The following is a 286,888-nucleotide window of genomic DNA, read 5'->3' on the forward strand; positions in this document are numbered from 1 at the left end:
AGGACTACAGGCATTTGGCGTGATGGAGGGATCCGCAAAGGACATTCAATATCTCAAAAAGTGGATAGAAACCTGCTGTGTGCCACCCAGGCTTACGCGTAGGATTGTGTTTTCGATGTCGAATGGGTTCAAACTTGTGCGACGGCAAAATTACACAAGTTTTGAGCAGCGACAAGAACGTTAGTCAACACTGAAAGTTATTCAAGTTCTTAATTAAACTTTAAATTGCACTCGAACTGAAAACTGGAAGCAAAAGTAATGCTTAAACGAATAATTTACTGCGGAATGCTGCAGTCTAGGCGCAGTTGCATTTTCTGCACGCCAAAAATGTCTGTTGGGTTACGCGCGCTCTGTGTGTGCGCGCTGGTGGTGGTGGTGGTTGGTGCACACGCCCAAACCAACTGCAAAAATATAACGGCATCCAAGGTTGTGCTACGCTTAAAATGTAATTGTTCGACTTAAAGAGCCAGAGCAGCAACAACAACAACAACAACAACAATAGCAAATCGTACGCGATCAAGTTTGCCTCTCAGCCGCCTGTCTCTGCCGCTGCCTCTGCCTCTGCCTCTGCCCGTATGTCGCCGTCGCCGTCGCCGTCTAATCAAATACATACCAGACCAGGAGGCCCAGAGGTAGAGCTGGAGCCCCAGAGAGCAACCCACCTATGCGCACAGATACAGATACTTACGTACCCCGTACAGTCGAGATACATAGATAGCATGTATGGGCAGAGACACCAACGTCAGCGAAGCGCCGCACTCTGAGGAGCCCCACACACACACTCCTCCGCCGCAGCCTCCGCTTCAGCCTCCTCCTGCAGCTGGAATGAATTTTCACTTGAATATTCGACACACTTTGAGCACAGCTGGGAGTCTGAAAGGTTTCAGGATTTGCTTTTCTGGGAGGGGCGCCAAAGCGTTTGCTGTCGCTGCGATTCTTGGGGCTATGCATCATCATCATCATCAGAGGCAGCAGCAGCAGCGGCAGCGGGCCTCAGTTTGGAGCAACATGGCAACATGTTGCAATATTGCCAGCTCTCTGCATGCATAAAATATTATGCAACAGCATTATGCCACAGACACGGGCCAGACAGACGACACTTGGCTGAGAGGAGAGCACACTCTCTGTGCCGAACCGTACCCTGCCCTCCCGTCTGCCGCTTATTAGTGCCTAGATGTTGACAGCGTTTAGATCTAATTGAATTGCCCGAATCTCGCCAGAACATTTGGCTTGGCTCCCCATAACCCATAAATCTCACACACAACAAACCCAACGAACGAGCTAAAATTTATAGAGTTCAGATTGCGAAATGGCCGAGACTGGCAGCCAGAGAAGTAGCGCCATGGAAAAGCCATGGAAGACAAAGAGCTACGAATAAAACTTTTGCTTGGAAAAATCTTGAAAAATTAAAAATGACTAGTGCCGGGGCACGATCAAGAGCAAGTCAGTGCTAGCTGCTAGCTGCCTCCGTCTTTGCCAACAATGGCAACTACCACGTTGAGCGAAATACAAAAAAAAAAGATGCACAAGATGGAAGACCCCGGACCCGTAACCGACCCCAGCAACAGCTAAGAGCCAACAGCCAAGAGCCGCAGTCGGTAGTCAGCATTGGGGCGTCTGCAGTTCAACGTTCAAGTGGCACAGTACGCCCTAGAAAAATGAATTGATTCGATTGTTTTTGCCGACTCCATGGCATGGCTCATTGTTTCCCCCCGTGACTGACTGTCTTTCTGGCGGCTTATCTGCAACTTCTGCACAAAATCACAGGCAAGCCGGCAAGCCAGCAACTAGCAGCCGCCGAGCCCGCCGAACGCGCCCCAAAAACTGATGATACAATCGCGTTTTTGACTTTGAAAAGTCAGCCCAAGTCAGCAGCGATGCCGCGTCTCCAGCTCCGGCCAGTCATCCATTGTTCAATGGCCAAAGACTCCTCAACCCAGCTCCGACTCCGACTCCGACACTGATTGTTATGGTTTATGAGATGAGAATGCACTCGAAACAATATTTTTTGGGGGCGATTGCAATTTGCATTTTTTTTTAATCAACTCCGAGAAACTATGTACTTCGGGGACTAACATTAGAGCGTTGCATTCCAGCTGGTGGCTTACACTCCACGTTCGCCAAAAGTGCACTCCCACCTTTGGGTCCACGGCCCATGGTGTGTGTGGCTGAACACCCCAGCTCCCAGCTGCAGCATCAAGGTCATGAGAGACCTCAGGAGGGTCTCATTCTTACAGAGCACGTACATGGATCATCCTGTGCTGGGATGAGTTTTTGGGTGGAGAAAATTTAACTTTTCATTGGAATTAAATTCAAAGGTATTCATTATTTGGGGACAGATGGAAGAGCACTTTAAGCACATCGTTCTCTGGGCTGTTACAATTAAAAATATTATTAAATACTGGAGCACAGACTTGCATACATCTATGATGAAAGAGGGACTCATTTCGAATCAGGAAATGGTCTAGGAAAAAATAGAATAAAATCTTAAGTAGCACAGACAAATTGTTCGTCTCATGAGACACTTTTTGGAGCAACATTTAAAGCGCAATGCCAACGGATATTCCATCTAAATGGTTCATTTCCTTTAAGGAAATTCCTTCAGTTTAGAATGGATCGAAAGCTGTTGCACTTCAGAGTTCTTTAATCAGCTTCCCATCACCAACAAATTATAATCAAAAGTTCTCACTGCCCAAACAAAGGACTCCCTCTCCGCTTGCCAAAACTCAGCAATTTCTCCCAGTGTAGATGCGACTCGTGCTAGGCTGCAATGCTCCAGCCATTGTTCAACACTGTTAAAGCCACTCAATCTCTTAATTAAATACACTACTAACTGGGCAGGGACAGGGGCAATCACAGGCAGCCTCTGTAGAAGCTGCCGCGGAGTCGGAAGAGCTTGCAGTTTAGTGTCGAAATTGTACAAGTTTTCGTTTGATTTTTCCTTTTATTGTTATTGCTGTTGTTGTTTGTTGTTGTTGGATGGATGGATAATCACAGCTCGCAACCAAGAAATTAAATCAGCCAAGGTTATCGCATTAATAAGCCCCCTGGTTCTGCTCTTTTGGTTTTTATAGCTTCAGTTTTGAGTTTTTAGTTTTAGTTTCAGTTTCAGTTTGTGCTTCGATTTTGATTTTGATTTTGGAGCTCTAAGAGCTGCGCTGCTGCCGCTGCTGCCTGCCTAGTCAATTATTAAATTTGCAATTTCCGCAGCTGAACTTTTGGGGTCAGTAGACTGATTTAAATCAAAGCTATAATTGAGCCTCGCCTGAGAAGCCAGAACCGAACGCGGTCCACGAGGTGCCGCGAATACCAATCTGGGGGTCTGGTAAAAATTGACAAATGTTTGATGGCTGTGGCTACACCCCAGTGCCGCCACGGACGCCCTAGCCAGAGGCAACGGATGTGGGCAACAGGCAAAAGCAAAAGCAAACTCAAAACCATCGAAATGCCCAGCTTGGGTGAGGCTGCGGCTGAGACTCCACACACTATCGTACAGCTAAGTGGCTTTCCATGACATTTTATTGACACTTTTTGTTGAACTGGAAGACCTGTTTTGCGGTCCTCCACTTCACACATTTGACGAAGATGTCTATGCCAGCAAATGACGTGTCATCAATGGGAAGTCTACGCTCCCACATAAAGATGCAGCTCCTCAGCCCCAGCCTCAACCTCAACCTCAACCTCAGCCAGAGCCGCAGTCGCCACCGCCAGCACCACAAATCCCATCCCATCCCATCCCAGGCACTTGAAGCTCTCAGATCTGATGTACACTGAGCCTCTTGGCTCTAAGCTCTCCGAGCTGAGCCGTGTGTCTGTTGTGTCTGTTGTATTAATAAGCCTGACATTTGAGCAGAGCATCCATCCACTTCGCAGCCATCACCAGCCGCCACACGGCACCGCCATCGATGTTTGGGTTTTGAGTTTGAGTTTGAGTTTTTGGTTTTCGGTTTTCTGTGTGTAGGCGTTAGAAATAATAATTAAAAAATCGTTTCTAATGCGGAAATCTCGCGCGCTTTTTGCCCTGGCCGGGGCTGAGCTTAATGCCGAAGATGTTAGACAAATATATCAGATTTCGTGTGTAGCTTTGTTGTTGTTGTTGGTTAATCTTTGATGGGCAGAAGTGGTGGGAAGAGGCTGAGTAATCAATGTGGAGACATGGGGACATGGCTAAAGATGAATCAATGAGAAAGCAATTGAAAGTTGAGCTGCGAGTTCTTAGGGAATAAATCAAAGATTGCAAGGGGAACTCTAATTTATGCGTGTTCAAGTGGTGTTTGGTGAATTGTTGCAGATAGAGGATGGTAGCTCTCAAGGAAGATCTTAGATTTTAGAAGCACAAAATGGGCAGAAGATAGATTCTATCTGAAAAAGTTGTGACTGAGATCGGGGTCACCAGACTCGTGAGAGATAAGGTTTATCTTAAATTAAACATTATTTATGACACAATAAATATTTAAGATAATATATTCCACAGTTTTTAATAACATACTTTGGTAGAAGTAAGTTGAAAGTCTGCAGAACCTGAGGAAGTTGGAATATTTCTTGCCTAAAATTGGTCACCAAAATGTAAAATTTAAATTGAAAGCAGAGAACCTCCTTCAAAAGCAGATCGACGGGTAGAATAAAGTAGTTAAAATATCAGAGAATATTGTTGAAATATCCACATAATCGATGTTCTTGCATAAGGTACAGTGCAAAGGTGTACTTGGAGCAGTACCTTGGATAGTATTAGAAGAAAATGGTATCCGCAAGGTGCATCTTCCTTAGGCAGATGTCCGCTTAATGTCAAGCTAATATCGAGAAATCTGTTATGATTGGATTCCATTAAATACCCGATGCAAATACTTGATGCTGCCTTCAATTACAAACCAGTAAAACGTTTAACATGATCAATCCCCCACGAATGTGTGCTTCAGCAAGGTGTTCGCTTCAGTTCACTCTCTTTATGATATCATTTTGAGTTATTTGTCTAATGGTTGTCAATTAAACGAGTTATTAAAAATGGTAGGGGAGAAGCAGATGCCTTAGTCAGCGTTGGCTGAGGCCAAAGGGGAATTCGTTGGCTTGGGCTGGGCTGACAGAAAAGAGATTAGGCCAAGAGTCCATACCTCCATTTTGTGGGAGCCAAAGCCAAAGTCCAATAATTAAATATGTAAGAAGCAAAGCGCCCAAAGTTAATAACAGTCACTGGTGGTGGTGGCTGCTGCTGCTGCTGCCACAGAAGCCTTTTTGCCAGCCAAACGCTGAAAATTTAATAATCCCCTGCGAGTATAAAGAAGCAAAAACCCCATTGAAAAGACAAAATGCATGCCTCTGCGACTGCGCCGGGGTCTGCTGTGGGTCTGGTCGGGTCTCTCCGCCTGGGCTCTGGACACAAGCCCAGATTCAGATACGAGTACGAGGCACAAGGGGCAGTTGCAGTGGCAGTGGCAGGCTCCTCGTCGCTGCGGCGAGAAGGTCAGACCCCGCACGTTTCATGGCTCATAGCGCACCTATCGTATAATTAGAAACGAACGACGACAACACGACGACAACGACAGATACAGTCCGACAGTTTTCAGTTCGCCTTTTGTTGTGTCTGTGTGTGGCCCAACGACGAGCGCCGAGCGACGACGAGCGAGCGAGCGACTCTCCAAGAGGTGTAGGAAGTGGGTTGGGTAGGAAGGTTGGTTGGCTCTCGGGTCGCTCTACGCAGCAAACGATTCTTAAATGAGCCAATTGTGGAATGCCTAGTGTTATACATAAGCCCCAGCGAGAGATCTCCAGATACAGATATGTACGTTCCTCATGTATGTCTGCCATACAATGTATGCACAAGAGGAATAACAATAAAAAGTAAGACAAAACATAAGGGAGAAGAATGGTTTAAGAGTCTTGTGGGGGAATACTGAATGCTCTACTTATGCATGTGGGTAAGGAAATGTTTGGAGCGAAACTGCCAGCGAATATAAGGAAATATAAGGAAAAATATAAAATATTTATGTGCTTACCTGCGTATACTATAGAAGAAAACTTATGGCAGATTTCTCCTGTACTTCAGAGTTGAATTTTAATTTAATTCCTGCAACAAAAAAAAGGAAAATCTTTGTTAAAATCATTGATTTATCTCAATTAAATTAAGGAATATTACATAGTTTATTTCACTAGTTGGAAACATGTCTTGGGTAATTGGATTTCACACCATAATCACTCCCAGGGCATCCCTTTCCATAACCAGACCATATTGATTTTCAGGAAACTCCGTCTCAAACCCATTAGGCTACTCTAAAGACAATATGTCCAACCATTTCCTGACGGCACAAGTACCTAAAGGTAAATAGAAATTAAGATTATCATATATGCTTAATATAGATTCCATTGCTAATAGAATTCCCTGGGATTGCCTTTTAAGGCCGCTCGCGAAAGAGTGGGCTACCCCATAAAGATAGCCCCAGTTCGTTATGGTACGAGACTCCACACTCCACGCTCCACACTCCGAACAGATGGGGCTGGCAACGCTGCTCTCTGCTCGGACGGGGCACAACGCCATCATAGCCAAATGATCATGACGACGACGATGGTGGGCCCCAGAGCAGACCCAGACCCCGACTCCGCCACCCGTCACCCATACGATTCCCATTCCGATGGTCGTCGTAGCGTCACGTCGATTCGACCGGCCATGCAAACAAGACAAGAGAGAGAGAGAGAGAAGTTCGAGAGGGGGGTCGCATGGTGGGGAGAGGAAGCAACGGCAGCGGGCAACGGGCAACGCGCTCTCTGATACGTCGACAACATCGCTGGCTATATATATGCTCACTTTCGATGTATTTCATTTTTTCTTTCGTTTTCATTCGCTGTGCGATTTGAAAACGTTTAAACAAAAAACTCAACAACCAGCAACAACATCCACACGGCGGGCGGGTCTTCTGCACACACACAGAGACAGAGACACGGAGAGGCGATACATTGAGCATACAAAAATACATTTTTATGATCGTTTCTTTCTGTTTTTCGGAGCCAATTATGTGCAGCAGCTGCCATGCCTACCTGCCTGCTGCCGTTAAAGAGGTGTAGGTACAAATGGAAGAGATAACAGACCGAAAGAAGCAAAGAGAGTGCGAGAGAGAGGATGTAAAGAGCGGAGCGGAGAGGTGTCAAAGCTTCTCTTCTAAATGTTGTCGTGTAATTGTTGCTGTTCTTGTTATTGTTTTTCATGTTTTGGTTTTAGTTGTTTGCCATTTTGTTATTTCGCTTCGCCGTTTGTTCATCATCTCGTTTAGCTAAAAGGCATAAGCCATAAACTAAACGCTTATTCAGCCATTTAGCGTTTAGCGTTTTGTTTTTGTTTTTGCATTGGCTAATTATATGAACACATTAATTATGCATAATCGCCCCGGCATCGTGCCTGCCCGCACCCGACTTATGGGAATCGCTGCGGTATGGGATCGTTTTATGCTAATTTCCCCCACAAAGGCTACAAATCGGGGCCACAATACACACACGTGCACTTGCTCTGTGGCATTCCTTGTGTCAGCTGTGCACCTTTGCTGTATACAAAGTTAATCAGGAAATTCTTCGGCAAACAGAACATGATTTATGCCGACATGATTCGATGGGCAAGAGCAAGGCAAACAATTTGCTAGAGATCAATGGGAATGGCAGGGAAATTGCTTAATTAAGAGAGAACCTTTAGAGCGGGGAGTTCGATACAAAGTTGCACCATTTGCAGGAGCTTTAAGTGGGAGAAGCTAATGGAGATATGGAGCAACAGAAACACCTCTCTGATTGCATTCCAGCTTACTTCTTTCTCTTCTTGTAATGCCAAACAAATCCCCACTAACACACAACATTCCAGCTTCAATCATGTACACATTCCCCCAATCACTCAACAAAGGATGACTGCAGCTCCTCCCCCATCACCTCGCAACAGAATTCCAACTGCCAGGCATTGGTAACCCAGTTTCCCCTGCACTTACTAATTAATAAGAGATAATCTTCAATTGAACTCATTTGCAGCGCACAGAGCGCAGTAATCCTCTCCAGCAAACTGCAGAAGGAAAACTCTCATACTGCAGATATGCCTCGGCACTTGGGCATTATCAAACCATCAATCAAGGCAAGACAACGAGGCGCTTCCTTGGCCAAAACAGAAAGCAGCGGAGGGAGGAGAGCGAGAAGAGCTGCTGCTGCTGGTGGGGGAAAAGAGAAAAACCCATTAAGGAAAAATAGAAAAATAGTTGTGAACCCATTGACTCAAATAAATAACCAGACCCGTGGCACGCGGCTGGTTGCCTCGGCTGACGAGCAGCTTCAAGCGAAGAGACGAGACATGAGATCTCCTCCAAAGATGATGGCAGATCATCAGCAGGAATAACAACAGCACTGCAGAAGAGAGTAGAGCAGAAACAGCTACAATAATAAGATGGAACGGAAAGGAACCCAAGCCAAAACTGAACCGAACGTGGCAGAGTGGAGCAGAGTGAAGCTGAAATTTGCAAATATCTTTGCCATAAAGCTGCCAAGTGTTGGATGATGTTTCCCCACTGTTTTGCCCCATAATGATGACAACGACGATCATCATCATCTACATCTGGGAGATGCCAGTGAGGGGTCCCATAAAAAACGGACAAACGACCTGATGCATGGGGTGCATCTACATCTACTCTGGGCAGCATCTACCTGCAGCATGCAGCAGCCTGGACAGGCCTCCGCCACCGATCTAAGCCGAACTGAAAGACGTTCAAAACGGGGGGCTACCTTGCCGCGTAACGGTAAAATTTCTACAAGGGAATGTGCTTTCATTTTGAAGTGTTGTCTGTCCATGGACTTGGACTTGGACTTGGACACCAAGCAGCCGCAGCCGCAGCAGCACCAGCATCAGCACCAGCCATGGTGAGGCCGAAAAATCAAAGCAGATACAAGAGGAGTCCGTGCTACTGTTAGACAGCAGCAGCATCCAAGGCATCAGCAAGAGGCAGCAGCAGGCAACTGCAACGGCAACGGCAGCTGGCAGTTAGGCAGTTAGTCACTTCACAAAGTCATTTTTGATTTGATCGATTTCGTGCAACAGCCAACGAGGAGAGGCAGCAAGCCACAGCCACAGCCAGAGCCAGAGCCAAAACCGCAGACGTGAAGTGGCTGCGGCGCACATGACATGGACTTGAACATGGACATGGACATTGAAATGCTAGATCCCCAGATGCCCGGTCTCGTGCCAACGGCTCACTACAAGTAGGACACACAGCGAGGAGAGCCATGCCATGGGGCGAGAGACCCTTCTCCTTCTCGGACGCTGACCGTATGTTAATCTGCGATCAGTGAAAGAACCCGTTGAACTTTCCCATTTCCCATTTCCCAATTCCATTTCCCCCCAGCCCACCCCCCATGAAGGAAGGCTTTTAATTACAATGGACAAACGGACAGCCCAGCGGCATCCGGACTGCCGCTTTTGGTGCTCCGTTCAACATGTGGCACCGTCCAGCTGCTGGCGGCGACTGCTCCACGCTCACTTTTCTGTGGGCTTTGACCAGCTTTCGTGTGGATGCCAAGTGGATGGCAACTGAGCTTCGTTTCTAGCTACAGCTTCGGCTCTTGGCTTCGGCTCTGGGGCGGAAGATCTCCACCCAGTTTCGGATGCAGGCGGCCCAGCAGCTCGGAATGTTGCCGCGACGCTGGCAGAATTTTCATTGAGTAAAACGCGGCGCAGCTGTGGGCAGGATGCAGCGACGACGGCGACGGCGACGACGACGGCGCATCGCATGGCTTGGCTCGCGTCGATCTTGTTTGTGCCCCTCATTTACCGTTGCTGCGAGGGGGCAGGCAAAACCCGTCTAGGCAGCTGCTTGCATGGGAATGTGGCTGTGTATGGGTAGATGCTGTGTGTGTGTGTGGATCGCTCTACATTAAGAAAGAAGTGTATTAGCTTCGATTTATTGCATCGTTTGCTCGGTCGCTCAGTCGCTCAGTCGCGCAGTCGCAGCCGCTGCCGCAGCCTAGACTTCCTCTATGCAGCGCTGCTGCTCGGCTCGGCTCGACTCGGGCTCTGTGTGTGGATCGTGAGTTGGAGTCATCACTGGAGATCGGCGATCGGCTCGTTGTGTATTCATTCAGAGCACCCATACAGCCAGCGAAGACGTCGCTGCCTCCTAGTCGCGTCTATTTGCGTTTTTTTTCTGTTTCTTCTGTTATTTTTCTTCTGTTTTTTTTTAGCTTTTTGTTATTAGGAAATCGAAAACGCTTTGGCTGCTGATGCTGAGGCTGAGGCTGCGCCAGCGACTCTGCCGCCTATCATCAGTCCGTGAGACGGTCTCAAAGCTATTGGTCGTGTTGTCGCTTGTCGGTCCGAACCGAAACGAAACGAAACGAACCGAACCCAGCCAGAGCCCAGGCTAGAGATCGCACTGAGAGAGCCCACGAGTAGCGTGGCGTAGCGTAACGGGACGAAACGTGAGCGAGAACGTAAGCGCGCGCGCGTACCGAACGGTAACGCGATAACGGTAACAAATTGTACCGCTAAGCATCAAATATAAACTCGTGTGAAGTGACTTCGAGGATCGAGGATCGCACTGGGACATCCCTTGCAAAATGTGAAAATTAAGCATGAAAAACGGCAACCAAAATATGCAATGAAATGTAATTCCTACTTCACTTTCATCCTAGACAAAAACAAATCTAAAACAAATAAAAACTCCTACCCCCAAAATTCCTATAGACATACTCGTACTCCTACTCAACCAATGGATAAAAGTTCTTTAAATCTGCATAAATCATAAATGAAACCGATAATATAGTGGAATAAATAATTCACACAAATCAAAGCACAAATCGTAAAAAGAACTTCTGAAAAAGTAGAAGGAAAAAGACACTTTTATGGACTACGCCCAAGTGCAGTGCACAGATGCATATCTATGGCCTATATACACACAAGAGATCGGTGCTAAATCAATGATAACTACATACTTAGATCCAATTAATGCAAATTATGACAGCCAGCGCTTAAATGCAAAGTGAAGTAAGCTGCGCGGAAATCGCAGAATCAGCATCGGAATTGCAATTGGAATCGGACTCGAACTCAGAGACAACGCGCTGGACATGTGTACAGGTCGATGATTATGGGCAGACATTAAACAGACAATCCATAATGAAATTATAAAATAGAAAAGATTATAGCCTGTCGAGATAGAAACGGGAAGGTGCAGCAGAGATTGTCGATTGTCTGGTACTTAATGCACGAGAGAGCGACTGGAGATTGGATCGATGTCAACCCCCAACGAGAACAGTAATTAAAGTTAATTAACTAGTAAAATATAATAATAATAAAAACAACAGCCTGTACCATAAATCAGCCAGAAAAACAGCAAAACAAACGCGCATCGAAGCTAAGTGAAGGAGTGATTGTATAAAGTGTAAAAAGTAAAGTAAAGATAAAGATTTAAATATATCTCAGAGCAGGCCCTTCTCATATACGTACAACAAGCCAGATCCTAAACAACAAGAAATGTAAAACACACAACATAAAATTTAATAAATTATTAGCTAAAAGAAAACTCTACAAAATCTTCCAACTACATCGCCAAAAACTTTATATAAAAAAAACACCAAAACAATTTTCAATTTTTAACTGTATAAAAATTGTTTAAAAATAAAGTTTTAGGCCAATTTCCTTGAGTATAAAATAAATGACATAAATTGAACAACGAAAACCACTTAAAGGCATTTCCCACGCAGCCGTCGGCTTTGTTGTTGGCTGCCTTCAGCAATATCCAGATATATATTTGATCGATCACAGGATGACTTACGCGCCGCAACAACAACAAAAGCAACAGCCACAGCCAGAAGATCGAATTTGTATAGCAGCCAATGCCAGACGGGTTATCAACATCCGTAAAAGAAAAGAGAAAAAAATGTATTAAAACCCCAACAACGTTGCAACAGCCAAACGGTGCTCAAATGGTGATTTCTTCCTGCCAACGGCCAGCGGATATCCGTGCGGATTTTACTATAAGATCTGCAACAGCAACAACAGCAACTACAACGAGAGCCACAACAAGTTGTGCAATTAGAGCAGAGCTGCTCGATCGACTAGGAGAGGCTGGCAAATTGATGCCACTGCCACCACCAAAGCCGCATCACTATCAAGCATGTGAGTATCTGCAGGCAGGAGATGGGGCATGGCTCATTAGATAATAATAATAATAATATCTAGTGCAGGCAGAGATTCTAAAGATGGGAGAAAAATGTGCACTGAGAAAGTATAAGAGAGGATGAGGAAATACGGGACTTAGAAGTTGAGGAGGAAGCATTTAACAACCTTTCCAATATTTGAAATATATTTAAATCCAGAGCGGATAAGATCTTTCAATATTTCTAATTTCTCCTTGAATCTGATTCCTTTTTTACCTTTTACTGCATCCCATAAATGCTTTATAAACGGTACACTCTTGAAACATTTTTATTGTGACAAAACCAGACATGAAATGTAATCAAAACTGCTCAATAATATCATCAAGCTGCCATGCAAAGTAATCTCAAGTTCCAACCCACCAAAAGGCACTTTTACACATTAAAACTTCCCACCCATAACTCGCCCCATCACAGGATCGACATCGATTAGACTTAATGTCAACTCCCCACTAAGAGCACTCTTTGCCAGCACCTAAATTTTATAGATCATTTTCGGTTTTACTTCTTCTATTTTTACACAAAAAAGAAAAGGAAAAAGAAACAGAAACGATCCGCACACAGAGACACAAACATTGAGGTACATTTCGTATGTAAGCGAGATTCAAGGCTTCCACCGTGCCGAGACTGTATATTTTTCTTGTATTGTAATTGATGAATGAATGAAATTGAAGTTCGAGTAATGACGCAGCGATTTCGGCAGCCGCATTAGGATTTGGCCAAAAACGAAAGACGAGAGGCAAGCGAAATAAAGTTGTCCACACACAGATACAACACACATACAGATACACACACTTGGAGATACACTTTTTAATTTGGCAATCAAAAGAAAAAATAAATTATATAATTTAAGGTTTGGCTACGCCTAAACTCACGCACTTTTGCGCCACACAAAAAAAAAGAAACAAAATATTATTAGAGTATTTTCCATGAATGTTTTTGTTGCTTGAAGCCTTTTAGAAGAGTGTTTCGGTTTTTCGAAAGTGATTAATAGGTTTGACATGTTACTTTTACGCTAATTGAGCGATCAAAAATCGAATCGAATTTCGCCCAAGCGATGTGAAGGGTGAAAGGGTAATGGTAATCCCTCTCCCAAAAGAGAAATAAAATTGTCCAAGAGCATTTTGTGCGTTAAATGCACGGAAAACGTTTCGAATGTATCCATCCATCGATGCCCAGTAGATGACTGTGCCCCATATTCGTGGCACGTATCCCACAGCTGCTGCAGATCGTACATTGTGTCCGTCCATAGGCATTGAGGCGATTAGTAGCGCCTTTCGATTTTTTGTTCAGAGTGAATGTTTTGGGCGCGTCCCAGGCCACCGTCCCAGCATTGGCTGGGAGGAGGGGGGCAAATTAAGCAGGTTAATTTAATTTTAAATAGAAGTTGATGGTGTGTCCGGTCTGCTCCGTTCCGACTCTTTCTGGGTGTGCGGTGGCAGATGGGCGTAGAAGAAGCGCCCGCAAAGCAACAGATCATTAATTAAACGTTTGGAGGTTAGTGAGTGAATGAGTGAATGAGTGAGTGAGTGGCCCAGTCCAGGCAGGTTGCTGGAGCCAGTCCCCCAGTCTGCCAGTCACAGTTCCAGTCTTAGCACGTTAATGAAGTCTGCTAGTAGACACATCATTAGGCGGAGAACAGACATGAAACACTTTTTAGGGAAGTGACGAATCGAATGTACTTCGGACAGTTCAATGAAGTTCTCAAAAGGAGAGGCCCCAACACAAAATTAGATTGTATTCTGCACATTTTTTCGGTACTAAATGGAGGTTTATTAAGAAGATTGTTTTGCTGTTCATTTTTGATGATTTAATTCAGGAAATATTTGTGATATTCAGAGACAGAAATAAAAATATTCCTGTAAGATTTAGAATCAATTTTATTCCTGCAAAAACAGAGAACAAAGACTCTGCCGCACCTCTCCAGTCTTAGCCCCCAAAGTGCCTGCAAAGTCACTTAATTCTCCCCTCCAAAACCTTCTCAAATACTCTTCAAATTTGTTCCCATGATTATCTTTGATTTGCCAAAAAATCTCCCCCAGCAACATCTTCAATCGGAAGTGCAAATTATGCACCAGAAAATGCCCAAAAAATTACCATAAACCGAAAAACGCACCGACTGAGCCATTGTTAAAGACGAGACGGAAAAACTTTCAAATAATTCGAAAATTCACACACACAAAACGCATTTTATGAGGTGGCGAGCAGAAAGATTATGACATTTGATCAGCGATTTGGTCGAGAAATTTGTTTGCGGCATTCAAAAAATGGAAATACAACGAATAAAAATAAAAACATGCCAATTACTGAGGTGAAGTGAGCAGAAAGATGGTGTTGTATTGAAGGAAAGGAAGTAAAATGTAACGAAATGTAACGAAATGAAATGAAATGTTTGAGAGATAATCTGCGAAATGATGACCATGACTCTATATATGGAGAGGCTGGACGGGACGGGGTCCGGTTTGGTCTACGAAGCTCTAGCACCGACAATTGCAATGCACTGGCTCTGGTGGGAGATCGGTTGGGATCGGGGATGGGGTTGAGGGAAAGGTAGCTCTCGGATGCCCACTGGCAGAGCGGGAGCAGAGTGGAGCAGAGACTGAAGCGTAATCCAAGGCAGTTAATTGCGCCTTAAACCGGAAGCGATGGCTTTGATTGCGTTACACATTTTGCTGCTGCGCTGGAATGTGCGCTGATTTTGTTCGTTTTGCCATCTCTTTCCAGCCAGCCCTGTCGCTGTGCCTCTCTTTTGCTCTACGCTCTTCTGTGTGTGTGGATTTTTCAATTTCAAACTCTATTTTCGTTTGCGATGATGACGACGATGACGATGTTGGTGTTGGCGACTCCAATAACCACAGAGCGATCGCAGCAATCTTTTGGTTAGCCTCGGAAATCTGAAAAACAAATCACTTAAGGCTATGCAATGCGAGCAGAGAGCCACAGAGCCACAGAGTCACAGAGTCACAGAGCCAGCGTCTTTGGCATACACTTAATCCACATCCAGAGCACGGGGAAGGCCTCGCAATGAAAGTTTCTTTTGCTGGCCGAGTTCGGCGAGAAATTACCGCTGCCCGAAATACGCAAATCGATTAAATGAAAAGCCCACTCCAAAAGGAAAAGTGCCAGAGCGGAGCAGAGCAGAGCGGCGACTGCGACTCAAGGCAGACTCTCTGTAAAGCGATGCTCGAGGCCTCGCCCTGACTTATGTAAGTCCCACAATTTGCATTGCAATGCAATTTGCAAATGCAGCCACAGGAGGATGAGTTGTATTTTAATTGGAGCGACAGTACAGCATCTCTAAACAGTTTTCTACTATACATTTTATACGTAAAAAGCGAGAATTATTGAGTGCTTTTTTTGCACTGAACTCATTGAGTGCTGGGAATGGAAAGGTCGAGGGAATTAATAGCCAGAACCGGTGTGGAAAACGTAGCTAAAGCTCGACTGGAAAGCCGAGATCTTCTGCCACAATTCCCTCGCTCTCTCTTTGGGCATGCAAATTACAATAATATATCCAAATTTACACAAAAGAAAACGCAAATTCAACTGCAACAAAATCGTACACAAACCCAACCCCATTCCACAATGTTTCTTATCCTAAATCTGCCTCCACACACCCACCAAAATATATCTAACATTTATTTTATAGAGCAATCAAAGCGTAATGCAGAGTTTTCAATCAACCCATCATTATTTTGTTTTCAATAAACGTTTCGCTTCCTCCTCTCTCACTCTCTGGCAGAGATGAGATCAGCGCAGATCTCTCATCAATTTAAATCACATTCTAAATGTGCTCAAGATCAATCGGAGTGGCCCAGGCCACACCTTCGGCAATTGAACTTCTTGCGTTAGACCAGACAATCATCAATCGTATCAGAGGCTAGCATCTACAATCTCGAGGGCTTCTGCAACTTTGTGCTGCTGCTCCCCCCTCTGGGCGCTACCACCAATCGTTTTGTTTCGTACAGAAAAATCTACTTAAACAACTTAATGATTACCCCACCCAGTTGTGTCCGGCAGCGGCAGCAGCAGCAGCAGCAGCAGTAACGCATATTTTGAAAGCAAAAGTAAAGTGTTTTGAAAGTAAACTACACTAATTTAAAGCTGTAAATTAACCAACTGAACCGAACAACAGCAGACCACAAGAGCTCTTAACCTTGAATGCAATGAGAGAGCTTTTAATTAATTGTGTGTGCGAGTGTGTGTACAGGTGTGTGTGTGTGTGTTTTTTTAGCATTAAAAAGGTGTAAAGAAGAGCTGGAATGTGCAGAGAAGTAGGAAGTGTATGTGGATGGAGGGATAATAAAAGAATTCTGTGTGGGTTGCAATGAAAAGAACATCCCTCAACGTGAGCACTTCTGAGTCACAGAATGTCATTCCGCAATGGCAAAACATTGGCAAGAGGATTCTGAAACTAATGTTTTAATAAATACTCAAATGTTAAACGAAGAAAATGTGGAAGCATGGGAGTTTTTAGGCAGCTTCTAAATCCTCAAAAACATGCCCCAAATGTCACAGCAACTTCTTCTATCAATCCTTAATTTCAACCTTGATCGCCAGATGTCCAAAGCTTATCCATTTGCTCAGTCGCTCGATGTCACACTCTATGCCCAAAATTGGGAGCAATTTTCATGCTCGCCGGATCGGTGACAAACAAAGGCCTAAGGGCAAAACTGCATCATTGTCGCGTAACTTGTACTTGAAAATGAGTTGCCCAAAAAGAGACCGAGGCACTCGACACATCAGTAACAGCAGCAGCAGCAACAAGTACAACAGCAACAACAGCAACAACAGCAACATGCTATGTCTGATGAGTAAACACAAGCAAAGCGAGTATCGCGTTGATTACAATAGGAAATAATCCCACAAATTGCTTTAATATTCACTGCAAATCAAATGAAGTTGTGCCGGTGCCGCGACTTGCCACAAGAGTGGCAGCAAACAGCAGCACCACCCGCTCTCTCCCTCTCTCTCTCTCTCTCTCTCTCCCCACAACACCACTGACCCAGTCAACAAAAGCGGCGGCACAAAAGTCGCCAAGTTTTCTGTGTCTGTGTCTGTGTCTCTGTCTCCGTCTCTGACTTCTTCTTCCTCTGGCTCTTTTCTTTGCTTTTTCAGCTTCAGTTTTTCAAAGCTTTTAACCTTGGACCATAAAACTTAGCAGACAAAAGCAACAACAACAGCAACAACAACATACAATATGTAATCACATCGCATTGAATCTTAAACTTGTCCAACTCCTCCCTCTTCTGCCTCTCCACCTCATCGCATGTGTGTGAAAATTCGCATTTTTCAAGAAAAAATACTTCAGCAGCAGCGCAGCAGCAGCAAAAAAATGTATCTCGGCCTCTCTGATAATTGTATCGCATTTAGCTTTTGGCATATTGTTTAACAGACGATGATATATGGGAACCCGAAACCCCATGGAGGGCAGGTGTAACCCCATACCAAGTGCCAGCCAGCTCCTAGACAACTCTTTGGCTCTGTGAATTTATGCTTTGAAGCCCAGCGACATGGAAGAAATAAGTCTCGGGCATTGTCAGGTCCTAAGTGGGCTAGTTTCGGGGCAATTTTGGAAGAATTTGCGTGGTTTTTGGCTGTGGCTGTCTGAATTGTGGGTTGACATGAAAGTGCCTCGTTTGCGGTTAGCTCCCCCGTTTGCCAGATGATGAGTTGCCTGATTAATGCGGGGGCCAATTTTGCTGCTCGATGCCCTTGACTAAAAGTTGGCCCAAAAAGCGAAACAATTTGGCTGTGAATGGGATGAGATAAATGTGGGGTTTCCGGTGTGGAATGCTTTATGGAATGCCAACAATGAAGAGAGTAATCTTTATACATCTTCAGCATTATAAGTTTTAGAAAATGTCTCTAAAGTTGGAACTGCTTTCCTTTCTCTCATTTACTGACTACTGTAAACCTTGTAGTTCTCCCAACTAGATTTATTCGATGTATAAAACTGCATTTAATGATGAAATAAAGTCTGTAAGTAATCATCTTCAATCAGTAACTAATTTATTTACACTTAAGCATCACCAATCTCCTCTCCATTCTGTCACTGTCTTTCCTCCTCTTAAGTGCCACATAAATTGCTTTTTGTTGCAACCATTCTGTATGCAAATATGTTGGCAAAATGTCTCTTGATTAAATCAAATTATGTGCAGAGCTATGGGAGGTGTAATGGAACCATTTGTATGCGCCCTTATGTATGCAATTATAAATGATCGCGGAGTCTTCTCACTGCTTTGCTGCCAATTAAACAATCGCGTTTTGGGTTCGACCGGAAGGAAATCCCATTTTCGCGACACGAAGCCAGCTCTCAGCAGCGATGCTCTCTCGGATGTTGGCTGCCTGCACTTCGTGTGTGCAAAAGCCGTCAATTGTGATTGCCAGCACGCTAATAGAGGCGACGCTCTTGGAGTCGCTCTGGCAGTCACAGCAATTATTCTGCATTTGTAAAAGAGCTTGGGGAGTGGAGTGGCGCGGAGTGGAGTCAAGAGTGAGTCTGGGGTGATGAGATGGATGGAATGGTTTGGCAGGCGAGGGATACCAAAGCCACTTGTCAGCAAGTTGCGCATTGGCTGCCTGCCGAGGAGGAGTCAAAGCACTTGGCCGCATCCGCAGATGCCAGTCGCAGTCGCAGTCCAGTCTCAGGCAGCAGTCCCAGTCTCTGCCTGTGTCGCCGTCTTGGAATCAACATCAGCATCAGCAATTGGAGCACTTTCACTTTAGGCCGTCAGGCCACAGCCAGATCGGTATTTGCTCAATGATTGCTGCTGGTTTTTTTTCTTTTTTTTGCTGGCTCGCTCGGGATACACTTCCTTGGAGAAGACCAGTGAGCAGAGCATTGAGGATGTGTGGCTAATGAAAGTGCCAGGGGAAGTGCCAGAGCTAATTGGGAAAGGGAAGTGGCTGAGCGGATTTGAATGCTAATTTGTTTGGGGAGTAAAAAATCTGGGAATATGTGAGTGGAAATCATAAAGATTAGAAGAGATGTAATGCCATTAAAGACGGCAAAAATTAATGTAATTATTATGAAATTTATGGTAAGAAATGTAGCGAGAAGAGAGGGGAAATTGGAGGTTGAAGGTCTTAGATGTTGGATATAGCATGGAGAATTATTTACCAACTAAAAGTAAGACAAGTTGTGACCAAATTTCAATCTCTTCCCCCAAGAATAAACTCTGCCACTGCCCTGACAATCATCTCCTTCCGTAACCCCACCAAAGTCTCTCTGCTAGCAACCATCTATGCCCAACCTAGAGTATTCTCTCTTCGTTCATCCTTGAGCAGCAGCTAGGCACCGTTCTCTGCCGCCTTGTTAAATCGCATTGTTGGTGGGGTTTTGCTGGATGCTGCCACTGGATGTTGTTGCCTTTTGTGTCTGTCGTTTTGTTGGCTTGTGTTTGTGGCGCACGTGTTTGAACGGTAGCATGTGTCAGGCAATGATAGGTTGGAGGTTCCACGGCAATATAATTAGGCCTGCAGCGGATCGCTGGTACGGACCGACCGACCGTCCGACAGTCCGACATGTGGACACTTTGGATGTGCGCAATATTTCATGCTTATGACCAAAAAATGTACGTTGCCTGCCATGTTACAGTTAGGTTTTGTTTTTGTTTGCCTGGCTGCCAGGCTTCCCGTCTTTGCGGCTTGTCGCGGCATTTTCGGGGGCTCTCCTTGTGGCCATTGTTTCAACGCCCGCGAAGGCTCCTTCAAACCGAGCGATATCTGTGTGTGTATTGCACATATGTGTGTGTAGAAAAAAGAGCAAAGTCTCTGGCCTGGCCCGGACTGGCCTGAACTGCCTGGCTTGGCCAATACAACAGAAATGGCCAAGACAACTTTCTTCTTCCTCTCTCAGGTGCAAACTGGTTTACTTATGATGTGAATGTTGATATGGTTTTCTTTTTTTCTCTTCTTTCTTTTCGTTTGCCCGAGTTGCTTCTATTTCGTTATTTTTAATAGAGCTTATATGTGGCGACAAAAACAAACTGGCCAGGATGGTGCCTGCAGTCTGTCGTCTGTCGTCTGTCGTCTGCAGTCTGCAGATGGGAATGGTATGGCGAGGGGCCTGCTGGCTGCATGGCATGGCTATCGCTTTCAACTAGAACAAGCTTAACTGGCTCTCAAAACTGAGGACCAGCTTCAGGCTCGAGGCTGCCTCCAGTCTCTCCTCGCATATAAATAATTTTATCATTTGCCCCAACTGGAGTGTGTGGTAATAAATCGAAATCAAATGGGCTGCTGCCGCTCACAGATACAGATACAAATGCAGATACAGATACAGTTGCTGCTGCTGTTGCTGCTGCTGCTGCTGCTGTGGCTGCTGCTTCAATGAAGAAATAAAAATCTAATTAATTGCATCAAAAACGCTGAGCTGTTGAAAACGTTTAGGCAATCAAATGGAGTAGTTTATTTCGCAGCTACAGCAACAGCCACAGCTTCTCCTTCTCTTATTTAATTTTATTTTTCGACTGATTTGTGTACTTATTCGCCTGATGGCCTGATCGACCGATCGGCTGCTCGGCTTTTTTTGTGTGTTAATTTTTGTGTCGATCCGTTGATGAAGTCGTGAAATGTGCGCATTATTTTTCTCTATCGTTTTTTTCTCTCTCTGCTTCTTTTTCAATTAAATATTTGAATACTTTTGGCAGCGATGTTTTTTCTATTTCGCTTGGGCCCGTTATTATTGTTGTTCCGTTAGCCGTATGTCCGTAAGTCCGTCTGATCATATGGGCACTTTCAAAAATTTCGCCATTCACCTGGTTGCTGGGTGAGCTGGTGGGTGGGTTGGTCGCTTCGATTCGCTTTGGCTTTGGCTCTAACTTCGACTTCGGTTTGGGGTTCGCTTGTTTTGGCAGCTACACGGATACACATCTGTGCCAGCAGCAGCGGCAGCAGCAGGAGTTTGGCCAGCACTCGTAGCTCTCTTTCTTCTTGTTGACTTTCAATTAGTTGAGCAGCCCAGCCATCATTACGAGGCACGAGGCAAATGAGTTGCCGCAAAAACATGGCTTAAAAAAACACAAAATGCAAACAAAGAGTGGGGGAGTTGCTATGCTGAAGAGCAAGTCTTTCACGGGAAAGTGTTCAATGGTGTTCTGGGTGTGCAAAAAGGCAACTTAGATGGGACTTTGGACACATTTTGTATAGAAAACGCTGCGTATACTTGATATTTCTGGCTTTGGGAAGGGAACTTCTGCTGTTCAAGTAACTAGATTTAGCTGTTACATTTTTCTATGTTATTTAATAATAATTTGCATTTACTTCAGGCAAAATTAGGCAAAATTCTGTACCTAAAACTATTTTATGCATCAAAGAACTACTCCAAAATCCTTTCCACACCCTTTACACCCCTCAAAAACTGCCCAATCTAGATCTAGTTAATCTACCAAAATCCCGCAAACAATCTCCATTGATTCCCATATCTAATCACAGCCCGTTCAAGGCCTCGATCACTCCATCTTCCCTCTCTCTGCCTGACAACATCAACGCTAATAAACTTCCCTCGCTCGGAGAGCATTAAAAGTCAATTCCAAGCGGTGGTAATTACGCCGCTCAGCCATCGATTATGCTGAGGTGCCAGCACCTCGGAAAATTTCAATTGAGCTGTTTTCCATGCATTCCAAACATTTGCTCGCAGCTCGCAGTCGAGCTTGGCTCAATAAAAAAAGAAACAAGAGCCTAAATCCGTATTCCAGCAACACACAAAATTTATGGGTGCCCCCACATGATCCGCCACATGCGTCGCCCCCCCTCGCTGTCATTTGCAAATGATCGAAGGAGAGCCCACAAAAACGGAGGGACATAAAATTGCGCAAAATATAAAACTAAACCAATTTTTGCACCTCAAAATGGAGAGAGAAAAAACAAAAAAAGAGTAAAAATTCCAAAAAAATTAAAAAGGAAAAATTTCAATTATTTAAGCAAAGCATTTAGTTAGTTAGAGTGGAGTGGTTGGACGGATCTTTGGATCGTTTGGATGCTTGGATCGTTGGATCTTTGCATGGTTTGGATGGTGTCGGAGCATTGGCAGGCTGGACGACGATCGTCTGTTGGTCTGCATGTGTGTGCTAGTTATATAAAGATAAAGTAAGAAATAAAACATCGCAAACTATAACAAACAACAGGATGCAGTCAGCCAGCGGCGAGGCAGCCAACTGGTCTCTCAGCCACATGGCTCCAGCTCATGGATGTGGCTGTGGATTGGCTTCAAATCTTTACTTTACTTTATTTTTTTGGAGCATTGGGAAAGCACTTGCTGATGGGGCTGCCTAGGCCGTTTGGGGCTGCTGCTGCTGCTGTTGGCATACGTAGAAAAATTGTTTTCGATACAGTTTTCGACATTCATTCATTCAACAGACCAACGACCGAGGCCGCTGCTGCTGCTGCTGCTGCTGATGACGATGGCAATTGCGGCAACTTTTGCCTGGCTCTTGGCTAGCTGCTAGCTTGCTTGGTTTCGTTTGGAAAATTGAAACAATTTCCGATGTCACTCTCACTTTTTATTTCACTTGTCGAGCGTCCCCTGGCCAGAGCCACAGCCAGAGCCAGGCCACTGCCACAGCCAGCCAATCTAGACAACCAGATATGTAACGACGATGGACGACAGCCACAACGCTCCAAGACGTGATTTGGAGATGTGTTTGCTCTCTGTTGCAACTGTCGCTGCTGTTGTTGCTGCTGCTACACTTGTTGTGTCCAGTGAAGGAAAAAGTGGTACAGATTGCACTCCAACTGCAGCAGCAGCAGCAGCAGCAACAGCAGCCCCATCATCATCATCATCAGTTGACTCCTCAAACGCATCCAGCCAGCAGCAGCAACATCTGTGGCTCGCTCATAGGTTTTCCAGCAATAACTTGGCCATCTTTTACTGCTACTCCTGCTGGCCATCATTTACTCTGGGCCTTTGGGAGAATACTCTAAGCTTCAACTGAGAATTCTGCCGCAAACTGTAGATCATCGATAGAGATAGTAGCTTAAAGCTAGTCACTGACCCTTTATGCTTTTCCTTTTGATTTATCTCGTTAGAGTAAAGTAGAGGAGATTTCATCTAAAAGCTAGCGAAGACTTCTCCGCTTGAAATGGGATCATTGATCAAGTGAAAGATTTATAGATACGCTTACCCTTATCATAGATTTGTTGAAGATCAAGATGTGAGGCGGAATTCCATAGATGGTTTATTATGGATTAGATGGGTTGCCGGTGCCTTTTGGTGTCCTTAATTCGTGCTCATTGTTCTGAAAAGATATTAAAGATATTTGTGATCATTTTAAAGGGATATTTCTTACTCCGACAAGACAATTTTAAGCAATGGAATTCGTAAAACATGCAAAGAAAATTTCTGAAATATAATTTCTGAAAAATAAAGAAATATAATTAAGAATCCCAAACATTCCGTTTGGTTTTCATATATTTTTGCTGATTTTTCTCCCACCCACATTTCCATTCAGAAACTTCTTTATTTGCTGCGATCTCGCCCACATTTCCAACCAGGAGATTTCCCATTGCTCCACTCAAGTGAATGAATCTTTGCCATCTTCTACTTGGCAAATGAATTCGCATTGAGATTGTGCTTGAGATTAAGACGGTGCGTATTATCGCTCCATCTCTTTCACTCTCACTCGCTTCTTTGCTCTTTCCTCTGCTCTTCCTCTCTCTCTCTCTCCGTTTGCCTGCCTGCTGTGTTGGAAGTTTGTTGTGACGATTTTGGTATCAGGTTGCCGCTGCTGCTGCTGCTGCCGCGACTGTTGCCTCGTTAGAGAGTCTTTTCTTCGTTTGTGTTTGTGCGTGTGTGTGTGTGTGTGTGTGTGTGTTGGGGGGATCCTGCCAGCAATGTTTTGTCGCCGCACTGCAAGTTGCAAGTTGTTTTTGCTTTTGCTTTCTGCTTTCTGCCACTGATGTAACGAGGTTTAATTTTCCATTTCAGTGAGCGGCTTTTGCTTTGGTGAATTTTACTCTCGTTTTTCATTGTGTGTCGCGCCGGCATTGCTTTGCTTTGGTTTTCCTTTTAGGCTTAGTCTTAGTCTTAGTTTTAGTTGTGGTTTAGTCGCGCTTGATTATGCCTCCTGCCTGCTGCTCAAGCGCGACCGAGGCAGATGATTATCGCCGTTGCTTATGATGATAATTATGCAGCTGCATTTAATAATAAACATGATACCCAAAACTGTTGCCTGTTGCCAGTTGCCTGTTGCCTGCATCAATAATGATGGGTTGCTGCTGGGGTTAGACTTTTGGTGCATCAGCAAAAGTTAATTTGCCACTGCCGTCGCGCTGCTCTCTATAACTAAGCTTCAGTTCCAGTTGCCAGGTTGCCAATGTTGCACTGCTGTCTCCCTGCAACATTGTCAACATCTTCTCCTCTGCTCTCCTGCGGCACTGGACATTTTTCCAATCTGGAGCGAACCGCCGCTGGCTGTTATGTGTCGCTTTTCCGTCTGTCTGTCTGCCTGACTGCGTTTTTCGCGGTTTTACAACTTTGATTTCACTTTTCTTTGCAACATGCGACTACAGCGACGACGACTCTTTGGCTCTGGCCATGTTACTGTGGATGTTTGTATCTGTATCTGTATCTGTATCTGCTGTACCTTCACCGTAGCGTCCGTTTCTTGAACTGTTTGCTTCATTGCTCCCGTTGTCCGTCCCGTCCATCTGTCGCTCCGCTTAAACTTTGTTGCTCTTTAATTGGTTTCTTTTTTCTTGTTTTTCTCTGTTTGGCTCCGTTTGGGTCTTCTTTCTTTTCGCAGGCGGCTTCCCATCCGTTTGGCAGCCTCTGCTGTGGATGATGATGACGATAGCCGCTGCCTGGTGACGATCGTGCCGCTGATGATGATGCAGTGGCGTCCAGCCTAAGAGCCTGGCTATAATTGTCAACCGCTTTGGCACGTTTGCAACAAATTATAAAACACATTGGGGGCCACTGGATGGGGCGACGGGGCTTGTGAAATTGGTACTCTCTTTTGTGATATGATGGAGCGGCTGCAGGTTGACGGCTGATTCACTCTTGCTCTCGTTATGAGGATGATTTATTCAATGGTCTCATTAGGAGCCACCATTTCAGTTGGTTAGTTCAGCCAGCAGCCAACAGCTAAGTAAATAATTAAATATTTTGCATTGGATTTTATGCAAATAAACATGCCAGCAAGGGGGAAAGTGAATCATTTGTAGAACAAATTACCCACCAACCGATGCTCCACAAAATGTCTAATAATTCTCCAAAAAGTGGCAAAGAATTTGTAATAATTCTCCCATCAAAAACAATTTTCAGCGCTAAGCGTTTTCCCTTTCCCCCTCACTTTTGATTGTGCTGTAAGTGGCAGCGATCTATCTGAAACGTTCTCAAGCTCCAATTGCAAAGTGCTGCAAGAATAATTTTCGACGCCGTAATACACAAGAGACCACAAATCAAAGGCAGCAAATGCGGCTAATTAACTTTTTGGCAACAGCAACAAAAGGCAATTTGTTTGCAGACAGACGAACGCTAAATGCTGCAACAACCACGACGACAGCCGACAGCAGACAGCAAATGGCAGGCAGCAGACAGCAACCAACAGACAGCCAGCAGCCCACGAAAATGTCTCATGAAAAATTCTGTTCTAGATAGCAGAACAGAGCCCCATAGATCAACGCGCGCCCACCTGAATGCAGTTGGTTGGCCGCAGAGTTGGCAAATATCTTCGAGATGTTCTCTGTCTCTGTGTGTGTGTCGCTTTCGGTTCACATGAGTGTGGTGCTGGCTGATGATGGGTTGCTCTGGCCTGGCTGGCGTGCCATCTGCCAAGTGCAAGAGTTTGTCTTGCAGCCCACGCAGCAAATCGCTTACCGGAGCTGCACGCACCTCCAAGCGTTGGCTATCACCCTGCTCCCTGCCCACCCACTGCCAGCTCCCTCTGTGTGTGTGTTTGTGTGTGTGTTTAGATGTTTGTCTGCCGCTCTGTTTGTTTGTCTTACATAATCGTCACTCTAGATACCGTTTTTCGTTTCTTGTATTCTTCTTGTACGCTTTTTCGAGTATTTTTCCACCCTAAAACGACACAAACAATAGAACAATTGTTTAAACATTTGGGAGCGTGTCTCTCCGGGCTTGAGACGCTTTTGGCATTGCGCCAAAAGAACCGAAAAGCAGCAAAGAACAAAAAACAAAGAATAACCCATAATATTGGGTGGCAAAAGATGTTGCTGCTATGCCTCGAAGGTACTTTTTGTCTTGTGGAATGTTTAAGGAGCTAGAGCTATGACGTACATGGGTATTCCCATGAGCCCAGACATCGAGCGATGAATCTGGAACAGCTGCGGAAACGGGAAGTCATTCTGACGCACCCCAAGAGCAGTGGAAATGTAGAACTTTGAATGATTAATTTGCATAATTTAAATATTAAGTGTGGAAAATGTTGTACACAAATTTCTATAACACATTTTTCTCCTTCCTTCTTTCAGGTATTTTATTCCTGTCTACAACTATTTGAACGCCCGAAGGCAGCAGCAGATTTGAATCGAATTGAATTGAAACTCAAACACTTGGAAGCAGAGAGAGAGCGCCCGATCATCATTGAGGACGTGCCACAGAAGAGTTGAAGTTGCACGTTAGCAGGCAACAGTTATGAGAGAGAAAGACCACTCACCAAGAAAGATGCTTCCTAGCCCGAAACAGGGCTGCGTTTACCCTGCCTTAGGATTAGTACCCACATCGTATATATCACACGTACCTTACGACCTGGCAGCCGCCTCGACGACATCCTCCTCCTCCTCCTCATCCTCCGCAGCAGGCACTGGCACGACGACGACCACCACGACGGCGGCCAGGCATCAGCAGCACCACCAGCAGCAGCAGCAGCAGCAACTGCACCATCATGGGGGCAAGGCCAAGAGGAGGAGCAGCTACGACCAGCCGCTGGACCTGCGGCTGGCGCACAAGCGGAAGACGGACCTGGGGGAGCCCGGCAGTCCCATGGAGGACGAGAACAGCAACCTAATCATGTTCGCCAGCGAGCTGGCCGCCGCCCAGCAGAAGGAGAAGGAGCTGAACAACAACCACATAGCCGCCTCGCTGGCGGACCTGGGCTTCGACATGAGCCGCAAGATGCTGCGGGCGCTGCGGGAGGGAGCGGGCAGCGGGGGGGCCACCACTCCGCTGGGTGCACCGCCGCAGTGCGCGGTGCCCGCGGTGCATCCCACACTGCTGGAGGCCATGACCAAGACGCTGCCGCTGCAGTACAGGAATGTCTTTGCGGGAGTGCTGCCGGGCAAGGCTCCCACCACTGCGGCGGCCTCGACGAGCCCCACGGGCGCTGAGTTTCCCTTCCGGCATCCGCTGAAGAAGTGCGAGCTGACATGGCCACCGCCCACGGAGCAATTGCAGCTGGAGCTGCCAGGAGGAGGAGGTGTGGCTGGTGTGGGCCCTGGCAGCGGCGGCAAGACGGCGGCGCCACATCCCCAGCTGCAGGACTATCAGACGCGCCAGCACTCGCGGAAGAGCAAGGCACGAGCTCCGGCGGCCACGGGTGCCGCCGGGCCAGGAGCCGCCACGCCGCCGCAACGCAACAAGGATCGGTACACGTGCAAGTTCTGCGGCAAGGTGTTCCCACGCTCCGCGAACCTCACGCGCCACCTGCGCACCCACACGGGCGAGCAGCCGTACAAGTGCAAATACTGCGAACGTTCCTTCAGCATCTCCTCGAACCTGCAGCGCCACGTGCGCAACATCCACAACAAGGAGCGGCCCTTCAAGTGCGAGATCTGCGAGCGCTGCTTCGGCCAGCAGACGAACCTCGATCGCCACCTGAAGAAGCACGAGTCGGACGCGGTGTCGCTGAGTGCCTTGAGCGGGGTGAGCGAGCGGATGCACTGCATCCGACGCTTCTGCGAGAATCCCAGCGAGGAGTCCTACTTTGAGGAGATTCGCACCTTCATGGGCAAGGTCACCCAGCAGCAGCAGCAGCAGCAGCAACATCATCACCAGCAGCAGCAGAATCACCATCAGTCAGTGACCACGCCCCGCAGCTCGGCCTCCAGCTCGTGCTCCTCCTCGCACACGCCCACCTCCTCGCGGCACACGCCCACGCAGTCGGACACATCGGAGGCCCTGGCCCAAGAGCTGCGGCGCCTGCAGGCGGAGCGCATCAAAGTCGGCGAAGACAGCAATGAGGCAACAGCGAGAACCACAAGCCCAGAGGCAGCGGCAGCGGCAGAGGAGGAGGACTCCAAGCCCAGCCTCGAGACGCTGACATCCAAGCTATTTCCCACTACGCCATCAGCCAATGCTGCCGATGCTGCTGCTGCTGTCACCGTCAAAGAGGAGCCGCAGCATCCCTAATGGCCAGCCACCAACAATAATTTCAACATACTTTTCCTACTACATAATCGAAGAAACTACACACAAACGGAACGGAACGGAACGGAGCGGAGCGGAACGGAGCGGAACGGAATGGAGAACGTAATGAAACGAAAGATGATCCCTAAACTATATCTAAAACCATTTTTGTCTTTAAAGTCTAGCTGTAAATATCTTAATCCTAATATCTTAAATGTTCTTTATGTGTAAATGTAATTGTACAAACATACAAATTGGCAAATCCACATATCTATCCATATATATACATCTAGCATATGTTTAATCTACGATTAGATATGTCTTAAGCATTGGTATTTGTTGTGTGTATATAAAATACAAAACGGACACGATGGAAATGTATGAAAAACAGGAAAAGAATTCAACAAACAAGCGCAGCAAACTGTTTGAAATAAAAAGTTACAAGTTTTTAAAATTTACTAAAAGTTTGAGGGTTCAAATTTGAATTTTAATTCTAGTTTTGCGGCAGCAGAGGGTAATGTGGAAGGGAATGTGGGACTGGACACATGGGGACCGGCAAAATGTAACGCGACTACCGACAATTTATTTGAAACTAAGTGGAATTGAAAGCTAACTGGAGTCAGGGTTTAAAATTTGAATATTAAATTCATTTTTCAGAATTGTCGGAGACGGTTAGCCGAGTTCATAAACTTAGTCGCGCTCGGAACCTACACACTGGAGCCATCTGTTGGTTTCGCTGGCACCAGATGGCGTATTGAGCCAAAACACAAGTCTCATGCCGGCCAACCCTTGTCAGAATGAAAAATCGAGTATTCGATATATGTTTAACCACTCAGAAGCGTTAAATTATCCGTAGAGATGGGCAGAGAGTAACACACAGTCAGTTCTGCCATATGACGTCACATTCTGAGAACTCTTAACCCATTGTCGAATAGTGGGCATTTACACACACGCACGAATATTATAAAACTAAAAAAATGCTTACACATTTCAGGTTAAATATATCGTGGTAAAATTTTGTTGTAAGTGAAGAGGAAGCATGGAGCTACAGGGGAAATTCACAAAGAGTATTATTTTCCGCCGTTTAAATCAAGGAGTTCACTTGTTTTTATAGAGGGGGTTACATGGGTTAGGTTTCGCAAGAAGCAGCTGTGCAAAAATTGTAAACAAAAACAATGGAAAACCACGAGCAGCTTTGCAATGGAAAAAAGATAATATTAAAAGCAGCATGGCAACGGAACATCAACTGACAGAGATTACGGATAGAGATGATTTGCGGGAACTGCAGCGGCTATATCTGAGAGACTGGCCGAGGCACTGCGTGGGCTACTTCTGGCTGGACAACTATTTGAGGTGGCTGAAAGAAGATCCACAAATCGGGCACCTGGCCTTCTACACGCTGGACACTGACTGGCAGAGCGACGGGTTGTTTCTACTCGTGGTAAGAAATAGTTAAAGGAAATCCTTCCGTTTGTTTAAGCCCGTTCTTTGGACATCTTCCAGCATCGCTACCAACTGTTCTTTTGTAACCTGAGCAGACGCGGACCACAGCTAGAAGTGGCGCTGAGGCTGCTGGACTGGTCAGGCGGCTACAAAGTGAGCGCGATACACGAGGGGCATCATCTGGTGTACAGGCAGCTGCTGGCAGAGCTTCAGCTGGGAATGGATCGAGAGATGAACACAATTATGTTCCGTCTGCCCTGGCAGGCGGCCTCGCAACTGGACATCGAGTGTCCCCCTGGCTACTACTTGGACAAAGTGCGGCTGGAGCATGCGGAGCTCATCAATGATCTGTGGTCTGCCCGCCATCCAGGCAGCCTGTACCTCATTCAACTGCTGATTTCAAATAACACAAACATGGGACTGTATGAAGAGGAAACTGGATTGCTGTGTGCCTGGTGTTTGAGGTGGGAATTGCAAGTCGCATGGGTCCCTGTATCATCAACTAATTTACTCTCCCTTTAAAACAGACTGCAAAGCGGCTTCCTGGGCGCCCTGGAGGTACGCAAATCCCACCAACGTCGCGGCCTGGGCGTGATTGTAGCCGCAGCCATTTCCCAAGCCATAGCCAAGGACCTGCAGCAGGATGTGACGGCTCTAGTAAATTTAAGCAACGAGGCTGCCTGCCGCCTGTTCCAGAAACTGCAGTTTACGTTGGTGCAGGGCGAGCACTACTACTGGAGCATGAGCCTACCCAAGGCGGGCGGGCAGATAGACTGGCCCAACAATGAATAAACACTGATAGCAGATAGAGGGATCTCTGATAAAGCTGATAAAGACGCAGACGTAGGCCAAACTTCCATAAAATGGTACTTGTCTCCGGGTCTCTGTCCAAAAGGTTAGATAACTGTCTCTATATAAAGCCCAAAGGGTTCCACATTTGGCGGACAGTTGCGAGAATGGCGTTCCTCCAGAAAGTGGGCAGCCAGGACCTGGAGCATCTGCTGAAACTGTACTCGTGCGACCAGCCCAAGTACTGCACGGAGCTCCAGTGTCTGGACAATTTCTTTGGCCTCTATGCGACGCGGTCGCACCTCAAGCATGTGGAGGCTTACACCCTGCCGCACCAAGAGCTTGGGCTGTTTGTGATTGTGGTAAACCTGCCGATTGTCTCTGCTCATTGCTCATTTTGCTCACGTGGAGTGTTAACTCTTGCCAGGATCGTTATCAGATGTTCGTCGGCTGTTTGGATGCGGAGAACTCTAACGAAATATTGGAGCAGGCCCTGCACCAGCTGGACTGGTGGGGCGGCATGCAATGCTCCACCATTCGCAGCCGATATGCGGCAGTTGTTGGCCGTGTTGTGCAGGCCAAGCGGCTGCCACTTAAGTTCGAGATGGAAAATAATTTATACTTTCTGCCAAGAAAAGCGGCTCTGGAGCTGAACGTGGAGTGAGCAACTTCCTCTTGGGAACACACCACAGAACTCAGCTTTGATCTTTTTTCAGCGTGCCCTCTGGGTTCTACTTGAAGGCACTCTCCCAGCAGGACGCTGAGGTAGTGGACTCCGCCTGGGAGTGGAGTCATTCGGGTACGTTGTTCTTTATTGAACGCCAGATAGCCACGAGCACCTGCGTGGGACTCTACCGGGAGGACAACCAAGAGCTGGTGGCTTGGTGCATAAGGTAAATGCACCCAAAAATATCAACAAACGATCGATATTGAGTTGCCATTTTATTACAGAGCACAAGATGGATTTCTGGCTGCCCTGCAGGTCAAGGACTCGCACCAGCGTCGCGGCTTTGGGGCTGTGGTGGTCAAAGAATATTCCCGACGCGTTGCACTGCTGGGCTTTGATGTTACAGCCGAAGTTTGTCCGAGCAACAAGGCTTCCTCGGGCCTGTTCCAGAAACTGGGCTTCAAGGTCATCGATCAGTGCAGTTGGCTGCTGACAGTACCTGCCCAGGGAGACTTCACTTGGCCAGATGGCGAGTGATAAATATTTTGATAAGAACAGCAATAAAAGTATTACAAGATTAAACAGAATTTCTAAGCAAACGATTGACTCAAGAGCGCGCCGATTGACAAAGAGAACGATTAATCTGAGAGAGCCCTGGCCAAGAGGCAAACCCATTATCGAAACTATTTCTACTCAGTTTCGCTTGGTTATTTGTGGAGAGAGGTTGCTGCTTGTGCGCCGCAACGAAATGTGTGCCAAACTAAAAGTTATTGGATTGTCAGAACTGGAGGAATATCAAAAGCTCTACACACAAAACTGGCCCAAATACTGCCCGGAGTACTACTGTCTCGATAATTTTATAGAATTTCTGAAGGCGGATCCACAAATTAGGAACTTAAAACTATTCACCTTGGCGGGAGAGCAGGCCAGCGCTGATGCGCTCTTTGTTATTGTGGTTTGTGGTGAGATTTGATCATAAATCAATTGCATTTCTAAGCAGCGCTCTTTAGGATCGCTACCAGCTTTTCGTGGGAAGTTTAAACAACGCAAATGGACTGCTGCAGCAGGCGCTGGAACTACTGGATTGGTCTGCTGGCTTCAAGTGCAGTTCCATACCCTCGAGGCACATCCAAGCGGTGGACAATGTTGTGCAGTCCAAACAGTTGAAGTTGGAGTTTCGGGATCCCACGAATTTGTTCTACATGAAGGCAGAGGATGCCCTCAAGCTGAAGGTTGAGTGAGTCATTGCACAAACAACGTAAAAGTTGGATTTTGGTTAATGTTTTGCTTCAGTCCTCCAGCTGGTTTCATTTTGAAATCATTGAGTGTGGCAGATGCGCCGCTGATCAATGAAGAGTGGCCCAACCATCACCTGGGTTCTCTCTACTTTATCCAGCGACAAATTCGAATGTGCGTGAATGCTGGTCTGTACACAGAGGAGTCCCAGGAATTGGTTGCTTGGTGCATTAGGTAGGAATAATTATACTTGCAAGTCCCATCTGACGCTCACTTTTTACCCACAGATTACAGGGCGGCTACTTGGGCGCCCTGCAGGTGAAAAGTGGCCACGAGCGACGTGGCTTTGGTAGCCTCGTAACCAGGGAAATTTCACATCGCTTGGCCGCCCAAGGACACGATGTGATGGCCCTCGTAGGTCCGTCCAACAAGCCATCTGCTGGTATGTTCAGCACGCTGGGCTTCCGCATCATCGACCAATGCCACTGGCTGAGAACGAGGCCCACAAGTGGAGAGTTCACATGGCCCGAGGGCGAGTAGTTACACTTACAAGGATTTATAATAAAATATTACACCTATGTATACATGGATAATAAAATATTTACGACTATCTTTTGTATACGCATACAACTTTGGTATAAAAAAATACGCCCTGCCAAGGCTTTATACGACTAGACGAGGATTTGGCTGAGCAAACGCTGACAGCGTTCCAACAATTGAGCAGGGCTCTGCTGCACGCTGGCATCCTGCAGCATCAGGGTCAGCAGCTTGCGCAAGCACTCGAGATCGTACTTCACATGGTAGTCGCTCATTTTATAGGTATCAAAAAGTAAAAATTTGGTGGTCGTTGAACTGTCTGCGAGTGCGGCCAATCGACGTGCGGATATGAACTCTAAAAGCTCTATAAAATCGAGGTAGTTGATGCCGAAGCTGGCCCGCAGCATGGTCTGGCAGTGAGCCTCAAAGTTATCCATTTGCTGGCAATCGGAGATCTCCCTGCGTACGGCCTTCAGGTTGCTGAGCAGATTGCGCCAGACCAGCGGCACGTTGCAGGCATTGAACCAGTTGTGATTGATCGATATGGTGTCGGTGAGGTTCCACACCTGGTGGTACCAGCCGCTGGGCACAAAGACCGCCTCATTGGCCGTCTGATTGATGGTGAAGTAGTGCACTTTGTGCTCGTCCAGCAAGTGTTCGTTTATGCTGAATGGCAGATTGCCAAGGCGGTCGCTTAGCTTGAGCTCCTCGCCGGGCGGCATAATCAGCCACTTCTTGTGGCCCACAATATTCGTGGACCAACTGAACGAACCAAAGACATCCGAATGATAGGAGGTCCTAAAAACCAAATGGGAAATGGTTAACCAACCGGGACATACACAGATTATGAGTTGCAGTTGTAGCTACCACGAGTCCTTGGGTCCCATGTAAACGAAACGATAATCGTCTCGCTTCTGTTCCATCAACTGTTCGTTCAGCCAGTCGGAGGCAAAGTATTTAGGCACCTTGTAGAAATCATAGCTGGGCATTTGGGCAGCCAGATGCCAGTCCTTGAGGTAGAGATTATCATCCGTCTTTCTTGCCACATTGCTGTTCACCTCCGCCTCGCCCGCACTCTCGATGCGGCCCTGCCAGCGGCTCAGGTAATCGTGAAAATTCAGCTCCACTTTGGCATGGCTGTTGAAGTAGGTGGCATTGCAGTCGGCCACCGGCACTGGACAGTTGCCAATGCGTCCCCTGAGGTAGTCAAAATTGATGTGAGCAGTGTTCGTCGTGTCATTTGCATTGGCATTGTCGTCCCCGTTGCTGCAGGTCCACTGCTGGCACTCCCAGCTGGTGGACACATCCGTGATGATGACGGGCCAATTGTGGTGCATGTATTGCCAGTAGAACTCGTTGTAGCTTAGTTCGCCTGCACCACGGCGCAGGACAGTGTCTGGCGGCGCCGGGAACAGCTCCTTGTCTCCATCAACTCGTGGTGGCGGTTGCAGGCCCAGCAGCTCGGCGCCCGCTCTCCTCTCTGTGGCCATACGATGTGGCGGTGGAGTTCGATCCGCAAGGACACCCCACACATGCACTGGCTGTTTCTATTAATATTTATGCTGACGATGCGACTATTTACGCAATTTTAGCACTGTCGCAAAATGCGACCCGTTGACACACTTTAGCCGCACGCATTCTTTATTTCAAATTGGATTTGTCGTTTTGTTTCAATCGGGAATTCTGACAATTCGTCTTTTTTGGAGTTTTGTTTCAATTGTTAATTTTTGTTTCCCATATGGGCGACAGTGTGACCGCGGTTTGAATGCCGAATATACCGAAATATACCGCCCTAGTTTAAAAAAATACCGTAAACCTAAAATCATATTCCTCGATTTTGATATTCTATCTAATATTACCAACTAGTTAGGACTCTCAGCACATCAATTTTAAATTCATCAGATTTATGAAACATTTCTCCACCAGATTGGCCTCTCGCTGAGATGCCTCTCCTACAGAGATTTCCTTGTTCTTGCATTAATTGGAGACCGAGGTTTCAAACATATCCCAAGGATATCTGTCATCCGTAACCCTGCGCGGCAACTTTTGAAAACTGTTCAGAACTGTAGCCAAACACTAGGTAGTAGATAATTGAGATAGATAATTCCAATTGAGGTTGCATAAATTCAAATTGGAGTTAAATTTTTCGAAAAATTTGTGAGTTTCTAAAATACCACCGAAAAGTATGAAAAGGGTGACCTTATTCAGTTCATGTAAATGTCGATGTCAAAATACACCAAAAAGTATATTTACATCCCAGAAGCTGTCAGCTGTTTGCTATCGACTACTTGTGAATGCAACTCACGCGATTTATTTTCAAAAACGTGCGCGCACACATTTAAAAATGTAAATGGAAACAAACGGGTAATCATTTCGTCTTTAATTGTTTTATATTACTGCATTTCAGTTGCCCTTTTTCGTTTTATTTGCTAAACATTTTACCATTTTTCAAGTTTTTAACTACAATTTGGTTTTACTTTTACATATGCTGTGTCTGGGTGTGTATTTCAGAGTAAAGAGAACGAAAAAGTCAACGCAAAAAGTGGAATATTCGTTTTGGAATTGAGAGTGGAGAATTGAGATTCTGTATTATATATGCGTGTGTACGTGTGTACGTGTGTACGTGTGTGTGTGTGTACTTTAGTTCGGTTGAATTTCTATAACTAGGCATATTCCATATATGTATAAACTTTACAGATATATTTATGTGACGGCCACGCCTTGCAGGCGCTCGACTCGCTCGATCTATGAACTAACAACTTTCCGCATCAGTATCCAGTGGATCCAATGCGATATTTTAGCTTAAGTTATTTGCTAGAAAACTATATAATGACCGTACAAACGAGAGGCATAGGTAAAAATTCTATTTACACATACAAAAACGTACAAAAAACGTAACAATAGACTTTTACTTTATGTGTATATATTTAATATATAGATTTGCATTAGAGTTTCATATTCGGTTTGGGTCTAGAAAAATGCACAATTATTGGGTGTTGCAATAATTCGGTTTTCGGTATTGTATAATTTGTTTACTTAGGCTAGGAGCACATTTTGCTAGAGTTTTTCCATTCATGTGGTTTTTGCTTTAGAAGGTACAGAGAGACGAGAGACTGACTGACTGACAGACTGACAGACAGAGCGATTTGTGTTCTATTTGCTTGTTGTTGGGGGGGAAAGGAAACTAATCGAGTGACTTCTATTGTTTAAATATATTTTAATTCTATTTACAGTCTGTGTGTGTGTGCGGCAGGCAGTGCCACGCCCACACACACACACTTACACACTAATTTAGTATTTATTACGCTATTCATGCTTGCAGCTGCGAGCTCCTGCAAACTGCTTAAAAATTTCAACTAAATATTTAATTTATGTCCCGTGCCCGAGGCTGCGGGACTAAAGTATTTAAATTTCTCTCTTTTTTCATATTTTGAATACAATATTTTATTCGTTTTATTCCGTTTAAGTGTATGCTTTCCCACTAGCAAATATTTGCATTTAAATTTTGAATGCAAAAAATCATTTACTTTAAATATAATTATCGTTTAATTCTGTTTTATTTTATTCGTTTATTTTTATTACACACTTTGATATGTAGGTTTTCGTGTAAATTATTTGAATAATGGAAATGTCCAGCAGGGGGAAAGGGGACTAACTGTGAAATGAGAGAAATGATTTGTTGTTGGTCCAGCTTGGAGTTTTCGAAACAAAATTCTGGCGAACTATTTTTGGGTAGAAAACAACTCAAATTTACGGTGGAAAAAATGTTCGCGGGGTTTCTTTGTGTGTAGCTTAAACTCGTATTATATTTTATTTAGGTTTTTGTTTTTTGTTGGCAGTCTGTAGATTGTCAGCAAAATCAAAAGAAATTCGTTTCGTGGTAAAGGGGAAAGAGGAAATTATTTCTTCTGCGATATAAATGGTTTCTATAATTATTTGCTATGTATTTAAAGCTTATACAAATCTCAACTTAGAACTAGACTGTGATTAGTTGTTGGTATTCTCTATACACATAGAAAACTTTACTCATTCGTTGCCGGGATCTGTGGCACAACCTCTGATTGCCTGGGGCCGGTGTTCGATTAGCTGGAGGTGCAGTTGTACGGATCATCGGTGCGGAAGTTCGGGTGATCCTCGTACGGCTTGACTCCGGCAGTCTTTTTGTCATCCCTCAGCTTCTCCACCTGCTGCATGACACGCAGAAAGTTGCCGCCCGCCAACTTTGTCAACTCGTCCATCGTCCAGCCGCCGCCCAGGAGCTCCGCAAAGAGTGTCGGATACGAGGAGACATCCTCCAGGCCTTTGGGTGTGCTAAACCCAGATAAAAGATCAATTAGTCCGAGTACGGGTGGAGCCACACACACACACACACATATTTCAAGAAACTTTCTGCACAATTTAATTCAATATTCGTTAAACCATAAAATATATCTATGACATAAAGAATAAATTGAATAAACAAGCCAAAAGGCAAAACAAAACGAGAATCGAATATATGAGTGTATGAATGGAGCTCATGTACAGGCACTTTCTATGGGTAATAAAGCAGCATTCAAGTCAAGTAAAGTCACACACACACACACACCGTACACACACGGAGCAGCAAATAAATAATGAACAACAAAACACAAAAACCCACAGAGGAAAATAAATAATAAATATTATATAGCATACACTTTGTGCATGGCCAGGCCGGACACTCAAGTGCTCCGGTAATCGTATTTTATGAACAGGCATTTATACAAATAAATAATAATTTACTTTTGTATGCAGGCGTTTAGGCCAAACACGATTTAAATGACACGGACAGCAGCAGCATTCCGTTGTGCGAAGGAGCCACAGGAAATACTCGCACAGAGGGTGATGCATTTTGTATCGGTTTTATGGCAAGACCAAGGACCAAAGCATCACCCTGTATTTCTTTGTGCATAAAATATTTGAAGCATTCTTCAAAAATAAACCATAACAACGGCAGCAAAACACAAAACAATTTATGTCCCATTTCCTCTTAGCTTTTGGCCTTTTGGCCATTTTGAAAATCGCTCTCCAAATTCGAATTGCATTTTGGTTTGCGAAATGTTTTTGCTTCGTCGTGCTTGCTGCTGCCAAATTAATGGCACTCATTTGTGGCTTCTGCGTGCAGAAAACTTAAAATTCAATTCACAATATTTATACACAATAATCAATAAAAGTAATGGCAATTTAATTAAATAAACGAAACGAGGGGAGAAAAAAGTTGGGACAGGTGTCACGAGAGCGACACCCAATGAAGCTTTAAGTGGAATATTCATACGGATATTCCCCCAGGACAGCGCTCCCTCCCTCCCCCTCTGTCTGTGGTTTGACACGAACCGGAAACAGGACCGTTTGACATTTAGTAATTTCATAGAATTTTAGATTATTTATTGTGTCGTGCTCGTGTTTTTGTTCCCTCTTTTTGGGCCGGGGGGCGCCTGGGGAGTCTCTCGGCAATTGCCTCATAAATATTCATTTACGCAATTTTCAGTTTTTCTTCTTTTTTTCTATCCAATTTTTGCGGTCGCGCTGAACCCAAAAACACAAAACAAAATGAAGTTCATTTCAGTGGAAATTGATTTACACGAAATATTTGTTGGCTTCCCCTGCCCTTCCCTTCCCCTTCCCCTTCCAATTGCCAGTTGTTGTTTTGGTGTGGAGTTTCCTCCTCCTGCTGCTGCCCCAAAATGTAGCACAACAAATGCTGTGTGTGTATGCTTACTTACAGCACGCACTGTGTGCCAACATATACTCGAAATATTTAATTCAGAGGGAACGAGGCAACGGTGTCCGGTTGGCAGGTTTATCAAAATTTTGGGTGCCAGAATATTTTGTTTGTTTTTCGAGCATTGTGTCCACGATGCAATGAAATGGAAATCTATGCAAATGCACTTTCGCAGCATCACGAGAATAATTACAATGATAATGAAGAGGAATGATGTGGCTGATGTGCCCGATGTGCCTGATGGAAGCACCTGAACCAGAAACTGGGTCACATGGTGGACCCATGCATAGATTTATGTGCATGCAAAGGACATTTTGTTGCAGCCCACAGGGACTTAAAGCAATTTGTATTTTGTTGCGTACAAATATTAGGCAATATTGGGACTTAAATGTTGTGCTGTAAATTCTCTTTTGCAGCTCAAATTAATTAACAAATATTTCCGTATTCCGATTCCACTGCCAATTAAGAGGCAGACTTTTAATGAACTCATCGTGTAAGTATTTCCTAGCTTACATTTTGGCATTACCGGACCGGGGAGGGGATTCCTTTGTGTGCTGGAGCTCAACGGTTTTAAGCGGTTTATGGTTGGTCCATAGGTTCAATCTGTTTACTGGTAATCTTGTATCGCCCTGCCACTCATTATCCGGCGGGAGCTCATTAAATTATCTTAAAACTGGCAAACAGATTGCACACACAGGCTGTGGGCCGACCTCTCAGCGGAGAAACGCGCAAAAGCGAACAAAAAAGGAAAAGTGCCCATAATGAGCGGTAAAATAATAACGGGTCTATCCACATCCACATCCATCTCCCATCTCCCAACTCCCAGCTCAACCCATCAGATTCCCCCCGCATTTGCCACCGCACTCTGGCAATATGCCAATGTTAAGTCCGAGGACTTAAATATAATCAATTAATAACTTAAAAATACACAAAAAAAAGGAAGAGAATATAAAAAGAGCAAAAGAAGAAGCCGAACAGCATGGAAGCACCTGCTGGGCCACACACACACAGTTCATGCATATGAAGGAGCGAGGTGGATGGGGGCAAAATGTGAATTTAAGTGAAATAAATGACTTTTACTTACTAATTAATGCCGTCGTAGCCGGCGCCGAGGCCAACGTGATCGATGCCGGCGATGCGCTTAATGTGATTAATATGCGCTGTGTGCCAAAGTCCAGTTGAGTCCAGTGGCAGGAGGATATCAGATGGATGTACAGGGGTTGCCATTCGTTGTTAAGTTCATTAAGGGGTCCATTGTGCACAGAGCATCAGCGAGCCATCATTGTTGTTGGTGTGTCATCATAAGTCAGCGTTATTAAAATATTCGCGAATTTGAAATGTGTCCACGGGGCAAGCCGAAAACAAAGAGCCAATGCCATGAAAAGATAAAGATAAAGAGAAGAGAAGAACAGAGAGAGAGAGACAGAGAGAGGGTGAAACATTAGACAGGTTCATTATAAAGCTACTTATGCAAAAAGCAAGAGAGAAAAGAAAAGAGAGGATAAGTGGTTCGAGGTGGAAGCATTAGATACCCTGGCGGATGAAAGCCTCTTCTATGAGCGGATTATGCCAGAGACTATAAAGTATAAAGGAATGAGCTCAGTGTCATGCCCAAGCAATGTATTTGGTTTTTGCTTTGTTGTGAATTTTGTCCTGTGTGCACTCCTCCACAGATGTTTGTCTAGCATACCCTCTCCGAAAAGGCCCACAAAAAGTACACACAGAAACCCAAAGAATGGAGGTAGCCAGACAACGGAACAGGAAGTGATTATGGGGAACCCATTTTGATTGCCCGTCAAAAGCAATGGCAGAAAAATCAGAATAGAACGAGCACAGCGACAGCACAGACACATAAGAAACAGAAGGCAATAATGAACTGGCTGAAACAATGGACTGACAATCAGAAGACCCAGAAGACAATGCCAGACCGCGCTGAAGATGGGACACTGGCTTTGATTGATTTCCCACCGATAACTCATGCAACAGGAAGGGATGGCGGAGGATGGTGGACAGGAGGTTGAAAGTATTTCCGATAACTTACCGACTGCATCGTGCACGGTCGAGTTGTCGCTGCAGGATAGAAATTTCGAATAGAAATTGACCATCACGAGGCCACCGTTCTTGGCGAGCGACTGCAGGATGTCGTCCTGCACGTTGCGGCTCGTGTTGCACAGCTCGTAGGCGGAGGAGTGTGAGAATATCACAGGAGCCTCACTCACCTCGAGGGCGTCGCGCATCGTGCCCTTGGAGACGTGCGACAGGTCGACCATCATGCCCAGTCGATTCATTTCGCGGATGATTGTCTGCAAAGATTAGAAAGAGAGAGACAGGTATTAGAGGTGTGATTTAGCTTAGTTCATTACTTAGTGACTAATTAGTGTTAAGACTTATCCACCTTGGCTGGGTGCAAATGCCAAAAGAAATAAAAACCCAAAGCCGCATGTCATAAAACATAAGTAATGGCCCCAGGGGGCATCGGCAGCCAAAGGACACATCTGAAAACAGTTTCATTATGCATGAGATTTTATTTAACCTTTGACATCCGCCGCTGCCATTCCGGCTTGCCCCTTCCCCCAACCCCACCGAAAGTAAATTGATATTACTGCCAGTGCCAGTGTGTGTGCCTCTGTGTGTGTGTAATTTGTATTTATGCGCGGATTTATGGGGATTCGTTAAGAGTATCTATGTGTTCCAGTCTACGCGAGAGTGTGGTTGGGTGTCTGTGGGTGGCAGGAGGCTTGCTACATAATTACTAATCTGATGCAAGTCGCCTCCTCCTACTCGTACTTCTGCTCTTTGGTTCAGAGCAGCCACACAAATTATGTGCGCTAAATTTATTACACTGTAAGACATTAACTTTGGGAGGGGAAATTGTGATTAAACATTCGAAGAAAGCAAACATTTTCACAAGGAAAGTTTTACATTGTACAAGCTCTGGACTACTATTTGGCTTTTATCAATTTAAACTGCTACAAATATGTATATCCATAGTAAAAGTAATTATGTGTGTTAGAAATATTCAAAAATTATAATTTGCCACCTTTAAAGGTGTTCAGTTCAGCGCAGCAGCCGTAACAGAGCAACAGCGCTGTTAACATCACACCTTAACAGCACATCGTTTCCGTTTGCAGCGCCCTGTTAATGTTAGAGTTCGCTGCCGGCGCACTGTAAGCGCTCCCTGACAGCCCACAGTGCTCGCGCTTGCTCTCACGATCCACGCGGCTCTCTATCGCTTCAGCTTGTAAGCTAATGTGAATAAGTCTCCCACGCCCAAGAAGAATAGCCGTAAAAGTAAACAGTTAATTCCATATTCGGTTCTGTCCAGCTCTCGCCTTTCGTTTTTGGGTTAATGTCAAAGCAAATTTACAGTGTATTTTATGTCCGATGCCGACTCGCAGATAATTTTTAATTGCAGGAATATATGTGTATGTACAAACGACAATACCCATATCAGGATACATTCATGTAGATGTACATATACATACATATGTACATGTACATATGTATATGTATATAACAAGCATTTTGTCATGTCAACGGAGGCGGTGGCGGCATTTTGGTTCCTCTCAAATTAGCCAACAATTTGTTGTTTCTGCTTCTCCCTCTCTGAGTGTGTGTGCGTGTGTGTGTTTGTGTGTGCGTTCAATTGGGCGGAGTATGTACTTAATGGGCGTGGCATTAAAGGCGAGCGTAAACATGCACGACGAAGGCTCAACTAATTGCAACGCCCTGGGAGTGTGTGTGCAGTGCGGAAAATGTGTATTAAATGCTTATTGTCGCTTAATTGCGTACACAAAATGGCAAATATAAATGGTGAAGGGCTAAGAGACGACGCGGGGGCTCGATCGAATTTTGGGGGCCGCACTCTCGAGTACTCGCAGAGCATTAAATCTTAATTAACGGTGCACAGACACACAGAGACAGAGAGACAGAAAGACACTCATGCAAATTAGTTTTATGTGCTCGGTGCTCATTGAACTGTTTAACGTTTGCCGCTGCCACAGGGGCGGATATCAGTAAATTAAAATTACCCAAATTCACTGGGTGATTAATTACTTGGCACTGGCGATAAATAGCAACGGACACAAATAATTTGTCCACATAATTATATTTATGTTTATTTGTGCACTCGCAGATAAAGGGGAGACGCAAATTATATTTAATTTTGCAGTTCGCAGTGCTGCAGGTACAATTAATCCTTTTGCTGAATTCATAAAATATAAATAATTATAATCAATTCAATTGAATATGTTCTGTGAAAGCATTTAATTGGCATTTAAATTCTTTTTATTTTTTTATGAATAAAAAAGCTTACGCTGGAAGTTCGTAAACATCAAAATTTGAATTATTTTTATGTACAAAAATATTTTTCTTTTCATGTCCAATCTGGCGGGACACTGGCGGGAGTCCTGTAAAAGGAACACTTGCACAAAAGGAGCACTGTCCAACAATGTGTAGGCTGTAGGGCTGCGTGGGCTTTGGGTGAACTCAACAATGGCAATCAGGGACATTTCTTTTCGGTGACAGCAGAAAACTTTTCACATTTGCTCATTAATGTCAGGCAAAAAGCCGCCTCAGGCATGGAGTTATTCCCTTCTCTTCACTCGACTATATATTGATGGGTGCACAATGAGCCCGAGATTGACTGACTGACAGCAGCACCAATTGTGGTTGGGAACCGATAAAGGAGAGCATCTCTCCTTGCGCTGTGCCGCAAATTATTATCAATATTTTTAGGCTTTTATTCTTTTCAATAATTCCATGAAGATTAGCCTGCGGGTTCTGTGGAATCTATGTAGCTACGAATTCGGCAATTAAAATGGAATTGTGTTCAACTAAGTATTTTTATTGGCAAAAAATATTTAATATGCAATTTGTGAATCGTTCCCTTCGTGTATGAACATTTTCCAGTGATTTGCAGCTGCAGTGGCAATTAGTTGTAGCCAACACAAGCGGCAAAAATAACAACAGCAAAGCCGCATTTAAATTTAATTTATATTCAAATTAATTTAAAATTGTTGTACAAATCTGCGCAGACCCCAAAAAATGTGCACAGAAAAGACAAACTGAATCTGCAAATAAATAAACTCCCAACGAAATCCGCAGCAAGTTGGCAGCCCTTTCCATGGGAGTGTGTGTGTGTGTGGCTTAGGGGTTTCACAATGGAAAAACTCATTAAAAGTTTAAATTGAAATAAAATAAAATGCATATTCCCACGAGTGCCGGCCTCAAGGCAGAATGCATTTTAAAATTGAGCAGAAGAGATTAGGGAACAAAAACCAAAGCCTCTCGCTCTCTATGCTCTTTTTTTTAAGCTGCATAATTCCCTGGCAACTCCCAATCTGTGCTGGTGCTGCTGGTGCTGCTGACCCAGTTATCAATTATCAATTATCGGCTCTGCATGCGCAAACAGAAGAATATTCCCAATCCAATTTGTAATTCCATTAGAGCGGCACCAACTACTGACCCACTCGCCACTAATAACATTTGATTTATATGTGTGTGTATGTGTGAGTGTGTGTGTGTGTGTGTGTTTGGCGAATGCGTAAACCTCGCAAATGCATTCAGGACAAACATGGCCCAACCCTAGTCCACAGCTCATGGCAGGAGCGGCGGAGGCAGGACAGAACTGACAGTGGAAAACCGCCAGGCCATGCCCTGCCCCTGCCATTGCCATCTTCTTGGGTGCTCGAGAGGTTGTTTAAATATTTGAAAATCCATTAAGCATATTGACAATGCCCGATGTGTCTGTCTGTCTGTCTGACTCGATTCTCCTTCTATTGGTATTGGTTTGTTTGTGTATGGGGAAATGTCTGGGTCGTCCTGCACTCGTATTTGAATATGGCCGCCGCCTTCGGGGCTTCCTTCCTCCTCCGCTCTTTCATTTTTGTTGGCCCCTTTAGAGCGCTTCTTTTCTTTCGCCCCCTGCTGAATGGATCATTAGTGCAGCTAATGGCCCAGACAATAAATGGCGGGACCACGCCTACAATTCGAATTTGAATATGAATTGAAATGGCAGTCGAAGGCGAAGTCGATAGCGAAGTCGCAGGAGGAACAGGAAGGAGCAGGAGGGAGCTGGCATCCGAGGGATAACCACGAACAGACGCCGCTGGCATTTCCGGCCAAGAAGGCGGCGCCAGGGCCAAGACATAAAACGGATTTATTAGGTCATTGCTGGGGTTTGTGCACAAGTGGGGGAAGCACAACCCAATACAGGGGCGGGGGCCAGGACTGAAGACATGCCTGCCTTTGGGTAAGCAAATTTTCTGGGCTGTGGGGCGTGGAGTCTCATTATTTTGGCTAATAATTTTTGCAAAATGCCAAACAACTTTCTGCTGACACTGAAAATGTTATTTTGTAAATTGAAAATGCCAAAACCAGAAAAAAACAACAAGAATTGATGCATGAAAATGGCCAGCCAGGAGGCGGTTTCCATTCGGTGTCAATGGACCCCCAAAGGCAACAAATTTATTGGCCAAGTTGCCATAAAGCTTCATTAAGTGGAACCGAAATTTGAAAGATGAAAACAATTTGAAAATGCTCGTAACTTACATTTAAATTAAGTACAATTCAAGGGGCACTTTTTTGTATATTTTTAAATGAAGAGAAAGATACCCAAAGGGGACCGCATTCCGCATGCTCCGACTGTGATGCCCTGCGGTGGCTTTGGGGCCATGATTACCAATCAAATGCCAACTGCAACCAAGCAAACTATTTACCCAAAGCTCAATTGCAGAGCATACAGAGCGAGAAGTTCGCTCCGGGGTACTTAAACCCCTACTTATAAGCTCTGCCTCAGACTCAGACTCAGCCGTTGCCCCTTTCCCTACTCCCATTTTCCCCGAGCTTTTTTCTTTGCCACGCCTGAAATAGCAGAAAAATGCTTGCCTCTTTCATCAGTTCAGTTGCGTGGCTCGCATTACTCGACTGCCTGCCTGTCCGTCTGTCAGTCAGTCTCTCTGTCTGAGTCTATAATTGAGGCGCTTACTTAAAGGGAAAGGAACGCGCGGGAGGAGAGTCGGAGAGCGCCAGGAGTTAGCAATCAAAGACAGAAAAGTGCAGAGCTGGGAGAAGGAGTGGGAGCAACTGCAACTGAAATAACAGCCTGGGGACACTGCCTGGCACAAGGTGCAGACAGCAGGAAGCACCAAGCAGCGTGCAGCAAGCAGCGTGCAGCAAGCAGCAATGTGCAACAGCAGACGGGAATGAGGCAAAGATAAGCATCCCAGCAGAATGAGATATAGGAGAAGCGATGAACTAAAGCAAACACAAACCAGTGAAAATATGCCACGAACTAGGAGCCCAGGGATGAGGCATCAGGCAGTGGCAGTGGCAGTGGCAGTGGCAGGGAGTGTAATGAAAATGTTGCAATAAATTGCTTGGCAACCCAAGGTAGAAATTAATTGGATAAATATTTCAGTTATGCGCTGGCCAACATCGCTTCCTTTGAGAAAGTTAATTACTAGTTGAGTCTCTGGTTGATGGAAATATTCCCTAGATCTAACCGTAGCCCTAACACATACACCATGTGGCACATCCCTGGACTGGGCTTCAACTTTAATCTAAAGTTTATATTTTAAATTAAATTTTTGCACTTTTTTTCCAGCTCGTTGCTGTCAGAACTGCTGCCTGCCTGCCTGTCTGTCTTTTCTCTGATAAAAATCAATTTGAAACGCGGAAAACCAGACTCCAACAAACTCAAAAGAATTTTCCCGCTGCACTTACAATAAAATATTTATCTTATCATTGGGCAAAACCTCTTCTACCCTTTGCTGGTCTCTTGCCAACAAAATTCTCACATATCCGCCAAGCAGAAAATTCCCAAAATTTGAATTGCAAATTTGATAAGCAGCAGCAGCAGCAACACAAGAAGAGAAGCTGTTCATATGGCTGGTTAGGCACAGCCAGATCTCTGTCGTTTCCTTTCCGACTCCGACTCCGACTCTGACCTTTTTCCAGCTGACATTTAAAAGTCAAAAACTGGCAGACAGCTAAATTAAATCTTCATTTCTGGGTGAATTTTGTGGCGGCACATGAAGTCTGTTTCGGGTTTGTGTCAACATGTCATTTGGTCGTCTCAATTGCAAATTGATTGGGACATTGCGCATACGATGAGCAGAAGGAGCCGCGTGGAGCACACGTGCCACGTTATTTAATGCATTTTTCAACTAACATTGACTTCGATTAGCTTGCTGAAAAATTCATTAAAAACTTTTAGCTGCCAAGACAGGCAGCCAGGCCAGCCGGAGAGCCAGCCGGAGAGCCGAGTCGAGGCCAGAGCCAGCAGAGCAGAGCTGGCAGTCTGGCAGGCGGGTTGAATATTTTATAAACTGTCGTTAGTGAACCCGCACCACCCCACGCTCGCCTTTAGCCACCTTGTGTAACCTTTTGCTCCTCTGCAGAGCACACAATTTGTTGCAACCGTCAAGGAAGCAAGCAGGCAAGCAGCAACAAAAAGAAAAGACGAGAAAAATGTATAAAAGGTAAACGTGCTGCAACAAAAAAATCAGTGGGATCACGGCTTCCAGTCCGTCCAAGATTGAAGCAGAGACTGGGAAATGGATGCCCGTGTTGATGGCGACGTCTGAGCCCAGAGGGGCAAACACAAGGGGCGAAAGTAGGAGAAGGAAAACCTTCTGCAGCAGCAACTAATAGACAGGGACGTGGACGTGGCTGTTTGGGATCTTGGTCCAAGATGGATGACAAAATGTTTGGCCAAAGTATTTATGGTGCAAGGCAGGAGTAGGCGATTGAGAGAGAGAGAGAGAGCGTGGAAAGCTTCCCAGAGGGGGCAAGAGGTCACCCGGGGTTGCAGTTGTCAGGTGCAAACGTGAGTCCGCTTAGAAAATTGCCAATGCGGAAATCAATTTCATCAATTTTCTCTTGCTTTGCTTCTCCTCCCCCCACTGGGGAATATTTGGCTTAGTGTGTGAGTGTTTTGTGGTAGCCAGAGGGAGAGAAAGAGAAAGAGAGAGAGAGAGAGAGAGAGAGAGTGAAAAATGAAGTTGCCACGCTGGGTTCTGTTAGTAGTGGAAGGCATCAATTCGGTTTGGTGTTTGCATTTGGAATGATTTTTGAAGCTGCACTTAGAAGCTTATGTAACGGTAACTGTGATGAGATCATGGTAGAAGCGTTGCAGCTGGCGAAGAGATTGTGCGGGGAGAGCGCTAACAGTGCGCTGTAATTGGGAGCGCTAACAGTGCGCTGTAATTGGGAGCGCTAACAGTACGCTGTAATTGGGAGCGCTAACAGTACGCTGTAATTGGGAGCAGCAAGAGGCTGTTAGCTTGGTATGTTAACAGTGCTGCTGCTCTGTAACAGCTGCTGTTGAGATCCACTTTAGCAGTTGTAATTCTTTGTTTCTTTCTCTTTCAAGCCATAACAGCAGCCGCTGTCGCTGCTCACTTTGTCAAACACATCTCCAGGGTATAGCCAACTCCATGCTTAATCATTCCGAGCCAACAAATTCCCCACACGCCCAACCCCACGGCTGATTGAAAATAAGGAAATTGTTAAATGGATTTCGGCTGCTGGTGCTGCTGGGCTGCTTCTTTTGGGGTGAACATCAAAGGTGGGGCCTCAAATCTTTTCCAGCAGACTGAAATTGTGTCTTAAGCTCGACTCAACATGCATTAGCAACACGGCTAGGCCTTCAGAGTGTGAACGGGTCCGGGTCGGGTCATAAGGGAGGCTTTTCTCAGCCCCAGCACAGCCCCTCTGCCGAGAGGGAGCCAAACAAAAGCCGCTTTTGCAGTTGAATACAGGAAAAACTGAGAGAAGTAAAGCGAGCGGCAGAGCAAAAAAAAGAAAAACAAAGCCGTTACACATGTGTCAAGGTAATAACGTTGCTAGGGCCTGAACCGGGAATTGCTGGGAGGGGGACTGGGGAGTGCAGAGGCGTGGCTCATCCTCAGCCCAATGCCTATTCCCCATTCCCATAGCTACACGAATATCTGCTGCTGCTGTCTGTCTGTCTGTCGACAGGTGTGCACAATTTCCAGTTGAATCTCGGCCAGCTTTGGCATGGCCCTAAACCAAAACCCATTCCCCCAACCCTTCCCCATGGCATGGCATTCCCTTAGTGTCACATTTTTAGCCCTTTCATACGTGCCCAGACAAAGGCACGAAAGGGTCAACACTATTTCGGGGCATTACGAGGCGGTTCTAGTTGCACAACCCCCCACCCCGCCCCGCCCCTGCAGGGGTTTTGCTGTAGTGTTTCCCGCTTGTGTTGCTGCTTGGATTTGAGCTTTACTTTTGGCGCATGTTATTGGCCAGACAAAAGCTGTGTAAATAGCATTTAAATCCCAGGTAGTCTCTTCATTTTTTTGTAACCCCAAATCGCCTTTGCCGCTGTTGCTGAGATTTCTCCTAAGGGCAGAGGCTCAAGAGTTTTGAGCTGCAAGTTATAAATAGAAATTAAATAAAAGTTGGAGCCTGGCCTGCCAGAATAATTTGTAAATTGATGCCTGAAACATTGAATACTAACTGAATGGAATGCCAGGAATATTCATTATTTTGCACACAAAATATATTTTATTTCTCACATTTCTCTTGCCATGAATTCCAATCAAATTCGAAACTTTTTGCCCCACTCGATTATGCAACAATTTGGGGCTTACAATTCGGTCCAGGCCTACCTGCTGCCACCGACAACAATTAAATCGACACAAGGGACAGGCACTGGGAAGCATTTTTAATTGAAAACATTTGCCACTTTGGCACTGCCACTGACCGCAGAGCCCTGTCCGAAAAACTGCAAATTTGAGCTGCAGAATATAAATTTATACAGACGAAAAATGGGAGAGGGACAGGCACAGAATAAATGCCAAGCTGAATGTCTTTGGGGAGAGCCGGAGCGAGGCTTTCAGCACAGTTTATTGATTGTGCATTTAAATATTTTATTGCATTCTCCGGCAAAACCCAAACTAAGTTGCAAATGGATGTCCAAATATTTTAACATATTCTAAGGCATCATCTACCACTTCTACCTCTCTCCCCTTTTGTAGTTTTCTTATGGGGCAAGGTGTCAACCTGTTTTTGTCAGTTATTTGAGGCAATAATTTGTTGCCTTCTCTGTCTCTGGGTGGCCTCAGCATTCAGCAGTTTAATTAAAATTCCTATTCAGTGGCCAAATGAAATTTCCATCTTCTGTTGCAAGTATTTTTATTTTTCAGTGCACTCTCTGCCCCGCCCTTACGCTCCTTCATGAACCTCACATTTTTGTCAGTTTATTGCATTCGTTCTATTTGGCAATGTAATCAAATTATGCTGCCTAGAAAATTCAGTAAATTGTTTTATTGTTTGCCCAAAAATTCCATTTTAATACGATAAAAACCCCAAAATGTATCTTACTTTGAAGGAATTCCAATAATGTAGCAAAACATTTTTTCGTACAGAGCAAAACCAAATGAAGTGGGTTTCAGAATGTGTTGCAATGTTCCCCGAGGTAATTGTGCATACGCCATGTGGCGCACAGGAAGTGGTTGCCCTGTGGTTCCGTTTCACAGTCAAATGGTTGAACATTTTTATGTATTTGATGTACAAAATGTAATCTCATGTCTATGCTGAATTTATGGCCAATGTTTTATTCACTTTCAGCTGCTGTGGGATGCTGGAAAGTGCTCAAATTAAAAGGAAATTCATTTGTAATTAACTCTAACACAAATCCCTTCACATTTATAAATCTTTGAAGACGTTTCTTTGCTTTTATCCACTCAAATCCTGGAGTGCATGTTCACCTTTCTTCTATGGAATTGTTAATCTTTAGCAAAAAATAAACAACGACAGCGCTTAAGCCTTTTTGGCTTAAGCAAGAAAGGATTCAGAGTTCTACAGAAATTCAGAATTTGCAGTAATCATTTCCAGGAAAACATACATACATCCCAGTACACATACAGCTGTGTTCAATGAAATAGTAGTGCCGCACCTCACCACTTTCAAAACTATTTTTAAGACATTTTCAATCATCCAAATTAAACAAGTGATACCTTTTTAGAAAGCCTGGAATTTACATATTACGAACCAGAAAGAATTTTGGATTAATTGCATTCCATCTTCTTGATTTACATGACTTTACAAAAATACCCATGAAAACTGCTGTTCAATGAAATAGTAGTGAATTTTTAAAAAAAAAAAAAAAAAACCGAAACTTAAGTTAATACCTATCTTTCATATTCTACATGTTTCTTGAGGTTTAATAGTTAGTTTTTTAATAATTTTGATTTAGTTACTTCCTTACTCCCGCCTGGAAGGAATTAATAAGGTCCTGCCCAAGCTCCAATAGGATTTTAGCCAATCCTTTTTCAACCACTGGCTCTAACCTTACTCTGGATGCCGGAATTGCATTTATTATAATGCATTTGGCATTTCCCCATAAGATTTTGATAACATTCAGATCCAGAGACTGATTTGAACATCGAAAAACGCCGATCTTTTCAGATGAAACCCAATTTCCCCACCCAGTTGGCGAGCTTTCTTGAGTATTTAGGATCATTATCTTGTTGAAAGCTCCTTTTCAAAGGTTTTTTTCAACTGGAATATGAATGTAATGTATGAAAAAGCATGCTGGTCCACACAATTTTGTAAAATGCTCCAACTAGGAGGCTAGGATGTACCACTTCATGTGGACTGGAGCTCATAAGGATCAGCCCAACATGCCCAATACCGTTTTTTTCAAGAATTTGAACACTAATCTGATGTCTGTGAACGCCAAACCTATTCTTTTTGTTATTTCTTACCATATTATACAACTTTACACTCATCAGTCAAAAGTATTTTTTTGTCACTGCGACACAGCTCAGCCACATGCGTTCTTGCAAACTTTAGCTGTATACCCCTATACTCTCAGAGACAAACGCGTAGCTTTCTGGGACTTCTTGCAATTAAATAATATGAAGTCATTCGTCAACGAGCTGTCATAACACTTACAGAGTGATATAAAATTGTTTTCATAATTTTTGAGGATATGGAAGACCTTGACCTTGCCTTCGACCATATTCGACCATCTACTAAAATACAACTTTTTCGCATAAAAAATCATTTTTCAGGGTGCTTCTTTTAGTTTAAACTATTAAATATAACAGAAAAAGCACATTCAAATTAGTTTTGAATTCCATTATACCTCCTGATTTTAGTTTTTAGTCTAATTCTAAAGTCCCCCATATTGGACCGTTCAATGATTACTTCTACGCTCCAAAAACAAAAGTACCGCTATATTCAAACATTTCTTTCATCAAAATATTCAATATATAAACTAAGCTTACTGATGGTAACTCTTTTGAATTGATTTAATATGTTTTTTAATTTTTTTTTAATACTTGCACCCAGCACTACTATTTTATTGAACAGCAGTTTTCATGGGTATTTTTCTAAATTCATGTAAAACAAGAAGATGGAATACAAATGGAATAAGATTTCATCGGGTTTATAATGCTTACGTTCCAATCTTTTCAAAAAGGTATAAATTGTTTAATTTTAAAGACTGGAAGGGTCTCAAAAATAGTTGTGAAAGTGATGGGGTGCGGCACTACTATTTCATTGAACACAACTGTATGTGATGTATCTGAATGTTAAAATAAACCTCTGAATTCCTCACTAAACCTTTTTGTGCTCGCACGCGTTGGCTTTAAGGTGGGCGTGGCATAGTCGCCCCATTTGCAGACGTGGCAATTAATTAATGCTCATTAGTGGAGCCGAGCGAGGGACCCTGACAGGATGAGTGAGAGAGCATTGAGAACACACACACACAAAAGGGGGCGACGCATAAAATTTGATAAGCATTTAAGCATGTAACTCTGCACTTCCGTTTTGGTGTCTCCCTGCATGTGAGTGTGATGGGTGTGATGGGTGTGTGGGTGTGTGGGTGTGACAGTGTGTGTGTGTGTTGCTGATAGAGAGAGACAGATAGGCCATACGCGAGTGAGACAGTCAACTAATGCACAGGCTGCAATGATTTATTATTAGGTAGCTAAATTATTCACGCGTCCGTCGGGAAGATGGAGGAGCGGAAGAGCAGCTCGGAGGTGGCAGCGGCGGCAGGGTTGGGGGTGCAAATAAAGATTAATGATGGCATTGCCAGAATTTTTAGCACGCCCCCCGACCAACCTGTCAGGCCTGTCTATTTAACTGTCTAACCCGGCAGAGCACACAGCCGCCGCTCCCTCTGCGCTCTCACTTGCTGTCTCTTGTTTTTGAAAGCTCCTTTGTGCAGATTTCCGCAGTTAACGCGGGGAACATACTCACATTACATTACATACAAGTCAGCATCGTCATCGGCCACAGCACCCAGTCCCAGTCCCAGCCTCCGCCTCCGCCACAGTCCCTATCCCACTTCCCAGATCCAACCCCAGCCACAGCCTCGGTCCCAACGCCATTCAGTTGAGCGTGAAATTTATGCATACGTGTGTAGGGAGAGGGCTACAGATATACATAAATATACATATATAGTGTACAGTGTATGTCCATGGGTACAGCAGCTTCAGCATCTGCTTTATTCGCAGTTGGTTTTTCTGATCCGCGATATGTTTCATTTGCATATTTCCCCGTGAAATTTTACTCGCTCTCTGCCTCTCTCTCTCTCTCTTTTTGCGCTTCACCTTTGACGTTTTTAGTCGCGGTTCATAATTCTCATTAGAGTTGAATCCAGAGAGGAGCAGCAGGCTGGGAGCTTGCGGCCTGCACGTTGAATATTTGGCAAATGTAATTTAAAGATTTTTAAGGCAAATAAATTTCAGAATTAGCAAGGAAACTGATGAAAATTGTACAGCTAAAGCTGGATCTATGACTTTTGGCTAATAAATTATTGCAATTTCTAGCAATTTAATTAATTTCGTTACATTTCCGCTACATTTCGCTTGGAATTTCCTTTGCCATATTCTCCTTCTTCTATTCTGTTTGTTATTTCCAATTTGTTTGCTTAACCAGAACTTAATTTTACTTGCATTCTACTCTGTGTGCGATTATTACCTTATTAGAATCCCCAATTGACCAGCAGGCAGAGGGACACACAGGGTAATACGAGAAGTATATTGATAGTTTGATGGTTATCCCCTCGCTGCACACACATTCTCTTGCTCCCTCTGTCGACATCCAACAATAACAATTATTCATTGAATATTCGAATAGGTAAACATAATTTAATATCATTTATGTTTATTACTTGTGGCCGGGTCTCCCCCCAAACTCGGCCTTTGATTCGAATCACATGAAGTACAATAAATGTCTGGGGAATGGACTCCAAACTCCACTCCACCCACATTCTGTTTAGTAATCGATGCCTGGAATTGCATTATGCTGCAGCCTACAAATACAATAAATTTCAATTAAAATCAAAAAGTGCTCTCACATACCCGAAACCCGGACACAAACAAACAAACAATAAGTGAGGCAAGGCTGGCATGTTGGCAATTTAGGCCAGAACTCGGACCTGGACACCATCTCCTTGACAGCAGCTGCCAGACCTGAGCCATGGCTCTGAGCCTTGTAATTTTAATTAAGTGGGAGAGAGAGCGATCAGGAGCGGAGAGCCCGAAGCTAGTCCGGCGGAAGAGCTTGGCCGCCTTAGAGTGGCCATTAAATATGCAGGCAGCTGGCCCGGCCTGATGATGATGGATGGTGGCAACTGACAGGCGGCAGGCCAGGTCAGGATTTGTGGCCACTGTGATAAGTGCACGGAGCCAAAAAGGAAAGAGATATTTTGCCATCGATTTTTAGGGTTGAAAAATTCATAATGAATGAAAATTCTACCACAAAAGGGCCATATGAAAATCATTATAGTAATAGAATAAATATAAATATTATTGCATAATTTTTTCGAGTGTTGAAATTCTCAGAAAGAAGAGCTGCGGCTAAGTAAATTTAATCAAGTGCTTATGAGTTGCATGCCACAGCCACAGCCACAGCAACTAAAGGGAGCCACACACAAAAAGACAAAAGTATCCTTTGTTCGCTAGTTAATTTCGAGAGCCAAAAACAGGAGTTAACAAATTTTGTTGATGCATTTCAACAATGATAAACACAAAAAAGGAACAGCTCCTCCCAGCAGCTTTTGTTGTGCCATTATAATGAGCTATCCCTCTCTCTGTCCCTCTCTTTTAGTTGTTGAACAAATTTTGCAAAGCTTTTTCGCATGCATATACATTGTGTATTACACTCGCTACAGCTCACACAGATGAGACACATTTGATATGCAGCCCGACCTCTACCCACTGCCAGCTGCAACTGCACCTCTGCCCGCGCTGGGCACCACTGCTGCTCCCTTGCTGCACCACTGGCACCACTGTTTATATATTTTGTTTGCCCCTGGTTCATTATGTATTTAATTACGCTTTTGTGCATTTTACAACACTCCCCATACACAGGAACAAGCACGCACGCTGCCGAGCACTAAGCCGCAAAAAAGTTGCACCAGTGGAGAAAAAGTTTCTACAGCTCCAGCTCCAGCTCCAGCTCCCACTTCACCTCCTTTCGCCCTTCCGCCTAAATGTCATTAACAATTTCTGCACCGCCCCAACAACTTGAAACTTTACGTGTAAAATAATCAAATTATAGTTTAATATTTAATTAAATATTTCTGAAGCTTAGCATGCAGTGCAGGTGGCTTGTCCCTCTGCTGCCTCACTGCTGCCTGCCCCTGCTTTATGTCTGTTACGAAACGGAAATGGTGGGAGTAGAAAAAAAATACATGTGCTAAGGAGTGCTTAAGGAGTGAGCTTTGGGATACCTTTGGCAAATATACACTTCCAGATGGTCTCCATGAATCTATTTGGGAACTCTCAGCTAATTTAAAAATATATTTAATTAAATTCCAAATCATTTGTTCTCCCTTTATGGCAAACTGCGTGGCATTTAACATGATTCACAGACTCATTGGCACACGGTAACAATTGTTATATAAATCTACACACAATATTTATCCCTATCCCTATCCTCATACCTTCAACACACCTTTTCCGCCGCAACCCGTGCGTATATGTAATTACATTATGCACCCAGTCCCCCTCTGTGTTATGAATGCCATTTTCCAACTCTTCCTCTGCATGCCACTTCCGCTTTTCCGCTTCGTGGGCAATGTTTTGTGCGGTTTGTGCATTACATAATTAGTGACTAGCGAGGATTGTTTTTGTGCATATTGTGCAGGTGCAGTGCTGCGATTGGTATTGCTGTTGGCATTGGCATTATTCGTGGCAAATCTGGCATATGGCCATTAGGCAAATCAATAAATATTTGATTATAATTTGTTGATTTACAACTATTTGGTCGAACGTAATGAATAAGCTACAAATTGCCGAGCAATTTGTTCGACTAGAAACTACAAATAAATATGCAGAACAATTATTTACGGGGAAGCGACAAATGGAAATTGATTTATTTCGCAACCAATTTGCACAAAACCAAAAATGGAACTTCAATGATTAATTAGTGAAATATTTAGCAGCACTTTAAGCCAGGAAACTCTTGACACAAAGTAGTTAAAGTGGGCAAAATCTTTTCATTTCATTTCCTTTCTTAACCGCAGTGGTTTGGGGGCGAAACATTTTAAAAGATTTATTTGCTTTCGTTGCCCTCAAGAGCTGCTGCATTCTTTGACTGCGGAAGTATTCCCCAATGTGGCTGCCACTCTCTCTCCCCCTCCACACATGCAACAGCTACAACTACAGCAATTTCAGTTTGCATTATTGGCCTTTGTTTGTGCCATTTTGTTGGCGTGGTTGGGGGTCCCTCTCATTTGGTTTCGTTGTTTAGCTAATTCAATTATGCAACGTCTGCTTGTGTTTACTTTGGCTCCACTCCACTCTGCTCTATACTCGGCACTCTCCTGTTCCTAGAGCAATTGCCATTGCCATTGCAGTGATGCCTATTATACACCTGTATGCACACACTTCCCGGCATTCAGTCACGCATATGGCAGCCGCCTGGCACGCCTACGTGAGCATTGACGGGGGGCCAGCGAAATGAGTTTATAATAAGAAGAATAATAATAATAATATGTCGGTGGCATAATGCATAAACATTTTGCCATTTACAAACGCCCAGCGCCAACACACAGAGAGAAAGAGAGTGGCAGGACATACAGGCAATGGCCGGGGCACGTAATGGAAATGAGCTAAAAAGTGTTGGCCTTTCGCACAGAGAGAGAGGAGGAGGTGCCACAATATGCACTGCATAACTGTGTCTGGTGCAAAGAGGGAGAAGGAGTCTGTGGGTCTCTGTGTGCCTGGGAGGCCTTTACCTTTACCATTTTCCACGTGCTTGGGGTGAAAATGAGTGGCACTAATTTGATATGACATGAAATTAAATTTAAATAATTAAACGAATGCCTTTTGTTTCACCCATTCCTAGTTCGCTTTTCACAGTTCGTTTTCAATTAATTACAAATAAGCTGCAGCTCTCTGGGTCAACTTTAAAGCTTGATTGCAGCATTACAAACATTCATAATTGATGAGCAGTGAAAGAACTAGCATGGCAGTGTCTTAAATGCATTCGCACTCCCAAATCTACATTAATTCCATTGAAAACTAAAGCTCAAAAGTGCACAGCAACCGCAGGAGCTCAGCTCGTTTTAATTTAAATGCATTACTAAATCGTGGATATCCATCGAGTGCTGCTCAGAGCTTAAACATCGGCAAATGCCACACAATTATGCGTATAATCAATGGGTTGATTATTATTATTGTGCGACTATTTACCCCTTGGGGGCTTAGCATACTTTCCAGCGCTGCGCTGACAATTTCCAATTAAAACAAAAGCGTAAATAAGTATTTACTTAATATGCTCTTCAATATTTAAACTGCGAACTATGAGAAGTGCGAGCACATTCCCCAGAGTGTGCTGGGGAGCAATGGAGTAATGAAAAATTTCAAATCAAAACCAATAATTCAATCGAGAAACCAGCGAAGACAATGGGCAATGGCTTGTGTGGAGTATTGTGCTTGTCAGGCTATAGATTTAATTAATGTTAACACGAAGACTTTGACATGCACACAATACAAATACACACACACAAACACACACAGAGAGCAGTACATACATGTACATGGGCATGGGCGCATTCATTCCGATTGCACTTGGCTCTGTCTGTCTGTGGATGACTGACAAATTGAACGGTTTGCCCGTTTGACTAAGTGACTGACTTTGCCTCAGACTTTATATACATATGTACATATATATCTAGAGTACTCCTACGCAGCAATGCATTTGTCTGTGTGTGTGTTCAAGCATTTGCTTAATGTCTATTGTTGTACACACACGAAGTCTGGCTCTGGCTCTCCAAGTGCATGTGCGTTGGGTTGTCATGTCTGGGCTATGCAGCTGCCATTTGGTTTGTTGGCACTCTAGTTGACTGGCTGGGGTTTATTGTAAACAAGTGTGCTAACAACTGCAAAACCCCAACCCAAAACCCTGAACCCAATGCTGTCGCTTCATCTGTAGATGTTCAAGACAAAACTCTCACCCACGGGAGACACGAGACAAACTCTCTTTACACTGCTGCAAATGTGCCGCCATTAAATAGTGATTTCACATGTGAAGCAGCTAAGCAGAACAGCGATTAAAGTATAACAGATCTATCTGTGAATCGTATAGTTAGGCACTCAATGGAAAGGAAAATGCGTGGCAAAAACTGGCAACCTTTTTCCACTTTTTGTTGCACTTAATCAAGGCGGCGCTGCATATTAATGTTCCTCTTCGCCCATCGAATCCCCTTAAGTCTTTAATCCCATGAAAATGTCCTTGTATTATGCGTAACAGTTCTGCCCCAATCTACATCCTTTCATAGCCAGGCCGCCCATAAAGTTCCACTTTGCTAATCCACTGTGATTCGCTTTCATAACTTTATGTGTGTGCCATAAATTTTTGGCACACAGGCCCCGAAATTAATTGCCACTGACTTTTTAATTAACTAAAACTTAATTGTCCTCTCCCGCCACCCCCTGCCAGGCAGCATCTCTTCCCCTCCCCCACCACTTTGCTGTGTTTTTGTTTTGCTGTTGGCCACGCGCTGGCTGCTGTTGGCTGTTGGCTGCTGGCTGCTGGCTGGCTTTTGTATTAATAGCTCGTAAATATAAATTTCCAGAGAAAAAACAAAAAACTAATTGGTTTATTTGTCTGGCGATATTTGGCATAAAATTCGGCACACAAATTTGCACGCTGCATGAGTTTTCCCCGCAATTAAAGAGAGAGAGAGAGACAGAGAAATACATGCTGGAAAATCCCCGAGCGCAAATTTCATTTATGAGTAATGTGGAAAAACTTTCGATCGATTTTCGCTGTTGCCTTTAAATTCCTTTAGAGATTTTTTGTCTGCAATTTTTCAATTTCATATGGCGGACAGTTTTTGCCCAGTTTCAGTTTCAGTTTTCTGCTGATGTCATTGGGCGGCACGAAGTTTTACTATTATTGCCGGTTCGGTTTTATTGCTGACTAAAGCAAAGTGTGCTGTCATTTATCGATTTTATAGCAGAACCTCCACTTCAGTACACTCCACACACTCCAGCTCCAGCTCCAGCTCCTCGCTCTCTCTCTCGGCACCCACTCAATGGCTGCCCCGTGCCTTATCGCCGTGCCATATCTATATGTGGACAACGCCTCTGTTTGATTTGCACGCATTAAACTGTAATCTGGTCAAGGTTTAAATGAATGGATGGTGCGAGTATTGTTGCTCATGGCACTGGCCCTCGGCCTCTCCCTCTGGCTGGATCGCTTTTGTCTGGTTTTTTTTGTTTATCGCTTGAGCATCTCGATTCATCTGGGGCAGTGGCTGGCTGTCCATTCATTTGCCAAATGTACATTCGCCTCCCCCACTCCACCATCCGCCATTCGATCTCAATTTTTAATGCGCCAGGGCTAACATTTTGATTGATATTTCGAATTTATGACTCAGCCGAGGAATGCCAAATGTACAGTGCATACACAAGCGAGATCTGTATAATCTCCAATGAGGAAAAGACAGGTTGTAGGTCAAGTGAACTTCAGGAACATTGCACAGAGGTAAAATGGCCACAAAGAGACGTTTAAAATAAATAAAATAAGTCCCTTTTATCAGGCAATGATGTTCCCTTTAAATATTTATCCAATTCTCCTCCAATTTTTTACAATTTCTTTTCCTCCAATTGCCTTACATTTATGCCACAAACTGTACTCAGTTTTATGGCACAACCGCTGGGGCTGGATCATTGTTTATTCATGAAAATGCTTTGAAGTACTTAGTTTGGCGAACGATCCGATCCTCAAGTAAGATCACAGAGAGAAATGCCAAACCTAAGATATAATTTGAGATTGTTTGTGTATTGGGCATAAACTTTGGTGGTGTAAATATTTGGCGAATATTCCCAAAGGAAACATTAATCATGAAAGAATTGTTGGCAAGGAATTTCATTCCATTTATCTTTAAAATTTCCGCTGAATTTGAGAACCCTCCAACCGCACTTGAAAAAAAAGCAAACACATTTTCAAAGTTATTTTCATTTCGTTTCTTATTGGTTTCTCCTCCTCCTCTCCTCACTTATCTACGCTTCTCGACTCGTTTTTCATCACCCAAATTCAATACAATTTTTGTGCTAAATGTTTTTATGTTTTCTCTATGTATATTGGACATTGAATCGATAAAAAATACACGCTCTTTCCTTTTTGTTTGTCACATTTAAAAAAATAAATAATTCCATTACAGTTACAACAATATATGTAGGTTTCCCTTTGTGTGTGTCGTCTGTCTGTTCTAATGCATAAATGCGAAAATACAGGAAAATTATTATACAATCATATACTTATGTATGAGTGTGTACAAGTGTGTGTGTGTGTGTGTGTATGTTTACTATAAATAAATAATAATATATATAAAGTTTGGTTCTCTTCATTCCCCCTGAAGTTTTTTTGCTCACATTTTGTATGTTTTTGCATTGCAATAAATGTTCTCCGTTTAACATGAATAAAAAGTAAAGTTTCATACCGGAAAAACAATCTCTTCCATCCTCCAACTTTTACAACAGTACATAACATTCATATATATATGTATATCTCTATGTAGTATATATAAATAGATTCATATATGTTTTGTAAGGTATTTGTGTGTGTGTGTGGTAGTTAGATATATATCAACAATTGCCCAGGTAGCAAGTTCTTTTAGAGTAAACGTAAACGTAGATGTAACTATTTAGGATGTATAAATATAAGTATAAATATAAATGGTAATCGTAATAGTTTCCACTCTCTCATCACTCTCTTCTAATCACTTCCCTCCGCTTCTTCTCATAACATTTATCATCGTAACAAACAACAATTAGGGTTTCACACATGGCACATACAGTTCAGATCAATAGGCAAATAGTAGTTACAATAGATATAGTTTATAGATATAGGTATGGTAGATATATAGTTATGTAGTTTTTTGTTGTGTTTTTTTATGGCCCTGCCAGTCGTGTGGCACGCGGACCTCTTGCAAAAACCAAAAGGAAAAACAAGTACAAATGTGCACTCGCTCTTTGGCTCGGCGGGGCGTGAAATTTCATTTCGATGCGCCGCGTGAAAAGTGAGTTAACAAAATCGGTTTTTGGTGGACAACAAAATACTCAGTATTATTGCTTTAAGGCGGTGTGTGTGTGCCCCACCCATAGATGGGGGTGGCATCAAATGTGGACCACTTGTTCAAGTTGAGTTTCATCATTGTTAACCATTAAAGCAGCCTGAGCTGGGTCGCCACCGTCGCGACGGAGCGCCCAAAAATAACAAAAGTCACGCACAACTTTCGCGTCCAATCAGTCCTTCTTGTTGAGGAAGTGCAGGACATAGTGCAGGACCAGATCGTAGCAGTACTTGTACTCGGTCATGTTCTCCACCAGCTGCGGCCTGTGACGGCGCACAGTTTTGACCGCCTGGAAGACATCGACCTCCCCGTGCTGGATGACCTGCTCGATGCACGCATTCGCGGCACAGTAGACACCGGCCCGACTGCGACCATCGGGCGAGACAACGCAGACGGGGCCATAGTCGACCTTGTTCCGCCATATCTCCACCATGTTCATCAGATAAACCAGCGAGTTCGTCGAGCTGGGCACCTTGTGACCCATTGGCCAGCAGGTGAGCTGGAACAGCTGGACGGTCCTCGTGGGCGCCTTCACCCCGGCCATCATTTCGGTGAGCGAAACGATCTTCTTGTTGATCTTGAACTCCCACTGCTTGATGTTTGTGTAGCTCTTCGACATGACATAGTGCACGGAGAACACTGGGCCGTACTTCTCCATTTTGGACTTGTTTGGCCAGAAGGAGGGATACGACTGGGACTGGGAGGGCGGCTGGCAGAGCACCACCACCGCGGAGCACTCCTGATCGTAGACCAGCGACCAGAACTCTCCCAGCGTGTGCTTCATGGGCCACTCGGTGACAATGTACTCGCGCGGCTTGGTGTATCCATCGACGAACACCGAGTTGATGTAGTCCGTGAAGGCGTTGCCCTGGAAGGAGGTGAGGTAGGGCCGGAAATTGTCCGGCGGCACGCACAGCACGTCCCGGTTCTTCTCTCTGTTGTCCGCACGATGGCCGCCAGCACAGTCGCCGATGGTGAATCGCGGTGTCTGCTTGCAGATCTGATCGTACTCCATTTGGTACTCGTTCAGCTTGGTGCCAGAGTTGCGGCGGGCCTTGGCCTTGAGGCGATCCGAGAGCTCGGAGACGGGGAACCACGTCTTGCCGCAGATGATGTGCTCCTCCAGCGTGTCGTAGATGAACTTGTACTGCTCCACGTTCTCCACGAGGCCTTTGCGTGACTGCCGCAGCTTCTTGAGGTAGCCAAAGACATTGAAGCACTCCTCCTCCTCGGCCAGCTCCAGATTGGCATCGATGGACATGTAGACACCCGAGCGACCGCCTCCGTCGCTGCAATGCACCAGAATGGGTCCACGCATGTCGTCCTCGTCCTTGATGATGTTGCCCACGACGAGGCGCACTCTGCGCCTGAACTCCAGCAGCGCATTGGAGAAGGGACACGAGTGGGAGTACCATTCGGTGTAGTGGAACTGCAGGATCAGCCGCTCATCGCACACCTCCCCCTGCTCGTTCTTCTTGTACAGCCGAAAGGTGCGAATGTGGAAGTTGGCCAGCTGCTCCTCCCTCACGATGTTGATGTGTATGTCGCCGTATGTCTCGTGCACCTCCATGTTGGCCGGCCAGTACTGGTGGCACATCACCTTGGCAAAGTCAAAGGTCTTCGTGAGCATCACAATGGCGCTGATGTTCTCCTGCCACACCATGCGCCAGTAGGCCACGACTGTCTCCAGCACAGGTCCCTGGGTCACGATGTACGCGTTCGGCTTGAGCAAACTGTCCACATAGGAGGCATTCACATAGTCCGAGTCCTGCAGCCCACCCACCTTCTCCAGCACCACGCGATTGTAGTCATATGGAATGCACTTGGGATTCTGGTTCTTCTCCTGGTTGTTCTTCTTCAACGCATGCCGACAGGTGTTCGTCTCCACCTTGGCGGCTGTTTGGAACTCTAGTTTGTACAGCACTGGGAACTTTCTGCGCAGATCGCACAGTTTCAGGAAATGTCTGATATCGATGGGTCCATTGGGTATGGTCTTGGAGAGGGAATTGTTTTCGTCGCGTGCCTCCAGTTTGATGCGCTCGAAGGAGAGCAGTCCGCTGTTCAGCATGCTCAGCTTTATGGTATTCGGGATGGAGACAATGGCGCGGCTCTTGCGCTGCTGCTTCTCGACGTCATCGTAGCGTGCGGATGACCTCGACCTGTGCTTGCTGCTCTGCTTCTGCCCACCAGCACCGCCTGCTGTTGTGGCTGCTGCTGTCATGGCTGTTCCTACTGCTGCTGCTGCTTCTTCGTTGTTGTTCCCTGTCTGTTCTGCTGCTGCTGCCTCTGGTGTCGCTGCCTCCTCTGTACCTGCCTGTACAAGCTGCTGCGTTGTCATCATCAATCACGGGTTGTGTGTGTGTTTGTGTGTATAGAGGAAGTAGTCGATTAGTCCACTTGGCTCATCATTTTTGCTCGATGTTTGTTGGTTAGTAGTGCTTGCGCTGTTCCCTGGGTTAGTAGTTAATCGTTAGCTTTTTGTTCACCTTTTCTCTTCCCAAATGTGCGTTTTCCGTACCAGCAGCAAATTTCAAAGTTTTCTTTTTCGATTATTTTGTCTCTACGTATCGCTGTCGCTGGCTGAGTGTATATTTTTTGTGTATTCGTTTCGCTGTGTATTTTCCTCGTATTCTTTGCTTCCTTCCTTCTTTCTGTTCTCGTTCTCCACACTACAACACTTCACAACTGCCACGGAGGAGCTTGGGTCTCTGTACAATGCTGGCAGCTGCCTCTCGTTGGGGCGAATTTCGTTCGTCGACTGAACCGCAGCACCCCACAATGAAGCGACACGAGCCGCAGCACAGCCAAACCGATGGCATTTCTACCACACCACGAGCGCCAGGTTCGGGGCGAAAACTGCCAGAGAGAGAGAGAGCGCGCGCAGAGAGCGAGGAGAGCGCGTTCTCACCATGGACACATGTGACTCTGGCGCCTCTGGCGTCGGTGGGTGCCAGTGGCGGGTATTTTTAGCGAGCGCGGGCGGACAACGTTAAGTGGGGAGACAGTGGCACAAGACGGCAATAAAAGGTAAAGGATTGTGGGGTAACAGAAAAATTTGCTACTGCCATAATAGTGGGACAGAGTAAACTTTTGCCTAAAGTAGATTTTTCACTTTGAATATTCTTCGTAATAAATAAAATATTTCTTGGCAATAAATGGCCCCAGGAAAAAGGCGAATAATTATTATCTCAGTCCATGTTTGATGTGTAATTTAATTCCATAAGTTATCCCCTTTCCATGGTAAACTCTCAGTTTGCCAATAGCTTTCTACCACTGTGCAATTCACCTTATAGTATGAATGAAAATTTCGATTTTCCCATTGCCTGTTCGTTTTCAGCGCGGCGAAATATTTCCATTTCGATTCCCACCTTTTTCGCTCTTTCTATGCTCTCGCATCTCCTACTGCCACACTCTCTGGGCGCCTGCGCCTTGCTGCATTTTTCACTTTTCATTTTCGTATTTTGTTCTCGGCAGCTCGGCATCTATTGTTTTGGGAATGTGTAATTGAAAATTCCGCAGGTTTAAATGAGGAAGTGACGCTGATTTCGGTGTTGTTATTTTCCATATTTAATTGGCCCACAAACAGATGACAGAAGAGCAAACAGAACAGACCCAGGAATATATCATTTTTATGCATAATCAACAAAAAACGGAATGGGAATCAGTAAATTTACAATTTCCTGCCTTGAATCAGCAGCAGCTGTGAATATTTTCTGTTTGTTGATATTTTCCACTGTTGTTCTTTACATTTTTGCACTTTTTTTCGAAATAAATTGTGGGTTTTATTTTCTGTTTTCTTTTCTGTGTGTGTGTGTGTGTGGTGTGTGTGTGTGTAATTTGTGCACATCTTATTTCCGCATGCACTTTGTCTGCCGCTGCGTTTCACTGTAAATAGACTTTTGGCACTAGCCCACAGCCAAAGAGGAAGCGGACGGCGGCCAGAGGCCCGTCAAGATGTGCCATGAAGAACACCCAAAAACACACACAGAACAAAAAAAGAGAAACAAGAATGAGGCATTTACAAGATCCAAAGAGTCGAAGCATTAGATACACTTTGTGTTAAATGTTAAAAATCTGCGAACAATGAGAGATATTCCATTGCAAACTTAAAGTAAAGCTCTGGCAAACTAGGAGCAAAGAATGGCTGAAAGTCAACGGAAATAGACCAAGTATTTGCATGGCCAAGCAGACTCTTATATTTCCCAACATAAATAGAAGTATTCACACATCTTACAGAATTAATTATACCCCTCGAAAGTGCATCAAAAACACACCATCGGACTGCGTTGTAATCATGTTTGAACATCATCATGACGAGGAAATTTCGAATTTCAAAATAATTACACGAGCATACAGCAGCCAGCAAAAGAGTCTTTTAGAACACAAAACGGAAATATTGTAATCGCTTGTGCACGGTTTTTCTTTCAGTCAGCAAGGGGCAGGAAAAATTCTGATTAAAATGCGTTTTGTTGGCCTTGATGTTTGACAGCATCAAGTTTGATGACCTCCTTCGGTGCAGATTGCAGCGAAAAATTCTTTGAATGGCAATTCAAGATCACAAGCGACTGATTTAACACCCATCGATATGCCAGCAATTACTTGATCCAATTTGGCGCTGCTCTCCTCTCACAAATTCTGTTTAGAGTAATTTATAATAACCATTATATGGATTCCGAGGAGTATTCCCGGCTGGTTGGCCGCAGCTTATGGGCCATTAGTTCTGGTTACTGGTCCGGGGCCGAGTCCTAATTTAATACATATGATCCACCCCCCCCCCCACCCGTGCACAGGTCACACGAAAATCCCCGCAGCAAAGCCGCCTCGGCAATTGTAAACTGTAGTAGGCACCTAATTTGAGAACTGTTGAACCATTTAGAGGGCACAAAGCGCACGAAAGCAGCCCACAGAAAGGGCACTTAAGTACATAACTGCCTTGCCGGGGTCTCTGCCACTCCCCAGTCCTCCTTTATATCCAGCATATTTCGTACTGCGACACACACACACTGCACATGTTTATGGCCGGGCTAACAAAGCGTTGACTGCGGTTGACCGTAGTTACAATGAAGTTGAGCAGGGGCCGTAGGACGACGCATCATCAGCGACCAAATCCCCGTGTAAGCCGGCAACTGACAGAGGAACAGAGGAACGGCCACCACAGAAGACCCACGCAACACACAGGACCCAGGACCCAGGACCAAGGACCCAACTAATTAGCATTAAATCAGGTGTAAGGGGAAGCGAATGGGACTTACCTTCCCGAAGAGGGTGAGTCCGCCATGTTTCATATTGAAGGTCGGTGCGTCCGCATAACTCGAATCGGCCCACGGCGTATGGCAAGTGGAGGTGAGTGTCATGTACCGTACTCCGATCGCATAAAGGGTGCGCAGCACGGCCAGGGAGCCGCCCAGGGAGTGTCCACCCTCGACGCCAGTCAGCGAGCAGAGCTGTTGGTTCTTGTGCGCATCAATGATGTCTGCAAAGATGGATGGAAAAAGTGTAAGTAAGTTATTTATCTTTAGCAGATTTCTTAGCTAAAGTTTTATGCGGTTGAGCAGACTCAAAACTTGAAATTTTGCCATTGTTTCGGTTCATAAGTAACATTTGTTGTTGCTGCTGTGTCAGTTGGTCGGTTGCCCCCATTGAGCACTACTCAGAATGCAATGTGGTTAGTTTTTGGTGTCAGTCTGCCCTGTCTCTCACAGTCTCTCCCCCACTGGTGCTTCATCTGTCAGTTTATCCTTTTTGTTGAGTAGTCGCCGTCCCAGTACCATAAAACAAAACATTTCGCTGTGCCATGCAATATTTACGCTTGTCTTGGCTAGAACTAGGGAGTCAGTTGGCCAGAGACACAGACACTGAACCCACAGCTAAAGCCCGACCCGAAACAGCTTTGATCTGTTTCTTGACATTCTATTTTGTTGGCCAGGCACTTGTCAAAATACTTGAACATTGTTCGTTCCGTTCACTCCACTCCACTCCACTTCACTCCTTCATTCATTCATTATTGTTTTTAGTCAGCAAAGCTTGAACAATGTTTGCTTAAAGTTCTTGGGGCCAAGATTTATGTGGCCAATTTTCCGAGTGGCCGAAAAACTTTTAATGCCTTAAAATAATAACTTTGATTTGACATTTCAAGTGCATCAAAAGTGGTTGTCATTGATGAATCTGAATAAGCTTTTATGCATATTAAAAAGCGTACAAGAATTATTTGTAGTGTGAGTTGCGGGTTCGATTACTCGTATCAGCATTTCCATTCCCATTCCGATTTATCTGCAAATAATTGGGGAAACTTGTTCAAGGGGGAGAGGTTCCCGTGCTCCATTATAATTTGTTGCCAGCATTTGCTGTGTGTTTGCCAGCCAATTTTGATAACATTTCGAATGTATCGTGTCGCACACACAAATACAAAAGGGAAAATCGGGTTAATAAATTTTCGCACACATAACGAACGGGCACAAACGGGCCATTTCCTGCGAGAGAACCCAAAACGAACTGAGAAACGATAATCGAGCAGAGCAAGGGGGATCGGAACGAGGCAAAAGGCACTCCAAGACACAGGAGGCAGGAGGCAGGAGGCAGGACGCAGAATACGCTGGCAATAAGCAAATAAGCTCTGCAAAATCAAAAGCAATGGCAACGGGAATTGTGTGCCCCAATGTTGGCTCTGGGCTGCTGGCCTCCTCCATTGTTGCTGGGCCAAAACCAAATACCTGCCACAAAAACCTGGTCGATGTCGGAAACGTCGTTGCCGTAAAACCCTAAAATATGGAGCAAATAAACAAATGTTCGGCCAGGACCAATACCAATAGGGAAAGAACGAAGAAATCCTTCTTGCCATTTCTCTCTGGGATGCTGCCACAGCCACTGCCACTGCCAAACGAAAGGCAACTCGAAGGCACTAAAATGCGCCACGTGAGCTGAAGTTCAATTCTGGGGCACGGCTCGCTCTTTGGTGCTTGCTGCATGTAATTGTCTGTGACTTTGGCCGTAGCGCAGTTCTGGCTCTAGTGACCAGGGCCTTAATGTATAATAGATGGCCCGAATGTATCGGATGCGAATTGAGGCAATACTCATAGCAGCACACAGAGGGTGGTCCGGCTCCAGTCCGGTCCGGTCCACTCCACTCTACTCCACCAATACGTTTCAAAATGAAAATCCCAACCAAATGCCACTTGACGCAATAAACCAACAGCAACAACAGCAGAAGAAGCCCCAACAGAAGTGGCAGTTGCAGCAGCAACAAAAGGGGAACAATGATGGGGCAGTGCATGTGGCGGCTAGGGGAATTTTAGATACTCTGAAGATGTCGAGGAAGATGCGGCTGGAAGACACATGTTGGCATGTGGCATTGTTATTTAGAATTTATTCAGACTTCTACACTTTTTGCTATTAAATGACTTTCTAATATTTGGTCAATGATTGCTGTGCTTCTGGACAATCCTATTTTCTGTATGTCTGGATTCTATATTCCAACACACAAATATTTCCATTGGTTATATGAATATCTCCACACATTTATGGAGGAGATCTGCATGATTATTCTTTATCTATCATCGAATTGTGTATCCATTTTAATTAGTCTGAATTGATGTTCCATTACTCATCCTTACCTTTAATACATTTAATTATTTTACATATTTTTTTATACCCGGTACTCGAAGAGTAAATAGGGTATATTGTATTTGTGCACATAACGGTTGTATGTAACGCACAGAAGGAAACGTTTCCGACCCCATAAAGTATATATATTCTTGATCAGCATCAATAGCCGAGTCTCTGTCTGTCTGTCTGTCTGTCCGTCTGTCCGTCTGTCCGTCTGTCCGTCCTGATGAGCGCCTAGTACTCAGAGACTATAAGAGCTAGAGCCACCAAATTTTGCATCCAGACTTCTGTATGCTCACACTGTTACAAGTGTATTTCAAAAATGAGCCACGCCCCTTTCCGCCTCCGCAAAAGGGCGAAAACCTCCCAAATCTACAATTTTGAAGATAGCAGAAAACTAAAAACGCCATTCCGTAGGGAATGACCATATCTATCAGATCACCAAATTGGGATACGATTGGATCATTATTATAGCCACAATGAAGAAATTAATTTGCAGTAGCCAAACCCACCCCGTCCCGCAGCATTCACAATCTGCTTCGCGCTGTTTATGGCCTGGCCCCTGACACGTCACTGCCTCTGCCTCTGCCGCTGCCTCTGCCGCTTCCTCTGCCGCTGACTCTGCCGCGACTCTGCAGTGTGTGTCTATAGGGGAGGGTGGCGAGCTAAAGGAGCGTGTTGGCGTGAGTAGTGTTGTTGATGTAGATGACAGATGAAGAAAAAATGTAAAATTGGACAAATAACCGCTAAAGTGCAGATGTAGTACTGAGTGCCGGGTATAAAAGTTGTGACGCGTAAGAAGCGTCTCACACGTCCCTTCTCGTTTCTGTCTATTATTTGTTTGACTATTTCATTCAAATATTCTGTGGTTTTATCTCTGTTATTTCAACTGTCGTATTGTCATATTTGATTGATTTTTGTTCCTCTAAGAATTCTCCATACCCTTTGCCGAAAGAGCATTGAAGTTTTCCGCTTGATGCGACCAAATACCTCTTTGGACCCTTATTTTTCTTACTGCTGCAGCAGAATGCAATTTTCTCAATATCCTTTTCTCGGACTCTTGATGGTTGGTTGGCGGTGCCAGTGGGGTTTTTGCTGCTCGAGGGGTAGAAGGAGCAGTAGGGGGAGAAAGAGAAGTGGCAGTGTAAATTGAAGTTTACACTTTTGAAGGTGAAAATTGAAAATTGCAAATAAAAACGATTCTCACATTTGGAGAGTGAGCAACGAAGCAAACGAAGGGAGAGTGTCAGTGAGTGAGTGAGTGTGTGAGTGAGAGGAAAATGTAAAGTAGCAGTGGAATGCTGACAGGTGACAGCAGAGCGAAGGACACTGCTGCTGCTGCTGCTGCTGCTGCTGCCACTGGGATATGCTTCGAGCTGGAGCTTTGTGTCTCGTCCAGAATGTTGTGGGGTTTATGGAGCGCGCGATTGTAACGCTCATTTGTTTAGATGCACCAACCAGGAGTCCAGAGTGGGACTAGCACAAGGACTTGGACTTCAACTCCCGCTTGGACACGGACAAGGAGCTGGAGCAGGACTAGCACTTGGTTACGTATTCGGTGTGAGTGACGTGGCACGTCACTCGTCGCGTTGTGCTTCGGTTCGTTAGGTTTGCATTTCGTACAATCACTTTGGCAGGGACCAACCGAAAGGAGTAGCCCCCAGAGGCACGCCCAGCTGCATTTGCTCAATAGTCACTTGGATTCGCATTTTATTTACACGACATGTGAGCGAGCGAGTAGCAGTGGACAGTGGACACTGGACACCGGACAGGACACACAACAATTTCAACTGAATTTATTTGCAGTAGTTAAAATAAAATGTGTTGTTGGGTTTTATTTTTATTCCACAGCAGCAGCGGCAGCTGGGGCTGCCCCAAAGGGAAAGAGAGACAAATGCAGGCTGTTTATTTTCGAGGCACTTTTTATTTTCGCACTTTGTTGTCGTTGAAGCTTCCTCTTTATATTCATTGTAACGTAGGTCAGCTTTTATTCCTTTGACTTTGCTTGATTTCTGTGCTTTTTGGGTCTTTGAACTAGAATGAATTTGGTTTTTGGTGCGACAAAGCTGCCAGGGGATTGCCTTTGATTAAAGGTAAATATGTGCAAATTGCTGGGGGATTTGTTGCCAAATAAATAGGGAACATTGGTCAGGGCAGTTTTAGGCACTGATGTCTTTAGTAACTCCAAATTAAATCAATCATCAGGCCCAAGAAAAACCAATGCTGCACCCCTTTCCACTTTCATTTCTCATTTTCACACACTTTCTTTGGCCATTTTCTCTACCATTCTTTTACTTCCCACTCCATCCATTGCTCTTCTTTATGGTTTTCTCTTTTTTTGTATTCTGCCATGTCTAGTAGAGTCCTCCAATTTTAATCAAATTTATTGCTCAATTTGCCACTTCATTCGCTTCATTCAATCCAATTTCCTTTGCACAAAAAAACACAAAAAATTGAAAAAAAAACCGCATCAATTAAGAGAAATTTTTATGCTGACTGCGAAAGAGACATCAGAGACGTACGCTCCATGGACTCGACTGGCATTGAGGCGTCTCCGGCAGAAGATTGGCAAATTGTTCACTTTTCTGTTTGCTGTTCATGTCTGAGCGGATTGAGACAGAGTGTGTGGCAGGGCACCTTTCATGGGGAAAAACATATGCAAGTGGCATGCCATCCGCTGCCTAATCCATTGCAACGGAAAAGTGTGCGGAGTGGCACTCGATTCGATCCGTTTGTAGCTCTTGACTCTAGCTGGCTAAAAGTTTTCCTGTTTCGTTTTGCTTGTTATTTTGCGGATGATTTTGCTTCAGCCATGATTTATTGACATTTCCATTTACGGGCTACATAAATGTTTCAACGCAAATGCCGGAAGCGATTTGTTGGTTATGCTTTCAGTTTTCAGTTTTCGTTTCCCTTTCAGTTAGTTTTCTTTTGCCGTTGCCGTTTGCCGTTTCTGTGCAGCTGAAATACAAAAAATATGGCCAAGACTCGACCCAGACTCGAGTGGAAAATGGCAGCAAAAAGGCAGAGGCAGGGGGCAAAGTGCAAATCAAAATGCAAAACGGAAAACAAACAGGGGAAACGAAACACAAATGCTGGCCGGGGAGTCGAAGCATAAGTCAAAAAGTTGCTACTTGCAATTTCTGCAGCTTTTGCTGATTTTTTTTTCAGCATTTTCTGATGCCCTATAAGGGTACAGGTTTGAGGGTATAATGTTTATGCTTGCAGAACTTGTATTTTTGATTTTATAGATGATAACTATTCATCCAGAGTGGCTAAGGTGAACGTCTGGATATTTCTAGTGAGAGAAGTGTTAATTTTTCAAAGTAAACGAATGCCTTCCTTCCTTTTAGCTCCCCACAATATCCCTCAACTACCAACTCCGTTCTAGCTTCCAATCCAATATCTCTTCCCTCAGGGTATCTGCCATTTCGACACCCGAAATCTATCCTCCTTTTTTCATGTTCTCTTTTGCTATTTGGCAAGTGCTTTTGGTGGCGCCCTCCTACTTGCGGCTGACTTACAAAGAAATATGGACTGTTTTTCTTGGCTTAAACGAGGCCTCGCCGGTGCGGCAAAACTATGTAGGTGAGTGCAGCGTATCAAAGGAAATGGTGCAAAAAAAAAAATATGGCACGCGGTAAGCAGCTGGCAGCCTCAAGGGCCACAGCCGCCATCGCCACTGCCACTGCAACTGCGACTCCTGCAACTGCTACTGCCACTGCCACAGTTGCAGCAACTGCTTTTTGGTAGCCGGCCAAGATACTTTTCAACAACTTTGCCAAAGACTCGCGAGTCAAAGTTTTCCGGCATAGCTCCCGCGCTCTCCCTCCCCACCACCCAAAAGCAAAGGAAAAAAAACCCCACACACAAGAGGGAAAAACTCGAATGCCTGGCATACTTTTCGCTCAGTTTTGGGCTTAAGTTGTCTGATGGATTTTGCCCAGTTCTTTGGGGAACTTTGGGGCATGTGCTTCGGGATGGGCTCTGCCCATGTGTGCTATTTATTTTGTGTTAACTGTTCACTTACCCTGCGCCGAGGTGCATGTGGTTAACTGCGGCGAGTAGCGATCCGTGAGCCGCTTGATCACATCAATCTGCTCCAGCGTGAGCTGCACAGCATCACGATGTTGGGCCTCACAGGGCACATATGCGGCCCAGAACTGCAAGAAAACAATTTGAAAGAATTAGTGTGGGAATTCTTTTACTTTAAGAATATTTTGATGAAATTTTGATAAATTTATGGTAATATTATTAGTTTTATTTATTTATCTATTGGTTAGGTTTGTGTTTCTTTCCTCTAGACATTAAGTGCAATAAGAACCGTGTGGAAAGAGTCTCGATCTTACAGCGCTCTCAGAAAGTCGAAGCAGCGAGCGCTAACAGCGAGCAGTAACAGCGATCAGCCACTGCAAGCGGTAACAGCGAACGCTAACAGCAGCGGCATAGCGAGCGCTAGCAGCAAGCAGTTAAGCCACGCGCTAACAGCAATCAGATAAGCCACGCCTTAACAGCGCGCTGTTAAATGTTACTATCCTGTTAACCTGCTGCTGCTCTCGCTCCGCAGCTTGAAACTCCAATTAAAAACTAGAGTAAACCCTTCTTTGAAGTTTGCTTCGTAAGTCAGTGATATTTATTATCCCTGGGCAGCTTTTACTTCCCAAAAAAAACTTATTTTTTTGTTAATTGCGCCTTATTACGAGAAATGTGATATATAACCCGCTATAAAGAGTCGCTGCTCTCGACTTCTCAAGAGAGCAAGCACCGCAACAAAACCGAAAACAACAACAAATCCAAGCTGAGAAGTGGAAAAACTGTTCCATCACGTTATATCATTAAAGGAAATAAAAGCACGTACGTGTCTCCTTGGACCCGGATGTGGAAAGTGGCAAAAGAAAAAACAACAAACCAAACAAAAAGCAAAAAAAAAGAGCAATTAAAAAGTTTTGGCTTTTTGCCTGGCATAAAAACGGGAGAGGAAGTGGCGTAGCAATAGCAGAGCAGAGTCCCGTGGAAGCCCTGGCAAATGTAATAAATAATTTTTAATATAAATTCGTGAGAAAAGCGGCCCAAGCCAGCCAGTGGAGGAACAACAGCCAGAAACCATGAGCCATGAGGAAGCAAAGAACATTCGCCAGGCACGTATCCCTGGCTACCAGCTGCCCCTACCGACCCCTACCCCCCGCCCCTCAAGGCAGTAAATTAAAAGCAAAACAAGAAACACTCTAAATGGTGCATTTTGCACAGTTCCAGGAGGCCATACATCAGAATGCGGCTCCTACGACTATTGCTCCTGCGGCTCCTGCTCGTATTCCTGTTGATGATGATAAAGTTTGGCGTAATTCATGGAGAAAATTCGGGGCTCGGTCTCGGGCATTCGAGATGTGCATATGAAATATGTAAAACTTTTCAATAAACGAGTCACAGAAAAACAATTACGATGCCGGCGAGCCGGCGGGTGAGTGCGGAGGGTTCCTGAAAGTGTTCGTCGAGTTAGTTGTGCAATTGGATTTGCGAGCAGGGGGGATGTAGCTTTGGGTCAACCTGAGCTGTTGGCTCTGCATTTGTGCAATTTTAATTGCACAACAGACGAGGAAATGTTGTGGAGTTTCCCCATACACACACACACGCTCTCCCATCTGAAACTCTCTCTCTGCTCAACCAAATAAACACAGAACAATAACAAGGACAACTGCAAATTTTATTTCCAGCATCAGGCAAAAGTTTATCCACCTGGTCACTGGACCCGGGACTGGACGTAGCAGCAGTTCCAGCAATCCCCACCAGCAGCTGGACCCAACTATATTCCCAGTGTTGATTTTTAGTTTAGTTTTTCCTTTACCTTTCAGACAGACCTCACTTATGCAAACTCCACACACGTACCCACAATCCATGGAATGGAATGGCATGGCTATGGCTTCCGGGTGGGCTCTGGATCCAGGACTCTGTGCTCGGGGTGGTGTGGGGCTTATCAGGTGGCCAAAGTGCATGAACTAATGTTCAATTCGGGTTAATTGTATGGACTATACGGTGCTAACTATGCCCTGACTATGTTCATTACCATTTGCGTTCATTTATGTTTTTACCACACCCCCACACACACTGCCGCTCCTGCACTCCCTTCTATCTCTCGGGGCCGTATTCTAGGTGTCCTGTTCCCATGAATACATACAACATGGGCTCGGGGAAATAATGAAATGCAGCGATAAATGATGGCCACAGCTAATGCCTGCTGGTTTTCCAATGCCCTGCTGCTGAGTCCTGCCCGCTCCTGGCGTGGAAACTTAAACAATTTTGTGTGTAAAATATGATTGAAGCGCATATTCTGCCTCTGGTCTTTGGCCTAATTAGGAGAAATAATTCGATAGCCCTGGCCAGAGCTTAACGAGAAGGGACGTGTGAGACGCTTCTTACGCGTCACAACTTTTATACCCGGCACTCAGTACTACATCTGCAACTTAGCGGTTATTTGTCAAATTTTACATTTTTTCTTCATCTGTCATCTACATCAACAACACTACTCACGCCAACACGCTCCTTTAGCTCGCCACCCTCCCCTATAGACACACACTGCAGAGTCGCGGCAGAGTCAGCGGCAGAGTCAGCGGCAGAGGCAGCGGCAGAGGCAGAGGCAGTGACGTGTCAGGGGCCAGGCCATAAACAGCGCGAAGCAAAGTGTGAATGCTGCGGGACGGGGTGGGTTTGGCTACTGCAAATTAATTTCTTCATTGTGGCTATAATAATGATCCAATCGTATCCCAATTTGGTGATCTGATAGATATGGTCGTTCCCTACGGAATGGCTTTTAGTTTTCTGCTATCTTCAAAATTGTAGATTTGGGAGGTTTTCGCCCTTTTGCGGAGGCGGAAGGGGGCGTGGCTCATTTTGAAATACACTTGTAACAGTGTGAGCATACAGAAGTCTGGATGCAAAATTTGGTGGCTCTAGCTCTTATAGTCTCTGAGTACTAGGCGCTCATCAGGACGGACAGACGGACAGACGGACAGACAGACAGACAGACAGAGACTCGGCTATTGATGCTGATCAAGAATATATATACTTTATGGGGTCGGAAACGTTTCCTTCTGTGCGTTACATACAACCGTTATGTGCACAAATACAATATACCCTATTTACTCTTCGAGTACCGGGTATAAAAAATGTGCAAAATGTTCAAGCGAATGTCGGAAGTTTCAGCTGCCAACGACCTGTGAGGGGATTATTTCAAGTATGATTATGATGGACTGATGATGATGAGTGGGAGCAGCAACAGCTGCTTGGGCAAGAAGCAAACAAGCGATGGATGGAAATGGTGCAAAAACATTCGTTAACATTTGCTACACTTCAGTTTTAATTAGGGATTTTTTTAAGCAAAAATTCTTAGAAAAACGAGAAAAGAATGGGAAATTCCAATGCTATATTGACAATTCATTAGCTGAGGAAGAACTATTATATAAAGACCAATTTGCTTTATTAATTATATCTCTAATAAGGAATGAATGGTAGCTCTTCTTATCCCAATTAATCATCACGTTGCCAGTGGCTACATATGCTGCCCCCTCATACATATCTCTGCATAATGGAATCCATCTCTCAAATAAGCTTCATTAGTTCATTGGGTACATGCCTGTTGCCCTACTCCTATCTCCACTCTCCACACCCCTTAATTTAGCTAAAAGTACACTCCCTTCATATCTACTCCCTTATCGATTAGCGTCCAACTCTTTTGCTTCACACAAAAAAAAAGCATTCCCTTCCCCCAAATAAAGCAATTTGCAGTTAACGTTTTCTGTTTTCTTTTTTTGGCGTGTGTTGTAGAACATTTTGCCAGGGCAGATAAGGTAAATGCCCCGACACTTCGACATTACCGCAGACAGGCGACTCTTAGCGGCAGACAGCGGCAGAGAACTGAGGGAAATGGCAACGGAAAACCTCACTTTTTAGTCCTCCTTTTTTTTCGTGGCGCTTTGTTGGCGTTATTTTGACGCGTACTTTGCATTCCTCTGGCCCTTCCCTTTTTTGGTTTGCTCGTTTTGTTTAATTTTTCCGCGAGAGCCGGGCCAAAAGCCTCTTAAAACATTTTTGCAGGCATTAAAAGCGGTCGAGTGTGGTGAGGGCTTGAGGATGAGTTGTCTGAATGTCCGTCTGGTCTGGCATTTGATTGAGCACAGAGGAGGAGCGGGAGACGGCGCTGCTGTGGCGCCTGAAAGACGGGCAACAGGTAACGCGTCGTATGAGCAATTTTCTAAGCACCCAAACCCAGCGGAGGCTCCTACAGCCATGATTGTGAGGCAGTGTTTTTATTCTGCTGAATTTTCTTTGTATTTTCTGTGTATTTTCCTTGGATTTGCTCGTATTTTCTGTGCCTGGTGCTTTGTTCTGCTTTTAGCAAGCTCCCAGGCTGCATTCTTTCGAGGCAGGGAAAATATTTCATTTATGGCAGAGGTCTGGTCTCCCGGCTGGTCTCCTGCGGCACCTGTTGATGGTTTTGCCTTTCGTGTGTGTTTTATCCGAATTCCCCATTCCCGCATCCATTCTCCCAGGGCTCGTGTGACTTTACAATGGCAAAGTACCTTTGTTTGTGCAATGCCAGTGAAGAGAAAAGCAGGAGGGACGACACTGCTGCCAGGAGTGGCTGCCTGCCTTTTGTGTATTTGCTTTCAAAGGCCTCTTCAAGTGTGTTTAAGTCCTGGCACTTGGCCATTAGCCACATGGCCCCGCCCACCGGTATACACTACATGGACCAGCAGCAGCAGCATCATCCCCACATCATCCCCAGCATCATCATCATTGTCGTCGCCAAAGTGTTGTCAACGTCTCAATGGCGCCGCCTTTGGTCATGATGAGGAGCATCATCATCTCATCCAGGGTGTTGCCATCACCATTAACACTCTGCTGCCTGTCTGCAACCCTCATCCTTGGTGCTGCTCCTCCTCCACACACACCGAAAAGCATATTAATATTTAAAGTTGTTTGGCGGAGGAGCAGCAGCAGCAGCCATTCCCTCAAGGACAACATTTTGGCTTCCAGTTAATTGTGAATGCTTCAGGTGTTGTAGGACACACTGGGGGCTGTGTGGCTGTGGGTTGTGGGTTAGGGTTTGGGTTTTTCCTTAGCTCTATGTATGCGTGATTTGTTGGCCAATGGGTGGCACGTGTGAATGTGTTTGCACAGCGTTTGTATCTGTGTTCAGTGTGTGTCTGCGGTTATTTGTGCAACCTTGTGGCTAATGTTATTGTTACTGTTGTTGCTGCTGCTGCTCCGACATTCATTTATTAAAGAGAAAGAAGCAAAATGCAACAGCAGCAGAGAGCAGCAGCAGCTGGGTCCCTGCGGCTGCCCAGAAGCCTTGAGCCTTGAGCTGATTTATGTTTGCAACTACAAACAAACATATAAATAATATACACAATGTATTTAAATTCAAGGACTGCCTCGAGCACTGCTGAAAGCACCTCAAGTACTGGTTGAAGTCCAGCTAAGTTTATGCAAAGTAAATGCCAAGTTTCGGACAAAACTTAGCCCCAAAGCACATAAGCCAAGCATTACAATAACTAAACACATTGTTGCCGCACGCATTCCATTTAATTAAAATGTATCTAAATAAAATACAGCGAGGAGTAAAATGTAATCAGCATTCCTGGGCAAGAACTCGGGGAATTCGGGTGTCATGAATGCCATGAATGTGTTTGCAATGAATTTAAAATGCATTTTGCAGCACAACCTTTGGGTTTTGTGATTGCCTTGCGGCACAGTGTGTTTGCCTGCTCCATAATTATTATGAAAAGGGAGAAGATGGAAATGGAAATGGAAATACCAGCAGATTGTGGTGACGCCGAGGCTGGACGCTGGGTGCAAAGCCGCAAGTGCAACACCTTGGCTGGCCACCAAAACAGCTATGCAACAAGAGGCAAATACATAAGCTCGAGCAAATCCCACCCAAAGCCCAACCGAAATCATTTACACAAGAAACACACAGAGAGAGAGAGAGAGACACACAGACAGACAGACAAAAAGCTGGCCTTTGCAGGCCCCTTCTGGGGCACTTCCACTTCCGCTTTTGTGTGTCTGTTGTCTAAACCCCAGCACTAAATACTTTTTAAAAGTAAATATAAATTTCGAGCCAACGTTGCAACAAGATAAGCAGCGCAGCAGTGCCACAAAAAGAGGCAGGAAAAAAGGGATTGCTTTCCCAGTCGAATGGGAAAATACTCTGGGCCAAGGAATTACAAATTTTGAGTTGAATCTGCAGCATAGAAAAGTAGTTTTTGGGTTGATAAACGAGAGATGATATGGAGTAATTTTAAAGCCAATTATGGGCATTGTTTAAGCCTGCTGCAGCACCCTCTGGCAGGGTATCGCAGGGGGCAAGCTACAACCATTGGGCATTTGCCTCGCGTAGCCATGTCCCAGCCGTGTCCTGCATGTCCTGCCTGGCCCAGATTACAGCCAGGCAACGTCCTCGTGCTCGTCGGCCACATCCGTTCTATGCCAGTCGGCTGTACGTTCCGTTCGTCCTTCGTTGTAGCTTCCTACGTCCTTGGCAGCCACCACTGTCTACCCATACACATGTACTGGTTGTGTCTGTGTGTGTGTGTGTGTATGTGCACGTTCCATTAGGCTGGCTCTATGTGTGTGCGGCAGAGAAAAGGCAGAATGCAGCGAGCCATGCAGCCGGACAACCGTAACACGACGTTTCCGTGTCCTGGACCTGGACCCCCAAAAACAGTAGCTAACTTTTTTAGGGGCGGGGGGCGTTCTTCATGATGTTTCAACATTGTTGCTACCTGCTGTACCTGTAACCCCTTCCCCTGGGAGCTGCTCATCAGGGTCTAACCCTGGCGCACAGATGTGTTGGCTTCTGTGGGGCCAAAAGCTGCTCCGCTCTGCCTCTGCTCTCTGTCGTTGTGGAATGTCTAAAAAATGTCTGCCATTCTACAAGATTTCGACTGCTTTATGGTATATACGTGATTTTCCGGCTTGTCTATTAAACGGCTTTCCTTTCCTCGCACTCTTTGCCAGAGAATTCTCTCTGTAGGCTCTCAAAATTTTTCTCTCTATTTTTCTTGCTATTTTTTGTTGTTTCTCAGCTGCTGAAGTCGCATTCGCTGCACGTTTGGCATTTTAGGCAACAATTGTTGAAACATGTTGTCAACTAGTTAGTTGCCACGTTGTTCTACCTCTCGTTGTTGGTGCCACTCCACTCCACTCCTCGTTGTCGTTTTTCATTGGAGGCCAAGTTTATTGAGTCAACTTGTTTTGCCGAGAATTGAGTGCTGGCAAACTTCTCCCCTCGAATCGGAATTGTGCAACACATTAAGCCAAAAGCAATAAAAACTATGCAGATTGTGGCTGAGGCGTACATTTATGAAAGGGGAAAGCACAGAGAGCTCAAGGAGGGTTGTGTCTTTGGAGGGGATGGAAGCTTAAGGTACCGTGGAAAGTACGCATGCAGCTGGGATTTTTCTCTGGTGTAGGGCAGCAGCTGTAACAGAACAGCAGGCTGCTTAAGTCCGACATTAACAGTCTGTGGCCGCTCTACATTAACAGCGTGTTGCCGATCGTCATGTTAACAATCCTCTGCCGCTCTCAATGTTAACAGGCTGCTAGCCGCTGTCAATGTTAACAGCCTACCGCCGATCGCCATGTTAACAGTCTGCGGTCGCTCGCAATTAACAGTCTGCGGTCGCTGCCGCTTACAGCGCCCTGTTACCGTTCTCTCTCTGACAGCGCTCTGTTAACGACAATTATTTGCAATTAAAGCAACAAATTCTTTTAATCAGAGCAAACAAAAAGCAAATTTCCCTTGGTGCCTAAACTATTATTTCTCCAGCTACAATCTGTCAGATTATTTCCCGACTATTCCCACATTTACCCATCAAAAACCCACCTAAAACCATGCACCTAGAAAACATTTTCGTGGCACACCTCTGGTTAATGTTTCAAATTAATGGGTACCAAAACGACACACACACACTTGACAGTTGCCCCGCGCGCTCTGCTCTCATGCATGCCACTCGGTGGCAATTAACTTTGGTGGAAGTTGCGCAATATTTTGCACACGGCAGTGAGTGCCGGCTGTCGACAGGAGGTTTAAGTGGCAGAGGAAGCAGCCTCGTCAACAAGTTCAATTAGCTAACCGAAGAAACCAGAAATTGCCTCTATAACTTGCTGCGCTCATCGAACATGAGAATCAAGAAGTTTGCCAGTGCAACGGGCTGGAGCGGGTTGCTGCAAGTTTCCTGCCTCAAGTGGCGGCAGCCTCTTTGGCTGCGGAAGTGGAGCTGTGCGGTGGGAACATATCGCGGCTGTTTGCAAGTGTTAAGTTTTAATAAGCATCACATTTAGTGCACCATAAAAGCCACCAAAGGTCCTGGCAGAAGGAGTCACCCGGTCCCTCCGCGCCCCTTGCTCTTTCTGTGATTACAAGAGAGGCAGAGGGAAAGACTGGGGGACTGTGGCACTGTCGAGCCATTTGGTTGCGTAATTAAATTGAGTGCTGCATAATTTTAAATTGCGGCAGCCAGCAGCCAGCCAGCCAGTGTTGAGAGAGTTGGCCAACTGCAATTACCTGTTAGCCCTGTTGCTTTCAGCGCAAACAAAAATGCAATCGGAATTTATGGCACTGCAGTGGCAGGGAGGAGGGTGCGGGAGCGGAAGCGGCACGTGGATAAAATGCATTGGAAAAGTTAATTTTCATTATGGTTGGAATGCTTCAGCCATTCCTTTCGCTTTTCCTCAGCCATTTCTCTTTCGCGGCGAACGTGAAAAATCGTCTTTGTGGTTCGACTGGGGAAATGGAAGAGGCACGGAAATGGCAGCGGAAAAGGGAAGGGGTAAGGGTGCAGGGGTAAATTCTCTGGACAATTTGAAATATTCAAGTGGTTTTCGGTTTGCCCCATTGATTTATGAACTTTTGCTCTCTCTCTCTCTCTCGGTTAATCGTTTCGACTTTTCCACCACGCTGCCAAGTTTCGTTATTTTCCGGGCAGTTTCCTTCATTAATCTTGATACATTCCGCATCCGAATTCGCAGGTTGGCTTGACTACACCTGGCTGCATGGCTGCCCGTCAATTACAATGTCTAATATCCATTTCCAATTAGTTAAACGATTTGGCGTGACTGCCACTCGCCAATCAGCCACTTCCATTTGATCCACTTAAAAGAAAGCTTAAAAATTTCGTCCCTCCCCCCACTCTGTAATCGAGAGCCGTGGAACGAATCAATAAGGCCATCAAGTGGATACGCCAAGCACTTGCCGAGGCAGCAGGTTGCATGGCAAGAAATAATTAAGAATCATTACAGACAGGAGGACCAGCAGCAGCAGGAAGATCTTTGCCGAGTCTCAGCCTGAGCTTCGTGAGTGGCTCATAATTAATATTTTTTCTTGCCTTATTCCGCAGACTCAAAGCAAAAAGCAAAAGTCGCCTGTTGCCTCGGACAACCACTTGCCAAGCGGATAAAATATTAAGCAGGGAGCAAAGACTTTTTGGTGTGCAGAAAAGCAAAGACGAGGGAATGCTCTTTGATGGGGTGGAAAAGGTTAAGGATTAGCTCTTAATTTTTAGAGAATTTTAACAGATTTCTAAGCACTTCTAAGACTATCTCTGAGCATTATTTGAGGCATTATATCTGTGGCCAAATCGCATCTAAAACCAGCTATACCCCCGTGAAAAGCAAGCGTATTCCAGCTGCCAAGTTCAGTTTAAGTTACGTGCAATAATAATTTCAAGTGAGAGTGGCTAGTGGCTGGTGGCTAGTGGCCAGAGGTTAGAGTCATGACTGGGCATCCTTTGGCCGCTTACCTGTGCTGATATGCGTCCCTTCTTCAGTCGCGTGAGATCCGTGTGACTCCAGTGGCTGCGACCCCAGGGCATTACATTGCGCAAATCCTCATCAAAACTGTGCCGGGGCAGCGGGCAGGGGATAATAACACAAATTGGTATTAAAAATTAATTGCATTTTTGCCCAGCCCATGGCTGGATGGATACTCACTTAAAGTCATTGAGTTTGTTGTGCAGGAACTTGCGTATATTCCAGGGTAAGTCGTTATGGCCATCGATTAAAGGCACTTGATCCAGCAGCTGCACGGCCACGCGTAGACGTTCCTCAAACGGTGCACCTGGCGGGAGGAAAGGGAGGAATGGAATTGGTTTACTAGCGGAAGCAACAGCTTCTAACCAAGTTAGAGGCGCATTAGCACAATGGACACCCACTACGGCACACACACACTCTGGCAGTCGACTCAAAGATAGTGCGAGAGCCAACGTGTCGTATGCGTTATGGTAATTGATTTATTGTCCACGGAGAGAGTGTGTGTCTGCCTCTCTCTCTGGGTTTCAGATACTCACTTGCTGCCACACGTAGAGCCAGCGGCACGGCCACACTGGCAGCCCCAATTATCAAGAGTATGGAGCTCACAGCCAGCCAATGCTTGGCTGCATCGAATCCTGAATATTGCACAAACACACAGGGAGTAGGAGACAGGAGCCAGCAGCAGCCATACGACCCATGGGACACATATGAGCAGCGTAGTAGGAGGCAACATCATCAGCATTCATGATGACCAAGGGTTCCAGCATCCAACATCCCACATCCCACATTGACATCCCATATCCAGGATTCCACGTCCATTGTTGTAGTTGTTATTGGCAGTTCAATGCCAAGTCGTTTGTAGCATCGTTGTCGTTGTCGTTGTCGTCGTCGTCGTTCATCATCATCATCATCATCATCATCATCATCATCATCATTGTTCCGTTGGTCGTTGGTTTGTGTTGCATTTTGTGTGTGTGCAAATTGCCGTGACAGTGGCATTGATTACAGCAACAATAGCAGCCAGAGCAGGAGGAGCAGCCGGAGCACAAGCAACATCCATGGTAATGGTGCACGACCATCGTGCAGCAAAAAGAGGGAAGACCAGAGGCAACATCGACATCAAGTTGCGGTGTGTTCCCATCATCGAAGGAGCACCAGAAGGAGCAGCAGCAGCAAAAAAGAAACGATAATAAGGAAATATGGTTAGTTAAACGTTTAAAATTGAATTGCTGCCGAGTTGGTTTTGGTTTACGAAATGCGAAGAAATCAAAGGGAGAGCAGAAGCCATCATCAAGCTGGTCTTCGACTTGTTCTCAAATTCCATTCAACGACTGGAGTGCAGGAGGAGTGCAGTGCAGTAAATCAGCTTCGATCAAGCAAGAAGCAACTTGTTGGATACTCGTCGTCCACGTATATGTGCAGGAAATTAGCTGCTGCAGCTTTGGGGGATATTTGGTAATGCAAGAAATGTTTTGCTTGGTTAAAGATGGCAAGTGAAGGCAGTTGAGTGGCTCGGAGGAGCTGCAGGAAGCATGAGAAGATGGTATAAATAATTGCTAAAAGTATTGTAGTAGAGATTATGCCAATAAAGATGGACATGTGTCTGAAGCGGGGGTTTTGGGAGTACTTTTGGTACTTTTAATAATATTTGGATACAATGTTCTAAGACTAAAAGATTTCTGCTGAAAATTATGGTAATAAAATTCAAAATTGGAATATAAATCAACTTTTCTGCTACATTTTTTGCAGCTAGAAAGCTGTCAAGGAAATACCTTCCAAATACAAGAATATTCCCTAAAATCTTTTCCTTTTAATTACCAGAATTCCAGGTACATTTTCCATCAATCTTTGACTAAATTCACACATATTTAAACCCCTTCTAACACTCTTTAATACCATCTCCTAATCAGTCACCAGTTGCTGTCCACACCGATCTAATCGTGCTCGTTACCCTTGGTAACTAACATCAAAAGATTAGTCCCTGACAAAACTGAAACTTGACTGAATCGGCATCGAAATCTGCAAACAGTAGCTAATAAGCACATGCGGGTATCACATTGAAGGGGCTTATCACATTGTCCCAGAGCTTCGCTTCTGCTCCTTGTACTCCTTTGGGAGACAAAGCAACGATGAGCACAGCAGACAGAAACTAATGCCGAAGCCAAAGCCAATGCGAATGGAAATGCAAATCTCATTATACGATTTCACTTATGTGAATATCAATGGCAAACTGCTTGTAATTTCTAATTGCAAATCCAAATTTGATTGTGCAACTGAAACCGATTGATAAAGTGGCAGAGAGAATGGGGGAGGAGCACGAGGCACTGCAGCTGCAAAGCTGAAACTGAAGCTAAGCAAATAACTCAACTGAGGCGAAAAACTAGCCATGGAGTAGCAGGAGAAAGGACTCCTCTCTGCCTGTGTGTGTGTGTGTGTGTGTGTGTGTGTGTGTGTGTGTGTGTGTGTGTGTGTGTGTGTGTGTGTGTGTGTGTGTGTGTGTGTGTGTGTGTGTGTGTGTGTGTGTGTGTGTGTGTGTGTGTGGATGGATAGCAGAGCGATGTATCCATTTGATTACAGTGGCCGGCACTTGTGCGACTGAGTCCAAAGTGAATTACCGATAAGCAAGTGCAAACCTAACGAGGAAAAGCCATAGTCATAGAACGGCAAAGAGTTGGTGGAGCAGAAGAAGGAGGAGGAGCAGTCCTGCTGCTGCGGCTGCTGCTACTGGGAGCAGCCGCATCAACGATTTGCATAAATTTAAGGGTACAGGACATCGTCGTCCTGCCCAGAGTTACGCAGTTTTTGACTGCTAACGAATTGCATTTGCCAGTAGACATGACAAGGATGGGGAATGAGTTTGGTAGATGGTAGCTGCTGCTAGCTGGTAGCCAGAATGATGATGATGATGAGTAGCAGGACACCAACAGCGACAGCGAGAACGACAGCATCAGCAGCTCTTGATGATGAGACCAAAGTCACGCGGGCATTGGCAACGTTTAACATTTAGCAGCCATGTTACACGAAGCGCAATCAAACGGCTAACGACTAAATGGAATTGCAGCCCCAAGGGGGGCGTGCCACACGGGCACACGGGCAAGGGGGAGGGCAGCGGAATATTAAGTGCAATGCCATGTCGATGTCTACCCAACAGTTCAGTTCGAGATGTGTATGTACATTGTACAGCGATAGATCCAGCGGCCATACAGCGACAGAGAAATGTCATAAAGCTCCTGCAAGCTGCCTCTCCGAATGCGTATTTGCAGGGGGGACAGGGGGTGGGAGAATGGCGATTTTCGGTTCAGGAAAAAGTTTAGAAATTGCAGTTTAAGGATTAAAGAAGAAAGTGGGAGTGCCGTGAATGATCTAGCGACTAAGAGATGAGCTGTAAGCAAGAGTGAAACTTATTTTGGGAGAGATCTTGGTTATAAATAAGAGAAAATATGTTGAAAAATAAGGAAAAAAGCGGAGGTTGTTCTTGCAATGAAAACTTAAATGGCAGGGCTTGAAATTCTACTTAAAACTTTACCAAAATGGTGTAAAAAAAGGCACTTAACGGTGATGAAAGTTGGGTAGTATTTAAAGAACTTTTCTATGAATTTTGCTGCATGTTTGGCACTGTGAAAAATTTGTCAATAAGCTCTATAAAAATTCCAAATAAAACTGCAATTATGTCTTTGTTTAAAGCAAAATCTATCGCTGTTTGTAACCATAACAAAGCATCTACAATATCGTATATACCCTCTCCACTCCGCCAATTACCAGGGTACAAAATAATCCCACCAAAATGCACATCCCCCACGTGAATACTTACGGAATGAATTCGTGCCGGAGCTGGAGGAACCGCGACTGGGACACTGTCGATGTTTCCATGGCATGATGCTCGTAACGCTCGAGTGCAGCTGGTGATGCTTCTGTGGCGTGACGGAGCCGGAGCCCGATCCACCCACGACCGCATGGTGTGCATGATAATGATGCGGATGCGAATGCGAATGCGAATGGCTGTGCAACTGTGCAGCGCCCTGCTGGTGCAGCGATGTCTGCGATTCGCGTTCTTTGAGCCCATGCCCATGCCCGATCCCAATGCCGATGTCGCTGTCAAACGATGTCATGGTGAAGGTGGAGTCGGCCAATGCCCCACCGCTGGCACCCTGCTGCTGTGGCATTTTCTGATACGGCACACGGCAGCCACCGATGGCACTGCCTTCGATGTTGACCAAATTGCCAAAGCTGCGACTATTAATTGGCAATGTCCAGTCCATGCTGCTCGTGTGAAAGATGGCAGGCTGGAGAGTCTGCTGCTGCTGGAGAGTCTGCTGCTGCTGCTGCTGCTGCTGTTGGGCTCCCTGTTGGGGGAAATTGAGCAGCGATTGGGAGAAGCAGCGGCAGCGCTGCTGCTGAAAGTGTGCGAGCTGCTGCTGTTGGTGTTGCTTCTGCAGGTAGCGACTGTAGTGGGCCAGGTGTCGGGCATAATCGCTGCTCGGTCCGATGGTGTTGTATTTCGAGGCAGCACTTCCACTTCCACTTCCGTTTCCGGCTGCAGCTGCACCCGTGCCGGCGCCAACTGGCGGCACCAGAAAGCACAGACTCGGATCCGATTTCTTCGAGTGGGGCGTGAATATCTCATCCTCCTCGTGGGCAGCAAATGGCGGGTTTGTTGCATGTTTGCTCTGCGGCTTGCTCAGACTTTGACTGTGATTGTGGCCATGACTGTGGTGCTGGCTGTGCGTGTGGCAGATATCTGGCTTGGCATTATTGTTGTTGTTGTTGCAATGACTGCTGCTGCTTATGCTGTTGCTGTTGCTGTTGCTGCTGCTCTGATTGCTGCTCCCATTGGCCGTGGCGGTGCACTTGAGCAACGTGGCAGTGCACTCATCCAGCGCCGATTTGGTGCACTCCTGCAACAGATCGCTGCTGCACAGCTGAGCCAAGTTATTGTTGTGACTGCCAGAGGAGACCAACTGTTGCTGCTGCTGCTGCTGCTGCTGCAGATGTTGCAGCACTCTGAGGCTGCGCATGCTGCCATTCCGCTTCATGGCAGGCGGCGGCGGCACGGGCGGTATGATGTCCACATCCGACAGGCTGGGCGTGTCGCACTGCAAGGGAGAGAGAGAGTGGAAGTGTGAATTCAAGTAGGAAATCGCATTAAATCAATAGATATGAGCAGCAGGCAGCAGGCAGGCAGCTTCCGGCGGAAGCCAAAACCCAACCCCATGCTAAAACCCTCGCCAAACGCTTGTTATTTTTGCCCAGTGTAAGTTTGCTGCAAAATATTCATGGGTTCAAGATTTACACACACAAAAAGTGCTACATAAAATTTAATTATGCCATAGACACCGAGAGACAGACACAGACACACATCCTGGCCCCCGCCACCCATCCAGAGGCGTGTGCGATAAGGGCCAAGAAAAAGGTTTATCCACCCCTGAAATTTTCCACAATTTCCACTGCTGGACGGGGCCAGGTTCGCAGTCGTTTCCAAGTGCGCATCGTCATGGCCAGGGCCCCACGTCTCTCCCGTCCCTAATTGAATTTGCTACGGTCAGCATCGGCATCGGCATCATCATCATCATAATCATTCGAAGCACTTCTCCGGGAGGAATAACAGCAGAGGGCCAGGGGCCAGAGGCCAGAGGAACAGCTCGAAAAGCACGCTCTGGGATTTGAAATTGAATTTCAGTTACGGGAAATACATTTGCATTGATTTGACTTCACCTCTCCCCGAAACATTGCGTATTCCTGGCACTTTTCTTGCCTTTTTTGTTCCCTGTCCCTGTTTATGTGTGTGTGTATTATTTTTATGTGTGTCTGCATTGCCATTAATAAAAATTTCCTTTGAATTTTGATTGCTTTATGGCACGCCAGCAACCATCGTTATTGTTGTCTGTGTCTCTGTCTCTCTGTCTCTCTTTTTTTGTGTCTTGATTATTTTTTATTTACTCTGTCTTGTCCGCCTCCTGTCGCATCCTGTCCGCTGCTTAAGTGGAAATTGAAATTTTCATATTTTCATTTGGTAATTCTTTTCTGTCCCGGCCTGTCGCCAGCTCTAAATAATTTATGCAAATACTTAGCGGCGGTGTGTGCCGCATATTTTAAGTCCAGCCAATTTCTAAACAGTTTTTCTTTTTTTTTTTGGTTTTTTTTTCGCTTTTTCTTGCTCATATTTTCCGATGTTGTTGCTGTTGAGATTTTGAGTTTTTCTTTGGTGTGGGCTGTGCAGGGGCAGTGGTAAGGTTAATTATATTGAAATGGTTTTGTTTTCGTAATTTTTATGAGATCAAAGATATCCATTTAATGATTTACGAGGGGAAGAGGTCAAACGCAGCTACGAACGTGCTCGACAGAAATTTTTGGATATTTATTTTAAGCTGCAATGGATTTCAAATCCTATTTCTGTCTACAGTTGTATGAAAGTTGCCATTAAGTTCTCCCAAAAATATCTGAAAAGTTGCATCAATTTCTTCGTTTTGTTTTCCTTCTTTCTATCGTTTTCCCGCCACTTCAACTTATCTCTATAAATCGGTAATTAAAAGCCCTTTGATGTCCCTGTTTATATGTTTGATGAAGTGTCTCAAAGTGCTGCAAAAACATGCTCCTTGTCCCCTTAAATAAACATTCTTAAGTTGGATGCTTATCAGCGGATTAAACGACAACTTAAACAGTGTAAATATATCCCAGCAAATTGCCATCCCAGACACAGTTTCGCCTTCTACCCGACTGCACTTTCTCGCTACTCAAACGAAGGTTTGCTCTCCTCTCTAGCTACTCCTTTTCTTTCCATTCTTTCCCTTTAAGCTTGCCTCTCGTTACTTGAGCATCTCTTGCAGCTGCTGTGACTGCAAATCACTCACTAATTAAACGCGAAGAACTAGAGCAAAGTTCCGCCGCCACCCCTTACATATGTATATGTGGTGTGTGGAATAAATTCTGTGGCACTGTGCATCCCAAAAACTATGCAACAGTATATATGGTTATTTGGCGTTTATGCCGCAAATTTGACGCCATGTTTATGTGGCACTGTTGCAAGTGGCAGCGACTCGTGGTGCACCGCATCTCTCGTTGCGCTTTTCGAGCATTAAATTGCTTGATATATGGCTTTAGTTTTTCTTCTGTGCGACTTTTAGCCGACGTTTTCCCTTTAGTTTAGAGGAGTTTTATTTTTTGTCTCATGCCACATTTTTTGCCACTCTTTTTTCCCTTACCCGCCAGCTTCCCTTTTACTCTGTCATCTGGTGCGGTCTTTAATACACTTTGCTGGAGGGTATTGGGATTTTTGGGAGAGATTTGCATGGCATTGAAAGAAGGGTATCAAGATATATTTTTTGATACAATTTAGAGCGAAGTTTGTTAGTTTTTTCTTTAATTTAGAAGCAAATAGGTTCCAGGCAGCTAATAAAAATTAATTTCGAGTGTGACTGTCTAGGAAATGGGGTGACAAGTGGTGTTTTTGAGCACATTTCTGTACTTTTATGGCTACACAGCTACATAATTTCTCATAATCTTCTACCCAAAAATTAGATCTTGAAGTGTATCTAATTCCGCGACATTCGAATCACCCTTTTTACTCCTAAGTTAAGCTTCTCATCTGCTCCTTCTCTGTCACCATCCACTCTCCACCCTTCCCTTCTTGCCTTTATATCTTGGCTTTACCCTTTTGAATTATGCTTTGGCTCTTTGTCTCGTTTTAAATTTCATAATGCACATTTTATAATAATTTTTCGTCTACTTTGCTGCAATTTTGTGCAATTTTTTACCATAATTTATGTGTCTATATGCGTGTGGAGCGGGAGCGAGATCCAGCAGCAGTAGCTCCGCTTCGCCTCAAATTTCTTGCAACAGTTACAAAAATTTCCACGAATATGCCAAAGAGGGGCAAACACACACACACACACAGAGGGAGAGAGTGTATGTGTGTGTGTGCCGGGGCGTAATGTTGAGTTATGGCAGTTTTGTAGTTTGCGAAAAAAACTTTTTTTACGAACATCTCTCTCTGTCGTTGCGAGTCTGGAGCAGAGTCCCGGGTCCGGGTATTTAGTTAAATGTTCGTAAAATTGAGTGTTGGTTATATTTTACCCGAACTTCTGCCGTGTCCCTGGCTGGTCCTTCATGGCATTCCCTTAACAGGCCAGACACTCACCCACATACACAATCGCATTTAATCGATTTGGCAAAAGCAATAAGCAAAAACTTTTATAAATACTCAAGTTTGTTTTAGTTTGGCTCTGCTCTGTAGTCTGGGACTCCTGCCAATTTGTAATTATCCATCAGGCTCTTAACTTTACGACTTTATCAATGGCCATTTCGGCTTTCGGGCAAGGGGCTAGGGGCTGGGGGCAGAGCTTTTTAAAGACCAACTGATGGCCGAAAAAACGAAGCAAAGTTTCTAATTATTGCAGCTCTAAAAGTTTCGACATAAAAACCTGCGTGTCAAGTTATACATTTGGAGTGGGGACTCCGGGGCCCTGTTCAGACTTTATGAGTGGAGTTTTCGTGCTGCAGCACTTATTAGATTGATGTGCTGGTTATTTATTTATACATACAGCTGGTACAGTGAGGTCATAAGTGCATATGGATAAAACATTTATCAAATGGGATGCGATACAACTGATTTTTGGTTGCAATTAATACTCGGAAAACATAAATTCAGCTCAGTGTCGGACATCAATCTGTCCAGCTGTACTCGGGCATTTATGCAGCCATCAATCCAGCCAAGAAGTTGATAAATTTTAAAGCCAGACTGGAGAGTGCAGAGTGTGGTTTATGGAGACCAACAACTAAATGGAGCTTAAATGTAACGCATAGCGTAAATAAAAACTCCAAAACGTTGCTACTAAATTATGTTTGCCGTTTGAACAGAGAGACAGCGACAGCAACCAGAGACAGGCGCAGAGAAAAGCGACAGAGAAAAGCGACTGAAACAGAGGATGAGCCGCAGACAGTCTCTTTTTCCTGCCACCCACGCATGCCACCAAATTGCAGCCACAATTTGCTGCAACAAACTCAACTGAAAGTGGGCCACACAGAGACAGAGACAGAGCCAGGCCAGGCCAGGCCAGGCCAGGCCAGGCCAGGCCAGGCCAGGCCAGGCCAGGCATACATCAAATGTGTCAAAGAGAGATTTGTTATGCATGACAGCGAGCTGCCAGGAACGAAAAAAAAGGAGCAGCACACACAGAAGTGAGTGGTGGAGCGGGTTGGGATCGGGTTGTCATTTGTTGTAATTGCACGGTGCAGTGGAGGGCAACACCGTGTTAATTGTGACAAATGTTGGGTGTCTGATTGGGTTCAAGGGAAGGAAACAAAGACTCTGTGATGGCTTCATACATAAAATATTGCTTTGCTTTTATTTAACCGAAGCATATCCAGAACTTCTTCAGGAGTATATTTATATGGTGGATAAACTGTCGTGGCATGCCACCTGAAACGATGTGTAAATCAATATTCTATGTTAATCCATTAACAACGTCGTTTCCCCAAACGCAAAGCAATATACAAATCAGTAAAAAAGGGAATTTAAATAAGAAAAGTTTTCTTTGTGAAGTCCAAAAACTCCTGGCGTGTGACCTCGCCATCGCCACTGGCATTGGCCTCGTCGATCATCTCCTGCAGCTCCTCGTCGGTGAGCTTCTCCCCAAGCTCCTTGGCCACACGCTTCAAATTGGCGAATGAGCAGCGCCCAGTGCGATCATCGTCGAAGAAGGCAAAAGCCTTCAGCATGTCCTGCATAGAGTCCTTCTCGGACATCTTCAGACGCATTAGATATAGAAAATCATTGAACGCTATGCGCCCTGTCTTGTCCTTGTCAATCTCATCCATCATGCTCTTGATCTCCTCCTTCTTGGGCTCAAAGCCCAAGGCACGGATGGCCACACGCAGCTCCTTCTCCTCGATAAAGCCCGTGCAGTTCGTGTCAAATAAATCGAATGCCTTCTTAATATCGTTTTTCTGCTCCAGCGATAAATCGAATGTCGGCAATCGTTCGCGTTTCGGCTTCTTGGCCTTGGACAGCGATACCGTCGATTGCATCAATGACGCCGAAGACACAGCGCTATCCATTTTCAGTCTATTTCCGTTCTATTTATTTTTTTAAATAATTATTTTCTTGAATTTATATTTACAAACTTGTTGTTGGATAATTTTCTCCAAAAAATGTTTCGGAAAAAAATATTGTTATCGAGAACAAATTTGTTTCCGATTTTAGTTGTTGTTGTGAGTGGGATCAGGGCACGACTGAAAGTATCGGAATGTGAGAACACAATCGAGCTGGGAATGTAAACCTACTCGATTGGAAAAAGTTATCGAATATGAAGGGGTAAGGGGAGAGCTGGGGTTTTCGAAAAACAGGAGGGAAATTTTGAGCATTCGAGCTACTCGATTGAGAGAGTTTTCGAGTGACTCAGAGCAGCAGCTTTAACAGGGCAGCAGCCGCAACAGAGCGCAGCGCTGTTAGCAGCCCATGTTAGCTGCCTGTAACCGCTGCCAGCTACAGCGCACTGTTAACGCACTGATTGCGCACTGTTAGCGCTGTGTTAGCACACTGCTAGCGCTCTCTGCGGGAAACCCTATCATCCAACTTCAGATCGAAACGATTGTTACCTCCAATAACACACATTTCCCCCAACTTAAATCAACAGCAATCAAAATTTACATTTGCAGCACGAGAAACTTGAATTTGCTGAGCTGCTTAGATCCCCCAAAGACCCCGTGGAGCAGAGCTGTTGCCCACAAAACGCTGGCTGTCAGGTGGCAGGTGTCAGTCGGGGACTCTCACTCGCCCTCCCTCTGTTCGTGTTCAATCTACGTGCCGCGGAGCTGTTTGCTTATCACATTTGCCTGCTGCCTGTTGCAGACAGCACGAGCTGCGGCACAAGGCACGCGCCACGTGCCACGTGGATGCTCATGATTACAATTACAATTACATAAAGTGGAGGGGAACACTCACCTGCAGGTCCAACAATCCTCCTCCAGTTACCAGTCCCATTTCGCTGGCGGATCCGGGTAAAGTCAGCGATAATTTACGATTACGTTCGCGCTCCAGTCTCATGAGTATCTGTGCGTTCTGCTCGCACGAGTATGTGTGTGTCTTCCGCCGCCGCTCCAGACTGTACTCGAAGAGCGGCCTGGCGGCGGCATCCGGCTGCAGCTGCAACTGTGCCTCGTCGCCGGCATCGCAGCTGCACAGCGACTGATTGCTGCGTCCCTTGCTGCGCTTCAACGATCCGCGATGCGAGGAGGCAGGCGTCATCCGCTGTTCGCTCACAAAGTTGGAAAAGGTAACCACATTGTGATTATTGCTGGGCGGAGCCACCAGAGACCCATTGGCAGGGACTCCGACTGGGACTCCTGCCCCTTTTCGCTTCGATGGCGACACATAGAAAATATCATGCTCATCGAACTCCACACTGCGCTGAGTGCTGCCCAGACCAGTGCCAGGCACAGCTCCAACTCCAACTCCAACTCCCCCGCCGAGTGCTGTGGTGGCTGTGGCCGTGCTGCTGCTGGTGGTGCTTGCCGCACTGTTGCCACCGCTGCTCAGGTTGCAGCCATGATCCGCCAGCGAGTGCAGCAGCGGATGCTGCCGCAGCGAGTGCTGCTTGTGGAGCCGCGGAACGGAGGCGTCCAGGCCATTAGCTCGTCTCAGTTCTGTCATCTTGCAGCCCGGAAAGTGTTGTCGCTTGCTCCCTTGCTCTCTCTCACTCTTTCTCTTTCTCTCTGGGCAATTCTCACTCTGCTCTGAGCTGTCTCTGAGCTTGTCTCTAGCGACTTGCCGCCATGTCACAGCTTATTGTCATCACTTGGGGCTGGCTCTTGGCTCTCTGTCTCTGGCTCGGCTTTGGCCTCATGAAATATTCATGCTTCAACACTCGACCCGTCTCTGTCGCTCTCTCTCTCTCTCTCTGTCGTGCTGCCTCCCTCTAAATCCAATGCATTAGCATATCACTTTGTGTGCCGTCTTTGATTTCCAGCGTCTCTGCTTATCTGCCTCAGCTCACCTCCGTCTGGCTCCCCTTCTTCTGCTTTTTTTTTGCAATATTTTTAATTTTAAATTTCGGCTCCACTTTGTGTCTCGGGTTGGGGGCTGCTGGCTGGCAGGCTGTTGGCTAAGCCGGCTAACGATTTCCTTATGTCAATACAGCAGATTCGCAATCCGATTTGCCGGCTAACTGTTTCGAATCGGTTCCAGGCAGCCTCCTCATCTGCTCCTGCTGCTGCTGCTCCTCGCATCGATGTCGCCTCATTGCCAGCTTACCCATTCGTGGGTGGATGGGCTTTTCTTTTCTCGTTAAGGGAGAGAAGCGAGGCTTGTTTGCCCTGTTAATAGACTTGGCTTAGTCGTTGCTCCTCCTCCTTCTGGTTGTTTGTTCTATAATAACTGCAAAGAGACACAGAGAGTGGAAGATTAGGCTTAGGCCGAGATATGTGTGTGTTGAAAAGTCTATTCTAAATTGATTCCATTGTTTGCTGGCTGTAGGCAGGGGGGGAGTGTCTGTAATAAATTAAGGCCGTGAAATATTTACTTATTTACCCAAGCTAAATTCCCAAGGCAAACTCAAGACAAGACATAAAATGTATCTCTTCTAATGGAAAGTATGTGCCCAAGTACCGCCTGAGACATTCATCAATCAATCAATCCAGCAATGACCTGAATACTCGTATCAGTTTTTTGATTTATTACAAGCTAGAAATTTAAATACAGCCGTATTTAGGCATTGGAAAACCTTGAACTAGATGCAGAAAGATAATGGATAGGCAGCAATGTGATACACAATTCGGTGCGAACTTAAATGCCGAATTTTGCCAGAATTTAATATGTTTCCTTCCTTTTTAAGGCCCAAAGAAATGCTCTAAAATTAAACTAATTTCTCGCAGCACTGCCAAAGTTCTTCTAATTATTTGCAACACCTTCAACTGTCTGCCTATTGATTTTATTTCTGCCTCGTGTCGGCAAAGTTATGCCACTTTTGATCTCTCAATTCAATCGAAGTTTTTGCTTACTTTCCCCCATGCATTTTGCCTTGTGCTAGGCAACCAATCGTTTATTTGTTTGGCATTTTGTTTTTCTAATATTTCGTTGTCAAACTTTTCGCATAATCGATGGGCAACTTTTTAATAAGCAAAAGCCGGCGTAACGAAAGCGAAAACAAAAACCAAACGCCAAGAAACAAATATAATAATCAGGCAAACAGCCAGCGGAAAAAGGAATTTGTTCATGTGGGGGAATAAGCCAGGGAATGGGCACAAGTCGGGGGCAGGAATGCCTTGGCAGGGCTAAGCTCCCCACTCTCCACCTACACTCGAGAGTGTGCCATGTAATAATAACGTTAAAAGATAATGAGAAAAGGCAACAACAAGTGCAAGTTTCACCGATTCGGTGGTATCAGCGGGCTATATATACACAAATATATCTACGAGCAGAAGCCACCAATGAGGAGTAACAAATAGGCAACTTAAGGCGAAAGTTTCAAGAGTCAAAAGAGAGTCGTTGCCATGAACTCTCCACCCTCGTGCGATGCCCGTGTGCGTGTGTTATGTATCTGTGGATATTTATCGCTTCTTAAGTATTTTTAAGAAGTTTTTCCCCGCTCCGCCGGCAACTTTTCGTGTGTTGTTCGCCTGTCGACAGGCGCAAACACGAACAAACACCAGCAAACATTTTTATCTTGGGCATATTTCGGAGTGGCACTCCACTTGTCACAAGTCTCCAGTGGGGTGTGAGCTGTGGGGGGGTGTCCCGTGTTAAGAGCTGTTTTGTTTTCTTTGGCGTGTCTCGAAACATTCTTTTTGGCGCAAAAGTTTTTGAAGGCTTGATTCAACTTGTGCCCCCGCCTAATGAGCGCCCGTAATGAGTTAATTGTTTTTGCATTCTTTGGCAGTTAAGAAAGCTGTTGAGTGCTCTGGAAAATATTCACACCCAGCCCCACGAATTGTTGCATTGTTTTGCAAATATCTCAGGGATTATCCGTGGCTCTGAAAATATTTTATGAAATGAGTTTAAGTTGCAGAAACATTTCCATTCATGACACAGAAAATTACTTTCGTTTTTTGTTCACTTTATGACAGTTTCATTTTCAGTTTGACTGGAACTAATTATTTTTGGCATTGATTTTGGGGCTTGGACTTTATTTGGGTGCCCAGAAAAAGGGTTTTATGTGCAGGTCGTAAAGACTGAATGGGGGAGCGACCCCGATAACTAGCTGAGAGCACCCCCTGAAAGGACAACGACATGCACAAATGAAAATCTAATTTAGAGCAACACGCACAAAGAGCTAAAAGGGATAGGGAGCAAGGGGGTATGCGGGCAGGGAGGGAGAGCGACAGGGAGACATCCACAAGTGATACATGGCGTTCCTGGCAGGCAGTAAAAGCTTCAGCTTTCCTTTCATTTGCGTTTAAAGACCTCAAAAAGGACTTCCGCCTGCACTGGCCTACAAATTAACATGCCCCCAATCTGTGACTGTCTCTCTGAGCGTAAATGTATGTGTGTGTGTTGTTTGTGTTGGAGTGTGAGTGTGTGTATGTGGGTGGCATGAATTATGAGTAAAGCAGCTGCAGACTTAATGGAAAATGCTCGACCCGGGCCAAGAGTTTTGGTCGAAAGAGCACGCAAGGCGTAAATTAGAAGACAAGCAAAAAAAAAACACAGAAAACGGAAGAGGAATTTGCTGTTTGTAGGCAGAAGTTGTAAATACTCTTACTGAGGGATAATTCCGGACTAAAATAGGACTAAAGAAATGTTTATATGTTGTGATTGGATTGGTTTTTAGTAAGAAGAAATATTTATGATTATTTTGTAAGCATCTGCAGCGGCAAACATTTATTTTTGATGGAGTTTACATGCAGTTGAATATTTCTAAGACATTTTTATGAATGAATAAATTAAAGAAATCTGAATGAATAAATGTATAAAGTTGTCTCATATTTGGACATAGAAATGCTGACGTTTCCTTCGCAAAAATATATATTTTTTATTGATAGAACTTTCTATTTGACTGGAGACTTCGTTTATATGTTATGAAGGGTATCACACCAAATAAATCTACTTTTAATCGAATAAATTCACTTGCAGAAGGAACAATTGCTAAAGGCTGTATAGTGACAGAGTTTAGATATGAATATCTAGAGTTTATATAAATTTTAAGGCCACAGAAAATCCAAATACCCACCCCGAAAAGGGTACAAAAAGCAGAAATTCCCGCAGCGCCCACGTATTTTCGCCTATGTGTCTCGTATGTGTCTCTTTCTCTCTATGTGTGTGTGTGTGTGTGTGTGAGTGGCTCGTAATAAGTTGTTGTAATACTCGCGTAACTCATAAATTAGACACGATCTATTACGGAATGGATTTATATGCACGAGGAGCCAGGCCAGAGACAGTAACCAAATAAGCAGCAAAGGCAGGAGAAGTGCTTGGAGCTGGGGTTGCAGCTTGATGAAGAGATCAGGCTGGAACAGGCGCAGTGGCAGCGGGGAGTGTAATTTTTAATTTTTGACACGTAGCGTTAACCAAAAGCCCCGAACATGTGTTCTTGACATTGTAAAGTAGAAACGAGACAAGAGACGCGACATGCGAGCATAAAATACATATTTTAAAATTCCAATTGCCAAACGAGGCGGCGTACGAGGACGTACCAGCACGAGGACGAGGACGAGGATCGTATAATGAGTTCTCTCTGTCGGCAGGGTCATAAATACCATTTGGAGTGTATGCGCCCGCCCCTATAGGTGGCCCATAAAAATTTGTTTAACACGCAGACAGACACACACACGTACAGAACACACACGCACACACATAGACAGTGATACGCATACACGAGCAAATCAAATTTATTTTATTCAACTTTTTTTCCATCTCTTTGGGCGCCGCTGATGTCGTTTTTATGACAGCGCAGCAAATTAATGAAATTTATGCAATAAATCATTTCAGCGCAGCAACAAAAAAAAGTCTACTTAGAAAGAGAGCGAGAAAGAGAGAGAGAGATAGAAATATAGACGGATAGTAAAATGTGTTAAACAAATAAAAATATGCATATACTCGTACGCGTATCAAAAGGTTGTAAAGTTAACCAAACATTTGTAACAGTCAAACAAAAAAACACAAAAAAAAGGGCATAAAAAACCATATTATGGCTGGCACGGCTGGTTGGGTTTTCAGCTGGGGATTTTGATCTTAAATTTAAAATTAGCACTTGACAGTTTGCTGCTCTCCATTCCAATTAATTAATTCCAGCTTAATTTTTGCTATTTAGTTGCCATGTCCATGCCAGTGGATTTACAGAGGTGTGAAATTATCAAGAAAATGCTCAGTGCACACACAGCCAGCAAATAAATGATTTATGGCCGAATAAGTGTGTGAAACAATTGAAAATGCATTTATCTAAAACATTCATTTGGGGCAGGGGAAATTAGTCAATTAATGGAAAATATTTATGCGGCAACAAGTGCTGTAAATTGGCAAAAATTGCATTCAATTTGTTGATTTAATTGTGAATTTAGTGGATGAATCAAAGCGCCAAGTACTAGCTATTAACACTGCTTTGAAACCACTTAACAACATCATTTATCCCTCTGCCACATGCCCATCCTTCCGTAACCTTCAAGCGAACAAATCTCGCGGCCAACATTTAATCAATTTTCAACAAATGTTCGCCACATTTCGCCTTATTAGAGCATCTCTATATATTTGCCAGTCAGTTGCATTTGGCTAAGCTGCCACATTTATTAAAAGCAAAACTTTTGCAGCCTCAAATTTCGCTGCTCCTCGGCCTCAGTCTCCGCCTCCGCCCCTCTCCGATGCAGCCTTTGACCATTTAGCAATCCCATTCGCAGCTCATATTTTTTGACTTGGCCCCGAAAGTGCGTTGACTGCACTTTTGGCGCTCACATAAAACTTTTTCGAGAGTCCCTCCCAGTACCCCTTTCTGCCCCAGAGCTAGCCCCCGTAGAGTCATCGGGCTTTGTGAATTCCTCTCCCCCCTGCCACATTTTCTTTCTTCCTACCCATATATCCCATCCAACTCTTTCTTCCTCTCTTCGCTTGTAATTCTGCTTGCATCCGCTTCTAAAAAGTTACGCTGCATCCAAAAATTCAAGTGGTTGGGACCAAAGGCTTTTAGCTGACTTAACACCCAGCAAATACACTCACACAGATCCCAAACCCACACACACACACACTCTAATATATTACAGTAGTGCTTCCTGCCCTGCTCTGTCCCTTCCTCCCCCCCCCGCCTCTTTTTAGTGGCCTCATAAAGCCTGAGCTTAAGCATGTCCCCCTTCCGTCTAGCTCCTAAAGAAAGGGTTTCCTGCTGCTGGCTACAAATTTGCAAAAAGTCGCGCTTGAAAATTGTGCGTATACATACACAAGCATACATATTTAATTCTATGTGTGTGTGTGACATGTACGCCATGGGAATGTGTGTGTTTGGGTCAAACAAGAGAGAAAATAAAATGAGAAGCAAGCCTTTTGTTGAGTGTCTAGACAATGTGATACCCGGTGCTGAGTGGTTGCTTCTGGGTTGTCTTCTTGCTTGTGCATTTGAAGAACTAACAGATGGAAAGGAATCACTTTATAGATGAGGGATAAAGCGTTCTTACTACTCAGAGCTGCCCTACCCCATAGACCCTACCTTTCCCTAAGAAATTGTTGGAAAAATTCAAATATTTAAATTGATTTGAATATTAATTTCTTTTGTCTTTAGAGTCTTTGGGAGATATTCCATAAGTAATATATTTTCCATAATTCCAACCCACCCTTCGTTTTCCTCTTCCTACAGGGTATGCTGGTGGCAAAAAAAAGCTGCACACTGCCGCGCGTGACTTAAAATAAAGAAATAACTTACAAAATAGTTCAAGTCAAACAATGCGCGACGTTTGCTCGAAGAATTTAACATGGATACGCTCTGGAAACTTCTCGCCATTCTCTACACCCTTTTGCCCCTATATAAATTCTATATATAGCTCTTGGCTGTGGGCGTGGCTTCTGCTTCACTAACAGCGCGCGTTCGGTCCGAGTTTTGCATGTTCTGCCCTGACCCTTTTCGCCTCTCTCTCTCTCTCTCTCTGACAGTCAGCACCAAAAGTTTAGCACTTAATTTTTTTTCTTTTCTATTTTTTTTGTCATTTCTTTCGTTTGGCTTTGGCAATCTTTTGTGGCTGTTGGCTTAGGGGAAGAGTCCCTGGTTCTCTTTGTTAGGTATTATTATTTTTATTTATGTCCAAATGCATTTCGAGTGCATTTCTGACTTATTTACGTACCTCCCACGCTCTGTCGCTGACTGCAGACTCCCGACTTCAGGCCAAAAGTGACTGCGGGACTCCGTTTGAGTTGAATTCGTGCTGCCAGTGAGCTCTGTAATGGGAAAAGTAAGTAATCCGTTAAAGATTTGTTTTTATTTTTGCAAGCAAAATATAGCTGAATAATTTCTTAATATTATGTGGCAGCAGGATAAGGAGAACCCGACTGTTTAGTAGCTGCAGCTGTATTGATTTTATGCACTTCAAACAGCAAAGTTTGTTTATGGCTACAAATAACAAATAAATAACCATTAAGTAATATATATTTATATTTATCTTCATTCATTTCAATGGCGCAAATATTTGCACAAAATTTAATAGCTTCAAACTCACTTTGATTGATATTTTGCCAATATTACTTCAAATCTAAACAATTTTCCTCATGCTTTCCTTTGCATTCCTACTAATTAATTTCATCATTTCATTTGACTCGAGATTTAAGCAAAAATTCGACAGCGAAATTGCTTAGATGGCTGTCAAATGTTTGGAGGAATAAAATCTAAATAAATTTGAGTCTAACTTTTGGCAGCGTTTCGGTGTTCTGTTGCTGGGCTGTGGCTGTTGCATATTTGCATAAAATTAATTTGCATAATTATGTTTCCCATAAAGAAATGGCTGGCCAACAACAACAATTATGTAAGCCGCACAAACAAAGCAAAATGCATTTACCACACGCACACACACACACACACACACACACACAGCATGTCATAACTAACACAAACTTATTTATCCCCAGGGTCCGATTTATATTACTTCCCCGTTAGCCGCCATGAAGGCGTCCACCACTCGGCAGGCCCCTCCTATTGCCACCTTCTGGAGCAGTACTCCAAGGTCTGCCACTGCCACTGGCCCTCTCTCTCTCTCTCTCTCTCTCTCGTTCTGTAAATTTATCAGTGTCAAAAATATAATAGCGCGCCCGTTTTCGCTTTTAATAATTTCCCCTGCCGAGGCGAGCATTTGGAGCGGAAATTGCCGAGCAGCTTCAAATGGGTTTCTGGGTTCTGGCTTCTGGGTTCTGGCATCGGATTCTGGGGACCCGAAACAATGGTCAGAGGCGCTCTCCTCAGCTGCACTCGCAGCAGGACAATCCCCCATATAGCAGTGCTCCATCTAAAATTATTTCAATTGCAAAACGAAGAAGAACGTCTGTCGGGGGAATGGCATTTGTGTGTGTTTTTTTTGTAGGGTGTCAACATCAAAGCCGTCATTAATTTAATTGAATTTTGTTTTTCAGTTGGGCTTTCCTTTAGTTTCGGATTGGATTGAATTCTTGTTTGTTTTTACATGCACAATTTGCAGGCAGTCTCTTTGACATTTGATGATCCAAATTAAATTACCTTTTGCCGCTGCATCAACAACAAAAAATATTAATTTTATTCGCTAATGGAAAAACGAATTGAATTGGATTGGCATTGGGACTGTTAATGTCAGGCTGAAGGCATTATTTGAATGGTTGACAAAGTAGGGAGCGGGTGCAGAGCAAAACTAAAATAGTTTTCCATCCATTAAGATTTCATGGCGTGGGTCAGAAAAAGTTTTGCACATAAATTCGGGGGCTTCCTGGCACTCATAAATATTACCCACTTACATCGATAAGGATGATGGCGGGCAGCATAAAATATGCAGCTGCGAGCCGAAACTTTTTTGTTATTCCTCTCGCTTTTTGTTGTTGCTAAGCTATTGACTAAATACTTTGGCAAATTCATAAATTTAAGCACATCGTTGCAGCATAAATATTTAAAAAATGCCGAAAATATATACGAAAAATGCTGTAGAGGAGAAAATTGAGTTGAAAAGTTTTCGGGGCCGTGCCACATCCTCTAGGATGTAGGGAAGGGCATGGGGGCATGCGGGACTTTATTGGCTTGATTTTTTGGAACACCATAAAAGTGAGCTACAGGGAGAGAGCCGGACCCTGGGCGGAACATCTGCTTTCTTATTCATGGGGATTGCTCATCAAAGCCTACTTAATGCTCAATATTGGCCAAGGCTTAAACAGTTTTGACCATTTCCAGCACGGCCCCACACAAACTTTGTCAGGGAAAAAAAGTTTCCTGCCTTGCCTCTTGGATTTTTATTTTTTTCCTTTCTTGGGGCGATATTTATAAGGTTGCCACAAGGATATTGAATAGCGCTGGTGGAAATTCTGGCATTAATATGCGGCGTTGAACTTGACTTCATGGCAAAGGTGAGAGACAATTAGGAAGGGGGTGGAGCAGCTGGGTGTGAGCTGGAGCCTAAATGGGCCATGTCCTGTCTGAGGTGTTGTTTGGCTGCCATTAACACACGCCAGCGAAGAAGGAGGAGCAGCATTAGGCTTTAATAAGCCAATAAGTTTGCTCGCAGGTACGCCAAAGGACATCCTCCCACAGTCTGTGAGTGGAGTGCATTAATATTTATGCTTTTATAACAGTCGGGAATCCAGTCGAGTGGTTTCTTTCCCTCGCCGTTCGCACTGTCTGTCCATGCGTGCGTTATAAATAAAATTAAATGTATCTCTTAGGTTGAATCGAAGCGAGTTTGGTGTCGATAATTCCACTTGGTTTTTGGGATAATGAGATACTCCTTGAGAGTACGATGCTCCTTGGGTGCTTGGGTGTGTGTCTGTGTCTGCGGCTTAATGATGCAGTCGTTAGCGTGGAAGCTCAGGCAAATCCAAGGGTTGCTTCTGGGGCGTACGCCTAAGTGTTGTATGAGAAGTAATGTCTTATGACCGCAGCTGTAATTAGGTTCTGGGCATAACTAAGCATAATGCAGCAGGCTATCAATTGGGTGGAGGAACGGGGATTTTATCTTACTTGAGAGATGCGTTATCGTTAGAAGAATTTAAGGGGAATAAGCAACGAATTTTTGAGTGTTTTTAAGCAAAGAATTTGTTGAGTTTTATTCAGAGTATCCATCCCAAAATCATGGCTAATAATACTTGTATTCCTTTATTCCTTTTCATACGCACTTTTGCATCCCATTCAAATTTCCTGGGCTCTAATCCACTGCAAAATTCGCACAACTTTTTCCTCCCTCTCTGAGACTTAAAAACTAAATTGAAGTTTATGTAGTTCGACTTTGCTAACTAACTAAATAGTTTTCCCCAGGCAGCACCACAATCTCCACCTTAGATGCCAAAGCACACACACACACCCCACACACACACCCACACCCACAACCCAAGATTATGGCCCTTCTAAGTATGCAACACTTTTGGCACAAGTTTCCCTCTGCCTTTTGCTCCCTTTTTGCTGCTTCTATGTTATTCTGGCACCTTATCTATACGGTGTCCGTGTGTGTGTGTGCGTTGTGTGTGCTTGTGTGCTGTGAGGCAACATCTTTATCAAACATTTTTGTGTTACAGGCACGCGACTGAAATAAAAATAATGATCAACTGAAGCATAGTGTACTCTCCGCCGGCAGGCAGGCAGAACGGAGCGGAAGGGTAGGGAGTGTGAGAGATATTCGGGGAATATTCGTGGTTTTTCCTGGGAGAACAAGAAAGAAAGAGAGAGAGAGAGAGAGAGCGGGAAGCAGCTATAATAACAAGAACAACCTCAACAGTTCAAAGAATTAACTCACATGCCTGGCATAATAAACATAACGGCTTTTTCGCCTTGGCTTTTCCATTTTCTCTTTTGTTTTTCCTCCATGCTTTTGTCCTTTTTGCTGCTCGTCTCTGTTCTGTTCTGCTGCCGTGCTTTATGTTTACTTATCCGCCTCTGTAGGCGGCTTTTGTTGCTTTTACTGTTGGCTGTTCTTCTTGGCTGCCTTTCTGCCTTTCATTTGTAGGGCCTGGTTAACATGCTCGAAGCCACGCAGGGGCCCTGGGAGCCCAGAGCAGAGCACAGACCTGGCAAACATGTTCGAAAATGGCATAAGCTTGTAGCCTTTTGGCCTTGGCAGGAACGTAGGCTGCTGATGTCTGTTGCCTGCTATCCAAAACCAATGCGCAAACAACATAATTAGAGCAGAAACAGAGAGAGACGGGCAAAGTTCTTCAAAGACTTCTTGCTAATTGAAGCTGCTGTTCCAGTGCGAGTCGAACAGCAATTAAATTAATTTATTCTGGAATTACTTGCTTCAATCTCCAGTCTCCCCTTCCCAATCGGAGTCACAAAAATTATGACTTAATGCATCTGAAGACATTCGGGAGCTCCCAATGCTGCGCTCCAGAGCTGCAAAATTAATTTCCCAAGTGCATTATTTAGCGCACGGGGAGGGGAGAAGAATTTCCCAGCTGCTGCTGCTGCTCCTCTGGCCCCACAGCGCATAAATCGGCGTAATGGCAAATTGTAGCCAAAAAAAAAAAAGGAAAGCAGAAAAATACAGCAAAAAGTTGACGACTATAATGCGAGTTTGATGAAAAATGAAAGCCAGCCAGAGAAAATGTTGAGCATGTTCTACTTTTATGGTTAACGAAAATCAAATCGGGTAAAGCTTTGAGCTGTGGGGAGGAGTTGCAGGGAACGAAAAGCAGAAGGAAAAATCCTATTAAAATGAAGATGAAATGGAGAAGAGAGAGAAGAATTTAAAGAGAAGTTTCGGCATTGGTTGGCAACCGAAAAAAGACTTTGATTGAGAGGGCGCACAGCATATGGAACGATCTTTCATTGAATATTTTTTCTTGCACTTTTTTCTACATTTTTCTATCAAGAGTGACGCAAAAACCCCTCCAATCATCCATCATATATCACCAGCAAGACATGCAGTAAAAAAAGGCAGCAACTTTAACGCTCATTTAGCCGCAGGCTTTAAAAAAGGTTCTCAAACTGCCTGACAGCCGACGGATTGCCGTCGTTCCCCTGTCTCTCTATCTGTCTGTCTGTCTATCTGTCGCATTGTTGGCCTTTTTTCCGGCCTCTTTGTAGCCGTCATTTAGTCTGTCTGTCTGTCTGCCTGTCCGTGGCAGCCATTTTGCCACACACACAGCGAGGAGCCTCGAGATGCAGAGAGAGAGAGAGAGAGAGAGGCATGCTCCACTTTACTCTCGACTCTTGGCAGGCTCATAAAATTTTATGATTTCGATCAACTCGAGTGCGGAAATTATTAAGAGTCGAATCTGTTTCAACATCCTGCCACTCCACTCCACAGTGGCTGTCTCTTGGTAGGCTCTGCCACTGCCATATACCAAAGCCAAACACAACAATGTGTGTGTGTGTCTGTGTGTATCTGTTGGGTATTACACATGTGTCTGTCTGTCTGTCTGTCTGTCTGCTGTGTGGTGGTATACATAATTTCATATGGCAGCTGCCAGCAGGCAAAGTGCAACCAAGCGACGGGACTACGTGGGAGTCGGGATCTGCGCGTAAAGTGCGCGGCACATAAACTTCATTGCCCCCCACGAAATATTCCCCTCGCGTGGTAGCATGGGAAAGTGCCTGCCATTTTAATTTATATTGTAGCCATGTTAAAGTTCAACAATAATAAAAGAACACACAAAAATAAAGTAAAAGTAAAAACCTTGCATGTGTTTTCCTTCAGTTTTTCCGCTTGTTTTTACCTTTTTCGCCACCCTCCCGCCGCCAGCGTTTCTACCCCACCAGCAAAGTGCGTTTTTATCTGTTTGGCAGCTGGGAAAATGGCAAATGGTTATACAGGTGAAACTTTCTTTTTGCCAATTTCTTAGAGAACATGGACACACATTTTATGGTTGTGCGTTTGGCGTTTCCGCTTCCTGTTTGTTCCACTTTCTACTTTCGCTTTTGTGTATCTATTTAGATTGTTCTTTTTCTTGCAAACATTCAAATCAGACAACAACAAATGAGATGCCTCCGCACGCTTGACTGAATTTTCACACTGAGCATTTACTAATAATAAATTGTCAAAGCGCGTGAGGCCGAGAGAGAGCGAGAGTGTTGTCTGCTGTCTGCTCAGGCAGAAAACCAAACAGCTTTTATCTTCATTCCCTCTTCCACCTTCATTCAGTATTTTTAACCCTTGTCCCCTGTCGGACCTCCTGTGCAACATTTAGTGAAATGACCGCAAAAGTTATTTTTAAAATCATTTTCCAGCACACGCACACGCACACGCACACGGGGTGAAAGTTTTTTGGGTGAAAGATAAGCGCAGGGAGCAGCTGTAAAAAGCACATAAACATGCGTGTCGGAGCGGAGGCTGCTGCTCGGTGAGGTTTTCGGGCTCGACATTTGGTTTTTGGGTTGGGGTTCCCTGCTGCTGGTCGTTTTGGGGTTAGGATCGGGTCAGCTGCAAACCACACCCCCACTCCTCCCGAGCCACCTCCTGCTACTGCTCATTTTTCGTGTACTTTTCACTTTCAGTGAAGCTCTTGTTTTGGGTACTTTGAAGCTACTTAAGCCGTTCTGCATTTTTTATGAGCCCCCGTTCCCCTTTCCATTTTTTCTGGTCATAATGTTTTTCCGAGTATATTGATATAAATGTTCATGCACGCTCAAAGGTGTACGGTGTGTGGGGCATGTAATGAGAGCTTGAAAGTATGCGGCAGGATATGCGTATAAAAGGATGTGGGTTAAGAGACGAGACAGTGGGTGACCTTTTTCATCAGTGGTTAAGTTTCAGATTGGAAAGGTTCATCGAGGGGTTCACATTTTAACGACAAGTGCAATTTTTGTTGTACTCTAAAGTTTTTGGCAATATTTACTTTAAAATGAATGTAAAATGGTGATGAACAATTTATAAGCTCTCTGAAATATTCTGAAAATTAAAGCCACTCAAACATATCTGCAATAAATTGAATAGGACTTCAAAATATTCCAAAAACGATTTAATTTCTCTCACATTTTTCCATACCCAAAATCCGAATTAAAAATATAAAATATATATTTTAAATAACTTCTAAACCCTCTTGAACCCGCTTTGAAAAACTGCTCTAAATATTCTTCAATTTCTCTTACATTTTCCACACAAGCAAAATCCATCGTTGAGTGCTCTCAGAAATATTCCCAGAAATATAGCAATATATCCACAGCATTTTGTCTATTTCGTAGATGATAATTCGCCTGGGCTCCTCCTATCTTCTGTTCGATTGTGTACAAGTTTTTGCATGCCTTTCATGTTTGATAAATTGAATTGTTTATCGCTGTAGCTGAAAGCTTTTTGTGGCCCTTCAACAGCTCGCTCTCACCTGTCAGATGCTTGTGATATTCCACAAATATTGCACACATTACATGCTCGTATGGCATCATCATCATCATGTATTCATAATGTTTGGTTTACATCTTATGAGTGGCCCAAGAGTGGCATGACATGGACTGGAATGGAATGCATTATTGATTGACTTTGTCGCCAAGAGCACTCGAATGCTGATGCCTGCCTGCTGCCAAAGACTCTTCCTCAGGACTCTTTGATTTTTATAGTTTTATAGTCAGAAATTTCCATACAAACACGGTAGCCCATCGTCGAGGCCTTTCTCTACTTTCTTCTGGCTTTTTTCTATCATTTCCATAAATATTTAAATATTTTTGCTATTTATTTTGGACATGTGCTCGTTTCATTTGGCGTACATTTTGAGTTATGCATTGTTTCGCACATTTGGCGCCGTCGATTTATTTACAGCGCCCATAAATTGTGCAGGATGTGAGGGTCTTGTGGCAGCACACCCGCAACCCGCAGCCTGTCACGTGTTGCATCACCCACGCACAGCACACAGTTGGCATATAATTCATTTTTATTATATTTTGTCGCCTTAACGACCATAAATTGCATTAAAAATGTTGTCATTGAATATGCTTTCGCCGCTCCACTGTATCCACCGGTACCCATAATGGTCGAGGTGAGCTTCTAGCCACTGCCAGCCATTTCCATTGTAATTTATAGCCTCCAGCCTCAAATTTAAATGTAAAAAAAAACACAGCAGAGGAACATCAGCGATGACAGCGCACAAATATGTTGAAATTCATCAGTGAAATATTTAAAATTCATTTTCCATTGGGGGTTTCGAATGTCGCTTGGTCTCGTGGCTGTGGCCGTGGTGGCATCTTAGCTTTCGATTTTTTATGGCCTGGCGCATGCTAATGGTTTGCCCGGAATTGAATAAGGCATGGGGATTCGAGAGTTAAGGCATAAGGCAATCCCTCTACACGCGCTTTGAAATGCGTCAGAAATGTATTTTAAGCCAAAAAGTTGTTGGCCAAACAGGCAGAGCCAGAGCCAGAGGCAGAGGCAGAATGAGGCATGAGGGATGAAGATGGCCCCGAAGCAGGCAGCAAAAAATGTGTAACTTAACCCGCATCAAGAATTTGTCACGATTTGTAGTCATCGTCATCGTTCCTCACACTCCACCCACCGCGCTGCTCCCTGTGCCACCGGCCACCCCATTTGTTTGCCATGAAAAATGACCAAATCCAACGCTGCGTATACGTAATGCGCTCCACTTTCGCCGCTGTCTCTCTCCCTTGTGACAATTGTGTGGTTAGATTTTTTTGGTGGCTCTACCCCCTCCCCTCCCCCGCCGCTGCTCCACACTTGAAGCCTTTCAGCGTCTGAGACTCTTTCACACATCGTTTGTCACATTGTTCCCTAGGATTTCTTCTGCTTCTCCTCGAGCTGAGATCTTTTTCCCCCTAAAGTGTTTGATGCCAGCAGAGTTGCCATCGCTGGCTGTTATTGTTGCCTCTGGCAATGCCATTACTATTTGCTATTGTCACTGTTTTGTTTGTTGCTTGATATTTGTTGTAATTTTTCATCTCTTTGCGGAGCAGCTCCACAGCTTTTTGCACATTAGTAAGAAGTGGTGCGGAGCGTTGTGTCATGGCATGGCGTGTCGTGTGTAATCAATTCTCGGGGCACACAACAACAGACACCTTTCTGGCCAAGGCAGCAGGTGTGTAAAGAGTTTTGATTGCAAGCTTTTCCGGCGGGGGAGAGTGGGGAAAACCTCTTAAAATTATTGCAAAGTGTGTCTTAAAGTTGGCCATTGTAATTGTTGAAAACTCATTTATGCCAGAAGACTGTGCGAGACAATTTTCTGCTGGGAAATTAAAATTTGACAAATTTTACAAATTTAATTACAAGTCAGAAAACTTTTATTTCTGCATTTGTAGGCCAAGTCGATGGCCCCACTGCACCCAGTCCCTGCAGCAGACAATGGCCGTGTGGAAAATTGGAAAACGAATGGAAGCGAATCATTTGTGCATATATTTCATGGCACGCAGGGCGTATGATTGACATTAAAACATTAATTATGCAAAACGCAGTGCAAAGTTTTTGTATTTTTCTGTTGTTAGAGAGTCACTTCAGCTCTCCTTTGTTTGCAACTTCCTTTTTCTCACTTTTCTCTCTGAGTTTTCTATGCGTGCTTGGCAGAAGCGCAAAACTTTGTGGAGCCTTGGCCCACATGTCGTATGCGCAATGTCAGCGTAATGCTTGGCACATGCCAGGGGAAACTCTGGAGTGCTCTGGCAACGAAAGTCAAGTTTTTAATTGTTTTCGCGAATTGATTTAAAGCAGCTTGTTGCCGCAGCAACTTGCACGACCCCTGCCTGCCCTGAACTTCATTAATATGTCAGTTGTGTGTGTCCCCGCCCACCAGTCCCTCAATCCTTTACGCCCAATCCCTTTTCAACTCCCTGCTAAATGGCCTCGTCCTGTAATCAACAAGCAACTGGCAGCTCCGCGACGGCAGCTGATGAAAAGCATGATTGACAGGGAGCGACAGAAACGGGAGACCACAGGGAGCGATGCTCGATGCTCGATGTCCTGGCTGCGGCATCAAGACAGACAGACAGACAAACTCCTTTGCCGTGCGCACTTGGGCATATTTTATTTATGAGCACAAGAACAAGGACTAAGGGACTAAGGACCTGGCTGAAGGACCAAGCTGATTGCGGCCGCCCAGCTCCTGCGACAGTCGCTGCTGCGACTCCTGCTCCTGCCTGAGTTTCAATTAAATGCACAGATTTTTCAGCCGCTTGCCTCCTGCCACTCTGTAGCCGTTTTTAATTATATTTTCGGAAAATCGTCGTGTCTGTTCTGTTTCTGTGTCTGTGTGGAGGCGTCTGCAGCATTGGGCGTGGCATTTAATTGTCGACACAAGAGCGAAATAATTTTCATATCAGCTTAAGTTGTTTGTTGCGCTGTCTGCTCAATCGAGCTGAGCGAGAGAGGTGGCTCTTGAGGGTAGAGTAGGGAGAGGGAACAGTCTACCACCCAAATAAGTTGCCTATAAACGAGGGCCAGTAGTTCCTCTCCAGCGTTTAATTAAAGGCCAAAGCGAACTGAAATTGATGTGCCCTCGGGTGTTGGCTGCTGCTGGATTTTGGTAATGGTTTCTCAGGTGCTCGTTAATGAATATTTAATCGCTGCCAAAATTTATCATTTGAGCTGATTTTTCATACTGCATTACGCGTAAGTATTGGGAAGCCTACTTTTGTGGTTCACAGTGCAAAACTTTCGCTGAGGAAACATTTGTTTGGAGTAAGCCCAAGAGGGGGTAGGGTTATGGTTACAAATAAACTTCTCAGACTTATTGCTAAATGGACTACAGTTCGTACACTTGCTCCAGATATTATTTTAGTTCAAATTGTGTATGGCTTAAGTGTTCTTTCCCTTCCCTTAACCGACATCAATTTCCCCCATTTGACAGCTGTGCCTTTGCCTTTTTGGCCAAATCTCTCAATCCCTCAATTAGCTCAATTAATTTGACAAAATCTCAGCCACTCACAAGCTCATTCGCTCAGCCAGAGAGTGGGATGTCGCAGCATGTGACAACTGACCTCAATGTCGTGGGCAAAAGTGCCTTCCGACCCTTGCCCTTTCCCTTTTTGGATTGGAAAATTGTGTAAGCATTTTGGAGAGCAATGAAATATTCATAAGCTGCAGAAATTAAAATTTCATAAGGTAAATGAAACAAGGGAAAGACATTTAACGTTGTTCTCCATTCAAATTGTAATCAACTCAATTATGCAACAAATTCTGGAGCTGCCCCAGGCCAGAACCTTCCCCTGCCCTGTCCATGTTCCTGTCCCTAGCCCTGTCCAGCCGTGACAACTTTTTGTGGCAAAATGTATGCACAAAGTGAGCGCACAGGAGGGGTAAAATCAATTTCTTTTTTCCATGCACTTTGCTGATTTCAATTAAAAAAGCGGACAACTGAAGTTGTTTTCCCTGATCCTGTCCTGCCGCTGTCCTGCAGCTGTCCTGCTTCTGCTCCTGCCTGACCGCAGTCCAATCAAAGTGTCAAAAGTTAATGCCGGCAGGCCCTGGCCCTTGCCCCAACCCCAACCCTTTTTGGATGGATCTCCTCCTCGACTCGATGGCCACTTAAGCTGCCACATGAAATATAAAATGAAATAAAATCAACCGAGCGGGCAATGTGACACTGAGGAATGACTGCGACTGCAGCTCGAGCTGTCAACAGGCCACTAGATGTCTACTTGTTACAGGTACGCTTAAAGGGAGGGAGAGACAGAGATCTTTGTAAGGGAAGAGCGCCATTAATTTTATACACTATACGTTGGATATTTTCTTTGCTTTATCTACAAATTATTTCATATTTTTTCCCTCATAAATCTGCCCTGGCAATGATCTTCAAGATCTGCAGCAGCCTTACATTGCCCTTCCTTCTTTCCTATTGCTTTTCCTGCTTCCTTTAAGCGTCAGAAATTTCCTAATAAATTCTACAAAGTCCCTCCATCCATCTGTTGGTGTTGTTTCCTGTTTTGCAGCACTTTTCTATGATTATGTGAGTGTGTGTTGTGCTGTGACCATCCGCTTGTCACACACTCTCAGCTCTCCGCTCGATTCAGACTTTTACCAACTTTTGTTTTCGATTCGAGTCAGCCACGCCTACTCTACGCCTAGCTTTTGCCTTATTTTTGCATAAATTGTCATCGTCCTTGGCAGCCAGAAATCAAAAATGAAACAAAAGATGTTGATGAGGAAATGGCACTGCCAAGAGGCGGCAGCGGGCGGCGTTCGGGCGGGGGACAGGAAAACCACGTCTCTGTTATTGCTGCAACAATTTTTATTTATCTTATAATTATGTAAATGACTGTGGCAGCAGGAAGGGCAAAGAGAGAAGAGAAAGAGAGCAATGTGTGTGTGTGTGTGTGTTGACAGGCAAAAGTTGTCCTGCTTTGCCCACAAAATGTTGTTTTGCATATTTTTACGAGTTGCTGTGAGGGCTGTGGCTTGTGTCAAAAGGGGCGTAACAGCCGAGACACGCCCAGACGGGCTTTGAGGAAATTTTGTGGAAATTTGGCTTTTGTTTTTTAGGGAATTTCTGGGAACAAAGAGTCAAAAGATCGCTGAAGAAACCACAAATCAAGCGGAGGAGCCTGCATTCGATTTCCTTTACGAAAAAAGAAAATCTGCAAAAGTAAAGAAAATACGAACCGCATTTCAATCAGGGAACTTCCACTCAAGCCCCTCTCTAAGCTACGCCTCTGCTGTGGCGGTGTGGCTTCTGTTTTGTTGACCCCAAAAAATAAATGAATAAAAATTGTGTTTTTTTTTTTGGCTGTGACTTTTCCGTTGATTTGCTTCAATTAACCGAATTTCAATTACTCCTCCACAATTGTTCCCGGCCTCATGCATATGCATTAGCAGATTAATTAGCAGACGGAAAAGATGCCTCCGTTCGGTCCAATCTGATTACCCGACAGGCCGGCCCGGTCAAGGCTTTTGTCATTAACTACAAGAGGAAAGTCATTCAAATGGAATTTGAAATGCAAATGCAAACAAGGGGGACAAAACCAAACCAGCAAACAGATACAAATACAAATACAAATACAGATGGAGATGGTTAGATACAAAAATGGCAAAGTCATTGGGGAAATCCAGTTCCAGGATATTTGTTCAATATGTGCAAAATGTTTTTTGGAAATCTCTGAGCTGTGCTGTGCTGTCCCATCCTGTCTCCTGGCTGTCTCTTGCTGTATAATATTTTGTCAGGTTTTAGGAGCTTGCTATTTTCTTGCCATTTTCCTTTTGGCTTCGACTCTGAATTTCTCCTCATTGCTCATCAGGGGCAAGAGCTCCTTCTTCCTTTTCAATGGCTGCGCATTTTCTCGGTTTGATTTTTCTTTAAATTAGGACTCGACTCGAGTCTCCTTCCCACACACACACACACACATCCTGTGACATGTCGTGTTTATGGGATTTTGTTACTTTTTCGCTCGGTCCAGTTTTTGGGTCTTTCCATGCTGCTGGCTTTCAATTTATTTTGTATTTTTCTTGTGAAATAAGATATTTATTTGCTGCTTAGTTTCCTTTCTGGCTTTTCCAGCCTTTACCAAATTGACAAATAAATAGCCGCTCAGTCACTCCGTTCTCAGTTCTGTCTCTCTCTCTCTCTGTGGGTTTTCTTATTCAATTGTTGTTGCCTTCGAGAGCTTAGGCCTAGGCAGAGGGTTTTCTTTCCTTTCATTTGCAAGGGTACTTTTCTAGTGATTCAGGCAAGAAAATTAATTCTGCATAATATGCAGAGCGGCCGAAAAAGGGAAACGCGATATGGGAAGCCAACATTTTATTTTTTTGGTTTAAGTTCCATAAAAGTTTTGGGCATTCAAAAGGGGGAACAAATAACACACGAGCCAATGGATACCTTTTTCGCTATTATTTGATTTGTAAGTTGCATGTTAAGAGCCATGCACTTAGCTTATATTAACAACAAAAGAAGACTTTGCTAAACTTGTTCTTGAGAGGATTTTTCCTTCAAGAACTATATTTAATTCTATAAACAATAATTCGAGTGAATGCTTAAAGATGTAATGATAAAGTTCCAAGTCTAAGGTTATATTTAAAGCAACTTCTATTGGCCTGCAAATAATTACTCAAATAAATTTTAAATACTTAAACAGCTCATCTACTGCCCATCTCCAAGCCATAACTATTCGCATAAATATTACAAATTTATTTGCCTTCAAAATTCTCTTTTTCGCAGCACACAGAAATTTGCAAGTTGATTTTTTATGCCAGCTAAAAAGCGGACTCCCCTACCGTTCATCCCATATTTCTTTCATATTCAGTTGCAGTTTGCAGTTGCTTTATCTGCTTTATCTCTTGTTGCAAATGCAATAATTTCTGCGCTGCAATCTGCGGACTCCAAAATAATTATCGCTTAATGATGTGAAATGGGAAACGGCGCAGCGAAACTCTACATAAATTTTGTTTCTGACTTTTTTTTGGCACTGCTCTGAAATCTCAGTTCAACGAACTTCCTCCCCAACCAGAAACCGAAACTGGCATGCCATGCAGAGGTTTAATGTGCATTTATTTATGGCAGAGCAGCCAGCCTCTGGGCAAAAATGAAAATTGAAATGATTTTGCACATAAATTAAATTGCTCAAGATGATTCCATCAGGGCAGAGCAGAGACAATTGTTGGCTATAATTGAAATGTGATTCATGGGAAAATATTTAAAGTGCAGATGGGCGTGGCAGTGTGGTTGCCAGAGCGCAAAAAAAAACCCAATTAGAGCGCTAATTAATTTATTTGCTCAACAAGCCATGTTTGCCCGCAAACTCATTAAGTTGTCACATGTAATCAGTGTCGCCCAGTGGCTGCCATCCCATTCCCAGGACGCCACAAAAAAAGGAACCAAACAGAAAGGAGTCCTAAAAACTGAAAAAACTCAAATTGAAACTAACTGACCAGCAACGCAGCAACGGCAGGACATGGTTAGCAGAGGAGAGGGGCATGCGGACATGAACATCGACATGGACAGGGACATGCACCCTGAGCAAACTTTTGCAACGTTGCAGGCGCTCTCAACTTTTAAGTGAGTGACTTATTTTTTGTGTGCTCCCAAAAGGCAGGCGACTGAGTTTTTCGAGATGCGAAACTTTTAAATCGATGCTCGGCCAAAGTGGCCTAGTCATCGTCATTGACAACACAAACACCAGACTCGGCCCAGGCCAGGCCTCAGCTCAATTGAGTTCCGAACTGCATGCGAGGAGTTTCCTAAACGGAACACCTCCGCCTCCAGCTCTTCTCTTTCACATTTCAAATTCCTCTTGCAATGCCTCTAATTATAATTAAAAATCTGCAAGTGCCGTCGCTTAAGTAGTGCCCCGAGTCCCGTGCGCCTAATGCCTCTCTGATGGCAACTGACACGTGTAAGCGGTGGCTTCAGAGCCAAAAGATTGCCCTGCCTGTCATCGACAGCGACATTTAGTTCATCATCATCAGGCAGCAGCTGGGCGAGGAGCAGCAGCTGGGAGTAGCAGCATCATCAGTGGAGTGGAGCGAGCCTCATCGCATGCCCAGCCGTCGCATTACCACAAAATTTAACCCCGTCCATGGATAATTTTGTCAAAATGCAACGATGTTCGATATTGAAGTGAGCGGGAATGGGGCTGGGGCTGGGGCTGGGGTAGTGTCGGATTGCAAGTGCCTTGTGGGTGTGCCTGTGTGTGTGTGTCTCGTTTGTTTGTGTGCGCTGCATATTGATGGCGTGATTTGCATTTGAATATGCGGCCAGCATGGCGTCGTTCGCTCCTCTCCTGTCCCATCCTGTCCTGTCCGTAGGAGTGCCTGCCTCCCCGCTTTGTGTCCGCCTGTCCGTGGCAGTGGCCATGTCCGTGGTAGTCTCCCGTCTTATTGTTGCTGTTGTGCATATTGCGCTTCGCAATTTTCACACGTTGATAAACTTGTTTCAACGCTGAACAGTCGCTGAAGCTGGCACCCACCTCACATCGCATGCACCGCAAGAAAATAATGTGAAAAATCACCGAAAAATTCAGAGAATATTTGCAGGTGCGTGTAAGAATTTCAGATTCTTGACAAATTTTGTGTGGTAAACAAAGCGCTTAAGTTGATGCTCAACAGGCAAAGAAATTGATACATAAAGTGGCATTTATTCAGCATTAATTTCATGTTCCTGCGTTGACTTTTGGCACCTAAAAATTCACTAAAAATTCTCATTGATTCCCTTTTTTCTGAGTGTAATAAAATCAGCAACAAATGAGTCCGACGCTGATGTTGCACCTGCTTGCTGCCTCGCTTATTGCTGTCTGCTGTGCCACATCATTGGCATACTGCAACCTGCCTGCATCCCCTACTCTGCCCTGTCCTATCGTGCCTTGCCCTGCGCTGTCCCTTCGATGCACAAAATTTGTTTTTTAAGCAAATGCGTTTAATTGCCAGAGAAAAAGTCGCAAGGGAGTTGCTGGCTGGAGGGAAGGATGAAAGGTAAGTGCGCTTTTGTTGCCATCGAAGTATTGTTGCATAATTCTGCTGCTCTCGTTCGCTGGGAACCAAAAGCTCTTGTACAGACTCAGGGAGTCCTGGGCATGTGCCCTGGATCCTGGTTATGTTTCTGATGCTGGTCCTGGGCTCTGGTTGCCCGTTTCTAATCCTGGGTCCTGCTGCTCGTTTCTGGTGCGCCTAATTGCATTGCTTTGTTGTTTCTGTGCATTATTGGCGCCGATTGCTTATTGCCTTTTGCTCTGAGCTGCATCGCTCTCGCTCTCTCTCTTGCCTCTGGCTATTTCTGCTGGCGATTGTTAATTTTTCCATTGGTCGGCGGCAATCGCGAAAGCTGGCAGCGTTGATTAGAAATTGCCAAATTGGAAATTGGAGATCGAAACAGCCGATTATTGCACAAACATCGTTAATGCCGACTAATTGTTGATATTGACAGCAGCAGCGACTAGCAGTCATGGCCAAGAGAATGGCAAATATGACCACAACTGGATTGCCAGGCGCTGTTTATTTTTGATGCACCATTCAGAGCGACATATTGCGGCTATAAGCGGGTAAATAGCTAAATGCAGGGGCTTTAGCAGTTATTATGACAGCTATAAATATTATTGAAGGTGAAATCTAGAAGTTATGGCATTGCTTTGGTTGAAGACAAACATATTTCACGCACTGCTTAAATGCCATTAATAATGCTCTGCTGTTAGTGGAAGGTGCAGAGCCGCGCGCTGTTAACAGACAGCGGCAAGCCAAGAGCGTTAACAGGCTGTTAGCTTGAGATGTTAACAGTGCCTCTGCTCTGTTAGAGCTGCTGACCTAAACAGAGGTGAAGCGGAACTCCTGTTAACATTATGGAGAACTGTTATCACGATCATTTTAGAAGAAAAATCCTCAAAATGTTTAAAAAAATCTTACAAAATATTACAAATTATCAAAAAATAGGCACATTTCCCTGCTCCACTCAAACATAACAAATTTGGCATTAAAATTCAGTAGCCCCACCGAATCTATCAACTCTTTTCCTTCCATTTAAAATCCCCTCTCTAATCACACCGGCAACTCCCTTCCCTACAACGCTTCAAACTTCTCGGCGATGTCTTTATTTTGTGAGCTAAACTTTTCCTTTCATTTCACATAACGACTTGGCCATTAAGTCATTACGATTCATCAGCTCCCAATCAGAAGCCGCAAAGGACTAACCGTACCTACTCCCAGACAGGACTCCCGCTGAGTGCACCATTGTCTGATGGGGACAATTCATCAGGTCTGCCGCCTGACTCTTGCTCTCTTGAAGCCGCCCCCCGTCGTGACTCAGGGGCAGGGGTAGCGGAGTGGTTTCCCCTCAGGTGTGGTGCTCAATAAACAGCATAATGACTATCGGTGACCGCAGGGTACGTGGCGGGTGGCAGCGGCTTGGGTCAAAGGTCGCGTTGGCGGCCAGCTGGGTGCCATAACTCATGACAAAGAAAATTACGCAGCCGAGGCAATAAAAAAGTTTCGTCTTCGCTTTTTTTTCGGGGTCCGGGAACCTCCATTATCATTGGGCATATTAAAACTTTTGATGTTGCTCCAAATTATTTCTGGAAATTGATGCCCAAGGATTAACTTTGGCAAGCGACATGCCACGGCTCGACAGGACACGCTGGCAGCCCAGAAAAAGTTAAAGAAACACAATAAAGGACATATCCAGGCTGAGCCAGGAGCTCGAGGAGCGGCCACATCAAACAACTGTGGAGGGAGCACACCGCTGGGACCATCCTGGGAGTATCCTCCCACTGCAACACCTCTACAACTACGTGCGGCTTCTGCCACTGCTGATGATGATGATGAGCAATGATGATGAATTCCTTTGCCTTCTGCCCGCCGCCTTCCGCTGCCTTTTCTGCGGTTTGTGTGGTTTTTGGCGATAAATTTACTGCCCAGGAAAATGCTTTTTGCGTTCACTTTCATGTTACCATTTTACGTACTCGCATAGTTCCGTGGTCCCCAGACTACAGACGCCAACAGACCACAGGCTGACTGACTGACTGTCGGACAGACTCAGAGACTGAGCGACAGACACGCCACTACTCATCAGCTCCAAGCAATTCGCGTAACTTTTTTCGCACAAAAAGAAAAAAGAAATGCCAAGGAAAAGACCCTTAACAGCGGCAGCCGAAACGAGCAAGCGGTAAAGAGAGAAAAAAAGAGAGAGAGAGCGAAGTCGTCCGGCAATGGCAAAGGCAAAGGCAAAGGCCGAGAGTCATTCACATTACAAAAGAAGTTTTCATTTCCCCAACGCGGCCGCAGGACATTATTTCTTTCGACTGTGCCCGGGACTCATACTCCATACCCATACCCTTCCATCTACCATACTCTCACTCCCCCCCCCTCTGTATTTAGGAACCCCTCATGGCCTGTCAGGCCTTTGCCATGAATATGTCTCCATCTCGGAGTGTGTGGGTTTCCGTTTTTTATGCTGCTGCTGCTTTTCTTCTTTTACTTTTACTTCTCTTTCGCTTTGTTTCCGTTTCTGTTACTTTTTAAATGCTTTTTGTTGCAGTTGTCACAACTTTGCGATAAACTTGTGATAAAACTTATGACAGGTGTCTGTACGTCCTATCTCCCAGCGACTCTGTGACTCTCCCTGCCCTCTGTTTCTGCCCCTGGAATATGCAATTATTCATTTCAGAGAACTAATGATGCAATTAGTTAGGACGCGCGGCACAGACAAATGGCAGTCATTCCACGCTGCCAACTTCTGCTCGCTGATCACAGAGAGAGTTGGAGAGAAAAGGAAGTTGCACAATTCAAAGATAATAATTGATGTTCAGCTAAAAGGTACAAATTAAAAGACGTTTCAGGGAGAATCTGGAAGCTAGTGGTTCATTTTGGAAGGAGGAAAAAGGCATCACTGTAGGGCATATTCATGGAACTAATTCTCCCCCTGCTGCTGCTCTCTTATCATCTCTCATCTGCCTTCACAATGGCCTCTCATTCCTAATTCCTCTCTCCGTTTTTTTACGATTATCCCACGACAATTATCAAATCCCTTTGATATCAATTCTCATATGTTTTCTGCTTGCCATTTTATGGCACTGCTCTCGCCTCTTAATCTTCTTTTGCCAGGGCTATCATATTCATTCATTTATTCGTTTCATTCATTTCATTCGTTTCGCTTCGCCCTGGCCGCTTGGCCATTTTTTTATTGCACTTTTCGCTCTCTCTTATGGCTGCGTTTCTCCCCTTTGTTGGCTTTTTTTGTGCTCCTTCTGATCTGTTTTTATAGCAGCCTCGCCACGCCTACACTTGAGTTGAGTTGCCGCCCTGCCACTCCCCTCCCCCTCCCCGTCTTTCGTTTGTTTTGCCTTTTGTTCGAGGGATTCTGCTCTCTGCCGTTACGAGGTGCTAAATCAAGTTAACATTTAAGTGGCCGTTTAGTGCCTATGCCGGGCAGCTCGTTCCCCTCCGCCCCATATCCGTATTTGTATCTGTATCTGCAGCTGTATCTTCATCTGTATCTGTATCTGTATCTGTGTGTGGTTCTTGTATCCCTGTTTGATCCTCCGCTTGGGCTGCATCTTTATGCTGCCTCGCCCCGCCCCGCCCTTCCGGCTTTGTCTTTATTATTATTTCGCCTTTTGTCATAAAGAGTTTTTCTTTTAGCGTTTTCGCCTTTGGGCTCCTTTTATTGACTGTAAAGTTTATATTTTTATTTTTTTAATATTTTCTTTATGCCCCCAGCCCAGCCATCCCCCCTTTGGCGCCACCCACTCACTGCCTTGTAATTGTTTTTTAAACAAAGTTCATAACTTTCTTCTTCTATAATTTTTTGTTGCTCAACCTCGTCACGAGTTGTTTCAGCTTCATTTTTGCTGCTGTTGTTGTGTTGCTGCTACTTTTCTTTTTGAGTTTTTTCTTTGCCGTTTTGTGCGCATTTTAATTTGCTTGTCTGCCTTTTAATGGCAGTTGTTATGCAATTTCTGCCGGTAGAACAGACTCCAAAAGGCAAAAGTGCAATTCCTTTCCCCCTTTTTACTCATTTCACAATATTTTTTGCTGTTCTTGTTGTTGCCTGTGCAAAAGGCAAATAACTAATTAAAAAGATGTTTGATGAATGTTGACTAGAAAGGGGGGGAGCGGGTGCTGCTACTGTCATTAAAGTTGGCATAAAAACAAGAGTCAAATGAGTTGCAAGAAAGAAAACTCTCCAAGGCCTATTTTCTAGCTCAATTAAAAACTTTTATTCGCCATCAAATTGTGCTCGAATTGGAGTGCATTGGAGACTAGATTTAGTCTCGATTTTCCCCCTTTAATTGTACTATTTCTGAGCAGATTTCAGCGCAACTTTCTGCCTCCCACTCAAGGTCATCTTTTGGGGACAAAAATCAGGGCAAGTGGCTGCTGTCCTTCAATGTGTGTGGCAGCCTTTAGCCTTTAGCCATTTGATAATTTTCAATTTCAATTTCCAGTCCAACTGCCTCTCGTACTTGCACAGATTTCAATTGCATTTATGTAATCAACGTACACCCACCCACCCAGATTCCCCGCTTTTCGAGGCATTCCATTATTGATGCTCACTCGCTTCTTGTCGTGGTGCCACTTGCTTGGGCCTGGGCTGCTGCTGTTGCTTTTGCTACTGTTTTTTTGTTGTTGTTTGCCGAGTTGAATGAACATATTTCGCCTTGACATACATTGCATTGTTAGCAAACAAGAGTGTCAGAACAGGAGGAGGCTGCCACTCCCCTCCACCCATCCACTTGAATGTGCAGCCACAGAGATTCATTCCTCTGCGCCTGCTGCTGCTGCTGCTGCTGCCGCTGCCTTGGATGCTGCTGCTTCTTCAGGGGCCTCGACATGTGCCCCAGTGGGGGCTGCTGCTGGATGTGTGCTGTCCATGGGTGTGCGCCTAGTTTTTGTTCAAACAACACGAAGCTTGTACAAGAAAACCAACAGCGGGGCTACATCAGCAACAACGACAGCAACAATAATGACATTCTGACTGACTGACAGACAGAGACAGACAGACAAGAGTAACAAGAACACAAGACCATAAGACAGTTGGACAGCAGAGCTGTGAGAGCAACTTTATTGCTAACAATAGCAACATCAACGAACAAGAGAAAGCGGCCTTAAACGAATGGTCGAGACTGTGGATACACTAGAAGATTGATCAGAGACACAAAGAGGAGACATGTGGCAGTGGGTAAGCCATTTGGATGAAGATTTCTCAGTGATTGAGGGGCGAAAAATAAAGATTATAATGCACCAAACACTGCCAGACATTTCTACGCTGCAAAGTCCTATAGAATCTGCACTGGAAAGGGTATTGGCAGTACGTTTCGAACAACTCAAACACGGTTAAACCAAAGTCTTGTTCGCTAACTTTCTGCACTGCTTGTTTGCTTAGGCTTCTGCCTGCTCCTGCTGCCTCTTCTATTTCTTGTAGCTGCACCAACAACCAACGTTGAAGTCTGGTCAACAAATACTTAACATTACAATCCACAGTATTTGCACAAACTTGTTGCGATTTGTTGTTAATGCAATTAAGCTGCAATGTGGCATTGTATATTTCGCCACTGTGATTGTGGATCAAAGTGGACTTTGGGCGCTGGATTGTAAGTAACAAAAGGAGAAGGCATAACTAGGCAGCTTCTATGATATCCAGTTTCAAAGCATTGGCTTCAAACTTGAGCAAATTTGTATCGTAGAAATGGAAATTATTTCTGCATTGCTTTCACTTCATTTGCAGCTGCCTTCGATAGCAGCAGGCAGGCAACATCTTGAGTTCATTGCTTCTCAATTTACACAGCCAATATACATAGAAATGTACATCCAATGCATCATTAACTGCATGCAAATTTTGCTGGCAAAATAAATGCTAAAATAAATGCCAAAAGTCTCACACACAACATCAAGCGCTCTCTGGGGCAGACTTTGCTGCCTAATTGCTGCCTCAGTAAAATGCACAAAAATCCAAGTTGCATGTCGTATAAAGACACACACAAACACACATCTTATATGTATATGTAAAGTATATTGGTTACGGTCAATTGCAGAAAGCAATCAACTTTAAAGGTTCTTTATGGAGCAAAAAGGCTTATGCCTGAATGGAGACCACACAGCAAAAGGCTCACACAGAGAGAGAGGAGCAGCAGGATATGCTGTGTGTGCCACTGACACTGCCACTGCCACTGCTGAGCTTGACTGACAGCTGCACTCATTGAGGCAATTTGCTTAAGTTACAAATTGAAATATTTGCATTTTATCTTAGAAATGCAAATTCCTCAACCCACCGCCCGAGTACGGGTATCTGTGCAAACAATGCCAAACAAATTGGCTATTCAAATCCGCAGACGCCGCCGCCCCGTGACTCCACACGAGTTGGAGGCTGGTCTAAGATGCAAACAGGAGGAGACACATGGCGGCAGGGGGTTTACAATTTATGCGTTTGGCCCCCGCTGGAACGTTGAATGCATTTTGCAATTTTCATGGCCTGCCTCGCTTTTTTCTTTGCACCCCCAATGGAGGTTCGGGTCCTCTTTGTTTGATCTGAAGTTTGCTGCATGCAGGGAGGGAGGAAGATTTTGATCGTCGGGGAAGTAGAAATTAGCAGATGGAAGTCTCTTAGCTCTTTGGTGTTGCTAAAGTTAAAGTTGCTAAAAGTAGCAGCTGCCAATCGACAGAAAGTCTCACAAAATCCCAGCCAAAGTGTATTCCCTGCTTCGAACTCAGAATTTTCAAGCCTCTTCCCACTCTCTGTTTTTTCCTTTGCTGTCTCGGCTGCAACTCACTTGGCAGGTCCTTTTGCAAGTTCCTCCTGCCGCTGCTGCAACAAAAAAGCCATTAAGATTACTTTCTACGGCCAGATTTGGGGTGGCAAGCTGTGCGGAGTCAGAGGCCCTGACGAGGCCTCATGCAAACGACAGACGGCAGAGCAGACTCTCAGGCGGCGGGTCCGATGCGCTGCTGATGAGATTTTGCTCCGCTCTCCTTTGGTGCACACGCATCGTGTGGGGGAAGGAGCAGTGGCATTGCAGGATGATAGTGGCAAAGGACTGCTGCAGGATATAGGATATACAAAAGGCTTGCTAAGGCTGCCTGCCTCCAATAAATGCCAAGCGTTCGCCCATAAAGTAAACGATTGATGAGGTTAGGAATCTGAACAGCACTTCAACACAATGCCACGCCCACACCACACACTGGCTGGGGGCTTGGAGCTGGGAGCTTTGAGCACACACACTTTGTTGCTTCATTTAACTGCAATGGCAGCAAATTTTTTACCAGCAAATTGTTCTTACGAGCTAACTGAGCAAACTGCAAGGGAAGCAAGTGATATACTCGGTAGTCGGTTGTGGGGGAAGATAGCTTGGAGCGATGCAGGTCTAATGTAATTAGGTGGGGTTTATGGAGTAGAGGGCTCCTACACCCTCCTAAGGTTTTCTAGTTATGGTTATCCTACCCAGAATGATTAAAATTGAGCAGATTGCCGGCACAGGCTGCGATGGGTTAATTTGTAATCATAGCAGCGACTGTAACAGAGCCACAGCGCTGTTAGCAAGCGCAGGTTAACAGCCTGTTAGCGCGCACCGTTAACAGCCGCTTCTGCCTACAGTGCACTGTAAGCGCTCTCTGTAAACAGCCGCTCGTGGTTACAGCGCACTGTTAGCGTTCTGAGAGCGGCAGTTGCCATCTGATTGCCTCCTTAGGCTCTTCAAACACCTGATAATCGAGCAGTATTAATGCTTAGCCAAGAGAGAGAGAATAGAGAACTCATAGGCACATTAAATTCCCATACTTAAAGCCCTATTATAATTTTCAAATATTTCCATAAATCATTTCTGACTTATCTGCTCAAACAAAGTATTCTTTGATATATCTTTACACCTCAAATCCATTAAAAACCCTACCTCAAACATTATTTAAATAATTCCAATTAAATTCACAATGTCCTCATTTACTCTCATTATTCTTTCCAGTTTCTTTGGCTTTATCGTCGCACCACAGTTCAATCCGTATCTCGACTTGATCTGTGTGGACTGCAAGGAGAACTGTGGCGTACGCTCCACTGGCTCCAGTTGCCTTTCACTCGATCGTTCAAGGACTTATGCGGCAAACATGACGCGCGTAACCATGGACCATTATCACCATCTACAAAAGTGCATACCAAGGGACGAAATTTTAATTGGTATGCTGGAGGCAGCCAAAGCTTATAATTGGTGTTTAAAATTATTTAAATTTCAGAACCGAAACCCGACTTCTGCTGCGCCTGGTCACCGCAACTTGGCTGCCAAATGATCAAACGGCAGAGTGGCACACAGCGAACCTGCGACTCCTGCAAGTTGCTGACTCAAGATAGTCCAGAGATCGAGCTGTGTCCATGCAAGGCAGCGCATATAAAACGAGGCACAGGTTTGCTCATCATTATCATGGGAACTACATATAGGAATTGGGCATTTTGAGGTGTCAAATTAATGAACAAAGCAGCCCATAAACATAGCTCGCTCGAATTTTGTTTGAATAAATCTGTTTGCCTTTCTTTACAAGCAAAAATCATGAGGTTTTTGCTGATATTCCTCCTGTCTGCCTTTCTTATGGTTACATTTGCCTACAATCCATATGACTCCATGGTTTGTCTGGATTGCGGCGACGAGTGTGTGGTGCACAAGCGAGGAGCCAGTTGCAAAATGGCACGCAAAAATATTGCAGCCTGGAAAAGTCGCACAGAAAAAGTAGCCATAAATACAAGCCATCTGATGTGCGTGCCATATGATCTGCGGCTAAAGGGTAAGTCGAAGTTTAACATAGTAAATATTCCTGTTGATCTTTCGAACTATTCGCAGAAGTCGATCCCGCTTTTTGTTGCCTTTGGGCGCCAGAATTTGGCTGCCGTCTTGTGCGCTCTATTCTGGACGATCACATCCACTGCAGAAGGTGCATAAATCCAAAGAGGAAACGCAGGGGCTATACGCTATGTCCCTGCAAAGGTTATCATGGAAGGGTAGGCATTGGACTGGTGGTTATAGTTGTGGGTGTGAATATCATGCGACAGATGAGCTGAATAAAAGGTTTTCAGCTGAACTTCAGGGGGATTTTAATGGAGGGAAATGAAAGCTAAATAATCCCAAGATTGAGGCCTGTCTCTGCTCTCCATTATCGATACGAATCGCTGATGCTTCAGACATAATGGAAAACCACAGCAGCCTGCACCCTCTCTAATGTTTCCTTGCTGATGAATTCTTTGGAAATAAATTTCCATATCTCAAAATGTGACAATTTCTAGTGTTGCCTTTTGGTGGTTTGCTGGTAATTTCCACAAAATTTCCCCTTAATGGCTTTCCTTTTTCTGCTACAATACCGCAAAAAGGAGAAAGGGGAAGGGGAAAGGCAAAGGCAAAGGCAAAGGCAAAAGGAAAAGGCATTTTCAATTCAAAAGCAAATTGTCTTTTATTTCAAGCTCATTAGCTTTTAATGCAATTTTATGCGGCCCAATGCCTCTGTATTTTTGTGTGCCACGTGCCACACACAATGGCTAGAAGGGAAACGCTCGCTCTCTGAGAGGCAGGTGGAGCGGGCAGCGGGTAGAGACATCCGCACATCGTTTGGCATTACATTTATATCATTTCATATATGGAGATGAGACAGTGAATGTTTCTGTCTGTCTTTTCTTTTTTTGCACCATATGTTTTGTGGATTTACAAAATTGACTTTTGTCGTCATGAATTAATTTTTCTTCTGCTGCTGCTTTGTGTGTGTTTTCTGTGGCAGGTTCCTGCCAGTTTGTGTATCCTGTTTTCTTGTGGCAAATGTTCTTTTTTTTTTTGGTATTTTCTGCGCCTTGGCTTTAACATTTTATGTAAATTTTGTAAAATATTTATGGAAATGTAGCAGATTGTGACTGGCGACTGCCTCAAAATGGCAGAGACGAAGTAAATACATTTACATAAGCACACATGAGAGTGGTTCGGGTCGCTCTCTCTCTCTACATTTCTTTGCATGTGTCATTTGTGGGCTCGCTCGCTCTCTCGCTCTGACTCTCTCTAAGACCAGAGACACATCAGCATAAATTTTAAATAACTGCTACAGCAAAAGGGAATATTAAATGTTGTTTTGGGTGATAGGCAGCCAGCCAGTCAGACAGTCCGGGATTTCATGCAGCACTCCGTACAGGACTAAATGCCTTGCTTTTCCCTAATATTTTATTCCAGCAAATTCTTGTGGAGACTCTTCCCTCTTTTTTTTTTCCCCCCTGTGGCAGCCTCTTCCCTGTTTTTCTCCCTCTGTGAACATGCGACAGTTGAAAGGTTAAACCAATTTAAGCATCAGCAGAGAGCTTGGACTTGGACCTCAACCTGGACCAACAACACTGAAGTTCACTTCACTTTGGCGCACCGACGAGCCAACGACCCCGAAGACCTTTTGTTGCTGTCGATGACGTTTGCATTTTCCTTTCAAGAGCTCCTTGCCACGCTGGTTTTTTGCTGTGTGTTTTTTGTTGCCAAAGGTACGAGTCCCCCTCAGGCTAGAGCTCAAATATATAAATGAATATTTTGCACATTTGAATATAGAGAGGCAGGAAGCAGGGAGAAGGAGTTGGAGTCGTGGTAGGAGTTGGAGGCGGAGTCTAAGTGTGACTATCATTTCATTTTACGCTGATGCTGCGCTTCTTTTTCCTTTTGTGTGAACAAAGACCCGAAAGGGGAAGTGTCAGGCGGCAGAAGAAACATGTGGCAATATGTAAATGTATGTGCCAAGTGGCAAGGCGACATTTTTATTGAGCTTATCTTGGCTTCACATTGTTTCTCGCTCTCGCTCTCTCTCTCTCTCTCTCTCTCTCTCTCTCTGCTACATTTTCTGACTGGACTGGTCCGACATTTGCTGAGCGACGTGTGACATTTTCTAGTCATAGAGAAGAGCTCCGCAGAGTTCTTAAGACAAAGTATTGGTAGAAGCAACAACTCAACTTTCTGCCAGAAAAATGTTCACATTCATGGGCTAATTTTTGCTTTGAAAAAAAGTGTAAGGCACTTCCAGAATCAGCTGGAAGGAAGGGTATCAAGTGCTTCTATCTTTCGTTAGTTTTTCCATTTTTTTACATTTTCTGTTTCATTTCAAAGTTTCTTTCTCTTTCAGTACAAGACAACTCTGACTCTCCCATCTGTGCGCCGCTTTTGCCATTCTCTTTCGCCATTGTGCTCCATTATTCTACGCTTAATTCTATGTATTATTCCGACTGTCTTCTCCGCTTTCTGTAGCTGTCTTTTCCTACTCTGTATCTGTGCCTCCCACTCTGTATCTCTCTTTCTTTCTCCGGAGCACTGCCTGACTTCAGGAAATTTTCCATTGTCGTGGCTGCATTTAGAATGCATTTTAATTTAGCATCAACAACTTTGCCATTTCACTGCCTTTTCAGTGCTTCGTGTCGATTTGCATAGTTGTATTCATTCTCTCTGTATGTACTCGTACTCCCAAGAGAAATATTCTCAACACACACCCACACAAATAAACTAAAGTATTCCCTTTTATATATGGACACTTTGTCCCATGTTAATATTTCTCACATCTAATAAAGTTTCCTCTCGCTTCCTCTCGCCTTTTATCTCTGTCTCTGTCATTTGCCATCTCAAAAGTTGCTCTTTGGCTTGCAACAATCAAGTGCCAGCAGGAAGCAGCCAAGCAGGAGTGTCTGCCACCTTATTTTTCTCCCGTTTTCTACTATAATACGCTTAATCAAATGTTTATCTTCTGCAGCAAGTGGAGTGGGGGGTGGAGATTCTTGTGATTTTTTCTCATTTATTTTCCAGCGCATAGATTATGTAAATTTTACTACTTTCACTTCGACATTTTCATTATGTTGGAGTCCACGGAGCAACGTGCCAGCGACTGTCACTGCGTTCCGCTCCTCTCTAGCATTCCTTTTCCTGATGAAAAATTGCGCTCGCTCATTTTGAAGGAGAGACAAGACACAAAAAAATGCTCAGTGAACGTATTTAGAATACTTGCACATAATTTATTTTCGCGCGAATACAAATCATTTCATTTTCGTGCAAGTCACGATGGCGCTAAAGTGTAGCATATCTTACGGCGCCCAAGCCCATTAAAGGCAGCTACCAGGCAGCCCAGGAGCAAGAGCACAGGCAGCAGGCAGAGCCTCTCTGATGATGGTTATATTACATTAGCTGCAGGCAGAGAAGCAACAGCAGGCAGGCAGCACCAATGGCAGTTCCAACAAATAGTGGCTTCGTGCGCCAAAAAAATATAAAATAAAATGTGTAAAAAAAGAACGGGCTACACGGCCACACACACAGCAGCAGCAGCACCCACAGACTTCAACGCAATGAATACGTAAAAAGCTGAGAGAGAGAGATAAAGCTGGAATGCTCGACTGGGGAGTGCTGTGTATTTGCATGAGGTTGGAGGGGAAATGGAGCTTGTGGCTAAAAATAGCAACTTCTGCTTGCTGCAAAAAAACTCTTTTTGACATTTTGTTTGATGATGAGTGTCAGCAAAACCTGTCATAAATTGTACTCGCAGTCATTTGTTGCCGAAAAAGTGTGCCCATTGCTCACCAATGACTCCGAAAACCCCCTTCCCTTCCCAACCATGTTCCCTCAGTCTTAGATTCCCCAGAGCTACCCTTGTTAGGCGTTGCCAGAGCGAGTGGCAGGTCACAGGAAAGCTCCAGACAGCTGGAAAACACTTTGTGACGCCTTTAATGGTGTGTGTTAGAGGGGGTTGGCGAGGAGTGGCTACATGTGGGGGTTGTGTGTCTTGGCCATGCTCATTAGGATAGTGCAACTTTCATGCAGAGTTTACACACAGCTACAGCGAGAGAGAGAAGAGAGAGGACTCAAATGTCCGGGGCTTACTAAGCGTATGCGTAATTAAATTTTACAAATAGGAAAAGAAAGAAAGAAAAGCCCATGAAGGTGTCACAAATGAAACCAGGTTGTCTGTCTGTCTGTTTAAAAACATTTCACGCGTTGAGTGTTGGAAATTTGCATTCCATTTTAATCCAATTCCATCTTAAAGGCCCAGACAGCCGCAGGCCTGTGAAAAGTTAAGTGATTGGAAAATCCAACATGTCAGCCGTCACACTCCCTCCCCTCTGCCACCCAGCACTGCAAGTGTCAAGGGTCAGAGTTCAAGCAGAAACCCAGCGAGAGATCTATGCCACATGTGTGCGGCTTGTGTGGGGGCAAACACAAATCAAAGTCACAGGCAATGTGCCTCAGCGTTATAATACCCTTATCCGTTATCTGTTGTCTTATCAGCCAAAGGACTATCACTGTCCTGTCCGTTGTTGGCGCTGAACAAGCAACAACACATGTCTGGCTGTCGTACAGCCATCAGACTTCGCTCTGACACTAATTGCTTGACCTTTTTTCGCTTTTGTTGTACCAGCACAGGCCAGAGCCGCAGCAGCACCAGCACCAGCCATTGTTGACCTTTGAACGCGGCTTGAATTTGCATGCGAACCACCGCTGACCTCCACGACAAGGCACAGCAGCCGTTGACATGGATAAACCACTTCAAGTCAAGTGCACACACAGTGGCCAGGCCAGGCCAAGTCGAAGCCGCAGCCGCAGCCAATCCCGAGCCCCGATGTCCTCGCCAAACCTCTGCAAAATCCATTAGAAATTTTCAACGATAAATAAAAGTATACACGTTGCGAGAAACAAGTTCTAAAAGTCGTCTGCTGGTTGTTTAAAGTTGAAATAAATTCTGTGCTGTTGTGACCGCGTTGACAGTTCGAAAGTTGCTGCGGCCAAGAAGGATTTGCTGTGGGGTTTGTCCATGATGATTGATGCAAGTAGAATTCAAACTAATGTTTGCCATAAGAATTAAAGAAAATTTTCCAATCAAGCTTTAAGCTTGAAGACTTTAAAGTCAACTCCACAAGCTCCCTTCATTCCACTCCCTCTCTGTTTGTGCGTTCGTCCACCTGCCACAGCAGATCTACCCACAACTGTCAGTCTAATAAGCCAAGTTCTGTCTGCCCCTCCCACTGCCTTTTGCATTCACAAATCTCATTCCCTATTCCTAGCAGAGGAGCACTCTCCTCGGTGGCAGCGCCAGCTGCTGGCGACAATATGCATGGCACTTATTGCCACTTCAGTTGGCATGCGAACCAGGCTAATAGCCAGGCTGGGCCATGCCCCCGGTATCGCATCGCAACACCTTCCAGGCACACCTGCAGCGCTTCAAAAAATTGTATTTGCTCAAGCAACGAGCACCACCCACACGGCTGTAGCTGAAGCAGCATCAGCGGGAGCTTCGGTGTCGTCCCGGTGACACTTTTTGGTTTTTTATGCTGCACATAGAGCACTCCAGCGCTTCCCATCTCTTTCCTGCTGCTGCTGCTGCACGAGAAATCTCAACCAAAAAAAAGTGCAAGTAGAGTTAAGGTGCATAAAAAAGGGAAGGAGGAGGAGCTGGAGCTGGAGTGGGTGGACCTGGCCGTAACTTGACTGCTGTCTTGAGCTTGAGGTCCACAAAAATCTCTGCGAAACAGATGCAGTTGCACATGCAGTTGCACTTGCAGCATGTTGCCAGCTGCAGTTTCATTGCCACCAACTGGTGTGTGGCTGCTGCATCATAACCCCTGGAATCTGCTTAAAATTTATGCACTTGTGGGATTTTTATATTGCACTTTCTCCCTCACCTTTGGCTCATGTTTCCCTCGCCCTTTGCTCATATTTCCCTTTCCTTCTGCGCATTTTTGCTATGCTTTTTATTTAGTTTTATATTCAGTTTTAGTTGGTCGCATAAAAATGATGCGACACCTTGATATATGAATATGTTTGCTCTACTTTCCACCATGATTTATTTAAGCTGCAAACTCATAGATAAAAGTAAGTGTGGAACAAGAGAAAGGCCAAGATTTAATGCTTTTGATTAGGATTGACAGAGATTAAATGCTGCCAAGGAAAATAGCTTAAAAACTGCAGCAAAGTTTGTGGAGTTTCTCCGGTAGTCTTCCTGAAATATCTTCCCTTTTGCATCTCTTATTTTATCGCCATAATTCTCCTTTAAATAATAATTCCTTAAGCACAAAAAACTCTTGCGAAAATCCTTCCCTTCTTTTGTTTCCTCTACCCATAAGTCAATGCGGCGCTGAGTCCAGCAGCCAGCAGCCTCTTTAATAACTTGTGGCCTCTGTGTGTGGCAATTGCTCTGGCCCACATTGCACCATAAACAATGAAATGTATTAAAATATATATACCCATATGTGCAACATATGCGGCAGTGGCAGAGGCAAACTTACACAAAGGAGAATGGAGAAAATTCTGTTGTTGAAAAATTTAAACAAATTTTTGCACATTTCCTGTTTGCGATTGTTGCTGCTGCCGTTGTTGGCGTTGCACTTGCAGCTTGACACAATTTGCAGTCACACCCATTTATTTACAATGCCAACGAGGGGCGGCCATATGAAAGAGATGAAGAGAGTGCGAGAGCGAGAGAGCGAGAGAGAAAAAGCCATTTCGAGAGGCTCTGCCAGGGCCACAGGCCTTGCCATGAAATTTGCATGCAATTTTAACAGAGAAAACACAGAAAGAGAGGCAGAGAAAGAGAGAGAGAAGAGAACGAAGCAGAGGTAGAGCCTTAATGAGTGAAGCCTTAACCAAGGGGGATTGAGTTTGGGTGTAGGTTCGTAGAGTGATTGGCTTTCTGCCTGCCGCTGACCTTGTCAGGGGAACCTTGAACTCAGACCCAAAAGACGGGCGACAGACTAGTCCCCAGTCCCAGTCCCATTGCCCATTCCCAAATCAATTCCAGGCAACGCCCCGTCCTGCTCCGATCCGCCCCTTTGGTGTCCGCTGCTAACCGAGTAATTTCTGTGGCTAATTAGACCACATTTCTGGGCTGGCAGTTTTGGCTGGGGAAATGCCACACAGCAATGGCATCTATTGGGTGGAATGCCATTCCAATGGACACTCCGAATGGTAATTGCATTTAAGTCTTAAATTGCCTTTTATTTTTTTGCAGCTAGCTTAAGTTTTATTTGATTTTAATTTCCGTTTTGTGGCTCACACATTTCGATTTCCTTTTGGATTTCGTTTTCGTTCTTTTTACTTTGGGTTTTCTTTGGCCTTTTCGTGTTCCAGGGGGAAACAACCGCAAAGCGTGTGTGTGAAAATTGAAATGTCACCAGGTTCAGCGTAGAGTCTGGCAGTGGGTTTACTCTCTCAGTGCCTTTGGGGGCTGTACTCTGCACTCTGCGTGTTTCGCTTTTCTGCTTGTCTGCCGCTGACAGTCATTGACAGCGCTGAACGGGGCGACATTCCACAGAGGAGGGGGGGAGGGCTGGGGAAGAGCTTTTGGTTGCATGGAGAAGCAATGTTGCATGCCAGTCTGCACTTAATGCTGACTCAACGCAATATAAGTTCTTATTTGCTCAGGCGACTTGGGTCAGATCCCAGTCAGAGGTTGCAATTTCTTTTGCTACATTTTCTATACCCTACATTGGGTCATAGCAGACTTTTGTCTCAAATCGAAATTCAAGCAGTTCCCCAAGTAATTAAATTAAATATATTTACAGCTAATTATTTAGTTGATGATTTTTCGGAATTTATTTTCTTGGACTTTTGCTACCTTTCAGCGCTCCCTGAATCTTTTTTCGTGCTGGGAATTCGTTCTGGCCGAAGCCACATATTTAGGATTTTTGTTAAGCAAGCCACTTGCATTAGTCCAGCTTCCCTCCCCCCACCAGCTTTCCCCCCTCCAGCCATCTTCCTTCGCTGACTTTCACATTTTCTGCTGCTTTTTAGCAGCAAATCCTTTTATTCCTTTTCTTTTGAGAGTTTAAAAGCGTTTTCGACAGGATTTAGTTGCATGACTTTTTGCTTTTAGCATTTCTCGACCGACAAACGTCAAAGCTGAACTAGTCGCAGTCACCCCTCCCTCCTCCCCGCTTCTGTGGATTTCGGTTGCTGCTGCTCGATTCCCATGGACCAGACACGTACCCCTGTGGCTGGACGTGCACGGCATTTCCAAATACAAATACTCAACATGGCCGCATTTTTTAACAGCCTCCCCTGCTGCCCACACCCCACACCCCACCACACACTCCTTCCGTACTGAATGTAGTTTCTATAAATTGTGTTTTAGTTTCGCTTTTTTGTGGCAGTTTGTGTTTTTTTTTGTGTAGCTCTGCTGTTTCGAAATATTTTAGATTTGTAACAATTTGTGTTCGTAGCAGAAAGATTTTTTTTTTGGCCTAAATGGAAACTATTTTGTTTGCAAAACATTTCAGCGCAAAAATTGTTGCGAAAAGCAAAAGCCAAAATGAAATGTTTGAACAAGAGATCAAAGATGTGTGGATAATGGCAAAATTTGGAACACGAAGAAAATTATTTATTTCAGCTGTTACAGAACTGAAGGCTTTAAAATAATTTGTAATTAAATTTTACACAATAAATATGTAAGCTTTAATTTATGAATATTTATTTCTAAATATATTCCCGTGTTAAAAGATATTTTCCACATTTTTAGTCATAAGTTTTATCCTTCACCGCGATTTTCCGCTGTTTGGCTTAGCGCCCCCAAGACATGTTGACACTTGCCACACACCAGAAACCAAAGTAACCCACTTTCACAAGCGACAGGCAGCGTGCCAGAGAGAGAGAGAGCGAATGAGATGGGTAGCAGCGAGCTCCCCCCTGTCCATTTGGTATCCTTTGTTTGCGGTGAAACTTTTTCCTGCTGCCGCTTTTGTTAATTCGGTCAATATTTGCGGACGCACGAAATAAAAACGAAAACTCAGCGAAAAAAGAAAAGTTTCGACCAAAGTAAAACACAAAAAAAAAACAAGGAAAAAAAGCGAAAGCAGAAAAAGAGAATTTTCCTATTTAACCCCTTAATGGCAGTTGGGTTAAAGTTTTGCTTTGCCCTTCTGTTAAAATAAACTTATTGACAGTTTGTCACAGCCAGGAGCAACAGTTGCAGTTGCAGTTGTTGTGGTTGCAGTTGCAGTTGTTGTGCTGTCCAGCTGGACACACGGTGCATTATTCATGGGATACGCGTATTTTCATTTAAGTAAAGACCTGCACCCCAGCCACCCATTTGAAAATCCCACAAGCCCCACGCTACCATCTCCCACTTCGTTTTTTCTGTCACAGTCGCAGCCGCAAGTGCTTTGAGTCTTTATGTAAATAGTTGGTGGAAAATAGAACAGGAAACAGCAACCGAAACAGTGGATACTCTTGGATGCACTCCAGTAGAGGCATTAGCTATAAAAAGCTACAAAAAATCACAGGAAAAATTCAGCTGGTAGAGTGTTAGATAAGCAATCTTCAAAGGCAAAGAAGTTTTGCACTCAAAGACTTATTTTTCGTAGAATTCTCCGCTATAATTTATGACATTAATCTTCCAAGAAATTTCTAAAATTATTTCCTCTACTCATGATCCCCTCAAAGTCCCATTAACCTCCCCCCTTTAGGGTATGTGAAAATGGAAAAATTCCAGAACACCCCAAGAAAAAAATATTCCCATTTGGCATGGAATTTTTTCATTCCAGGTGCAAATTTCCAGCTTCCGCTGGGTTCATCTCCCACGCGGTGGTCTCTCCCTCCACCTCAGCTGCCATGTGGCAACCCCTTGAGCGTTAATTGCGATTCGAGTTGTTTATCCAACTTACCTCCTGTTTAGTTTAGCCTCACGCTCTAGTTCCAGCTTCAGTTTCTGCTCCTCCCTCTCCGTTTTTTCCACAGTAGTTCTCCTCACGGGTTAAGCCTGAAAGCAACAACAAGCGAAAGTTTTTTTTTCGGCGTTAGTTAAATTTGTTGAAAATAATTTGCTTTTCCTGCTGTTGTTGTGGGCGGGAGGGGTGTGCTTGGATAGGGATAGGGATAGGGTTTGGGGATTCTGGTCTTGGAGGAGCCTTAAGTTAATTAGTTGAATTTGTGTTCAAGAGTTTTTTCTGTGTGCTGTGTTTTCTCTGTGGCCTGTGGAGCTGTTGGGGAATTTTTCCTAGTTTAATTTAGTGGATGCAAAAGTTCTGTCTGAAGCAGCAGGAAGTACTACGAGAGGGATTCGCTTAAATGAGTTAGAAACTTTAAGAAATAAAGAAGAACAGCCTCTGGCTAATAATGGAATTTCGACAGGAAATTGATTTAAGATATTCTTTAGCAATTTGTTTAGTTTTTACATATTTTTGTTGCACAACATTTCAAACATTTTTTGGGGGGTGGAAAATTTACATAAATCAACTTTGAAGCCGGCAGTGGCCGGCTATCTTTTTCTACACTTTTTCACTGGCTCTCCCTAGTACTCCCTCCAGCGCTCTTTTATTTCCCGCTCCACTGCACGTTTTGCTGGCCAATTTTCAATGTTCTGGCTACTGGTTTGCCGGCCCGGCCCCGGCCCCGGCCCAGGCCACAACAAACAACACTGACCATAAATAATCAAATCTTATACACAATCTGCAAACAGATTTTGCGTTTCTAATAAATTTCACTTTGCAAGCAGCACACACAAAAAAAAGACAGAAGAAAGACTGCTAAAAAGGCACCAAAAAGCTGGAAGGGAGTGGCCCGGCAAAGGCAAACACTTTTTGTGCGTTTCGCCAGACAACGGCCAACAAAAAATATGTATTAAATTTATATTTATGCGCTGGTTGTACACAAAATATATAGAAGATGTCCTGCATATACTATATGCATATTAAGTGCAGAGAGAAAAAAAATACCAATAGATGCAGATATTGAAAATATTTTTGGAGAGGTTTTTAATATGTTTTGGTAATAATAATCCATTGGGTACTTGGCTCAGCTCATAAATAGGTAGAAAAATAAAATCCATCAACAATCCATCCCATCAATATCCTCATATTTCTCTCAGTGCACAACCTTTTATACTATTTATCTTTAGTCTGCTTCGAGCTCATATTGGAAATCTTGATGGTGCAGAAAACTATAGCTGGAGAGCGACAACAAATTATGGTTCACTGGGTTTTCTAAACGTTTTTTTTTCTGCTGCTTCCACTCTCACTCTCTCCCATATTGTACGGTTCAGTGTGTCCTTTGCTGTCAAGGACGCTGCGGCCTGGCTCCGGGTTCCATATTTATTTGGTGTGAAAATGTGGTTAGAAGTCAATAACATAATAAAAACGTTGCCGTTGAAGGTCGTCGCGCCTGAAGAATGGTGCCTGAGATAGACACATGCGAGCGACCACCGGATCCAGCCATACACAAAAGATAGAGCTACAAGCGGGAGGCATCCTCCTCCTGTGTGGGAGAGTGCTGGATAAATTTATGAAAATTGTCTGTGCCTGGAGGCCGGGTGTGGGCTTTCGGGCTTTTTTCGTAAATTGTTATTGAGCAAAACCGAGACAGAGATTGAGGTTAAGGGAGTGAGTGCTATACCGCCCCCCTCTGGTGGCGAACAATGCGCGAACAAAACTTTCATTGCATAACAATAGGCGCACTGGCGTACAGACCGCAAGCAGCATTTAAATGTAAATACCTGCAGCCCACAGGCCGAAAAAGTTTTCTGCGCTTTCTGGCCGCCATCCCATAATGAAAGTCCAGGCATTCCACTGGTCTCCGGTCTCTGGTCTGATTCGCTTTACTCCATTCGCGTTTCGCCCCTCTGGGCAAGTGGCTCGTGGTCGTTGGCACGTGAAAGAAAAAGTGCAGGTGGTGCTCTGGTCACCCATTCTCTGCCTCTCTCTTGCTCCCCTTTTTGCACAGAACAGAATAAATAAACTTCAACTTTTTGCTGGCCACAATTTCTATTTTCTTTTTTTTTTGTACATTTTCAGCACTGCGTTCCCTTTTGGCAGTGGAGAAAAATATCTAAAATTGTGGCAGTGGCAGTGCCAGTCCGAGTGCGAGAGCGAGAGCGTAAAACAACAATAACGAATGGCACACAAAGAAATGGGCCAGAAAAGAAAGAAAGAGAAATTGAAATAAAAGCTGGGAGAACAAAAAAAATTTCGCTTTTTATTCGTTATTCGTTATTTTATACGTATAATTTTTTTTATGCTTATATATTTGTATTATTTCCAGAAGGCAAGTGGGTGGAAAAATGTTGTTAAGCTTTAAAATGCTGGCGGTCTCAAGATGTGAGAGTAATTGAGAACAAATAAATTCAGAAGGGGGAGTAAGAGTGGCAGCAGCGCGAATAAAAGTAAGAAAAAGTGAGCGAAGATAAAGGAAAGCCGAGTCAGACGAATTGCCAAAATTCCAGCGAAATGTGTGAAAAAGAGGCATGAAATGAGGAAATTAATGTAAACAGAAAAGAAAACAAACAAGAAAAATAAATGAAAATAAATCAATATAAAATATAACGAAGAAATATTTAAATGGTAAATTTATAGAAGAAGAAAACGAAATTCTAATACCAGAAAATGATTAAAGAACTTTGCTGAAGGGCAGATTATTGACTGTAGAAATTTAAGACAAATTTAAAAGAAAGAATCTACGAAGCGAGAGATATCTCAATCGATGTATGTATCTCCGAATTGTCAGCCAGCCATTGCCATTTTCTGACACTCAAATGTCTGCTGCCACTGGATGTCATTCAACGTCATTCAGGGAATGACAAAAGTGATGAAGAGATTCCGTTTTTCACCCACATTCATACCATTCGTAAGCGTATTGAGATACAGCTGAAAACAGCCCATAAATCTACTCGACCATCTTGAAATCTTGAAACATCTCGAGCACTTTTATTACTGACTTTAAGCGAAATTTCCCTGGCATCAGATACGAGTATTTTTTTGTGGGTCGCACTGTCGTCGTCTTATTGCTTTTCTTAGTTGCTTTTCCATCAGCTTAAGTAGAGCAGCTGCTCAGAGAGAGGAGCCACAGCCACAGACACAGACACATTTGCATGTGGCTCCCCACCGGTTTATCCACTTCTCTTGCTGCTTAACACACTCCACACACTCTCTCCACGCTCTTCTTTGATGTCCCACTTTCCACTGATAAGGTTTCACAATTTGCTTGCCATTTGCTTTTACCCCCCACACGCACACACAGATGCAGATACACAGATACAAATACAAGAGATACGAGAGCATGGGCCTGCTGCTCAATTTCATTTTTACGCTCACCAATTTCTGTTTCTGTGTTTCCGTTTTTGTATTTTTTTCATTTTCTGTTTTTCCTGTACATTTGGTGGAAAACATTCGCCAGTTGTTTTTTCGCCAGTTCCGCTCTTGTTGTTCTTGTTCTTTTTTTATATACTTTCCTTTCGTGTTTATAGTTTGTCGCTCTGTCTCTCTGTGACTCCCTCTCTCTCTCTCTCTGTCTATATGTGATGTTTATGCCATCTCTTTTCGGATGATGATGATGAGGCTGACATAAATCTTTGATATATTGCCTTGCAGCTGCTGGACCAATAAATCCTCGGCCCTCTGTCCTCTGTCGCCTGTCACTCCTTTCACTCTTTTTTTAAAGCTCCAAAAATCAAATCAAATTCTTCATGTACGAACCCGAAACACCCCGCCCCACCCCATTGTACAAAAGTCATTATGGAACAAGTGTTGGCCGCTCTCCCAGCGGACACTTGAGCATAATTAATGTCCTGCCACGCCCCACGTCCCCCCACGCCAAACAGGATGTGGCAACCGGAACAGATCGTTCTCTGCCACCCTCGCCGTGGAGCCCCTCTACAACCACTCAAATGAGACTCGACGCAATTGTCGCTCCCAAATTAATTTGTATAATTTTACAGTCGCAATTGGATGGCAGTCGGGATGGTAAAGGCAAGGAGGTCCCACAGCGGTGGCAAGCGAGACTTATTCCCACGAGGCAGGCGTGAAACCCCCCGCGGCATTCAAATGAAGTTTCGGCGGCTCCGAAAAGTAGGCAATTATTTTTTAGGCCAAGAAATGGATGAGAGAAAGGACATGGCGCAAGAAAAAAACACAGAGCAAGATGGAGGTTAAAACAGAAGAAAAAGGAAAAGAACGAACCAACAAAAAATGTGAAGCGGAAAAACCATGGAAATGAGTTTAAGGTAAAAATGTGAGCGCCAGCCATGCGAATACACTCGGGGAAAATGGAAAGAAATTAAGGAAATTTCGACATTAATTCATGGCAAGAATATTGATATTGGAATACGTTAAGAACATGTCTGAGAGATATTTCCTGCAGCAAACATTATACTTTTCTCAGTGTATGTCTCTCTCTAGAGATATTTCTCACAAGAACTTTCATTCCCACAGCCCGAAACCTAATTAGTGGCCATCCCCAGAGCATCCTCCAATATCTTTCAACAAGCTTGCGCTTGGCCACTCTCCAGAAGATTAATATTTAATGGGAAATCCCATTCCATGCCACACTGCTATCGATTCTGCGCTATCAATTGCAATCAAGATGTAAATGCAACGACTTTCTAGTGGCGCACTGCTGGGGCGCTCCGCTCTCATCGATGCTGCAACACTTGATTGACTTTCACAGCACATTTATTTTGAAACCTTCAAGCTGCCTTCCAAGTTGGCCTGCCGCAAAGCCAACTTTTCAACGACTTGGCTCAACTTTAAACTGCAGGCAGTGGCTAAAAAAGTAATTCGTGGCTTACACAGGCAGGCAGGTCGTTCCCAAGTAGATGCAAGTTTTTCCCCACTGCGAAAAAGGAGTAAAGTTTCCAATGCAAAACCCAACCCAACCCTAGAGGTGGCCTCAACTTATTTAGTGCCTGCAAAAAGGAAGCGCGCGACGACGACGACCAATCTATTGTAAATGGAGTTTCCACCTGCAGAGTTTCTCCTGGGTTTATTTTCTCTCTATTTTTACCGCATGCCAATAAAATGTAATTTCCTGTGATTTGTCTTTTGTCTGCTCGCCGCGCTACTTGCAATTGCAAATTGATAAATACATTTAACAAGACGCTGCGGCAAATAGTAGATTTATCCTTGGATATCCTTCTACGACATGCAGGGAAACTCAGGCAAGTGTGCACCCTCATGATTTGGTATGCTTCAGCGATTTGTTTCGCTTTGTGGGCTGCGGGTTACACTTTTACTTGCCTCGCTCTTGCCTGACCTAATTTACGGGCACTTTCGATTGAGAGGGTGGTGGCCCCTCGCCTCGCGACACATGTGGCACCACGGCAGTGCCACACTCTCACACAATACTTGTACTCCCTACAATAAATGTATAGTATATCCCTTATAGGCAGCCTCCTTTATATGGGGCTTTGCCTTGGCCTGCTCCCCCTTGGCAGCAACTTCAATTTTTATTGCTGCGGCTTTGGGTCGGGGTCCTGGCTGCTGCTCCCTGCCTCTCTCCTGCCAGTTGTTTCCAAGTTTTGCATAGCGTACTCGTAGTTTTCGGATTTTCCTGCTACCATTTTCCACTCTCTCTCTGCACACTTATTCACTCTGTTCTTTGTGGAACTTTCGGGTAGAACATAAATCACCAGAGAGCATAGTTTTTATTTCAAGTTTTATTTTTTGCGTGTGTGTGTGTGTGGGGGAAAACCCAACTAATTGTGTATGTATGTGTGTATGGATGTGTCAGTGTGTGCGTGTGGATAATTTGTTGCTCTCACTTCGGTCTGGCTTTAAATTTATTGTTTGCAGCAAGAGCAAGTGTCAAATGCAGACGACTTCAACAATCGCATGATAAACGAGCAAATGTTGCCACCTTCCTGCCGCTTCCTACCCACTTCCCCCTCTTCCCCTCTACAACTGCACTTCTTGCTGCCACATCCTCTGCGACTTTTGTTGCACTTTCCCACTAATTATGTCTGCTCATTATTAACCCCGATGTCGAGCCAGAAAGGAAACACATTTGACATTAGACAGAGACAGAGACAGCGAGAAAAGAGCGGCAAAGAGAGTGCGGAGTTTGGGGGAGGGGGGGGAGCAAAAAAAAGCCAACAAAAAGGTGAAAATAAATTTTACTCACTTAAGCAAATTTGACAGACAGGTTTTCCATTAGCAAACATGCTTTTGTCATTTGCGCAAATTAATGCATGACAGATGCTGGCGATAGTCGGGGGACAGGGGTTAAGTAACGTCCAAGAGGGGTTAAGCAGGGGGTCTTGGGTTTGGGTTTGGTGAGGTCTGAGTGCTGCTGCTGTGGCTGTGGTTCGAGTGGAGATAGATGACAGCACATGCTGCTTATTTAAGTATTCACTACGGTCAGCTCTTAAGGAAGGTCAACAACTAGCTCTCTCTCTGTCTCTCTGTGTGTCTGTTGGGGGCCACTCTGTTGCTTTTCTTTGATATAATTTATTATCTAGCCAAGAGGATAAAGGCGCTGGAGATGAACTTTCATTCACTTGCATAATTTGTGTGGGAAAAGTTATACAGAAAATGTAAGCTGGAGTTGGTTTATGCGGATTTTTATTAGCCAAGGACTCTAAGAACATGGCTGCAGAAGATTTTTTAAGGGTTCTATAAATCTGTAGTGTCTTCAAAGATTTTCTACACACTCTTAGGAGTATAAATCAATATTAGACAATATTCCCAAAAGCTCTTGGGGCTGTAAATCAATCTTAGAAATTATTCTTAAATTTTGTAGACTCGTTTTTCTGCACTCACGTAATCTTAGATTTGTTTATACATGGCAAAAGCATTTTTTCAAAGCTTCTATAAATCTGTAAATTCACCAAAAATATTCCTAAACACTTTTAAGAGCATAAACCAGCACTCAAAATTATTCTTATTATTCATAGAAATTCTTTACAAATTTTTCCTACAAATATTGGTTTAAAATCTTTTCCAACTTTAACTTTCCCTCTCCTTAGAGGTTCTTCCTCTCTTCTATATTTGCCATTTCCCATTTGCGACTTTGATTTTGGTCCCCCTTTGGTCGCACTTTCGCTGCCCCACATTAGACATACAATTATCAATGAAGCATAAACCATAATTGAAAGATCAAACGCACAAGCGGCGGCGGCGTCTGCCACATGCAAGCACGAGCTCACCCACACACACAGAGCCAGAAGGGGACACACATATGTATGTGTGGGTGCCTATCTCTGTGTGTGTGTGTGGCCACATTTGTCGCAACTTTCGCAGCGCTGGCAATGATGATAAAAATGCCACAAAAAAAAACATGAACGAAGGCGTAAGCGAAAAATGTTCAGAGCGTAAATAAATTACAACAATAATGACGCCAAACATGATAACAGCAAATGGTAAATGGGCAGCCTGCAGGGGGTGGGCGTTCTATATATAGGGAGTGGAGTGTGCAGGGGGGGGGGGGTGGGATGAGTTGAAGCGCTGCAGGGGACAGGCGATTGTTATTGATCATCGCAATATTTTGCGCATTAGGCAGCCAAACATATGCAGCAGCAGCAGTCCAAGGCAGCGGAAAGAGATGCTACACAGCGAGAAAAGTGAGGTAAGTTGCTGCCAAACTGCAGGGTAGAGAAATGTGGAGCAAGGCTTGTTTTTCTCAGTGCAAGAATACATTTTGCAAGAGGGCGTAAGACTTGTGCCAGATCGTTACGACTTCCAGGACTTACATATATGTCATGGCTTTTTATCCATTTGACTTGTTTACGCAAAATGGAAGCAGCAGCAGCAGACGAACCAAAGGATAACATTGTCCTACTGCCGCACAGAGTCCTGTCGTGTTGTGTTGTGTCGTGTCGAGGCCGTGGCGGAGGCGGAGGCTGTTCGGGGGCGGGCTGCAGCCATTCAAAGTCCTGAAAGTCCTAAGCCATTAAAGCATATTAGTTTTACCCGCTGCCATATTGTGTGTGTATCTGTAAGTCTGTAACTGTGTGTGTGTGTCTCTGTAGCTGTGTGCGTGTCTCTGTAGCTGTGTGTGTCTCCAACGTATTTGTATTTATTTTAGGGGCATTTTCGTTCACGCCCGACTGCACAATAAAAGTTTTTAAAAAGGGATTTTGACATTGTTGTTGCCTCAGATATTGTTGCTGTTGTTGTTGCTCTTCTACGCTTGTAGTTGACGCCATTTTGGATTTGCATTGCTCTTTGCTTTTTACACTCTCTCCTCTTCCCTTGCTCTCTTTGTTTCTATTGTTGTTGTTTGATTGCCGAGCAGTTGCTTGGCTTTTTGAGCTTCTACGACACTAAAACCGTTTTGCATGCAACAGTTTTGTCCCGCTAAGCGGCTCACAGCGCGTATACGCAGCATTTTGTGTTCGGCTTTTTGTACTAAATCAATTTAAATGGCATGGGAAGAGGAATGCAGTGATAGAGGATTGATGTAGGGAACGTTCAGAATACGGAAAGATGTGAGAAATACGCGTACGAGTGATGCTGGATTTTTGAGAATTTTTAGTACGGGAGAAAACCTTTTTTTTGCAACTTAACTTAATTTTTCTTTAATTTTTTACACCTAAAACTTTTTTTACTAATACTATTTATCAGTAGATTTATTCAACTCCCAGCCAATCCCCATTTCATGCCTTCATTATTGAACTCCTTGATAAACTCCCCCCAACACACACATCCCACGTACATTCCCACACTTCACTTAATTTCCCATTACACACACGGAACATTAACCCCCGAGACAATCAGCTAAATAAGCAATCGTTTTCTGCCTTTTCTGCACGAATATTTCTGAGCCATTGAATCTTAATTAACTAATTAAAATTTGCTTATTTGGCAGGGCCTCTTATCCTTTCATCACTCACAGTTTTAATAAGCAATTAGGGCTGCAATTTTTATCGTGAAATTTAAGCTGAGGATTGTATTTCTCCCACTCTGCAGCAACAGTTTGACAAAAGAAAACACGCAAGAAAACAAAACTACAACAAGCGGAGCAAGGGAAAAAGCAAACGACGAAAGGAATGCAATTTATTTTGGTAGTAAAAATGCATTTTTATTACAAAATCATAGCCCTGAAATCTAGCGCACGAAGCCAGTGGGATTTATGTGGCATTCATTATGCTGCTGCTGGCTCGGGTGGCGCTACTCTCCTCCCGTTTTTTTCACTATAAATAAATATATGCAGATGTATCTTTATACACGCAGCCAAAAAAAAGGGAATAAAAGATTGTGATGAATATTTTTCGTTTCACAATTTTCCCAATTATTTTGTATGGCAATTTTCATCAACCATTTGGTTTGAATATTTTCTCGGGTATATATTTTTTGCACCATTTTTTTGGGCCAGTGTAGATGCTGGAGAGGAACCGAAAACCTTGTTTTGCCAGCCAAAAAATGTGTATTAAGCTATTTGCATTTGGTTTTTGGCCATTTTTTACTGCTGTATCTGTGTGTGTGTGTGTGTGCAGCTGGTGCACCTGCAACAACGCATCTCGCGCGGACCTCCACCGAAATTTATGTATAAAATATAGAGCGCCAATAAATGCGATAAACTGACCCGCGGGCAGCTTTACCTCTACCCTCTGTCTCCCCCTCCCTTTACACCACACACAACGAGCTTCCACCACAATTTTTATCCATGGGCTGTGCTTCATTCTTCTGCTCTTTTTTCTGGGTGGGGTATGGGCTGTGGTTGGTTCTGGTGTTTGCATTTAATCCCCATGACCCATAATAATTTGTGCAAATTTATTTGCCAGTGCTTAGTGATGGAACCAGTGGATGTGGAGTGGCGGCGGCCGTGGAGGCTGTCCATCTGGCGACTGCCAGATATCGTGTAAATAAAACAAATTGCCATAAATAACCCTGCTGGCTGCCATAAATCTCGGTTAAATGGACATTTTTGCATCTTCAAATCGTTGTCGAGTGACCGGCGAGCAGGCGACACACGACACAGGATACAGGCCACTGGACACACACTCGGACACACACTCCGAACACACTCGAACAGCAAAAGAAATAGAGAAAGAAACAAAGCAAGAAATACGGGCACATTTTGTCTCTCTGCTGCTGCTGGTACTTGAAACAAATCAGCAGAATGATAAAATGCCTCTACACAGCCCAGGGGACATGAATGGGGTCGGTCGTATCGTATCGCTGCTCTAAGGAGTGCCAAGCCAAGGTCGTAGCTGCGAATAAACTACAAGTTTGAGCCACAAAGAGATCTCCTCTCTGTTGGGTGCAGATTACTTGAGAAAAGTTCGGGTTGTCTTGATTTTTCTTGGGCAAATTATAAGTTTTTCCAACTGCGCCTTTGCGGATTATTTTGCTAGCTTTTCCATGAACTCTAATGGCATTTTACACCCATTTGCAAGCCATTTTGCTCCCTCTATCGTTTACCCCTTCGCATGCCCGTGTAATCTGCCTAATCTTTAACGTTTATATTTCGTATTTAATCCTCGTTTTAGCGGCTGTCGTAACGTGGCTCCGTATCGGATGCGCACACTGAATGCACTCAACAATCAAATTCGAATTCCGAATCATATTTTAAACAAATCGGATTTGTCCTCACAGCTTCCGTAACGTTAGACGAATTCAATTTGAAAATAATAAAAATATCTATTCAAGTCAGACGCAGTGGCAGTGGCACTCGCAGATCCTATATTGCTTTTCCCTTCGCAGACCCTTTACAGCAGCCCTTTCTCCCCGCTATATTGATGCCCTTACACCCCCCTCGTATATTGCTTACTCCCCCTGCTGACATGAAGCCTGTTGACTATGATTCCTGATTATGATTATGACTTCAGCCAACAAGGATAGAGAGAGAGAGAGAGATGAAGGGACGGGGCGCAGCTCGTACTGGTTGTGTTTTGATGTCGTTACCAGACATTGAACCGCATTAAACTATGCATAAATACACATTGCGTCTACGACGACGACCGACTCCAACGACGCTGTCGACACATATGTATGGCCCCTCTCCCGCAAAAGGAAACTGCAACTCTCCTGGAGGAGGAAGGAGTAACGTTGGGGGCAGGCAGACGTGCTGGAGGCGTTGGGCAAATGCAATTTGATGCAGACATTACGACTACATGACGATTTTATCGTCGAGTGTAGTGCACAGACATAAACATATATCTACATATGGCTTACACAGAGAGAGAACGCGGTGGTGCCCCCAACCAACCGCCACGCCACGCCACTCGACTTCCACTTCCACTCCCACTCCCACTCTTTGCTTTCAGTATAACATTATTGCATACGCAAATACACGCACGCACTGCTGCACACACACACACAGGCACACACAGGCACATCCCTAGATAGTTGTAGAAAGAATCTTGCACTCGCCGCCGCGCTTCGATGATGCTCTTAAATATTTGCATAAAAAACTACGGAATATGGTAAATGGTCTAGAAGTTTTTCTCGTTTTTGCCTCGTAACGTTGCTGCTCCTTCCACGTACTTCTGCTGCCATTAACCGCAACAGCAGCAGCAGCAGCAGCAGCAACGATAATAATAACATACACGCTCCATAATCAACACGTACTTAATGTCCTGCCGCGCCATCAGTCCCGGCCAGGATTCACACTCGCACTCGCACTTCGAGGAAACATCTCCCACAGAGAGATTTTTGAGTGCAGTTACCGCTGAGTGCAGTTTTTGGGCTAAGGACACATAGTTAGAGCGAGGCAAAAGAATCTTGAGAGATGATTCTGCAGGAGAAGCAAGACAGGGGAGCGGAAGGAGCAGAGAATCGGGGAGATATTTCTGCTGCTTGTAGTTTAAATTTCTGCTACAATTTCTGCAGCGAATATTCAACGTGTAAAATAAAGATTAAGCTGTCCAAAATATGTACATGAAATAATAGAAATAATAAATCAAAAACCAAATCTATGCCTCAATCTTCTGCACTGCCACAACTCTTTTCTTTCATCTTTTTGTGCGTGTGAATCGACTGAAACTGTTAACAAGATAAGAAATTTAATTACACACTCATTGAATAATATTTAATCTAATATTTGATAGAGAGTGATGACACACTTGGCCACTGGGCACAATTGAAATTGAATTGATTTCGTGTTGGCAGGGACAACAGCAATGGCAACGGCAGGAGCAGCAGCAGCAGCACGAATTTGATTTGTTTTCGAGTGGGAGAGAGTGGGAGAGGGGCGAAAGCACTTCATTTCGGCAATCAACGCATGCAAATTGGAGAACCATATTTCATTTCAATAAAGAATAAACAATTTGCAGCAGCAGGAATATAATACAAATATGTGCCATGGGATGGCAGAGGAGAGCCATCAATAACGGACAAGCGATTTGACCCAGAGTGCTGCTAGGGACACGACTCAGGGATTGCGAAGGAGAATGCTGGGCGCCACTCGAGAAGCCAAGGCTAAAACAATTGATTATTGTGTGTCATAAGCACACAATTTCCACTCGGTAGAGAATGGTATGAAGAGTAGGAGCAGCAGGAGCCACAGGAGCCTGAGGAGCCTGAGGATGAGGCGCTCTATTCAAGTAGAAATGAGAAGAAAATGTACCATCAAAATGCTGGCCCAAGCCAAAAACCCAACTGTCAATTGCATTCGCCTTCTGTCTGGGCCACGCCAAAAGCAAATTTAAATGTTAATCAAATGCCGCAACAGAAAAATCCAACAAAAGTGCTCGTGCTCTCGGCATGCTGGTGGAAAAATGCCAGAAAAAAAGAAAAAGATGAATGAAAATAAAGGAATTGAAGGAAAAATTTCGCATGCATGCACATGAAAATGAGTTTGATATGGGATGTGGCATTGGGCAGATGAGGATCCCAATCGGGTTGGGTATGGGAATCGGGATGGGTACGGGAATATCGGGATGAGGCTGGGTTTATTGTGGTGGCCAGAGCATTCACAAATGTAATTGACAGTTCAAGTGACAAGTGGACGGGGCGACGGCAAAGGTAAAGGCTTCTTTCGCCCAACCACACAAAAAATAAAAGGGAAGGAAATTCACAATAAAAAATTGAAAGCCCGAATAAACATTTCGCGCTCGCTGGCCTCACCTTTTCAAAATGCAAAATGCACGCAAACAATTTTTAATTAAAAAAGAAAAGAGTTAACTGTGCAACAACAACAAAACATGCATCAATTTTTTGCTGTTGCTGTTGTTGTTTTCTTGTTGCCTGTTTCCCGTTTGTTGTGTTGCATTAAAATTAATGTCATTTTTCAGCAATTTTTGCCAGTAAATTTTTTATTTCCTTGCTGCCACGAACCGCCCGCCATATGTTTCAGCCTCGTTGAACCTTTGAACACAATATTTGACGTGTTTTTCTCTTTCTTTTTTTGTTGCACTTTTTGCGGTTGAATCGCTTGTCGCTACAGCAACGTGCGCCATCATAATAAAAGGCTAAGCGAGCGGGGTCGAGGCTGTGGATTGATGGTCAAAAGTACATAATTGAGAGTAGATTGAGAGCCACAAAAAACTGCAAATATATTGCTAACAGAGCACAAAGAGGTGAGAAAATATGCGTCTTTGCAATATGAAAATGTAAAAAGTTTTGATTGGAAATTATTCAAAAATGATGCATCCAACGGGTTCTATCATCAGAAGAGCAGCAGGGCATGGCTGTATAATCAATCTTGTACCCAGTCAGAGCTGGGTAGATGGCCATGAAGATAGTTTGATAGTTCCCAAAGTCATCAATGGCGTACTCCCAGCTGCTGCCACATCTGAGACATTTTTCACGATTGCTTTAGCACAAAGTAATCTTCTTTTCACCTCCAAGTGCTCATGTTTCCTCCCCTGCCTCCAACTCCCAGCTAAATCATTGTTAGCTGCATCATTATTTACAGTTTAATTGCAACAATTTCCCGATTTGATGGCCAACCAAATTGCCGAAGTGCTGAACTGCCGAACTTGCCTCCAACTCATGTGTGTGTGTGGGTCATAAAAGCATTCGTGCCACATAAAGTGTGCCCCAGCAACAATGAGAATCTCCACTGCAGGCAGTGAGGAGCGGCAGGAACACGAGCAAAGCAATACGATGACTCAGTTTTATGTGCCGCACAACCGAAAAAACAATCCTACGAACATGTGCAGAGGCAGCTCTTCGGCTTTCCATTTGCCCGTTGCCCCTCACCACTCTCTGTGAGGCTGGCGGAACCATCATCATCGCTCAGACCAGTTGCCCGCCAGTCAAATCAATTGGCTGCAAATAAAAAACCAACAAAAACACACACACAAACCATAAAGAGACAACGCCGCACATGCACAGAGCCACACATCCTCCCATCCTCACTGCCACTGCCACTGCCACATGCTCGCACACATTTCCCGCTGTCCCAGCGAGCGCAGGAAAAGCGGAAAAGACTCTACAAATACAAATAAATCGCAGCATTTCCGCAACGGTCATGCTCTCCCGCTTTTATGATTATTATATAAATTTTCCCCTGAAATGTCATAAAAAGCCAAAAGCAAATAAAAATCCATCCATCGAGATGGGTGTGTGGTGTGTGGGTGTGAGGTAGAGAACTACTTCTGCCCCTACTGTTGCTCCTTCTACTGCTCCTCCTACTATTTCTTCTGCTGCTCTCCCTTCCAGAGAGCGAGGTTTGGGCACTGCAAAAGGTTTCCTCTCTATAAATCTCCTTCCAAATCTGATCTCTACCTCCCGTGTCCATTACCCGATCTTACAGGGTATCTCCCGCTTCGTTTCAGCAACTCCTCTGCCATTTCTGCATTTTTTTCGCCACCGCTTTATAATGGAAAAATGAAAATGTGCACGTCATTCGCTTTTCGGCAGCAGTGGCTGGAGCAGCAGCACTTACAAAGAGCAACCCAGAAGGGGCAGTGTTAGACACATGTCTCACTCGCTCTCTCCCCCTCCCTCTCTCTCCCTTCCTCTCTAACCAATATTCAAATGTGGTTGGCCTCCTGGGCAGTGGGCCAACTTATTAAGTTGTTAAAACATGATTTGTGGCCTCTCTGCCGCCCACAAAGGATGACTGAGGGTTGGGGGCGGCAGGATTTCCATGTGAAAAGTGAAAATCCAAGTGTTGGCCGTGTGCTTAGTAGATTTTTCTTCCTTCCTGCAGCAGCTTATGAATTATGAAAGTTTTTTTCTGGTTTTATTTTTTTGGTAGGGGAATATGTGTGTGTGTGTGTGTGTGTTAGCCACGCGTGTTGGCCGTAAACGCCCCGCTTTATGGGCCGCAGAGCCACGCAAATTGAAAGTGAAAAGTTAAGTTGCGTTGAATGGGGCCTGGGAGTGGGCCAGAAGTGCCCCCGCCTGCAGAGTGGTCCAGTGCGGTGGCCGGCTAAGCCTCATTGGGGTTGCGTTATGAGGCATGAAAACCAGGCCAAAAGAGGGAGAGAGGGAGAGAGCGAAAGTGGAGTGAAAGTGTACTCTGGGAAAGCCAGCCAATTATCCACTTTTGCAAGTCTGCTCTAAAAATAAATCACTAAAAAAACAAAAGCAAAAAAAAAATACTTTTCATATTAAATGCATAATCCCTCTCCGCTGACCAAACGAAATTATTTATTAAACTTGTTTCAGAGCATAAAACTAGCGTATGGATGGCACGAAAATTTATTTAAATAAAAGAGGAAATTATTTTACGTTAAAATATATATTTTTATGTACTGAAAAGCTATTCAAAAATGTGACGAAATGGTGTGGAACTGAGGGCCAATAAATTTAATGCATAATTTAAATGTAAATCTGGTAATTTTGGTCAAACAAAATGACAGAAAACAAGGCAAAACGAGAAGGGACGTGTGAGACGCTTCTTACGCGTCACAACTTTTATACCCGGCACTCAGTACTACATCTGCACTTTAGCGGTTATTTGTCCAGTTTTACATTTTTTCTTCATCTGTCATCTACATCAACAACACTACTCACACCAACACGCTCCTTTAGCTCGCCACCCTCCCCTAGAAACACACACTGCAGAGTCGCGGCAGAGTCAGCGGCAGAGGCAGAGGCAGCGGCAGAGGCAGCGGCAGAGGCAGAGGCAGTGGCGTGTCAGGGGCCAGGCCATAAACAACGCGAAGCAGAGTGTGAATGCTGCGGGACGGGGTGGGTTTGGCCACTGCAAACTAATTTCTTCATTGTGGCTATAATAATGATCCAATCGGATCCCAATTTGGTGATCTGATAGATATGGTCATTCCCTACGGAATGGCGTTTTTAGTTTTCTGTTATCTTTAAAATTGGGGATTTGGGAGGTTTTCGCCCTTTTGCGGGGGCGGAAGGGGGCGGGGCTCATTTTTGAAATACACTGGTTTCAGTGTGAGCATACAGCAGTCTGGTGCCAAAATTTGGTGGCTCTAGCTCTTATAGTCTCTGAGAACTAGCCGACAAACAAGACGGACGGACGGACAGACGGACAGACGGACAGACGGACAGACAGACATGGCTCAATCGACTCGGCTATTGATGCTGATCAAGAATATATATACTTTATGGGGTCGGAAACGTTTCCTTCTGTGCGTTACATACAACCGTTATCCGCACAAATACAATATACCCTATTTACTCTTCGAGTACCGGGTATAAAAAGGCAGGATTTGTAGTGTTCCAAAGGCAGGTGTTCAAGTAGCCAGAGGACAGCTTTCCTTTAACCTATTTTGTTCACTCTGTCATTATTGCCAGCCCTTAAAGATTGTGCAATCTTTTACTGTAATTTCTAATAATTTTATTCCCTTGAATATCCCAACCCTTTTTCGTTGCGACACTCACAATAATTCGTAGCGCAGCTTGATTGGGCAATTTGTAAATGACTTTTATATATTTTGTATGCGTTTTTTTTCCGCTTCATTCCAAGAAAGTCCTTCGCTTTGTGGGGCACTTCCAATTCATTAGAGAACCGCGCGCAGAAGGACTTCTGGGAAAATGTTAATGATTTCCGTAAACATGGCCAAACAAATAACGAGGCGACGGAAAGAGCGCGTTGATTTTTGTTTTTTATGCCTCACTTAAAGCGAAACGGAAATAGTGAAAGAGTGGGAGAAAGTGGAAGAAAGGAAAAGCACGAATGGGACAGGGAAGGGAAAAGCAGACCAGGAAAAGCGGACAGCCAGTTTTTAACGTGTTAATGCCAAGGCGGCTGCTAACAAGTAGACAAACAAAGCGGCGAGCAGGACAAAAAAAGGAGAAAGTAACACAGAAAAAGTGTCGGCCAAAGTGGACAGACGGAGGGAGGAGCATAAGAGGGTGAGGAGAGATGTATAGAGAGGGTGTGGAAGTGGAAGTAAAAGATTCCTCAGATGAGAAATGAAACGAAATGAAATCAACGCCAGTATTATTTGTCCTGTCTCGCTCTCTCTCTCTCTCTCTATCCCTCCCAACATCTCCCCTAAGAGACAATCTCTCCTTGGACTTCCCTTCGCTGTGTGTGTTCTTTTTTTGTTGTTGGTACAACTTTTAGCTCCCTCAGAAAATTGCTTCTTGCTTTTTGCCTGCGGCATCTGTGCAGCGCTGTCTCTCGGTGTGTGTGTTGCTGTCTTTCCACAAATGAAATTTAATTGCAAAAATAATAAAAGCAAAGATAGAACAATAACAACCAGAAGAACAACTTCATTTGCATTTCGACTGTGGTGTAGGGTGTAGGAAACACGAAGAAGTAAAATAAATATAAATATAAATGGGAAAGGGCACGGGCACGGGGAGCTAGCAGTTTGTTTTTTTCCGGTTTTGCGGTATGCTCATAATGTGGCAGTGATTTGAACGCTCTAGTGGGGAGCTGGGGAGATTTCACTGATCAAAGCAAAGGTTCCAAAAGATGAAACGTATTTTGGGAAGAAAGGAAAAATATTAGGGGAACACTTTGGGAGGGAGTTCTTTGATGATTTGATTTATTTGATGCTTTGAAAATGGTTTGAGCGAGTCTTTTCCCACCAATACAATTTCAAATAATTATATTTTATTTGTATTCCAATTTAAGGAACTTTTTAAACTACTTTGGAAGCCATGAAGCACCGCATTCGGCAGCTAGTGATAGCCTACGGATTTCCTTTATATTTATAAATATTCCATTTAGTTCTCCTTCATCGCAAAGGTAAAATTTAATCAAAAAACGATGGCAGAAAAATTCCCAGTCTTTCGAAATTAAAGGTAATTAAATACTGAAAATAAAACACTAAAAATTCCAAGAAAATAAATGTCAAAGTCCGCTCTAAAAATTAAATTGCAAACATAATTTCGAACCCTCTATCTATTTATTCCTTTCGCTTTGCACCTCTTAAACCCTTCACTCTCGCACAATTTAAACTCGAACCAAAATTTCCCGCAACCCACAACCATCCTGCACATCAAATCAATGCCATGTGCACATCCTTTATTAGCCATATTCTAAACTCCAACCTAAATTCTTCTGCACTCCGCGCGACCGCAATGTGCCACCTCTGCTTTCATCGATCTGACCCACATAAAATGCAATTCAATTAGAGGAACTGATTAAATTTTAATTGGAAGGCCATTAAACATGGAAAGCGAATCAACAATAACAACAACAAGAAGGGGGAGGGTTGTGGGGAGACCATTGCAATGCACAAATATTGAAAAATGCCCGATGGCATTTTTGGCATGTTCAGTTTGTTGGCGGGGGGTGGGGGTGGTTGCACTTCAAAAGCGATGAACGGCGGGCGGATAGGCAAAAGCGCCCACAAAACACCCACCAAAAAATTACGCATACGCCCGGTTAGCCAGCGAGTAATTTGGCTAAAGGCCAAAAAGTGCCAAAAACGGCAAACGTAAAACATATTTGGAAACAGTTTGCCAGTCAGGGGGGGGTGGCTCCCACCAAATGCAAACAATTTTCAAATTAGTAGATCGACCATCCACACCCCGCCCACCGCTTTCACCTTTCTCTCCCAACCCATGCGGCAGGGCACCACAAAAATGCAATGCGTTTATAGACATTTATGGAATTTTTGCACACAAATAGAGAGCGAGATGGAGCGAGAGTTAGAGAGAGAGAGCGAGAGCTAAAACGAGTGGAAAAGCAGAATTGTGGAAAATTGCCAAGGAAAAGTTTTATTTTTTTCCCCTTTTTTTGTTAGTTTATTTGAGATATTTGTGCACGCTGAGTGAAAAATAAAATGCTGGGTTATAAAATTTGATGTCGATTGAAACGTTCTTCGCTCACGAAAAAGAAAAAACATATTTCCTTTATGGCATTATTTTATTTACCTACTGGCATGGGCAATGCTCCGTTGCACGGTTCGGTTCGGTTCGGATATGCTCTTCCTGGATATGCTAGTTCCTGCGCTTGCCTGCACTTCCGCATTGCGCTCCAAGGGCATTATTCATTGTCTCTTGGAGGTCCTGCAGAGGTCCTCTCTCTATCCCTCGCTCTTTGGGGGCCACTTGAGAGTGCAAGAGCAGATAATAATTCTTACATGTCGCAGGGAACAGAACTGCAATTCTTGGTCCTTCTACTGCTGCTCGTTCCCCTCTTTACAACTGGTAGCAAGTCCTTTTTCTTACAGTTTCTACTGGTCTTTTTTTGTGTCTCTGTCTCTGTGTGTGTTTCTTTTGCTTTTGTCTTTTGTCCTTTGGCGTCTTTTGTCTTTCACTTATGCATGTGCGTTGCCTTCTTCCGTTTTTCAACGCTGCTTCCTCGTTGGGTGGGGCATTTTATGACGCGTCAACCGAGCCTGCCCCTGCCCCTGCCCTGCCCTGCTCCAGCCATATGAGTCCCCAAGGCGGAACATCGTTTGAGGGGGAAGGGGCAGTGAAGTGCGCCAACTTGGAGTCGCACAGTCAAAGCTCAAGATGTAGCTGAAACTGAATCTGAATCTGAATCTGAGGCGGCTCCACACACTCGAGAGCTCGTTTCTACGCTCCTTCTAATACGTTGATAATCCCTGGCTCCAGTCGAACGCAGAGACAGGCAGAGCCAGGGGGGAGTGTGTGGGGGGGTGGCTGCCACAATAACTTTTGATATGGCAGCGTGTACCCCCCCGCCCCCGCCCGACTTTCGCCAGCCATGGAGACAGCCATTCAACTTTGTTACTCGAGCTTTATCGCATTCTCTCCTCGCTGCCAAGTGTGTGTTTGTGTGTGTCTGTTGTGCTCCCAATCTCTCTGTGTGTCTCCCATATCGCTCGCTCTCGCTCTCCCTTTGTGTGTGTGTGTGTGTGTGGCAAATTATATAAGCATGATAATATTGTATAACACATCTTCTGCTAGTTGCTGTCCCTCCGCTTTGTCTAGTTTCAATTTCAATTTGATTTCTTGGCAGCAGCACTCGTGCCGTCACTTTGATTTGCTTATTTGTCTCTGACTTGTCTCGGACTTTGGTTCCTGCTTACATTTATCTATTCCACCCCCAACCTCTGCCAAACCCTGCAGCGACAATCTCTTTGCTAAAGTTCTCGAATTGATCACAATGTTGTCTGTTGTCTGTTGTGTCTCGTTATCAGACTCCACTGCTCTAAGCATTGGCAAAATAAAATCGTTGCGCTGCGCTTTAAATTTATAGTTTTTGGGGTACTTAAAGGTGGTTAAACGGTGGACATTCGACTGGAGGAATACCCTGGAATTTGTTTAGAGTTTTTAGGGTATAGATTCTACCTTTAGCTCTTCCATTTTCAAGCTAAAAATCATGCAAATTGCTTTGGAGTAGACTGAAAATTGTACTACCTCTGCCTTGTCTATCTTTGTCTCTATTTTCCACAGGGTATCTCTTCGTTCCTGTTGCTACTGCTGCTGTTGCAATTCAACCGCGCTGCGGCAGAGTGGGTGGAAAAACCGCAACAGGCGCTGGCAACCGCAAACGCTTTTTGTGCCTGGCCAACACTTTCAGCCTGCCACAGCAGCAGCAGCAACAGCAGGGCGTGCAACCAAAAGAGAAAGACAAAAAGAGGCAGACAAAACTATACCAAAAGAGAGAGAGAGGGAGACAAACACAGCAAAAGAGTGCCAGAAAGAGACACAAAAAGAGAAGGGAGAAGGCCCAGCAGTGGGCCAAAAGTGCCCAGCACTGGCAACATAATTACAAATTGATAACAATTTCAACGTTAATCAGTTAAGGGAGATACATATACGTACAGGACACACAGGACACCCCACACACACAGTACACAGTGGAGGGAGAACAGAGTACGGAAATGCACAATTTGTGCTTTATTTGTTAGCATCAATAGAGGCTCACTAGATGAGCAAAATATATATAGAATTCATAGATATAAATGCAGTTTCGCATAAGGGAATCTGTTTAGTTATGGACAGAGGTGTGGGCAGATAATAATGGAGGGGCATAGACTCCAAATGAACTGGATAATGGAGCATCAAATATTTATGGACTTTGCTTTGAATGAAAATACCAAATGGCAGTAGAAAATTCTAAATTTGTGGTGGGGCTAAAGCATTGAAAAGAATCTTATTTAATCTATGATCGAATTAGGATTCAAAAATGCATATTTAAATGTGGAAATCTGCTGGGTTTCTGTGGTTTAGAAAGGATATAATTGGGTGCACACAGAGAGCACGAATTTCGTTAATATTTTTACAAGTGGATCCAGATTTGTAACTCTTTCAGCAATTATAGAAGCGTCTAATTTGAATTTAAATAATTATTTTGAATATATTTTGATGGAATAGAATTCTGAATATCAGTTCTACTCAGTCAATACTTTGTATTGAAGCTTTAGCATGAATATAGAAGCTTTTTTGCCCTTTATTTATTTAAATAAATACCTATATAAATATTAAATATAGGTTAACAATTCCACAGCTCTAAGTCCCCTCCTGTTCAACCTGTGCAAGCCGCCGTCCCTGCTGTATCCTACGTGTAATATTCTGGCACAATTTTGCAGCGATTAAACGGATTAAATTTACAATATTTATGAAGCCAAATCAGCTACAAACACACACACAGGCAGAGACTCTATGGATCTAGCATAAAGCATATAGCCGTAGCGTTAGATAGAGCCTCATTAGACAGTGCCCATAAATTTAATTGATAATATTGTTGACAGGCGAGTGTGCGAGTGGTCGATATGATTAGTTTCCTCCACCCAGAATGCAAAAGCCAAAGCCTCGGCATCAATATTTGTTCATTTGCGGAGCCTAAACATCGAGCGATATATATTTGGCAGCCAAAACCAAAAACTGTTTGCCCATTAAACATTTGCCTTTGGACTTATAAATATTTTATCACGCTGCACTTGCTAAATTTATGTTTAATGCGCTTGACTCCACTCTCACACAATCTCACACTGCATTCCAGGGGAGCGGAGCGGAGTTTACATACATTTATGAATACCTCTCTAGAATCCACTCAAATTATGCATGGAGCCGGTCTACACCCAAAGGGAACGGGAGAGTTGTCAGTGGGAGTCTCTGGCTGCTGTTGTATAACTTTACATGGACAATTATTTACAAGAGCGCAGTTAGAGAAACCCAAACGGAAATGCTTGTGTGGCTGGAGAGGAGAGGAGAGGAGAGGAGAGGAGAGCAGAGGCCTACTGCCTCATAGATACTCTCTACGAATGGCAAAGGTTGAGCTTCATGCCGCCCCCTTTCGTAGGTAGCAAAAGCGGCAAGCCCATTCCCCATTCGACTTCCATCTGTGCCAAAGACTCGAGCTTAAGTGACACTAACAACTCAGGGAGGAGGAGCAACTACAGAACTCATTCCATGTCAGAGCATCTCTCGTTGGCTCCCCCCTGGTTCCTCCTCCTGCCTCAAGTTGGTGTTATGTTTTGGCTGCTGCCAGTGCTGCTGCCTCTGCTTCGGCTTCTGCTGAAGAGCAACTCAATCTAAATGCGGTACAATGACATCTAAAGTGTTTGGGCTAGCTTTTCCTTTTTTTCTCCATGATTTCCAACTTGTCAAGCCAAAAACCTCTACAACAGCCATGCATGACTCCTTCTCTCTCCCTGCCCTTAGTGTCTCTGCTGACATTAGTTTTGCTTTCTTAGAAATGTGTCACGTAATTTCAATGTGTGCTGGGGGGAAGCTGTGTAGCTGTGTAGCTCTGTGCGGAGTGTGTGCTAGACGATTGTATATGGCTGGCATTTAACTTAAATGTATGTGAAACAGTTTTGCTCGTCAGAGCAGAGAGAGCGAGAATGTGTGTCAGTTGACATTTAAAGATCGTTAACTGTTTGCACAAGGTGCTGAGCACAGAACAGAAAAGGGAATGGCTACCACCCGCAGTCAGATAAGCTGTGCAACAAATTGTGGCAAATGGAAACCCGTTCATAAACTGATATCCCCCCTGACAGCTGCTCAATGTTTATTCGCTGCATGAAATAACTCAACGAAATCCCCATGTAAAATGTAAATGTAAAATATATCCCTGCTTAAATGATGCCAACACCCGCTGATTAAACCAATTGACCGCAAAAAAAAGGAAACACTGGGAGTAACTCCCTTGCGAGTGTGGCCAACAAATCAGCACTTTACGTTAATTAAGGATTTTTTCGCGCTGATATGACATTTAAAATGATTTGCGCCTGGCATTAACTGAAGGGCAGAGAAGGGAACAGGAGGGAGGGGAACAGCAAAGAGCGAACAGACAATAGCCGAAGAGGGAGCAGAGATTAATGAAATGCACGTCCGTTTGCGGTGGGGCTGGAATGAAACTTTTGTTGCCACACACAGACACATATTCTAGATAGACAGAGAGCGCTAGATAGAGCTCTCCTCTAAACGGATATCCCCTCTTTGGTTATAAAAAATGTCGCTCCAATTTGTTGCACAATTGTTGTATGTTTCATATGCAAATTAGTGCACAGCGAAAACGAAAAACTACAGCCCTTAATTGTACTTGCATTAAAATTGCTTAAGTAAAGTGCTCCCCTGAGAAGCAGTCACATTTTTGCATTAGAATTTGTCTGGGAAGAGCTTAGGAATTAATTGCCACAAGCAAAGTGGTTGGAAATATAAGTTAAGGCAATGTAAAAGTTAGTCAAAAGTGTCTCCCTCGATTGCCAAACATGTGTCCCCTTGTTAAAGGTTAATCCTTAGCCGAGTGTGCCTCTGGGTGGAACAGTTTTCAATTGAATTTGTCAAAAAAAAACCAAAGATACACTTGAAAATAAATATGGATAAACAGACGCGTGTGTACTTATGTTCTATAAATAAATTAATCTGTAAAGATGATTTGCTTTTCCTGTTTACAAGTTATCTTTTACTTTTGTAGCTTTTTGGGAAGAAGTTTCAAGGCAGAACATGAAACTTTGAGGACTTCTCATTGTAGCAAATATTAAAAAATAGATTTGAGTACAATCCTGCGAGGGTATCCAGAGTTTCATGCTCCCAAAACGCCATCTTTCCTTTCATCTCATTGTTGTTTTTCGCACAGTTTACTTTTGCTATTTGTTACAGTTCCAGTTTACATCAAAACTGCTGTCTGCTAGGCCAGGCCTTCGCCCCCACTCTGTGTGTGTGTTGCCTTGGTTCCGCCCCTGGGCCGCCTACTCATCATTACATTTCATTAAGCCCCTGCCCGGAGTACCCACCACACACACAGTCGCAGTCCTAGTTCCAGTCTCAGTCACTCGCTCGGGCCTAAGCTCTGTTTCTGCTTCTGTTTCTGGGTCTCTGTCTAGTGGTGTTTCTGCTTCTGTTTCTGCCTCTTTCTTTTGTGTTTATTAAACGCTTTTCGGGGCGCGTGTTCATTCAATTTGTTTCTCCACCCGCTGCCAAATGATATGTCTACAAACACAAAAGCAACAACTGCCGACGAGTGTGTTTTTTGACTCGAAGAAAGAGAAAACAGGGAATGAGAGAGGGAGGCAGCATGTGCTTGGGAAAATCGTTTTAATTGTTCTGTTTAAATAACAGATGGAGAGAGAAGGAAGGAGGCTGCAGGCCAGGAGGCTGGTAGGCCGGTAGGCACAGCCAAAGCCGCCTCGAGCGTGTGTCTCGTAGGCGTATACTTAATATGACGCATACACCGCGTGTCGTGTCCTCGACGCTTTTGTGCTTGTGTGCGTTTGATGTCGTGTGACCGCGCCAGATGAAAGCCAAAATAGTTCGCGAGAATTTTGAGCTCTTTTCAGACGCGGTGAAAGGAAATTAATATGCGAGCGGCGGGAATTCAATTGGAAATCGCTTTTAAATGTCACGGGGATGCACTTGTGACGTTCATAATTGTGTGTGGATATGCTTTAGAACTGTATTTGAATAATAAATATGTTGCTTTCCATGTGATCCCTTTGATTTTTGAACTTTTCGCCTTAGAAAATCATAGAAAATGTTTTTAAATATTGTTATAAATTTCCAATTGAGTTGTTCAGATTTTAATGCCATAAACAAATGTTTATAAAAACATTTCAAAGCATTTCAGATAAACTTATGCCAGACAATCGTCAGCGTTTGACCTTTTCTGCCAGCGAAGGCCGAGCCAAGTGCAAAGTTTTCAGCCGTTTTATGAATTCCACAGGCATAGGAGAAATTTATTGAAAATGCCTGCTGGCAGGACACGTAGCAAAAGTTTCGCTGTGCGCCAGGCAAACGCAAACGCATTTCTTCTGCCATTTTTGTGTACGTGAGATTACTGGGAAAAAAGTGTGTAATTAAAAAAAAAGAGAGATCCGAGGCGGGGGGCAAGGCAGGGGGCAGCAGTCGACACTCGTGTGGATAAATTTAGACAGCTTTTGCCATTTGATATGATAAATCTACTTAATCCAATAAACAAACAGCGGGGGGCTCTGGATTGACGTCTTTCTGTGTTCTGCTCTGTTCTGTTCTGCTCCTCCATGGGCGATGCGTGCGTGCGCGCAGCAAACCGAAGGGAAAGTGCCAAGTTTTAATTGTGAAAGTTTAGCCAGGGAAAAAGCTAGGATTCTGGAGCGATAGCAGTAGGAGGTGCCACCACCACAGCACACATATACGTTACAGACACACACACACACACACACACAGCAGGTGCGGCAAATTGCTGCCCGCACTGGGGACATCGAAGGGCCCGCATATCCGACAAGCGACAAGCTTTGAATTCAAGTTGTTTCTGCCTCCCCCATGGCTGCTTCTGTTCGTTCCGTTAGTGCTGCCTCCCTGCCTGCCTGCCTGCTGACTCTCTGCTGTCATTCTGCGTTACTTGTCATCAACTTCATGCGTTTTGACATTTTTATTAGTTGAATACTCCTTGGCAGCACGCTCCATTGCCCCGGGTCGCTATACATCTATCGTCAGTGTGTGTCCTGAGCCTTGCCTGCTGCCTCCAGCCTCCAGCCTCCTGCCTGTGACATCTAATAAGTGTTTACTGCGCCATGAAGCTGCGGCAGTGCTTTAAAGGCTGCTCTTTCTCTCAAGCACTCTGCTGGGAAGCTCCCCTCCTCAAGTGCTTGCCAGGGTGTCATTTTACAATTGTACCCCAGACACCAGGCAGCAACATCATCGCTTGGGTACTCAATAAACATTGAAAACGTTTTGGTTTTGGTTAAAAAATCAACCTTGATTAATTGTTGCCGCGGGGAAAGGATACAACAAAAATAGAGCCTTGTTTTCCAACAAGTTTTCAACATTTTTCATTGTCATTTAAAACAAAAAAACGTTTAATAATATTATTGTCTGCCTGTCGCAGCTTTGTGCAATTTTCCAGCAAATGGTTTGAATGCCTAACAAATTCCTAGAAATATTTACTCAACTTTACACACACACAGCGGGACGCCATTCAATCGTGGCCTTAATTTATGCAATTAGGCAAATTTAATTAGTTAAGCAGCAAAAACGAAACGGCAGATACTCGTACAAACAAATGTTGAGTAAATATTCGCATTTAATGCAGCTGCAAAAAGGAACAACAACAAGTGCAGGGGCAAGAACAACAACAACACCAGTTAACAATCAACTATTTGCTCTTGTTTATTTGGCACAAAACCGAAAAACCAATTTAATTGTGCAACCGATACGAAACCTCAACAGACACAAACACACAGCAAGAGCAACAACATAGATAGGGTTGTAAAAAGAGCAACAAAAGCGTAGAAAAATAAATAAATAAAATATTTGGAGATGGAGAGACACTTGGATAGCTGATGGTTTGTTCTGAAAATAATTAAAAGGCGATCCCCAAGTGTTTCCCCCATGTAATTGATAGAAAAAATCGTTTTAAATTGTGGAAAACACAACCAAAAATATCTCTGAAACTTCCTATAATAGAAAGCGATACTAAGTTAGCTGCCAATTAATTCTGGAAATAATATTGGAGGCGTTTCCAAAGAGTTTCCGCATTTGAACTGATTTAAAAATCTTCAAAATTGTGGAAAACTCAAGCTAAAAATCTCTGAAATTACTCCTAGTTTACCTTGCGAAAAATATTCCACGAATGAACCAAGGAAATGCCTAAAATGGTTCGAATATCTTTCCAAATATTACTGAAATGCCACAATCCATAACTGAAATTATAACCACATAAACAGTAAGCAAATTTCGCGCTACCTTTAAGCAGAAACTTTCATCTGCAGCCGCGCACAATTTGGGACATCCTTTTCCAGCAAAATTCCACAACTTCAAAGAAAGAGACACACTGAAAAATGTCCGCAGCAGCAGGCAAATGGACAGCCCGAAGGACCTCTAGCTGTACCTGTCCCTGGAACCTGGCTAATGCTAATAGAGTGTCACCAGAGAGAAGGCCTTCAGTCATTCAGGATGGAGAGAAATTGCCAGCGATATTTATGACGGGGAAAATACCCAAAGTCAGACAACAACCTCAATGTCCATTTGCTAAAGTTGCCATAAAAGAAAGTCCCCCCAAAGCCCCCCCAAGACCCTCCTTGTTGCTGTTGATCCAGGAGAAAGTTTTAAGCATCTGGCGAGGGTCCAAATGGAAGGCATCAGGCAGAAGGCAGCAGGCAGCAAGCAGAAGACAGCGGGACGGCAATGCGAAACTTTTAAATGAAATTTTTGTGTTCAAGTTTTCTGTCAGGTGAGGCCACAGGTAAGGCAAGTCAAGGCGGCCACGCAATGCGACAACAGCCAGAGCTGGCTTAGGGTCAGTTGAGTCGAGTCGAGCCAAACCCAAACCAGAACCCAGAGAGCTGGAACCGCCGCCACAACGGTTCGCCGCAGTCACACACCAGCCAACACGTTGGGCAACGCTGAAGCAAATGCTGAATGAAAAGAGACAAAGTTGCAGCTGTATTGTCACGTAAAACGGTGACAGATTCCACCAAAGCCAGAGCCAGAGAAGACGATGGCCCAGACCCAGGCCAAATAACATTAAAACAACGAACAACAATGGACAGCAGGCGGGCAGGAGGCAGGCATCATCACCATTACGGCGTGGCTACTGCAGGTGTGAGTGAGAGTGGATCCTTTGGGTTCTGTTTGGGTCCTTCCATGAACGTGAACCAAAGTTTCTCTGTTTCTCTCTCTCTCTGACTTAATGGCAAGCAGCAATTGCTTCACACCCACCATATTCCAGCTTCCATGGAGAGCTCTTTCCATGGAATGAAATTAGCAACACATGCCGGACCCCAGAACCCCAGGACACAACCGCTACCAAGTCAAAATGAATGGCATTACGAGAGTGGGAGTCACCCAATGCCCATTGCCATTCCCATTGCCATTCTCGGAAATGGAACACAGAATGCTCTTGCGTATGCCTTTAAAGTGATTATAAGAATTTCCTGCGGCATACATATGAGAAATGTTCTTTTTGGCGACCCTAATGCTACGGTTAGAAATTATGGCATGCGGCTGCCGCTGAAAGGGCGTTTAATTCCCCCTTTTTAGAGGGGAAAAATGGAGCTAATGCGTTTTTAAATATGCTGCAACGGAAACGCCTCGGCTGGCATTAATTAACAGGCAAAACTGCAGCGCAGAGCATTCGTTGGATCTGTGCTTAACGGATGGCAGCCCCAAAAGGATTTCCACTCCCCGAAAATAACTTGCAGAATGCAGCGAAATTTTTGGGTGCAGAAGCGTGTTTTAAATGGCAAGATTTTCTATGTTTTATGATTATTTTAATGTAGCGCCGTAAAGCTGGTCATTAAAGTGGGACACCCCGCGGAACGTCGCTATTTGGAGCGAAAGACTCTTGAGTTGGTCAGAAATATTTGATTCCTGGTAATAAGTGCTTGAATCCTCTCTTGTTTTCTGCGAATACTCGTCAGTTGATTACTACTTAAGAGCAGTCAAACACTTAGATGTTATTTTACTAAGAAATTGCTATGAAGAAATTAACTGAAACGGGCAACGGAATGGGATTTTGTATGCGAGCTTTCCCTTCTTATTTATTTGTGATATTTATATTCTTCAGGCCATTAGCCAGGCATGACTTAAGCAAGACTTTGAAGTGAACAATTGTATTTGTATTTTAGCAATAAGACGCATAATCCAATGAAAATTGAAGATAACCATCGAATTTTCCCTCAAAAACATTTCTTGCTAATAATTTCAAATGCCCAAATGGAAAATAATGTGCCATTAATTTTTAAATGAATTAAATGTATGCTACGGCCATCGCAAATTGCTTCTGATTTGCATATGTATTTTTTCTTATTAAAAATTTTATAAATAAATAAATTTCCTGAATTCCCATACGAAAATTTATATATTTTCGCACAGCTGCTAAATAATTATTTCTCTAGGAAATTCCTCAAAGATGAATGAAATATTTACTAGTATTTTCTGCAGCTCTAATTTCCCTAAGCCACAGCAAACATCTAATGGAATATTTGATCAAAAGTTAAGACAAAAATCTTGTGCACACATACCTGTTGCTTTTTTTCCTTCTGTTGCTGCTGTCCACGCGGCTTATGCTCAATATTTGGTTTAAGTACACGGGAAGGACACTATCATACACGAGATATATATTAAATACACACACGCGCTACACGCCAGACGCCACACGCCACACGCGACACTTTATGGCTCCTTTTAATTTCAATTTGTTGCACGCTTTCCTGTAGCTTGTTGTATGTTTGCATTAGATATTTTCTTTATACGGAAAAATTCTGGGGGGGCCAGTAATCATGTAATAAGCCGCACTTGTAGTCGCACACAGACACAAACACAGAGCCACGGGGCGAGAGCACTGCCACAAAATGGTTGTAGGGTCAGATTTCCACTTGCTTTCGGGGTCTACGGCTATCCCCGACGGATGATTGTCCCGGCTGCGACTGCTGCTGCTGGGAAGGCAACAGCTTGAAATGCTATTAAAATATAATCTTCTGATAATCTGCACTTAATTTCGTGCTTTAGTCCAAAGGAGAAAATAAAGCAGAGTATCCTGTTCTGGTCCAGGCCGTCAGCTGTGCTCCTTGCGGTGTTTAGTGTTTCTTTGGTTTAGTTTTTTCCTTTTCCCTTTTTTTAATTTCTTCAGCACTAAAATTATTGTTCTCTCACTTTGTTTCACCTTTTGTTTGGCTTCGTATTGTGTTTCTCTATCATTCCTTTTGCATTTACTTTGAAATGTGCGCCGCCTTTTTCTAGCTTTTGTGTAAGTTTTACGCTTCGCTGATTTCGATTTTTAATGTTTTTCAAGAAGCTCGTTCATGTGCGTGCGTGTTGATTTCCTTTGCCTTTTCTGCCCGCTTACTGTCCATAGACTTCGCACTTTTTCTCTCACTCTCTGGGCTGGGCTGGGCCTTTTTTTGGTTGCTTCTACAAATTTATCAAATTTGTTCTTTCTGCTTTCTCTCTTTCGGTTTGCCTTTCCCTCGCTTGCCTTTACTTTTAATCAAATTTCCACTTGATTGGAGTGACGACAATTTAGTTGATTTCCGGTTGACGGTTGATGCTGAAAAGAGAGGAAAGAAAAAGCCAAATAAATATTTGTATCTATTGGTAAAAGTATTTTCTATAAAAAGCTAAAGTTTGCCCCAAAATATTTATATTGAACTTTTGCCATTTGTTGTTTTGAAAAGAGTTTTTCTGCTGCCAAGTTGCAGTTCCTTCGAAAGTTTTTTTCTGTAATTTTTTTTCGGGTAATTTCGAAGGCAATTTCTGGTTGTGAAAAATCGAGAAAAATATCTAGCAATTTTCCGTAAATGAAGATGATATTTCCCTTGCTGCTGTCCTCATTTCCATTTCCAGCTGATGGCCATTTTCATTTCCTTTTTAATTTAATTCCCAGCTTCGTTTTTTTTTCTTCCGCTTTTCCGCGTTTTACTTAATTTTTCCTGCTTCCGCATTACAGTTATGGCTATCCCCCCACATTCTTTTCTCACATTCTCCTCGTCCCACTCCTGTGTTACATTTCTCTTTGGCTGTGGCTGTCCCCTGGACTGATCCTCTTAACATTGCGTCCTTTCCACTTTTCACATTTTTCTCCTTATAAAATGCAACACTGGCGCATTAACACACACACACACACACCACATACTCTACCCACACACACACTGGTATACTTTTTCCCATTTTCGTTGATTTCATTTCAAGTATTTCCATCCTGCTGTCGCCTGTATGAAATTATAATTGTGTTCTCATCTCAAACCGCAGACAGTAAAACATTTAATTTCCTCTTTTTCTCGCGGGATAACAGCCCCAGCAAGAGATGGCAAATGGAAGAAAGAAAGAGAGAGCGGCAGTAGGCCTGCTATAATTCCTTCCGGTTATTTTTGCCACCAAATGGCGCTTCGTGTTTCTAATTCCCCTCCGCATAAGAAAAACCTATTTGCCATTCAGCCCACTCGTCAGCGGCTCCCCCTCAATGGTTATTTGTCGTTTCGGAAAAGAAGAAAATTATACAAAAATTAAATCACTTTTCCCCCTCAACACATAGCAAACGCTTTTCCTTGGGCTTTTCTTCAACATTTTTTGTGTGTTTTTTTAACATTTATGCTTCATTTATTTTTGATGGTTTTTCCCGCAGCACAAAATGTTTAAGCAAAATGGTTTATTTGTAGAATTATGATATGCACTTGTGCCTGGCTCTTTATGGCCATGGAATAACGTGCACAAAATGGGCGGGGATTAAGGAGAATAATTTGTCAATCGAGGAAAACTCTTAGATGTCCTTTGGCTTGCCTTGCCTTTGAGTGTTGGTAATTAAGCTGCAAATGTGGCTTGGCATGGCAAAATAAATCATTTTGTTGACTATTTTATTGACGATGTATTAAAGGGAAATTCAAAGTCAAGCTGCTGGCAAATTATTTTAACTCAATTTCCCCATTTGTAAATTGTCTGTATAATTCTTTGGCCAAACAGCTGCAATAAAATTATAATTCCTTGCACAAAAACTCTCAATAAACTCATCATAATTCTTTGCACAAACAAATTGCTCAATTGAAGTATTGTTTGAGGATTATTTATACTCTTTTTTGCTCCCATTGAATATAGATTGTGTCGCCCCTTAATCTGTTTAAACAGATAGTGTCCGCCACCTTTGGATCGCTAATTAGTTTCCCATGCCGTGGCCATATTTCATTAGCTTTTCAGAATCGCTGACATATTTTTCTGCGAGTGGCAAGAGCGAGTGCGCTAATTAATTTAATTATATTAAAATACCTGAGAGCCATGCGGGTCAAAATAGCGACAGGGTGTGCGCGTAATGATAATAAAATTCATCAACTGCCGTTTTATGATTTCATTTTAAAGCCCACAAAAACGAACCCCAAGCCGAAGCCGAAGCCTGAATCTGGAGAGCCTGGAGAGCTGCACAAACACAACAAAAAAATGTTCACAGTCTGCGGTTCTCATTTTCGAACGCATTTTAATGAGGTTTTCCCCGAGGAGGGGGGGAGGGTGCTCACAGACTGTATTAATTAAAAAAGGGTTTTCCATGAACTCTGCTCCGCGGCTAAAATGTCAACCAAGCGTTGACCCAGAAAGATGGCGCGGGAAAAGCCAGAGCCAAAGCCGCGTTTAAGGCGGACTTGCTTTAAAGGGTCCTTCGATATGTTACACACGTATCCTTTTTCGGTGGCCCTGAGGCCTGCAGGCCTCACACAATTTCAATTTTGTGCCAGTGTGAGGGAAAACGCTTACGGCTTTTGGCTTTTCTTTTCCCTTTCCATGGCCTTCGCTCTGTGCCTGAAAGTTGCTTTAATTTCCGCTTGAATGCAAACCAGAAAAGGTTTCGTCCTGCCTTCGCATGTTGACTTGTTTCTTGAGTCAGGACCAGAGTCTGAGGCCTATAACAATAACCGAAAACAAAAGGCAGAGCCACAGAGCCACAGCCAGATCCCCGGCCTATTTTCCTTCCCCCGCCAACCGATAACCTGGGGCCTCAATCTTTTGTGGCATCTTCGCCGGCAGACCAAACCGAAGGAAACCTTTTCAACTTGATTAATTTCCCACAATTTAAGTTGATGAGCGCCGCACGAAATTTTCAACAGAAAACAAACAGAAAAACAACACAACCAAAAAAAACTCTCTCTGCTCTTGGCATTCACTTTCTCTGGGATAACGCTCCTCTTTTGGACACAGGATATCCTCCAGATGGCTTTGTGAATGTGCTGCGATTAAGCGGGAGGAGCAGTTCGATTTGATTTATATCTGTAGATGCTTCCCGTGCCCGCAAATCAACTTGGGATTAGGTTCCCCAAACATCTAATTGGAAATGCAAACGAAACTCATTTCAAACTTCGCTTCAGATCGATTTGCATGTCCACTCGTCTCAGCCATCAATATTTGTGAACAATTTTCTTTTCCATCACACAACAAGTATTCATCTCCGAGTTGCAAATGGACATTTTGTAGCTTCAGACGTCAGGTTGTCCGGCAAACACATTGCTCATACGACGTCAGTTGTCCAACAATATTTTCCAAACTAATTCCTATGGCAGCATTTCCTGCTGGAGCAAAAAAAAACTGTCGGCCAGCCTGTTAAAGTTTCGTCTGGCTCACAAGTTTCGCCCTCAATGATTTATTGGCCAAAATGCTGCTTTTACTTGGGCCTTCTCCTTTTTGTTTGTTTGTTTGTTTCGGGCAACCAGCACTGGGCCAAAGGTAAAAGAACTTTGCGGAGAATTTTGAAATGCTGCCAATATGTTTTTTTTTCCAACGGACTGGCGAGAGCATAAACTATGCCAACTATTTGTGTACTTGAGAAATGCGCTTAGATTTTTTATTTCCACAAATTGTTTACAATTTTACAATCAATGAAAACTTTAGCTCGAAATTTATCCATAAAATTCCGAACAAAAAGTCTCGTTTAGAAGTCTCATTTCAGTCATTAATCACACGTGCAAAAATATTTCCGAGAATAGAATTTTTTGCTGTCGAATTTTGAGAACTTTTCTCATTATCACTTGTCATAAGTTTTTCCCCCCTAAAACATTTCTAACCTGTTTTAATTGGGTTTTTCTCTGCAAACTAAAACTGAGTTTGCCTCACATTTTCGTTGAAAATATTCCCCAGAATTTGTTCATCAATTTTCATGGAAAAACTGATGAGTTTTGCCTTCACAGAAATTCTCCAATTCAAAAATGCTCGTTATTTGCTGCCGAGAAATTGGTAAGCCAGACTTAATAGACAGACTTTATGTGGGATATGCCACACTTTCTATTTTTGCCATTTTCGTATTTTGTATTTTCTGTTTCAATTTTTCCCAGGAAATTTGTGATTTGCTGAGCAGCTTACATTTTCGTTTAGTTTTCTCTTTTTTCTGCACTTTCCACTTTTCCACTGAGTGTGTTTTCCGTGTGTTTATTCAATCCGTTAGCCGTAACCGTAACCGTAACCGACCTTTCTTTTGGCTGCTGCTGTCTGGGGGGCGCCACAACTTTAAGTTCCCAACACCGCTTGGGGGCCACCTTTTTGCCCGAATATTTGCCACACGCACTGTCACACACAGACACACACCACACACACACACAGACACACCTATGGGGGCCAGAGGATGATAGACCGCCGTTGAGGACACGTTAACGCGTCGCAGGTTGTACGGGGAGAGCGCGTATAGTGAAGTGCTCCACAGTGTACGGATGCTGGAGCTTGACTGAACTGACAATTCACTGGCCAACAGCCATCGAAGTTGGCCAGAACCTACTACAACCTAAAGCAAGGCGAGGCGAGGCAAGACGAGGCGAGACGAACCGAGGCAGTGGCTGTGCCACGAACGAAGCTCCACGAGACGAGCCAGGATGCTGGGCAGCAGCAGCAGCAGCGAATTTCCTCACATTACAGCATCCCTGTGGCAGCTTTTGCAGGGGAAGGCAGCTTTCCCTTAAGAGAGAGGCTCTGGCCATGGAAGAGTAAAGTTCCGCAGCTTGGAGTCCACATTCAGCGTGGCTGACAGGAGAGCGCGAAAAGCTTTCCCCAAAAAGCTTTTATCTAGACTTGAATGGGGGTGGCATTTCGGGTGTTTTGCGGCGTGTTTTGTTTGTGTTATAATATTTGAAATGTCTGTCTGGGTTATTATTTATTTTTGGGGCAAAAAGCTTCTCGCTGTATTTGGCTCTCTTTCGCTCTTTCTAGGATTTTCCCCCCTGGCACTGCCAACCTTTTGCAGCAATTTACACCTAACAGGTGGTGGCCACAGCCACAGCAGCTCTCTCCCACCAAATGTCTAATCTCTCTTCATATCGTAGCACACAAAATGCCTGGCCTAATCGCTTGCACACCTTTGAGAGCCAATCAATGAACAATGACCCCAAAAACAGAGGCTGGCTGCTCCCGCTGCTCCTGCGCCTCCGCCTGATCCAGTGACAAATGAAAAGCTTCGCCTAAATGTACGAAATTTGTCCACATGGCTGACTGGCAGACAGCGCTAATTAAACCACACGAACAGAGGGGGAGTGGAGGCCAACAACCAGGACATTAAAACTGATATAAAGCCCTGAAAAATCAGGGAACCGCACACACACACAGCCTATCCCTGCTCCTCCTGCTGCCAGTTGTTTCAACTTGCAAGCCATTAACTGCTTTGTTTGTCAGGCCAAAAAGGGTGATGGGCGGGAGGTAACACTGATTCTATAATGGAAGGACGTTGCTGCAGCTCCCCGAAATCCCGTAAAGGCTCCTCCTGTAGCTCCCTGTAAGTGACACGTAGAGACAATCGAATTGTGATTTGCCAGGGAGGGAGGGGAGAGACAGAGGGCCATGGGCAGGCGGCACTCTGTCAGAGTGGCAGTCGGTACGGGTCGGGGGCGGGGGCAGCAGCGCCACTTCCTTGAACTGTTTTTGGCCATTAAGTGGCGCCGCACATGTTTGCCTCCACTCCAAGGGCAGAGAGCAGACACAGGTGTCTTTGACCTACACTGAGAGACAAAACCAGGCACCGAAAATGGGATGCCAGAGGATTTCTAGTGCCGAAATTGGACTCCGCTTTTGGCTCTACTTTAAGTGCCACAAAAAATCCACAACTTATGCCCTTTGATTGTCCAACTTTTTGTTAGTTTTGTGCGTTAATTCTGTATCTCTGTGCCATAAAGGCAAATCTCAACACAAGAGAGAGATTTGTAAGAAAAACCTAAACAACAACTGTGACAATCTACATAAAAGCTGCGCTGGTAGAGACTTGCTGGACATTTCTCCATCTCTTTATTTATCATCATCATCATCATCATGGTTTTGCCTACTGCTACAGGACTTTGTGCGCTTCGTGTGGGTATGTTGGGCTTGTTGAGAGGTTTGCAATAAATATAAAAGAGTATTTGGAAGCAATTCCAGTGGTTTAATGGGAGTTTGTCACTATATTTAACACTTAACGAAGAAATCTATCGAAAATGCAGTTACATTTTATGTTAATTTGTTGCTCTATGCCTTTTATACCCATCCATATACCATCCATTAGTTCCCTAAAATTTCCAGGGCATCTCCAGACTCCTTACCTTCCTTCCGCCTCCTTTTTTTTTTGCTTTCAAAAACTTTTTTGTGCTCGAAATAAAAGCAAAAGTTAGCAGAAGCAAATCCTTCGGCTGTCCTGACAACTCTCCTCCTCCCACCCCCTCCCACGCTCTCCTTCGCTCTATTGCTCTCTCTCTCTCTCTCTCCTGTCTCTCTGTCATATATCATAGGTTTTCGTGTGAGTGTGTGTGTGTGTGTGTGTGTCTCCCCCGCCTCATTGTTGTTGTGGTCATCGTCTGTCTTTTGTGTCTTTTTCTTCTTGGGAGTTATATTTTTCTTCTTTTTTTTCTGTTCTTATGGTTTGTCTCTCATCCAGTAATAAACTTAAATTGTTATTTCACCTTGAAAGCGCTACAAAAAAGATTTACGGTCGTCTTGGGACCTCAGTTCTCAACCCTCCCCCACTGCCCTTGCTACCCAACCTCCTTTGACCATAGATCTAACCCATACTTTCCCATACCATAGCCCAGTTCCTGCCCTTTTCCTGTCCACTCACCATTTTCTGTGGTTCTGTTAGCATTTTTATGCTACATGGCCATTGGAGCTCTCTCTCTCTCTCTATCTCTGGTTAAAGCTTAAAGTTCTCATTCCTTCCCTTTCACTTTCACTCCCCCAAAAGCTTATTTTGATTTTCGTTTGTTTTGTTTGTTCCTTTTCTGTTGTCGCATATTTATTATGGCCCCGTATATTATGATGTCTAGAAAATGTCCAGACAATTTATGCCCTGGCCATAAGTAATGAAAGAGACAGACAGACAGAATGGATAGGGAAGGGACAGAGACAGCAAAAAGCAGAGAGTGAAGTAGAGCAGAGGATTTAGGCCTTAAGCAATTTAATTTCTATTGGGGTAGGCCTCTCGGGGCAAAGCCTTAAATGGAATTATTGGCGTAATTTCTGGGCCAGCAGCAGGCCTACTTTCTATAGAAATTGTTGTTTTAGCTGACAGTTAAGTGTTTCAGAGAAATTGAGAGGAATCTTAAGGGTACATGAAATCAAAGAGAGATCCACAACGACTGGAAGAGCAAAAATATTCCAGAAGAGCAAAAGATTGATCCAGAATCCAGAAGACACAATCTACAAGCCAACAAGAGCAAATAGTTTTCGTGGAAGCACACATCAATTATTATTAACAATTCCTGATTTAAAATGCATTAATTGTCTATAAAAATATTCTATTGTGGCACTTCCAGTGGCACTTCCCTTAGCTTAAAGATCTTTATCATCGTCGTCTGGCAGTTTGGCATTCAACTTCTCAACGTCTTCCTCGAGGAAATCGGTTTCGTTGATGGTATAATGAGCAGCGCAGCAGGGACACTCACGAAAGTCCATGAGGAAAGCAACCGAAGGATGTTTCTGGCAAATTTTTGCAACGCGTCCCCACATGAAGCGGTAACAGGCGACACACTGATAAACCTTATTGGGACGATCGCAGATGCAAACGAGCTTGTTGGTACGCCCTTTGTTCACCGTTCCCGGAGGGCAGTCAGTCATCTGAAGGGTTAGTTAATTAGTGTGAAGAATGCGCCTTGAATTCTTGCAACTTCGAAGCTGACTAACCTGCTGTGTCTCTGCATTATGCTTGCGATTATTGAACAGACGGTTCTTTGGAGCTGATGGTTCCTCAAAGTTACCATATTTATTGCGGAGCATGGCCATAATGGCATCGGGACTGTTTTTTTCTTCGAGAACTTTTTGTGCGTTCATGTTGCAAATAATGAGCTTTGGATCTTCTTTGAAGTAAAATCTTTTTCAAATGTCAAATATGACACGAATTTTGCACAATTAAATTCGATTTAAAATTAATTTTCAACTTTTTTCAATCAATATTTTTGGGAATACTTATTCAAACCGAATGTTACCGCTTGTGAGACACAAATTGAACTGGCTTTAAACAGGAAATATTCTTTTTAAGAAACTTTTATAGAAATTTCTCGGCTTGCTAAGTTGCCTTTTTATGCGAATCATCTACAGGGTTGCTTCGGAAAGGCTTCTTAGAAATCGCTAAAAAATCCCTAAAAATAGTATTGCAGTTAACACTTTTCTCTTTAAGTGTTGGAAAACATTTGGTTATGCAAAATGTGCCATATATGATTTTTAATACCACAATAAAACCTGCCTTACAACACTGCTCCATCGTTACTTTCCCTGCTGCCCTATGCCCCACTTTTCAGCCCATTATTATCGCATTAATTGCAGTCTCTCAACAACAACAGGAAAGGCAACAGTAGACCCAAAAACTTTCCAACTTCAATGATACTTTCGCGGACAATCCTGTCAACACGGTCGGTCGGTCGGTCCTCCCTCTGCAGGCCGTACTCTCTCTCCTCCCTAGAGCGCATTATTAATTAAATGCAAAATGTTTACACTAATAATTTCAGCATGAATTTGCCCATGCCCCCCATCCCAACCCAAGAGATCGCGCGCGCATCTTGACTGCGTGGAGGAGCAGCACAGCACAGCGCCAATGGGAAACGGAAGGAGCCATAAATTTCGCCTTTGGCTGCAGCCAGAGAGAGAGAGCGAGAGAGAAACGCGCACGCAGCGGCCACAAATTGTGAGTTATCTTCAGGCCCAGGGCACGGGACCCAACCAGCATCCTCCTTGGCTGTTAACGTTGTTGCTGCTGCTCCCGCTGCTGCATGCAAACACATTAAATTAAATTATTGTCACTGGGGCGACTGCATCTGCATCTGCATCCTTGTTTCCTTGTCCTTGTCGCTGTCGTTATTGTCCGCGCCTTAGTTCGGGCTTGTCGCCATGTTTCCCCTTACTTGTTCTTCGACTGCCATGCCATGGATGCTGCAGAGTCCTGTGGCCTGGTGTGGGCTCCTGCGTGGCTGCTAAATGTGCGCTAAATAGCTCGGGCGCAGAACTTCTTTTGTCGCGCGACAAAGTATTTTACACAGTTTTGAGGCTTTTTTGGGGGCCATGCCACGTTTCATTAGGCATTAGAAAGGCCATAAAGGACATAATGGATGGTGCATGGGCGATATTTATGCAATTTTCCAACACTTGGAGAACTTACGAGTCAATTCCAACACTAGTTAAAGGTTCTGCTACACTTTTAAGAGTTTACCAACACTGATCAAGTCAGAATCAAAATGACAGTTTGCCAGCGCTTCAGCAGCAGCAAAAATAAAAGGCAAATCAAGGGAAAATATTAGTAAAAATATTCGAATTTCGAAAGCTCTGACATAGAGCCAGTTTCAGCCAAAAAAAATATAGTTTTAGTGGTAAAAAACAACCCAAAACCCAAGGAAATAACGATCCTTGACGTCGCTAACTGAACGGATCATCTGGTAAGTGAATATCCCTCAGCCTAGCAACTCAACAAAGTCTCTTCCAGAACTCCAACCTTTGACCATAGAATTTCCCGCACAAGCTTTGAGTTTTACCACTCAAAAGATTCATCGAATCAGCTCTTACAGTCAAACCTAGACCATGGATCGTCCCACCAAGCCAAACAAGGCATTTCGTCCAAAAAGCACTATACCCAAGCCACTTTTGGTGCCCAAAAATGAGCCCCTGGAGCCACAAGAAGCCCCACCAAAGCCCAAGAAAACTGGTCTTTCGCCAACGGTAGGCCGTTGGAAGCCCATTGACGACTTGGCTTTGATGATTGGTGTTCAACAGACCAATGATTTGAATTTGGTGCACAGTGCCACAACGTTTTCGAGCAACTTTACGCTGCAGGAGGTGCAGCATCGTTGGTGCGCCCTCATGTACGCCCCAGCCGCGTCTCGTTTGGCCCTCATGGGCATAGGGAATCTCCACCCAGAAGCGGCGGAAAGTGTGCACAAGAAGGCAATGTACAGCGAAAAGGAGGAGGCATTGCTGGCTAGCTTCAAGAGTACGGAGAGTCCCACGTTGGAGCAGTTTCAGGAGCTGCTCGATAAGAACGTTTCAACCTTTTGGCACACGCGCACCGCTCGGGATCTTGAGCACAATTGGCTGCTCATGAAGAAGTATTTTCTGCTGCCCGATCAGGTGATACCACTCGATGCACCCGATTCTCAACCGCGCAGCTTCTCAGACGTCGAAGAAGATATTTGCAAGGCGGATCTGAAGGAGCCACTCGACGAGGCCCTGGAGCAGGAGCTGGAGCTGCAAAATCGCCGCAACAAGCGTTCCGTTCGTCTGCTGGAGAACGAAATGTCCCGCCTGTCCGTGCTGGTGGACTCTGCCATGGGCCCGAATGCTGCCAGCCAGGAGTTGGACAGCGAGACCATGGCCTGCCTGTGCGGCCAACAGGTGCGCTACTTGATGCAGCACAAGGAGATCACATTCGGTCGCGATGGCAAAGACTCTTCGGTGGATGTGGATCTCTCGCTGGAGGGAAATGCATCGAAAATCTCACGCCAACAGGGCACCATCAAGCTGCGCAGCAACGGCGACTTCTTCATCTCCAACGAGGGCAAACGGCCCATTTTTGTGGCTGGCAAACCGCTGCTGCAGGGCCACAAGACGCGTCTCGCACACAACAATCTGCTGGAGATTTATGGATTGCGCTTGAATTTTCTAATCAATAGCAATGTTATACAAGCCATGCGCCGTGAGAGCTCTCGGAATAAGGAGTCATTGATGTAGAGCTAGGGATGGGGATTTGGGAGTGCCACAGCGAAACAAGTTACCAAATATTTAATGAATTAATTATACAAATTCATACCTTTATGGAGTATTTTATGGTAAATTGTTTCGTTTATAAAAATAAATATTATGTGGCACTAACGCTTTTTGGTTTTATTTGGTTGGAGTTCGAGGCTCAATTTCTGTTTAATTTTCATGGAATTTACGGGCATCTACTGACTATGCATTTCCCTCGAAATATAAGATATTTACATCTAAATATTCTGATAACAACTGGGCGAAGTCTTTCCCTGAGTTTAAGACATAAGAGCCTCTAAGATTCAGTCACTACATCGAAGCCAATCACACAAAGTTTCAGTGAAAAATCAAAAAGAATGAAGCGACTTCTATCTGCAGATACTCCCACCCAAAATGATTAATTATACTTTAAAAATTACACCTCAATCTGCCCTGTCTATACCCTAAAAACCATAGTTCTTCCAGGGCATCTTTCACTTCGACTCTCACTCCTTTGCTTTCACCGCTTTTATCATATTTTTATTTTCTGGCGAAAAACTTTGAACAGAAATTTGCACTTAGCAGCGCGTCAAGTTTTTTTCTGGCATGCTCATTATCTGTGGCTGACAACAACATTCAACCATTTTTAATAGCCACTAAATGGAAAAGAGTTAACAAAGGCACATACACAGACACACACAGCTGAGGCACACACACAGACCGACAGTACACGCATTTTTTTATGGCCATTGTAATTTGGTCGGCGCTCAGTAGTGCGCTTCGCTGATCGCTTTGGTCACTACTCCTTGGAGTAGTTCCAGTTGGGGCTGAGGTAGGGGCAAGTGCAATTTGTGGCAAGCTTTGACAGTGCAACGCATTAGCCCATCCCGTCATACACTTTTACAGACTTTCTTTTCATGCGTTGGGCAAGTTGTGAAGGCAGCAGCTTGGCTTTAGCTTTAGCTTTGGGGCAAAGTCAAAAGCATTTTAAAGAGCCACCAGTTGAGGTTTCCTTCCGCCCCACTCCCCCCTCTCGTGACAAGTAGCCATTTCGGGCAGGGGCTGGCACTGGGTCTGGTCGGTAAATGCAAATTTTTGTGCCCCACGCAAGTTGCATATTCATGGCCCCAAATGCATTTGCGTGCACATCCCCTTTGCATATTTTTTGTTGCGATTACAACTTGAGGAGCAGTCAAGGCGAGTCGTAAAGCAAAAAAATATTGTATATGCCACACATAAATTCACTCAAAACTCAACATTCAACATAGAAAGGCACTTTTCAAGCAACAGCGAGGGGCTGAGAGCTGAGCTGCAGCCCTGCGAAAGTGTAAAGTTTTCCCATCAAGAGAGATCTCTCGCTGCTCAATGAAAACTAAACAAAAGTTTGGCCAATTGCTGAAGGATCTGCGTCCTGTAAGAAAGTTCAGGCCAAAATAAGGAAAGGGAAAAGGAAAAGGAAAAGCAAAACAGAGCAGCGAAAACTGGAAAACAAGCAGTGAAAATTGTACAACTGCAGACTGCAGCAGCTAAGAAAACATTTTTGGGAATGCTGCAAAAGTGGGTTAATTTGCCAAAAGGATTCTTTGTGGCACACAAACACACATTCCACATGTCTGTAGCTGCGTGTGTGTGTTTGCCCCACTCACATAATTGCCAAAGCGTGCAAAAGTTTCATTGTTTTGAGCAGTCCCACTCGCTGCCGCCCAAAGTTTACTTCTGCGAAGAGGGAAAAGGCGCAAAGTGAGAGAAAAACAGAGAAAAGTGAGAGCGAGAAACGAAAGCTTTCGTAGTTTAAAGCGTTGTGCTTTGCAGCGTTTTGTTTTTAAGTGACAAAAGACAAAGCGACTAAGCGGGCAAACAGGTGCCAGCTAATGGCAAGAAAAAGGTGCGACGGAGAGGTGAGAAAAGGTTAAGGACAACATATGGTCATGGTTAGATATTTTTGACTATTTATTTTATTAAATAAACCCACTAGTTATGACCCTCTTGCAGCTGTAACGCAAGCAGAGCTAATGGTCAGTATAGATCTCAACTTAAGATCATTTTCCATTGCTTCAACTTCAGCCATAAAATCTACAAAATTCAGTTCCACACTGAATGTCCCAAGAAACTTTTCCACTGCCATTTTGCCGCACTTTCGGGCACATCAAACTGTGTGTTCCAAGGCCAAGCTGTACACCAGTAAACTTGCCTCAATGTGTGCCTGTCACTTGCTGGCAGTCGCCTTGAACGAACGGTCAGCAGAAGCTAATTAGTAATTTATTTTTAGCATTTGCCGCATATTAAATTTTTGCACAAAACTTAATTCATGTTGGCAGGCAGGCAGAAGGCCAAAAGAGGCACAGGCAAAGGCCCAGGCAAGTGGCAAGTGCCCACTGAGGCATCGCTCGCCAGTGCTGTAAATGGCCTCCAACATGCAATTAATTGTGTCATTGTAGCCATTAACCAGACAGTTGAGCAGTAACCCAATTTGTTCGCTTGATTATGGAGGGAGGAGCCACTTGACCGCCGCCCCCCCTAATGGCACATGGGCAAATGGAGGCCACAGCCCAGCTGCCAGCCAAGGCGATCCCAAAATGTTCATTGTGTGTGCCAGTTTGCAATTAAAACGCCCCTAAAATAAAAGAATACACGAGTAAATGGAGGACCCTATGGAAAGGCAGGGCAGGGCAGAGCGGGGAGTGAGTGTTCTTCGAGTGAGCATTAAGGTTCTGCTGGCATATGTCTTGATATGTCAGTTGTCATGCATAATGAAGAGGGACTCCCTCAGCCTTACTCCTGCATTCTTAATGTGATACCTTCGGAGATGAAAGGCTCTGGCAAAACACGTGAACTTTTGCGATAAAATGGAATCATAAATTAGTTGCTACTTAGGGAGAGCTCCAAGGTCCTAAGGGAATTACAAAAAATTAATAAGAAACGAGCATAATTGAGTGGCGAATATTTTGGGAGTTTCTTGGTGCTGGATTTGAATTTCTTGGGTTATCAAATCTTGTCTTCAGCTCTAAACTCTCAACAGGCAGAGCTGTTCCCTGTCGTTATCAGGCTCTATTGTTACGTCAGACCTTAGCTGCACGCGTAATCCAATTCCACATGCCACATTTGACACAACAGCAAAGTGATTGCATTACAAAGACAATGTTGCAAGTTGTGAGATGCCGCTGCCACATGTGCCATGTGCCATGTGCCATATTCGTGAAACGCTAATGAGGGCGCCGTGCAGTCCATGCAGTCCGCCGATGCGGTCGACCACATCATAATGGTGATTGTTTGGCAGGAGGAATGCCACATGCCCTGTGGCCGCTGGCAAATTGCTTGAAGGAGTTGCTGAAATCTCTAGAGATGCCTCCAGAGTTCCTTGTGGAACTGACACACTTTTGATTACCAAATAAAATGCTACTCGCATTTATTGAAACGATTTTAATAACCTCTCAAGCTGTGCTTCTACTTTCTTTTGTGTGTCTGTCTGTGGGGGGGAAATGCACATGAAAAGCTTTGCGTTTTATGCATCTTTTGTGTGCCACAGAGAGTGCGCCTCAGGTACTTAATCTAACATCGTTGCATGCCCCATCATCTGCCATTGCTGCTGTTGTCATCATCATCTCTATTCAGAGCTCGTGCTGTGTGGCATAAACCAAATGTATTCTATATTCAAATGCTCAACCTTCGGGCCACTGTTTGGCCTTTTGTGCAGCCCTGTGGCAGGCGAAACTAACTGTGTTCAGGGCTGCATTTTGGTTTATCAGTGGCAGGATACTCGCTCTGTCTCTTTCTCTCTCTCCGTGCGGAATATTGCATTTTATTTGTTTGACTTTTCCATTAATATTTTGTCAATTGACGCCCGGCAAACATATTGATAGGAATATTTATGTTGGTTTTTGTTTTGCCTTTGCTTTTGTTTTGTTTATTGAGGTTTCCAATTTGCGAATATTTGTGCTCTAATCTGTTAATGCTTGAGGTAAACTCTGGGCTTCTGCCCCTCTACAAATATTAAAAATATAAACTTAAAGCAAATACACTTTAAATACAATTCAGTCAGTGCTTGAGCTTCGCTTTATTTTCTTTTCCCATTCGCATGTCCCTCATTAAGCATTGAAGGAGATTTCAGGCAGATGACAGCTGGCGCCAGCCAGACGCTGGACAACCCCGGATTACATCTGACGAAAGAGCTTCCAGCTTCGGTCTCTGTGCCTGACTTCTTCTCGAGGAGGAGCCCAGCCCTTTTCTTGTACGTGTAATATTGCCCCGCGGGCCGCGGCCATAATTTGATCGTTAAAAAGGCCAGCCAACGCGGCCATTTGCCGACGCCTTTTGCATCGTTTGCCCAAGCTGCAATTAAATGTCCTTTTACGATTGTGCAGCATTTGCAGTCCGTGTAATGAAATTAACAGCAATGCCAATGGGCCACACCGAGCGGACTCTGCACCATATCCTGGTGTGGCACTGATAAACGATCGCAAGAACCCACAGCCCGAGTCCCAATCCCAATCCCAAGCCCAAGCCCATGTCCCTGCTTGGCTTTAAAATGCCACTTAAGTGTAAAGTAAAACTGCCATTGAAATGCGGGCAGCATTAAATTGCCAACAAATATACGAAATACACCAAGATACGTGTGTGAGTGTGTGTGTGTCTCCCTTTTTTCGGTGGGGTATAATTCCATGGATGAATTCCGTGTGTGGCTGGGGATCAGGGAACTGGGGACGTCACCGCCAGGGTGTGTCAGTCAGCCATAATTGCAAGCCAACGAAGGACTTATTTATTTATTATACTCTATGCAGAAAAGTGTTTGCACTTGGAAAGAACGTGTTTTTTTCCAGGAAAAAGGAGAGAGATCTCTGTCTGCATACTATGACTTTTCCAGTACGAATCGTACTCGAAAAAAAATGTCAACAAATAGATAATCCTGGTAGCCAGGGACTAAAATATCGTTTCTATCGGTTCAGTATGAAAATCAAATAAATTCATAAATAAATAATCAGTACTCATCGATCTCTCTGGCTGTTCCTCTCCCAGTGGTGCTTAGCAGAGATCTGGGATACTTTAGGGTGCAAATTATTTTTCATTTAACGAATAAAAACTTCTGAAATTGTTTGTAAATGTGATTGAAATTGCATTTAAAATATTCTTGTAACTAAATTAGGAAATAAATTAGTTATTATACAAATATTAAATTAAACACGATATATTTTTTGTGTTTTTCTTTGACCTTTAGAAGAAGTTTGTTGTGTTTCTATAATATTTGCTTCATATTTTATGTCACAGCCTAAGATTTTTAGTGGATACGAGGCAAGATCTCTCCTTCTAAATAGTTTAAGAGCTAACAAAAGGTTTTTTTTTGTAGATAAACTAAAAAAAATTGACAATGAAAAGTATTTCGAGTCTGTAAATTTCTGCCAAATTTAATCAAAATAGAAATTGGCATAAAAAAAGGGTTAAAATACAAGAGAATTTCCAGCTTCTCCACTTATGGTAGGACATTCTTCTTTGAGTCGTTATCACTTGAACACACACACACACACACATCCCTGCAGCGACACTTGCCACGTTGAAGCACTTGGCTGGCCACAGGTGGCGCTTTAATTTGCACCTTTTACTGGCGCCTGGGAGCCCTGTCAACGCTGCTGATGGTGGTGGCCGCAGCGCCTCACCCAAAAGTCCATGCCGCAGTGAGAGTCGGAGTCAGAGTCGGAGGTCCGGAGGTCCGGAGAGCAGCTCGAAGCGAAGGCTAAGTGAGCCACTATGTCAGTAAGCCCCCCAGGAGGATGTAGGGGCGCAGCAGTTGATAGCGCGAGAGAGGGAGCGAGAGAGGGAGAGAGGGAAGGGTAGGGTGCGACGCTGGGGAGTAATTAACACTGCGTCGGAGCTGGAGCTGGCGCTGGGTAAACACAATGGGAACCGGGAACCGCCGCAGTCGTTAATTACGCCAACAATGCTGCAACACACGCAGCAGCGGCAATGCGGGGCGTGGCATGCCACAGAAGTGGCAGTGGCACCAGGTAGGGCCAAGGAGCCAAAAGCTAAATGGAAGAAGAAACGGAAGTGTAAATTGCTGCTGGAAGCAGCCACACAATCAGCGTGGCTAAAGCCAAGGAAACAGGCTAAAAGCTGCAAAGATTAGTTCCAAGAAAAGTGAGCGAAATGAATCCTTAGAAATATTTAGAGCAGGAAGTAAATACAGATAAAAGTGGCAACGATTAGCTAAGGATTCAGTGCAGGAAATTGATAACTTGGACGGGTATTAAATGATAAAGATGAAGGCTGCAAAGAGTAGTTAGAGAAGCAGTTCGAGGGGTCAGAAATGTGAGAAAAGGTCCAGGAGAAAGGCATCATCGAGGTAGCATTTGATTTAGAAAAAACCCAGGATAAAAAGACAAAGTTAAAACCTTTCAAAGAGCACTCCATACCCCAACATTTCCATCATTCTATCAGCCTTAAGATAAAGCCTTCAAAATATACTTCTAACAGCGTTTTCTCTGCCATTTTCTCCCACTTCCCCACAGCTACATTCCTTTTCCATAAACCTTTAATTTACTCAAACAAAATCATCAAAAAACTCCCAATTAAAAACGCTGCCAAAGCTTATGGAGCGTGCCATTGGTGCTGAAAATGCTGCGCAGCATAAAGACCTGCAGCATGCCCACGAAAATCATGGCCAGAAACTGAACCCCGGACCAATTGTTGACCATGTCATAGTTGGATTCGGCCAGCTTGCGATCGCGTGCCTCATGGGCCCGTATGTAGTCCTGTGTCTGTCGTGAGCGCATCAGATTCACCTGCACCTTGTTGATGTAATCGCTGAGACCGGTGAAGATCGACTCGAAGTGGTAGTCGGTGAGCATTTCCTTGCGCAGATCGCGCACCTCCTGCGCCTCGTAGTCAGCGGCTGCCACTTCCAGCGAAAAGGAAACAATTTTCTGGTTGAATGTGCTGATGGTGTTGTCGAAGCACAACTTGTAGATGCCCGTCTCCTCGGCCACCAGCTGCAGGTTGCTCTTGTCCTTCTTGTCATCGGCGGCCAGTATCTTGCGCTGGGGATCCATCAGCGTGAAGCTGATGTCCCGGTCCCCATGGCCGCCAGCAATCACCTGGTAGTCCATTTTGATGATCTCTGTGGCGGCCACGGGCTGATGGAAGCACTCCATGCGTCCCGGATCCGCATAGATGGTCAAACGTGTATTAAACGGTTCCGCGCGGAGCGGCACGGGCAAACCAATGAACGCCAGGACGATGTAACAGACGATTTGGAACATTTTTGCTGTGATTTCTACGTAGGAATAATGATTGCTACTCGCTCTCAGTCGATTGCTGAGGGAAGCAATCTTTGTGTGTGTTTTTGGGGAACTGAAAGCAAAGGCCTACTGGATGTTAGTGCCACAAGCAGTTACATAGATACAGATACAGATGCAGATACAGATGCAGATACAGAGAGATGCACGCAGAAACAACTGCTAAATGCAGCTTTTAATAGCCAACGGCGATTGCTGCGGCATTACAACTGTGCAGCAGCAGAAGCAGCAGCAACAAAGTGCATAAAGGGTATCCTCTATATATCCATTTCAACCTGCCCTTACCGCCCCTCTGTTCCACCCTCTATGCAGCGCCCTTGCCCACTGCCTGCCTGCTGCTCGCTGGTTGAGGGTTTTCCTGCGAAAAACTAAAAGCAACAGCATCAAAAGGAATATGAATTGAGGTCGATGTGTAAATATTTGTCAACGGTAATGGAAATTTATGCTACCGTTGCTGCTGCAGCTACTGCCACAGCCGCTGCCTCCACCTCTACCTCTGCCTCTGCCAATGCTGTGGCATGGGCGTGGCTTTGCATTTTTTTTAAAACTGTTGGCGACGACCGGAGCAAGAGACATAAAAAAGAGTAGGAGAAGCGTAAGCGATATCGATGCGAATGTGGCTGCCAGCACGAATACTCTTTGGTGCGAGAAAAGTTTAGAATTGGTTTTGGAGATGGAAGCAGCTTGATTTGGATTGTAATTGTGATGATGCCAAGGGGGCTTAGATATCGAAGAATGGTATTTGAAGGTGCCTAATCAGCTGAAGGATTGATTGATAACTTAGAAACTTCCTCGAAACTCCATTAGAATTCTTTAAAGCCTAAATAGGTGTCCCATAGCTCGCAAATCTCCTTTTTATCTGCCAATAATTTTGATGATAATTAAATCCATTTATTTACTTTCCTAATCACAAATATTCCCATGAATTTCTCCCTTTTCTTGACGCCACACTTGGCCTTTTTTATGGCTTATTTCACACTGGCTTCACACTTTTTAACTTTCACATAAGAAAAACTCCTTCCTGCAAAGGCTCCACCTGCCACACAGCTCCCAATTAGCTGCTCCCCACACCTCAATTGTAAAACCCAACGAAGCAACCCGCTGACGAAAAGAGTATTCCAGAACAGCGCCTGCTGCCGTTTTAGGAGCCAAACCAAAAGAAATGAAAATAGAGAGAGGAGGGAATGAGCAAGAGGAGTGAGAAAGAGGGGGGAGAAAGGTGAGCGAAAAAGGGGAGAGCGAAACAAAAAGAAGTAAAAACAGCAAATGCTTGCGTTTGGGCAAAGAAACTTTACAAATAGATGCACACACACATGGACACACACGGAAACACACCTCTACTCATACATGAGTATTTTACGCCCACGAATACACCCACACACACACCCACACTCGCACCTATTCTCTCATGTTTAGTTGCATTTGTTTGCGCACTGCAACGCGTTTTTTTTTGCGCTCTTTCTCTGCCTTTTGATACTCTTTTTTGGTTGAGGGGCAGTACACTTTTGCGGGGGAGATGTGGGCAGGCGGCAGAGGAAGGGAAATAGTTGCCTTCAATTAAAAGTAAATCAAAGAAAAGTTTAGGAGATTTTGCTCCCATTTGTCTGCTATTTATATGCCAATTTTTATGGCCAATTTCCCTTTATTAACACCCTTCCCTTTAAGAGTATCTTTCTCTTCGTTCTACCCTTCCTTTTCCTCTCTCTTTCTGTATTTTTGGCTGTGCATAAAAATTTCAACGGCCGGCCTGCACTTCAGTTTTTGGTTATTTACTTTACAACAAGAACAAAAAAGTCGTGCGATGAGCACACCCAACCAACCACCCCGACCCCTGCCAACTAACCCCAACTCAGCTGCCTCCCTCTACACACACACCTCCCCCTGCATCTCCTGCCCCTCCACCCCGTGCTAGAAAGAGCAAAAACTTGCATTCGCGACGTTGTTGAAATGCCGGCGGCTGGAATACGCAGTCGAAGCATGAAAGCTGCAAATAGGACGCATAAAAAATGTGTTTCCCGGGGTCGTCTGCAGGTGATGGCAGCTCCATAGAGAGGGGAGTGGGCAGAGGTGCCACACAGCAGAGTGGGTGGCACTGGGCTTGGGTGTGTGTGTGGGGCAGGTTGTGTGTCTTACAGCGTGAAATGTTGAAGGCGTTGGCAGCTGCAAAGTAGCCGGCACGGGAGTCCTGCCAGCTCTGGTACTTTGACTCATTCGAGCATGTTCTCCCTTCCCCCCTGTGCCACCCTCTCTATCCCTATCCCTCGCTGTGTGTTTGTCTGGGGTGTGCGTATCTGTGTGCGTTTCCTGTGCGCCTGTGTGTTCCTCTGTGTGAGTGTGTGTATGTGTGCTTGTTGCTTTAGTTGATTGTTTGCTGGAGGCGCTTCAGGTGTTAGGGCGTTTACCATTAGAAGGTGGAGGGGTACATGGTAGGGCTGTAGCCGGGTGCTGCTGGATGGAAGCCAATTTAATTTGATGAAATTAAGAGATGGCCAAGACAGACACAGACAGAGAGAGAGAGAGGTAGCTGGAAAGATGAGCAAAGAAGAGACAGAAAGAGAAGTCAAAAGCTGGCCTGGAAAGCTGTGGAAAGTGCGAAAGAATGCCCAAAGAGGAGGCAGTGCAAAAACATCAGACGAGAGACAGCCTTAATTTAATAGCAAAAATTGGCAGACTTTTGCTTTGATAATCCCATTTTTAAATTCAATATTTTTACTCCAACACGTGGCAAGCGGATCATAAAATTATTATAGAGAGAATTTACTAAGCGGATTGTCCTTTGGCTATTGGAAACTATTACTAGTTCAGACATTTTTGTATCCAAGAAGCAAGTCAAATATTAGTTCTAAGAACACATAAAAAATCAGAAAATTATCTTCATGCGATGAATTGTTTTACGAATTATTTCCGAGAAAGGAACCTGTAGAATTTCCACCCCCAAATATTCAAAATATTCACCAAAGTTCACCATAAAAGTGCTCAAATTCTTTCAAAATATTTCCTCCGACACATTCCCCACTCAAGTCTTACATTTCCCTGTTTATTCGCATCCAGAAATCTCATTGGTATTAGCCAGTAGAACAGCCCTAACTCCAATCAATCCTTGGCCTTTGTCCTAGTCATCAAATCACAGCCTCAGCCTTTGACAAATGCAACACCCAGCGAGAAATCCTTGCCCCCTGCCAGCCATTCTGTCTGTCAGACTGAATATTTAGCTGACAGATGGCCTTAAGGCGGTGTGGGTTGCTGCTGGTGGCGTTGGTTAAATTGACCCCAAAAATTGTGAAGGTCAGCCACAAGAATGAGCTCATGAATTATTAAAGACACAACAACAGGCAGCAGCAGCAGCAGCAGCAGCAACCACAAAAGCAGCAACAAAATTTGACCCTAATCCCGAAGCTCAAGGTTCCGTTCTGCCAATGATTGCAAAATGGAACTCCAAATTTGTTGGCTGGAAAACAAAACCTCAAAATGCCACAGAAAGATGCTCAAAACAATGTTTCGACGGGCGGGGGAGGCCAACATTCCTTGACCAAAAGCCAAGGTCCAGCTGGCAAAAGGACTCCAGCAAGACGGTTGGGTCTTCGGTCCTCGGCCTTCGATGTGCTACTGCAAAAGTAGCACTTTAAATTAATGAACTGAGATTAAGCAAGACAAATTGTTGTGAAGGCGCTTCGGGGGCTTCTGCTGGCTGAACATTTTCTATAAAGGCAAATTGTTTTTCGTTGGAAAATATATTAATTTGTATTTTGTGTTTGTTTGTTTCTTCGTGGTTCGGTCAACCACACTTCGGTCTCCCCCCCCTGGCAGCCACAATAAATATACAATTTATTGTTATTGATATTTGTGTAAACATTTCGGCTCTCCTCTGTCGTTTTCAATCTCTTTTTCCATTTGGCTCTCCAGCTGCAATTAAGAATTTAAGAGCCCGAAACGTGGCTGAGTCTGTCGCTGGTTTGGGGAAAATTGAATGAATTTTCACTGGGACAAGCAGTTGACAAGTATGGAAAATTTATAGCAACTGCAGCAGCAGGCAAAATACATTTATTCAGTGTAAAAGTGCACTGGAAAAAAATCTGTTTAGGTGGAAAATATTTTCAGCAAGAAAAAAAATTATTCAAAATATTTTTCTGGGATTTTTCTAAGCCAAAAAATTCTTTTTAAAAGTGCCAAAAAATATCAACTTTTATTTCGCTCAGTGTCGCACACTTTCACTTGTCACCAAGCAACTAAATCTCATGGGGAAAATGCATTTTCTTTTTCGTTTTTTTGTTGTTTTTGTTGTCTCTCTGCATAAGAAAATATTCATTGAATTTTGTAGCAACAAGCGACAGAGTTGTCTGTCAGGGCAATGCAGCAGTAGAAACCAAAGCAATTTTCATGGAAATTTATTGCCCACGAGTGACCAGAAAGACAGCAAAAAAACTGGACAGCAGGACACTGTTCATCAGGTTGCCAGCAAGGAGATGGAGAGAGAGAGAAATGCTGGGAATTATGCCATTAGATGTTTGAACTTTTGCGCCACGCTAACAATCCCAAATAAATAAGCAATTTCCGTGTACAACTTGCAGAACGAGAATAAAATGCAATGGAGCAACAATTTCCAATCGGAAGGCAGGGAGGAGGACTCTCCCTGTGGCAAGGACATTTGTGCAGCTTTAGCCAAAAAGCTCTTCAAAGTGCTTCTTAACTAAGCTTAAGAGCAATGCCAACAGCAACAGCCACAACTTCGATTTGGTGTGGAAATTGCAGTCAGTTTCCCCCCACCACCCTCACACTATTTTCCTGGCTTTTCCCTGACAACTTTTCAGCTGTTATTTGTTCTTATAGTTGTTCTTGGTGGGGTTGGGGTTTTACTTTTTCCCTTTTGGTGCATTGAAGTGTGACAAAGTCGCCAACGTTGCAACGTTGCGGCTATTAGTTGGGTCGCTAAGGTGGCTTTAAGGTCCACAACTTAAGAGTGAGAAGGAGCAAGGACAAGGGCAAAAGATGCGGGTTAAAGTTGCACTTTGTGTCAAGGCGTTTATGGCGCATTGAGAGAGAGATTTGTAGCTGGAATTTGAGTGGCAGAAGGATAGATTTAGGCTTTAGCTGCGCTGCCTTGTAGCTCCCCATATTTAACCTCTTCTCCTGCCTGTTAATGCCTTAACTGAAATCACCTCTAATACTCGTTCATTCCGCTAATTCAATAAGTAGCCAAACATTTGGCAAACAGCAAAGGCAACAAGGGAATTCGCCAGGCTTAAGTCAAGGACTCACCGCATAAACGATGGCAGCAAGGGAAGTGGGAGTGGCAGTAGGAGCAGGAGCAGCAGCACCAGTAGTCGCTGTAGATGGCGACATCAACTAAGCTCATTTGTGGTTGCCATTTACGGTAGTGGCGCGGCGGCAGGCAGTTTCCCTCGGGGTGGAATCGCTGAAATCCTTGGGCAGCCAAGCGTGGCAGCAGCGTGGCGACCTGCCACCTGCCCCCGACCTGCCACTTCGATGAGTGGCAAAAGTTTCGTGGGTTGCCTTCATTTGTGGTTAATTTTGGTTGCTCCTGCTTAGCTCCTGCCAACTGTCACAACCTGAAGACGCAGACAGGAGACAGGAGACAGGACAGCAGGCACTTTGGAGCAAGTGCAGTCCTTGCAACGTTGTCCTTTGGTGCTTTTGGCTACCTCTTAGTCGCCTAATTTCCGTCGCTCCTTCACCACGGATCCTTCCTGAGCACTAATTGGGGGACACACAGCCGAAAATCTATAAACAGGCAGCCCCCAAATCCCGTCTCCTTATCTTTGTCCTTGTACTTGGCGCTGGGTGCTGGCTGGTGTGTCCTCCGTTTAATGTGCGTCCTTAAGCACAATAAATCTGTTTATCTCTGGCAAATGTCCTGCCATCCTGCTGGAGTCCTTGCGGTAGTCCGTGGTGGTCCGGTGGTCTGCTTAAAAGTTAACCTGAACAACGATAAAAAATTTCCCTTTGCCTGCTGCTGCTGTTGCCGGTAGCTGCTGCTTTTCCTGCTTTGTGTTTCTCCTCCTCCCCGTTTTTTGTGTGTCTCTGTTGTCCTGTTGTCCTTGTTGGCAGGCGCAAAATTTGTTAGCTATTTGTGGCGGATAATCCTCGTAGCAGGACAGCAGGGACACACGGCAGAGTGAAGCCTCCACAGCCACATGGCAGCATCAATCATCAGCGGGGAAATTAAATTGCACTTCGGCTTACCTCTGGCACAGGCAGCAACGGCAAAACGGCAAAGCGAAAGGAAACGACAAAGGCAACGCAGGAGTCCCAAAACAAACAAAAAGCAAGAAAAGGGCTAATACGAGAGGGTATCGAAGGTGGGAATACCCTTAAAAGTAAGAGGAAAGTGTTGATGGGAGAGGCAAAGCTATGGCAGTGTTTCTCTTATGACATTTTGTGGAACATTTAGGAATATTTTGATGGATTTTATGTGCAGAAAAGCGTTGAAAATTATTCTTTTTACAATTTTCGGCAGTTCTAAATCTAAAACTCCTTGACTATGTCTTTCAATATTAATTTCTGCACACAATAAAGACAGTAATTTTAATGCTTCTTAATTTTCACTAAATATTTTCTCTACTTTCTACGATTTTGCAAATTTTACAACAAGTTTCTTTGGTATAAGTCTAGGATTGAAGCACAGCTTAATATAAATATATTCATTCCAGCGAAATATCAGATGAAAAACGAACACTTGTCATCGCAATCTACTTGGATTTCCTATGAAATTAGTTTACGAGAAACATTAACACATTTTAGATGCCTAAAGTGCGAAATTTATCCCAAATTAAAGCCTTACTTTTGAAATAAATGCCCTTAAATTCTATGGGACTTATAAACAGCTCCAATCCCTTTAATTTCCTTCACTTTTGGTTACTTATTCCACCTCTAATACTTCCACTTACTGCAATATCTTCTTCGCTTCCAAAGATTCTCCATTTCTGCCAGTCACAAACCCATCTGCAAATTTAAAGCACCCTCCTCTAGGCAGATATTCAAAAAGACTGAAGCAATAGCAATGACAGAATCAAACAAAAGAGGATACCCCAGGACAGACTCAAACCCAAAAAACCAAAACCAAACCCAAACTCAGACACGATGGACAGACAGACACGTACCCAGAAAGCCAAAGAAATGCCTTGGCCATTTTCTATGGGTTTACTTTTTGGGTTACGATACTGCCACTGCCACTCCCACTGGCACTGCCACTCCGACTACCGCCTGCTGCCAAAAATGTTTCCGTACACCGACACGGGTCTTTGTAGGCTTTAAGACTACGTCCACGCCTCAGTCACTGCCTCAGACCCCATGCCTCAGTCATTGCCTCCTTTTGTTGCGCTGCGGTCATTTGTGGAAGCCCCGTCCATCCACCACCTGTGCCGCCGCCATCAATTGCAACCGCAAAATGGCAAAACAATCAACAAGCAACGCGACGGGAGCTGCAAGATTCCAGCAAGGGTGAGGCAAAGGCTATCGTCTAACCCCAGCACCGCTATTCCCCACCCCCCTCATTCCACGACCACTTGGGGCAAAGACCCACGCCCCCCTGGTCAGCCGCAACGTGTTGCGAGTGAGGTAAGCGAAATTGTTTGCCCCGAAAACTGAAAGACAAAGGAGCCAAAGGTGTGTGTGGCCGTGGCAGAGGGGAGAGAGAGAGGGAGAGGGAGAACCCCCTGGAGTCGGTCGGTTCAGTCTTTATGGTCTCTCTAGAGTAGGGAGTTGCCTGGCAATTGCTTAGATTGCTGCCACTCCGAAATTGGATAGTTAGTCAAGTGAAATATGAGAGACTATCGGTGGGTGGGGTGGGCAGGGGGCGCAGCAAGAGTAGGGCCATCAATGTAGGGGGGGATGGACGCACTTTAAGGTTTTTATTGAATACAAAAATTTAAAGCAGCTTTTTGCTTACCTTCACTATGGGAAGTTGCTGAAGCTTTTGCATGGACATTGCAGAGCAGCGAGGAAGGGAGTCCTTAAACCTGAAAAATAATAGAAAATGGAGATTATACTTCATGTTAGGTGATGGATTTTTCATGAAAATATAGGCATAGAAAAACAGAGAGAATATTTGTAATAGTCCAGAATGCAGAGACTGATATTCAACGCCCCTCCATTGCCTTCTAAAAGTATGAAAAAATAATTAAAAACAACATTTCGAAGACTACACATAATATTTTACTTAAATCTTTGTTTAAAAATTATCTTTCCATGCTTAAATAGTTTTAAAATATGAAAAAAACATTCCAAATAAATGCTCTCTTGTCTCCAGCAATTGCAACTAAAATTTCTTTTGTTTTTCCACTTTCAAAAACTCTCCAAAAATACTCCAAAGAGCTAGAAAACATTCCCCTCTCTCCTATTTTATAATCTTACTCTTTGCCATCTAATAATCCTAGTCCTTCCACTTTCTTTTATAGACCGCCTATTACCAGCTATCCTCATTAGACTACCATCTTCGGCAGCTTAAAATGCCAAGCCAAAAAACCTATTTGTACACGGCAGCAATCTAAGCAAATCGTTTTGTCGAGCTTAATTTCTAGTTTCTAACCTGTTTGGAAAGACCTCTCTCCCCTCCCCCTCGCCATGCTGCCACACCCAATCTCCTGGACGCTTTGAATGGCTAATCCCAACAGACTTTGGTGGAAAAGTTGGCAGCTTTTACGGCTTCACACGGGCGGCCAACGGATGGCGGAAGGCGCCGCAAGGAAATTCGGTCAAAAGGGAGTTTTCGGATGCGCCGACAACGATGATGATGATGATGAAGATAATGCTGATGAAGTTCTGTGGCCCTGGGAGTTTTGTGTGCGATAGGATTCACACTCCCCCCACCCCAGACGGAAGTAGTCTCAAGTGTTGTTCTGCATTGTGAAGGAAGAATTCCAATTCCTTGGCAACTCTGGCGCAATTGACAATAGTTTTGCCGTCGAGTTTTCGTTCGCAGAAGGCCAGCAGTTGCACTTGACTGCTGCGGCCATGAATGAGTGCGCCCCGAGCCCCCAACCCCACCCCAGAAAGGAAAACCCAAGTCGGAAAACAACGTTAAGGCAGGGCCTTGGGTAATTGTAGTATTCCCCCGGCTTTACCGACTTTTCTGCTTTGTTTTAGCAATTACTTCCCCTTTGCACACCCTTTTACTTTGGTGAGTTTCATAATGAGCGAACACATTCAATTCTCATTTAGATTTTCGACAATGAAATTTCTTTCTAAAGAGGTTCGCAGTGGGCGTCGTTCCCCGCCCAGCCCTCATAGATTTATGGAAATTTAATAATCCTAAAAATACACACTGCGAAAAGTGGCAGAGTAAACAGAGAAACAAAACCAAATTTGAAATATTTGGTAAAAAAAATAAATGGACATCATTTTGAGCCAATTTTGTCTTAAAAATTCTGGTGATCAAATTCTGGAAATACTTAAAAATATTCAATAAATTTTGTTTGTAGCAAATTTGCAATTTAAATCAATTAATTAAATATGTATTATTATTAATATGTATTAATTAATTATTAATTAATAAAATTAATAAACAACAATTAATATATATAATAATAATATAAAAAATAATAATTAATTAATTTTCCGTTCAAATTGGAAATATTTAATTAAAAATTAAAAATAAAATTTTTCAACTATGAAATATTTTTAAATCAAGTCTTTTCAAAATAATATAAAAAAGTGAAAACATTTTTTCCCCCTTCACTCTCTACCTAAAATATATTGGCAAACAATTGTAAAACGAAGAGTAAAACCAAATAAAAACTTCCTCGCTCATTTCTCTAAGTGTAGCATTGGGTCACCTTTTGTTGGGGTTTTTTTTATGAGAACGATATTGTAATGTATTCATTGCACAGTACAAAACTTTAGTTTCAGTAGCAAAAACTAATAAACGACGCGAAAAAAAGGGAGTTGCGTGAGGGCATGGATACGGGGGGATTCAATGGTAGGGATACTTCATAGACAGGGGGTGGATGAGGGGGATCTGGCGGATATATGGAGGAAGCTGCACGCCCGCACCCCCAAACAATGGCTGAAATGGCTGCAATGGCAGCTGTTGCCGCGCTAAAACTTCGAGCATCAAGTGGAAAACAAGTGGACAGGCAGCTGATGTTGACACGGACTTTTTGCATGCCCCAGGGCGGGGAGGGCGGGGAGGGGGGTGGGTGCGTGGGGTGTTTGTTGCGCGAGCGAGTTCGAGCGCGCTGGCTGCTTGGACAGTTTTAGTGTCGAGCCCTGTAACGGTAAATTGCATGCGAAAAAACGTTAGAAACAAATATGAAAAAAAAGTATAGAAAAAAGGAGGATGAAGGAGTCACCGCTTGAGGGCGACACCGTACAGGCAATCAAACTCTGGCAGGAACACCAGCTGGAAGCCCCTGGGAAGCACGGGACGGGAACGGGGCTTTACTTTTTTCCCACTGCTGCTGCAAGTTTTTCCCGGGGATTATACGAGATGACGGAATTGGGGTATTGGTGGGTGGGTGTGGGGAAATATGAATAGAGCCACTCGTGAGTAAGTAAGTCGCTGGGCAGGAGGGGGAGGTTATGAATATATTTTTGGGGGGGTGCAGGCAATGGTCAAATGGTCCAAAGGTGAACTGCTGGATATGTCAATCGGAATGGGATGATACTTTGACTTAAGTGACACATCGAAGTGGAAATGAACAATGCGGAGGAGGAGTGAAGGAGAATGTGGAACATATTTAGAGCAGAGCTTAGCAGCTGATGGATTTTTTAGCTCTTGATGGAATTGCATATTTGAGGAAAAATATTGGGATAATTTGAGGCGCATTTAATTGAATTTAGCACACATTAATAATTATTATTAAACTTCAAGCTATTGACGACATTAATTATCAATCTGTATTTTAATTATAAATGACATAAATAAACTCTAAATTTATTGGAATAAATGCCAAATATACCACTTGTAATTCTTTTGAAGAGTTTTAGAATGTTGAAACAAAAAGTACATCGAGAGCTCTCATATAATTATTATTTTCGCATTTTTCCTTTCTATTTAGACTGGGAATGAATGGGAAAAATGAATTGGAAATGGCCTAAATTAATTATTTTCAAGACTTTGAAAAAATTTAAAAATTTTCCAATGGATTTTTATGCTCTGTTTTAAGCGTACCGATTGGTTTTAAAATTTCACAGTGCTTCCACAATCTTAATTTCAAAGGTTCCTCAATGGTTATTTAAAGCTTCCTTTTGGTACTGCATATCATTTTTCATGAATAAAATTAGTCTCGATAAAATAAAATTTCATCAACTCCAGCACATCATTTTAGTGTCAAAATCTAGCAATGTCACAACAATTCCGTTTGTAGTTTGTTAATTTAGTAAGTTGATATTTTTGTAGTACAAAATTAAAACACACGAAAAACTCCAAGTACGCACGAAATTATTGTATCTTCAGCGCGGAACATCGCGTGAGGTTCGGCCAAGGCTCCACCAACAGCCCAAAGAAATATTCAAATTGGAGTTGGGGATCCCCACAGCGTTCGAACCCCGGAAGAAGAAAAACTGAAGCTCATTTGTAAATGGATTGTGTAGATGTTTACCAAATTGTTAATTGATCAAATGGACAGAAAGGTCCAACAGCAACAGCAGCAGCGACAGCTGCAGCAGGCAGCGAAGTCACAATTTCCCGTGTGGACCTCAACCAGCACCAAGGAACCAGCCGCCGCCATGGCATCGGGCAAGACTTATCCCTTGACCAAGAGCTCCACAGCCACGACGACATCGGGTGCAAAGTGTACGAAAAAAAAGAGATTTGTGCGTCCCAAGGCGGAAACCAAGCTCATAGGCGAATCGGATGATCTGCCCGATGCGAATACGGGCAGGATGAATCGCTACTACAACGCCAAGAACCCATCGAACACTGGCCAAGAAATCATTCTGCATAATCCCATCAAGACACACGACTTGGCGGAGAACATGTCCAAGCTGGCGAGAAGGAATGCGCTCAAGGAGCTGGCCGCCCTGCAGGCACAACAGGCGCAATCGACGGACAAGAACGAGGACGCGCTGCGCGAGCTGCAGGAGAGCATTCCGGAGATAAGCAAAATCTTCGATGTGCACTGCCGCATTGGCAGCGGCACCTTTAGCAGCGTGCTGCTGGGCACTCTGCAGCGGGAGCGTTGCCTCAGCGAGACGAGTCGCCGGCGGTTTGCCATCAAGCATCACAATCCCACGAACCATCCCGAGCGCATTCTGCGTGAGTTGGAGTGCATGTTCCGCATTGGGGGAGTGGACAACTGCATCGGCATCAACTGTGTGGTGCGCTGCAACGATAATGTGGCCTTTGTGATGCCCTACATGAGCCACGATCGCTATCACGACATCTACCGCTCCATGGGGGTGCAGGAGGTGCGCAATTACATGCGGAATCTGCTCATTGCCCTGCGGCATGTGCACAAGTTCAGCGTCATCCATCGGGATGTGAAGCCCAGCAATATCCTCTACAATCGTCGTACCGGCAAGTTCCTGCTCTGCGACTTTGGACTGGCGCAGAAGATCGGCCCCGATGGCAGCATTGTGCAGTCCGAGCTGAGCAACGCTGCCGCGTTGGCTCTGATGCGGGACATGGAGGCGGCTCGTCATCTGATGTTGCAGGACGGCAACAGTGCCCAGGACGAGGTGCAGGAGTATCTCAGCTGTCAGCAGGAGCAGCGCGTTCGAGCTTTGGGCGGTGGCGTAGCTCAGGCTCCGGCTCCCCTCGTGGCCAGAAAGGATGCGGCCGTTCAGCGTGCGGACACCCAAAGGCTAATCAATCGCCTGCGCTTCGTCAACCCAAGTGCGGATCCCAACAACTATGTCTCCCCCACGAATGCCGACAAGAAGGAGGTGCATGCCTCACGCGCCGGCACTCCCGGCTATCGTCCGCCCGAGGTGCTGCTGCGCTGCCCCACACAGACCACGGCCGTGGACATCTGGGCAGCGGGTGTCATCATGCTGACGACCCTCTCCTCGATGCATCCGTTCTTCAAGGCGCCCAACGATTGCGCTGCTCTGTCGGAGATCATCAATGTCTTTGGGGACATTCAAGTGCGCAAAACTGCCTTCATGATGGATCGCCTGGTGCTGCTCACCCAGAAGATGACCGCCCTGGATCTGCGGCGTTTGTGCATGAGGTTCCGCCTCGCGGATCACTTCCTCTCGATGGACGTGCTGCGGCGTCATTGCAAGGCCGATGGCACGGTGGAGGCGTGCAAGAGCTGCGAGCAGGCCACCTTCAATTGCCTCTGCAGCCACACCAGCCACAAGATTGAGAAATATGAGGGTTTGGATATCTTCCCAGCCAATGCCTACGATCTGCTGTCCCGCCTGCTCGAAGTGAATCCACAGAAGCGCATCTCCGCCGATGAGGCGCTCAAGCATCCGTTCTTCAGCGATCAGCATCGCCTTGTGTCGGGCATGTCGCTGCAACAGCAGCAGCAGCATCAACAGAGACTCCTGCAGCAGCAGCCACAGCAGCAGGGGCCAGCATTTCGTGTGAGGGAAACCCTGCCAGCGGCCGCTGCCCGCACCCTCAAGCCCTACGTCTGCGGCGCACCCGATGCTCCAGCCTAAAGATTCAACATCAAGAAATGTCCACAAAATTCCCAACGAAAAATATATGGTAGGATTTTTGCACATTGATTTTTGGTATCATTTTCAAGCAGCTCTTTGGACACCCACACAACCTTTTCCTACAGATAAATATCTGCCTTTTCCTGTGTTTTCTTTTTCAATTATTTTCATTAAATTCATTGTTCTTATTGTTTGCAAAGAACCACACCTTTCCCTTTACCTTCAGCACCACCTTCATTCATTTGTGGCTTTGGTTTGCTTTGACAATCATTTTTTGCTACCCTTTGAACTGGTGGAAAGAAGAGTCTTTTGGGCTGAAATAAATTCAACCATTTATCCCTAAATATTCATAGTCCAACTGCCAGCTATAAAATAACTTTTCTAGGGCATTCTGCAACTCCTTTCCTTGCACATTCCACCCAACAGCAATTTTCCCAATTGGTTTTTCGGCTGCTGATGCTGCTGCTCGTCTCGTACCCTGCCCTGTCGCTGGCATTTCTTATCAATTTGCATTATTGACGGTTACAACATTTGTTTGTTCTTGCAAACCAGCAAAAACCGACTAACAGACACGACATTCCGACACAGAGAAAGGTTATGACAATTTTTGCTTTCTGCTGAATGGAGATTTCTCTTCTTATATTTTTTGGGTGGCTTTTGGGTCTTGTTTTTGTCTGCTGCCAAGAAATTCATGGCTCAATGCGAATTATGTTGACAATTTCATTCTGTGAATCCCAATCAGATATGTTAGTGGGGGATGGGGGCTCTATGTCTGGATATGGAAAATGCTCCTGGCAAGTCACCAGAAAAAGGAAAGAAAGTTCCATCTGTCGACGTTTGCAAAATAGTTTATTAAAAAGTTTTTCGTGCGATTTATTCTTTTGGCAAATTTCTTTGTCTGAGCGAGGAAATTGTTACGCTCAAAAGTATGCTGCAGCAAAAGTCCGGCGCTCAATGCCAAAGTCGAACAAATTTCATTGCATACTTTTGAGCGCAGCAAAGAAAATTGAAGACAAGTACAGTGGGCACAAGACTAGGGAATGTGAGGAAATCTGTGAAGAACTAAACTTGTTTTGTAGTTTATCCTTAAGAGCAGCTAATAGCTATCATTCCCTTATACTTCCTACTCCCTTTTAATCCCATTCGCGTCCCGTTTAAGCAGTTCTCACTGCTCCATCCCACACTGCTTGCTCACAGCTGGCTAACATCTCTGCCTTACATCAGTTTACACACCGCAGCGTTCGCCGTTCGCCCGTTCTTTAGACAGACACAAAAGGCTTTTAGGCGCTTCGCTGGGGATCAGTGGCGGCCACCTCGTTTAGCCAATAGCAACTGTGCCACACAGCCACACGCTGGACGACTCCCGGGAGAGCCATAAACATGACTCTGCCTCATCCAAATGGATGGGATGTGGCTGTGGATGATGCCGGTGCTGGCTGCCTACTCCATGACCACAAAAGCCGCGTGCGCAACTCACCGGACACAACGCGGCTTATCAACGCCAGCAAAAAGAGAGGAGCAAAGGAAAAACCCCTGGAAAAGTAAGGGAAATAAGAACTAAAAAAAAACAGAGTTACAGCTGCAGAGCGACTGCAGCTGCAGGGGAGGAGTGGCAAGTCCTCGACTGCGTTCCGTTTGGCGCTTTATGGCACATGATAGATTAGTCCCGGCCGCAGGTGTAACCAGTTGTGGCTTTTTCGGTGGCTTTGTCCGCTGCAAAAGTGCACTGGAGAGATACTCAGCGTGCTCGGGTCCACGTAATTAAGTAATTAGTGGAGGCAACACTTTAAGCTAGGGGCACGGCTCCCAGGATAAGCGTGTTGGCTTTAAATCTGCATCCTGCTCAAAGGATAACCATTTGGACAAGCCACAAAGTCAGCTGCCTGGCTGGGATGCTGCACTTCAAAGAGGGGCAAAAAATTGAAAGCAAATACCGCAGGGTGCAATGTCCTGGAACCGCAAACTCCATTTGGCTGTTGACTCCTGGTAGCTGCTGCCTGCCTCGAGCTGCTCCTCCTCCTCCTGCTACTGATGATGCTCCTGCTCCTGCCACCATTCATCTGTCTCCGTGGCGCATTTCTGCTGTCAGTTGAATGTTTGTTTGTCCCCCTGTCGCGCTTTGTTTGCTTTCCGCATGCGTTGCACATCCACCTAGTCATCATCTATGCCACACAGACACACACCTACACTTGCCACACACCCCACGCCCCTCAATGCTCATCATGAGCTGCCTGCCGCATTGATGCTGATGATGATGATGCTGAAGCAGCAGCTGGCTGACATCATTCGCTCGTGTTGGGTCACTAAATGAAGAATGATGGACACACACACACACACGCACAGATGCACAGACGCACTGCAGTGTCAGAAAGAGACGGCAAGACATAGCTTGGGAAAGAGAGAGAGAGAGAGAGAGTCTCTGCAGCTTCCTTGGCATATTTTGTCATCTTCAATCGTCCTGCAAATGGGTTTTTCCCATGGCCAAAAGGTGTCATTGTCATATTCATCCACTTGAACCACGACTCCCCCCGCCCCTCTTCTGCTTCTTCTACGTTTTCCTCAAGTTTAAAGTTAATTGGAAATTTTTAGCAATTTCCCTGACTTTCCATCTATGATTTTTCACACCCCCCCTTTGGGGTCTGCCTGCCCTTTGTAGTTGTTGGCCAATCGTGAAATTTGCTTTGGAAAATATGGATTTATGTCAGCAGCAGAGGGAGAACCCAGCAGCAGCAACAACAACAACAATGTGTCATACGTGCGCAGGGGCTGCGGGTGTGGGAGGAGGGGTTGGGTGTGGAGGTGCACATTGCAGTCACTTTTCGCGCCCTTCTAGCAAGTGCACTGAGGAAAAATAGGGGTGCGGTTTTTGAGTTGGAGATTTGTGTGGGAAAGGGTGAAGATTTATGGAAATATTTTAATAGTTGAAGATGAAATTTTGAGACATTTTATGGACATTTTTTATTTTTTCTATTATTTATAATTTTTTACCAGTTTTTCGATCCAATCCTAGTGCAAATCTCCACTCAACATTATAAAACACATATAAAAAGACACCCCAAATCATATTCAATTCACACACAGCACGGAAAAGTCTTTCCAATCTTCTGCTATAAACGTCAAAAAATCCATCAACAAGTCAAAATCCATCAAAGAAAAGCATCAGCAGAACAACAGTAGTTAGCCATGCTAAAACTAGTTACAGCTCCGCAACGAGCAAACAAAAACAAGTCACGTGCTGGCTCTTCGAACACCTGGCCGAGGCGCGCGTTTTGAGTGCATACTTTTAGGAGGCATAAACAGCATTAAGCTACACATTTTTATGAGCTTAGATAATGGTGAAAATTCCACTTTTATTTGCAGTGTGCAGTGCAACCCATTTTCCCACACCCCAACCCCTGCCCTGCTGCACTCTCCCTGTCTACGTTCTAGTACTCGTCGCATCCTCCACACTTCATGGGTTGTCAGCTGCTGGCTCTGCTGGCTGTTGGCAATGCATCACTGATTATGAAAAGCTTGGCTAAAAGCTGGACTCATGATATATTGCTATTGTTGTTGTCACAATTGTTGTTGTTGCTGCTGGCTGGTGTTGCTATTTTTGCGGTATCATTCCCGCTGATGCGACTGCCAGATGTTAACGGCATTCTATTGCCATCATCGTATCGCACGTAAGCGACACGACACAATAATGAAGTTTTATGCTTTGCCACCTGCAACATACATATACAACTCAACAGAGACAGAGGAAAGACAGGGAGAAGAGCAGCATGCAACAAGAAGAACAACAGGCAGTGGCAGTGGCAGCAGCAGCAGCATCAGAAGCCACAACGGAGCGCAATCAACTGAAAAACGCTGGCGATTTCTTTTTGTGACTTTTATGTGGAAAGATAAGTATGTGCCCGCCCCATCTCCGCCGGCTGTTGGAAAAGCTGAGCTGTCTGGGAGTTCGTTAAGGGAAACCTCATCAATAATGCTTGCAACTGGTCAGAGATTGTGCAGCAGCAGCAGCAGCAGCAGCAGCAGCAGCAGGGAGGAGAAAGAACAGAGAGATATATTTCCAGATAATACGAAACAATCATCCGTGGGTGGAGTGGCTGCTGTGAGAACTATGACTATGAGTATGACACGTTTAAAGGAATCTTCTCTTCACACTGAATTGTTATGACCATGAACGGTTTTTTTATGGGAAAATGAATGTTATGTGAATAAAGAGTGAATGCATGGCTAAAGAGACACTCAAAAAGATGCTTTGAATATGGATTTGTAGACACTTGAAATCAATCTTTGAATTGGGAATGCATAAATGTTGGATTGTTGGATAAAACAACTTTGTACGAGGAAATAGTTGGTGTGGGATTAGGGAGAAAATTACATTATTTGGTGCTCATTTGAATATAATTTTAGTGGCAATATTACTCACTTTATGAAGAAGGCAGCTGTGTAGATTTTGAGATCCAAATTATAGAATTTGGAGTGGCAGTTTTCCATTAAAATCAACATCAAGGAAATCAGTCTTTGTTGGAGACACCTAAAATATATAAGAATAATGCAGAATTATTATATTTGAAGTACACCAATTAGAGATAATATCAAATAATAAAAATAAATCAAAAGTGTCTTGAACATGTACCCTGAACAGTGATAGAAATGTTAACTAAATTTATCCTTAACATAAAAGTAACCGAAATTAAGGAAAGAATTATTCCTTATAATTTGCTTTATGAGAAGTTTTAATGTAGACCAACCAAAAAATTTAGAAAAATTGAAATGAATAAGTGAAAACCCATACAGAAAGAATAATTCAATATTTATGAGTCGAACAAATATTAATCTATATTTTCCAGCAATCTCTTCGACTTCCCTTGGTGCATAATTGCAGTTCCTTGCCCGCTCATCAATAAATCCATAACTTTTCCCCTACTTTTACCATTTCTAGCTCTATAATTTCATATTCCAATTCAGAATCACATAAACATATTCCGCAATTACTTAATACGCCACCTCTATCCTACTATGTGTCTGCCTTTTCCTGCCACAGACCCATCATTAAGGTCACTTGCGAGTTAATTTTTCAACCATTATTAACGGCATTAGCCCACATAACCTCTTTGGAGAAGAGCCCTTTCATAAATTAAACAATTGAGGAGAGTGGAGAGCCCAGCCCCCAAATCCCACAAAACAAAGGTGTGAGCCATGACATGACGTCAGTTGGCATTAAAGGGGGGAGAGCACAGAGCACAGAGGACAGAGGACAGTGGCAGAAACAGCCACCAAAACAGGAGCTAAGCCAAAAACTTCAGGTGACAACTGACAAGATTAATTAACTGCCGCCAACCGACAACAGAAAATAAAGAGAAGAATAGAGTGAAGCGAAATGAAAACGACAACAGGAGGATAGTGGGATGGGATGGAGCCGAGTGAGAGGAGAGCATAACTGAACATGACCATGAAACAGTTGTGAAATCACAAGACTGTCCAAAGACACACATATTTGCAGGGCATACACCTGACAGCCAGTTGCCACGTCAGCTGTCACACAGTCTTGGGGCAAGGTAGGCATCCAGGCAGGACCTGGACTCGTGTAGTAGCAAAAGAGTCAGAGAGACAGACAGACAGAGAGACAATCCCAGCGCCTAAATGACAATGGCAAATGCCGCCTCTTCCAGGTTTCGTTTTCCTAATTTTAATTAGCCGCAACAGGACCCCACAAAAGCGAAAAAAGGAAGGAGAGGAAATGCGATAAGGCAGAGCCGAAGCGGGGTATACGCTGCAGGGGCAAAATATGTGTGGGAAAGTGGAGCTAAAATAAGGCATAAAAGAGTCATAAAACAGACTTGGAATATTAAGAGAATTCAATGAATATTTGCCCAGAAAAATTATTAATTAATGTCGAACTTTTTCACTTTTACTAGATTAAATTTATGTTCAAAAAATATTTACAAATTCTGCATATAAAATATGGTTATTAGATCTCCTGTAGGTCATGCCATTCCTGCCAAAATTCCGTAATATTCCCTTTTTCGGTGGAGTGTATAATAATAGAATTTGTCTCCGCATTTGTTGCCACGTTGTTGCGCGAGGCCAGCGGGAGAGGTGTGTGTGTGTGTGTGTGTGTGTGTGTGTGTGTGTGTGTGTGTGTGTGTGTGTGTGTGTGTGTGTAGCTGTAGCTGTGTGTGTGAGTGTTTGCGGTGTGGCTGGCTGCAGGTGCGTGTAGCATTTATGAACTCGTTACACGTAATTAGGGTCAGTGTGTCTCTTCAGTTGCGCGGTGGCGTCCACCCTCCCTCCATATTCATCTATGCCCCGCCCAGATTGTGTGTGTGTGTGTGTGTGTGTGTGCGTGTGTGGAGTGACAATTAATTACGGAACTGCAGTCGCGGGATGAACGAACGGGACTGGACACAGGCCCGGGCCTATTGAAATATAAAACCATTGGGTTTTTGGGCCTGGCCCAAACCAAATGCCGGACATATCCAGACGGGCAAAGTCATAAAGCTTCTTTCGGGGGGGACTGCTGCTTTAATTAGCGGCGGGAGGGGGGAGGCATGCATGTAAATTAGAGAGGGAGGGAGGACTACAGGTGCCACGCCCTCAAATGAACTATTTATTATGGCTGGGGAGTTTCCTGCATGTGAAAATGGAAAGTGGCCGGGAATGGGGTTGGGGTGCAGCGGGGACGGACGTTATAGCCGCATTAATTGGCAGTGGCCGGTAGGTACTGTGGAGCTCCGTTTTAATTAGTTTTCGCAACGCTTGAAGCCTGCACCCGACCGCGACCTGCTCCTGCTCCTGCTCCTGTGCCCATGTCCATGTCCTGTCGCATTTTCTACCTCCTGTTTTGCTACGTTCCATGCGTGAATTATTATGCCCGGCGTAATATATTTTATAATACGTTGACTCCTGGCATACCCTCGGACTCCTCCTGTCCTCCTGCCGTCTGGCAAATTATGCAACGGCGAATATTTAAGCCACGGCGGCGGCCAAAACTTAATTGAGTTGCATGTGGCAGCGGCTCCTGCCGCCTGCTCGTCATGGCATTTGCCTCTGGATTTGGCGACGGATCCTGTCTGATAACTCCCGACAGCGCCAGCGCGCCGTTGAGCCGTTAATAAACCGAAAGACCTCATGGCGTTGGTCTCAATTTGTCAATGTTTCCAGGCGCCGTTGGTTTGCCTCTCTAATTACGCGCGGCCAGCGCCACGGTCTCCCCCCCCTCTGTTCGACCGAATTTGCATTGCATTCGATAATAAATGGCAAGGGAATTCTAAATGAAAATGGAATGGATAATGTATGTACATATGTGTTTATGTATGTTGTACATGGATGGTTTGGGCAAAAGTTGGGTAGAGTTGGAGAGCGGAAGGGACAGAGCGTGTAGAAGCTCTCGCATTTCCATTTGTTAATGCGGAAAATATGTTTTAATTACTTTCTTTGGACTTATGGCTAGAGGTACAGTCGCTGGATGGAGTCAAGGGTCCAGTTAAATGTCTAATAAACGATCGGAATATTGTAAAATTATTCGAACACCTTGAAACAAATAAGATTCCCTCTCATAATCGATCCAGCTTAAGGCCCATAAGTGCATTCCTGCGACACGTAAATGATCTTCAGGCACTTTTTGCATTCCCATTTTATATTAAGAGCTGGATAAACTGTTTAGAACTGAATGGATTCTAATTCTTAATATTTCTTCTTTATTAACTATTTTTAAAAATAGTTTAATCTATTTGCAAAGTGTCTTTCTTCCCCATAAAAATAATGTAAATAATAATAATAATTCATGGATTATTATGCCAAAAAATATCCACCGTAAGCCCCCTCTTTTGAATTGATATCAAACCACTTTTGGCTGGCTAATAAATATAAATATATTTTTGCCTATTCCCTTGCTAAACTATTTCTGCTTTAATATTTAATATAAAGAAATAAATCCTCAGGTTACTATCCAAAAATAGCTGCTCTCATTTTGCTCCCAATTCCACACGAAATATTTGTTCTGATCCTACAAATGTCCCTCAAAATACCCAACCCACTGATTTATTTCAATATTTCAAAGTAAGAAAAAGTTAGTCAACTCTTTGAACCCATGACCCACAATCCTCGACTTGACTTAAGTTCAAACTTTATGCCAAATCAGCTTCCGTCTACTCCCAAAAAAAAAAATAAATACATTCCGACAATCCATAATTTGAAGCAACAAATAGTTTTTAGGGAGCAGAGAGAGAGAGAGAGAGCCAAAGAAAAACCCGAAAAGTAAAAGCAGCAAAATCATGAAATTTAATGAAATTATTTCCAACTGCAGTCAGACGGAAGCTAGAACCAGAAGAAAGACTTTCTTTACAGAGATGAGAGTGAGGGAGAGGAAAAAACGCACCTCACTTTGGCTGTGCATTCAATTAGAAATATTTTCTCGTACACACATGAGAGGCAGCAGGAGAGGCAAGAGGAGAGGCAGGCCCGCCCTGGCTGTCACAAATGATGTGGGAAAAATAAAATATATATTTTACAAACAAATCAAAGGAGAACGAGCAAACTTTGCCATGCATTCGAAGCAGGTCTTGGGGCCCTGGTCTTGGTCTTGGTCTTATTTTAATATGGAAATTGATATGCGGGGAACACTTTACATTGGCTTTACCTTTTTTTCTCTTTTCCCTGGGATCTCTGGGCTGGTTCTTTAAGCTTATTTATGCATGAAGATGACTCTACATACGAGTATGTACGAGTTCCCAGTGGCAACACTTTTACGGTTGTCCGTTTGTTCATCTGTTTGGTCACGGGCCGTTGGACAGGGCCAGCCAGCACACAGCACAGCACAGCAGAGAGAGAGAAGAAATATATTTATTTGACTACCTTGAAAAAAGACAGCAAACGGAGCTGCATTTGTATCTGTATCTTTGGGTGAGTGAAGCGATGCCCCAGCGTCTTGACCTTTTTGTGGTCAAAGTGCACACAAGCATGAATCAAGAGGTCTACCTGGAAATGGTCTGTCTCTCTCTCTCTCTCTGTCTGTCTCTAGTGTTGTGCTTCGCCTTTGCACTTGGCTTTGGCTCATATAACAGGTTTTCTAGTGTTCTTTTTGGGTCTCCCTCGCTCTCTTGATAGATGTCTTGCCTGCCATAAATATTGATTAATAATATAGTTTTACATTCCGAGGAATGCACTTTACGTTTACGCTGCAGCTGTTCAAATGGAGTGGGCCCGGGGCTCATCATCATCAAAACAACTTCATTGTGCAATTGACTCTATTTCACTGAGCAAAAGAACAATGCCCAGGATACTGCCTGGCAAAGTAGATGACTTAGAAACCTTCGAACTTAGGGGCTCTGCTCTATTCGGGGTTGTTTTCCCATTCATTTACAGGTGTCGTTCGCTCTTCACACGGTCTGCTCTTCCCCTTGAGGGTCTTCTACGTCTTCCTTCCATGCATCGTCTATAACTTTATTAGACGTTTTCCTTTTTTCGGTTGTCTATTTATTTATCGTTTCGGTTTCTGGCCAAATAATTGGATCTCGTCTTTGTGGTTGAGTCGGCTCGCTGCTGCTACTTAGAAGGCTTCTTTGGGCTTCGCTTTGTATGCGTTTTTGGGTCATGCTTGGTCTTGCTTAAAGTAATCTTTTGGCCTCCCAGATGATGGATTTCTGTGGGGAATTTTGTGAAATTAGCTAAGGAAATGGCTTTCAATTACGGGAAATTTTGTTTCCCATAGAAATTATGGAAGAAAGGAAAGATTTCTGGGTGTAACGATCGATTATTTTGATAAAATTAAGACATTATTTCTATGTTATCTTAAAATTAGTCAAGCAGATCATGGAAGAGATCATTTTTGGTTCTGTAATTCCAAAAACTATTGAAAACTATTTTTCATTTTTTTTTTAAATTAATTTGTACCTGGTTTGAAACGATTTTAAGGTATGAAAATATTATTATAAAATCTTTAAAATTATGATGAGAAAATTGTCTTTTATATACATTTTTTCCTAAATTTTCTGCTCAAAATTAATACATTTTTACTCTGAAAATTCATCCCTTAATTCATAATTTTTCCCATATCTACAAATCCAAGAATCTTCTTCCATCTTATGACAACACAAACAATTGAAGTCCCCGAAAACAATGGCACTTCCGCACTGCAAAATGCTGCTTATTAAAAACCAATAATACATCATAAAATCCTCATAAAAGTCATGCCCCGCTCGAGAGTGTCCGGCCAAAGTTGTGCTCAGCCAAAAGTTGTAATGTCCTTTGGGCGAGGATAATAAAAAGTTTTTTTATAGTTCCGCTGGAAACACGCTCTACAATCTGCCTTAAACTCTTACAGCAGCAGGAGGAGCAGCAGGACAGGGACCAGAAGGAGGCGCATAATTATTCAAGATTTGATTTTGATTTGATTCAATTGCGACTAGAACTAAAGTTGAATATAAACAAAACTTTGATTGCTATTCAAATCTGTTAAATGCGGAGGATCACTTTGAAATTCATGTGTCAGAAAGTCAGACGGCAGACGGCAGACAGGCTCCACTCCGTGGCACAAACTCCGACTAGTACAAAGAAGTAGCCGGCAATTTATGTGCATTTATAATTCAAAGGGAAAGCTGGCAGAAAAGAGAAGGGGAAATAAAACTGCTTAGAGGAAAGAGGGCGGAAAGGGCAGAAGGGCAGCGGCTCGAGTCCACTCTGCTGGGCAGACAGCAGCAGGCGACAAAACACAACACAAATTGAATTGGCTAAAAAGTTTTAATTAATTTATTGTTACTTCTTCGGGCAGTAGCAATAGCAGCATCCTGTCCAGGAAGGGGTGGGTGGGTTGGTTGTTCCTGCCTGTGCCTTCCACACCAAAAGTCAGCTCATTTAAATTGTTGTCCTTCTGTTTTTCTGTTAATGCATGGCTGCTGCAAAAGTTATCTAATTGTTTTCAGTGCGGTGTCCATGGGCCAAAGGACCGACCACCGGACCAGCGACAGTCCAATTGGGGCGACGACATTTGCCACCAAAAAGGTTGCAGGATCGAAGGAGTCGAGCGTTTGGGATGGGTAATGCCCAACAATGAGTCAGAGCTCTTGTGGCAGGCAGACAGAGATAATCAGGGCAATTGCAGGAACTCTGGAAATTATCTTTTGGCTTGCCCTGAATGTGAGGGTTTCTGTGGTGACGGAAGCTCATTTATTTATTTAGTTTTTGGAGGGATTATGTGGAGAGAGAAGAGATTTTTAGGGAATTCTTTGAGTAGTTTATTTTAAGTGAAATTGTAGTTACATTTTGTTGCCTTTCTTTGCTCTTTTTTATTAGAAAATATTATGCTTTAGGGGCTACAAAAATATAAAAATGGGATCTGCCTTTCATCTACTATTAAAAATTAAATTCTTAGCGAAGTTTTGTCAGCTTTTCATTCATTTTTAAACGATATTACCGATAAATAAATTATATTCTCTGCTCAAATACTGAATTATCTTACAGTTCATCTCCAAATCACTTCAAAATAATATTAAAAAAAAAATCCCTACCAAAACTCTCACTCTTTCCACCTCCATAAACATCCCCATTTAATGGTCCACCCAAATTGCAGCCCTCAACCCTTTTTCTTGAATATATTTTCGTATGCTCCAAAAAAAAATATTCCAAAAATGGCCGCACACTAAATCAAAATGCAATTGTCTGGACACAGCACTTCAGTTGCCTTACCCACAAAAGGAAAGGTCCAGATCTGTAGGAGGAAAAAGGAGTTGGAAAATTGTTTGTATTGCTGTGACATTTTTATTGAGTTTTAATTTATGCCCCTTCAAGTGGCAAACACACAAAACACATCAAGTATTTATTGTCTCGAGAGCCTCCCCGCAGGCCTCAAGAAAAATCTAGGCAACAGAAACATCAAAGGAAAAGTCAATAACCTGTGTGCCCCGGGATGATGATGCCACAACAAAATGATGGAAAAAAGAAACCAATTCCGATGCTTGAAGCGTGACATCAAATGACAAACGAAAACGAGAGAATTTCCACATTGGACACAGATTCCAGATGCCAGATTCAGTTTTTACCTGAATGACATTCCGTGTCGTACCCCGAGCACATCTCCTAGGGGTCATTCCACTCCGCTGGCTGCCCTGAGTTCTATCTCAGATGCGTAGATAGGCAAATTTATAGATACTTTTGGTCGGCACTTTAGCCAGCGGTTCGATAAGGTATGATGTGTCTTTTCATTTGTTGGGTAATTATGTAAATTTTCACATCACAGACTCACAGAGAGAGCGGCAAAGGCACTGAGAAAAAGAAATCTCTTCCTTAATAAATTTTATTGAATTTTTCTTCGAGTGTGCTCAGACATGTGTGGCATGTGGCATTGGGCTAATAACATAAGCAGTCGAGTAAACAAGTGGCAAAAGTCGTTTGCCACCCCCGCACCCTCCCCCCTTCAACTATGTCCAATGCACTTTAGCTCAAACCGAAGCCCCGAAAACCTCCTCACCCGTAACCCTGATCCTGTTGCTGTTGCTGACAGGACGTAGCAGAGATACGATACCACCAGACGGCAGACAGCTCTCGTACGGGGAAAACTAATAAAGACAAGTGGCAAGTCAGCACCACCAGCAGAGAGGCAGCAGCAGCAGCAGCAGCAGCAAGAGGAGCAGCATCGAGCACCATCCTGCAACACATACTCTGTGGCCAGAGCCTTTGAGCAAACACATGACTCCTCTTCGGCGCTGGCTTCGTCCCCCCATTAGTGCCATGGCGCTAATCGCCATTGTCCACCCTTGTCAAAAAATTGGGGGGCAGCTCATGGATGGACATGGACTCTCTACGCTCTCGCCCGCACTCTGGTTTTTGCCTTCTTGCCACAATTTGTGTCACAAAAATCGCAGCTTCACCCTCAAAAAGAAAAATCAAGCAGGACAAAATATTGTGAAGGGTTAGGACTGGGGAATACCTATGAATGGGAGCTGGAAAATTTGAAAAAATTGCTAAAATTGTGAGAAAAAAATTAAGGTAAATATTCTAATGTCTCCAAAATGTAACATATGGAAAAATCTAAATATCCTTCCACCAATAAAAATTGTATACCCTTTTTAGAGTCAACCAACATACCCCTTCTACCCTACAAATACTGAGCAACACCATGGAGAAGGAAAAAAAAACCCGAGATGTGTGGAAAATTTATCTCAGTTTGTGGCTAAAGCTAAAAGCGCAAATAAATAATCAGCAACAGTTGCCAAATAGATCAGAAGTTTTTGCCAGCCCTTAAGGGTGTGATATGGGTTACACTCGCATTTAGGGGCGTGGCTGGGGAGCCACTTACTTGCTTACTTACCCGCACGACTTGTACGGGCGGTTTGTCACCATCTAATCCGTGTTTGCCCCAAGACATTATCCAACACGACGACGACCCCGGCCACTCTTTTTCATACAATAAATTGCCAAAGATTATTGTCAGCAAGTTGCAAGCATGACAGGCAGCAGCACCAAAGTCCATGGAGCAACCCTCGCATTTGTCACGCGGTTCCTTCGGGTGTGGGTGGGAGGTGGGAGGGAGCCGGGCGTAATCTCTGCACTGCATGCACATTGAATGATCGCTGGATATTGCTGTGCGGATATATGCTCATAACTGTACATTGAAATTTATTGAAACAGATGTAAATCGGCGATAGCCGAAGCCAGTGGCAGCAATTAAGGGAAGGCAATGGCCTGTGGAGTGGCTATCGGTGGCAACAAACAACGACACACACCCACACACACACAAACACTTCCATGTTGCACTCTCCTATGGCTTTGGCTAATTGTCCCGAGGGGGAAACCCCACAAATGTCCACCCGCACCCAGGGGATGGATGCTCATAATTGAATCAATCGATGATGAATCCCCATGCATGTTTACGCCAATAAACCAAAATCTCTATGGATATTTCGTCTGAAATTACACCGAGAAGGAATTTTGCTTCCTCGATAAGGATTAGGGATTGGGAAAACGAAGAGACTGAGACTTTTATGGGGATTGCAATGAAAATGGGCAAATATATTAGCTGTGAATTGGTATTAATGTGGGAGAAGTAACGAAAATATTCAATCGGAAGTATAAATATTTTTTTCGATTTTTGCAGCAGGTCTGTGGGTTTGGAGATCTCAGAAAAACTGATAACTATTTAGAACGAAGGAAAGCGTAAGCTTTATGGACAGTACCAAAGTCCGGTGTGAAAAACTGTGGCAAAAAACTATCAAAATATTCAAGGAAAATCAATAAATAACCAATATTACAGAGAAATTATTTATATAAATTTAATTTAAATTTAATTTCCCAAATGTGCCTCCCATGCCTTTTATTAAACCAAACATAAAATGTATCTAATCTGTGCTACCACCGCATGTTTTTCGTACCCCATGTAGCTGTCATAAAAGTATCTTTTAATTACAAATAAATTTCAGACACACTTCGCCTCCCTCATGTTGCTGATCCACATTTGCCGCCGCGCCTCACAACAATGTTGCCTGGCTGCCTGCGCTGTAGTCGCTGAAAATGTTGCTGGCAACATTGGCGCATAGGTTAGGCCTGGCTTAATCCTCCATCATATCATAGTGTCTGTTCATTTATCGTGCGCTGCTTTTTTGAAAGCAAACCGAGATAATTGAAACAGCCAACAGCAGGAGCCGCCGACCCCGAACCCGGACTGAGGCTGATGCCTGAAACCCTGAAACCCGGCAAGTTGTCATGTTGCCATTGCCATTTACCATTTGCCGGGTCGAAGCCGCTCTCTGTTGCTGGTGCTGCTGCTGTGGCTCTGGCTTCCCCCCGGGTCCTGATACGAGGAGTATCGTATGGTCTTCTGGCATGGATTGGCTTTTGTTTCTGGTTCTGGCTACGTGCCTCACTCTTTCTACCTCTACCTCTCCCTCTCCATCTCCCTCTCTTGCCACTCTGTTGACAACGTCATTACTGTTCTCAATTTCACATATCGCATGGCCGACTAGCAGCAGCAAGCGGCAGAGCAGCCACGGCATCCCATCCATGCCGCCAGTCAGCAGTTCCTTGTTTTCTTTTTTCGAATATTTTTTTTCGTGTGCTCCAAGACGAAAGCTGCCTGTGCTGCTACCTGGGATGCCTGGCTCCATGGTGGCACCCGCTCACCTTCCTCGCCCCTGCCGTTGCTGCCACTGCTGCCAGTCTCCGTTAATGTGTCGAAAATGTTACGAGCAGCAAAACATGTGGCTTGTAAGCTTCGCTCCGCTCGGCTCGACTCGACGCTGCTCCACAACTCAAAAACAGGCAGCACACAGCGCACACAGGGGGAGGGGGAGCCCCAGCAACCACAACTTTTGCAACCTTTGGTGGCGCAGCGCAGCGCAGCACAGCGGACTCTTTTTCTGGCAACTTTTGATGTTCTGCAGACATAATTCTAAGAATTTTTGACACTTTTGACATTTAGTAGTTTTGTCTACGGCGGCAGCAGCAGAGTGAAAGTTAAAGTTTTGCTGCCTCTTCCCACTCTCCCCTCTTGTTTTAGCTATTGTCTTGTCCAGGATCCACGCTGCAAGCTAATCCCTGGGACCAATTAAAAGTTGCAAAAGCCAAGAGGGAACAGTTTGGGTTTGCTCTCTGATAATATCCATTGGTCAGCTCCAGCAAGGTCCATGATCTGCAGGCAATACATTAGCCAGCTGTGTTTTAGCTCAAATGAAAGTTGCCCCAAAGTTTTTGGCGCCCCAAAAAACGGAGGCAAGACACAGATTGAAAGGAGCGTGGGTTGGACTTCGTTTGATATTCAAACGGGCCAAAAACTTTACCGTGGAACATCATTTTTCAGACAGGTACGAGGCAGGGCTAAGCGATTTATTCGACATTCTTTTCTGTTCAAACTTTTTCTTCATTATTTTGATTATTTGTATGCCAGAGAAAATGCAATGTCTGCTGCAGATTTAGGGAAAAAACTTAAAGGAACCCTTCAAATATATTTATTTGAATTTCTAATTGTGGTTTATGATATTTCAGTGCCCTGCAGCAGCACACAAAACCCTTAACTCATGCCACTTTATGCAACATTTTGTTGGCAGTCATTTACCTGCTGCAACATGCACAGGGACAATGGCAACAGCAGCAACATGTCGCTCTGAGAGAAAGAGAGAGACAGAGCGGTGTGTGTGTGGGTGGAGATGATATCTTCGGTGGTCGCCCAATAATTTTTGTAACATTTTGTAAATGCGCCCATAAACGCCACAGGCAACACCGAAATGAGACACCTACGGAGAGGAGAGTGCAGAGGAGGGGAGCAGCAGAACCTACCCAAGCAATTACATGAAGCGGGGAACGAACACAAAACCGGACTAGGTATGGGTAAAGGGCCAAGCAGGCAGCAAGGCAGAGGCAACACAGTAACCCAACGCATTGAAAGCGAAGCTTTAAAAAGCAGCGGGAGACCCACAACGACAGGGGGAGAGGAGAGCAACAGGAGCGCGGCAGGGGGGTGAGCCCAAGAAAGATGAGTCCAAGATGGAGCTGAAAGAGAACTGGGTGTGTGTGTGTGTGTGTGTGTGCGAGAGACTTGCAACAGTAGACGACTTTGGGTATACCACTACAACATGCCACATGCAACGGTGACGGTGGCGGTGGCGGCGGCGGTGGCGGCGGCGGTGGCGGCGGCGGTGGCAAAACCTGTTCTGCAATCCCCCAAAGACCCTACGGGGGGATACACAGCGCAGCGCAGCTACAGATACTCGTACGCGTACAAGTAACAAAAAATAAAAAAACGACAGAGGAAAAAAGAGTTTTTAGTGACGACACAAACCGGCTTCGGTTGCGGCCGCGGGGTAAGATCTGTGGGGGGGAAGAACTGGGTCTGGAGCGGGAGTCGCAGTCCAAAGTAAACTTCACACTGCCTTCGCCTTCTTATTGTTATGTTTTATAATATTTTTTAGAGAGACAAAGAGACCTTTGGAGCTGCTTGGAAGGAGATTCGAGGTCTGGTCCGAGTCCATCTTTGGGCTGCAGGCTTAGAGTTTTAGCTGCTGCCTGGAGTCTGTGGAGTTTTGGGGGCCGTTTGGAGTCCGAGTGTGTCTCTGAGGGAGTTACGGCGGGGCCCTGCAACGGCGGCGACACTTTAGTTATTTTCCACTTCTTGTTGCACTCCACTTCACTTTTCAAAGGCCGCATTAAAATGCATGATAAAAACGACTGGCATGATGTGGAGGAGTTGGATGATGATGGCCACATGATGATTCTCTGGAGTATAATGGGCGTGATAATGATGAAGTTGCGGCCCTGAAGGAGTCTCCCTACCACAGAAGGTACATCATAATGATGATGATGCTGCCGCTGCCGCTGCATAAGATAAACATTCTGTTCTTGATGATGATGAGGCCTGCCCCCAAGGCCTGGGAGCCTAGCTGCAACTGGTTGGCTGGCCTATGCCTTGTCAGAATTGTGGGTGCGGTATGGATGCATACATTTTACATACATGTATGATGTGCCCCAAGCTGCCAGCCTGCACGAGCCCTGCTCCCACTCTTAATGGTGTGTCTGGCTACGCGGAGAGAAAAATGGCAGTGCTTTGGGTGGCAATTTTTACAAGAAAATGCTAGCATAAAATCAGTTTGGAATGTGCAATTTTTAAGTTAGATTTAGAGGCTGATTTTTTATAAATTCCAAAATACTTATAATTTTTATTCAATTTTGAAATTGAGACTAATTTATTCGGTTTGCCATTTAGTCATCTAAGACTTAAGTATGCAGATCTAAAAGGTCTATAAATACCTATTTAATGGATATTTTTCCCTTGAAAATTATGATCAGAAAATAGGAAGTTTAGGTAGCACCTTAATATGTTTAATTCCTACGATTTTCGTCAAAAAAAATCTCTAAATATATTTGTAAATTGTTTCTTTATTTTATCTTTAATAAATTTATAGACATTTTTTTCAGTGCATTTCTCATTTAAGTCTAGAACTCCATCTTCTATTTCTCAGTTTTGGTTAACAGCCTGCATGTGGGCGTGTCGGCCTGGCAATTGTTGAATGCCACAGAACGAGAGGACGTGCAGCAGGCCTTAACCCTGGCGTTGGCGGGTTAATGTCAGTGTCTGTCCCTGGCTCTGTCTCAGTCTTTGCCTCTGACTCTGTTTCTGTTTCTGTGCCTGAGAGTCGCAGTCTGGAGCTGGCTCTCGGGTCCCTGACTCCTATCTGGCCGTCACATCTTTTGCCTTGGAGTTTCGTTTGCTCTAAAGGTTAAGTATCTCTCCCCACCCCCTCTCTGTGGCAGTATCTTTGCATCTCTAACTCTCTGCCCTTAGCCTTGAATCAACAGTGCAGACTCGACTCTTCCACGAAGGAGTTGGCTCAAGTTTGTTTTGTTATTTTCTGCTGTTTGTTATTTTTTTCTATATAATTATTAGATTGCATTTAGTGGAGAGCTACAAGATGAGCGATGCGAGGATGCTTGAGCGCGTAGTAGCCGAAGGGTTTGACCTTTTGTCAGAGAGCGCAAACAGGCCTCAAAAAGCATTTATTTCTCCTGACTTTTCTTTTATAAAGAATTGAATCTAAGTTACTCGTATCTGTATCTTTGCATCTGCATCTGTAACTAATCCAACACACACACAGATGCAGATGCAGATACAGATACAGATGCTTTGGCCACAAAAGCCTCGTAGCACGTAGCTGTTGAAAAGGAGAGTAAACTGGAAGTAAAACGTTGAATAAATAAAACATTCTGCTCCCCTCTCTGCCACTCTCCTTCTATTTCTTTTTGTGAGGAAACAAAGAGCTGACCGTTTGCTGGCTTTTTTTGTTGGTTAAGAGAAAAGGTGAGGCAAGAGGAGCTAGTGGTAGCTGTGGCTACAGCCTCAGCCTCAGCAGCAGTGCAAACAAACAAACAAAAGATACAGATACAAAGATACAAAATAAAAGCCCAAGATACACACGCACACACAGACGGGAACACATACACACACACATGACAAGGCAAAAGCGCGCGCAAAGAGCATTCCGAAAACAACGAAAAAAGCCAAGCAACGGCAATCACAATAGCAACAACAACAACAAATTTAACCGTCGGACAGACAACAGGTACAACAAAAAGGTACAGTCACAAATTATGGTTGGGGGCAGCAACAACGCTGGCAGAGGCTGTGACTGCGACAGCGACAGCGATAAAATGTTACCAAACGAAAGAGCGAGCTTAACAGGTGAGTTAGCAGAGCTTTAACAGAGCAGATCTTGAGCAGTGGGTGCGACAGAAAGAGACAGAGAACATGCGAGAATATAAATGGCAATGAAGCCAAACAGCTACCAGAGAGCAGGAGCAAGCTCTGATCTAAGTATAAATAGTTTGAGATATGGAAAGACAGAGATACCATAACATATAAGTATTCTTTCCGTTTGGGGGTGTAAGAGGCAGAGCCAAAGGTAGACCTTAACAGAATGAAATGGAAATGAAACTGTAAAAGCAAGATTAACAGTGTAGAGTAGGAATTATATGGAGTGTGGTAGCAGCAGAGAGAGCGCGCGAGAGATACAAGACCGACAGCATAACAGAGTGGCAGCAGCAGAGAGAGGAACATGCCCGGCAGAGCAGCGCTTCCCGCGCACAAGCAACATGTTGACAGAGATCGTGGAGTTATTTGAGAGATGGAGAGAGTGAAAATAATCAAGAGAGCGGGACCAAAATTTCAAACGAGAGAGGGAGAGAGAGAGAGAGAGAGTGCCAACAGACGTTTTCTTTTCTCAATTATAGTTTTGTTGGCAAGAGGAAAAAACACCACGAAACTGCTCTCCAGCCGACAGCAAATGTTTCCAGCAACATATTTATGCTGGCAGAGATCATGTTGTCAAGCATTGTTGTGCAACAGCAGGCCTTAGTGACAAATGTACCCAAGCAGTGTGCACTTATAGCAGAAATGTTGCAATGTTGATTCCCTTGCAGTAGCTCACACAACCCACCAAAATAAACTTCATGTTTGAAGACTCTCTAATTAAAACTCGCACTCATTTAGTCTCTTTTTTGTGGCGGCTACAATCATACGGGTATTGTGTCAAGGATGCACTTTATTCATTCAATTAGCCTTAGCCGCACAAAATTCATTTGTATCTTTGAGTGGAGAAAAGGAAAAGTACCCCAAAAAGTACTTGTGCTCTCCCTTAACCCTTGAGCGAAAAGTTTGTCATCAAGTTACACGAAACCCGCCCCACGAATTCCCCATGCAACATCCTCTACCCCACACACACACACACACTCTTTGAGCTAATGTTGCAATGGCAGGAGAGGCGACAACTTGGCAAACTTTTTTAACCACAGCTGGCAACTGTTAACCCATTGCCAGTTGCCATTTCCCATTTTCGCAGACGGTCACCAGGCCACATGCACAGGGGATGCAAGGGTGGTGGAGAGGCAGAATGGGACTCCCCCTCTCGCAGTGAGACAATTGGCTGAGGTTGGGTGCAACTTTTGCACACACATAAATCTCAATTTGTAGCAACACTGAGAGTGCGAATAGTTTGCAACCCCTCCCCATCCTGTGGGGTGGCAAGAAGTTTGGAGTGTGGTGCATGCTACAAGGACAACTCATAAGCTCTCTTGGCGTTGCCGGTAAAGGACCTTGGACACATTTTAATTTATGCTCTCACTCGAATCCCAATTGGACCCAGCCAACCGCAACATGTTGCACGCAAACGCCTCGCTGCAGCAGCGGCGGCGGTGGCAGCAGCGGAATCAGCAAAAGTTTTTTCCTTTCATAGTTTTTCTTTTGTTTTTTTTTGTCGTTTTCAATTCCTACATCACAGATGCACCGATACCTTTTGCTGACTTGCAACCAAAATGTGGATGTGGATGGTTGCTGCCACACGAACACGAAGAGGTGGCATAAAAAGAGTGACTTTAATGCAAATTGCCAGGGGGATACTGTCAGTGCCTCCTACATCCACCCACCCGTATGTGTGCCAGCCATCCTTCAGCTAACGTCATCATCCTCATCAGCATCGTCATCATTATCATCATTCTCATTCTCATCAGGACAGAACTGAAGAACCAAAGAGAGAACAGAAAATTCTCATTACAAGCGCAGTTTAATCTGCAGTCAACGTCAGTGCCCAGGGGCGCCAAAGGGATGCCTAAGAGGGGGTGCAAGGAGGAGTAGCAGCAATGAGTGGGGGGGAGGGGCGCACAAAGTGTATACATATGAGGGGGTGGCTGCCACTAGCTGGTTAAAGCAACGAACGAGCGAACGGACCGGACCGGACCGGACCGGACTGGAGAGCGAGTCAAATGTGTTAAGCTGGCATCTCTCACTCTCTCGCTGACTGACCGATCCCCCAGCCCTCTACAGCGTAGCGTTTCCATTCTTTCACTGCACTTCAACTGCAGTAAGCACCGGCCACCCCCCTGCCCAATGCTGGATCCGCACCACCCGCTCTGCCAACTCTACACACTCACTCCACACTCCTCCTCATTTCGCTTGTTACGCCGCTTGGTGTTTATTTTAAAGTAGAAAACATGTAATGAAACATTATTTTTGGTAGCGAAGATTTGAATGCTCTTTGTAGATCTGTGGCTATGAAACTTAGCAGGGAGATTGAGCATTATTATGGCAGATATCGGACATAAGCATCCCATTTAAGAGTAATTTTTATGATATTTTAGTAAGTAAATACAATTTATAGAGATTTTGGGATTTTGGAAAAATATTAGGCCAATATTTGTGGTTACAAAACGCTTATAAATTGGCCTATGGATTATCTAGTATTACTGCCTCAATGTGTTTTAATTCCCTACAAAAATTGTACAGGTTCTTGAACGAATAAAGATCTTGTCATGATCTTGCAAACATTTCTTTCAAAAATACTTTCCACCATCGGAAATCCTTTGTTCATTTCATTCATTAATTTCTGTTTATCATTGCAAACTTGTGAGCAAAAATTACGTTACCCTTTTTCAGCAAGAGCATAGAAAAAAGTGAAACAAAAGCGAGGAAAAGCGAATATATAAATTCATTGTTTCGCACAATATGAACATCGGGAGGGTCCAGTCGGTCTAACAAACCAGTCAGGTCAGCCCTCTACAGCCAACCCGCTCCCTGCGACCCTTTTCTGTGCCCCTCCTGGTACTCCGACTCCCTCCCAGTTGTTCCGTTGTAGCAATAATGGCTACAACAAAAAGCAGAAAACTGAAATGTAACTCAATTGTAATGCAAGGTCTTACTCGCTCATCCGTGCTCTTTGGCCCCCTCTATTCTCTACAGCAGTAGTACCTTTCCTCTCTCTCTCTGCAGTACTCCTCTCCCACTCTGACATACTCCTACACTCGGCAGTTCCCTCACCATTCACCTGCTGCTTAATTTACATGTTTTTTGGGTAACTTTATATAGAAAAGCTCCCCCTGGCTCTTTGGCTCTTCACATACTTTACATATCAGCACAGCGCCCACACACACACACCTCCTATACCTACTCCCACCCACCTAAAACAATCCCAACGCCCCCTCCAACCCATTGGAATCTCTGGACTTCTATGCGATTCTCGTTTCATTAAGTTGCTTCGCTCGCTTTTGCTTTTGCCTTTCCCTTTTCTCTTTTCCCTTTTTGTTTTTGTTATTTTTTCCTGTTTGTTTCAGGGGGTTTTCATTTGGGTTAAAAATGTCAGGGAAATGACTTGCAATGATATTATAATGAGTTTAACTGGCGGTTTGACATCGTGGGAGTTTGTTTTACTATCTACGAGCTTGTAGTTTGTTGAAAGTTTAAGCAGGCAAAAGGGTTTTAGGGGCAGTAAAAGTATTTTCTACAGGGAAATTTAGTTGCTCAAAAGCGATGTACAGCGAGAGGAGTCCTTGGTGTAGACAGTTTTCGTTATAGAAAATTATCTTTTGGATCTTTTGATAGCTTCTCTATCATTAAGAAGAATATATCCAAAGTATCCGCAGAAATTCGAAGCGTAGAACGAACCAAGAGCCACCTTTGTCATTCCCTGAATTAGTTCTTTAAAAATAATATTTTATTCTACACAAAACGTGGTGATGTTCCAAACCTAAAGGCAGAGCTCCATTTCGTAGCACAACTCAAAAACCTTTGGTTTCAAATTTCCCCAAAGAGCTGTGAGATATTGTTCCTTGAAGGTTTTCTTTTTGCCTTTGGGCAGAAATTTAAGAACAGCAAAATGGAAATGCAAGCCGAAAAATTGAATGGAAACCGCAAAATTGTCTTAGTTTGTTGCCTGCTCTGGCTCTGGCCCTGGCCCTGGCTGCGTTGCTGTTGAAGCTGTTGATGCTGCTGTTAACACATATGGAAAATAGAGTTGCAAGAAGAAAAGCTGCTGCTGGAGCTGCTGCTGAGAGGAGTGGCTGGTAAAATGGCAAAAACCAAGGAGATGTGCCAGTGGCAGTCAACAGGGGCGGTGAGTAGCAAGAGGCAAGTGGCAGGGAGGCAGTCAGACGCCTGTTTGTTTTTGTGCCGTCTGCTTGGATGCTATTCCGGCTGCTTTTCCGGGGCTTTACACGCCGCACTCTGGGTCCGGAGAGAACTTCCTGCCGCTGGCCCCTACGTCCAACTCTTATTTCACTCTTTAGATCCTCATTTCCCCCATCTCCCCCTCTCTGACCATTACACATTACGTGTAATCATCATTTTGTGCTGGCAATAAACACATGCTGTCTGAGCTCTCACCAACTTACAGGAAGTAGAAGGAGCACCCCCCACTGTAGTTGCACAGCCTCCCCCAATCAGACCAGCCCGCCCACCCATTGGTCACACATATAACATGGAATTTACAATTTCCAGAGCGTTGCACACTGAACACACATACTTTATTGCATGCGATATTTTTATAGCATGCAAAATGAACAACTGAAAGAAAAAGAGGGTGAAAAAAAACATGGAAATTTGAAGGGTGCAAAAAGTATAAAATTGAAACAGGAAAAGCAATGGCAATGGCAAAGGGTTGTGCCATGAGAATGACTAAGGAAATGCCCTAAAGAAAACTTTCAAAAGGTGTTTGTTGCGCAGGAAAAACTTCTTGTCGGTTTTACAGACATTTCCAGATGGTTCGAAATTGGTTCCCCTGATTGCCTGCTAATGAATGAATAGCAAGTGAATCACTTTTGCTTAAGGAAAATCCTAAAAGCGCAAATACATACATACATATGTGGATTTACCGGTAGGCGCTATCGGTCACGTCATTATACAACTATTTGCACATAAAAAAGCCTACTGATAAAACGATAAGACAAAAACATTTGTTGATAAGAAAGACCCTTGAACAATTTATGTTGGAAGCAAAAAACGAATGTTTTGTGTTAGAGAACAGATTTTTAGGGTATTTGAAAAAATGCTTTTGTAGAGAAAATTTAAAGTAAAACCTGAATTTATTTTATATAATTTTTTAATGTTTGAAAAGTATTTTGTAAGTAATTTAAATATTTTTGGATTTAAAAACTAATTAAATAATTTAAATACATTTTCTTCCAATCTAATTTTCATTTTTTTAGTCTATTCAAAACCCGCCCGAAAGTCCCCAAACCTCCTTTTAGCTCTTCACTTAGAGTATTTTTGATTTCAATGCATTTTGCCCTGCCTGCCTCGTACCTGCTGCCACCCATACGAGTGGCATACACAAAATGTTGGCCCAAAGCTTATTGAATGTGTGCTTTGATTAAATTTAAAATGTTTGATAATACTATTTGCTGCCTGAACACAGATGGGATGGGGGAAAGAGACTGAAGGGTAGGCATGGGGTCTGACATGGGGGGTGCATGTGGTGTCTGTGTGGTTGTCGAGTGTAATAATGCAGAAGTAAATACATTAAAGGGAATTGCATCCTAGGTGCATCGAGTGGCTTCAGTGTGTCTTAAATGCCCCCTTCGGATGAGTGCTGTTATGATGCAGAACAAGTGCTATCTCTTGGTACAGTAGAAGCTGCCCTGGGGAGAAGAGAGCTATCAATAAATAATGATAAATGTCTAGAATTTTTGTGAATTTTCGAACATTTATCTGAATCCAATCATGCAAAGACTCGCCTAGAAAAAGAGCCTCAAATTCACACAATTGTTGCCTCGAAACTTCTGCCATAAATCGTTCAAAATTCAGCTACATTTCCTATAAAATATGCTCTAGTGTCCCTTCCTCAGACTGTGGTTGCATTGCTCAGAAAATTATGATATAAACCTAGAGTCCCTTCTCCAAATCTTATCAAAAGTTCTCCCATATTTTTATCACCCAGACTTCCTCCTTAGAAGACTGTCTGAAAGTTAAGTAACTTATTTAATAAATTTCAATAATATTTCTGATCTCTTTCCTCTCCTCATAACTAACCAATATTTAATATTAATTTCCTGTTTTTCGCCCTAAATCGATTCGATTCGATTCGTTTCGTTACGATTGTGGGACATTATATTTACATCATTCTAATCATTGTGGGTCAGGTCGTACCTCCTCCTGTCTGCTTCTGTCCGCTCTCCATTCAAAACTGGGACAATGGCAAACAGCGGGCGGGCGACTCTCAATATTTGCGGCAAGCAAAACCCGGAACCAGCCAGCAGAACGAGGAGCCACTGTGCCAAAGATTTACTCCCCTCCACACCCCTACTCCACCACCACTGTGTCGACTGTGTGCCCGTTGCACATACAGCAGGCAGCAGCAGCAGGCAAACAAAAGGCACAAGGCAGAACGAGATGGGGAGAGATTATCAAACGACAAATAGACAGAAATCCGGCAGCAGGCAGAGGCTGCTTTGGCGACAGGCCGAAAGCAAACTTGGCCAAAACGACAGGGCAACAATAATAGGAACAACAACAAAAATACAACAACAAACAGCAGCACAACTACATCTGCAATACACCAGAGACCAACAAATTCAAATCAAACTTACAGCAACGGACAAAACACAAGAGCAAATCAAGAACGAAACGGAACGACACTCTGGTAGAGGTGTTAGAGATTAGGACTATGGAAATACCCTTGATAAATGTATATGTAATATTTTAATGCCAAGATATAGCCAATTAACCCACTAAAATTTAGAACACAGGAATTACGGAGGACTCCGAACGGAATGAGAGTTTCGTAAGGGATTTTCGCACATTTTTAGTGCTCGAAAAATCAACATTCGAAATAGGAACCATTTTATTATGAGTTTTTATTTATTTATAGAGAAAAATTATTGAAAGATATAATTTTTATGTATGATTATAATCGTAATTTCCCTTTTAATAAAGATTTCTATGCCTAGAATCCTATAAGCTGATTTTTGTCCTGCCTTCAGTCCCAATCCAATCTTTCAGTATTTAATGTGGAAAGTTAGATAATTTTTCTGTGTGTAATAAACCCCAAGATACCTCAGGGAACCAAACAAAATTTTCCTAAGCACACCAATCGCTTGGCAACATGCCCACTCCTGCCCCTAAACCCACACAGCAACATGTTTCCCGAGCTACAGCCAAAATGTTGCTAGCTTAGTGCGCATGTTGCCAAGCGGCCGGCCTAGACAAATGTTGTCAATGCAGCGCCGTCGGCGTCGCCTGCATACGTGTAAAAACGCATACAAGCGCACGCCAGCAGCAGCAGCGGCGTTCTCGCATACGAGATGTTGCTACACATTCGTATCTGTGTGTGTCGGGGGATGTGTGTGTAAGCCGGGGCTTCCATGGCCGTCGTTTGGCAACTTCACTCTGAGGCAGCGTCACATTCAACGGTTAACTGTTGCATTCAACGTTTCGTTCGCTTCGGCTCTTCCGACATTTTTCGACCGTGTATACCGTGTACATTCACATTTACGCGCCTCTCGTCGTTCGGTTTGCGTCGGTCGTGTTTCCCCGTACGTACGTACGCCCTCGCTTCGTATCGAATCCGATAGATACGAGCCACGAGATTGTATAGCATCGTTGTGTGAGTGTGCCCGCCTCGTATCTGTGTGCCGAAGGCGTTTTCGTCGTCATCAAATCCATAACGTCATTTCGTTTGTTGCCGCTCAAACGGTGAGTGAGGCGATTCGAGTCGTGTGCGTGTACTGCCAGCCAACACTGTAGCCGCAATCAGCGTGTGCGTGTGCTACTCTCAATCACTGTACAAGGTGTGTGTTAACTGCTTTGAAGCACTGTTAAGGTGTTTAACTTATATCGAGGCACTGTTAAGGTGTTTAACTTATTTTGAGTGACAGTGTACTGTTTTGAGTCACTGTACTGTAGTGTGCGTGTGCTATTGCCTCCCACTGTGACCACTGTTCCGGCTCTTTTTTGTTTGTTTTTGCTTGGCGCGTGTACTTCTTTCTTGTTCTTTACTGGCTACTTACTTTTGGCAATCACTGTACTTTTGAGTGTGCTTTAGTGTGTGTTTACTGTACTCTCGACCCTAAAGCTTATCGGACACCCGCATCTTAGACATTGCCCTGCTACGATCCATTCAACTTGTGCGTGTGTGTGTACTTTTGCCCCTCACTGTGTGTGTATTCCCCCAAAAACCTCCAAGAAACGCCTCCCAAAAATTGTGAATCAACTAAGTGAAATCTTTTTCGAGGAAGCGAACGAGTTCAATAAACCAAAGTCCATAGTTTCTGTGTTGACAGTGCGCGCTAAAAGTATATTTACATACACGCACAAACACACACGCAAGCAAACACACATAAAAAATCCATATAGCACGGAGCAGAGCCTTAGAGGCCGTAAAGTGCCAGCGAGAAGTACACTCAGCGCCAAGAGTACGCCTCCACCACACCCATCCCCTGGCGCACCGCCACTAAAACGACACATTTTATGCATGAAAAATAAAGCTAAAGCGAATGCAGTAACAACAACAACCAACAAAAATCTCTCCCTTTCTCTCCCAAAAAAAAAAACAAACCAAAAGCCCTTTTCGTAACGGAACCTCAAAAAACGAGGCGAAACGCAAAGAGAAAATAAACCTGGGATTACAGCGCAAATAACGAAAGGAAGGAAGGAAGGAAGGAAGCCAAAGGAAGTCTCTCAAACACTCCCCCACCAAAAAAACAAACAACAAACATCATCATGTCACGGATCGTTTTTGTATTATTCGCAGCCATCCTAACAGGTAAGAGAGAAATAATAGCAAAGAAAATACTATAGAAATACAAAACACAAAGCTAAGACTCCGATGATATCACGCGCCCGTTCAAGACCCGCTTGAGAATGTGTGAATAAACATTTCTACATATTTGTCTATAAACTTGTTCTCAACTTAAGCCCCAGGTCCAGTGTTCAATAAATAAATACCCATCCATATCACATCATGCTTGATTGATGGGTGAGACCCCAACCCAGACAGTGCCTGGAGGGGCTTGCAGCTGGGAGAAAGTGTTTGCCCGTAAAGCCCGATTGAATCCATGTAATATCCATGATATTCGGCGCGCCACTTTGACCCCTTTTTATGCGACTGCGCATGCTCAGAGTCTGTGTTCGCCATGATGCCACCTAGTGTGACCTTTATATTCGGTACAGACTGGCGACTGGCCTTTTTGGCATGCGCCAACACCATCACGAAAAAGGTCAACCACACTATTCGTAGCCTCTTGGCTCAAGCGATTCGAAAGGAGTCTGTGTCTGGGGGGCTTGTTCAACAGATCTTTAAGCGTCGATGCATCATGTCTTGTAATGACTGTCGAGGGGAGGGGTTAAACATTTTAATGGGTTTTTGTTTTTATTTTAACGTGTTTTACACAACGTGTTTGATTGGTTTGGCCATAAACATAAGGCAAATGTTGAAATAAAGCCATTCTTTTATATGCTTTTAATGGGATTTTATTGGAGGTAATTTATATCCCCCTAACCCCCAAGACATATTCTCCACATTCTTTTGTTGTGTGTTAATTTGAATGGCGGAGCGCTGCTTATGACATTATGCATCCTTGAAATTAAGACACAAGCAACAATCATCCACTCGAGTCTTACTTTCATCCTACAACGTCGCGACGTTGGCATATAAATTCTATGTGCTGCTCCCATTCCCTGAGTTACATCCTCCTCCTCCTCCTCTGGCAGCTTGTAAGCGTGTACCGCATATGAGGAGAGCCACTGTCAGCCTATTTAATTAAAATCCTTCAATGTTTCATGCCTCTACTTATTATTTTTGTACCCGCTGTTGCTGTCGTTGCCGTTGCTGTTTGTGTCCCGACTCTTATTACGCCACAGAAACTCCGCGAGAGAGAGAGAGACGGAGGGACTAGGGGCTCTGGGCTCTGAGCTCTGGAAAACTGAGACAGATTTCTCATTAGCCTGAAAAGAAGATGCTGGTTTATGCTAAAGCCTAACAACATTAACAGTACGAACAAACACACGAGTACTGGCACGGGGCTGCTGTTGCTGCGCAGCTGTCTCATTACTGCCCCTGCAACCCCCTATCAGACCCAACCCTGCACATGACGTGACTTTAAGACAGAGGAAACATTTCATTCAGCATTCGCTAAGCCGCTCCGACTCTCTGCAACCTTTCAAAAGGTTTTTCGGTAAAAATGTAAATGCAAAAACTGCTAAAAAAAAAAGCAGAATCCTGCAAACAAACCAACGAAAAAAAAGAAAGAAATTTTCGCAGTGCAACTGTAGCTGCCATTGCCCCCGCGCCACACCTTTCGGGGGGGTGGGCACTTCACACTGAATACTTTTACATTTTTATGGGGCCTGACGCATCGCCAGACATTGCCATCGCCATCGCATCAGTTGACTGTCGGACTGTCTCTCTGTCTCTCTGTCTGTCTGGCTGTTGTCTTGCAATTATAAATTTGTAATGCGCCAACCAGGATGAGATTCCGTGTTGGGAAAGGTTCGGGCTGTTCTGCCCTGGAGAGTGGAAAGATTTTGAGGGATTTTCATGGTAGAAAAAAAGCAAAAATGGGGGGATTAAAGTAGAGGGATATATCAGGGGATTACAATGTAAAGCTGGGGCACAAGGCGTTACTCTCAACTTGAAGAATAAATCATCCGAAGATTGCATCAATATTTCATCGGAATATCCGAATTTTCTAAAGAATAAGGTTCGTAACTGCCTTCAAAATCTGTTTCCAATCAGTTTCCTACAATCTTTACCCAACAATTCTTAAGTAAAACTCAACCACAATTTGCTTTACATGCCCAGCCATTCACTGGCCATAATACTCTTTCATGCAAAGATATCATAAAAAAAGGCATGGAGCTGCAACTGCCACATGTGCGGCATGTAAATAAGGCAGGCAACGCATCCAAAAAGCATGCATAGTAATTCAAATGGCAACCCCAAAAGGAACCCAAAGCAATGCCAAGAAAGTCCTGAAGTATTTAGTTATGACTGCATCATCATCTCAGAGGACAACGAACAAAAACGGTTCCACATTTATGCATTTTAATGGCCACCAATTGAGGCATGCTCTGTGTATGAGAGAGAGGACAAAAAAGAGTCAAGCATTGAATTAAATACGTGCCTGTGTTTGCCCCCCGATGTGCTCTAACTCTTTGCACTGACTGTAGCTGTAACTGTAACTGTATCTATATCTTCTTTTTGGCAAGCTACCGCTGTCCCACCGACTCGTACACCCATGACATATATAATTTTCAACTCTTTTTCCTACCTATGGTAATTGCAATGGGAATGGGAATGGTTTGGGGATTGGTATACAGAAAAGAGGAGCCCTACCATGTGAGGGCGCAGCACCCACTGCCCTCTCATTCTCATTCATATTCATAACATCGTTTCATTTTGGCTTTTTGCTTCGCTACCTTTTTGGTCAGCAAAAAAATAAAGAGAGAAGAGAGCATTTTGGTCATCAAAAAAGGACAGAAAGAGAGAGCGAGAGAAGTGCATTTTGGTCATTAAAAAAAGCAGACATAGTATAACATTTTGGTCATCAAAACGAAAAGAAGAAAAGAAGCGAATTTTGGTCATCAAAAAAAGGAGACAGAGAAGCGCCTCTTGGCACCAAAAAAAATTAGTAAGAGAAGCGCCTTTAACTCATCAAAAAAGGGAGTAGAAGAAGCCCCTTTGGGCATCAAAAATGGCAGTAGGAGAAGCGCCTTTTGGTGCTCAAAGAAGGGAAGTACGAGAAGCGCATTTGATATTGTAACTGAAACAAGAATATGAGTTGGATGGCCAAAGGACACAAAAGCTTTATCGCGCGTTCTGTTTGTTCTCTGGGGGCTGTGGGGCGAGGAATTTCCCAAAATGAAGAACAACATTCGAGTATCCCCAAAAACTAACGAAGCAGCGCAGCAGCGTGGGGCAGGGAGAGCCATTTCCTTCCTCTTTCCATCTTAGTTTTCCTTTGTCTTCCGCTTCTTCTTAATTGTTTGCCGAAATATTGGCGCTCCTCTGCTTCCCCGTTGCTCTTTCCTGCTCCTTCCTGCTCTTTCCATTGCTTCCTTAATTTATTGATTTGTGTGTTTGAAATTAGTTTGCCTTTACGCTTTGCCGCTTTTTCGCTTTTCCCGCTTTTCCATTTAACTTTATGGAATTTTTGAACATTTTCTGTATTAATGATGGCTTAATTTATTGGTAGGGGGGGGAATAACTAATCATGCAATAATGCAATAAAAGAGTATGCTGATATTTTTCGATAATGAAACACTTTATTGGGAGATATTGCGAATTTTGGAACCACCATTCTAGAGTCTCTATGGCCATCAGTGTTCGTTTTAATGAAATTTCGCTGATATTTAGATAAAAGCTAAGCCACACTGTGAGAAATATATAGGGGGAAAGACGAAACGAGATGGGAGAAGTAACGAGATCGAAATCTGACTAATGTCATTCCTTAGCCAACCCATAAGTATCGCTCCCTAAAGACCCTTCAGTATAAATAATATGCACATACAATATACGAATAGTTTTTGGTGCGACAAATAGAAATGCACAATTTCATGACTAATTTGCTGAAAAATGACTGAACAGTGTCAACAACACAACTTTGCATGCATCCTTTTGTCTGTGGGTCTGTCGGTGGCTGTTTCTCTGTCTGCTTGAATGTTGCGCGTGCACAGGAAGTTGGCAACGCTTTGGGGCATGTTGGAATTTGAGTATTTTCGGTCTAAAGAGAGGGCACGCAAGGGCGAGCAAGAGAGATAGCGGGAAGAGCGTGCCAAAGGGGTAAGACGAAAGTGCGATATTGACAAAGCGTATGCCAGGCAAATTAAATATAATAGGGATCTACCCTATTTATTCTTCCCTCCCTCTCCCGCTCAGACTCTTTGGAAAACCCGCTGAAAAGTAGCGCACAGAGGAGGCAGCGGGAGAAGGAAAAACAGTTGAAAAGACAATAAAAGAAGTAAAAGGAAAAAGTTGCAGCTTATGGAAAAGTTGCTCGTGTTTCCCAGTTGTTGTATTTTTCGGGCTGCAAGCGTACAAATAACAGTACTATGTGTGAGTCCCCGTTCCCCGTACCGCCGCTCCCATCTGACAATGGGGCAGAGAGGCAAAACTTTTTGATAGATTCGAAGGCACTGAATTGTCTTTATAAGCACGTACCGTACCATTGAGCGTGTGCAGACTGTGGTCCGAAGAGGCTTTCGAGAAGAGAAATTTCATATGGTCGGGGTGTGGGGTGCAGGACAGGTACAATAGTGTTCCATAAAGCCTCAAGAGTGTCCAAAAGTCTCAGCATAGGGGCTTAATGAAGGGACAGCAAACAATATGTGTCACAGCAAAATGATTTCAAGAAAAAGTAACTATTGCCCAAGCGTATGGCATTTGATTTTGAAAGAAAACTTGGAAGGCACTTTGGAAGAGTGTTTAAAAAATAACTAAACCAGCAGAGGGGCACTGCTGCATGACGGCTAGCACGTAGTTATGCATAGAAATGTAATAGAATATTGCTTAGCGCTTACAATACTAAATGAGTCACAAGAAATAAATTATAAATATTTTTCCATATTTATTACAAATATTTTTATAAATTAATTTGCTGTAACTTCCACACAAAATAGTGCAAAATGGATGCAAATTTTTATTTGAAAAATATTCCCTTTCCTTCCTACAGATTCATGACAGATCATATCACAGCTTACGCCCATTTTTCATCTGTTAACCCCCCATTTATTAATGTTCCAGATGTATATTTTCGGCCCAGAATTAATGCTGATATCTTTAGGGATTCCTTCGCAATTAATTTTCTTCCCCTATTGGATGAGACATAAATAATAAATGTACATAATATATCTACACAAGACTGTAGCAGCGCAGATAATTGCAATTATTGTTATTATTGTTTTGTTTTCTCTTTCATCAAATATAAATTACTTATTCCATGCAGCAACAGTTGTTGCCCGACAGAATGATGATTCAGATTCAGTCGCTCAGTAGTTACTCATGCAGCTGTTTGCTTGACCAGAGACGACACACACAGACACACACTCGCACGTACAATGTTCGTAGTCGTAAAAAAGAGAATAAATAGTAAATCGACTAATTCGTGGGGCCAGGCCAGTTCGCTTGATTGACTCTCGAATGCATGCGCTGGCTCTTTCTTTTGGGAATTGTGTCAGATTTTACTTACTCCACATTCTAGATTTTGTTTGTGTGTGTTTTGTGCTGCATTTATTTGCGCTCAATGCAGTTGTGTCTTTGATTTGGGTCATGATTCGACTAGAGATAAGACCTCCACATAAACAGAGCGACAAAGAGAGAGAGAGAGAGCACAAGAGAGAACGTGCTCCATTTCACCTGCTATTCAGTACAGAAGTTGCTTTGGTTCTCTGTTTGGGGAAAATGTGTGGGCGATTAGATAAGGTTTATGTCGCTGTCAGGTTGCTCGGGGGACAACGAACAGAGTCCCTTATCAGACACACACACACACACACACTGGCATATGGTTGATAATGGTCGCAGGGACAGAGTCTTAGTGGGTCACGATTGCTGGGGGTTAGAACATGTGCAACGAATGCAATTCGATTCAGACAAGTGGCATATTGTTGTTGTTCCACCACCACCCCCTCCGCACATTTTGGACATTAGCTAATTGCAAATGGAAAATAATTTGCCACACACAACCACACACACACACACGGAACTACACTCGCAGAGCCCCAATCTGTGCTCTGATCTTTCGGCCATAAATTCAATTAAAATTTCATAAACATCCAAATAACTGGACAACATTTTCAGCTATCCCAGATATATGTATGGCCTCGTATCTGCTCCATCATTTATCATTTTCCATGGCGTACACAAATCAATATTTTAATATGATTTTTCTAGTGCCATGAATGACAGAGTGACTGAGGGACAGATGGGTTGGTTGGATATGTGTAACTGCAGTTCCAGCATTAAATTATAATCAGTAATGAGATAGAGAGAGAGAGAGAGAGAGTGGGTGTTGGCCTTAGGACGTGGCATTCCATTGCAGTTTTCCCTAATTAAATGTGCAGTTTTAATTAAATTTACATGACTGACTAAAACAGACAAATTGACGGACAGGATAGAAGAGTTGGATAGATGGACATCTGTCTGAATGGCTTATTGGCTTTGGTTTGGTTTCTTTTTTTTGGTGGGAGTGTTTTGTTGGTGCTTTTGGCACCCAAAAAGAGTACACAAAATAATTGAAAATAATGTTTTTGTGCGCGGAGGCATTATAATTATTAATTATATCAAATCATAACGTATTTTGTGCACACGGATACACAGATAATGAATCCGTGCATACAAAATTATACCCGCAAATCCATCATAAATATTTTTAGATGAGGCAACAAAAAAAGGAAACGAAAAACCAGTTGTTAAATAATAATAATTCCAATGCTTTAAATACTGCAATCAAGATGCATTCACATCTGTGAATACATGAATAAATAGTCAATCAAATGAAATGTGAGTAGCGGGAGCAGGCCAACAAAAGAGTGAAAGAGAAATGGCAAAACAGAGTGAAAAGAAAGCATAAAAGAAGTAAAACATATGGCACAACAAGGCTAAAAATTATAATGAATAAAAACTTTGCTTAATGAATGATATAATTGGATTGATTTTTTAAATAAATGTTTTAATAGCAAAATAAGTTCAATAAAAGGCGGAAAGTCTGTTAATTTGACAACTAAAGCTATGAAGAATCATAATAAATCTTACAAAAAATATTTAAAATCCCAGAGATCCAAAAATAAACTCCTGTCAAGCCCTAAACGAACCTATTCTATCATCTAACTAAAACCGTAAGCACATAAATGAAAATTCCTATAAATTAAACCCTAATTAAATCATAAAATTAAGAAAAAAAACCCATCACAAAAACCAATTTAAGTCGCACAAAAATAAACCGATTCATCATCATCATCTGCCCCCATCCAAAACTAAATTCAAAACTCTTCTTCCAAGAACTTTTTCATCTCTCCCAAGACCTCTGTCTGGTCGAGGCCTAGCAACAACAGTCAAAGATCCCAAAATCTCTCTCTGAACATCTCCACAAAAGTTCAGAGACGCGACTCACCTTAACAGATCCATTCCATTCATTGGCCTTATAACATTTTCTTGGTATTAAAACACGGCTCTAACACTGCCCTGCCCCTGTCCCTGCCAAAAAAAAAAAAGCTTTGTACAAAACGCAGTCAGAGTCTTTCGGGGCTGTGGCGGCGGCTATCTCTTTCCATATATCTAAAATGCTAAAGTTTTTCTTCTCTTTTCTGATTTTTTAATTTTTGTATCTCACGGATACAACACAACAAAACACACAGCGCCAAAGCTGTTTTGTTGGCTAGCAGCTAGCAGTTGGCACTGCCATGGCATGGCTCACAAACCGGTTTCAATTCTGTTTTACTTATTTTGTGCTTCTCTGCCTCGTTTTCCTGTCCGGACTCCGGTCTATGCTCTGTTCCAACTAGTTTCCATTTTTGTTCATTATTACTTACTGTTTTTTGTTGTTGTTTTATTTTTGTATTTTTATTTCTCAACATTTCTACAAGTATTTCTTTTGAGCATACCCTGGATAATAGTGTACCGAAGGGGTGTGTTGGGTTTTTTCAAGAGTATGTTAATAGTAGAAGGCTGAGTTTGGTAGGGAAAAAGTTGTATGAAAGATGCAACGAAAACATAAGACTGTGGAGTGTCAAGAAATAATTTTCCAAATTCCTATTCTGGCTCTCAAAACATTAGTTTAGCTTTACGCTTCAATTTTCGATGCAGTGTTGGATCTAACATACATTTCTGAAAGCGACAATCAGTGCCAGCTCGACGAGAGCCCCCTTCCTACCATTAACAGGAGTTCTACCCATAACTTGGAGGTATCTTCCTGGTCTAAACATTCTCCCACTTTTTGTTCTACCGATTTGCCATGGTCTCTCTGCCTCTCTCGCTCTCTATCTTGCTGTCTGTTGCTTGCTGCTGGCTGTTTTTGGTCTCTTTCAAGCGTAAAAACCAAAGCACGCACACATGCGCAATACATGCTCGTCGTTTCTCTGTGTGTTTGTGTGTTAATATTTTTAACTGTTATTATTATGCTTTTTGTTGCTGGCTGTTGATTTTGTTGCTTATTGTGGCTCTCTGTTCTACATTATTGCCTTTCATTTGTGGCTCTCCGCTGGCTGTTGCTCATTTCTCGTCGTCGTCGTCTTTTTTTTTTTATTGTTTATTCAATGGGGTGTTGGTCGACTGCTGGCAGTGACTGTAGTGAGTCTGTATTTGTGTGTTTGTGTGTGAGGGAGAGCGAATTGTTAAAGTTAATTATTTTATATTTGTATTGCCAGCACGTTGTATTTGCTCAACTTTTTTTTCCGTGTGGTTCGCTTCTTAATGTTTGACTTTTGACGAAAAAAGAAAAAAGTAAATAAAGAAAAACGAAAAAAAAGATACATGTGAAAAACCAAACCAAACCGAAAAAGTAACTGAGGGGAAAAAGCGTCTTTTGGGAGGCTATTGGCCCCCATTCGTAATTGACAGTTTCGTTTCAGGTTTTTTTTTCTTTCCTCAGAGGCTATGACCTATTTTTTAACAGAACCTTTTGGGCGTGGCATAGAGAGAGAGAGAGGGAGAGAGAAAGATCTTTCCTTCGTGAGCGTCCAATATTTGCACGCACTTGTGGCACGGACACACGGCCATGTATCGTATAATTAAGAGACCCTTGTGGGACAGGGGGTAGGGGTGCTAATGAACCACACCCTGTTCGCCATGTGTTTGTGGACAGTGTACACCATAAATGTATGTCTAAATTTGTTTTTGCTTGGCCAATTATAGAGCATGCACCGAGATGACATGACACGAGGCTCGTTATGTGTCTATTGTTGGTTTTACCCACCACCCACCCACCCACATACCTACAAAAATAGACAATTTAGCACTTTGGCATCGAGGGCTGAGTACAGGGTTCTCCGGGGGGTTTCTACACCTTGGACATATACAAACATTTGCCTTGTTCCTGTTGCTGTTCCTGTTCCTGTACGACCAATCTCTGCCATCTCACTGAAAACTGTTTAATTTGATAAATGTCCAACATGTTCGTGCAACAAAACAGTTGTCAGCTGCCACAGCTACACCATGGCCACTGTTCTACCCCCTTTATGGCTCACTCTGTGTGACATTTACTCAGTTATTGGGTCGAAAATGGCTTTGGTTTCTAGAATTGTCAATCTCTTGTTCATTAGGCGGACACAACCAAACAAGATTGAGCGACTGACGCGACTCGACCGAGATTAGGATTGATGTGCGCATATTAACATGTCAATTTGAATGCTTTTCGAAAATTATGACAGTCAGGCAGGGAGTCACTGTCGAGAGTCCTGCCAGTGAATCCTTTCTCTGAGTATGTTAATGTGATTTGATTGGAGTTAGAGTGTTTGCCATTAGAAAAATCGTTTCACAAGTTGTTCGAAAAGGCAAAAAAGGTGGAAGAAATGAGCTACATAACGAATATTATTTACCTTGCATTTGGTGAAGTTTTTCCACAGATTTCCATACGAAGAATACACTAAAAAGAAGAAAATTTAAGTGGATTTAGTATTTTATATGCAAAAGTTACTTAATCTGCTTAATTTTTGGCAAATATGTTATAAAAAGATCCTTATCTTTATATCCATCTTTATGTAAGAGCTTCAAATGTACCCTACCCTACCCAAATACCCTGTAAACACGTATCTTAAAAGGTCTAAAAAGCCAAAGCAAACGGCCTATTTATACGTCGTGCGTGACTAAACCAATAGCCCCACCACAGACCCCAGATCCCCCTTCATTAGAGCCTAAAAGTGAAAAGCTTTGGCCATAAAAAACTCTGCCCGTCGCTGTGGCTCTCTTTTTTCCGGCTAACAAATAAAGGTACAAAAGTGTACATAGAATTAAAATTAAATTTAAATAAATTTCACAACTCACGCACTTCTCTGGGGACTCTCACTCTCCCTCCCTTGGCACTCGCTGCCACACTCTGTCCCACTCTTCCTGCCTTTCTCTGTGAGTATTTCTATTAGTTGATGTTTTTTTTAGGGCTATATTTTTGTTATACGTAATTACTTTCTAAGTGAGCGTGAGTGAGTGCGTGAGTCAGACAGCAAAAGTTTTTCACTTTATGGCATTTAATTTTATAAAACAAAATAAAAAGGAGGAAACTTGCAGAAAAAAAGGGCTTGCCAAGAGAGTGAAAAGAGAGAAGAGTTGCGGCGAAAAAGCAGCTGAAAGTTGTTTGTACAAGTCGCATAGCATCCCCTACCATTGTGCACCACCTCCCCTCATACACCCCACCCCTTGGGGGCTTAGTCACGCCTGTTAACTTATCGCTTGAAATGAATATTTTGCCCCGCCGCTGCCGACTGACTTTATTCGCGTCTAGTCTAGGCCAACACCACACTGATAGTACTGATAGCCAAAGGAGAGGGGAACTGCTGCTGGTTGGTGTTTTCTGCGGGATTTATCAGTCAGCGACTTGGCTTTTTGTATAAATTCCATTTTTTATTTTGCCACTTGCCACTTTTTTGGCCCGGCAACAACGCGACTAAATAGAAAACTTCTTCGGGGCAGCACACACAAATGATAAACAACAAAACTAACAACAGAGCAGCAGAAGAAAAAGTTCAAGTTTGTCGTTCAAGGCAAGGGAAAATCCAAGGCAGAATCCAAGGCAAACTTTGGAATGATGGATGAACAGGAGGAGCATTATACACAGTGGATAGTTGTGGCAAGAAAGCAGCTTAAGGGCCAGAGAAAGAGAGGCAATTAAATATTATGGTCAAGTTATCTTTTTTGTTGAGGCAGAGGCCTGCCCGTACACTGCGGTGTCATTATATTGATAAGAATATATTTATAGCACGTAATGCCATGATTAAAAGAAAATGATAAAAGCGTTTAAGGAGTGCCACCGTGCATGTTATGAAATGTTTGGGAAATATTAGCTAAATAAAGTAATGAAAAATGATTACAATTCTACTCTAAATTCTGACATTAATGGCATAATTTGCCCAAAGGGTTTACTGCACTCAACAAAAATCCCCCACAAACCCCCCTTTTATGTATGTTTTTTATTGATGCTTCAATTAAGGCATTAAATCCATAAACATATTTTTCGGTATTTTCTGCGACATTTTTCATTATCATATTGCTACATAATTTACTAACAATTGCGCAAAATCTAATTATTGAGGTAAATCTAGAATGATTTTTTGTGTGGTAATATTTCCACGCTTTTGCATCGCGGCCTGCAATAATTTCCACACATAATTTAATTACGAAAATCATTTTTCACTTAAACATACATTATGCATGAGTGCTGCAGGGGGGTAGGATGGGGCTTAGGTATTTTTATCATATTACAAGCATAAAATAATAAAATAACAATGATTACAGCAATCAAATTTGTACTGCACTTTCGCACAGTTAATAGAACAAATGATATTCATAATCAATTCCAATTGTTATTATTGCCCGGGTTTCTTTTTTTCCCTTACGCTTGGACAGCACTTTATTTTCATTTCTATTTATTTAGTTGGCTAACATTTTAATTACTCTTGTTTCTACCGCTTCAACCCCCCCTAGTCAGGTAAAAGTTTGTTTAAATTTGGCGCTTTAAAAATGTGTGTTGTTGATCGTGAACACTTTTTGCGGACACTGTAGTAAACACTCTTTTTTTTCTGGTTGTCCACGGTGAAAGTTGTTGCTGGCTTGTCCGTTTTCTGTGTGTATTTAATTATCGCTTTGGCTTCTTTTTTTTCTTCCTCTGCTGTCTTGACTTTTAATTACTAAATTAAATGCGGAAATTAGAAAGATGGAAAGGCCATGCTCTAAAGTGAGAAATATGAGAACATTTCAGTACAATTTTATTATGGTTTTGGGTGAAAGTCTCTCTCTCTCTCTCTCGTTCTCTCTGTCTCCGCTTCCGGCAGTGTTTTTGAAGGGCGTTGAAAATGAAATTTCGTCATGTTTGTGGTTTAAAGTGTGAAAATTGGAGACCTGCTGGGAGAGAGATCTAATTCTAGAACTTGAGTGGGAAATTAGGAAATTGTTTATGGTTTTGGGCTGAACTTTTGATGACAGAATATTTTGGACACCCAACATTGGTTTTTGATAAATTTATACACAGAAAAATAACAAGAAATATATTTTATCCCTTATCCAAAGCTGCTTCCCCTGGGATGTAAAACTGTGTGTAAAAAATCCCATTTCCTGGGCTCATAAGCCCCTTGGGTATGAGTAATCCCCTAAGCTCAAATATTATTAGTTTACGTTACATTTGCATAGCTTTTGGATCACTTGAAAACTTATCAAATACGATTTTGCTGCTAAGAATTATATTCCCAAAGCTCTTTTCCCATTGGGTTTTTGATATTTTTTCTTTGACTATAAATTAATTTTCTTCAAAGTTTTCTGCCTGATTTCCAAGAGTTTGCACTCTCAAATCTGGTTCAGGCCCAGCTCCAAGCCCCCCACTTGACTTAATTACAGGCTTGTGCTGCCTCTCAGCCTCCCAGCCTCTCATTTCAAGGTTGATCAGTTGCCCCTCCTTCAGCATCTTTTGCAATCTGGTTTCTCGTTTGGGGCTTAACTGCATTTCAATCTGTGCTCTGTTTTTCTCTGTGCTGCACTCCACAAGTTGTCTTCGGCAGCAGCCAGCAAGCCAACAGCCAACAGCCACCAAGCCAACACAAGGAACAGATGACTGCCGTAAATGGTTTACAACTTTGTCGCCTAACTAACTTAAATCCGGATAAAGTGAAAGGCCAAGTGGAACTGTGAGCTGACCCTGCTGTAAAGTGTCCAAATTCAATTTGGTGTTGCACTTAGGCGCTCATCCAGGGGCAGCAATGCAGCGTGCAGCATGCAGCAGGCAGCAGCAGCAGTAATCGCACTGAAAGTGACAAAGGGGAGGCGCACTGGCTGCTACTTGAAGTCAAAAAAGGAGAGCCAGGCAACACCAGAAGCTGCAGCAGAAATAACAACAGAAATTTCGCAAGCAAGAACAACTTCGAAGTGAAGAAAAAAACATAGATTTGGGGCATCGAAGTGGGAGATACTCTAATGGAATAGGAATTGGAATGAGCCGAAGATTAGCTATAGAAATACAATAAATTTACCTCGTTTGAGAAGCTTTTTAGCACATTTTTTGATGACAGAATGATCTAATCTAAGGGATTTCAATACGAAAAGGTTTCAAAAGGTTTCTCTGGAAAGTTTTTATTAACTCAAATTCCACATTGAGAGAGAATTTGCAATTAAATATAGTAAATAAAGGTGAAGGAATTTACCTTCCTTATTCCATTTCCAAACCCATCTCTAAGCCACAAGACTCTCTCCACCTTCCAAAGAGTATCGCAAAACCCCAGCAAACTGCAGCTGTAAATCGTTTTTTCTTTTGCAAGCAGAACAGCTTTAACGACTACAAATACAAATCGTACTCGCACTGGTGCTGGTACTCACGAATCGACCCACTTTTGTGTGTGCCTCAGCGCCAGCAACGACTACGACGACGACGACGACTACGACTGGGTCAAGCGACTCTGGTGGGCCTTTTGTGTCAGCGATAAACAGCCAACAACTGGAACTGCAGCCGATTCCGAGTCGAGTCCAATTTAGGCCCAGAAGTGGGTTCTGTATTCTACATTTTCCACTGCCTGCCTTTCCTTTCCAGTCTGTCACGCCCATAAAAATATATACAGGAAAATAAGTCCATGAATAAAATGCGGTCGTTAGGCAAATTAGCGGCTTTTGATGAGGGGAGAGGAGAGGATTGGGATTGTACAGTAATTATTGTGGCACACAGCTGTGTGGCGAAAAAAAAGAGTCAAAGACCAAAAAAATAAAATCAGCGGCGCCAAAAGTGACATAAGAGACCTCCCCCCGCGACACCCGCGCGCCCTGTGACGTTGCTAAGCGCAAAATAATTGCAATTCTGTGGAAATGAGTGTTCCGTCTGAGTGTTTGAATCGCTGACATTGAATATACATTTTTTTATGAATGAACCGTCGTAGCTGAGTGTGAGTCACTCCTAATACGTGTACCAGGCACTAATTGAAAATGATTCACCAAAGTGTAGGCCTCTGCCGCCCTCTCCTCCCCCTCTAATCAAACTGCTGCCAGCTACGAATTTCCACAGATTTTCCAGCTACTCGTAGCTGTGTGAGTGTGTGTTTTGTGTGGTTCGTTTTAGCCATGGATTTAGCCAGCAATTGTGGGCTCTGCAACGTCTGCGTGCGATGATGATTTTACCCCCACCCCACCCAACCATTCAATCCGTTCGTGTATTGAATTTTTCGTCTATGAATTCGACAGCAATGCGGATGAGCCTGGGCGGTACATCGACTAGCACCAGCATCCACCATCTGATGGATTAGTGACAGACATTTAAAGTGAAGCAAATTGCAGAGAAAATTAAGTGCTGACACGTAGGAAAATCTAGATTTGAGTGGGGCATCTAAATGTGTCGATGAAAGATGTATGAAAGAGTTTTGGAATACAGAAAAAACTTAAAATATATTTATATAATATTTTCCACAATTTCTTTTGTTAGAAATAGTTTTTTAATTTAAATCTCTCCTTTAAAATCCTTTACTAATTCCTCAATTTTTCTTCTCTTCTTCCAGGTAAGCCTCAACCAAATGAGTCACAAATTCCACGCCCTCTCTGACAGTCACTCTTAAATCAATTGAACTTTTGATATCCCCGCGTAAGATCGATCTCACGTAAGTTCCCACCCAAAAATCTTCAAGCGAAAGTTCTGGGCCGGCAGCAGCATTTTGAATGCCGAGCACGTCACAGAGCACAGCGCACGGTAGCGAGCGATAAATGTCACTTGTTCGGGCTGCCGGAAAAACTATTAAAAGAGAATTATCACCTTCTTGAAATGTCATCGTCGGGGTCTTCGAGTGGAAGGAAGACACCACGAACCATGAAGCGCAAACAAATAGACAGCAGCAGCAGCAGAAGTGAACAAAAAAGAAAGTCGCTGTCACAATTTGTAAACAGAAAACCAGGCTTCAAAAAAAGGCCTCACAATGGAAAAAAAAAAAAGCGGAAGCAGGGTGTAAACAAAAGCGTGGAAAACGTTTTTCTATCGTTTACAACTCTTTTCTACTTTTGCTTCGTTTCTTTACTTTTGTCTCTTTTTTTTCTCAGTTTTTTGTTGCCTTTTTCTTAAAGTTTTTGTTGTATTTTTTGGGTTATTTTCATATTTAATTTCAAAGATTGTTTAGGCGTTGACAGCCTCAAATGTGCGGCCTGCCTGTTGACAGCTGTTGCATCGCTCTGTAAGCGGAGGGAACGTTTGGCAATGGCACAGCGGTTATAGAGCGTGGCGGAACGTTTGGTAGCTGGACTGAGAGAAAAAGAGAGCTCTCTGTGTGTCTAAAAGGCTAGTTCAATGGCAAGGTGTATACACCACAAGGTACAGGCTTTCTTGAAGTATTTCCTGATCTTAATGGTTCATCTGTTGACAGCTGTTGCACTCTAATTGGAACCTCTGGCAATGAAACGTTCCTCCTGTTTACCTCTGGCAGTGCCATTCCAGTTGTTTAGATTCGAAGGAAAAGAGCGACAAATAGAAGAAAGTTGTAGGCGGCATTGAAGTGCTGAGAAATCTAAACAAAACGCGGACGCTCCCTCTTTTCGAGAATAGTTTAAAAAATCCTGGGGTGTCGGAAACAATAACAAAATGCACAGACACACACACGCCCATAATTAAAGAAACAAACACACACACACTGACATGTGAGGCGTGTGCGTGGCAGTCGTAAAAATCATTTGGTTTTCCAGTGATTTTTCATTAACACGAAAATGAAAGACAAGTAGAAGGTTGAGCTGCAATTAACACCTCCCCAGGGGCAGGCAGGCAGGCAGGCAGGCAGCAGGAACTGCCAAGCAATTGAAAATGTTGAGGGAGTTAATGATTCCACTCCTATGCGGAGTATCCGGACAATCAAATGCCAAAGACCGGCTCCCCTTCCCCCTTGGAGCACGTGTTCTGGAAACAAGTGCCAGTGGACAGGGGTACGGAGGCCACAGCCAATTGCAATCCGATTACGTTTACGAATCAACCTGCAATCAAGTAAAAACTACACCCAAATGTCATTGGCCTCGCATGAACTTCATGAATTTACCCTCTCCAGCCCCACAGCCCCTCAGCCTTTTGCTAGCCATAGTTTTCCCGGCAAACCCGACACACACCTCCCCTCTCTTCACTCATCACTCTTCACGCTCTACTGTTTCCCCTGGTGCGCTTTCATCAAATTGTTTTCCGGCTTTTGTTTTCGTTTTTCTTTACGTTTCATTTCGTTTTTTTCGCTGCGGTTTTTCGTTGTTTTTGCTTTACTTTGTGATATCGTTTAAGTACCTTTTTCTGGATACCGGTACCATTCTGTGGAGGGCGCTCTGAGCGGGCGTGGCGGCAGCTAAAACTTTAACCGAAAATGTTGTGCAATTTCATTGTTATAGGGGGGAAAAGGAAAATCCTGTCCAAAATTCAATTAAAGTTCTGGCAAATGGCAAAATATCGTAACAAACTAAAGTCAAACTAATTGAATTTCGAATGTATAGCAATTGTGGTTATAGATTGGGGTTGCAAGGTGGTTTTTTGGTGGGTGGTACGTACGGGGGGTATTCGGTATTGGCATTCGGTGGTTCGAGTCCCTGATTTGTGGGCGTGGGCTTTGGTCATGACAAATCAATTGACTTGCAAACCAAATGGAATCAAATGTTTTGCGGCTCCAAAACCAAAATCCGCAAAATGTTTTTTTCTTTCCCCTCCCATCGGTGTGTGACAACTCCCCATGGTCCAAAATAAATCCACAAAATACAAGTGTATTCGCAATAGAGAGATTTAGAATCCCAGTTGGATTTCGGTTGGGGTCGCTCGGGTCGTACCACAATCTGTTGCACACATGATTTCATTTTTATTTCCTATTAAAATCACATAAAAATCACAAAACACAAATAACAATGCTGCGAAAACCCAGAGACCAACACAACAGAACACCCAGCAAAACATAGAAATAAATGCCAGAAATTTCGAACAGAAAAAAAGAAATGTGAGTACAGTGTATAAATATCAGGAGTAACGAAATGCGAGCGGCGGCAGGAAGGGCATTTCGGGATTATTTGCTTTAATTTTTATTGGGTTAGTGGTCACACACGGCTCATGGGTCACTCGGGAAACTCGGGGAATGCATTTAGCAGAGATTTGTACATTGAAATGGGTTTATTACGTGGCGAATTTTCAATTTTGTGTGTTTGGGAGTCGCGGTCTTAAAGTCAATGAGTGTTGAAATGGAGTTTAAATAGTGCTGGAAAGTTTTAAGGAAGCGTGAAAAATTGTGGGAAATTTCGAAATATTTAAAAGGTGTGGTTAGATTTTTTAATGAATTATAGAGTGAAAAATAGTCTCCAAATTGTGCATTAATCAATCCCAAACTCCTCTTTTAATCAGCTTCCCATCAGGCACCAATGTTCTTTGTATGAAACATCAATTATTACTTGCCTAAATATTCTCTCAACATTTCATAATTATTTTTCATCACTTTGCCCCACGCCTTCAGTCTCCCTCCCTCCCTGCTCATCTGTAATCATTTGTCATGATTGATCCCCAACACTTAACCAATGATAATCTATGTAGCATGCAGCCAGCCAGCCCATGCTGTGCTATAAATAGCAGAAACCAGAAAAACCATCGAACATCGAAGTATTTCGAATGCCAGACATTGGTGCTGCTGCTGCTGCTGCGAGTGGTATTTTCCCTACTTTGATCAGAGCAATTTAAGCTCTCTTTCTGTTCTCTTTATAGATCTTTGTTCCCTATGTTTAGCTTTTGTAAACACTTCAGCGGCAGACAGTTCCCATCTTGCAGTCTTTTGTCTGCAGCCCTTTCAGGTCCGCTGCCCCCTCATTATTCTTCATTATTCTGCTTGTATTTTGATTATTTTTTCACCCTGAAACAATATTTATAGGGAAATGGAACAGCAGAGAGCATCAGAGCAACAAAAGCTTAATTTCCAGCTGCAGCAGCAGCAGAAGTGTTCTTGAGGAATGCCAATTGTCGTTCGTTTCGGAAGGTACATCTGTGCCGCTGCCACTTCACTCCCCCCAGAGACAAGTGCCGCCAGCTTTAGCGAGGGGATACATGTATCTATGCATGCAGCTAGCATCTGTGGCTGCAACAATTCATTGCTCCACTAATTAGTCATCTACGAGGGAGGGAAGACTTGACTTTGTTTCTCTTTCTCTCTTTTTCTTCTTTTTTTCAAGGGGCGTTTGCTTAAATCTCTAATGCTAGGGGGGCGTGGCACTTTGTGACAATTGTATCTGTGTGAGTTATCCACGCCCCATCTCTTATCTCTGGGCAACTCTTTCGATGGTTCCGCCGGATGCCGGCGTTCTCCACAACGGTTCGACATTCTCCAATCGTTCGCTATCATTCCGTGTGCCACATCTCTCACATCCATTCTCATTTGGTGTCTATGTCCCTATGCCTGTCCTCCCCCCCTCGCACTGATGCTGTGGCATGTTTCATTTGGCATGTGTGGCATACAGCAGCAGAGGCCCACAAGTGCCTTTCTCTCAAGTGGCAGGCAGCACAGTGTGGCAGCGCAGTGTTGCTGCTGCCTTGCTGTTGTTTGTTCTTTTTGTTTATATGCGCATCTTTGTCGCTGTGGCAGTTCCTGTCCCTTTTTCTGTGGCTGCCACAAAACGCTCGGCTTCTGGTTTTACATTCCATTCCCTCGCTTTTGTTTATCCATCAATGACGACTGACAAGAAACATGCAACATGCAGCAGCAGCAACAACTACTTCTATATGTAGGTGCAACACAATGGAAAATATTCTTCAATTTAATTTCCTTTAATTCTTATGGCATCTGCGGTTTGTCTCCACTTTATTCATTCTTCTCTTTCTCTTTCCTGCTCTTCACTCTGATTGTTTATTCGATTTGCTTTTGCTCTTCGCTTTTTGCTGCTCGTCTGTCTCTGTCTCCTTCGTTTTTAATGAAAATGTTTATAAAATATTTCCGTTTTGATTTGACAAGGCGTTGATTGAAATGGGTTAAAGGCATTCATTAGCCTTTTTGCTTGAACAGAGATTTGATTTTAAAGGAACAAATGAATGAATGAATAAATAAATGTGAATGCCATCAATTCAATCAACCAAAAAACAAAAAATTTAAGCGAGCATTTAATGGAAAATGTATTCTATAAGTGAGAGGTGAGTGATGATTGAGTAAAAGTGGGCATTGAGTTTTGGCAGCTTAAAGATGATTGTAAAAAATTATCTAAAATTAAAAAAAAACAATTAGTTCCATTTAATTTCACTTTCTTTGTATCTTAAAAATATATTTTAAAGGAATTATATATAAAATATAATTGTGTCTAATTTTTCCCCTCCCTTTTCTACATTTCCCTCAATGAAAAATCCACAACTAATAATTCCTCTATAATCTTAAGCAAACCAACAACGGAAAACCCTCTCCCTGCCCATTGCTTAATTAAGAAACATGATATGTGGATTCTTGGCCCACCGTTAGATTCCTCGTTGAAAGATCTGCTCAATAGAGAGAACATGACTCTGCGCTTCATACAAAGTCCATTCCCATAGCCACAGCTACTTATGTGAAATGAAGTCAATGCCTCATAAAATCCAAACCATAAATATTGCCTTCTCATCTCCGAAAACAAACGGAAAATAAAAACAGAGTAGGAGTATCTGCAGCTGCAAATGTTTTTTCTAAGCTCTAATTTCCCACAGAAACAGCAACAGAACTCCAGCATTCCCCCCACAACAAGCCACATGCAAGTGTTGTTTATTTATGTTTATTTTTGGTCAATCATTTAAATATTTCCCCCCTTTTATTTGGTATTCCCATTCTTAACCTTCATGCAAATAAAGTTGATTTTTTTCTCAACTTTTTCTGAAGCTCTCTGCACACAAAAAGTTAATTGTTTCAGGGGGGGAAACGGCAAGAAAAACCATAAAAATTTCTGCATAATAATTATGTAAAAACAGAAGGAGAGAAAACACAAAAACTATACAGAAAAAAAGTCCAAACTGAATTAATTATCAGGAAAAATACACAAAAACGTGAGTCGAGTCTCCAGCTGAAGAAAAAGAAATAAAAAGTAGAAGAGGCTTCCCTTGAGGAAAAGGTCGCTAGAACTAACAATTATGAAAGGTTTTCCCATTTTCCTACTGCTTTTCTTCATTTCTTTTATGTGTGTGTTTTGGGGAGTGAAAGTTGGTATAAAGTTTTATGAAGGTTACAAAATTACTTCGGTTTGGTTTGAATTTAGGGCGTACTTAAATAAGTTTCCGAAGGTCAATAAGCAGCCACATTTCTCTCTCCCAGTGTGTCTGAGCAGATCTAAAATAGTATCTTCAAGTATCCCATTTATTGACACTGTAACTGTCTTTGGGGCACTCGTCTCTTTGGTCTCTCTGACACTTTTGCTGTCCATGTTAATTGATATAAATTAAATTGCTTGACTTGAATTATTTGTGAGTAGGCGTCGCGTCTCGTCTCGTCACTGTCTCTGTGTCTCTGTCTCTTGTGTATTTTTCAAGCGATTAAATGTGTATTCAAGGTGGAACCAAAATGCTTAGAGAGTTACCCAAAAAAAAACCTGACAATTTCCTGCAATTTTCAAGCGATGTTTTTTCTCTTCTTTTATTTTTCAGTAATTTGTACGTGTGTGTTCGTGTTTGCGTATCTTTTGCCTCAATGAAGTTTTGTTGTGCAAAAAGAAGAAACAATTACACATAAAGAGAGGGGGAGCGGGAGAGAGAATAGCACGGAATGGATCTCTTTCTACATGTGTGTGCTCTGTGTGTTGCTTTGTTGTTTTTTTTTGCCAACTTTTTCTCAGTTTTCCATCGTTGTTTCGCTTTGCTTTAACGTTGCTTTTGTAATTGCAACATAATTTGCTATTACATGCTACTTTTTGTTTGCCTTTTGTTGCTTTTGTTCAGAGAGTTTTGTGGGTCTCTGGGTCTCGCAGCTGTTGCCCCAATGAGTGGCTGATGGCTGTTGGCTGCTGCTCCAGCAAGTGTACTCTGTAGAGACAATTACCAGCAATTAGAAACGAATTGCTTGAAAAAAACAAAACAGAACACAAAATTATTCGCATAAATGGAAGGCAGCAGAACAACAGGAAATACTAGATACAACAAAGAGAAACAACAACAACTCTTGGCAAAAGTTCATTGAAAACTTTCGAAGCACAGAGCCGACACGAGTCTTAATCAATTTTTAACACAATTTCTAGACAAGTTTTCCTCACTTTTTGGACGGGTAAAAGTGAAACACTCATTAAAGGAAATTTTGTCCATTTTCCATGCCAATGATTTATTCATGAAGGTAGCCCACAAAAGGAGCTAGAAAAGGCACTAAACTTGGGCACTTTTGAGGCATCATAAATGTGGAATAATATGTTCAGTTTTAAAGGAATTGTTTGAGGGCGCAACAAATGATATTTCTGCAGGGGGAAACCCTGAAACTGCTGCCCGAAACTAGGCACAGCCAGGGGATTTCTGCTTGATGTTAGTGTAAAATCGTAACCCAACCTGAATCCCTTCCATTCACACTTTCTCTGTGTCTCTGTACAACAGCAACCTTAATTAGTCACAAATTTTAGTATGCCACACATGCTGGAAGTGGGCAAACCATATCCGAACCAAACCCCATCCAAACCCCTTCCAATTTTACAACCGTAACTGCATTTGTATCTCTTACTCTCCAGAGAGGCCTGCTGTAACATGGCTATAGATACAGATACAGATACATGTACAGGTACAGACACAGGATGTGTGTATATGGAGCTGCCAGTTAAATGGCAATTCGTGTTTTGTGGCACAGGCACAGGCGGCATACAAGTGAAACATTGTTCCCACAGTTTTAGTGTTGTATTTTTATTTCATTCCTGTTGCATTTTTAACATTTGCTGCTGGACAAGTGCAGGACGTGTGCACAGGCTTTTTGCACAGACTGTTGTACGTAAAGGGCTCGGCACACAAATTACTGCTGCTGCTGCCCCGCTGCCTTGCTGATGCTCATGTTGCAGGTTGCTCGCTTCTATAGCATTTGTTGCTCTTATTGTTGCTGCTGTGTATGAAAACGTAATTAACAACATTTTCCTGTAATTTTTTGTAACTTTTGCCAGTGCATAAAGGTGCAGGGGGAAAAGGCAAGAGAGCAGCCAACTGCCAACGCAAAATGGCATAACTTATGGCCTCGTTTGTGCACTAAAGTTTTTTATAAACAGGGTATTTAGTGGGTATCAAAGGGGTATATTACAGTCGAAGGAGAGTGAAGTCATTAAATACTTGAAAGCTTATCCCAATCGCATGATTTTAGCAGTCAAAATGCAGCAAACAAGTTCCAAGTACAATATTTATCTCTCCCAGTGGGGCTGAGCATATCAAAAAGAGCTCCCAAATGCAATCAAAACAAAAATCCAGCACCGGTCATGTCTCAGCTATGCATGAGCATCTCCTAGTCGAGTCTATCCTCCAGTACGGCCTCCTCCTTTGTTTTTGCTGCTATGCGTGGCCTCAGCTGCCGGTCCGACAATTAACTCACTTAAAATACTTTTACCCTAGAGTTGCATTTAATGATTAATTTTGCATATACTCGTAACTCGCAACTCGTACTCGTTCATATACTTTTTTACGATGCCGCCCAGTGCCTCCTCTCCCAAACAAGGGACCGACAGCCAACGTCCACCGGACTACTTGGCTTTGATTACCAAAAATAGAAGGAATTAATAAAATTAATATGGAATGGCCCATCAAAGTCAATTATTGTTGCGGCATGCGTCCCAGTCATACAAATTGAGGAGGCCCCAACTATTTCCATGCTCAATTGATAAGTTCATGCCCCCACAGAAAAGGGAACTTGCCACTTGAACTTTTTACCAGAAGCAGCAGCAGCAGGGAAAGGGGGGCTCGCTTCACAAATTTAAATGAATACGGAGATTCAGAGCAGAGCAGAGCAGAGGGCAGACAGACAACAAGAAGAATAAAATACTTTTCAAGTGACTCAGGGGTCTGTCTCTGCTGTCGGGGATTATTGAAGGCTTATGCAAGGTCTCAACATTTCGGACTGCAAAAAATGTCAGAAATTCTCAACAGTTTTTCATTGAAAGAGCAAAAGGATTAGGTTACGAAAGTAACAGGCTGTGGGATATTTATTTCTATTAATTGGAAATATAACCACAAAAATACACATTTTGTTTGCAAAGAGAATTTTGAATAAAATTGAGAGGGCTTATAAGTGTTTTCTTACATTTTTAGAAATTTTAATTCAAGTTTTTTATAAAAACAAAAACACACAACGATACCTGTGACTTATTTCTAGCAGCTAAGCCACAGTGGGAGAGAGTATTGCTGGGAATTTGTTTCCTTAATGCTGACTTTTGGAATCATTCGTAGAAAATCATAAAGAAATTATTTTTAAACCTGCAAAGAAAAGGATTTCGTTTAAAAAAAACCTATAAATGAGCAATCTATTGCTAATAAATATTCGAGCTTGTATGATAAAATGTACATCATTTTCTTTCCCATCAAATCAATGGTTTAAACATACATATGTCTCTGCTACACTTTAACTGCCATCTGCTTGCTACAATTTCCCTAAACATAAAGCCCTCAATCTGTCTTATTCTAATTCTAATTCTTTGCCTTGTGGCCTGGCTGCACGTCTAGACTCCAGTTTCTCCTTTGCATAATAAATGTACATGGCTTGGCCCTGCTTTCGTATGCAAGAGCATAATTATGCCTATTTCCTATGTAATCCACATATGTTTAAATAATATGTATTTACATATGTTTATACATATGTATGTACATGTAGGTATATATTTTTTAATGCCACTTGAAATACAAATTGCCTAGATCTCTGTCTGGAATGGTGGGGCGCACGCTTTAGGCGTGGGGTGGCAGGGAGGGCATATGCGTAATTGTCTCAATTATTCACCAAAATGAGCCGCCATGCACCCACCACTCTACATGGCATGCCTCTTCATGGCAAGGCTGTGTGTGTGTGTGTGTGTGTGTTTGCTACTGATTTCATATGCGCCTTGTCTGCAGCACCCCCCTTCTGTCTCCTTGTTTGCATTTGGGGCAAGAGCATGAGTAGGAATCCGCGCGCGTTGCAAATTACATTTGTATGCGTTTTGTGCACGCATTGCAATCGCTTGCATATAAATTGCGCCGCAAATGCAAAGCCACAACAATTGTTGCCTTGCCTCCATGTAAGGCATGCACCACCGCACCACCACCACTATCCCTTCCCTGCCCTTCCCACAATCCAAGTGTTCCCTGGCCCTCTCTTTAGGCAGTCATTAATGCGCTCGCCATGATGATGACTATCTTATGCTTATGCATGTTGACTTCAGCCAAAGCTTTGCCTGCCTTGGCTGCATATAAGCAGGGCCAGGCGGTGGAGCAGAGATTGGGGGCCAAGATGTGGCTATACGTTATGGCAAGGGGGAACTGCAAGAGGCAAGCGCATTTGCTAGACGGCGCCTGTTCCACATTTTGGGCTACACTGGGGAAAATTTAATGCACATAATAATAATATAATAATATGAAAAAAAAATCCTTTAAAATATCTCTCTCAAGCACACTTTTCTTACCCCAAAACCCTCTATTAATAGACTCAAAATCCACACCAATTTTTCTCCCAGTGCATCTTTGAGACACTGTGAAAACCCTCGTCGGAATGCTGTTTGCTGTTCGGCTGATGACTTGATGTTTGACTGTTGGCTCTCCCGATTTATTTGCCAAGCTGCGAGATTTACATGAAACATTTGCCATACAAATTTAACCAAACCAAACCAAACCAAACCAAAAGCCCGTGTCGCGACGTCCCAATCCCAATCCCAGTCCCAGTCCAACTCCCCTTCCCTCTTATGGGCACAATTAACTCTAGTTTTTCTTTCATTTGATGGCAATTTTCCATGACTGACCACTGGCTACGGGCCAAGTGGTTTTTGGCGGGCAGTCTCTCGCTCTCTCTTGGTCTAACTTGGAATCCATGTAATTAGTACAGGCGCTGGCCACTCCAGCACCCCGCTTGATTTTTGGCTGTTGATTGTTGCTCGTAAACCGAAACCAGAGCCCAAAAACCACCTCTCCCCAGTGGCCACTGCACTGCGGTTTGCTGTCAGATAATGACTTTTCTGCCCGAAATTTATGAATTTTAGGCAATATCCGGTATGGAATTTTCTGTTTTAAATTGTAGACAATTGTCGGTAATTGAGGGGAGGCACACAGGCACTGGGACTGTGCTTTATTGGTGTGTGTGTGTGTATTATAATGATAATTCAAGGAAAAGTGTAGAATTAGGCAACTTTAAGATGGATTAGAGAGGTTCACTTTCGATGGGCAGAAAGTGGATTAAAGGCAAGGAAATAAATGTGAATAAAACTTGGAAATGTTTACACAATATTCAGCATTAATGCGCCAGCTTGGACTTTCAAAAGAATTATGTTTTTATGACCCATTCATTTTTGGCAATTATTTTAATTGTTTGCAGTTGAATCCCAGCTCGGTGTTGAATTTATATTCTTTGCACATTTTTCCCATGAAATGCTACACATTTTAGCATTGACCAGAGTGCGGGGCGAACAAAGTGTTTGTAGTTCAAGTCCATGCATTGTCAGTCCATTTGCTTTTTAATTAATTGAATTCACAATAATAAAAAAAAAACTGCCAAATGCCTCAAATAGCAAACATTTTCATTGCCGCCGGCGGGGCAACACAACAGATATTTCCGATGACAGTTTAAAATTATTAATAAACAATTAAATGCCAATTAAAAGCAAACCGACAAACGCAGTGCCAGTGCTGGCTACAAAACTTGTCAACGGACTTTCACCTTCCACAGATACAGATACAAATGGCAAAAAAAAAAAATAAACTCTTAATGAAGAGCAAAAGAAGTAAAACAAATAAATTTTGTCAATTTTCATTAATTTCTATGGAAGGAAAGGGTTATCTGCAGTTTTGATACCCTGTGAGCAGGGAAGATGTGGTTGAAATTTGTCATTTATGTGGCGAAAAGGGCCTGAAAAATATTATATAAAATTGAATTGAAGTATCTTCAAGTGCCAAAAAGTTACAAACTTTTTATGACGTCTCAAATATAATTAAATTATAACTAAAAACTCTTCCCATCTCCTTCTGTGGCCATAAAAAGGTGAAAAAAAGGAAACTGTCAGCGTAAAATACTTTCGCCAGATGAATTAATCACTGCCATGCCACATGCCACATGCCCCACCGCAAGCAGCAACTGTGGGGCGTCCCCGGTGAGCATGCAATTTGCATGTAGCCACCGCCAGGTGGTGCCGCAATCAATCTAATTACTGTCAATTTGTGGAAACAGCGCAGAGAGATGACTGGCTGACTCGCGCTGACTGGACGGGACACCCCATAGAGTGGAGCAACGAACAAAAAAAAACTCGCGCGGGTTCGCACTTCAATTAGGATTGACCAGCCGGCAGCAGCAGCAGCGGCCACTCCATGTATGGATCCACCTTTCAGTGGGAGTGCAACGCACTTTTGTGGCTGGGTAAACTGAAAAGTGGAAAACTGGAAAAGGCTGTCAACTAAAATGGAAAGCTAACATCAATTATGCAGCGAGACGTAGTCGCGGCTCGGACTCTTGGACTCTTGGACTCTTCGGGCCTCTCCACAGTTGGCAATTAATTTATGAGCTCACTGAGCATCGGATGAGAGGATGAGAGCCTGTCTGTGGCTGTTGGCTGAAAGCCGGGCTTAGCTTTCACATCTGGCCATAGATAAGACCTCGAGCCAGAAGTCTATCTATCTCTCTGTCTCTCTGTGTCGCCTTTCCCCTGCTCTCGCTCGCACTAATCCCATGGCCTGTCATGGGCTTGGGCCTTATCTTGGCGTCAGTTTTATGGCATTTAGCTGTTGCTTTTTATGATATTGCCACAGCTACAGCTATAGCTATGGCCATAGAGCTGCAGCCATCACTGCTGCAACTGCAACTGCATCAGTAAGTGGCACTAATCCTGTCCAGCAGTTTGGCAGCAGTGACCGAAGCTTCACAGACAGAGTAAGAGAGAGGGGACTGCAGCAGTGCCATATCAAAGTGAAAGGGTTTTTGGTTTTGAAACCGCATTTGGCCATTGGCCATACAGGACAGACAGACATGCAAACACCACTGACTGCCATTTTCGGGGTCACTTTGCATTCGTTTTGTTGGCTTTTACTATTAGGAGTACACGCGGAGTGCACTCTCTGCACTGGCCGGCCTTTCTCTCATCTATCCATCTCTCTGTTTATCTCTCTCAATGTTTTTGGCCGCATGGCACAGGCTAATCCGCGTTCCATTTTTGGCCAACATACAAAAGCATAAACAGCGACCATTAAAACTTGGACTATAAGTGGCGTCGACTGTGCAATGACCTGGAATTTGAAATGGGTCGTACGGTTAGCGGCATGAAATCTAAGGGAAGATAACAGTGAAGCTTCAGGTGTGTTTATCCCTAGAGCAAAGGAGAGTTTAAGCAGCAAAGACATGCCAGAAATGTAGTAGTATCGGTATAAAATAATTGGCAGACTGAAATAGAAACGAAAAATATATTTGGAGGTGCTCAAAAATTAGTTTAGAAACCCCTTAATGGTGGAAAGGTCTAACAGATGATAGGAATACTCCGGAAAGGAATACTCCCATGATCCAGCTGTATATTTCCTTACAATACATTCCATTTTCTCTGAAAATGCTTGCCATATCTTACTTTACCTTCCAATTTCAAATACCCCAAGCCATTTGACTACCTCCCAGGGGTTCCCTGCCTAGGCCATTTCCATTTCCAAACTATCCTTTCAATCAGATCCCAAAAACCCACCTGCAATGCTGCGTTCATGTTCGTGTCCCATGCTGTGCCTTTATTTCATCTGCAGTTTAATCCACTCCTCAGCTTTCCTCTCCACAAAGTCTACAACCTGCAGCTGATCAGCATGACAACAAAAAGTCTCCTCTCTTTTTTGATTTCCTACCAACTTTTACGGCAACGGAACTCCACTCATAGCACTGCCCCTTTGGGCTTGGGGCGTGGCATCAGGTGGAAATGATTTGCTTTTGTTTTCCCATTTAGAGACATGCAATGCTGCACTTTTTTACCTCCTCAGAGTCGCTCTCTCTGTGTTTCTCTTTCCTTTCCCTTTGGCCACTGTTTTTGGTGTTGCTTCCAATTTTGTTGCTACCTTTTTTGATCCAGAGGGGGGGGGGGCGTAGGGTATACCCCCCTCCCCTTTTTTTGGCATTGTTTTTGCAGAGTTTTTGCCATTTCCGTGGCGCTCATGCGTATAATTTTGCTTGAGGCTGTCGCTGAAGTACGAAACAATAAGGCCCTGGCATTCCCTTACACTCCCTCCTGAGGCACACTACCCCCGCACCCCACAATCCAGTCTTCAGTCTCTCGACTCCACTCGAATATCTGAAGTAGTGCCAAAAAGCTGTGGATGGATGGGGCCTACGTGACGTATGCGCAATGTGACAAATGAAAATGAAAGAAAAAAGCCACAGGAAAAACCGAAAGAAAACTGCAAAATTGAACAGAGTGTAAAATGCATTTTCCAGAGCAGAAACACGAGGAGGATGAGGAGGAGCAGCAGGCAGTGCAGGAAATGGCATTTGCTTCTCGTTTTAATTTTTATCCACAAAAAATTGAAGTTTTTCGGAATATTTATATATATTTTTCTTGTTTCTGCCTCTGTCTCTGGTAAAAGTCGCTTGATTACATTTTACTCACACAGAGAGAATGTCCAGGCGGTGTGTCCTCTGTGTCTTGCTGTCGCCGCAGCGTTAAAGCCTTAAATTATGGTCTCACATTGACAATTGTCACATGGCTGGGCACAACAATCTCCTTCTCATTGTGCTGCAGAGCAGGATCAGGAGCGGCAGCAGCAGCTAAAGGAGGTGGAAACAAGAGGAACAGTTGCACCAGCACCAGCACCAGCAGCAGGCAGTCCACGCTTCAATGCTCCATTTCATTGGAGCCAGTGGAACGGCTGCCGCTGCTGGCTGCCTTCTCTCGTTCGTGAGTGGACAATGGAGAAGTGAAAGAATCCAAAACGGATTTTAATACACTTTTGCAGGCAAAGGGTACATTGATTTTTAGGTAGAAGAAAACAAATTCTGAGCAGCATTAAAAGATCTAGCGATAAGGATTTCACTTGTAGAGAAAAGGTCATAGAAAAGGAAATTCTTTGAGGCATATTTTGCTTATTTTTAAATCTAATAAAACCCCATAATAAATCAATAATAAATTTTACATAAAATATGTATATTAAATATGCTGAAAATGCCGATATATCCGATCAAGAAATCGTTCGATAAATGGAAAAACTATAGCTCGAAATTCTAACACAGTTTCCCTCTTATTTCCAACAACTTCACGCATAGTCCCCCGCATTTCCACCATCTCTCATCCCTCCAAAGAGTATCGCCAGCTTCCACCTACAAATCCCCTCAATATTTCTGCAGCTTTTGTTGTATGTTTTTGTTGGCATTATTCGGCTTTTGTTCGACCCGAACAACGTGTTAAAACCTTGCACAAAAATGTGCATTTCATCCGAGAAGAAGGGGGGGGCACGGACCCTGGGACATGGCTTTAAAAAATGTTTTGCCCGCGTTATTCCAACCATCTCCATTTTTGTACCCTGAAGTTGAAGTTTATTTATCTAAGTTTAAGATCAACACGAAGGCAACCCCTTGAGAAAGTCCATAGCCCACCATATAACCCTGCACAACCTCACTTCCCCTGCCGTGCATCCGTCCTGTCGTCTATGCAACATGCAATCAAGAGCCACATGCACCACCTGCTGCTGCTGCCGTGGCCGCTGCTGCCTCTGCTGCCACTGCTGCTGCTGCTGTCGTTGCATGCACCACCACCATCGACCGACAGCGACAGCAACAACTACAGCAAGTGGCAATGCCTTCATCGCCGTCGTCATCGTCGAGAGTCAGAGTCTCCATCGTTTTCGTCGTCGTCATAAATGGCCAGTGCAGCAGGGCGCTCACGTTCTCCTCGTTACGCGGTTCTGGGCTTCGCTTCTGGGGGCTCACGGAGAGAGGGGGGGAGGGTGTCTTGGGTGAATTTTCCTTCGCTGCTTTCGGGGTCCCATATGCCTGGGAGTCGTTGCTTCTGGTTAAAGGGTTTTTCCGCACTCCGCACTTCTGCACTTTTGCGGCCTGGAATTGCCTGTCAGCCCCAAAGACCTCTACTACTGCCTTCCCCTTCCCCTACTGCTCCTCCTGATATGCCCTGCTGAGGCATTAGGCAATTTCTTGCAGGCACATTACACGATTTACTTTTCCATTTCAAATTCGAATTTCAAGCCATGCAAATTGCCCTGCGGCGCACTCTCTCTCGCTCCGACTGTGTGGAGAGCAGGGAAGGAAGCCCTCAGGGGCCGGAAAATGAAAGAAACAAATAAGAATTTGCGGCTACCACAAATGCGGCGGCCAATGATGCATGCACAGTGGTGCACGAAAAGAGGTTTTGTATGACACGATTATCATATGTGAAAGGAAAAGGGAAATAATTAAATATGAGAGAGGGAAAACTGTTTTTGGATGGTACCGATCAAGGTGGAGAAAGTCTGACAACACTCATTGATGGTTTTTGCAGTTCTCTTGAATATTCTGCACAATTTTGTTGAAAATGATAACCAAATCAAACGAAGAACAAAGAAATATAGTCGAAATAGTTCATAAATATCTTTGGGTTAAAGTCAGGCACCTATTGCTGAGATTTCTTAACCAAATCAAATCAATGTGATGAGAATTATTGTTCAAAAATAATAACCATTGCATTTCCCATCCTTAAATATCTCGAATTCCATATTCTTGGAATTTTTCAAGTAAAATATTTTGATTTATTTTCCTTTGCTTCCCATCAACCTCCAGTATTCCTTCCATCACATTCTACCTCCCCTTTTTTACACATTTTCCACACCCTTTTTCCACCTATGCCACACCACTGTGCCACAAAGCACGCACAAAGACAGTAAGCAAGAGCCGGGGAGGGGGGCCAGCGAGTGAGAACACATTGACTTGGGGTCTTGGGACTGGGAATGAGACTGAGGCTGAGGCCCGGCTTCCCTTGCGCTGCACTTAATGCACACGCTTGAGGGAGTTTATTGAAAACCCTGTCGTGCCAAAAGCATTTCCTTTCCGAACCTGCAACACAAATAAAAGGAAGCGAACAAAAGACAGGTAATATGTACGTCGAGCATATTTGGTCTGGCGCTGTGTCGCTGCCTTGGCAGTGTCTTGGCGGCATTGTTGCCGCTTCGATGCGGCTGCCGGTGCTGGTGCCCTTGCTGCTGCCACACGTAAGTAGCTCTGCGATTTGGCTATAGCTTTCGATTCCAGAGATCTTATGAATGCCAAGCATGCCGATAAGCCTCTCCCCCACACCAGAGCTCCCCAGCTTCCACTTTCCGCCCGCACTTGATGCGCGAGACGTGTTCAGGACACGTTATGGCAGTGGCAGTGTGGCAGTGGCAGAAAGGGCTTGCAACGCGACTGAGAATGTCCATGGCAACGATGATGATGGCGATTATGAAGATGCTGCCGCGATGGCAACGGAGATAGAGAGAATGCCATGCTCCCAGCGGATAATACACCCGCACTTCTGCTCCTGCAGCTGGATTTCTTTCCTTCACTTGGTTTTCTTTCGTGTGTTTTTTTATTATTGATTTAGTCTAAAGTTTTCCCGCACTCGCATCTGCAGTCTTTGTTCGACTTTGGGCCCTTTTGTTCGTCCAACGACTGACTGAAGTGATTGGCTGCGTATGGGAATTGAACGCGAAAATAGCTTCATTATTTAAAGTAGAATCCCAATGCAGCACAGCCAGCATGTAGAAGCATGTGGAGGCATGTGAAAGGATGTGTATAACTTCACAATTGAGCTGTGCATTGGGGAAAGACTCACCAGCAGACTCGTCGTAGTCGGGAAATTGCCTAAATAATTTGTATGCTTTGGGGACCAGCAAATTGAGGGAATCTTGTGCCAGAAAAAAAACGGAAGGATGTGTGTGATGGAAAGAAAAAAAAAACGATGGGTAGAAGCTTTGCTAAGTGAATCAATAGGGAAAGTGGTGGAACTTTGAAGACTCGTTTTCCAATAAAAACTTTTTCATTTTCCTACCACAAATTGCTTTTTTTCCTATAAATCATCAGCCATCATTTCAATCCCCAATTAATATTACCTTTCTGTGCATCAGCTTCTGCTCTACCGATTTTGATTCATTTCAGTTCCTACGCTAAAGCCCAAAATTTGTCAACATTTAATATTAATAATTCGTCGACATCATCTCTTAATTAAACCACATCCCACTGCAAAATTCACATAAATTCTGCATTCGCTACTACCTCCACGAAAAATACATGTACAAATGCAGCAAAACATCCAAAACATGTCAGAAAAAAAATGTGGGCGAAAGACAAAGTTCAACTGCCAATTCTGAAATCCCTGCTCATTCAATGCTTACCAAAAACAATTCCAAAAAAAACATAACAACAGCCACGCAAAAAAAAATACTTGGCTGGATGGCACAAAAATTTGTCATCGCCACAGGAAGCCGGAAACTAGCAACAGTTGCCGATGTGTTCGGATGTGTTGTCATGCCTGCCTGCTGCCAAAGAACTTTTGTTTGTTTTTGCATGTAACTGGAACCCTGGCCAAACGCCACAGCTTCGGGGGCCCCTATGTCCGCCCTACGAGCGACTCTACGGTGGCAACACCCTTTTCAGATTCTAGTTTTTGTGGTGCGCTCTGCGATACCCTTTGGCAGAGGGTATAATTTCTATAGAAATTTGGTTCTCCTGCGTTTATACCATTTTCTAGTATTTTTTGTGAATTATTTAGGATTATTTAAGTATTTTTTAATATTTTTAGACTTTTTTTTAGAAATTCTTGCTTATGGAAATTGTTTTAATAATTCATATTATGAAATAAAAATTAATTTCATATTTTTTGTAGTATTATTAAAATCAGAAATAGCTTTGGCAAATACCAATGAAACATCAATCGGATACTACCTGTACTCGTATCTATCATATAAACCTTCAATCGTTTTGTCAGAGTATTCAGCAACCCTCTGCAATCAAATATTTACCTTTTTTTCTATCATGTACTTTTTTCGCCCGTGTCTAGTCTGCAATGATTGCAGGTTCAATGTACCTGAGAGATACAGATGCGATGCGAGGCACAGCGAGAACATGCATAATGTATGTAAATTATGGCATAACAAACGGCGAAAGCGGGAAGCTCAAATGGTTTGGGTGGCATGGTGCAAGGGGTGGCATGGACTTGGGCATGGACCTGGGGCATGGGCATGGGCAAACTCTGGCAGCGAATGCATATGACGTTAAGTGTGAAAGTTGCCATATTAACCACCTGTGGCAGCCACGTTCGCGTACATTTTTATTTTTATTTTGCTGTTGTCCATGTTCTTTACTTCGCGGGAAAAGCAATAGCACAATGTGTTTATTGTGTGTGCTCTGTTTTGAGAGTTGTCTAATGGGGCGTATGTGTGATATACACAATATTAAGTAAATAAATGCTCTCCGAGGAGGAGGACCATGAAGGCAGGAGGAAGCAGCAAAGAGGAGGCAGCCGCCAGCATTTTTGCATAGAAAAATAACTTGCTTTGACATGAGCAAAACTGTTGTTGTTGTTGTGCCCTTACTCTGCGATGGGATGGCTCATGGCACAGCACAGCATGTTTTTTCCTCTTACTTATTTATTCATGGAATGGTGGGAGGTGGGAGAGACTAGTGGGAGGCAGGGATCTTTGCATGTGAAGTTCTATGAGAGTTAGAATGGGCGTCTACCGAATGAATAACACATGAAACTAAAGAAATTACTTTAAGGTTTGTGGCATGAGGCGGCTCCTTCCATGACTGAACGATTGAAAAAATCAAAATGGTAGTTGGCGTAATTGCAATTGTAATTGTTATTATAATTGTAATAGTCTGGGTAAGGATTTTAATTAAAATACCTGTAATTATGATGTGGGAGAAAATGTGCAGCAAAAAGGAAAGAGCAGCTGGAAGATGAGGCAAAAGCTGGAAGATGAGGCAGAAAAACTTGGCTTGATTAAGACATTTATTTTGTAGAGTTTTGTAGGAATTTGCTTCAGGAATTTTCTGGTTTGAAGAATGTAATTTAATTATTTTTAAATATTTTTCTGTCTTGAGAGAATGGCAGACAGCATCACCTAATAATTGTATAAGAATGGAAAGAGTTTCTGGCTTAAGACTTAAGTAAATATATTTCCAAATATTTCCTTAATCCCCGTAACTAAATCAAAACTCTTTTCTTCCCTCATTCCAGGTATGTTCCATCTATAAGCAACACAGTTTTCCATCGAAAACATCGAAAAACCCCCCAAAGCCCCTCTTGTAAGTTCAACAATTTTCCATTCAATTAAGAAAAACTGTCAATGCGATAATCCACGCACTAAAACTCAAACATTTGTTCGCCGCAAACTCGCGCAAGCCCGAGAAAAATGTTTGGCACGGCGCAAGCGGAAATCAAAAATTCACAGCGCAAACGGAGAAAAGGAAAATGGGTGGGGGAAAACTCTGGCAAAAGTAACTGCAGCTGCAGTAGGGGGAAAATTCAGTGGCAGCACCAGGGTGGGTTGATGAAAATTCAGGAGCACTAGCAGTGGCACAATTTTCCAGTGCCCCCTCCCGGCCGGAGTAAAAGTGAAAAGGCGAAATACAAAGAAAAATCTTCGCGCCGACAATTAAACAGAAAGCGAAAAAAACAGCAAAGAAAAATCCCAAAAGGAGAGGAGGCGGAACGGAACTACCAGAGGAGCAGAAGAGGGGCAGGGCAGCTCCCCTTTGGAGTCCCGTGGCACTCCGGACTCTGCACTTGAAGCCATTTCTGGACAATTGGGTCAACAAGGGGCCATAACAGCAGCAGCAGCAGCAGCCAGCACCTAGCGGCGTTAAGCGAATTACTACCAAAAGGCCGTGAAGAGTGGAGAGAAACAGGAGAGGCGGCAGAGGAAGGCGACAGGCGGAGTGGCCTAAGAGGAGGAAGAGTAGTCAAAGCTTCAAAGTGGCATAAAAATAGAAAAACCATTCTCTCAGACGACGATGACGACGACGACGCGATGGACTTGCATTCAGAAGTGCAATCTGTGGAGTGTCTCTCTTTCACTCTCTATCAGCATCTCTATCTATCGCTAACCCCACTCCACCTTTTCACTCCCATTTCTCACTTTTCCTTCTCTGTATATTTCCACCTCTCTCCCTCTCTATCGCTCTCCTCTGTGTGTGCACCGCCCTGTCTGTGTTTGCAATTAAAATGAGGCCAAGAATGGTACGAGTATGGCTATAAAAATGGTAACCAGAAACTAAGTTTTTCAGGTCTCTTGCAAACCAAATGAAATTAGAAACAGCAAAAGGTGTTAGATGCTGGAAAGTCGAAGATGGAAATACTCTAGAATGTCTATAGATCTATGGAGGATAAAGAAAATGTAATTAGATTTGGGATACAATATTTTTATTACATTTTAAATGGAATATCTTTGATTTTTAATGGATTATCTTCAAGCTCTTCCTGTAACCTGAGAGATTTGTCATCTGCAATATAAAATGGTACTCTTATATGGGATTTTTGCGCACAAATGCATCTGAAACTTTAATTCTAAAGCGATTTCAGACTGAAGTTATTCTAAAAACCTTAAAAAATAACTCAATATTCCCGCATTTCCGGATTTTCAGCGCACACAGTTGGCTTTATTCTCTCCCTCCATAAACCTGCACTCAAAACCCTTATACCCTCTTCACATGATACTCTTTAAACTCTATATATGGCCTGTCCGTCCTCCCTCCCGGTTCTCTCTTTCATTCCATCTGTCTTTTGGTCATGCTTGACCGTAAAAATAGCGCATTCGAAGCGTCATGCGAGGCTGGTGGGGCCTGCGTTTTGCCAATGTCTGACACAGAAACGTGCCAACTGCTCTGACACGCATTCTCAGATATCTCACAGAGAGCGAGAGCTATCCTCTATCCGCCGCTCTCTCTAGAGTTCTTTTACCAAGTCCAGGCTGCTGCTGCTGCTGCAACTTTGGCGATGATTGTGGCGCTGTGTGGCTCGAATGATGATGATGATGATGACGATGGCTTTCACATTCCATGGCAACGACAGCAGCAGCAGAAGCACTAGCTCCAACCAGCGGTGGCAGCTCTTCAGTTGACCAAGTTAACTGCCGTTCGCTGACAGCCATGTTTTTTTTGTGTCGCAGTCGCAGTCTCTTTCTCGGTTCTAGGTCCCGCCTGACCACTTAGCCAGGAACCTGCGCCAGGCTCTCAGGCCACTTTCCCCGTCTCCAACCAGCCACACCAGCCACACCACCCACACTGCCTGCCATACAATTGCAGTTTATTGGATTTCATTCCAGGGAATCTGCTCTGCTCTGTTCTCTCTCCCTCTCTCTCTCTCTCTCTCTGTCGCCTGTCGCTGGTTCAATTTGTGTATTTTCTAAACATTTTTACATTCCTTTTTTTGGGTTCCGCCATCTAGATCTGTGCTCTCCAAAACTTTTAATTCCCTTTGTTTGAATCAAGTTTAGCGGAAGCGGCAGCAATGGCTGCGGCGGTGACAGTTAGGCACTCGAACTCGTATATGTATGCCACAAAATGGGGCATGGCATGGAAGTGGTCGCGGTCGCCAAACTAGGTTTTTGGTTTGACTTTTCCTGCACCCCCCTCCCTCTTGAAGAGCAAACATTCGTTTAACACAATTAAAGACTCGGAAGGTAAAGGGAAGCCACGGTATGGCTTTTGGTGGAGTTTTTTAGGGATATTTTAAGGGCACTGCTGCTGGCAGGGATTGTAAAGGGATTTCTGAGATTTGTGGGATGGTTTTTGAGGATATCGCAGGAGAAAGGTTGGTATTAAAATCTGCTTAAATTCGAAGTCCATGCCTTTAAGCAATTGTAGCCTGTCCTTAGAAACTCCAAATAATTCTTTAAAATTCTTAAACGTCCAAGAAAATTCTCTAAATAAACAAAATATCCCTAAAAATAATAACCCTAAACAAAAAAATGGGACAGTTTTCTATGAAACTCTTAAAAATCCATAAGAAACAATTCCCTAAAAATTCTCTTACAAAAGATTTTCTCATTTATTCGCTTAAAAAAAAAACGGTCTTCCCCATAAAACCCATAAAAAAAGGTTAAGCAATGATAAATTACCCAACAAAACAACAAAAAATAATAATAGAAAAAACTGTAGAAAAACTGAACGGCAAACAAAAACAAAAATTAAATTAATTAAACACGCCGTCTCGACCTGCCCCGCCACGCAATTGCACTAGTCATTAATTAAAGTTACTTTCAGCCAAGACACGCAGTTAAGTAAACAGCAACAAAATAATAACAATAAAAGCGAAGAAGAAAACGCACAACAACAACAGCAACAAAGGAGTAGAAATAAAAATCTACAAGAAAAATGTGTGGTCATAAATTAAGCTCCGAAGCGCCAGGGCCACGGAAATATTAGAAGCTTCACAAAAGCCAATGGAAAAACAAAAGAAAAACGAAAGAAAAACAGCCCAACAAAAATTAACAAATTGACTTTCACTTTAATGATGTCTTTAGCAATAGACCTCGTAAATTAATAGGAAAATCGAATGGACACAAAAAACAAGTTGGGAAAGAGGCAGAGGCAAAAGTGCATTTCGCATTTGACTGGCAGTTAACTGGCGGCGGCCATAATTTATATTGTATTTATGTATGTTGTCCGAGGCTAAAACTTTCAAATTTAAATATGTAATAAAAATGAAATTCACGTGCGAGCGCGGCATTGCAGTTGTTTTCCTTTGAAGCTTTGTATCTTTTGTTGGAAACTGGGAATACACTTTCGAAAAGAGGGTTGAAGGATTTTGAAGAGAATTAGAATAAAACGAAAATGAGATAATTTCTTTCAGGGATAATTCTTGTAGATACAGGAATCGGCTGTCATGTAGAAGGAATAGCTTTAAACAACTTTTGCAGTGGAAAAACAGGATGTATCTCACATATAAAGATTTTTTAATATTTTTTTTACCTGAATATACCCCAAAATGGATGACCACTCCAAACGTACCACCTTTAAGTGTACTCCAATCTTCGGCTTCTCCCATCATTTTCTTCCTTTCAACTTTTACATTTTCTTCTCTTATTTCTCTTTAAAGTTAATGCAGACAGGCTACAATCCATTGCAGGCCATGACTTTGCTGCAGGCTATTTTTGGGGTCTGCAATCGGTGGCTTCATTGTCTTGCATGCAAATGTGTGTGGATGTGTCTGCTGCCATTGGGTATTGCCATTTGTCTGGGGCCAAACTTTATTCCATGCCACACGGCCATAACCATAACCCACACACCACTCCCCTTCTCTCCCACCTAGAGGCAGGCGTCATAAATGTCTTGTCCATCAAAAATTGTACAATTTGGGTCACAAAAGTCTGCCGTTCTCTCGCTCTCCCTCTGCCCGGACGCGCCTTTCTTTCTGTGTGGAGTTTCTGTGCCAGTGCCTGGCAGCCTGTCAAACATTGATACTGCGGGAACAATGAAAGGCTTTGGCTTTTCCCAGGCTTTGATTTTGTTCTATTCACAAAAGAAACCCCTTTTTTGTCGTGGCTTTTCGGGGGGTCTCCAATTGAGTTATTAATGCCTTATTTCGGGCTGACTTTCGGGGCCATATTTCGTACAGATTTATGGCGCTAATTAGTTAAATATTTCTCTGCCTCTCTCTCTCCTTTTTTTGTTTTGTGGCTGGCCAACATGCAATCCCTAGATCGAGGCTTTGATTTATGATCGCCCCCCGTCCAAAAACCCGGAACACACATGTTGTGTGCGGGATCAGGGTTTGAGAAGCGGGTGCCATGGCCTTTCTCTTAAATGGTCAACTGTTTTCCCTGTGGAACGGCTGATGGCCCCGAAAAAATCGTGTTAATTGCATGGCGGAAAACCATCCAACGATATACAATAACAGTTTTAAATAATAGTCATGGAAACACACACTCACACTCACAGGAAAAACTCTCGACACTTATTGCAGTCATTATCAAATAGTCAAATGGCATGAAAGTGGCAAACGCTTTTTTTTTTGCGGGCAGGAGAGAAGTCATGAAAATTGAGAGGATTTTTTATGAATTTGGAAGGAAAGGCAGACGCTAGGGAATACCCTGAAAAGGTAGTGGAATAGGGCAAATATTATGAAGACTTTTTGGAGCAGATTAAAGTCCAGGGAATACCGTTGCTTTAAGGGAAAAAAGGGTACTGAAAACCTATATTTATGCTATGAATATTTTGATGTGTAGGAAAATAACAAAATTATGTTCAACTTACATGCGTTGAAATGCATCTTTTATCTGTCATCCAAGCTGTAAAAAATGAAAGAAAAATATTAATTAAATAACTGAATATTACACATGCAAATTTAATCTTTTTCTAGTTAGTATTCCCTGCTATGGTCCTGCTCTTGCTCCTTCCAAAACCCATCTTACCCTTTTACTTTTACAGAGCATTCATGTATATCCCTTACAAAACCCCCTGAAACTACTGTTTTTTCCAGCATCGTTTGATGTCACCGCTTGTCCAGGAAGCATTTCGAGCAGATTTTCATTTTGTAAAGGACATATTTATGGTATACGACAATATCTACGAGTACTTATGTATATGCATGTCTCTGCCACTTGCTGCTGCCCGTTGCCCGTTGTCCGTTGCCTGGTATTATTATTAAATTTTCCTTTGGCTTTTCCATGACTTTTGCCGGTCACGGGCATATCTTACGGCCATTTGTTGGACATCAAATGTCGGTTGTTGCCTGCTGCTGCTGCTGCAACTGCCACTGATTGTTGCTTGTTGGCTGCCGTTGCTGCTGCTGCTGCTACTGCCACTGATTGTTGCTTGTTGTGGGGTGCTCCTGCCGGTTACCATTATCATTTGTTGCCTGACTGCACTTTAAATAATCGTTGGCTCTTCAGAAATTTGTTTTGTGTCTCTTCTGCCTTTTCTCCTCTCTTTTTTACCTTTTTCCCTCCCTGTGTGTAATTTTTATCAAATTTCTTTGCTTGTTGCAGCAACAGCAGCAGCAGCAGCCGCATTGTGCAACATTTTGTTGTTGTTGTAGCGACAGCGACTACGTAGCAGAAGATGACGTTGATGAGCTTTTTATGGCCGGGCCATTAGGGGGCGTGGCTGCTGGCTGCCATTGTCTTTCTCCCCCCGCATGCCCATGCCGTTCCTCTGGCAGATGTTGCTGTTGCATGCAGCGCAACATTAGCGTCATCGTCATCGTCGTTGTGGGTTTGTCATCTTGATATAGTATCTTTCCCTTTTGCAGCAGGAGACCCTTTTCGCGTGGATCTCCTCTCCCTTGCGAAACCCGTTTCGGGCGTGCCAGCAATTTGCTTGAACGTTTAACGATCTGTTTATGGGGGGTTTGCCCCTCCATCGTAAACCCCTTCTAAGCACATAAACATTCTCGTACCTTTGTGCCTTTTCTATGGAGTTCTATCGCAATGAGAAATCTTCTGCTCCTTTTTTTTGGGAACCACAAAAAACAAAATCTTCATAAATTCAAATGAAGTACTTGAAAAAAAGAAAAGAGAAGAAAAAAAAATGCAAACAGTTGTTGTGGTTCTCCCCTCACCTCTCCCTTTTCTATGCCTAAACTTTTGTTTTTGTTGTTTTGGGACAAAGCATTCCATCTCTCGCTCTCTTGTTGTCTTATCTCTATCGGTGATCTTCTTATCTCTCTCTCTCTCTCTCTCTCTCTCCCTGCAAAGACCTCAACAGACATGAATTTCTGGTTAAGCTTGAGGTGTAGTTTTTTTTTTACTATTTCTTCTCTTCTTTGCATTGTTGCACAGCAACACTTGTGTGCCTGCCTGCCAGCCTGCCTGCCTGCTGTTATCCGAGTCAATAATTCTTCAAAAGAAATCGCCTTGCAGTTACACTTCTCACTCCCTTCCCCCCATTCTGTGTTAGCCCTTGGGGGCATACAGCAGTAGGCACCCACATCTTCTAACACGCTCGATTAAAGCTGAAAATGTCTCTCTCTCTCTCTGTGTGTGTCTGTCCCTCTGTGTTCTGATTTCCATTCATCTTTCATTTTCATGCACTTGGGCCGTTTTTGCCCCCTTTTTTTCTTTTGTTGGATTCGAAGTTCCTCCCCCCCTTCCTCGCCTGCCACTTTCTACTCCCTTTTTTGCTGCCGCATTCAAATGCTCTTTCAATGCCATTGCTTCTGCCATTCGGCTGAGTTTTTTTCTTTCTTTTTTGCATTCCATTCCTGGAACTCCTAGAAATGCCTGCAGTCGGACTTGTCGGCTTAGGGCGCACTCTAATACTCCCTGCCGCACTCCCTCCCTCCACCCTGTACCGTGCGGAGTTTATTCCGTACGCCACTTCTTACTTGGGGTTTATTTCGTACTCCGCCCACACCCGGCATGGGCCTTCGCTTTCTCACATGCTCTTCATTTCAAATGCCTTTTCCTTTGCCCCTGCCCATTCCATGTCTTCCAAAGTTATGGACCTGCATTCATGTAAGTCCTGCAGCTCGTAGTACTTCCTTCCTTCCTTTGGATTACGACGGAGTGGGTTGCATTCCCCCCCTCCCCATCACCCACACCCTTTTGCATTCCTCAGTCAATCATTTGACTTTCTGGGACTTTCTCCTCCTCCTCGGGAAGCGTTTAACTCTGCTGATTGATTGCCGTCAACAATTGTTTGTTCTTTATGCAACATTTATTTCCCATTTGGCTTGTGGGCGACTCTTTTCCTCCTAGACTTTTTCTTGTGGTTATGCTAATGCCGTTGCCTGGTTTTTGTTGCCATCTCTTGTTATCTTTAATTGGCTTTCGAGTCATTTTATTGGTTCTTTGTTATGCCCACAAGCTATAGATCAAACACACAGAACACACACAAAATTGACAGGAAAACCCGCCTACAGCCTCACACAGCAATGTATAATTGCTTGCAAAGACACACACTCATACACCACTCTTTCCCCCCGCTGTGTTTTCTATGGCCATGATTTATGGCCAAGATTTTGATTTTATTTTCTATGTAGAGAAAATATTTGGTTGGATTTTCCATTGACAGGCAAAAGAGGGATTAACGGGAAGAGTTGTATGTACTTTAAATGCCAATTATTTTGGTGCATTTTATAGAAAATTGTAAGTGCAAATTGCTGGGAAATTTATGTAAAAGTTTGCTTCAAGGAATTTTAAAAATTCAGACTGCATTTTAATATTTTCTTTGGAACTTCAGAACTCTTTTTATGCTCTCTAAAATTTTCTAAATAATACTCATAATGTTTTTGCATCCATTTCCCACTCCCAGGAACACTCACAAGTATTATCCTTCTTTTATACACCTCTAAATGACCTTTAACAACACTTCCCCCATTCGAAGCACTGACCTTTCCCAACAGCCACTAAACCCATCAATCGATTGCCAATCCATTGATACGATTACCAGTAGTACCATTTTCATGCCATAAAAGAAATCCAAATGACTCGAACAATCAAAGAGTTTAGTGATCCGATTAACAAGGACCTACCACTGGCAAAGGATGGTACTTTCTCTCGACCATCTGCGTCATCCCCATGCCGATGCTCCATTCATGTTAGACATTCATCCAATAAAGAGTTCCATCGATTAAATTCAAGTTTTAATTAAATCTCCGCTTCAAATGCAGCAGCAGCAGCAGGCAGCAGCATCGTCCCATAATTAAAAGGTGAATAGTGAAAAAAGTGAATTGAAAAAAAAAAAAATAAATAAAAAGTACTTGCAAATAAAAAAAAATACTCCAACCGGGTACAAACAACGCTGGCACCCTGGGTGACTTTTTAGTTACGGAAATTGATTGACATAATAAAATAATCCTTGAGAGTTAATTGAAACGAGACGACAAGAGACAGAGAGAGAGAGAGAGAGCGGGTGGTGCAGGGAGAGTGAGGTTTGACAGACAGACAGCTGGATCATGGCCACAGACAGGTGCAAAAAAAAAAGGGCAGCAACACCCGGAACACGGGGAATACAAAAGAAAATGGAAATAAAAATTACAGGCAAATAAATGAAATTAATGTGACTTTTATTGAAATGCAATTTGCCATAAAAACAAAAGAAAAACAAAGGCCGGCCAGCGCCATGCTCAATTGGCCAATAAAAGAAGGTGCAAAGGTGAGGGAAAAAAATAATCGTGGGTACTCGTAAATTCGATTAGTTTCATTTCCATGCCATTAAGACCTTCGAAACAATGTAATCTTTAAAGCCGTGAAAGCCCTTCGGCTTTCAATTGAATTTCCAATCCACCCAAAAATATCCATGGAATTTCCATTACGCAGCCAGGAAAAAAGGATTGAGCGGGGTCCCTACTTATTTACCATCAATCAACGGGGCAAACAAAGCCAATAGCCAAAAGTTCTCGCTCTCGCACACCCCGAAAAAACTTGGCCATAATCTGGCCCGAGGCTTACACCCAGGCACGCGGCATACTACAGGCACGCAAAATTTTAATTATGCCCCGGCTTAATGCTGGGTACAAACTTTTGCTGCCACGGTCAGTTCTTTCTCCGCTCTCTCCCTCTCTATAACTCTCTCAGTGAGAAGTATTCCCCATGACAACAACACAACTCAAATAGCAAAACTTTTACAAACATTTTATTTATTTGCCAAAATGAAAAACAAGTAAGAAAATGCGTTAGTCTTGAAAGGCGAAGCCATTGATGCTCTAACAGATCGATGAAGGGAATTTATTTCTTAGATTTTAATGAAATTAATTTGAGCTTGCTTGGAGAAGTCTGTTGTTGACGCAGCTCTAAAATAAATCGGGGGAGTTCCAGCTTCCAGCCATTGACAAACTTCTACCCAAAACCCTTATACCCATCATTAAAGTGTGTTATAAAGAATTACCCAATACACAGACACTACAAGCAGCAGAGAAAGTTTAATTTAGGCAAAAGCAGTCAACCCTTTTTTGTTTTTGGGCGGGGCACAAAGCTCTCTAGAGAGATTCCCCAGCGCAATGTCCATGGGGCAACTGTGGAAAACTGTCAACCAATTTTAATTGACTCTCAATCCACCGCCCAAACGAAATACAAAACACACACACAAAATGGTAAATGGAAAACAGCTTAAATGAGACAAAAATCGAAATACGCATTTCCATTTTAATTGGCCGAAAACCCGAAGCCCCAAAAAGAACGTCTTTGAATGGAAGAGTGTGTGTGGGTGTTCTTGGAGCAGGGAATGGTAAGACCACTCTGGTATGTCCGCTCTGGCATGAAATGAAGGCAAACCGAACCTTATGTCGCTTCCTTGCGTGGCAGCATTGTTATTCTTTATTTCCGGCTCAATTGCTGCACTAAATACTTTGCACAAACATTCCCTGAGACAACGACGAGCGAGCAAGGGTCGCAGCAAGCGAAGCGAAAGGGAACCAGTTTTGTTCGTTTTTTGCAGGGCCAACCGCTCTAGGAATCGCGTGTCCCAGCGTTAGACATATGTTAATTTTTGTACCCACCCAACTATCTCTCTTCCTGCTACTATTGCCCTTTGTTTAATTAGCTCTATATGCTTATTCGCATCGAATTATCAACGCTTGAGTGAGATAAAACCGTGGCTAAATCAACATTTGATGGGCATTTGGGGAAGCTAACAAGGAAAGGCAGCTGCAGCTGGGCTGTCTGCTGTCTTGTTTGAGGGTTCGACAAGCATACAAATTGCTACAGCGAGAGGGATGCTACAGAATCATTTTATAAGTTAATCATCTGCTGGGTAGAGAGACAACCCCATGAGGCAATCAATTTTAGAGCACACTTTTGTTCAATCTTTGAGGGATAATATCAATTAACTTTGACTTTTGTATTTATTTGGGTGCAACTTGTTAGTCAACACTGGTTATACATTTAGTAGCTTTATTCAACACTGTCTACCATCGGAATTAGCCTAAAAAGTTAATTTCCATCGTAATTTCATTCCATTTTGTGGTTCTTCCCAACATTAGTTGGGCTACCCAACACTGAGCATGCATATTTTAGCACTAGTCAGCACTTTTAACAATGAAAATACATTTTTTTAGCACATTTGGCAGTCCAAAAAGTTATTACCCATCTTTAACCCTCATAAATCTGCATAGTTACTCAATACCAGTTAGCCAACACAGGTTAAATATTTGACAGCTCCATCAAAAACATTTTCTCATTTTAATACGACACCCAAAAACCATTTTCACAGTCAAAAGTTAAGTCAACAAATGCATTATATTGACTTTAGTAAAAGATACACGTCATAACCTTTTTTTCCGCACACATAACTACATTAATCAACACTGTTTGAGGGCAGAGGCTGATGAACTCTCTCGCTCTGGAGCATTTAATATAGTCTGGCTCCCAAAACTGTTCAATGTTGTAAAAAAACATTAATTAAATTGAAAGCATTCGACGATGGCCGACAACTTTACAACTTGCATGGGAAAAAATATATACAATATATTGATTAATATACTCGTCTACTCGTACTCGTAGTGCGCGTACAAGTTGAAATAAAAAACTCGACATGAAATAAATGAATATGAATATGAATATTCGGTTGCATTAAGCGCCGAACCGAAAAAGAGCTGACGCTGGCTGACTCTCCACAATATTCGGAGAGGGAAATGTACGGAGGAAACTTTACAGCCGGGAAAATGGGTCTGGCGGGAAAAACTACCATTTGAATGACAAAAGTCGGCAATTGCAATCAGTTATTGTTGTGGCAGAGGAGTGAGGGCGGCAAAGTGTCTGTCTGTCTGTCTGGGACTGGGAGAGAAAGAGATGTCTGATGTCTTAAAGAGATTGCCTGTCGGGCGTTTGTCTATTGTGATTATGCGATGGCATCCACTGACAGCAGGCCCAAGGGGTTTAAGCCAGGCCAAGACAGCAGCCACACGGAAGCGGCAGCAAGCAAGAGGCAGGCAGCCAACACAAAGACGGCGTTTCATTTACAAAAGAGAGTCTGCTGGCCAAAACAGAGAGACCGACCACAGAAAAATGGAAAAGGAAAGGAAAAGCCAGGAATGAAAGAAAAAGTGCAGGCAGTCTTTTGCTCTTCATCTTTTGGTGTGGTTTGTGTCTTGTCTTGTCTGCAGCTTATCTGGCAGATACAATTTTCCAAATTGCTGCAAGTTACATTACTCTCGCTCTCTCACGGCTTTTGGGCTCGCCTGCCGCATGCAGGTGGCAATTGCAAATTATGCAACAGTTTCCCCAACTTGTTTTTTCCCATCTTCCCATCGCTCTGTGGTTATGCAAGATTTTCACACTTTCTGTGCGAACCTTGACATAGTTTTTCGTTGAAGTTTTCGTTTAATTAAGATGCAAGAACCCATTTAATGAAGTCGGTAATCCGCACAGCCCCTATCTCTGTGTGGAGGGGAAAACATTTATTCGGGGAAGATCTTGATAACATTTTCTCGACATTCATTCAATTAAGAAACGAAACACAGTCCTTGGGGTACTCGTCGACATTTATTAACTTGCAATTGTTGATTGCCAGTGTCCTTTTTGGGTAGCAAACGGTTTATGGTTATGGTTTTCGTTCTGTTTCATTCAATAGATGCGGGGCCTTGCGGTTGAGTAACTTCGGTAGTTCGAGTGGATAATGCGGTTAGCTGCAACCCTCCAGGGGTTCAGACCCGACCCCTCATGATGACAATTTGAAAGGTTAAGCAGCGAAAGAGAACAGAGATAAGAATCAGGGAGCGACTCATGATGCAAACACTCAAAATTATGAGTGATTTCTGGAGGCAAAAATAAATAAAGAAAATACATTTTTTATTTGAAATTCTTTTGCCCTGCAATCTCAACTATTTTTGGCATAGTTTAGTTACATACATATATCCATTACAGTTTGTGGCACATAACTAACCACACATCGTACCACATATCCGTATACCACACATCCTCTACCACATATATAATTACACTAGAATCCCCTCTGGCAAAGCCTTTTCCTACTAAATAGTTGCGTTGACAGTTTATCTCGAGTTTTTCCTCTCATTTTCCCCTGTCCGTAATCTGCAAGAACCGACTCCAGGAACTCCTGCTGAGCCAGCAGAAGCAGCAGCAGCATTTTTTCCCTGACGTTGCTGCCTTCCACTTGAGAGCGGCAGTCAGGCAAGGCAGCGTTAACATGTTGCAACATTGCACACACCCCCCATCCACCCTTCGCTCTGTGTAGAGTTTTTGCGAACCATTTGCTGTCCAGTGCTGCTGCTTCCACTTCCAGTGCTTCTGCTGCTGCTGCTGCTGTTGTCAGTGTCATCTGTCAATATTGATTTAAAATCAATTCATCTCCCGTTGCGCCAATGTCTGATTTTGTCCGTTCTAAGCGAACGGGAGGGAGAGTCGCCTCGCCCGCCTCACAGCTTGAGGTTTTCATTAGCCAGAGCAACTTTATCGATAGAGAGGGAGAGCAAGAGAGAGAGACAGAAAGAGAGAGATGGTAAAGGGGCTGGGGGAGTGTTTAGAAAAGTTACTAGAATTTTTCACAAATTTCTTCTCTAGATACGCTCTGAATTTCCAAAGTCTTCGATTACATTTCAAACAGCACAGACACAGACACTCGTTCAGGCACTGCCACTTGATGTTCGAACGCCTCTTGAATTAATCAAATTTAGTGCATGACGCACCTAAAAAGTTAAGAAACTGAAAAGAAGTGCAAGAACGAAGTGTTGGATACCCTTTAGGGTGCATTGATGGCATTAAAACTGTGCGATTTGGGTTTCCATTTGGGTTGAAATTTGTTTGATTTATGGGAAAATATATTAAATCATTTTTTTGATTTATTTTAAGTAAAAATATTTAAGAAAATATTTTTCGAGCCATCGTTTATTATCTCCACTTTTTTCTGGTATCCAAAACACATTTTTCTAGCTATTACAAACCCTGCCACAAGCCTCATATACGCTCAATTTCATGCTCTATTGAGTGTCGCTTAGAAAGCTAAAAAAAAGTATAAATATGGTGGTTTATGGAGGAGTAGCATTGTATGATATGCAGGCCAATCCCTCGTTCTAGCTGTTCATGACACTTGTCCATCAGTTGGGCAAACAAAACCGAATGGAACGAACGTCATTTGAGACGTGTTCGCTCCACCCACAACTATTGCCATTGCCAGTGCCAGTGCCACAGACGCACGACAGGCAGCGACTGACGATGACGATTACATGGAAGAACTAACCAGAGAGAGAGGAAACTACCCACACAATGGCCGGGAGCCCATTCCATTGCGAGTTCAATGCTCCACAATATGCAAATTCCCATACAACACGACACTGAACTCCTTTTTTCCAACCATTTTTGTGGCACGCACAGCAGCAAAAAACTTGAAAAAGTCGGCTTAAGGTCGTTTCGGAGGAGGAGGCGCGCAGGCAAGGCCTCCTGTTATTTAAGAATTAACTTGGGGACTTACACGGTTCTACGGGATCCAATATACTTCCCTCTCCGCCCCCGCAGGATGTGTGCGTAATCCCAACAAACAACATGCGCTTTTCGACGGGGATTCAACGCTGGCGTTGACTCCTCATTTGAATTGCATTCAGAACGGAGTGCTCAACATTTTCCCAACATACAGATATCAATAAATTTTCACATGGCACACGGAACAAAGGGCAAATGGGCAAGCAAGCCGCTTTCTCCCGCGCTTTCCCCCTACACACTCAATGACAACGGGAGCTTCCCAGTGCAGGACATTGGCAGGGACAAGGACAGGGCCAGGGGCATGGAAAATATTTTATTAAATGCATTGCCATTTCCATTCCCATTGAACACCAAAAACAAAATGTAAATGAAAATGTGAACAGCCACAAAAACGTACATAGAAAATGGCCTGGAAAATTACATCGCAGTATTAAATGAAGGCGAAATATAATTCCTTTCTTTGTGCCATTTTTCCCGTCAATTGTTGTGTGTGTGGGCAGAATTTTTTTATAATTGATTTTTGATTTAACAAATTTACCATTCGATTGGTGATTATTTTTGATTGTTTGTAAATGGAGTAGACCAAGGGAAATTTAATGGAAATAAATATGTAAATTCCTTTTAGAAATAGTTGAAATTGAGGGAAGGACAATTTAAATTTAGCTGAAACATTTCTATTGTTTAAATTTAAATATTCACATTTTATTTGTTTATTTTATGCTGCCAAAAAATGCTGAAAGTTTTAATTGATTAAAATAGACTCTAAAAGATTTTCACTCATTTAATTAAAGCAAAAAAGTTACACAACAAATCCGCCTTTGGCTATCAAACTTCAATCAATTTCGAACAATTTTAACAACTAAAATGAATTATAAAATCAAATTTCGTATCAATAAAAATCAATTTGGTCACCAAAGTCTAAATATTTGATGCAGCATTTTATCTGACCGTCGGTACCCTTTGAATCAACATTTTATCTGGCCAACCTTTGACCCGAAATGCTCTACTGCATTTGATGGATATTCTAAAAGAATTTCTCGTGTTGCCTTTGTCACACGAGAATCTCTTAAATATATGTGTAATCCTTTTAAATAATTTCACCGTAAATGTTGGCCTTTGTGTGTGGTGGACATAATGGACAGAAATGTTCAACAAATTTAACAACAAAACAGAAAGTTTTGTCTCTCTCGACTGACAATAACAGAATATAATGACAATTATAAAGCGAATTGTGGGATTTTGTTGGGCAAAAGTAAATGAAATTAGTTGACTGCTTTATAGCCCTAATTCAAATGCAAAACAGCCTACAGAACTTTCAGCACACAACAGTGTTGTGCCCCATGATACGATTTGCATAAACTAAATATAAGAACTCCCCTACCCTTTCCCTTGCCTTTGCCACCCACCCATCAACAATGATAAGTTTCCCGCCCAAAAATGTAATCAAAATTCGCAAAATGTTCGCATGAGAATTTAAATTTTGCGTTTTAATTAAATCAAAGCATAAATCTCACAAAAACAAAAGCGAGTTACGGAGTCTGAGTGGAAAACACGGCCTAAAGGCAAATGCTAGGCAGTTGTGGCAATGCGGCAGTGTGTGGCATGGCACGTGGCACGTGTGGCTCTTGCAAATGAGTTGCGTTACGTTTTCTATTTCCATTAACCAAAAGCAGCTACCAATTGAAAATGTTAGTTTAATGTCTTTATGATAATTGCCGGTGCGTGATTGCTGACAACTTGATTGCCTTTTTTGTGGTCTTAATAAGGAGAGAAATATTCTTAATAAATGATTGTTAATTAAGGGAGTTTTATGGGGAAAGCCATAAACATAAACCATAAATAAAAGACTTTATGTTCTAGAGATAAACTTAATCTTTGATCTCCTGTGATGCGATTCTCCTCTTAGACTTAATCTGCAACATAAAAGTCTTGCCGTAAAACCCACTTCCTTTTTGTGTAGTTTTAACTAATTTCTTTTCAAGTTTTTACAATAAATAAATGGGAAAATAAGTGCTCCAGATATAGAGTGAAGTTTTTCAGGTGTTTTCCTCTGCTGGTGCCCCTTAAGCCGTTTTCTAACACCAAAGTTTGCTGGCATCTTAATTCACTTAGAGAAAACTGCCACAGAGATGGAGAACGAGAGGGAGAGGCTGAGGACAGAGACATGAAGGAAACTTGTAAAAATATTTCCTCTGCAAAATGTCAGTAAACTAATTTTAGTTGAGTGAAAGAGGAGGTTGCAAGTGCAACACACACAGACACACACCCGATACACGCACGTTTTAGCCAATTTTTGGAGGGCATGACAGAAAATTGTAAAGTTTTCATCTATAATTAAATTAAGCACGGAAACCCGCCACTAGCTAAAAAACTTTGGGGGAAACACTAAGCTGTCGAGCACCTGTGGCCGAGGGGTTGGCCCTTGTCCCGCCTCCTTTTCCTCTGCAGCCTCCTGGCTGCCTCTCTCCTTGAGGACACTTTCATCACCTGGTTTTTTTTTTTTTTTGGGTGCCGTGGTTTGGAGTTTGGGAATTCAGAAATGGAGTTACTTTCAGACATTTGAATAATTACAAAAGTTGTCTTCTGGGCCAAAAAAGCAGAGAAAGATAGAGATTTATGTGTGTCCCCCGTGTTGGAATTTGCACAAATTTAACACTGCGAGAAATGGAGGGAGCAAGCGGAATACAGGCAGAATAAATAATTTATTATGAGTAAAAGTTCCTTGCAATGTGAAATTTTTCAGATATAAAACATAATTCGATGGAAAGGTTAAAACTTTAAATTTGTTTTAATATTTTGCTTCAATTAAACACTAATATTTTAATATTATTTCAAGGCTCTTCTTGGTATTTTTCTCTCAGTGAATTCCTCTGTCCCCAAAGGCATTTCCTTTTCCTCATTTTTTGTTGTTGTTTATTGCCTAGGGGCGCTGGCATGGCATTATTTTTTTGGCATCGGCCAAAGGCAAGACGTGTGTGAATTTATGTGTGTGTGGCAAACTGCCTTTGCAACAGAATTAAATTGAAAACTTTGCACCAAAGATGCGGGCAACATTGTCGCATGCAGCATGCTGCAGTAAGAACATTGTTTGGCAACAGATGTTGCCCTGGAAGTTGCAGCAACATTTCAGCCCACAAATGTGTTGCAGCAACCTAAAGAAGTATAGCAACATATCTTCACCAAAGAAGTTGCAGAAACAGAAGTTGCAGCAGCATTTGCGCCCTTAGAGAAGTTGTGGAAACATTTCCGCTGCATCCAACAAGAGCCAATGGGTGGAAATGTTTGCTGATTCTCTTGATTCTGATGATGATTCGTCGTAGTCCTCCCATGATGATGATTCTTTCGATGATGATGTTTAGATAACGTCAGATTCCAACCCTAAAGCCGCAGATCCAGCAGCCCAATGGCGAAACCAACACACACACAGAGGTCTGTGGGCCCTTCCTCTCCTGGTAAATGGTAAACGCAATTTGGTAAGCGCAAATTTCATTAGAGCTGGCGAAATTTAATAAACCGATAGCGACATCCCGCCAACCTTTGGATGTGCACGTATCGGGGTGGGCCAACAACATTCAACCCCAAAGTTTAGGATGCGATTAGGATGTTGCACGCCGCCCGCCATTCATGGGCGCACCTTTCTGCACGTTGCCGAACCCAACCCAATCCCATTTTACACTCCTATGTAAAAAATGGTTGGAAGAAAAGCAAAGGAAATGCTTTGGAAATTTAATTTTTCCTACGTTTTGTCGGGGGTTGGCTGCGCTTGGGTTGTCTCTAATACATATGTTTGTTCATCGCACAGACACAGCATTTTTCATGTTAAATGTTTGGCATATTTTTGTGTAACATTTCGCTTTGGTTGCGGATCATAGGTCACACACACACACACACACACGCAGTCGAAGCCATGGGCGGCCATTTTTGATTTATGCCGACACACACAGCAAATGGAAATTTATTGGTTGCACCACACAGCAAACCATTTTCCATAGTCACACGTAAAAGTAAATCCTAGGCACAGACAGAAACAAAAGGTATATTCAGCGAGTGCTTTAGGATTTTCTATAGGTAGGTTTGTGGTTTTTGAAATGGGAATACGAGAGATAAGCGGATTTGTGCAGCTTCAGGTATCCATTAGGTGTGGCAATTAGGTTTCTTTCTTGTTCAAATGCTTTTATGCAAGATAATTTGGGTTTCAATTGAACGAAAAAATATCCAAAAATATGCAAATGAAGCGACTAAACTTTAAGTATTGAAAAGATACGTAGCATCGTGATAACATTGGTATTTTCAAGCATTATTTTGCATCCCATCATCTATGTTTTTCCTACGCAAACGAATTCCCCAATAGATTTCTCAAAACATTCTCAACCATTAAAATTCTGCCATCAATTGCATTCGCTCAACAGTTTAGCGCCCCCCACGAAAAACAGAGGCAACCCCCCCCAGGATACGACGACACACAACATGTCACCTCTTGCCACATACATGCCACACACAAGTTTCTACTCGTAGATGGCCCCCCACAGATGGCCCGCTCTAACCATTCTGTCAACAGCCATTCAACAGCTATTTAAAATTCTATTCGAACATGCGAATAGATTTCCAGGCAGCCCAAACCAACAACAAGTTTTGCCCCAACCAAAACTATTTCAATTGACAGAAATCGTTTAGTTCGGTGGCAGAAAGAAATCCAAAAAGAAATGCGAGGGAATAAAGTTTGGAAATTAAAGCAAAATAAGTTGGAGCTAGCTAATGGATAGTTCCTTAGTCAAATTCTGCACTTTTCGTATGACTTCATTAGCACTTCATTAAAATAAAATGCTAACAAACAAAAAAGTGGAAAAAAATGCAGCAATGCATTTGTTGTGAAAATATTTGCCAATTTATTATGGGTGCTCTGTTTTTTGGCTTAAATAGTAAATAAACGTAATTTGTAATGAAAATCAACCCACAGACAAAAAGACAGACGAGGGACGCACAGACCTGGGACAGACATGAATAGTTGACTGTGCGGCGCCATTTGTGCAACGGTTGGTGGCATTGTTGAAATTCCCCTTTTGCTGTGAATGGATATGCTGCTGCATTCGCAGAGCAGCGCTTGCCTTTGTTTCATTTCATTTTTCCAGTTACCTGGTAGGTTTTCTTTGTATGGATATGGATGGTGTCATGGATTTATGGAGAGTTATGTAACGCTCTGTGGAATGAATCCATATTCATGGATGGCAGAGCTGATCAATCGCTAAAGACCCCAAGAGCTGGAGGCTTCGAATTTTCATTATAGAATTTCCTTTCGATTATTTTTGAAATTATTTTGTGGTTTAAAAAATGAAGAAAATCTTGATCTTTTTTTGAATAGTTGTAATTAAAATACATCCAAGCTGATTACAGAGTATCCCTTAGCCATAACACACACTTGCTACCGCTCCTACTTGCTGTTGTTGTGGTTTCTTTTTTATATGAAATATTTCATGATGGCACTTTAAACCTTTTCGGTCTGGGTGTGCATGCGAGTGTAAGGTGTGTATGTGCGGCTGCTCTTCCTCTCTCTCTCCATCACCTCCTCCGCTCTGACAACAGCAGCGGAAGGGCAATAAAAATTCCGCAATGGCGTTAGCTTTGCATATACAGTACACCCCGCCCCGCCCCGCCCCGCTTCCCTTTCCCATCCCTTCCCCAGCTTACGACTGCCATTCCGTTCCGTTTCGTAAAGAATGTCGCGCTCGCCCGCAGAGTTTTATTTTATATGAAAACAAAATACGAAAAAAATAAAATTAAGAGCATAGAATATTTTTGCACTATTTACTCTGCTATTTATGCATAAGCCATGAGGATCTCTCGCGTCCGTGTCGCCCATGTCCTCCGCGGCACTAACTCAACAAAATTGTATTACTGCACGCGATGCGATGCGCGCGATGCCCGATTCCCCTGGAAGCCATTAACCGGAACGTAACTCGTATCTCTGACTATCCCGGGTAAACTGTAACTGTAACTCATACCATCTCTCTCTCACTCTGCCGCAAAGGCAACAAAGTTTTGTATTTTTCGGCGGTGCAGTGGCCGCCGCACAGTAATTAGTGTAATAAGCCTCAATGTATGACCCACGAGGGGAAAAGCGGAGTGTGAATGTGGGCATATAGGAAAATGTATACAGACAGCCCAGACGTGAATACGTGTCTGCCGCGTATCCTTGCAAGTATTTGTACTTCAACGCGAAACCAAAGTCTAGACAGGCAGTTTTTTCTTTCAACACTTGAGTTCTTATATTTCCCAAAAAATGTTTTTCTTTACTTTAAAGCGGAAAATCAACGCAGATTTATGAGTTTAAAATACGAATATAGGCACGCACTATGAAAACGAACTTCTGTGGGTCGGATGCAATCAATTTTAAATTTTATTTAACAATTTAAAGAATTTTTTTTTAAGAATTTGTTACAAATAGTTCTAAAAATGTTTGTCAGTGATTTCATTTGATAAAGCAAAAAACCAAATTTATGTTAATTTTTATTAAATATTTCCCTATCAATGAAACTTTTTAAAAAACAATTTTTTTTTTTTTTAATTCAATATTTAAATTTTAAATTCAATATTTCCTCTCAATAAGTATCTCAAACTCCAGCTAACATTTTCACTCTTCTCTTTAATTTATTTCCAGGTAATTACGCACTTCATAATCAATGACTCATTGAGCGAGGGGAAAAAAGTTCAAAGAAGTTTTATTCTGTGTTCTGTGAGTACACGCCCACAAATTACAACACAAAAACCTGCAACAAACATTGAGGACACTTCAAAAGGCCAAAACAACAGTCAAATAACAAACAGGAGAAAATGTCAAGTCAAGTCAGCAAAGAGCAGCTGGCGGCCGGCAGACCTCGTAATGAATTTGTTTAATTAATAAGCAATCAGTAAGTGCCCTTTGGAGACCCTCTCCTTCGGGGGCGTTCAGGGGCACAAAGGGCTACTCTTGTGGTCTAAAAAAAGTTAAAATGCAAATACAATTTGCCACTTAAAAATCTACATAAATTGTGGACTGTGTGGCGGACTGTTGGAGTGCGGGCTGCACGGAGCAGGCATTCGAGTGCCACTTGAAACAGTTTACAATAAAGCAGAGCAGCGAGCACAGAGCACAGAGCAAAGAGTGGAGCTGTCGAGTGTCTTTTGACTTGTGTTTCATGTGGAAAAAGGGGAAAATCAATGAACAAGATAAACGTTTACTAAATATGAGTACCATTTTCGTGAGGGACTTGAGACTGGCTGAAAGTTTTCTCTACACAAATGTGTGCCAGTTACGAGGCAAGAACAAGTGCAACGTCATGGCAACTAGAGAAAAGAAATGGGACACCTGAGAGTAGTCTGACGTAGAAGAGAGCAGCAAGATAGTGGACTGTATGACTATCATATTCAATGAAAGGCAGCAAAAAGGCACGAGTCTCAGTGGGAGAGAGCGATAAAGGGAACAGGGCGCATGGCAACTAATGATCGAAACGAAGCCAGATAAAATACTAAATGGATCCCAAATTTAGGTAATTCAACAATTAATTGATTGAAGAAATAGCAAAAATTGAACTTAATTCCGGCCAAATATTAGCTCTTAGTTGGGTATTAATTTTCTGATTTTCTAGTCTGCCAGATTTAATTTTTTCTCTTTCATATCCTTCCATTTGTATTCAACAAAGTCTTTCCTTTAGTTCAGTTAATCCTCTCCTAATGCCATAGCTAAGCTCCCCTCAATGTTCCCTGCTCTACAATCATCATATCTAAACCTTTCAATTATTTTATTCAGCCAGCTGTTTGGCTACAGAAATCGCATAATTACCCGGGACGCACAATTGTAGAATTGCAATCGTAGGTAATAATATAATTCATGATAGACATGAGGGCCCTTAGCCGTGAAATTCCCTTTTGAATAGCTTCCTCACTCTCTCTCTCTCTCTCCTCCGCTTTGATAAATGTTCTGACGCCAGGGCACATTTCACGCATAAACAGGCCGTTTCCACATCCACTTCCACGTCCACATCAACTTCCTTAACCCAAACCTCCTCTACAATGGCACTTCCGGGCCCTGCATCAAGGGGTATTTTCCGAGCGAAAGAGCGAGAGAGGGTTATTTGCGGAACCCTTTTTCGGGTAATTGCAAAAACTATTAAGCCAAATTATGGGTTTTAATATACGGCAGACACATCACACAGCACAGCCAGCCCCTTTCCGGCCTGCCCTGCCCTGTCGGGCACTTGAGAATTAGAAGTGCCGTGAAAATCAAGAGCACGCGAAATTATTATATAGATTTAACCCCGCGTCGACGAGTGCAACCCCACTTTTGATTGCAAAATATTTGCAGCACAACGGGGGCAGGAGGCATAACAAAATAAAAGGTTCATATTTGTTTGTACCGCCTCCATTCACACGGCAGCACGGTAGGAATAATCCACCCCCACCACACCCAATGGCGCTCGCAATGGCCGACGGCATTCCCATGGCGCTCTTTAAATGGCCCATAAAAAATTGCCAAAAACCAAACGGGGAAAAAGAGCTGAACAAAATTTGCGGCGCCAATTGATGCCACAACAAACAGCGAAATAAAAACCAAAACAAGAAAGGAAAATTATGAATTCAGAGAACGCGACTGTGGATACTCTTCGGAGGTTAATTGTTAAGCTGCACTGGGAGAGAGCTAAAGATATGCTAGGGAGAGGCGGTAGATTTGGCCAATTCTTACTTAATTTAATTTTCTATAAACTAGAACAGAATTTTCGCATAAAAAATATTCAAAACTATTAAAAATAAATAATACAGTATTCCGATCTTAGGATTTTCCATTTATCTAATAGTTTTGGTAGCAAAAAGATCTGCCCGAAAGAGATAAGTATGAAAATCTAGAAAACATATTAATGAACCCATTAAGTTTCTTTAAGCTCTCCCAGCCCCTCCTCTCAACCGTAGTACCCCCTAGAAATAAAGTGTGCCACGCACTCCCACCAAATACCCACGAAAAGTGCCTCGATATGTGAAAATGTGTACGAAAAGAAAAAACAAGTCATTTTCACATATTTGTGGCGCTAACGGAACATTTTTCACTTTTGGGTCTAGTTTTTTTTTTCCTGCTTTTTGTTTTTGTTGAGCATTCACAAATGGTTTTCGGGGGCTTCGGTTTTGGGGTTCCTTTTTTTTTTGGGTGTTCGAGAGCTCATCGATTGATGCATAATTTAAGCGGTGGCCATATTTAAGGGGAATTATTGCCTGTGGTATTATTTGAGCCAAGAGCTCAGCAGTCAATGGTGTGGCTGGCAATTGTTCTCGGGGAAATTGGAGAGAGAGAGAGCTTTCGGTTATGGTTTTGAAAATCTCCCAAATTGGTATTTAAATGCAGTTCCACATCATTTGATACGCATGGAAATGTTTATTTATGATGTGTGGAAAAGTTGAGTGCTTAGTTGAGTGATTGTTAAGTGATTAGGAATGAGGAGTGAGATATGATTATGGAAGAGGAAATATTTTAATGGATGATTTCAATTTTTTGCACGTTTACATTAATTTTCTGTAACTGACTTAAATACACTCCCAACCATTACACTTTCTCTGTTCTATTATGCAATATTAATTCTCTTAATCCCCTATTAATTCCTCTCGTCACCCTTTACTTTATTCAACTTACAAAACCCTAAATAAATAAAACCCATTCCCTGCCAAAAAGATAAATTGCATTGCACTTGGCCATAAATTAAAATACAAAAAAAATTAGATATTAAAATCGCTTGTGTTTTTGTGTTATCTCTAAAGTAAATCTAAATCAAACACGCATGAACGCCTCTCAAGTATTTCCCGAAAATCAAAAATTGAAATTCCTTGCCATAAAAAAAGGGAGCGCCCTCTTGCTTCCGTTCCGCAGAACATTCTATGGTTTGGCTGGGCACTGAAATTTTAATAACTCAATTACGCACACATTTGAATTCATTAGCGGAGCACAAGAGGGGAATGGCAGGGAACAGCAGAGGGCAAGAGGAGTACCCCTAAGGGTAGCGGCAGGAGGCGGCGGGCATCGACCCAAGAGCAAATATAATAATAAAATGTATATAAATCAAATGTAAGCGCGCTGAAATGTGCAAAAAGCAGCCAGCCAGCAGCGGCTGTTCCCCCTTTTCCGTTTCTTTTTTTTGCTGTTGCTGCTGCTTGTGTGTCGATCCGCAGGGGTGCATACATATACGAAAATTTAGGAAATTATTGCCTCTGCAACAACGAAAAAGAAAACTAATAACCATGTACGGATTTAATAATAAATCAACTACGCAATGGAGAGAGTAGCAAGGGGGATACATGGGCACTTTTCCTGTCCAAAATCCGACTTGCAAATAGACAAATGAACCGTAGGACAATGGAATAGTATTTTTGGCATAGGACATCTTGCCGTAACGTACGAATGTACATTTATTATACAGAAGATTGCACAATGGCTATGGCCTGGCAGTTACATATGTTCCATTTGTGTAGAGGATTTTTGGGCCCGAACAAATCCAGAGATCATTTTTGGCTGCTGCTGCTGGTCAGTCCAGGTAGCTCTTAGTTCTTAGTAATCCTCTCTTTCTCCCGCTCTCTCTTTAGAACTGCTCTTTATGGGGGGGGGATTAGCAATCACAGCTTGACTGTTATTATTCATTCACTATTTGCCATTGAATGTTCAATGAATGAATGAATGAACGACAGCAATTGACAGTTGTTCAAGGCGCTAATTGACAGGCGCTCGATTGGGTTCGGTTCGGTTCGTTCAGGAGGGTTGGTTGGTTCGTTGGGATTAGGCTTATGAGGTCACTTAAGGGTCAGTCAAGAGGCTTATTGCTGGCCATCAAGTGCGACAAAAAATAGGCGGAAAGGTATTACGTGTGCTGAGATCAAAAGAATTTAGGGATGAACCTCAGAAATCGCTACGCAACATGGGAGGAAAAGCTTAAGTATGGCTGAAATTTGATTGATGATCATCGGAATCTATAGAAAATAGCAGCAGGGAGAATATATTCTGTCAGATCTTCACAAATCTCTACCCCACGGCGAAGATCTTTTTGAGTATAATGAAAAACGTTCCGCCTAACTCATTTTTGATTGATGATGGATATTAAGAGCCAAGGATAGAGAATTATATATGACTAATAGAAATGGAATAATGCTTAGAAAATGAGAAAATAATAATAATGGAAATTCACTCCTTTGTGTATTTATAATTTATTCAAAGTTCAAAGTTGTAAAAGCTCTTTTTCATTAATTTATCTTCCACCCTACTCTTACTCTTTCTTTCTCCTTCCTCTTTAAACTCTACAGCTAATGCTTTTGCCTGCACTTTGTGTGCCTGTGCCTGCGCCTGCACTTTGCCTTTGCCTCTGTTTCAATTACAACACTTTTCTGCAATGACAGTTAATGACTTTAACGGGTTTTTAGCCGCTTGCTACGCTCTTTGTCTCTGTGTATCTGCTCTACCAACTCCGCTTACAGCTGAAAACCAGCAACAATATCCGCAACAGTAGCCCGCACCACACAAAATTGAAACATTTGCCGAAAATCTTTCCCTCATTTGGCAGCGTGAAAATTGTAAATTTGATTAAAGAGCAGTTGGAGAGGGGCTCTGTGAGGGGAGGCATGTGGGCGCTTAACTAGCGGGTTGGGGTGATTGGTTTTGTTTCCCCATTAAAATAAGCTGACAATGGAAAAGCGAAATTAAGTGAAGTGTTAATGAGATTAGAAAGAGCGTCATGTACATATCTCTGTATCTGATTGTAGATATGTAAATTTGTGGCTTTGTGTGTAAGCTGTACATACATATGCATGTATGTACCACATTTATGTGTGTTCTGTGCTACTCTGCCTTCCTTGGTGCAACACCTGTTTGCATTTGTCGCAGTTTCTTTTGCCCTTCTCACACATTGTCAACAGCTGACACTTTGCCTTCGCTGCAACTTTTCCCTCAAGCAAAACAAAAAACTTTATTCAATTCAATTGTTTTGTGGCCCGCTAATCCAC

General features: G+C 43.5%; 15 protein-coding genes and 1 long non-coding RNA gene across 29 annotated transcripts in view; 10 read left to right on the forward strand and 6 right to left on the reverse strand.

The window, feature by feature from the left end:
• LOC117901022 overlaps positions 1 to 236 on the forward strand; it is a 641-nt gene extending 405 nt beyond the window's left edge. The window contains exon 2 of the mRNA XM_034811623.1: positions 1 to 236. This exon is cut by the window's left edge and continues 174 nt beyond it. Within this exon, the coding sequence (XP_034667514.1) occupies positions 1 to 184 (184 nt within the window). The 3' untranslated portion in view covers positions 185 to 236.
• Positions 237 to 2,980: 2,744 nt separating this feature from the next.
• Positions 2,981 to 3,324, forward strand: LOC117901710. The gene is made up of 2 exons (XR_004649338.1): positions 2,981 to 3,086; positions 3,211 to 3,324. It is a non-coding gene; the product is annotated as an uncharacterized LOC117901710 (long non-coding RNA).
• An 8,206-nt stretch (positions 3,325 to 11,530) lies between these two features.
• Positions 11,531 to 28,932, forward strand: LOC117901658 (protein glass). Of its 2 annotated transcripts, none has more exons than XR_004649326.1 (2): positions 11,531 to 12,121; positions 12,185 to 12,310. XR_004649326.1 is itself a non-coding variant. In XM_034812497.1 (2 exons), exon 2 carries the CDS (start codon positions 26,759 to 26,761, stop codon positions 28,469 to 28,471), a length of 1,713 nt encoding a protein of 570 aa, XP_034668388.1. In that variant the 5' UTR covers positions 11,612 to 12,121; positions 26,596 to 26,758; the 3' UTR covers positions 28,472 to 28,932. The 2 variants fall into 2 exon arrangements, 1 of the variants encoding a protein (XP_034668388.1); XM_034812497.1 differs by lacking the exon at positions 12,185 to 12,310 and adding an exon at positions 26,596 to 28,932 and having other exon boundaries at positions 11,612 to 12,121.
• A 699-nt stretch (positions 28,933 to 29,631) lies between these two features.
• On the forward strand, positions 29,632 to 30,964 carry LOC117900912. Its single transcript, XM_034811473.1, has 4 exons — positions 29,632 to 29,909; positions 29,972 to 30,375; positions 30,439 to 30,777; positions 30,832 to 30,964. Exons 1-3 carry the CDS (start codon positions 29,697 to 29,699, stop codon positions 30,701 to 30,703), a joined length of 882 nt encoding a protein of 293 aa, XP_034667364.1. The 5' UTR covers positions 29,632 to 29,696; the 3' UTR covers positions 30,704 to 30,777; positions 30,832 to 30,964.
• Positions 30,852 to 31,961, forward strand: LOC117900911. The gene is made up of 4 exons (XM_034811472.1): positions 30,852 to 31,062; positions 31,128 to 31,360; positions 31,417 to 31,593; positions 31,652 to 31,961. Exons 1-4 carry the CDS (start codon positions 30,868 to 30,870, stop codon positions 31,902 to 31,904), a joined length of 858 nt encoding a protein of 285 aa, XP_034667363.1. The 5' UTR covers positions 30,852 to 30,867; the 3' UTR covers positions 31,905 to 31,961.
• On the forward strand, positions 31,953 to 33,208 carry LOC117900913. The gene is made up of 4 exons (XM_034811474.1): positions 31,953 to 32,322; positions 32,378 to 32,604; positions 32,661 to 32,837; positions 32,891 to 33,208. The coding sequence occupies exons 1-4, from the start codon at positions 32,116 to 32,118 to the stop codon at positions 33,141 to 33,143; spliced, it is 864 nt and encodes a 287-aa protein (XP_034667365.1). The 5' UTR covers positions 31,953 to 32,115; the 3' UTR covers positions 33,144 to 33,208.
• LOC117900910 (2-oxoglutarate and iron-dependent oxygenase JMJD4 homolog) lies at positions 33,202 to 34,847 on the reverse strand. The gene is made up of 2 exons (XM_034811470.1): positions 34,008 to 34,847; positions 33,202 to 33,938 (listed from the first exon to the last, which is right to left on the reverse strand). Exons 1-2 carry the CDS (start codon positions 34,628 to 34,630, stop codon positions 33,275 to 33,277), a joined length of 1,287 nt encoding a protein of 428 aa, XP_034667361.1. The 5' UTR covers positions 34,631 to 34,847; the 3' UTR covers positions 33,202 to 33,274.
• Positions 34,848 to 36,107: 1,260 nt separating this feature from the next.
• Positions 36,108 to 170,812, reverse strand: LOC117900342. 2 transcript variants are annotated; one of them, XM_034810681.1, is made up of 14 exons: positions 170,430 to 170,812; positions 165,620 to 166,644; positions 135,891 to 135,985; positions 101,123 to 101,216; positions 93,813 to 95,243; positions 86,685 to 87,966; positions 83,410 to 83,508; positions 83,054 to 83,180; positions 82,864 to 82,960; positions 73,092 to 73,224; positions 66,712 to 66,932; positions 40,922 to 41,183; positions 39,965 to 40,040; positions 36,108 to 37,451 (listed from the first exon to the last, which is right to left on the reverse strand). In XM_034810681.1, exons 5-14 carry the CDS (start codon positions 94,518 to 94,520, stop codon positions 37,223 to 37,225), a joined length of 3,234 nt encoding a protein of 1,077 aa, XP_034666572.1. In that variant the 5' UTR covers positions 94,521 to 95,243; positions 101,123 to 101,216; positions 135,891 to 135,985; positions 165,620 to 166,644; positions 170,430 to 170,812; the 3' UTR covers positions 36,108 to 37,222. The 2 variants fall into 2 exon arrangements, with proteins under 2 accessions (XP_034666572.1, XP_034666573.1); XM_034810682.1 differs by lacking the exons at positions 135,891 to 135,985; positions 165,620 to 166,644; positions 170,430 to 170,812 and adding an exon at positions 101,495 to 101,511.
• Positions 60,507 to 64,235, reverse strand: LOC117900343 (receptor-type tyrosine-protein phosphatase kappa). Of its 3 annotated transcripts, none has more exons than XM_034810685.1 (2): positions 63,946 to 64,234; positions 60,507 to 63,782 (listed from the first exon to the last, which is right to left on the reverse strand). In XM_034810685.1, the coding sequence occupies exon 2, from the start codon at positions 63,678 to 63,680 to the stop codon at positions 61,632 to 61,634; it is 2,049 nt and encodes a 682-aa protein (XP_034666576.1). In that variant the 5' UTR covers positions 63,681 to 63,782; positions 63,946 to 64,234; the 3' UTR covers positions 60,507 to 61,631. The 3 variants fall into 3 exon arrangements, with proteins under 3 accessions (XP_034666576.1, XP_034666575.1, XP_034666574.1); XM_034810684.1 differs by having other exon boundaries at positions 60,507 to 63,785; XM_034810683.1 differs by having other exon boundaries at positions 60,507 to 64,235.
• Positions 92,275 to 92,947, reverse strand: LOC117900344 (caltractin). The gene has a single exon (XM_034810686.1). It carries the CDS (start codon positions 92,924 to 92,926, stop codon positions 92,384 to 92,386), a length of 543 nt encoding a protein of 180 aa, XP_034666577.1. The 5' UTR covers positions 92,927 to 92,947; the 3' UTR covers positions 92,275 to 92,383.
• LOC117901406 lies at positions 125,183 to 142,311 on the forward strand. The gene is made up of 5 exons (XM_034812140.1): positions 125,183 to 125,438; positions 125,495 to 125,674; positions 128,435 to 128,442; positions 142,131 to 142,134; positions 142,277 to 142,311. The coding sequence occupies exons 1-5, from the start codon at positions 125,198 to 125,200 to the stop codon at positions 142,309 to 142,311; spliced, it is 468 nt and encodes a 155-aa protein (XP_034668031.1). The 5' UTR covers positions 125,183 to 125,197.
• A 2,949-nt stretch (positions 170,813 to 173,761) lies between the features above and the next one.
• Positions 173,762 to 174,496, reverse strand: LOC117900345 (uncharacterized protein CG13380-like). The gene is made up of 2 exons (XM_034810687.1): positions 174,195 to 174,496; positions 173,762 to 174,128 (listed from the first exon to the last, which is right to left on the reverse strand). The coding sequence occupies exons 1-2, from the start codon at positions 174,339 to 174,341 to the stop codon at positions 173,844 to 173,846; spliced, it is 432 nt and encodes a 143-aa protein (XP_034666578.1). The 5' UTR covers positions 174,342 to 174,496; the 3' UTR covers positions 173,762 to 173,843.
• A 1,519-nt stretch (positions 174,497 to 176,015) lies between these two features.
• On the forward strand, positions 176,016 to 177,224 carry LOC117901409 (microspherule protein 1-like). The gene has a single exon (XM_034812143.1). The coding sequence runs from the start codon at positions 176,079 to 176,081 to the stop codon at positions 177,222 to 177,224; it is 1,146 nt and encodes a 381-aa protein (XP_034668034.1). The 5' UTR covers positions 176,016 to 176,078.
• Positions 177,225 to 183,748: 6,524 nt separating this feature from the next.
• On the reverse strand, positions 183,749 to 184,526 carry LOC117900577 (transmembrane emp24 domain-containing protein 5). The gene has a single exon (XM_034810987.1). The coding sequence runs from the start codon at positions 184,469 to 184,471 to the stop codon at positions 183,782 to 183,784; it is 690 nt and encodes a 229-aa protein (XP_034666878.1). The 5' UTR covers positions 184,472 to 184,526; the 3' UTR covers positions 183,749 to 183,781.
• An 11,264-nt stretch (positions 184,527 to 195,790) lies between these two features.
• LOC117901849 (cell division cycle 7-related protein kinase) lies at positions 195,791 to 198,139 on the forward strand. 2 transcript variants are annotated; one of them, XM_034812798.1, is made up of 2 exons: positions 195,791 to 197,945; positions 197,985 to 198,139. In XM_034812798.1, the coding sequence occupies exons 1-2, from the start codon at positions 196,058 to 196,060 to the stop codon at positions 198,074 to 198,076; spliced, it is 1,980 nt and encodes a 659-aa protein (XP_034668689.1). In that variant the 5' UTR covers positions 195,791 to 196,057; the 3' UTR covers positions 198,077 to 198,139. The 2 variants fall into 2 exon arrangements, with proteins under 2 accessions (XP_034668689.1, XP_034668688.1); XM_034812797.1 differs by having other exon boundaries at positions 195,791 to 198,139.
• An 11,616-nt stretch (positions 198,140 to 209,755) lies between these two features.
• The window catches only part of LOC117902708 (fasciclin-3), a 102,276-nt gene continuing 25,143 nt past the window's right edge, over positions 209,756 to 286,888 (forward strand). For 4 of the 9 annotated variants that reach the window (XM_034814265.1, XM_034814267.1, XM_034814269.1 and 1 more), the window contains exons 1-2: positions 224,692 to 225,097; positions 225,871 to 226,071. In XM_034814265.1, coding sequence (XP_034670156.1) covers positions 226,029 to 226,071 — 43 coding nt within the window. In that variant the 5' untranslated portion in view covers positions 224,692 to 225,097; positions 225,871 to 226,028. Of the gene's footprint in view, positions 209,767 to 224,690; positions 225,098 to 225,870; positions 226,072 to 286,888 lie in introns of those variants that run through there. The other 5 variants (XM_034814271.1, XM_034814270.1, XM_034814264.1 and 2 more) reach the window with 4 other exon arrangements.

Source organism: Drosophila subobscura, chromosome U (assembly GCF_008121235.1).
Source record: "Drosophila subobscura isolate 14011-0131.10 chromosome U, UCBerk_Dsub_1.0, whole genome shotgun sequence".
Classification (NCBI taxonomy): domain Eukaryota; kingdom Metazoa; phylum Arthropoda; class Insecta; order Diptera; family Drosophilidae; genus Drosophila; species Drosophila subobscura.

What these genes read in the sequence shown, in the direction of transcription:
- LOC117900910 (XM_034811470.1), bottom strand. Translation starts at nt 34,630, where the DNA reads ATGGCCACAGAGAGGAGAGCGGGCGCCGAGCTGCTGGGCCTGCAACCG. An exon ending in ATGGGACCCAAGGACTCGTG is followed by an intron (nt 33,939 to 34,007) that starts GTAGCTACAACT and finishes TTTGGTTTTTAG; the next exon opens with GACCTCCTATCATTCGGATG.
- LOC117901849 (XM_034812797.1), top strand. Translation starts at nt 196,058, where the DNA reads ATGTTTACCAAATTGTTAATTGATCAAATGGACAGAAAGGTCCAACAG.
- LOC117900342 (XM_034810681.1), bottom strand. Translation starts at nt 94,520, where the DNA reads ATGACAGAACTGAGACGAGCTAATGGCCTGGACGCCTCCGTTCCGCGG. An exon ending in GAGGATTGTTGGACCTGCAG is followed by an intron (nt 87,967 to 93,812) that starts GTGAGTGTTCCC and finishes TCTCCCTTGCAG; the next exon opens with TGCGACACGCCCAGCCTGTC. An exon ending in GACTCACCCTCTTCGGGAAG is followed by an intron (nt 41,184 to 66,711) that starts GTAAGTCCCATT and finishes TAATCTTTGCAG; the next exon opens with ACAATCATCCGCGAAATGAA.
- LOC117900345 (XM_034810687.1), bottom strand. Translation starts at nt 174,341, where the DNA reads ATGAACGCACAAAAAGTTCTCGAAGAAAAAAACAGTCCCGATGCCATT. An exon ending in ATAATGCAGAGACACAGCAG is followed by an intron (nt 174,129 to 174,194) that starts GTTAGTCAGCTT and finishes CTAACCCTTCAG; the next exon opens with ATGACTGACTGCCCTCCGGG.
- LOC117900577 (XM_034810987.1), bottom strand. Translation starts at nt 184,471, where the DNA reads ATGTTCCAAATCGTCTGTTACATCGTCCTGGCGTTCATTGGTTTGCCC.
- LOC117900344 (XM_034810686.1), bottom strand. Translation starts at nt 92,926, where the DNA reads ATGGATAGCGCTGTGTCTTCGGCGTCATTGATGCAATCGACGGTATCG.
- LOC117900911 (XM_034811472.1), top strand. Translation starts at nt 30,868, where the DNA reads ATGGCGTTCCTCCAGAAAGTGGGCAGCCAGGACCTGGAGCATCTGCTG. An exon ending in TTGGGCTGTTTGTGATTGTG is followed by an intron (nt 31,063 to 31,127) that starts GTAAACCTGCCG and finishes AACTCTTGCCAG; the next exon opens with GATCGTTATCAGATGTTCGT. An exon ending in CTGGTGGCTTGGTGCATAAG is followed by an intron (nt 31,594 to 31,651) that starts GTAAATGCACCC and finishes ATTTTATTACAG; the next exon opens with AGCACAAGATGGATTTCTGG.
- LOC117901409 (XM_034812143.1), top strand. Translation starts at nt 176,079, where the DNA reads ATGGATCGTCCCACCAAGCCAAACAAGGCATTTCGTCCAAAAAGCACT.
- LOC117900343 (XM_034810683.1), bottom strand. Translation starts at nt 63,800, where the DNA reads ATGATGACAACGCAGCAGCTTGTACAGGCAGGTACAGAGGAGGCAGCG.
- LOC117900912 (XM_034811473.1), top strand. Translation starts at nt 29,697, where the DNA reads ATGGCAACGGAACATCAACTGACAGAGATTACGGATAGAGATGATTTG. An exon ending in ACGGGTTGTTTCTACTCGTG is followed by an intron (nt 29,910 to 29,971) that starts GTAAGAAATAGT and finishes GACATCTTCCAG; the next exon opens with CATCGCTACCAACTGTTCTT. An exon ending in CTGTGTGCCTGGTGTTTGAG is followed by an intron (nt 30,376 to 30,438) that starts GTGGGAATTGCA and finishes CCTTTAAAACAG; the next exon opens with ACTGCAAAGCGGCTTCCTGG.
- LOC117901406 (XM_034812140.1), top strand. Translation starts at nt 125,198, where the DNA reads ATGTCCTCATTTACTCTCATTATTCTTTCCAGTTTCTTTGGCTTTATC. An exon ending in AAGGGACGAAATTTTAATTG is followed by an intron (nt 125,439 to 125,494) that starts GTATGCTGGAGG and finishes TTTAAATTTCAG; the next exon opens with AACCGAAACCCGACTTCTGC.
- LOC117901658 (XM_034812497.1), top strand. Translation starts at nt 26,759, where the DNA reads ATGAGAGAGAAAGACCACTCACCAAGAAAGATGCTTCCTAGCCCGAAA.
- LOC117900913 (XM_034811474.1), top strand. Translation starts at nt 32,116, where the DNA reads ATGTGTGCCAAACTAAAAGTTATTGGATTGTCAGAACTGGAGGAATAT. An exon ending in ATGCGCTCTTTGTTATTGTG is followed by an intron (nt 32,323 to 32,377) that starts GTTTGTGGTGAG and finishes AGCGCTCTTTAG; the next exon opens with GATCGCTACCAGCTTTTCGT. An exon ending in GCCCTCAAGCTGAAGGTTGA is followed by an intron (nt 32,605 to 32,660) that starts GTGAGTCATTGC and finishes GTTTTGCTTCAG; the next exon opens with TCCTCCAGCTGGTTTCATTT.